This window comes from Neovison vison, chromosome 9, assembly GCF_020171115.1.
Source record: "Neovison vison isolate M4711 chromosome 9, ASM_NN_V1, whole genome shotgun sequence".
In the NCBI taxonomy this organism is placed as follows: domain Eukaryota; kingdom Metazoa; phylum Chordata; class Mammalia; order Carnivora; family Mustelidae; genus Neogale; species Neogale vison.
This window is the reverse complement of record NC_058099.1, coordinates 14,749,317-15,037,674: the sequence shown is the minus strand read 5'-3', so window position 1 is coordinate 15,037,674 and position 288,358 is coordinate 14,749,317. Positions and strand designations below refer to the sequence as shown.

Here is a 288,358-nt window from a genome sequence, read left to right as displayed (position 1 = left end):
CCACTTCTACATCAAAGCAATCCACCACATGCTAACACTACAGATTAGTGGTTGGTAGCACCACAGCTTCGACATCCCTTGTGATGAAGAACTCGTTACCTCAGCAGAGTTCCTGCTACGGTTTCGGGGTGGAAATCATTCTCTGTAACAGCTTCTGTTGGTCCTAAGTGGCTCTGTAGAGCTGTAAGGAGATAACCTGTCCCTTCTTCTACCTCATGGCATTTTATATCTTTCCTCAGCACCCTGCAAGAAGGAAAAAAAACAAAATTGAGTTTTAGAAAATTAATAAACAATACCGCTTTTCCTTTACAACAGTTAGAATTTATTAAGAAATAAGATTCAAGGGGCGCCTGGTGGCTCAGTCAGTTAAGTGTCTGCCTTCAGCTCAGGTCTTGATGCCCAGGTCCTGGGGTGGAGCCCTGCATCATATTCTCTGCTCAGAGGGGGTCTGCTTCTCTCTCTCTCTCCCTCCCTCTGCCCCTCACCACTGCTCATTCTATCTCTCTCTCTCTCTCTCAAATAAATAAAATCTTAAAAAGAAAAAAAGGAATGAGATTCAAGAAACACACCAATGAAAATAAAACACCCCAGATTTGTTACTGACAAAAGCTTATGCAGAAGGTAAATCGGGTCAGCATCATTAAGAGCTTTATTTTACCTCATCTCTCTGAACTAAATGTACCGACCCACATAGGTAGCACTGGGTCACTGCTGAGCTCTCCCCAGGTCCTGACCCCAGTCTGGGCAGAGACTGCCTCTATAAACAAACCGTTGGGAAAATGCAGATGTGTAGGTCCTGTGGATAGGGTTGGCTCTGAAAGAGGTTAGCTCTGGAGGGGCTGAGATGAACCAGGCCAGTTTTTTGTTTTTTGTGGTGTGTGTGTGTGTGTGTGTGTGTGTGTGTGTGTTTCCCCCTCTCAAACAGCAATCATGTAAGTGAATATTCATCCTCTGGGGAAGAGAGAGAGTAAAACCAGAAAAAAACAGTAAGTCTCTTTCTCCTCTTTTGCAGCGGAATAGGATTTCCTTCCCTCCGTGGATACTTGAGTTGTGGAGCAGGGCGTCACCCCTCCCCTTCCCTAGCAATTGTTATCTCTCGTTCAGCTGTCCTCATTAACTCATAATCCTGGTTGACCTTCTCTGAAAGTCACTTGTGGTTCACATTTCCCTTTTACCCGGGAGCCTGAGAGTAGATAAAACCGTGATATCTAGGCAGAGAAGAGTCCAGTTGAGGAAACTGAGGTCCAGAGTGATTAAGGGGCTCCTTCAAGATCATACACTCGCACATCAAACCCATGCCTCTTCCCCATTGGGTTTTTTTTTTTTGCCACAGCACCTCTGGCTGCCATGCTGCCTCCCCAGGTGAGGACCATTAGCAGAGCAGGCTATTGTTACAGTATTATCTGTCAAATGAAATAATGATTCTGAGACTCTGGCAGCCTGAGCCAGATGAAAACTGGCAGCCCCAGGAGGAGAGAGCATTTGACTCAGCACAGTCCCTTAATCCATCCTGCCTTCTACTTTCCCCTCACAGGGCACGGGGAGAGGCGTAATCTGTCTCTATTGCCTTAGCAAATAAGCAGATGCAGAAAGCAGGCTGAGAGCAGAGGACCAGAAAAGAAAGCAAAATGGAGGGATCTGTTTTTTAAAAGAAGCTCTTGATCGAAGGGGAGAAAAATGAGAACAAAGGGAGAAAAACAAGACAGAATAGTTAAAGGGAGGGGGGAAAGTTTCATTGTGCCAGAGCCCGAGAATAAGAAAATAGGGAAAGGTAGTCAGCCCTCATTAATGGAATCCCACGCCTTGCACACCCTTGGCGGTGACATCCATGAGAATCTTGTTCAATTGGCTTGGTTTTGCAGCCAATCGGAAGCGTAGCACTAAACGTGATCTATTTTAAATGGATTGCAGCTGAATTATTTAATTCGAAATTTAGCTGGTGCCACAGGCACTGGAGAGGGAGCAAGAAGAATGAACAAAATTATTACATTGGAAAACGGTTTAATTTTTAATTACGAGATGGAGCACTTCGGGAGGATGAGGTGATTGGTCCGTGAAAGCTCTGTCTCCTGGATTCATGTGGTGTCATGACAGGTACGTCAGCATATTTAATTATCCTGTCCTGGTGTCTGTCCACTGATTCTAGGAATTAACATGCAGAAGGGGCGCAAACAGCATCATTATAATAATAACAATGGTAATTGCAACTCATGTTTGTGCAGAAGAAATTTCCATCGATTTTCTTCATTGTTATAGATACCATAAGGTAACATTGAAGTCTTTTTGTCTTTTTTTATAAAAAGAGGAAAGGGTACAAAGCCCTTTGGGATAGTAGAAAATACACTCAAACTGGGAATGAGCAACACAGGGTTCTGTCTTTGTGGTTGCTACCATAACTATCATTGTGCCACCTTGAACAAGTCACTTTACCTCCCTGTGCCTCAACTTCCTTAATATATAAGGAGACCATTTGGATCTGGGGACCTTTATGATCCCTTCCAACTTTAAAATGTACCACTCATATGTGATTCTAAACCAAGTTCTCTGTAGGTGAGACTCTTTGGGAATCCAAAGAAACATTTCATTCTACTAAATACCATTCTTATAATGCATCATATAACTCTTTACTGAGCAGTACTACACTGTGGTCCAAATGACCACTCAGAGTCAGGCAGACTAGGATTTGAATTCAGGTTACAGTAGTTCATAGCCTGTGAGTCAGGTTAGTTACTTCTCTGAGCTATATCTTCCTAAAATGGGAAGAATGGTAGTATTGGTGACTGTTGAACAATGCAGGGGTTGGGCTGTCAATGCTCCATGCAGTTAAAAATCCACATATAATTTTTGACTCCCCCTAAATTCAACTACTAATAGCTTATTGTGACCAGAAATCTTACTAATAACATGAACAGTCAATTAACACATAATTTTATATGTTCTATATATTATATGCTGTATTCTTACAATAAAATAGAGAAACACAGTTATTAAGAGAATCATAAGGAAGACAAACTACATATAAATTACTGTAAGGTATTTATTAAAAAGTTCATACAATCAAGAAACTGACAACCTACTGAATGGGAGAAGGTATTTGCAAATGACTTATCCAACGAAGGGTTAGTATCTGAAATATGTAAGGAACTTACGAAGCTCAACACCAATCATCATCATCATCAACAACATCATCTAATTAAAACACATGCAGAAGACATGAATGGACATTTCTCCAAAGAAGACATACAGGTGGCCAACAGACACATGAAAAGATGCTCAACATCACCAGTCATTAGGGAAATGCAAATCGAAACTACAATGAGATAGCACTTCACTCCTGTCAGCATGGCTAAAATAAAAATACAAGAAACAATAAGTGTTGATGTGGATGTGGAGAAATAGGAACCCTCTTCTTGCACTGTTGGTGGGAATGCAAACTGGTGCAACCATTCTGGAAAACAGTATGTAGGCTCCTCAAACAATTAAAAATAAAATTACCATGTGATCCATTAATTCCATTACTGGGAATTTACCCAACGGATACAAAACAGTACTTTGAAAAGATTTTTGAACTTCTGTGTTTATTGCAGCATTATTTACAATAGCCTAATTATGGAAGCGGTTCCAGTGTCCGTCAATAGGTAAATGGACAAAGAAGAAGTGATTTATGTACACAATGGAACGTTACTCAGCCATAAAAAAGAATGAAACCTTGCCATTTGTGACACCATGGGTGCCTCTAGAGGAAGTAATACTAGGTGAAATAAGCCAGTCAGAGAAAGACAAATGCCATATCATTTCACTCATATGTGGAATTTAAGAAACAAAGCAAATGAACGAAGAAAAAAAAAAAAAGACAAACAAAAAATGGACTGTTTACTATAGAGAACAAACTGATGGTCACCAGAGGGGAGGGGGGGTGGGGGATGGGTGAAATAGGTGAAGGGGATGAGGACCACCGTGGTGAGCACTGAGTGATGTATAAGATTATTGAATCACTGCATGTACACCTGAAATTAATATAACACTGTATGTTAATTATACTGGAATTAATTTTTTTTAATTGTCTTTATGTGGATGTGTGCCACTCAATTTCATGTTATTTAAGGGTCAATCGTACTTATTTCAAGGTTTGTGGTAAAAATCAAATGAAGTGGTCCATGTAAAGTGTTTAAAAGTTCTATTCGATAAATACTAGCAGCATGTGTCAGCAGTAGCATCATTGTTGTCATCATCACCGTCCTCCTCCTCATCACCTTCATCAGCATCACCATCATGATGGGCTGGGCTCTCTCATAGATATTAAGAATATGGAGTTAAATAAGCTGTAGCTCCTATTATCAAAGGGACATTAATGTTCTAAGGAAAACAGACAGAAACCATAAATGTTGTCATTCCGGTTTGAACAAGGAGCTCTGAAACTACAGGGGAAAAAAAGGGACGCCCAGGCCCATGAAGATCACATGACTTGTCCAAGATCATCCAGCGTGTTATCCATAGTATCGGAACAAGAAGCCCCGTGTTCTCTCCTCTGTCTCATTAAAAACAAACACACAAAGAAACACAACCCAAAAAAGCCTTACAAGAAGATATTTCAAGAAACTAAATAAAGTTAATATCCTGAGTCTAACCTCTGCAAATCGTCCAATTGCCTCTTCTATTTTCCTATATCTCAGGGACTGTCGAGTCAAGAGTTTTACTGTTTTCTGTTAGCAACTCAATTTGGAATCAATAACAAATGGTACAAAATTGATACATTCATATACATCTGTGTAAGTTTGTGGGAGTGTGTAAGCACAAGCGTGTAGAAATACGTGTGCCGTAGTTACATGTAGCTGTACGCAGTAGTATATACTTGATCCCTAAGCACAAGCATTAGCGGATGCTGGAGCACATGCACACGCCCATGTGCACGTCCATATGTGGCCATGCATATATTTATACACAGGCATGCATGTGTTCAAACATACAGCTACACAGATACATATGCACAGAGGGTGTTTTGACAACACTGTGAACAGCTCCAGCAGCAAACACCGTAGAGGTTCCTCTAATTCAATGCAGCAATTGTCAGTAAACTTTGGTTCTGGTTCAGGAGGGGCTGGGATCTTCAGCTGCACTAGGGCCCTAGCTCTTAATCATCTTAAGTTAATTAAAACAATGTTTTAAAACATCAGTTTTCTGTCTTAACTGTACAACCTAAAATAGTTTGTACTTCTTTTCAAGTAAATCAGAGAATGCTAGGTTAAGAATAGAACTTGACAATGGGTCTCAAACTTCAGTGTTCTAACAGCTCCAGGGGCGTGCTTAAGATGCCAATCCTTTATCCTCAGTTTGAAATTCTCAGTCTGAGCCCAGGGATCTGCAGTTTACATGATCTGTGACTTACGTGTTGGTAGTTCATGGACTACCTTTTGAGAAGGGCTCAATTTGAGATTATCTAAAACTCTTCATTTTGCAAACGTAAATAGAGATCCCAAATGGTGAAGTGACTTTCCAGAGTTCCACCACAGTTAATGGCAGGATGGACTTTGGAGCATAGACCTTGTGCCTGTTTCTCAACAGTTTGGTGTGTGACGTTATTATTTAGCCTATATGAATCTCTTACCTTCCAACAGGATTTTAAGCGTCCTAGGGTAACTTCATTCTCCTAGTTCTCTCTCTCTCTCTTTTGAAGTAGGTTCCATCTCAACATGGGGCTTGAACTCACAACCCTGAGATCCAGACCTGAGATCAAGAGTTGGAAGTTCCATGGAATGAGCCACCCATTCACGTCTCCCCTCCCCTCCCCCTGCAAATTCTCTCCCTCTCTTTCTATCCCTGTCTCCAGCTCTATCTCCATTATTGGAATACACATGATACACCAGGTGAAGAGAGCAAACAGTAAAGAAATGCACAAGAAACATATCTTGATGGGAAAATATCTTCAGTGGACTGGATTAGGAAGAGAGTGAATAGTTACTGAGTTCCTATTTTGAGATAGGTAGTATTTTAGAGCTGTGACTGGCTGCACATAACAGAAAACCTAACTAGAGTGGTTCAGACTAATAGTTTATTTTTCTGGTCAAATAAAAATCCAGAGTGAGGGCTTGTGTTGACAACTTGACAATATTGAGACTGGTGTCTGTATATTAATTGTTGTCTTTGCCATTTCCTTACTTTGATTACCTTGTGATTGCAAGATGGTTGCTGCAGTTCCAGGCATCATGTTTGAAATCAAAGCAAAAAGAAAGCTGGGGAAACCCACCAATTTCACTTTTCCCTTTTATTGAGGAACAAAAGTTGTCCTAGAAGATTTCATCAGGCTTTGGCTTATGTATAACTGGGAAAGTATTTAGCTAGAAATTTGCTCTCAGAAATAAAATGGCTTATTTGTCTTCAGCAAAGATGAGGAAGGAATGGCTTTGGGATATTTCGCATCTTCACACTTTTATCATGATGGAGATGGGAAGGAATGATCCATGTGGTATAAAGACAAAACAGTAGGCCCTTCTTTGCCAATATTTTGTAGGTGATGATAGGAAAATTGTGTTTTAATCCAGCAGGCAGTATTCCAAGCTTCCCTTGTATACCAAGAACTGAAGTAGGTGCTGTAAACATAGGATAGAAATAGACATGGTTCAAGTAATGGTTACAGTTAAGGACACAACCATGAGAGCAACCTTGAAATTCAATATCATATGGGATACAGTGGAAACAGAGTGTTCTATTTTTGCATGTCATTTCCATGTCCCTTTAAGTATTGATTGGCTCTCTGTATGTCTTAGGATAAAGAACTAAAACCTACAAGGCTCAATATGATCAAAACTGGGACCACTTTCCTCATACTGTGCATTCATTTATCACAACATTTCTTCAATTACAATAATAGATCTAGTTTCTTCCTACTTCAGACCCTTTGCACATACTACTCCCTCTGTCTAGAACGATGTTTTATCCATCTCCTCAACACACTTCACCTATAAATCCCTGCTCCTTATTCAGATCTCACTTCTCATATGATATCTAGCCCCTTGGACGAGGACATATCCCACCCTCTTAGCATCCATAGTGCCCATCACATTTTACAAATATATGCTTGTATTAACAATTTGGTTAATATATATTTCTTACTCTATACTTTAGACTCTGTGAGGGAGGAGGCTACATATACTTGGATAACCATCTTACCTCTATCTCCTAGCACATAGTAGGTACTCAGTAAACATCTATGAAATTGATGGACATATGACTGGGTAGAATGAAGCCACAGGTTCTACTTAGGCTTCATGAGGGATATAGTATTTGAACTTGTCCTCCTCGATCCTTGATTTTCTCATCTGTCAAATGGGTAGGCCACAATGATGATTGCTCAGGGCTTGTACATCCTTTTTCTTTTCACTGAGACCTACTCCTGGGCTCTGACCGCAACACTGCCTTTCTGCGTGATAGTGGGTGACATGCTTGACCACTCTCAGCCTCAGTCTCTTTCTCTGTGAAAGGAGTAGGGATGATCTCTAACATTCCTCCCAAGCCTGAACCATCAGTGAGTTTTTGAAGCTCCAGAAGGAACATGAAAACCACAGGATGAGAGCCGGGGGGATTCTGCTGAGTTGTGGGTTTTGCAGGTGTATCTCAGCAGGTTCCCGGGAGCCATTCTTGAAGGGACTCAGCGTGTTACCTGGACTAATTTATAAAGGAAATGAAAAGGAAATGGACTCATTATAATGAACACCATTAATTCACCGCTCTAGACTTCACTGTTTGAACAGCAAGTATCAAGCCATTCAATTGTCATCTGTCGATTGAATTCTGCTATTTTGCCTGTTGGAAATGACCAGCCAACACAACAGCGTGCAGACGACGACATGACTACTAATTAGCATATATATTGTTTGTCCTGGTATAAATTTATGGCAAACAGAAATATTTTACACTCCAGTAAAGTTAATAAATGAAGCTTTGGGCTATAAAAATTTCATGTTCTTTTGTGCAAAGGTCAATTATAAATAGTTAAGCACATATTCATTCGAAAGTGTGAGGCCTTGCAGCCAGGAGAATGAAATATATTCTGGTCAATTTACTCTCTGGCTGGACTTGCCTTTCATTTTATAGCTTTGGTGACATCCCTTCTTGCTGGTCCTCACTGTCTGGTTCCTAAAGAACTCCCCTGCCTGGAGGGACTGAGTGGAATGAGTATGTGCATGTTCCTAGGTCTGGTTTAACACCAAGAGTGTGTTCAAGAAATGTTGACTTAAAGTGAAGGGGACAGCCCATGTGAGAAAAGGGGGAAGGGATCCAAAATAACTCCTAAATCTTATTCTTTGCTTATCACAAGGACACTGGACTAGAGTCATAGATATGGGTTTTTGTCCTAGTTCTTCTATGAGCCAGCTAAGCAAGCTAAGCATGACTATTCTCCTCTCTAGACCTTGGTTTTCCCATCTGAAAAGATGAGGGGGGGAAAGGGGCAGGGGGATTACATAAGTATGCCAGTAATCCCTTGCTGCATAACAAAATATCCAAATGTAGATTGTTTTGTTGCTTTAAAACTGTAATCATTTTATTACATCTCGTGATTTTGTGGGTGAGGAAATGAGGATGGGCTCCATAGCAAACCTTCCTTTTCTGTCTCAGGGGCTGTCCCTCAGCGGTGCTTACCTGGCAGATTGGCTGGTCTGAGGAGTGCAAGGCACCTTCTCTCACTTGTTTGGTGCCTCATGGGTATGGCTGGAAGGCTGTGCTCTGCCGAGACTGCTGACTAAGGCATCTGCGTGTGCTCACATCTCCAGCATGGCATTGTCAGGATAATCAGACTTTGTATACGGCAGCTCAGGGGTCTAAGGGAGTTTTCCAAGGGGCAGGAGGGAGATGCTGCCAGCTTCCTACAGTCTGCATCCAGAAACTGGTATAGCACCATTTCTGCCACATTTTCTCATACCAGGCAATCACAGGGACTCCCCCAAGTCAAGTAGAGGCAACATAGACCCCACCTCTTGAGAAGAGCAAGCTCAGAGCTCTTTCAGCCACCTTTAATCTGCCACAATCCATGCTTTTGATCTTTTTTTTCCATATTAAAATGTGTTGCATGGAAAAGGATTGACCGGACAAGTACATTTGAGGACTAGTGAGTCAGAAAGTTGAGCAATTTTTTTAAACTACTGGACACCTCAGAGCCTTTTACTTCTTCCTTCATTCTCTCAACACTTATGTTTACTTGTGAGGCTACAGAAATGTAGCAGTGAACAAAATGGGACTTACTTTCTATTGGAGAGGAGGGATTAAGCAATAACAAAAGAAATGCATAATGTCCCATTCTGGTGTGTATTATGAAAGCCTCAGTGACATGGAATAACAAGATTTACATTTTCAGATGGGGCAGGCAGAGGGTTGAGAAAAGCATTTGCCAGCAGGTGGCTGAGCAGTGAGAAGGTCAGCCATCCAGAGAGTCTGCACAGGAGCAACAACAGGCTCCAACGCCCTCCAAGTGGGTGCATTTTGGGCCACAATGGCTGGGATGGAGTGAAGGGGAACCTAAGTGCATAACGTTGAGTCAGAGACGCAGTCAGGGCCTTGGGAGTTCTGAAAGACTTTGGAATTTATTGAAGGTGTAATGGAAAACCACTGGAGCCTCATGGGTAGAGGTAGGATGCAATTTGACTTTCAAAAGATCTCTCTGCCTGCTCTATAGGTAGTAAACAAGAAGGAATACACAGGATGGGGACTAGTTAAGAAGTCATTGCAGTATTCCAAGGGAGAGATAATAATGTTGGCATTACCAGTAATCGAGAAGGAAGTGGAGAGAGGCATCTGGACTTGGAAGATGTTGTGGAGATAGAGCCAACAGGATTTGTTGATGGATGGAAGGTGGGGAGTGGAGAAAGAGACCAGAGAGAAGTGCCTCCTAGGATTTAGGTCTATGCAACTGTGGAACTGCAAGTTCTACTTGAAGTTCAACTTCAAGGGAAGTAGACTTCAAGAAGTGAGTGTCTGCTATGACTGTCAAGGCGAATACTTCCAGACAAATTCTGAGGACCAGAGTTCCAAAGGACACGAATCATTTAACACTGATGAAACCAAAAGATGGAGGTTAAACAATGGGGTGAGCTTATGGAAGAGCGCTGGAGGATGATTTGGGGAGGGGGTTGCAGGTCAGTGTAAGCCTTCTGTGCTTGCTAATTGGGCATCTGCTGACATCAGGCAATGACCCTCCCAGAGACTAGGAAATAGGGGCACTATCTCTTTAGATGAGTATTTTGAAGGGATGGCTCCCAGGCCCTTGAAAAAGACATTCCTGGACTGTAAACCTTGCAACAGTCTGGGAGAAGTTTTACATCTCAAAGGGACAAAGAATTTAAGACTGGAAGTTTTCTGAAGTAAATGCTCTAAGAAAAGGGGCATCATGCTCAGAAAGAAACCCATCTACGGTTCAGTCAGACTGAGGGCAATGTTAAGTTGTTCCTGGTCATGCCATTACCTGATGCTTCCAGGTTTGAAGATTCCAGCACTCTAGATGGCATCCTAGCATCCTGGATCTGTTCTGCCACAGACCGTCTGCACGACCCTGCACTGCTATACTAGATTACGTCTGTCTCCACCTCTTCATTCTTCTACCTCAAAGCCCTTGCACCCTCCATTTTTATTCCTGGAAGGATCTTCTCCCAGATACCTGTGTGTCTGCCTTCCTTATCTCCCGCTAGGGTTCCGCCTCGGTGAGGCCTGCCCTGACTACAGTATTTAAAGCAGCAACTGTCCGTCTGTTGTTCTCTGTCCCCTTTAGCCCTAACGTGCTATAACATTTATTTATTATGTTTCTTATTTGTGATGTGTTGCCTTCTGTCATAACAGCAGCTTTATGGGCCAAATAATGTAGCCCATCACAGAATTACTTGTGATAAAAAGAAATTTAAAATAAAAAAACACTACAAGGACAACATCAGAGGAATAGTTAAGAAAGCTGGTACTTGGGGCACCTGGGTGGCTCAGTGGGTTAAGCCTCTGCCTTCGGCTCAGGTCATGATCTCAGGGTCCTGGGATCGAGTCCCGCATCGGGCTCTCTGCTCAGCCGGGAGCCTGCTTCCTCCTCTCTCTCTCTCTCTGCCTGCCTCTCTGCCTACTTGTGATCTCTCTCTGTCAAATAAATAAATAAAATCTTAAAAAAAAAAAAAAGCTGGTACTTCTGTTCAGAGGAATAGTATGCAGCCATTGTCGTGATGTTTCTGGAGAAAAAAAAATCTATCAGGAAAGCATGTCTATGGAGAGGATAATTTAAAAGAATCTGACTATAAAATGACAAGTAGGTATTATATTATAAGATCCAAAATTTTAAAAAAAAACTATGAATATGAATAGAAAAAGTATTGGAAGGAAACATGTCATGACATTCATAGATGATATTTTATATCTATATCTATGTATCTATATTTATGCATTTATATTTATCTGGATGGAAAGGTGTCTACTTACATATGTATGTAGATATATAATGTTTTATTCTTTTCTTAACTTTTTTTTTCAATTTTTAAATAATAAGCAGGTTTGTTTTTAGTATGAAAAAGTAAAATCTTATAAAAATTAAAGACTCTGTGAGACCCCAAGATTATAAACTTCCTAATTCCCAATTTGGAACATATCCATGGCGACCAAACTGCTTTAGCCCTTATCATAGGCCCTGTCTTGACATGCATGGAGTGCATGTATGACATGTGTTAAGAGTGGAGAAAGCTGGAACCTGTCTTTTGAATTGTTAAGGGGAGGGTGAAGAAGCAGAAGTCTGGGCAGAAGACACTTGAGGAAGACAAACCACAGCCGGCAGTTTGGGGCAGAAGCACACCCATGGGGCACTTGGGGTACCCTCTGTGCTGCAGAGTCGAGCTAGGTATGCAATGGAGCAGGTATTATCAATATTAGCCCAGTAACTAGGCAACTAAAAGATTTGCAAAGAAAGCACAGCATCGTGCGAAATGCAGAGATGTGGTTTAAGGAGGCATGGTGGGGATGAACAGCCCCGTGATTCGTGGAAACAGCAATCTGTCCTCGGTGCTACCCGCCGCATGTAGGGGACAAAAGTATAGACACTGCAGAAGTGTGCCAGTGAACTGAGTCATAAGCACAGATGGGCAAAGACCAGAGTGACTTCACTTTAGTTATTCTGTGTCTTTCTCTAAGCAAAGTCTGGGGGTATTGTTCTTCTAGTTTTCTTTGTTTCCCTCTGTTTGTTTTCCAATGCCAAAGTCAATTTTTCTAGACTGTCTTCTTGGACCAAAGGGAAGGCCCTGGTTTATTGAATACCTACTAGGTGTCAGCTGTTATCCACGGTATCTTTTAAAATTCTCCATTACCAACGGTGTGGGCATGATTATCTGTCTCATTGCAGACGTAAGTAAATTAAGACAAACCAGAGGTGGTGGTGCAATTTCATTATAAGATTACACATTAGTCACTGTAGAATCTTTGTATGCAACCTCTGCCTGCCCAGCCTTACTTACTGTCTGTCCCCGGTTACACTGTCATGAAGTTATACATAGATGTTGAATGTTTCTCCGATGTTTCTCCTCCAGCTGGGTTCAGGGAGTCCTCAAAACCTGTTGTTCAGAGTTGGGGAATTACAGATGATTGCAAAAGGAGCCACGGCGTTTGGTATTGGGTCTGTCGATTGTCCAGGCTGTGCACTGATGTGGCAAGTTCACACGCTTCTCAGCATTCAATTTTCTAGCAAAATGGAAAATGCAATTACAGTATTCAGCAAAATATTGTGGTTGGTTCAAAAATAATTAAGCGTCTTATTAAATCTCTATTTTACCAAGTAGAATGCAGAAACTCTGCAGGGCTTCAGGAGGGAAAAGCAGGGGCTGCCCTGAAAGGGTGTATGTGTGTGTATGTGTATGGGGAGGGCAGTACATCTCCAGGGGGGTTAGAGTTAATAACCTGAGTTCTTAGGAGAAAGGGCTGCAAGGCGACTCCTTTATAGGGCAGACTCTCTTATTAAGAGTTTAATGCTAAAGTTGACTGAAGCTAACTCTTTCTATTACAATAGCTTTGGAACTTATTTCCTCGGGATCCACTTTCACTGTTTGACATTAAGGGACTTGGCTGCAGGGAGAAAATCCAGGAGGTGAAACACCAGTTGGGGGGTACTTAGCTTGTCAAGAAGAAGAAGAGAAGCATCTATCAGAAAGAACTGAAAAGACTGAGCATTTACTGTGCACCTACTATGCTCCAGGCACTGGATAAAGATATTCCCCATTTTATTTAGAGAGAAAGAAGGTGAGCCATTAATGTCCATGAATAGAGTCCCTGATTACTGAAGATCTTTTCTGTGCCAGGCACCATGCAAAAGCAGTTACCATGCAGTCTCTCACTGATTGCCACAACAGCTCAAATAGACATTCAGCAGACAAGGAACTAGAGTACAAAGAGATGTGTAAGTTGCCTGTGCCAAATGGCTAGTGAATAGGAGAGATGCTATTGATTTCTAGGATCTTCTTCTTTGACTGCTGTTTTAATTGGCAGCTAAGAACACTAAAGTTCAGACACTAAAGAATTTATTCTGCAGTAAAAAACACCTCATGCAGGGCCCTGGGTGGCTCAGTCAGTTAAGTGTCTGCCTTCTCCTCAGGTCACGATCTCAGGGTCTTGGGATCAAGGCCTGCATCCGGCTCCCTGTTCAGTGGAGAGTCTGCTTCTCCCTCTCCCTCTGTCTTTCCCCTCCGCCCCCACCTCCCCACCGCTCATCCTTGCTCGCTCGCTCTCTCGTGTGTTCTCTCTCTCAGATAAATAAAATCTGAAAACAAAAACCCCTATGCAACATTGTAAGTTTAAGGGGAAACAAACCTCATTTCAAAACCTCTGAATGGTGGGCAGTTTACTTTGCCTTTCTGAGGCTCTGTTTCTTCACCAGTGTTGTCACATCACCCCACTACACCATACTCTGAATCTCCCAAGACTGGGAGATAGAGTTTGCTGTAGGATACAGGACATTAGTGTTGGAGACGTGGTCTGATTCTTCCTTCTTCATTTCCTAGTTGTGTGATCCTAGGCAAGCTGATTGGTCCTTTTGAGCCTCAATATCTTCATCTGTAAAATGAGGCTATTGCTTCCTTTGTTACCACACTGTTGGTGAAGATTATAGGGGTTATAGTATTAGAAAGTATCTAGCCTGTTGTCTGGCTAAAATATCTAGTAGATGCTGATTCTCAACATTGGAAAGTTATCAAGGTTATTTCTATGGTACATGGCTTCCTACTTACTTATTTTTGTACTCACTAAATATACCAAGCATCGCAACATTTTCTTGCAATATTTTCATTTCTTAAGTGTCTGCATTCATAATTATAAAAATATGTTCTATGTCCACTTTAGAACATAGAGATTAGAGCAAAGCTCTGTACCTACCCTTCCTTTCATTATTGTGGGAGAAATATTATGAATATAGTATTAGTTCAGAAGTCATGGTTCACTGAAATCCCTAGAGGAGAGGGCTGTAAATGTTTTTGAATCTCAAATTGCTATAGCCATCAAGGACCAGGCATCACCAGGGAAGAACCCAGAGATAAAGGTCAAGTTGAAAGATGCAAAAACCCTTAATGCCAGAGGGACTGTCTCTCAAATTGAGAAGTTTCCTAACCTTTCCCATCAAGAAGGCATTGCTAGTGAACCTACATTAATAACTGTTGACCAAACAAGTTATAAACCCCAATGGATTAAAAAAATATGTATGTTTCATTACTTAAAATAAAACCTTAAGTCTTCCACCTTCCTTAACCCCAAGCAGAAGCCACTAAATATGATTTTTCCTTCCCTCTCAACTTTGTCAAAGTTGAAAATCAATCTGTCTGATTCACCTTGAATCTTGAGCTGCATATTTTTAGCAGCATAAGAACCTATGTTGCCAGCATTGCTAGGAAAAAGGCAGATAACACCCACGGTGTCCTCTAGCCAGGAGGAGGGCGGGAGGCTCAGAGGAGCAGAGTGCCTGCAGCTTGGATGGTTCACCAGCCTCGATCTTTAACCAAGGAGCATGCTGGCTGGGGCCCATGACTGAAAGACCAAGGGCCAGGAGTTAGAATTTTCATACTAGATCTCTGATCTCAGGCCATCAGTTCTTTACTGATCAAGATCAGTATGGGAAAAAGGTTCAGAGTAATACAAAGAGCTCAGCTCTTGTGTATTATTACTGTAATTAATACCAAGCAACATCTATTAAGGAATGGATGGAATGTGTAGTAGGAATTATAATAGTTAAGACTCATCTGTGCTTACTGTGTGCCACTCACTGTTTTAGGTATTTGACCTTTGTTGACTCATTTATTATCATAACATTTCATAGATGAGAAAAACAAAAAACAAGGAACTGAGAGGTTGATGAACTACCAGGTGCTGTGTCATTAATTATACTACGATTTCGAGGGAAGGGTATTCTTGAAACCCTAATTTAGTGATGAAAAAAAATGAAGGTGACTTCCCTGAGATCTCACAGCTTGCTTGAGACAGAACTGATAGACTCTGAGCCCACAGGGTAGAAATTTTTGCTAGATTAATCTGAAGGCTTCCCAGAGGGTATGAGGCTGGATAGAGCTTTGAAAGATGGCACAAACCATATTGAAGCGTGTATCTTGTTAAGATTCAGAAGCCTGGATTTTCACATAGCTTCTCCTGAAGATTTTTAGGATGGCCCACAGTCCCTGTGCTGTATATAAGCCTAGAATTGCCAGAAAGGTCAGATGTTAAAATAAACTCTGTCTGGAACATTCTTCCCCTTGATGGGTCCACATGGCGAACTCCTGTCATCTAATTAACCAGCCCTCACATCAAGGGTCATCACTCTCAGAGGCCATGTCTTCCTCTCCTTCTGTCCTTGGGGAAGATTTTTTCCTCTTTTTAATTTGCCCCCACATTTTCTTTACCTGCTGCCCTTGAGATCCTTTGTGGGAATCCCTATCTTCTTCACTGAAGTGAGAAGAGCAGATTCTTGCCTCAGTGATGTCTTCAACCCTGTTGAGGGACAGTCACATAGTTGACACTTGGCGAGTGTTTAAGTCATTGTAGGAGTGGCTTCTTCTCAATCCCAGCAATGTTCTCCTCTCCTGGTATAAAAGACAGCTGATCATTAATTGCACAAACACTTATTGGGGTACTCTGAGCCAGACACTGTGGCAGATGTGGGGGATAACACTGTAAACGTGATGGAATGGATATAATTGATAGAACGTGCAGTCAGTGAACAACTTGTGATGTTTATCCATTTGGGTCTCCCCCACCATTCATATGTTAAAAACGGAACCCCCAAGGTATTGGTATTAGGATCTGGGGGCCTTTGGGAGCTGACTAAGACATGAGGACAGAGCCCTCATGAGTGAGATTAATGCTCCTGCCATGTGAAGTTGCCCCAAAAAAGACAGTCATCTAGGGAGCAGGTTCTCACCAGACACAGAATCTGTCAAAGCCATGATCTTGGGTTTTCCAGCCTCCAGAACTGTAAGAAGTAAATATTTGTGACTTATAAGCCACCCTGTGCTTTTGTTATAACAGCCCAAATAGACTAAGACATCTATATATCCACTAAATCATTCATCAAAAATCATAAGCATTTATTATATGGCATGGACCATGCAAAGTGCTGAAATATAATCTTGAACAAGATCTGACCCCTGCCCCTAAAATACTCATACCCTAGCCAAATCCCCAATCATAATGAGTGAACACAGCCCTGGGATTTTAGCTACAAATATAGGACAGGAGATTGAAGCAAACAATCTTGCCTGTTAGGGCTGCAGTCTGGCTGCCAAGATGTCCTCACAGCTCCCTATTTCCTCCTGGGAAAAGGGCACCATGGTTCCCAGGGTACCGGGCAGCAGTGACATTTCCTCTGGCTATTAATCAGCACCCTGCCAGTGATTCTGCAGCAGTACCATGGGGACAGCGGCATGGAGGGGGCCTCAGACGCTATTTACTATGTCTCCTGAGAAAGTCTCTGACCTCAATTTCATTTCTTGTTTTTATTGACCCATTTCATGCTAGTGGAGTGAATTTCAAGGCCCTTTAGGGACAAATCAGCTTCTCTTGTCCTTGTTAAATGGACATACTCTGTGCTCTCATGGCTGGACACAGCCTTATCATTGGGGAGATAAGGTCTGAAGTGCTTGGTTCAGCTGTAGTCACCCAGACTGTGCCTATGTCTTCAGAAATCAGGCTTCAGTGGCTGCATTTTTGAGAGCAGAATCTAGGGTGGGTTCCACATTCTGAGCCTAATATGAAACAGAGGGAGGGCAGACAGAGTGATTCTGTCCCTATATTCAATTATACTTGGGTTTCCCCCAGAGACAGCCCCACGTTAAGGAAGACTGCTGACAGGAACTGTATAGGACAGGAAGAATTGAAGGCAGAAAGAGAGGAAGTAACAGAGGAAGAGGAAGAAGACCTGGGGTTTGAGAGCATGATCAGGCAGGGAAGATTCCCAAGACAAAAAGATAGGACATTGAAATGGACCACTGGGATGGATGCATCAGTCAGGGTGGACTGTTATGTTGGAGTAACAAACAACGCTGAAATCTCAGTGGCTTAAATCAACACAAATTTATTTCCCATTTAAGGTGCATGTGTATTGTGAGTCAGAAGGATGTCGTGGTCATTGCTGTCATCAAGCATCCGGGTGGCAGAGAAGGCAGCCTCACAAACACTGCTGGTCACCATGTCTATGGGAAACTTGAGTTCAGAAGGGTCTCACACGAGCAGTTCAATGCTCTGAACCTATGAACAGATTGTCCATACTGCATCGGGTCACCTCGATACATGGCTCCACAATCCCCAAAGGGGCCAGAGCCATGTGTTGAGGAGTCAGAGAGCACTGATGCCTAATCCAGGGGACCTGGGAGTGGAAGGGGAGTCCCTCAGAGGTGCTTATATCCGTATATTGTCTCAGAAGTGGACAGGTCTCCAAACGCTCTCTGATCAAGATTCTAGCCTTGGTAGGAAGATGACACATGCTTGAAGAGGAAACCAATAACAAAGCATGGGAAGGAACAATAAAATCATCTAAATAATGTTTAATGAGTAATGTCCAATCATTTCTGTTTTTCTGTCCAATTTTGAATCCTGGCAACACCTTTTGCTAACTCTGTGACTTGTACACTTTCTCACTCTATGCCCACAGATTCCTTACTTTACAGAAAGGGTATAACAAAATTCCAAATCCTCAAATGTTTGTGCATATTACATAAGTTAATACAGAGCTTAGGACAGTTCCTGGCATGTACTGTTAAGTATCCCATGATGGTAGATAGTCTTCATAACAATTCAACGAAGTAGGCTAAGAGTTTGGTTGAATGGGTTGGGAAGCGAGGCCTGGGGAGATTGAGAATGGTTCAGGTCATGGACATTGTCAGTGGTGAATCCAGGGTTCACATTCAGCCACTTTGATCCCAGAGGTTGTTTATATTTCACATCAAAATGATCACCCCCCAAAAACCCCCCTCCCCCCCAAAAAAACCCCAATAATCCCAGTTGATCCCTTCGATAACCCTGTGGACTAGAGTCATTGATATTTTTCCAGTCACCAACCCTCTTGCTGCCATGACTGTCATCACTACAAATTCCCGACGTCATTCATAGAGTACCCATCCCTATTTTACATAAATCGTTGTCTCAGCCTCACAATAGTTCCCTGAAGTTTGGTATGGTTATCCCTTTTTTGTACAACAGCAAAGTGAGTCCCAAAGAAGTTAAGTAGTATATCAGTCAGCTAGGGCTGTCACAGCAGAGTTCCACAGACTGAGGGGCTTAAACAATAGAAATTTATTTGCTTAAGTTTCTGGAATCTGGAAGTTGACGACAAGTGTTAGCAGAGTTCGTCTCTTTGGAAGCTCTGTCTGTGGCTTGTGCATCGCGGTCTTCTCCCTGTCTTCATGTTGTCTTCCCTCCCTGTGTATCTGTGTCCTAATCTCCTCCCTAAGGACACCAGTCATATTGAATTAAGGCCTACCCATCGGAACTCATTTTGCCTTTATTACCTCTTTAAAGGCCATATCTCCAAATACAGTCACATTCCTGGGGGTTAGAGGTTCAACATATGAATTTTGAGGGAACACAGTTCAGCCTATAATAAGGAGCCTCCACCCAGATGGAGCATGGATTTAAATGGATGATGTTCTGATTCTAAACCCACATTCTACTTCCACCTTCAAGCCATGAGTCAAGCCCTACCACATGCTCAGCAGAGTACCTGGTGTTTGCCCTCCCTTTTTACATAAAGGAGGATGTTTTGGCTTCCTTAGCTAGAGGAGGAAATTGGGGCTCAAGGTAGGGAGGAATTTCTCTCAGGTGGTCACCATTGATCACTTTGGGATGTGTTCAGATCCTCTGACTCTTGACTAAGAACAAACTTTCTCCTGTAGCTTGCTCCTTTGAAGATGAGGCGATCTTTTCCAAATGATGCCACACCCATTGCATCCACAATAGTAGGCATTTCTAAAGTACCAACATTGTGTCATCATGAAGACAGGCACTTAACACACAGAGACCCACGACAAAATACCAGTTTTCTAGGAAATCGCAACCTAGATGAAAAGACAAGTAATAGGCAGTAAAACATAAATACTGCTTGATATTCCATAAGAAGCACTGTTGGTAAATCCTGTAAAAATTTAGAGGAAGACAGAAGCTCTACAGACTATGTACTCAGAGAACCCTTTCTGCCAGTGTTTAAGGAATGCTTCTAGGGGATTGGGGTGGTTAGAATGCCAGCAACAACAGAGACAGGTTTGTAAGACGTGTTTGTGGGATGATCTCCAGACATACTCTTGCTTAACATATTAATGACTCACCATGGTCTGCAAGGTAAAGTCTTCATTTGCAGACTCCCTTGAACTAGCTTATGCTTCAGCTTTCTTACCCATCGTTTCCATACGTGTAACCATGGACGAGGAGCCAGTCCCTCACATGCCTCTCATTTCCTGCCTCTTGCAGGAAATGGACAGAAGCTGTGGTGTGGAGGTAGGTGTTGGGCTCTCTGGCAGGCACGTCTGAGTGCTGGCTCTGCCACCTACTAACCACTGGGATGTTGGACAAGTTATTTAACCTCTCACTTTCTTCACCCATAAAATTAAGAATAGTAATAACTACCTGGCGAGGGTTGTGTGAAGATTTAATGGAATGAAGTATATATAGCACCCAAGTTACTGCCTACTCTATTATATATACTCAGGAATGGTCGTTATCATTATAATAATGATGTTTATCTTGTGCCAGCAACTCGCTTCTACTGCTTCTTAGCCTAAACAATCTCCATAGCACTCTTTCCTATTTATCCCTGAGCATTCTATTACTGTACTCTCTTGACCTACAGAGAGAAGCAGTGCAGGGTGGCGTGTGGGAGCCCAGTCCTGGCCCCCGCCTGCATCCCGCCCTGTGTCTCGGGGTTCTTGTGTAGAACATGGAGATCAGGGCACTACCTCTTCCACCGAGACAGTTTGAAGATGGAATGAGTTTACCTCAGAGTGCCTGGAACAGGGTGCAGACCCAATAAATACTAATTTTTCTGATCTCCAATTTATAGAGGGAAAGAGACTAAGTAATTTGACCACAGTTGAGCGATGGGTAGGGCAAGAACTTTCAGCGTCCGAATTTTGAGTTGGTTGGCTCCACAGTCTGTGCTCTTAATCACCAGGCGTTTGGCTTTGCCCAGAAATAAGGAACACTTCCGCCTCCAGGTCCTTCCTCACTATCATTGTCTGATCCACATACTTGCCAACTCTGCAGGCTGTGCCACCATCAAACTGGGACAGGGGACAAGCTGCCTCCCACCATCATCACTCTGTGGAGAAATCTGTACCACAGCCACCCCACTCCCTTCATTCACCCTCAGCACATACAACTTTTGCATCTGGAAACAGAAGGTTCAGAGGTAAAGCACTTTGTGCAGGGTCCCCGAGGAGAGAAAGGATCAAGACTCAAATCCTGGTCACATCTAGATGATTGCTTATTTTTTTTTTTTTTAAGATTTTATTTATTTATCCGACAGAGAGAAATCACAAGCAGACGGAGAGGCAGGCAGAGAGAGAGAGAGGGAAGCAGGCTCCCTGCCGAGCAGAGACCCCGATGCGGGACTCGATCCCAGGACCCTGAGATCATGACCTGAGCTGAAGGCAGCGGCTTAACCCACTGAGCCACCAGGCGCCCCAAGATGATTGCTTATTTTTGAGCTCCTGCTAATTGTCATGGCCTGGGTTAGGCACTGGTCTGGGGGGCTGGGACATGCATGTTTTATCATATTGGGGACTGGACCATGTTTCTCTCTGGCACAGTGTGGGCACTCAGTAGACGTTTATTGAACCAACGGATTCATACAGCTGTCTACTCATCTCTCCCTCCCTCCCCCTCTCCCTCCATCTTTCCCTCTACCTACCCAACAAAGACCCTGCCTCATCAAATGAGGGAGAAAGAGATGAAAGCAACGACTTCCGGTCTGTTGCGTCAGGAGCTGTGAAGAGTGGGTGCTGTCGGCACCGAGAAAAGCTCTCATGACGGGCAAAATGGTACATTCTGCTCCACCCAGGGTGCCTTCCTGCCCACACTTATTTCTTCCACACCAGCACAAAAAAGTCACGATCACAGCAAAAGCTTATATAATGCCATAGTTAGGCTCTGAGCAAGCAGCAACAATCGCAAAAAGAACTTTAAATACAAATGAAACAAAGAATGGAAGAAATCAGGGTTGCATTCTCCAATATGAACAAGTAGTACATTTATTTATTTATTTACTTATTTAGGAGAAAAATGTGGTTCTACAAAGGACCAGAATCTACAGCCCAAAGGAAAACCTGGCTCTTTCTGAATGGTCTGAATCATAGAGTCTCTAATATTTTTCTCTTACCCGAAAAGTCTTACTTGGTACCTAAACAAGCTTGACGTCTTCTCTATTTTCTTTGTTAATTTTGTGTTTCTCAGTTCTTCTCACTTCTCACTCTCTTAATTACCTGGACCTTCTCTGTTGCTTGTTTTGGTTTGGTAAAGTTGAAAGATGTATCGATGTTTTTCATTAATTGTGTGTGTGTGTGTGTGTGTGTGCGCGCGCGCGTGCACATGCACCCCATATATGTCTAGTAAGTAGAAGCCTATAGGCAAAACAAGGCAAACAATACTTCATCTGCATAGTGTATGTTCAGAACCCACATTTGGGCTTTCTTGATGGTTTCCTCACTTTCATTTCTGCTTCTGGATAGTCTCCGGGTCTTGTTACTGCTACACCCTGAATTCCTTTCATACTCGTCTCTCTCTGACCAGTCTTAGTCACGGCTTTACTGCAAGCTGTCAACAGTGCATGGGCCCTGCAAGGACATCTTATGTATCTGATCTCTGCTTGCTCTCCAGCAATGTCATTCCTCCCCAACAGTGTTGTCAGAGGGACGTTTTTAAAACCCAGATCTGATCATGCGCTCTGCTAATTTGGTGGCTTCCCACCTGTTAGAGGATTCAGTCTCCCTACTGTGACATGATGGCTGACCTAGCATGATCTGACTTCTTATGCCTCCAACTCTGCCTCTTATCCAGACCAACTAAAAAGTAGAGATATAGTAACTCTTGACTTTTAATTTTTCCCACTGTCAGAGAAAAGGCTTAAACCTCCTTGTCCTTTTTCCATACTATCTCTCTTGCCGAAAGAGTGTCTCTTGCCTTGAAGAGTCTCCACAATTTTTGTAAACCTATTGTCTTTTTTGTTAACTGCAAAACTCAAAGACAGCCTTCATCCCTGCAAAGAGGATCTGTCACCCCCTTTTTACTACTAGAGTATCTTATGGGTACTGTTTTTTTACTTTATGTGGATTGCTTTGAAACGTTATTACTTTCCCTTCTATTGGAAAGTAATAGATGCACCTTATAAAATCTTAAGAAAATATAGATAAGCAGACTGAAAAAATTAAAATCATTCATAATTTTGTCACTCTGATGCAATTATTGTTAACATTTTGGTGGACTCTACCTCTAGTCTTTTCTCCAAATGTACGTAAATATTTATTTTGCAAAAATATAATTATACTATTCATATGGTTTTATAATTGGTTTTTAGAAATGGAAGAGTATATTGAAGAAATTATCTTCTGCCTTTAAAATTATTTCCTAATACCACTGTCAATGCTTAAAAGTATTTCCTTGGATGAATGAAATAATGTTCTATTTTTTGAACTACACTTATGTCTAAAAGTTTTTATTACAAACAAGGCAGTTCCTCTCTTGGCAGCCAAATCTTTGAGTGTGATCATTATTTCTGTTTGATAAGCTCAACAGGAGTAATTCCTGGATCAATGAGGATGTACAAGTTTAAGCCTTTTGATATATATTTCCAAATTGTCTTCTGAAACATTACTATTAACTTATACTCCCCAAAACAATGTATGTCCTTTTCCTCACAAAGGCAATATAAATGTATGATATTTAATAGCAATTGAGTAAGCAAAAAAGTATAATGCTTTAATATAATTAATATATAATTTAATATAATTGCTTTAATATAATCCCTCTGTGAAGTATAATACATTTTCTTTGCATACTAAACTCATGTATATATATGTTTCTTTCATGATTTTCTTAACTGAGTCCTCTGATTCACTTTCAACTGCAATGTTTGTCTCATTTTTTCATTGGTTTTATATATCATCCATTGTCTGTCATGTATGCCTCACAAAAATTTTATCTCTTTTTGCTGTCTGCCTTTGAATTTGAAAATGATTTATGATACAATTCACCCAATCCCCATTGATTTGAAATGCTACTGGTGTTATATATTGATTCATATATATATACACACACACACATATGCATATATATATATATTCAGATCAGTTTATGAACATTTAAAAATAATCCATCAGCCTGTTCTCCACCTCTATTCTATTTTTAAGTTACTTTGGTTCATATGAATATTATTTTTATTGTTATTACATTTATTAACACTGTTATTTTAATAGCTACTATTTACTGATCCTGATTCACATTTAATATTTCAGCATGTGATGCTTAGTAATCTTACCAAATATACCCTGTTTATTCTTTCAAACGACCCTGTGATATAGGTATAATTGTTATATACATGTTTTAGCTAAGGAAACTGAAACATGTATTATTTATTATCTAGTAGAATTGAGATAGAAACTTACATTGTCCTGGTGCCAGACCTACAAATGCAAATTCATAGAAATACTTTCTCTTTATTCATCTTCAAAGTGTTTTGTGCCTATTCTCAGATGACTTGCTCTTGGAGAGAAACTTCAGAATATTAACTTTATAAAGCCAGCCTTTAAATCTTTTTAGTAGACTCTTTATTGTGGAATAACAGACATATGTACATGCACCGTAAGTAAGCAAACATGAGTAACCCACACCCAGGCCAAGAAATGTATCAACACATTCGAGACCCCCTTGTGCTCTCTTCCACCTGTTGCTACGCCCCACAGATAAACACTATCCTGACTTCAGACCACAGATTAGTTTCGCTTGGTTTGGGATTCTTCTAACATTTATTTTTTTGTTATCAAGTGTCTTTTCCCATCCCTTTTGACTATTTTGTACGTCTTCTATTATGAAATGTCTATTCAAATCCTTTTTTATTTTTAAATTTTGTTATTTGTCTTATTGAGTTGAAGGGTCCTTTATTTATTCTTATACTAATCTTTTGTCATATTATATATATATGTACATATACATAGTATTTTCCTTGTGTTTGCTATTTTTCAACCCTTTTTTCCTGAAAAATTAAAAAAAAAGATTTTTAATTTTGGTGCTGTCTAATTAATCCACTTTTTTCCCATTAGGGTCCATGCTCTCTCTGTGATCATAAAGAACTTTCTTGTTTCTTCTAAAACTTTGATATTTTGGCTTTTATGATCCATCTGATCACATAATGTTGTGACTCCTCTGAGTTGCGTCAAGGTTCAGTCTTCTCTATAGAGATACATAATTGTTTAACAATCATTTAGCGAAAATACTCTGTCTCAGTTGAACTACTTTGAAAACTTTCTCTAAAATCAACGAGGTGTATAAATACAGGGTTCTATCACCAAACCCGTTCTCCTGTTCCTTGACCTATAAGTCGATTCTTTTGCTATTATCACACTGCCTGGATTTTTTGAAGAGCTCTACAGGAAATCTTATACATACACTACCTGAAATCAGATAGTGTAGAAGTTTTTAACTTTTTTCATTGTTTTCAAAAATCGTTCTAATTATCGTAGGTCCTTTGTACTTCCACATACATTTTAGAGATAGCTTGCCAATTTCTATGAAAAATGGTTTCTGAGAGTCTGATTGGGATTGTAATGAAGCTGTCGATCAATAGGGGAAGAATATTGAATCCTCTTGTCCATGAAACTGGTATATGTCTCTATTTACTTTGTTTGTTTTGTAAGTTTTCTTAACAGTACACAAGGCTTAAATATCCAGTTAATTATAGTTTTACATCTGTAGATACCCAAAGGACTTCCTCAAAAAGTAGTCCTCTTTTTTTTAATCTTATTTTTTATTTGACAGAGAGAGAGAGATCACAAGTAGGCAGAGCAGCAGGCAGAGAGAGAGAGGAGGAAGCAGGCTCCCCGCTGAGCAGAGAGCCCAATGCGGGGCTTGATCCCAGGACCCTGGGATCATGACCTAAGCCGAAGGCAGAGGCTTTAACCCACTGAACCACCCAGGCTCTGCAGTAGTCCTCTTTGTAAATTGTATTTCTGGTACCTCTAAACATTGAGTCACTAGTGGGAATCTTTCGGTTTTATGCTTTCTTTTGGACACCTTTTTTTTTTTTTTTAAGATTTTATTTATTTATTCATGAGAGACAGGGAGAGAGAGATAGAGAGGCAGAGGCAGAAGGAGAAGCAGGCTCTCAGCTGAGCAAGGAGCCCGATGTGGGACTTGATCCCAGAACCCTGAGATCATGACCTTAGCTAAAGGCAGATGCTTAACCGACTGAGTCACTCAGGTGCCCCTTTTGGACACCTTTTTAACATGTCAGACAACTTTTAATTGAATGCCACCATGTTATTTTCCTCCAGAAATGTTTACACTGTCTTTGGGTGGAAAATAGACTGGTGGTAGATCACCTTAATCTGATCGGAAATGGGGCTGATGTGAAACAGAGTTGCGGTTCTAACCAAGTTTCAACTACCTCTGGTTAACTCCAGCACTCCATGGATTCCCAGCTCTATCTCTGGATGTTTATTAGGTGACCACCACCCCACCCTCCCTCGCCACCCGGCTGCCCCACAACCTTTTGTAGTTTCTCATCTTTAATTTTCGTCTGCTCAGCTCTGAGAGACTTGGAAAACTGTGCTATACCTAAAACGTTTCTGCCTTGCTTGCTCTTCCCCTGACCTCTGTGGTTCAAGAATTTAGCCAATATCTCAAGGAGAAATCAACAATTATATTCATTCTGTCCTTTTTATTAAAATTCTGACTCCCTAGGTCTTGGCTGCCTTGGCAGCCACAAAAGCATTTTTTTTTTTCCTCCTAAAATTTATGAGTTCGCCAACAGTTCTGTGGAATTCTTTACCACTCAGCAATGGCCACCTAGCTCCATGTTCTAGTAACTGCCAAATGCCCTGGAGAAGAATGCGGGTGGGTGCTGTCTGTGGGCTCGCTCTCCATGATTCTTTTCACTCTGACTCCTAGAATCTCAGTCTTTGGGCCACCTCAGTCACTCTGCCAGGTTAAGCATCTGCCTTTGGCTCAGGTCACAATCTCAGGGTCCTGCTCCCTACTGAGCAGGGCGTCTTTTTCTCCCTCTCCCTCTGCCCCTCCCCCTGCTCTTCCACACCCGCTTCCTCTCTCTCTCAAATAAATAAGTTAAAAAATAATAATAATAAACCACCTCAGTCTCATTTCCCTCAGTAGTTCTCTTGTGTCTTTTAAAAATTATCTTAAATTTTCTTCTTTTTTTTTTTTTTTTTTTTCCTTTTTCTATTTTGTTCTTTGTGGGAGACTGGACTTACACACTGCCTCAAAGCCTCAGAGAATTCTTTTTGTATGTGATTTGCCATTTGACCATTTTATTTATATCATCAAATGTATTGGTTTGAAGTCATTCATATTCTTTACTTATTATTTTTCAATGATTGTAGTGTCAAATGTTGCCCTTCTTTTGCTCCTGATTACCACTGTAATTAGGACATTCTCTCCTTTTTTCTTGGTCAAGCTAGAAGTCTGTCAATTTTGTGGTCTTTCCAAGCAAACAAACAAAACAAAACAAAGAACAAAAACAGCTTTTAGTTGCAGTGACTTCCTCTCTTGTTCGCTTTTTAAATATTTCATTACCCTTCTGTTATTTCTTTATTTCTACTAACCTAAGCTTACTTTTCTTCTCTTCTTCTAACCTCCTAGAGACAAAGATAGATAAGGTTTTAGACTTTTCCTCTGAGTTAATAAACCATTTAAAGGTATAAATTTCCTTATAAACACCAATTTTCAATGTTATTAATACAGGTAATATATCCCCTGTAATACCTACCTGTATCTATCTATGCCTGTATCTACATCTCTCTCTATATGTTGAACAGTTATGTTGTATTAAAACATGCTTGTGGAATAACTTGTGCTTTAAATAGTCATATATCTTTTGATATGTTGTGTTCTTGTATATATTTGAATTCCAAATATTTTCAAAATTTTTGTGTAATTTATTCTTTCAGCCATTGGTGTTTAGAAGTCTGTTATTTAAATTTCCAAATATATAACTTCCAGATTGTTTTCCTGTTGCTGACCTCAAGTGTAATTATAATCAAAGAACATGCTTTGAATAAATTTATTTACTTTAAATTTATTGAGACTTCTTACGGTAAAAGCAATTATCTGTATTGGTGAATGTTCCATGTATGCTTGAAAGAGAGTATAATCTCTTACTTGAGGGGTCTAATATTCTAGAAACATCAAGTAAGTTCAATTGATTAATAATGTTCAGTTAGTTTAGAATAATGTTTTTCTGTATTTTTGGTGAATTTCTTTCTGTTTCTTCTATCCATTAATGAGAGACAAGTATTGCAATTTCAATGTAATTTTTGTCTATTTCCCCTTTCAACTTTGTCAGGTTTTGCTTCATGCATTTCGTAGCTTTGTTGTTAAACATGTATAAATAATATATTTTTATATTGTCCTACTGTAGGCACCCTTTTATTAGTATAAAGCATCTCTCCTTTTCTCTAGAAATATATCTATTTTAATGTCCACTTTGATATTAATATAGCTATTATAAATTTCTTATACTTACTGTGTGCATGATCTTATTTCTGTAAATTTAATTTCCACTTATTTGTGTTTTTCTTAGAGTATCTCTCGCAGGCAGCAAATAGTTGAATGTCATGTTTGTATTGAGTTTAACAATCTAGCTTTTGATTGGAATATTTAATGAATTTACTCTTAATATAATTATTAAAATATTTGGACTTAGGTCTAACAATTATATTATTTGTTTTCCAATATCTCCTTTTTGTTGTTGTTTTAGTGTTCTTCCTTTTTCATTAAGCAAATATTTTCTAGTGCAGCATTTGAATTCCACAATTGAATTTTTGGCTACCTTTCCTCTTATTGTTATTCTTGCCTGATCTAGGAATTACAATATGCTTGGTTAAATGATTCCAATCTACTTAAAATTAATACTGAATTTCTTTTGGCTAAAACAAAAACAGATGATTCTGGGTACAGTAAATATCCAATTACCCCCTTCCATCCTTTGTACTATTTCACCATATATAATGCCTTATAAACAGATAGATCAACAGGTAAATACCTATATTACCTATAATAGCTATCTCTATAACTCTATTGCCTATAACACCTATCTGTAGCTCTCTACACCTGTATCTAATCTATATCCGTATATTACACAATTCTGGTCTATTCCACAATGCTTGGGATATGATTTTTGCTTTAAATAGCCATATACCTTTAAAGAAATCAAGTATGATGACTGCAGATGCATTGGTTTGATCTTTAAGACTACATGCTAAGGGGATCATAGTTCACTGACACTTCTGGGCGCTGTTCCCACGAACCCTGAGGTCACGTTTGCCCTAGGCTGCTCATAACCAGCGACTAAGCAAGCTAGAAATAGTAGTGCTGATGCATTCCTTCTCAAGGTGGAATTACTCTGACAGGCAGCCTGGCTGAGATTTTCTCAGAACTGTACTGTGGGCTGAGCTTTTCAATCCATCTTTTGTTAATGGAATTATTACATTACATTTCCATCCATCTTTTGTTCTCTCTTTTCACAGGTGTTGGACCTGCACTGTAGTCAGAAGGCTGTCTGCCTACTCAAGTCCTGCCCTTATTAATTCTTCATAAACATTTCCTTAAAATAATCTATCACATCTAAACCCATCTAGATGTCTAATTCTTGGGAGACCTAAACTGCCATAAAAAGAAAAAAATGCACATTTTACCAGTTCCAGTGTTCTTCATCCCTTCGTATATATATAAGTCACTATCTGATATCATTTCTTTTCAAGCTCAAAGATTTCCCTTAACGTTTCTTTAAATTGTGTCTGATAGCAACAAATTCTGTCCGTTTTTGTTTATCAGAAAGTATTTTTATAATACATTTCTTTTTTTTTTTCTTTCAACACTTTAAATATTTAATCCTATATCTTCCAGTTTTCATTGTCTCTCCTGGTAATTCAGCTGTTAATCATCCACGTGTTTCTGCTTGTAATGTGTTGTGTTTATTTCGCTGCTTTAGTTCTTCTTTTTGGCTTTCAGCAGTTTTACTGTGATGTTCTTACACGGTGTGTTTTGTTTTGTTTTCTCCATCTGTATACTTCTTGGGGGTTGTTGAACTTCTTGGATCTGTAAATTAATGTGTTTTCTTCAACAGTTTGGGGGGAAACGTAACCATTATATCTTCAAATATTTTTCTGCCCCAGTGTGTCTTCTCATTCTAAGAGTCCATGTTTTGGCCTGCTCCCTATTGACCATAGGTCTCTGAGGCTTTTTATATTTTTCTTCTATGTTTCTCTTCCCTGTTATTTTGACTGGAAACTGTCTATCGCTCTTTCTTCAAGTTTACTGACTCCTTCTTCTGCCATCTTGAATCTGTTGCCAAGCCTATCTAGTGATTTACTTTTTTATCTTGTTATACTTTTCAGATCTGGATTTTTAAAAAAGAATTCCTTTTCATAGTTTCTATTTCTCTATTCACCCATTAATACCATATTTCCTTTTAATTCTTTAAATTTATTTTCCTTTAAATCTTTGTATGCATTTATATTAGTTTCTTGGATGTTTTTGCCTGCTATAATCCAACAGCTGGACACACTCAGAATCAGGTTTCTATTGACTGGGTTTTATGGGTTTGCTTGTTTTCTTACATATTGCTCATACTTTTTGGTTCTTTGCATGTTTGATAATTTTTTTAAAAGATTTTTATTTATTTATTTTTTATTTATTTGTCAGAGACAGAGGGAGAAAGAGCGAGTGAGCACAGGCAGACAGAGAGGCAGGCAGAGGCAGAGGGAGAAGCAGGCTCCCCGCCGAGCAAGGAGCCCGATGCGGGACTCGATCCCAGGACCCTGGGATCATGACCTGAGCCGAAGGCAGCTGCTTAACCAACTGAGCCACCCAGGCGTCCCCATGTTTGATAATTTTTGGTTGAAAATTTGACTATAAGGATTGTGGAATCTGTTGTTTTCAGACCAAGAGGGCTTCCCCTGTTCTAGCACTAGAGCTCTTTGTGGGTTGGGCAGCAACTTTAGGTAAGAAAATAAGAACTGGCATCATAGTTCTTTTTTGGTTCAGTAGCAGTCTTTTAAGTATAACACCTTCTCCAATTCTGACCTGCTCTGTACTACTTCGTAGTGTCTCTAAATGGTTGTTTTTATTAATTTTGCACAGTTTTTATGATTCTTATCTTCAAAGAAACCACCTTTCCTTATCATGTGGGACTGGAAGTCACGGTCCTGACTTATTTAATAGCATTTTCTTCATGCAAATGCCCATTGCTAAGTGTAGATAAAATTATATACTATATTTCTCACATTTTGGAATAAGTATAGTTTTTTTACAAGGTAGTAAAATAAATGAAAAACCATCTCTTCTTAGTAAGGAACATAGGAAGTATAGAAGTTAAATAGAAACTGTGTTTCTTAAAGATTTAAAAATCTTTCCATTAAAGACTCTTGGCTCTGCCCTGTCTCTATATTACTTGGATGATTTTCATATTTCATCTATGATGACTATGTATTTCAGTCTTTCAACATATGCCTCCATCAATCTTGATAATTTATATTTATTTAGAAAATAATTTTCTTTTTTTATCAGATAAATTAATTTTTTAAATTTCTTTTCAGCTTAACAGAATTCATTGTTTTTGCATCACACCCAGTATTATGCACCTGGCTCCTCCTGGCTCCCCCAACCTCCCACCCCCTGCCCCTTCAAAACCCTCAGATTGTTTTTCAGAGTCCATAGTCTCTCATGGTTCACTTCCCCTTCCAATTTCCCTCAACTCCCATCTCCTCTCCATCTCCCTATGTCCTCCATGTTATTTGTTATGCTCCACAAATAAGTGAAACCATATGATATTTGACTCTCTCTGCTTAACTTATTTCACTCAGCATAATCTCTTCTATTCCCACCCATGTTGATACACAAGTTGGGTATTCATCCTTTCTGATGGAGACATAATAGTGTATATATTGTATATGGACCACATAGTGTATATGGACCACATCTTCCTTATCCATTCATCCATTGAAAGGCATCTTGGTTCTTGCCACAGTTTGGTGACCATGGCCATTGCTGCTATAAACATTGGCGTACAGATGGCCCTTCTTTTCACTACATCTGTATCTTTGGAGTAAATACCCAGTAGTGCAATTGCAGGGTCATAGGGAAGTTCTATTTTTAATTTCTTGAGAAATCTCCACACTGTTCTCCAAAGTGGCTGCACCAACTTGCATTCCCACCAACAGTGTAAGAGGGTTCCCCTTTCTACACATCCTCCCCAACACATGTTGTTTCCTGTCTTGATAATTTTTGCCATTCTAACTGGTGTAAGGTGGTATCTCAATGTGGTTTTAATTTGAATCTCCCTGATGACTAGTGATGATGAACATTTTTTCATGTGTCTGATAGCCATTTGTATGTCTTGATTGGAGAAGTGTCTGTTCATATCTTCTGCCCATTTTTTGATATGATTATCTGTTTTGTGTGTGTTGAGTTTGAGAAGTTCATTATAGATCCTGGATATCAATCTTTTGTCTGTACTGCCATTTGCAAATACCTTCTCTCATTCCGTGGGTTGCTTCTTTGTTTTGTTGACTGTTTCCTTTGCTGTGCAGAAGCTTTCGATCTTGATGAAGTCCAAAAAGTTCATTTTCACTTTTGTTTCATTTGCCTTTGGAGAATATCTTGAAAGACATTGTTGTGGCTGATATCGAAGAGGTTACTGTCTATGTTCTACTCTATGATTCTGATGGATTCCTGTCTCACGTTGAGGTATTTTATCCATTTCGATTTTATCTTTGTGTACAGTGTAAGAGAATGGTCAAGCTTCATTGTTCTACATATAGCTGTACAATTTTCCCAGAACCATTTATTGAAGAAACTGTCTTTTTTCCATTGTATATTTTCTAGATATTTTAGAGTTTATTAGCAAAGAGCTCCCCATCATATTCTTTCTGCCATTTCAATAACTGCTCTCTATCCATACCTCTAAGTTCTATTTCCTAGCATGACTTACTCAAGTTTCTATTGGTTTCTGTTATACTCACTTAAGTTTGCTATTTATATATCAGCCCTGTTCTTTAGGCTCCAAACACCTTAAAATCAGGAATTATGCTTTGTTCACCTGTGTCTAAAACACCAAGTACAGCGCCTTTCACACTGTGGGACTCAGTTGTGTGCTCAAGTGAACTGTACAGGTGTGGGTTATTTATGGAGAAACTACCCATTAAGCTGAAATCCAAGAGTTTATTTAGCAAATGGTGAAGCTGAAAAGAGGGTTGACTTGTCCAAGTTTACACCGCAGATTTGTGGCAGAGCAGACATGTTCCCAAGAAACCATGCTGTCTTGCTAAAATGGATTGAATTCTAAGACAGCTTCAATTACCATCTCTTCCCCACATATATATTAAAGTAAAATATGCACTGATTCCAAAGCAAGTTCGAGCTCTAAAATTGTGAGAATCTTTGCATTAATATTCTGTGTCGAAAGGTCTGTTTGGGTTATTAATGACATCTAAATTAAGGGCCTCTTGTTCTTGGTGTTGTGTCATCCCAGGAACATGTCAGTGTGTGATGGATGTGGCTAATTTAGTGATTCTTTGCAACTTTATAGAGAATCATCCTGCCAGTTTTTGGCAAGAAGGTTTGCTTTATTAAACTTGGAATCCACCGTCCAGGATAAATAATGTCTATATCTGTCCCATTTTAGGAATATGTTCCAATTGAGGGAAATACATAACGTGCCCTTTTTTTCTTCTAGTCATTTCTATTTGTTTTTATATGACAATAAACTGATATTAAAGAAAGGATTAAACTAAAAATCAGGAGACCTGGGTTCTGGGCCAAAATCTGCCATTAAGTTGCTTTGACTTCCAGGGATCACAGATTCTTTTTTTTTTTTAATTTAATTTTTATTTTTTTTTTATTATGTTCAGTAGTCACACTATAGTACATCGTTTGCTTTTGATGTAGTGTTCAATGATTCATTAGTTGTGTATAATACCTCATATTCATCACAACATGTGCCCTCCTTAGTACCCATCACCTGGTTACTCCATCTCCCCCACCCTTTCCCCTCTGAAACCCTCAGTTTGTTTCCTGGAGTCCATGGTCTCTCAAGGTTCATCTCTCTCTCTCTCTTTCTCTCTCTCATTTCTTCCCATTCAGTTTTCCCTCCCCTCACCTGTCGTCCACACTATTCCTTTTATTCCACATAGGAGTGAAACCATATGATAATTGACTTTCTCTGCTTGACTTATTTCACTCAGCATAATCTCCTCCCAGTTCCATCTATGTCAATGCAAATTGTGGGTATTCATCCTTTTTGATGGCTGAGTAATATTCCACTGTATGTATGGCCCATATCTTCTTCTTCATTCCTTATCTTTAAATGAAGCACTTAAATAGGTGTGTGATGTTTGAGCATACCTCAGAGGTGCTTTAGAAGGCTCTTCTTAATGGATAAGGCCAGAAAGACTTTCAGAAGCCTTGTCTTTGCCTAACCTCCCCAAATAAAAGGGAAGCCCAGTTTTGTTTTTTCTTTTCTTTCTCTCCCCCACCGCAGGGAAGCTTTTCCTTTAGATTCTGCCATTAATCAGAAAGTCAAAATAGCATCCCTATTGCAATAGAAACCATCCTCCAAACATTTCAAAGGGAGATATAACAAATGTGTTTTAAATACTCAAATGACTGAGAAATCACTTTCAGCACTTTTGTTTTAAGATTGTGGGTGACAAGATGAATGTTTATAGCTGCAATGTCCACAATAGCCAAATTATGGAAAGAACATCGATGTCCATCAACAGATGAATGGATAAAGAAGATCTGATACACACACACACACACACACACACACACACACAATGGAATACTATGCAGCCATCAAAACAAATGAAATCTCGCCATTTGCAATGATGTGGATGGAACTAGATGGTATTAAGCTGAGTAAACTAAGTCAATCAGAGAAACACAATTATCACATGATCTCCCTGATATGAAGAATTTGAGAGGCAACATGAGGGGTTTGGGGGTAGGGAAGGAAAAAATGAAACAAGATGGGATTGGGAGGGAGACAAACCATAAGAGACTCTTAATCTCACAAAACAGGGTTTTGAGGGTTGCAGGGGGGAAGGGAGTAGGGAGAGGATGGTTGGGTTATGGACATTGGGGAAGGTATGTGCTATGGTGAATGCTGTGAAGTGTCTAAGCCTGACGATTCACAGGCCTGTACCCCTGGGGATAATAATACATTATATGTTTAAAAAAAAAAAAAAGATTGTGGGTGACAAGAAGCACAAGATGAAGCTGTACAGGCAAGATGGTATTAGAGTTGGTCCTTGAGGAGGACATAAGATTTTCACATCCATTTATTAATCCATTTATTCCTTTAATGCTTTGTTTATTCAGTATGTGCTCATGGAGATCCTACTTTGTACCAGGCACTATACTATTGGATGCACTGGTAAGCATTATGGAGTTTGTCGTCTATGGAAGAGGTAGCTATTAATCCAATAATCACGTGTGTGTGATTACAAATCACTATACCTGTTATGTAATAAGAAAAGTATGATGTGAGTTGATACAATCCAGTGAGGATGGTGAGGGATGTTCGGAGAAGGCTAACTTCCTTGATGAAGTGTTATGTGTGCGGATATGTGCATTAACTGGGTTAAGGGGTAGGGGCGAGCGAGGTAGAGGAAAGGTCCCAGAGAGAGCGGGAGCATGGTCCCCTTATGGAATGGAAATGAGGTCAGTGAGGCTGGAGCTGAAAGTCAAGAGGGGATGCAGGAAAAGTATATTCTGCGCTAAGAAAATAGATATAGAAAAGAGCGTACCTTGTCCTGAGAATTCCGGAGTAATTGCATTTGGTCCGGGCTTTCAACACCTGAGGAGGAAAAGTGGAAGTTTTTGAGGGAAAAGTAGGTTGAGTTTGTATTATAGAGAGGTTTCGTTGACAGGTTAAATTATCTGGGCTAAGGCATCAAGTGTGAAAGAGAGAGTCGGAAAAGTTACTGACCTTGGAGCCTCCTTTTACAACATTTGTTGCCGGGTGAAGAGATAAAAAAAAAAAAAAAAGGAAAGGAATTAAAAAAAAAAATTCACTTGTGAGGGACACAATGTGTACAGACAGCTGGATGACTATCTGCACTGGTATTACCACACACTCTGTGGGTCCTTTTATGTGGCTAGTTGCAAAAATGTGTGGGAAATGGAAGCTCAGACTCTCCCTTTTCATCACTGATGCCGTTTGTTGTTGCTCTCTGCCTTTTTTCTTCCTTGAGGTGTCACCCAAGCAGTACAAAGTGACATGGGGAAAAATAAAAGCATCTCTTTTTCATAGTTGGGTTATAGTAACAGATGGTCATGTTCGCCCGGCAAAGACAAATAGCTCAAGTGATAAACACCACAGGTTCGAGAAGCGGAGAAAGATTTTTGCCAGGTTCTCCTCTCAGAACTGGCTCTGGAGAGAGAGCAGCCTGCTTTTACAGGTTTTACAGGTTTTAGCCCCCCAAAAGGAGGGCCAGTGGAATACCACTGATGGAAGGAAGGTGACCTCAATAGAGGGATGAGGAGACTGCTGGGATTCATGCTTCCTCTCACTGTGGGGTGGGGGTCCCACTCATGCCCCCTTAGCTTCTCCAGTCTCTCACCAAGTCCTAGCAAGTGTGGTGTGTTTCTTCAGGGGCACCTGGGTGGCTCAGTGAGTTAAGCCTCTGCCTTCGGCTCAGGTCATGATCCCAGGGTCCTGGGATCGAGCCCCACATCGGGCTCCCTGCTCAGAGGGAAGCCTGCTTCTCCCTCTCCCACTCCCCCTTGCTTGTGTTCCCTTTCTTGCTGTCTCTCTCTCTGTGTCAAATAAATAAATAAGATCTTTTTAAAAATTTGTGAAAAAAAAAAAAAGTTGTTTTTTTTTTTTTATTTTGTCTCTCTCCACTCTTCCACCAATGTATTCAGCCTCTGTTATCTCTTGCTTATGTTTTCTTTTTTTTTTCCTTTTTTTTTCTTTTTTGTTAAAAACAATTTGGTTCTCCCTATTGTCTAGTATCATTTAATTTCAGTACTTAAATGTTCAAGACAATATCAACCAGAGTTAAGTAAGCACGAGACAAACTGCTAAACTTAAATTCTATATTTTTATAAATCTGTTCTAAAGACAATACTACTTTTTCAGCTTTACTAAGGTATAATCGACAAAATCGTTAAGGTATTTAAATGTGCATTGTGATGATCTGATCTACATATGCATTGTGAAAGGATCCTCGCAACTATTAATTAACACATACATCACCTCACGTATTTCACCTCTTTTAATGTGTGAGGACATTTAAGTTGTACTCATCAAATTTCAACATACAATGCAGTGTTCTCAACTCTAGTCATCATATTATACATTAGATACTCAGACCTCTTTCATCTCATATCTGTACCCTTCTACCAACCTCTGTCTCTTTCCCCCACCTCCAGCACCTGGCAGTAACTTGCTGCTACTTTCTACTGTTTCTGTGAATTTGACTTTTTTTTTTTCCCCACATTCCATGTGTAAGTGATACCACACCATATTCCTCTTTCTCTGTCGGGCTTATTTCACTGAGTATAATGTCTTCCCAGTCCATACATGTTGTTGCCAACGGCAGGGTTTCCTTCCTTCTCGTAACTGAATAATATTCCATTGTATGAATATAAACATAATTATCTCACCTCTTTATCCGTTTTACTGTGAAGATTTTTTTCCATCTCGTGGCTATGTGAATAATGCCTTGAACGTGGTAGTCAGATAGCTCTTCAATATTTTGTTTTCTTTTTTTTTTTTTTTTTAAGATTTTATTTATTTATTTGAGAGAGACAGTGAGAGAGAGCACGAGACAGTGAGAGAGAGCACGAGCGAGGAGAAGGTCAGAGAGCGAAGCAGACTCCCCATGGAGCTGGGAGCCTGATGTGGGACTCGATCCCGGGACTCCAGGATCACGCCCTGAGCCGAAGGCAGTCATCCAACCAACTGCGCCACCCAGGCGTCCCAATATTTTGTTTTCATTTCCTTTGGATATATACCCCCAGGTGGGATTGCTGGGGCATGTCTGTGTTATTTTGATACCTCCCAATACTTCCCTCTCCTCTGCAACTTCTTCCTCCCTTTCTAGTATCTATGCCGCTGGCCACCTCATCTTCCTAAAATCCCAGTTTGACCATGTTATGATTTCATCTGATACCCAGTGAAGGCTCCCTGCGGCCTTCAGACTACAACCCAAGATTCGAAATTTGGCATAAAGAACTCTGGGCATCAGCCCCTTCCTAGGGTGGAGCCCTTGTCTCTGCTCAACATCTCTTTCACAGACACATCTTCATACTTCTGTTCAGCAACAAATGTTTCCATGAAGTTCTGTATAGTGTAAGCCCCATGCTTCCTCTTTCTGGTTGCTTTTTACTCGAGTTAACTTTCCTTGCCCCTACTCACCTATCAAAACCCTCTTCAGTATTTCCTCTCTGTGAGCTCTGCATCGAGCTTACTTCAACAGCACTGAATAATTAACTCACTACCCTCTTTTAGAATCCACGTGTCTTTTACAAGTCTGTCTGCGTTCACCATTAATAACTGTAATGCGTTATAATTATTTGTTAATGTGACAATCTCCCTATTATTTGGGAGCTTCCTGGAGAAAACAGGCATTCTTCATTCATCATCATTTATCCCCAGAGACCATTACAAGCTCTCTGAGCAGCAGTGCTAATAGCTCATGTTTGTAGGGAGTTGCTATGAGCCAGGAATTGTGCTAAGGCCTGCCTTCAATGGCAGTGTGGGAGGAACTCAATACAGTCCTCTTGATTCCAAGTTGCTCATCAAAGGACACACGATCCATTTGCTGAATAACAAATAATGGGGACATCAAACTGTGTCCTTACAACACAGACTTGGCTGGGGATTTGAGGTGGAGGAAACAATTAGGAGATAAAGGAAAGAGCCATGTGTCTGCTATCCAAGGCATTCAGTCTAACTTAAGTATTGATTAAATACTTGCTGTGTACCCAACCTTGTACTAGGCAATTAACCAAGTGTTTACTTCAATAGAGGTGTCCTACCTTATTGGAAGTCAGCTTTTCCTATCTGTAAATGAAAATATATTAATATTTTGGTGATTGTGTTTTAATTATATGTACATTAAAAAAATCACAGCAGAGACTCAATGTATCCAATGCTCAGCATATAGTGTAAGAGAGAGCGAGCATAAGCCTTGGAATCAGCAGGGTTCCAGTCCCTATTCTGCCCCCTTCTCAGAAGAAAGAAGCCCCTGCTTCTCCCTCTCCCACTCCCCCTGCATGTGTTCCTGCTCTCCCTGTCTCTTTCTCTGTCAAATAAATACATATATTTTTTTAATGCTGTATTCTTCACTCAAATTGAAGGAATTGCCCCTCCTAGGCTTGCAGGTAAAAAACCCAAGAGAAGCTGCCAGTGACATCAGGGATTTCACCCCACAAGCTAATTGTAAGGGTTTTTTGGAGCTTTTTTGGGAGACATCCCTGGCACCAAGGAATAGATCTGCAAAGAACCTGTGTCCAGGCTCCATGTTATTCTGATGCCGTGTATCATCAGGTAGGGTGCAGCCGTTAGGTTATAACGTCAGAGATCCCATCTCAGCTCTGCCAACCAGCTGTGTGCTCTGGGATGAGAAGCTCACACTCTCTCTGTGTTTTTGCTCAACTTCAACACGGAGACACTGTTTCCTAGAGCACAAGCTAATTTTTGATTTAATGGATGTATAGTGTTTAGAACAGTTTGGGCATATACTCAAAGTTCCTTAACTATTATTACTATTGTGCATAGGATTAATTAGAGTGTTACTTTGTTTAACGAAGAACAAAACTAAGCCCCAGGAAGGGGCTCTGATATTTCTCTGGTGACAAGAGCAACCCCTTCACTATAGCAATCACAGAAACTGATGTTTGCATAGTGTCATCAGATGGAAGCACTTATTTCTACTTTGCAAGAGAAGACCCAGACTTGGAGCAATTAAGTGACATGCCCAAGGTCGCACAAGTAATTCATAACAAAGCTGGGAAATGAACCCGGATAATTTAATGCCAAAGCCGCTCCCCATTCCATTAAATTCACATCCCCTTGTGCCTTCCTAAACTCTTGGCACCTCAGTCAGTTTCCTAAGAAAGATTCCGGAAGTTTGGAGATGAGACTGTAGCAAGGTCAGTACTTATCTGAGTGTCTATTCTGTCTGTGTATCAGTCATCCATCTAACAGTTCCTCCCAGTGGATAGGGGTCTGGGGCAAGGGGATGCTACACCCTGACCAGACTTGACTTTGCAGAACATGCCTCCTTTTTCTCTCCAGAGTCCCCCTAGAGTCTGCTTCCCCAAGTGCTCCTTTCGGCCCATCGGGAAACCTTGAAAATTTCCTTTGAAACTCTGAGTCCCATACCCCTAACAGATGTGCAAGGACGTTTGCTCACTTAATGGTCTGTTCAAGACGTTTGAGGATCCGCACTATCTCCCCATCAGCCTCTCTGAAACATGCATTATCCATCCGTCCTTGAAGCGGTTCCCCCGGTGCAGTGATTAAAACAGTCCTGTGTTGGATAAACCCGATGCAATTTTCCAAAAGTCATCATCTCGGCATTTCCCCCGCCACAGCAGAGCACCTCGCCTCCAATTTCTGGGCTTGCTCATTTGTTTTCCTTCCGACAATCTTGGAGACACTCTTTCGAGTGACCTCTGCTAAGGGAAGGGAACAGTATACTCTTATCCTGACATTATGCAGACGCAGTGACAAATTGGTCTATTTTTTATGCTTGACAGAAATGGTAGGGGTGGGAAACGGGGGAAACATATTAACTTACCATATCTTTAACCACTGGTTGATGGAGTTTGGAAAAGACTTGTTTTTCCTTAAGTTTCCCTCCTTATGTCTGGTCTCTTGTGTGATTCCTTTAATTAGTCCTGGAATGTGACAATACTTCCAAAGTAGGCCGAAGTCCTAGTAGATTTTTGAAAGCAATGTGATCAGAACAAATTTGTCGTTACTCTCTTTTTTCTTTTTGAAGATTTTATTTATTTGAGAGAGAGAAAGAGAGAATTTTTTTTTTTTTTTTCTATCACAGTGCTCAAAGTCATGTTCAATGTGCCAGTAGTCTCCATTGTGCTAGGCGGGCCTGGTGAAGTGGCAGGGACAGGTGGAGTAGGGTCCCTGGCTTGTGATGTGGGGGAATGTAGAGAAGGCGACGTCGTGGCACGTGAGGTCACCAAGGGGGATGGAGATGAGGTGTCCTGGTCAGAGGCAGGGCTTGCCCGTGACACAACCTGAGAAGAGAGAGGTCAGCGGGAGAAGCAGACTCCCTGCCAAGCAGGGAGCCTGATGTGGGACTTGATCCTGAGACTCCAGGATCATGATTGGAGCCAAAGGCAGTCGCTTAACCCACTGAGCCACCCAGGTTCCCTGACCTTACTCTCTTAAATCAGCTCCTCCTCACCTCGCTCCCAACCTATTGCTAGAAGACAGGTACTCTCTCCAAGTTGTCTGGACACTTGAATGCTGGATTTCATCTTCTTCCACCCCCTTTGTCATTTCTTATGCCATGAACTTTTATTATTTCTTCCTTAGAAATAGATGTTTCTGTTTCTCTCTGCATTTCTACCGTGCGCCCCTAGTGGGGGTCTGTGAAAGGGCGACTCTTTTGCTTCTGTGTTTGTAAGAGTTTCGTTATCTCGATCACGTTTTCCTCCACCACGTATCATGGCCGGTTTGGCACAGAATGGTAATGAATGCCAAGCATGGTCGCCCTGCTCATCCTTCCTCACCGGTGTGCGTCTGCCGTCGGCATTCGAAAGCGACCAAAACCATGAGCTATAGACGGAAGGCATGATGAAAATTTGTCTTTCACGTTCTTGATCGTGGAAAGGTCGAGGTGGCTAGGAGATAATTCTATGAGGTGAATTGTATGATGGAATTGTACACTTAAAAATAGATCAGAAGATAGAGGGAGAAGCAGGAAAAGGGCCTGCTAAATGACTCCTTGCCCTGGGCGGCCTCTCTTCCTTCTCCCTCTGCTAGGACTGGAGGGACGGCCCTCCACACTCTCATCAACTCCTTACTCATCTGTCCCCTGACACAAGACTGTGAACTTCTTATGAAAAAATAATTCTGCCTTTTCTAATCCGTGTACCCTTAGCCCCTAGCAGACTTGTCCTTATTTCTTAATAGATGCTGAATACTTTTTGATTGAGTTGAGTGACAGCCTTTGGCATCAGAGACTTTAGAACTACTTTCATTTGAAAACACTACTTTTTTTTCTCCTCTGTTTATTTTCCTTTTGTTCTTGTTTGCAATGACAAAAGTCGTGGCTGTTGTTCAATCCTAACTGGTCTGAGCTCGGTTCATGTAAAACTGAAGGAAGAGCTGTCTCATCATGGGAAGGCCAGGATATGAAATTGAAGAAATGAATTTCCTGGAAATGATTAAATTCTAAGCAAAAGAATCTCTAAAAGATGGTAAAACTCCTGGAAACGTGTGAGATCACTTGTTCAGAGTTTTAGCTTATATAGACACCTCAGCAGGTAAAAAAAAAAGAAAAAGAAAAAAGAAAGAAAGAAAAGAAAGAAAAACAGATGTCAACCAACGAATACAACAAGGGTATTTATTACTTCCCAGCATGAAATTCGACAACTGAGGTAGACTTGAAGGTGAGCAGATTCGGGGTCTCCCAGAACCTGAGCTTTTTTCCTCTCTCTTCTCTGCTGTCTTTGGAATATACCCTGCGTCCTCACACTCATTCTTCTGAAGTTCACAAGCCCGTAGCAGCAGCCGCTGAAGCACCGTGCTTCCCTCCTCACATCTCGTGGGGAAGCAAGATTCCTAACCTTGAAATGTGTTCCTTACTTTAGCCGATTTATGTTGACCCCCAGATGAATAATAGGCACCAACAGGGTGTGATACACTCACGGGCTTGTGGCTAGATTCCAAAAACCATCAGTGGCACAAAGGGAAAAGTTCTCCCGACTGGCAAAGACCGAAGTGTCTCAGCTGGGGCCACTATGGACATTTTAAGGCCAGATAATTCCTTGGCCTGAAATCACTCTTCCTCTGTATTGAAAGAGCCACATCCTGGGTCACTAGATGTCAGTAGCATCCCTCCCCTGTTGTGACAAGCAAAAATAGCTCTCCCTTGGAGAGAACGTTGCTTCCAGGGTGAGAGCTACTGACTAAGACCAATCAACTAGAAAATTCGGGAATCCACCCCATGGTCAACCATAATTAACTATCCTTCTCGTCACAGATTTTTCTCCTTTGAGGAATAAACCTTTGAAGTTGTATGCTTTATTTTAAAATAGATGGTTTGGGGTGCCTGGGTGGCTCAGTAGGTTAAAGCCCTCTGTCTTTGGCTCAGGTCATGATCTTCAGGGTCCTGGGATCAACCCCGCATCGGGCTCTCTGCTCAGCAGGGAGCCTGCTTCCCCTCCCCCCCCCGCCCTGCCTCTCTGCCTACTTGTCATCTCTGTCTGTCAAATAAATAAATAAAATCTTTAAAATAAATAAATAAATAAAAATAAAATAGATGGTTCACTTATATGATCTTTGTCATGGTATGCCCATGCACCTTCTCTGACTTTTGCTTCTAGAAGTGAGAAAGGAGACTGTACAGTGGGTACATGTCACCTGTCTCCCTAATTTTAGCTCGACTAATTATGCCACTCTGTAATACGGCGCCTCTTCAATATTCAATTTGGAAAGGGGCTCTCTGAGGAGGGCAACCTGCTCCAGGGTAGTTGATGTCACTGTAAGCGAGAGAGACAGTGACAAAGACAGAGACAGAGACACAGAGAGAGGAGCAGAGCAATGAGAGGGTGGAAAAAAGTGCTAAGTGTCGTAGCAAAGCGGAGTTCTCCATACTCCTGGAATAGTTACCATTTGCTTGGCTTCCATTCCGTGAACAGGCATTGTGCCGAATGCGTAATCTGCATTATCTTATTTAATTCACAATAACACATGTAATTTATGCATTTGTGTATCGATTTTACAAATGGGGAAACTGAAGCCAAGAGCTATTTTGTTCTTGCCTAAGGTCAGAAACTCTTGTATTCATGCAGTGAGTATAACATAGAAACACAATTTGAACCCAGTCCTCTGCCACTATAAACTCATTTTGTTTTAGTCCAGCATCTGCCAATAACCCTGTCATTCTCCATTTAGGAGCCCATCCGTTGGAGCTCTAGCCTTCTCAGATTCTGTCATTCATGGGGACAGGGATACTGGACACAAGAAGCCAAAGGGGAGTAGAGGGCTCCGAAAGGAAAGGGAGGTTATTAAATGAAAGTCTGGGTCTGACTTACAGACTCATCCCCACAAGGCTGCCTTCTGACTCATGTGATAAATCCTGCTCCCTCAAGTCACTTTCTTCAGCCACAGCTGCACACAACACAGTAATCACCATCAGAGGGGTCATCTCCAAATTGCAAAGGACAGCACAGCAGAGGAAATTATAACAGATAACACACACCGCCTGTATATATCCGTCATGCAGACAAGAGCTGCATGCAGAATTCTGCCCCATCCCCTATAGTTCTCAGTTGTCTTCCATTTCTTTTCCAATTGCACTGGTTTGAACCACATTTTTCAAAAGTCTCCCAGCTGGTCTCCCTGCTTTTTCTCTACCCCCCCTCCAATCCATTTTTCATAATTGGATTAATTTTTTTCCTAAGCTGCTGAACATTTCACTTCTCTGCTACCAAAAACGAGCAAACAAACCAATAAAGAATGGGTCATAAAAAGAAATCGAGCCATGGCTTTGCAGCTCTTTGTTGCAAAACCTCTTATACAGTACCCCCCTCCTTCCCTGATCTGGTCGACTTAGATCTCAATGCCGTCTGTCAGGCCTATCAAATTCCACCACACTGACCCTCTGCATCTTACACGTTGGGACTGTGTCCCACTGACTTTGCCCAGCCCAGTCCTTCTGCTTAGAATGCTCTCTGTTAACTCTGCAGCCGATTTGCCCTGTTTTGACAATCCTACTGTCTCCTCTTATATTATTCGGAGAGCTCAGAGTCATTGTACCCATTTTTTTGGGCGACCAAAAAGAAGATCAGAGATGTAAAAGACAAGACCCAAGTCATGAAGTTTGTAGGCTGTAGAGCAAGGGACCGAAATCCATGTCTTCTGATTGAATTCTTGGTCTGGTGTCATAATATTCACTCTTTTCACCATTCCATCCAAGCATAAATATGTATAGCCAAAACTGCACCCAACCCCTTTCTTCCAGCTGCATTATCTTCAGACTTCAGCCGGTAATATCAGCGCAGCCCATTTAAGAGCATTATCAACAAGCCTTCTCTCCTGCTTCCTTTATCCTAAGCTCAAAGGAACCATCTCCATGAGATTAATTCTGAAATGGCAGTAGCATGTGTGTAGACGATGCCATGTCCAGTTATCTTAATTGCATACTTGGGAAACCCGCCCTGTGTCTGTTTCATATGGCACACCATTTGGTGTTTATGACCGTCATACTGGAGTTAACAGCATATGGGGAGCTAGCTCACCCACTCTGAATACTAAGCTTATCCAATCTTTCGCTCAGAACCGACATGAGAAATAACTAATAAAAATGATTACAATATTAGAGGGTCATATAAATGCCAAATGCAATAGCTATTCTTCATTCTAAAGTTTCTTAATATCTTTTCTCGACCGACATCATCAAAGTGGGGGAGGGGGAAGACAAGATATTATACATAAATAATTAGGAATGCTCCCTTAAGCTTTATTTCAAATTCTTCCATTAAGGGTTAAGATTCAATTTTAGGGTCAACTTGAAGGTGAGGCAAAGTTTTAAGGATAATTGAAGTAGAAATTGTGTGACCTTTGCAAAGACCTCTCTTTGTATTTATGCATTTTTCTCCAACCAGCAATAATAATAATATAAAAAGATACAAGAATAACACTTAACTAAATCAGATGCAGATGGCTGTTTTATCAAGCAGAGGCAATTTTTATCATTTTAAAAGCTTTTGTTTTCGTAAAGGAAAGAAAATGGGCCATGTTCCCTTGTTTTTGTTTTTTTTTTTTTAAGAGAGGAAAAAGCATATGTTTTTTAATTTGAAATGGAGTATTAATGGTGTTATCTCCCGAGAATTGCTGTGCTAGAGTGAATTGTAGAAAACGCATTTACTTGCAGGTTTTCTGGTAAATTCTTCTCTGACTTAGAGAGTTAGTAGCGTATTATATCAGCCTACCTTTCCAAGACAATACTGTACACACACCCTGAAAGTCAATTTCCTGAACCTCTTTTACTAGATCATCCTGTTTCCTTTGTTTATATTATTGATTTAGGGAAAATCATTTGGTGAATATTGAGTGCTCACCTAAATGAGAAGGTGGTAATGTACGGCAAGTAGACAGAAAGGGATATAATATAACTGGGATAATAAAACCTTGTATCTGTGCTGCAATTTATGGTTGGCATTATCCCATTTGAACCTCACTATACCTCTGGGAGTTATGGGGACAGAAACTATCATCCCAATTTTATAGATTGAAAGTGAAAGCATGGAGAGTTTAAGCAGCCCCCCTTCCAGTGTGCAGCTGGTAACTGAACCAGGACTAGAACTTCATGAGTCCATCTCATGTTCCCTCTTCTGCACAAAGCTGCCTCTCCATTAACAGCCACCCAACCAACCATTTAGAGACATTTAGGGAGCACTTCTTGTTTAATTGCATTAGAGTTGAAACAGTGACAGACGTAACAGTATTTTTAGGTACTGTCTTGGTGCACAAGGTGCCTACCACTGAGTCTAAAAGCAAGAGAGAAATGTATGAACTCTTCAGTAAGATATGACAAGTACATAAGTGTAGACAACTGCAAGACTCATATAAACTGGTATATGGGTGGCCCTTACATAAACTGGTATATGGGAATGAATAGAAAGTTAAGAATGACATTAAGTAACATTTATGGAGCAGTTACCATGTTCCAGTCACTTGAGTTGTAACTTCTTTCATTCATTGGATGAACATTTTGCAGTTTGGACCCAACTTTTACAGGAAAGAAATTCTAGTTCTGGCACCTTCAATTAATGACCAGGAGCATGTGACTTTAACTTTGTGGGTCTCATTTTATTCATCTGAAAAAAAAACTTGTTTAGAAAAAGTACCCATTTTTTAAAGTTTCTGTAAATAGTGTGTACAATAAAAGGAAATACTGACATATAATAATGGCTCTGTGATACTTTGTGGTGTTTTGGTGATACAGTTATTTTCATTATTATTATCTGTGGTAAGAGCTGGAAATACAGAAATGAATACGAAAATGCTATATTCCTACATCCTTTCCTCCTTACAACCCTCCCTCCTTCCTTCATTCCTTCCCCTCCTTCCTTCTTTTTTTCTTCCTCTATTCTTCTTCTTTCCAATACTTTCTCCACTTGTCATTCCTTCCTTGCTTCCTTCCTTCATTATTTACTGAGTGTCTCCCTCATGCCAGACGAAACACTAGGTTCTTGTTTTTTCAAGATTGTCTTAGGCATTGATCAAGCCCTGAAGGTGATTTCAGTCTAGAGGAGAAATAATTCACAATAAAAAGTTACGATGAAGGGTGCTCCAAGATGCCAAGGAAGCACAATTCAGCAGCAAAGAGGTTCAAGAAAGTAGTAGAAATCTTCCCCCAAGACAGGAAAACTTTCTGGATCCTAAAATCAGTTGGGAACTGGCCAAAGGAATGAGCATTTGTTATTTTACTAGGTTTAAGCAGTGTTATTCTACTAGGAAGCTGGAGCCTAGAGCAACAGCATGCTGCCCAGGGCCCTGTAGGCGCTAACCTGCCAAGTTGGATTGCTCAACTCCAAAATCCCTCCACCTAATCCAAATATTTCTCTCTCTCTCTTTCTCTTTTTCTGTTTTTTTCCCCATCTTAGACTTCAGTGTTTCCAGCTATAAGATCCCAGGATTAGTCTAGTGTTTTCAGCTGTGTCTTACCTTGAATATTAAAAACTTTCATAACTGATAGAGCAGTTCCCTACAGGTATCCATTTGGGGTCTCATCGCTGTTTCTGTCCTTTCCTTGGGGATTGTATTTTATCTCAAGGTTTGAAAGATCACTGAAGATGCCCAAATGTGGATACTCAGTCACAATGCCTTCTAGTTTGAGACTCATCTATTAAACTCAGAAAATAAACTTGAATATACAGGAGATTTTTCAAATGCAACACCTCCAAAATCAAAATCTTGACATTTTCCCCTCCTCAAAGCCCTATTACCCCCAATCAATCAACGGGGCCTACATTCACCTAGTGGCTCAGCTTAGGAATCTTTACTTTTCCTCTCTGGTGCCATCTAACATCAAGTTAACTGCCCCCCCCCAAAATATCCTATACTCTAATGAAACAATGCAGATCGAGGCACCATATATCTATGGCTGTTAAAACTATTGGGTAAGAAGTTAATGGGAGAACTTCATCGACAATGAGTCAGAAAAATGGTGCCCTAATGCACTGATCAATCTTAACATCACTAACGAGTGACCACTAGACCATGTGTCCCCTGGGATGTAACAGGAATTTCCAGTCACCAGCTATATACCTGAGTGTAATCAGTTCTCTACATAGAACTTTCAGATCTTAGGAAATACAGGGGTAGAGGAACATATATGATGATAACATGAATAGACAATCAGACAGCTACAGAAGATGGGAAGGCCTATGTGACTAAAATCCTAGTTAAAAAATAAAATAAAGGGGAGCCTGGGTGGCTCAGTGGGTTAAGCCTCTGCCTTCGGCTCAGGTCGTGATTCTAGGGTCCTTGGATGGAGCCCTGCATCTGGCTTTCTGCTCAGCAGGGAGCCTGCTTCCCTTCCTCTCTCTGCCTGCTTGTAATCCATCTGTCAAATAAATAAATAAAAATAAAATAAATAAATAAATAATAAAATAATAAATAAATAAATAAATAATAAAGAGAATGTTAATTTTTTTCATAAGAGATGGAAGAGTGTCCTTTTATAAGTAATTCAAAAGCAGTCAAAACCAATCAGTACTGCAAAAGATAGAGAGGTCATGCAGTTCAAAATTTTCTGGTTCATAATCTGTGAGGCTTTTATATGGCTACGCAAAATTTATTGAGCTGTACGCTTCAGATTTGTATAAATTATACCTCCAACAAAAACATTTTAATTAATTTACATAAAGAGGGACAAAAGACTATTATAGAGTAAAGTAGACTTAAGAGACATGTCAGTCTAATTCAATGTACAAATCTTGTTTGGATTCTGATTTGGAGGAAAAAAACTTGTAAAGTACATTTTTTGATACATTGGGGACATATTAAACACTGATGAGACATTAGATACCATTAGGAACCTCATAATTCTGTTATTTGTGCTAATGGTAACATAGTAACAAAAGTAACAAGGAGGAGACAGAAAGGAAGAGGAGGAGGAGAAGAAGAAATAGTCATGGTCTGTTACAGATACTTACTGAATTAATTACTGGTAAACGAGATAAGATGTGTGATATTTACCTCATGGAAAAAGAAAGAAGGAAGAGAGAAAGAAAAGAAACTAGGATATTCAAAATAAGCATACAGAGATATTCTAAAAGAATTCTTAAACATAAAGATCCAAGTGAGGTCAAAGACATGGAATGCTGATAGCAATAAGAAGCTCTACCGAGCCAAAGTGCAAGAGGAATAGAAAAAGTAACAGTTCACTGTGATTCAGCTCACCAGACTCTTTAGAACCCTTACTGGGCAAAAGATGTGATATGTCACTAGGGACTAGGGTTATAGAAATATCTAACGTGAATTCCTTTATATCCAGTGACAATAATGGTGAGGTTAACCATAGCTCACCTGCTAACCAGTCTTGGTCATTTCTCATGTTCTGGCCCTATTCTAAGGACTCCATCTGCATTATCCCATCAGCATTTCTTTCTCATAACACTGTAAGTTCTATTAGAATCTTCATTTAAAAAAAAAGGAAATCAAGATGCAAGGAAACAGTGATTCACCAAAAGCCAGTAGGTGAAATACTTGTAAACAGCAACCAGTATAAAAGACAGTGTTAGTGAAGTATTTGCTAAATCCCTCTGTAGGCTTAAAAGAATAGGCATGATTTATCAGGACATGTCAGAGAAGGCCTCATAGATAAAGCAGCAGCATTTGGTCTGGGCCTGCTGGGAAGAGAAAGGTATTGCTACCTGGAGACTGGGGTGTTGGGAAGGTCATCAGTTGAGTGCTTAACAGCTTGAGCTGTAGAATCCCACCCTGATACGTACTAGTTCTATGCCCTTAGATGGAGATCTCAGCCCTAATTCCCCACTGGGTTGTATTAAGAATTAAGTAAACCTTGCATTCAAAGCCCAGTACCTGGTACCCAGTAATCACTTGAACTTTTTCATCTGTTACTTTTTCCAATTTAGAAATAGTAAGTATAGGAAGCTTATCACCAAAGAAATCTGGGGTGATACAAGTCTGTGAAAAGTCATCTGAGATCAATTTGCTGCAAGTAGTGAACTGAAAAGCCTGGACTCTGTTTCAGACTCACATGAAGAGGGCTGATTGCATAAGGGAGGAGATTCTGGGGAGCTGTGGTTTTGAGGTGAACTCAACAGGGCACCTCAGAGGGTTAAGTATTATTTTTTATCATTACTATTAAACATAGTTCATGGCTACATAAAACAAAACCTCACTAAGAGTCAAAAGCAGCCCTCTGGCATCTACTTTGAGGCCTCTGTAGAAGCAGCGATGATATTTTAGAAAGAGCACACCCCCGTTTATTTTTGGAAATATCACTCAAGAAACTCTGGGGAAAATGGATGGAAGGATGCCAAAACTTAAGTCGGGGGCAATTCTAAAGGTTTTTTTTTTTTTTTTAAATCAAGCAAGCAGTGAACCCCTGAACAAGGAGTTGCAGAAACTTTGAGAACATGAGGGTGATTGAACAAGCACTGGGTTCAAAAAGGAAAAAAAAAATTATGGCAAAATCAAAACTGAAAATCATAAAAGTAAAATTCAGACATTGGTTTTAATAAAAATCAATTCAGAATTTCCAAAAGTTCTGAAATTACCCAAAACAACCCTTCAGGCAACTGGACTTACTCCAGAAAACCCACATATCATTCTGGGCCTAGAGTTGGTGACATTGGTGACAAGTCTGAGAAGGTTAAGACCTCCTATCTGGGGGTACTGTTGGTGATTTTCCCGCAGCGTATCTCCTGTAGCTAAGAAGACAGAAAAACAGGCATTAAAATGTCAAAGTTGAGTATCAGAGACTGGCATTCAGGAAAGGTGATGGGGGGTAACCAATTAAGACTTTCTTCCACAGTACATCATATTTTTTCATATCACAGCAGAAAAGTCAGTCTTTGAAGCTTCATAAAACTCTGTCTTCCATGGAAGCATTTACTGAAACAATTCTTCCCAACAGACTGTATTGAGTACCATGTGCAATTGATTGTATCTGGGCAAAGTGGGTGATTTCAAGAACAAATTCCAGGCCTTTTATTGACATGGTTTCGAGTCCTACATTGCCCAATACAATAACCACAAGACTAGACATACATACATACATACATATAACATACTATATATAACTAATATATATATATAATATATATATGTATAAACATATAACTATACATACATACAATAACCACTAGACATGTGGGGCTAGGGAGCACTAGAAATGTGACTAACCCAAACTGAGATGTGCTATAAATGTAAGAGACACTCCGGAATCAGAGATGTCAATGAAAAAAAATGCGAAATATCTTCTTAATATTTTTATCTACTGCATATTGAAATAATAGTCTATTGGATACATTGAGTTAAAATGTACTGTTTAACTTAATTTATCCTTTTTCTTTTTTACTTTTCTAATGTGGCTACTTGAAAAAAAAATGCAACTGGCTCTCATTTGTGGCTCTAGATTTCTGTTGGATGGTGCTCCTCTAGACTCTGGCCAATTGGACTTCTTGCTGTCCCCTTTTACTGGTCTCATGCCTCACCCTATGCTCATTTGCCAAAACCTACATATTCCTGAAAACCACCTGAAAGGGCATTGCTTCAATTCATTATCTTTTAGGAAGTTTTATTTATTTTTTTTATTTGAGAGACTGAGCCTTAGCAGGGGAGACTCAGACGGAGAGAGAGCAGGGAGCCCAACACTGGACTTGATTCCAGGACCCCAGAATCATGCCCTGAGCCAAAGGCAGATGCACAACTGACTCAACCATCCAGGTGCCCTCATTATTTTCTGAAGCCTTGAACCACATGTGATATTCCCTCTTGAACTTCTAGAGGAATGTGTTTATCCTCAAATGTATTTATCATAGCTTTCTACGTAATTTTTCATGTATTTTACCAGAATATAAATTCTTTGAAGTCTGTCATATCTAACACATTTTTATGACCTATAGATCCTAGCATAGTGCTTAATGAGTTTTCTTGCTTCTGTATTTAAAATAATTCAAGAAGATGTGGTCCATATACACTATGGAGTATTATGCCTCCATCAGAAGGGATGAATACCCAACTTTTGTAGCAACATAGACAGGACTGGAAGAGATGATGCTGAGTGAAATAAGTCAAGCAGAGAGAGTCAATTATCATATGGTTTCAGTTATTTGTGGAGCATAACAAATAACATGGAGGACATGGGGAAATGAAGAGGAGAAGGGAGTTGGGGGAAATTGAAAGGGGAGGTGAACCATGAGAGACGATGGACTCTGAAAAACAATCTGAGGGTTTTGAAGGTGTGGGAGGTGGTAGGTTGGGGGAGCCAGGTGGTGGGTATTAGAGAGGGCACATATTGCATGGAGCACTGGGTGTGGTGCAAAAACAAGGAATACTGCTATGCTGAAAAAAAAAAATTCAAGAACCCTATAATCTGTTATGGGGTCATGATGCTTCATGGATCTCAGAAATTCTGATATACAAAAGGGAGACACTTATCCCTTTGCTTCTCCTTTTGTGATATTATAGCTACTAACGTAGATTGTCAACAGCTCTGAACAGAGGGGGACATATGAGAAACAAGAGTTCCTAAGAATAGGGAAGTCTAGACTTGGAATAGAGGCCCTGAAACATGTATCCATGTATGAGACAGTTGAGAGACAGAGACAGAGAGAGACAGAGGTTAAAAAATGCTGATTTGCTCTTCATGCTAGGGAAGAGCACATAGTCCAATTGATCCAATTTTAGATGTATTACTCAAAATAGGCTAATTCTTATAGTGTACAATCTTTAACTTTTAATGGCTTGATGAAATAAAAGCTTAAAGTTATTCTTCTAATGTGGAGAGTCAGAAGTGGAAGGCCTGCTCTGGTCTGCATGGTCATTCAAGGTCCCAGACTCCCTTCATTTTCTGTCTTCTCCATTTGTTAGGTCGTAGGAGAACTCTCCATCCAGCTTGTGCAAGAGGGATGAGAGATTGCGAGGTTGGTTAAACCCGTTCCAGAAGCGTCATATGTAACTTCCATTCGCACCCTATTGAAGCAAACTCAGTCATATGGCCACACCTGATTTTAAAGAAAGGGTAGGAAACGCAGTCTAGATGCGGGTTAAAGAAGAGAAAATCAAATATGTCAGTGAACACTGGAGTCTCAGCACGATAGGACACATGTAGGATAAGCCTTTCAACCATTTGTTCTTTCATTTATTCCTTTAAGACAGAATTTGACAGTCTTAGGCAGGACAGTCCTTTGTTATTCAAGGTTATCCTGTGCCTTGGGGGATGTTTCCCAGCATCCTGGACTCTCTCTTTACATCCCAGCATTACTGCCACCCACCCAAGTCAATAAAAAAGGTTTTCAAACATTTCCATTTGTCCAGGGGTAGGAGATTGCCCTGTTTTGTTTTGTTTTTTTCTTTTCAGTGTAACAAAATTCATTGTTTATGCCCACACCCAGTGCTCCATGCAATATGCGCCCTCCTTAATACCCACCACCTGGCTCCCCCAACCTACCACCTCCCACACCTTCAAAACCCTCAGATTGTTTTTCAGAGTCCATAGTCTCTCATGGTTCATCTCCCCTTCCAGTTTCCCTCAACTCCCTTCTCCTCTCCATTTCCCCATGTCCTCCATGCTATTTGTTATGCTCCACAAATAACTGAAACCATATGATAATTGACTCTCTCTGCTTGACTTATTTCACTCAGCATCATCTCTTCCAGTCCCGTCCATGTTGCTACAAAAGTTGGGTATTCATCCTTTCTGATGGAGGCATAATACTCCATAGTGTATACGGACCACGTCTTCCTTATCCATTCATCGGTTGAAGGGCAACTTGCTTCTTACCACAGTTTGGTGACCATGGCCATTGCTGCTATAAACATTGAGGTACAGATGGCCCTTCTTTTCACTACATCTGTATTTTTGAGGTAAATACCCAGTAGTGAGATTGCCCCTGGTTTGATGTCATATTATTTTGTTGAGTATTTTCTGAATGCCATGAAATATCTATTTGTTAGGGTGCTAGAATTATGGAATTCTTTATTTAATGACATCAGGAGGATTCCCCTCCACCCCTATCCTTTATACACAGCTGTCCCTCAAACATCACAGCAGGGAGAAACCAACTGTCGACAAAAGATCTCATCTCAATGTTCAGCCCGTTCACTTGCCGGCACATAGTATTTATCTCCACGTTCATCTCTCTGGTTCTCCGGTCTCATATTCAGTGATTTGCCTTTTGATTATCATCTATTTTTAAACCCTCAGTCATCTTATTCTGGAATATTGAGTTCACCTTCCCACAAGACAATCTGTCTCCTCTAACATGGAATAGGAATCACAGAAGAACTAAAAGCATCATATTTCAAAGATGTAAAAAAAAAAAAAAAAATGGCGCTCATGTTGTCATTACCGCATCCTACTCCCTTGGCAGACATCACTAACCAACTTGATACTCTTTCCACCTCAGGATCTAGGAGCACAGGAAGAAATCACTACTGATTGAACAGGGTTGTAACGAGAGGTTACAATTATTTGGTCTCCAAGTTTTGGTACAACTCTTTCATTTACAGAGAAAAGGAAACTGAGAACCAGGTGATGAAACGGATTGCCCAGGCCACAAAGCAGTTTGGCTTTTGGGACTCTTGTTTCTTCTCCTGCCTCTGTGGTGTGAATTAATGAGTCTTGCCCAAGTTCTGTGGAAGTGAAGTCTTGAAAAAGGGTTGCTAAAAGCAAGACGCAGAAGGATGCTGTGGTGAACTTGAGCTTAACCATATACTCTTGCCTTTTTCTCCTAACCAGCTCCTTCTCCTTTTTCTGCTTTTTTGAACAGCATTGTATACTCTGGTATACCCAGCAGGGAGATTGGAGGGGTATAATTACCCCCGCCACTCTGGTTTTTAGGAGACCAAAGAAAAAAGAAGATTTTGAATGCTAACTAAATGCCTGAATTTAAAATTCAAGAAAAATAAGAAGGAGTCACATGAAAATAGGGTTAACTGTGGCAGAATTTGCCAAGGTGAATGTGGTAGGTACGTTTGAATGAATGATAGGATTTGAGATTCAATGTTAGGCAGAGTCCTTTAAGAAAAAAAAAAAAAATCATCAGAGTCTGGTGGGAAATCAGAGGCTGTTTATGCTTTATCATTTGTATACAATAAAATACATGGGGAAGAAAAATTGACCCTGGTTCATTTTCTCATCTGGGTTTTATTTCTCTACTCTCAGCGTTCCTGGCTAAGGCTCGTACCATCCATGTTTATGTGAAATGGGCCAGTGCTCTCATCTTGCCTTTCGATAATTATAGGTCTCCCCAGGAAAATGGCTTTACAGAGGAATTTTATAAAGGTTTTAAAGATTTTATTATGAAGGACTCAGCCCTTCCACAATTATTAGTTTTCAAAGGGGCTTTGTAGCCACTGCTGGTAGAACAGCTATCGATCCCTTTACAATGGGAAGCCCGAGTCTCTCCTACCCACGTGAGTGCTGTACCTTGGTTTGTTAAACTGATATAATAATGCGGTGAAGCAAAATGATCATTTTCCTTGTTGGAAGGCCTCCTATCCTCACTAATGGTGACGGAATAAACTCAAGGCCTATGAGCAACAGTAACCACAAATTTCACTTTGGTTCTAACAGTTACATTGGAGGCAGTAATGAACTTCACACAGGTGCCTGGAGTTTGCCCAAGAGGTGATTCCTGAACTTGTTAAATAGACAGCCTTCTAAGTATCTCTTCCATCAGCCGTCTCCTCTCCATCCTCTCTGCCTTAGCCACCACCGCCTCTGGTTGGCACTACTGAAACAGCTTCCCAGTGGGTATCTCTCCAGCGTGTTTGCACCCCTCCTGTAATTATTTAGTGCCAATCTCTCCCGTGCTACAGCAGTGAATTCAGACTGTACCGCACGTATGCCAAGCCCTTGGCCATCTGGTTCATATATACTTTGTCTCTAAACTTGCTCCCATGTGAACCTCAGGAACCAGCCTAACAAATTAATGAACACATCATATCTCATTTGGCAGAATAAAACAATTTAGGGCATGTATTTCAATGTAGTTGTAGAGTCCAAAAAAATGGTATGGAAGGTCTCAAGCCAGACAGATATACGTGAGTTTTATTTATTTTCTTTTTCTGTTTATTCACTTGGAGAATGGTCTTGAGATAGCCATTTAACTTACTGGAATCCTGTGTCCTAAAGTGAGTATAATGATGAGGAGAAACGGATGAAAGGGGCCAGATGCAGTAGCTGGCATATGATTCTTGTGCCATAAAGAAAGGAACTTCCATTTCCTGGAGAATGCTGGAGCCCAGGCAAGGGTAAGGAAATGGGCTGGAAGAGTGCCGGCAGGAAGTAGGGACTTGGTCTGGAGGTGATGGAGATCAACAAAGAGTTTTGAACATCAGAGCAACATGGTCAGAGACGTGCTTAGACAGATGAATGCGAAAGAAAGGATAGGGGAGGGGCCAGAGGAAAATTTGGAGATCAGTTAGAGGCTGTAATAATAATCCAGGTAAGAGTTAACGAGGGAACTGAGGTGCTTATAGTGGAAACAAAGAGAAAAGTCCAGATGTGAGAAAGACCGCAGCTGTTCTTAGGGAGTGAACATTCAGTCAATTATTGCTATGTAGGGAACACTGTACTTTTTGTTAATTATTGCTGTGCTCTGGCTTGTAAACCCAATAATTATTTTGATGTTTAGACAAGAAAAGTTTGTCTCATCCAAAGCAAATTTTGTTAGCAAATAGGGTCAGGTGAATTTCCTATGGCCACACTACAGTAGATGTTGGAACCAAGATTAAAATGTAGATTGGCTCAAAAACTAGAACTACCCTGAAATCCAGGAATCACACTACTGAATATTTACCCAAGAAATACAAAAACACTAATTCAAAGTGATACGTGCACTGTGATGTTTATTGCAGCATTATTTACAATAGCGAACTATGGAAGCAGCCCGAGTGTCCATTGGTAGGCACATGGATAGATAAAGAAGATATGGTATTTATATATAAATACCACATCATATATATACACATAAATATATATATGTAAAGATACAGACATATATATATGTACATGTATATATACACATACATATTGAAATATTGTATATATATTGGATATATATATGTGTATATATATATTTTGTATATGTGTATATGTGTGTGTATATATATATATACACACACACACATATTGGAATAATACTCAGCCATAAAAAATAATGAAATCTTGACATTTGCCACGACATGGATAGAGCTAGAGAGTATAATGCTGAGTGAAATAAATTAGTCAGAGAAAGACAAATACCTTATGATTTCATTCCTATGTGGAATTTAAGAAACACATGAGCAGAGAAAGACAAACCAAGAAACAAACCCTTAACTACAGAGAGAACAAAACTGATGGTTACCAGAGGGAAGGTGAGGGAGAATGAACTTGTCATGATGAAAAAAACAAAACAAAACAAAATAAAATGATTAAAAAAAAAAGAAAGAAAGAAAGAAAGAAGTTAAGTTGGTCTGGATTCAAAGTTCATGTGCTTTCCACGTGCGTGTCCTACCACACTAACTCTGGAAAGGCATGTGCTAGAGTACTTTGCTTTTCTCGGAAAGGTGTGACAAGAGCATGAAGTTCGTGGAACAATGTGGTAGGAGACGAAGACATCCACACAGACAAGGATCAGATTCCACAAACTTCGAGTGCCATATGGTGGAGTCAGACCCTGTGGCAATGTGGAATGCTTAAGGAGTTTGTGAAGTTAAGAAACAGGAACGTGGGGAAGAATGGAGACAGGGAGATAGGTTGGGGTTTGTTGCAAAAAACTCAGGCAGGAAAACAGAGTAGCTTGAGTAACAGCAGGGCAATGGGGATGAAGTGTACTTATCTATATAAAAGCAATATATTGCCAATGAGTAAAAACAAAGCTTCTAAACAATATGAATCCCACTTCGTGTTCAGAGGATAAATAGATATGTCTGTATCTTTACACGGGTCTCTCTCCCTCTGTGTGTGTGTGTGTGTGTGTGTGTGTCTGTCTGTCTGTCTCGGTAATGTCTTCATAGCATGTGTGGCATTTTTTTCCTGCTCTTTTTGGTTATAGCTAATACATTTTAAGTAATTCCTGTATCAGGAACTATGCTAAGAGCTTCATGGCCATTTGCTTATTTAATCATTATAATAGTTTCATGAGGTGGATATTAATATAACTATCGCAATTACTATCATTATTATTATTATCCTCGTCTTACTGTGAAATCACGTTTTATGGAGAGCAAGCAACTCGCCTAGAGCAGCTGTGCTCTGAATACATAGTTGAATGGATGACTACAGATCGTGTATATTTTAGTGGTAGGGGAGGACCCCACCTCATATGCCCGTATGCCTCCATGGGTTAATCTTTTAACCACTATATAATATGTTATAATTCATCTCTTAGTTTATCTGAGTCAAAATACAGCTTGAACAACATGGGCTTAAGCCACATGGGTCCACTTATATGTGGATTTTTAAAAAATAAATACAGTACGGTACTGTAAATATTTTTTCTTCCTTGTGATTTTTTTAATAACATTTTCTTTTCTCAAGCTTATTCTATTGTAAGAATGCAGTATAAAATACAAACAACGTGAGTCTCAATTGACTGCTTATGTTATTGGTAAATCTTCTGGTCAACAGTAGCCTATTAGTAAAGTTTTGAGGGAGTCAAGTTATATGTGGATTTTCTATTGTGTGGGGTTTGGTGTCCCATCCCCCAAACTGTTCCGGAGTCAACTATAAAATGCATTGTACATATTTGAAAACTGATTCACATAAGCTGTAAAACATTTGTAATAAATAATACATTGTTTTCTAGCTCTCACTTGTTCACAGAAAAAAAATGGCCATTTTGTCTCTTTTTAAACTTTTATTATAAAAGAAATACATGTTTATGGTACAAATTTAAGTCATTTAAATAATAAGATAATAGTCTCCCTGAAAAGGCAGTTTCACATTTACACCCCAAAGAACACTTCTGTGGGCTGTTTGTGTGTATGTGTGTATGAATCTTTCCAGAAATGTTGAAAGCACAAGCAAGCGTGTGTATATATTCTTTATTTAATTTGTTAAAAACAGATGAGGTCATACTACACAGTGTTTGTTGTTTTTCTCTAAATGTGGATTAAAGATACTTCTTAGAATTGCACATAAGAAAATTCTCAATTTTTTTGTAAATTCTAAAAAATACAAAACAAAAAACAGAAACAGACCCATAAATACAGAGAACAAACTGATGGTTGCCAGGGCATTGGGGAGTGGGGGAATGGATAAAATGTGTAAAAGGGAGTAGGAGATACAGGCTTCCAGTTATGGAATGAGCAAGTCACGGGATACCATAGGGAACATTATGTGGTGACAGATAGCAGTTACATTCATGGAGAGCACAGCATAACCTATAGATTTGTCCAGTCACTATGCTAGAGATCTGACACTAATGTATCATTGTGCATCAGCTATACTTCAGTAAAAAAAAGAAAATCTCAGTCTTTTGAATGGTATCAAGAATTGCATGAGTGTACCTTAATGTGATTGGTCTTTTATGGACATTCAGAAAAATTCTTACATGTGTGTGACCAACAGTGTAGAGATTTAGTTGCTAGATAAAAGAATCTGTGCATATTTCATTTTAATTGAGGTGGACAATGACGGTATACATAAATATTTCCATCAGCAGTACACGAGTATGCCTGTTTCCCTTTTATACTTGCTAGCATTTTTTGATCTTTGCCAAAATGATAAATAAGAGTGGTGTCTACTTATTATTTGAATTTGCTTTCCTTTAATAATGAGAAATTTTGACAATCTTCTATACATGTTCACTGGCTATTTGTGTGTGTCTGTGCATGAGTGAAACTTCCTCTGAACTGCTTTTTTTATGCCTTCTCACATTGGACAACAGTTTTTTTTGTTTTGTTTTGTTTGTTTTGTTTTGTTTTGTTTTACTGACTGGTAACAGTTCTTAAATATTAAGGGAATTAGCTATTTTTCCTATGTTGCATATCAGATTCTCATGTCCTACGTTTTTATTTGCACTATGATTCTAAATGTTACACAGAGTATTTGTATATTTATAGCTAATAGTCTAGGAGTGACTGGCTGGCTCACTGAGTAGAGCACGTGAATCTCCATCTCCGGGGTGCTAGTTTGAGCCCCATATTGGCCATAGAGATGACTTAAAATAAAACCTTTAAAAAAATAGTAGTCTATGTTTTGGCAGTTTGTGGTTTTAAGTAAAATATGTTAAGACCTTCCCAACTCAATACTTTTTTTAATGGTATTTTTCTTTTTATGTTCGAGGTTTCTCATGTCACCTTACATCTGTGTTCCCTCTAGATTTTATTTAGGTGTGGGAAATGACATGGGGATTTGGCTTTCACTGTGCTGCTCACTCCAAATGGCTAGCTTATTGTCCAAGAAAATCCATTCAGTAAACCATCTTTCCCTCACTTTTGAAACTCTGTAATAATCCTCTTGTTCAATATATATTTGGGACTATTTGGAGAATTTGTATTATGTTCCACTAATTTGTTAGTCTTTTCCTGCTACAGTAGAACATAGTTTTTACTACTATATCCTTGAAACGCATTTTAATATCTGACGGTGCTAGTCCCCTCTCCTGTTCTCTTGCAGTCCACAGCAGGTCTCACAATTTCCTCATGCTTATTTTCCAGATGGATTTTTGAGTTGTTTTTTTTTTTAGTTATTTTCAAGTTCTAAGGTGAAATATTATGTTAATATATTTGTTGTGGTTACCATCAATATTTAGATTAATATAATTGATTTTTTAAACCATTTACACCTTCTTATACAAGAATAAAGTAGGTCTTTTTATTTACTATGGTCTTCTTTTATGGTTATCAGTGAAGTTTCACAGTTTTGTGGGTTTTTTATATATATGCCTTGTACATATCTTAAATTTATTTCTGAGAAATTAATCCTTATTACTTTTATAAATGAGATATGTTCTTACATTAAATTTATGCTAACATAATATATAAGTCATTGAAATTTTATTTACAATTCTAACCATCTTAACTTCTAATAATTTAAATCATTTCTCTAAATTTTTAATGATATATAGTCATTTTATGTGTTGATAATAATTTTCTATATTTCCTTTTTTATGTATCTCATTTTCTTCTCTAAAAGCAATGGCTAATACTTCCAGAACAATTTTAAATAATAGTCAACATGGTATGTTCCTTCCTTATTCTTTATCATAATGGAAAAACTTCTATTATTTCAAAATATCAACATTTTATTTGACATAGGGTTAAGGAAGTATCCATCTATTTCATGTTTTATTAAGCACTAAGATATTTGGTATAGAAAATTTTGTCATTTTTCTGATTCAGTGATTATTGAGATAATCACATGCTGAGACTTTTGCTCTTGAACTAGTAAAATATTGAATAATATTGATTCGTACTTAATCTTGAATAGTTCTTTCCTTCCTAGCTGGCAAAAAAATCTACTGGGTTATAATGGGTTAATGTGTTATCTCATGTGAAGGTGGACTCTATTTGCTAAGAATTTAGTGTTTTTAAGTCAATATTCAGAGCTGTACTATGTCTGCATTTCTCTATTTTGTCCTAATTACTTGGTTTGGGAATCAGTATTGTCTTTTTCCAGCCACTCCCCTGTTTGCTCAACATACACAAACACACATACACTGTTTTTAAATGTAGATAGTTAATGGATGGTCTAATTTTTTCCCCAAACAACCATCTTTCATTTTTATTTATTAATTCTATTGTGTTCCTATTTTCAAAATCACTGATTTTGATTTTTACTTATTAATTCCCTTTTGCCATCCTTTTATTTTTCATTTTTTAACATTTTAGCTGAATAAGTAATTCATTTATTTTCATGTTTTTTAAATATGGTAATGTGTATAGAGCTATGAATTGTTCCTTGAGTGTAATTATAACTTTATAATGCAAACCCCTATCTATGTACTTTCATTATTGCTATTTGCCATATATCCAGCACTTTTAACTATGCTTTTCTCTTTGTTCTGGGGGTCATTCAAAGAAGGGGGTGGGATTGTGAGGATTTTTATTTTGTCCCTGTCCTTATAAACCCCTTATGATTTTATTGTGATCAGAAAACATGATCTTTTTAAGTCATTTACATCTTCTTATATAAGAATAAGGGATGTCTAGGGGCACCTGGGTGGCTCAGTCGGTGAAGCGCTGGACTCTTGGTTTTAGCTCAGGTCATGATCTCCTTGGTGGTAAGATTGAGCCCCAGGTCAGGCTTCAGGCTCAGCAGGAAGTCTGCTTGAAGGTTCTCCCTCTCTGCTCCTCCCCCAAAACTCTCTCCCTAAAAGAAATAAAATTTTTAAAAAAAAAAGAAGAAGAGGTGTGTTTTTATTTACTATACTCTGTTATGGTTAGGAGTAAAGTTTTACAATTTTGTTTTTTCATATAGGCCTTGTACACATCTTGTTAAGTTTATTTTTAGGCAATTTATCTTCATTATTACTTTCATCACAGATTTTCTTATATTAAATTTACATTAACATAATATAATTATGAGTGTTGCTGAATTTTACTAACACTTCTGACCAATTATCTTACAGATTATCTTTCTTTTAATAATTGAAGTCATTTCTCTAGGTCTTTAATGATATAATGATTTTTCTACCTTTGATCAATTATTGACGTTTTAATAGCGATCAAATATAAGACTGAGATATGCAATGTTCAATGGGCACTTGTAAAGAATGGGTGTTTGCTGTGCTCTAATATAGAATTAATAATATCTGCCTCGCCGGTTATGTATTTATCTCATCTCTTTTCTTCTTCTACTTGAAGTGTCTTTCTGAAGCTGAGAGTTCCGTGAAAAAGCCTGACCAATGTTGTTTTATGTAATTTTGATATTTTCCACATTTTTCCTTAATATCGGTACTGTGGTGTTAGCATAAAAAGCATTAACATAGTAATATAATAAAAATTAATATAATAACATAATAATACCATAATAAAATTATGTCATATAACAGTAACATAATAAAAATTAGCATTAACATAAAAAGCAATGATTTCCAGATCCCTATCGTTATGTCATTAGAAAATCCCCCTTTTTTGCCTTTAGTTCTTTCTCCCCCTGGTTTTAATTTTATTTTATGCTCACAACTATTCCCCAGTATGTTCTTGCTTGAATGGTAGGTCTTTATTTGACACTTGTTCTAACTACTTCCAACTTACATTGTTTTTGTGAGTCTATATGCTGGTCTTTTTTTTTTTTTTAAGATTTTATTTATTTATTTGACAGACAGAGATCATAAGCAGGCAGAGAGGCAGATGGGGAGAGAGGAGGGGAAGCAGGCTCCCTGCCAAGCAGACAGCACATTATAGGGCTCGATCCCAGGACCCTGGGATCATGACCTGAACTGAAGGCAGAAGCTTTAACCCACTGAGCCACCCAGGTGCCCCAATATGATGGTCTTTTTGAATAATTTGTGGGTTTATCCCATTGTAATTAAATAATATGTGTGGGTTTTGTCTCAGGTCTATTATTTTATTTTGTTAATTTCTTACTTTTGTTTCCATTAGATTTTCTGTGTTTTGCTTTTGGATGTGTGCTTCTTTGATTCATTTTGTATTTCTCATTTCTGCTGAGAATTTGGAAGATCCTATGAAAATTTCTTTTAAAAACACCCTATTTGGTAGCATTTATAGTCAGTAATAATATGCTTAAATATGTTTTTCTCAATTTAACAAGTATAAGTAATATTTTTAGAAGCCACCCACCACGGCAAAAAATAAGAAAAATTAGCTCATACGTATGCACACACAGACACACACTTCTTTGCAACTCATGTGTTTCTACTTCAGTTTTTGTTAGTTTCATTTTCATACGTATTTTCATGGTTTATAGCAGTTACATTTTGCACTGCAACCAAAATTCTCACAATTCTTTAAACTTAGTTCTACATTAAAATAAAGTTAGTGCATAAGAACTTTGCTTGCTTCCATAGTTCCTCTTTTCTATGCATTTTATTTTGCTTCATTTCTTGGTTGACTGGATTTTATGACCATGTCTTTTTTCAAGAAAGGCTCATGGGTGACATTTACCTTGAATTCTACCATGTATAAAAATGGCTTTCGGGTACATTTATGCTTGAACACCAATTTGGCATGGTATAAAATTCTTGGGTCACACTTCCCTTGCCTTGGACCAGAGTAGACATTACTTGTACACATTGCTTCACTGTCTGCTAGCACTGAATGTTGCCTAAACAGAAAGAAGCCATTGTGTTCCTCATTCCCATCTCTGTAGGGGATCCTGTGTGTATTCAAGTGCCTTCAGGAGTCATTCTTTATCTTTGAAAATTAACAACCAACATGGCTCTGTCTCATGTTTGATATTATTTTGCTCATCTGGCTTTGTTTGTTTGTTAATCAACTTTCCCAAGATGAGTTGTGCCCTTTCGCTTTGTACATGTAGGTGTTTCCTTAATTCAGTCTTTTCTGTCACATTATAAGAATATTGGTGTGTTTTTTGGTCTAATTTGTTCTCTTTTTTCAGGAACATTAATCATCCATATGTTTGCTCTCTTCTAGGATATGTAGCTACATTTTTCTTTCTGATCATTTTTGGTCTTTATTCTTTTTCATGTTATTTTATATTATTTTTCTAAACCTGTCTCCATAACACTTTGGTGTTCCATGAAGCTTAACTCTCTCTTTCTCTCTCTCTCTCTCTCTCTTTTTTACTTCTCATGATGATTTGATTTCTATAATGAAATTGGAATTATTTGCTTATTCTTTCTAATTATTTGTTATAACTCTTTCTTGGGGTCATTCCTCTCCTTAGTGATCAATATCTCTGTTCTTGCAAGAATAAGTCTCTTGTGTTTCCCTGGAATCCCTATATGATTACGGTTTTCTAGATGATGACTTAGATCTGTTTATCTTTATGCAGCTAATTGTACCATGTGAAAAATCAGAGATGATCCAGCAACAAACCAATGATTCAAAGAGGTATACAGGAGGTGAATTCAGACAAGACCACTGCAAAAGGCATGGTTGCAGTGCTATAAGAATGGAGTCAGGGAGGAGTTTTCAACCAGCTGATCTTCCAGACTTCTGGTGCATGACGATTTTCTATGACCTAACTCTGTGTAATTGCTCATTCAGCCATCCTGGGGAAAATCATCTCTTCCCTTATATCATCATCTTACCAGCTACCCACAACACCCTTGCCTAGAGCAAATAATGTGTGTCCCATGAGTATCTGCTGAACCACCGCTAGCTATTCTCATTGTGACGCCAGAGTAGTTGAAGCTATGAAAACATGCCTAACTGCTCCATACTTTTCAGAATAAGCTGCTACAAAAAGCTGGTAATACCAAATGCTGGTAAGAATATGCAGCAGCTGGAACTCTCTTTTGTTGCTGCTAAGAATAACAATGGTCAAGGCCACTTTAGAAGGCAGCTTGATGGTTTCTGACAAACCAAATACAGTCTTACCATGTGAATGAAATGTTTGTGCACCTAGGTTTTTTCCTCAACTGGTTTGAAATCATGTGTCCATATAAAATCTGCATGTAAATGTTTACAGCGGCTGTATTGTAATCACCAGAAACATTCCAGACATCCTTCAGTAGGCAAATGCAACAAATCAACAGGTGAATGCATTAATAATTGTGGTATATCAATAAAACGGAGTATTTAAAAGAAGTAAGCTATGTGGAGAGGTGGGTGGGAGGATGGGTGAAATAGGTTAGAGAGATTAAGAGGACACTTAATATGATGAGCACTGAGTAATGTACAGAATTGTTGAATCACTGTATTATACACCTGAAATGAATAGAACACAGTCTGTTTTACTGGAATGAGTTTTTTATTTTTATTTTTTTAAGAAATAAGCTGTTAACCCATCAAAGACATAGATTATCCTTAAACACATAATGCTGAATGAAAAATCCAGTCTCAAAAGGCTGTGTACTGTATGATTTCAATTATACGCCATTCTAGAAAAGACAAAACTAGAAAGTTAACAAAATATTAGTGCTTTCTAGGGGGAGAATGAAGGAGGGAGGATTGAATAGGTAAAGCACAGAGGATTTTTAGAAAGGTGAGTCTAGGGGCGCCTGGGTGGCTCAGTGGGTTAAAGCCTCTGCCTTCGGCTCAGGTCATGATTCCAGGGTCTTGGGATGGAGCCCTGTATCAGGCTCTCTGCTCAGTAGGGAACCTGATTCCCTCTCTCTCTCTGCCTGCCTCTCTGCCTACTTGTGATCTCTTTTTCTGTCAAACAAATAAATAAAAATCTTAAAAAATAAAAAAAAGAAAGGTGAGCCTATTCTGTATTATACTGTAATGTTGGATACATGACATTATGCCTTAGTCATACTTATGGATCTTTGCAGCATGAAGAGCAAACTGTAGTAGACCTAAATTTTTAAAAAATCGTTAAGGAGGTCAGGAGATTCCAGGGATCTCAGGGACTGTATACCATGACAGGAGGATCTGACTATTACAAACGTGTGAAGCAGCCTCAGTGTAGGTAGTGATGGGGAGGGAAATTCACACCTAAGTAATATTGAAGGTAATGGGGTCTGCAAGACAAAAGGCAAAGAAGCTGCACATAAACTCTGTACTCTGGTTGATAAAGTTGTTTCCTGTGGGTGCATGGACTAACAATTCTGATATTTTTATGCAATAAAAACAAACTTTGGGCATACTGATGCACAGAGCCTCTATTTCAGCTCTGCTTATGGAAAAGAAGTCAGGTGGTGGGTATTAAGGAGGGCATGTATTGCATGGAGCACTGGGTGTGGTGAAAAACAATGAATTCTGTTACACTGAAAAAAAATTAAAAAAAAAAAAGAATTCACAATATTCTCAAACTCCATTTCCTCTCCCTGGGCATATAAGAAGACTTCCAGTAGGTTGAAACCATGTGATTCATTCTGGGCAATAATAAGATGGGCTAAAGGAATACACCGCATAGCCAGGACTGGCTCCTAAAACCTTCAGTCAGATCTAACCTTTCTTCTTCCACAGAGACCCCCAAAGGCCATATCTTTAGGATAGATGCATCACAGGAAGAAACAAGTCCAAATTTTCAAGTTACTACCTAGCGGGGAGCCTCCAGGAAGAACCATCCCATGCACATTAGAGAATCATATGAGAGATAAATAGAATTGTGTTTTTGTTATGACACTGAAATTTTGGGATCATAACAGCCTTCCTAAATAGTTGTTCATCAAGGCAATATTCCATCCATATTAAAATATCTGAGCTCAGATTTTGGCTTTAGAAAGTTAGGGCAGGAGCAAGAGAAAAAAAATGACTACCACCTGCTTTACTGGGGCCTGGACTCAGGTAGGATGACTTGTTTAAGATGCTGCCTTTACTTCCTGAAAGGCCTGCTGAAGCCTCCTATTAAATACAAGTTCACCTGCACCATCTACACTGCTGACTTAGAGCAGGGAGGATCATGAGAGGAAGTTGCTATTAATTAGAAATTATATTAATAAAAAGAAAAGGTTCTGAGGTATTATAAAACACTTTTTCTCATTTATTCTTCTCAACTGTATATGTTGATCATTTTACAGAAGACTGAGGTTTACAGAGGTTAAGCACACAGCTCAAGGTCGTCCATTTAATTAGTAGCAGCAGCCAGGCTCAAAAATCAAAATGTCTAACCACTAATTCAATGTCTCTTTCTGTACAATGCACTTTCTCTGAGCCTAAAAATACGTATTGGGGGCTTTGCATTGTCTAGCTGGGTTTGAACGTGACCTCTATCAAGTATCTGCTGGGGGAACCCGGGATATTTTTTATATCCCTGAGCATCCATCTGTGATTATTTGTAGCAAAAAAAAAAAAGTGAATTCTGCCTGGAAAATGCATGGAAGATTATCTGGCCCAAATGAGATGCTCAATGTACTTGCAGTAACTGTACTGGTCACTGGTAGCTGTTGGTGGAATGCTACTGGCAGTAGTTAGCTTATGGCTTGTATGACATTGAATAGTTATGTAGTCTACTGTGCTGTTTGTGAATGTTTGTGAACTGATTCTGTATGACCCTGACACCTATGAGCTCCTAGAGAATACACACAAAGGCAGCACCAACATACCTTCCTCACCTACCACAATCCCGTCCACAGAGTTGTAGATGATCTTTCTTTCTTTCTTTCTTTCTTTCTCTCTCTCTCTTTTTTTCTTTTTCTTTCTTTCTTTCTTTCTTTCTTTCTTTCTTTCTTTCTTTCTATAATAGATGATTTTTGATAAAGAATAAGAAGCAATCTTGTGATTTGGAAAAGGCAACGGAAAAATTATATCTCCATACTACTTGACAACCCATTGACAGGTTCTTGAAATAGGCAGAATGACATTTCTCGAGGAACTCATCTGCCTCAATGTTACTACTTTGCTAAGGGCAAAAGGTAATGTCAGCCCAAACCCCAGGATCCTGTAAATCTACTTTAACATAAAATAATTCCTTTGGAAACTTCCTTTATCTCTACCCACTCCCCCTAAGATCCATGTTGGCAATCATCCCCCAACCCTATGACCCACTGATATACATCTGAAGGGTCTCCTGGCTAAGGTTTTATTAGACAGCAATAAATGACATTTTCCCAACAATAGCTAGGCTCCTCAAGGTCCTGGAAACCTCTCTTCCAAAATTCCTTAAAGACTTACAAGATCCCTAACCACCTCCCAACTTGAAAGTATGTAATGGGCCAGACCTCATGAACCCCAGTGCAGCTCTTTCTGCCCATGGGTCTTGTCCCCATGTTTTCGTAACACCATCTTTTTGTACCAAAGACATCTCAAGAATTCTTTCTTGGCCATCGGCTTTGAACCCTAACATATTTCCTACATCAGGCTTACTTCATATTCTAAACTGATTTCAGGACCAAGTCACCTCTAACAAGGGTGACATGAAGATAAGCCTTCACGTGAGCCAGCTTCTCACTCTCCATGACTTTTTATTCAAAAATTCTGGATATGATTCAATTCTATTCCATATAAACAACTTGGGGGAAAAGATCTGTTAAATATTAGAAAATGTTTATTTATATTTTTTATGTTGATGAGAAAAATAAGAGTTCGTTTCACAAAATACTTATAAATATGAAGTTGAACATAAAAATCACCTTTAATCCTACCAACCATAAATATGCTATTTCATTTTAAGATGCTTTCATTGTATTTTTAATGCATGCACCCATATGTTTATGTCTAGGTACAATATGTCTGTAATATACTTAGCCTTATGGAGGGGGTGGATTTGGTGAATTTTTTAGAAAAACATGTAAGTCTTAAGTTTACAGATTAACAAATTAAAGAAAAAGTTCACCAAATAAGAGGTTATTCTTTGAAGAACCAGGCTCTACCTTCAATAAACAAACACAAAGGAAATTATTTATATGTTGATGGCCATTCTAGAATGCCTTGAAGGTGTTTGGGAACACTGCCTTTTAAACAGGTGAACCTTTTCCCCTGCAGTCTTATTTCCTCTGTTAATTTATTTAGCAAATCTTTTTTACTTCTAGATAACACAGAGTTATATTTTAGTCTGGCCTGAATTAGTGGAGTCTGAATTAATGAGATTTGCCTGCATTTAATTCAGCTTCTTTAAGCATGTGTTCCTCCTGGTAAAATCACCTCGGGATGCAAGAACAAAACGGTAACAATTAAAATATGCAACAGCCAAGCACCAGCTCTGAGCAGACCTAAAGAAATCAATGAGACACCATTAAGGCTTTAAATCTTGCCTCGTAACCAGGAGGAGAGTGGATTGTGTTTCAGCATGGATAAGCAATTCTAGGGCACAGGCTTGCCATAGAAAGTACCCTACAGGCTCTAGGTCTCTGGAGGTACAATTTGGGCTCTGTCAGCAAGAGCCTCGCAGCAAAAGATGCTATAGTACAGATCTGAATGGCACTAGAATTTGGGATAGATTGAGCACCAGGCCAGTGGTCAGTGGAGCATCTGATCCAGAATATTGTTGGTGAGGGATCTAGGTACTACGGACCATCGCTAAATCACAAGTGGTTGTTGGGAATAGTTGGGGAATGGAGCAAAAGGGGCAAACGAAGGCCAGAGTGAGGAAAAGGAGGTGATGGGAAGGCAGAAAAGGAGTGTTTGTGCAGGTCACATAAGAGGGGATTGACCTGGAGATGGACCACTCCCACGTCTGTGCCGTAGTTTATCCCACACACACTCCTGTCATTGTTCTCGCAATATCTGTTTGCTCTGTTTGTGAACTTGCTCCACTTCCTAAAACTGGGAGTCAGCCCTTTGAGGCAAAGACTTAGTTTGTTGTCATTTCCCCTGGAAAAGAGAGCAGCATCTAATACATAGCTCATGCTTAGCAAATGTTCATTACATGAACAAATGGAGGAATGAGAGTGAGACACAGAAGCCCTGTGTTTCAGAACCATTTTATTAGTCCATAAAAGAAGGGAGAGAAGAAATAGGCCTAAGAAGTGGATACATTATCATGGTCTGAATAACTGGCCGGATTTTGATATGATGTGAAGCAATTTGTGCACAAAGATTTGTGCTTATCTCAAGTATCAGGGACAGGCTTTGGGAAACAGTGCTGGGTCTAAAGGGAGGGGGAATTGTTTTTCTTAAATAGGTGATGTTAATTAAGTTCAAAGAAGGTTACTTAAGGCTTTTTGCACTTTAAATATCTGCAGTACCTTACACCATTGAGATCTTGAGAGTTGTAAATCAACAATAAAAAGCACTGTGTTTGCCATGAACTCAATGTAGAATGATGTCTGGGGATGCGTCCTGGGTTCTGTGACCACTGGGAATTCTAGTCCTGAGAGCATTACTGACTTCTTGCAACATGCAAATAACTTCTTTTCTCCTGGCTCAGTGATTTCGGGCAAAAGGATATCCTTTTACTAGAAGCATACTCCAGGCCACACTTCACCTCTTACTCCAACAGTTGTGTTTAGAAGAGCAGTTGACCTTTCTTCTCTGAAATCTGGCTACTTGGAAAGTAGTTCACTGGTCTTCTCCCTAAGAAATTATTAATTAATTAATTAATTAATCCCGAGACCATACGCTTGGGATGGAAAATTTACTTTCAAGGAGAGAAACCTCTGGTTTTCCAATGCTTTCTGAATTTGGGTGGGTATATTTATAATTTTGGGGTGCAGTATTAGAGAGTCAGCTGAATGTCTCCTTTATCCATGTGATGGTGATAGATTTTTTAACTGTTTAACCTCTTTGAATCTCTACTGGTTTAGAATTCAGGTGACATTGGGCCCCTAAAACACTGCCAAGAAAGGCACTTGTCCTCATGGAGCCTAGAATTCATCACTCATGCAATGGATATGCCAATGTAGGTGCCCTCTGAATCGTGATAATTTGCTGATTTTCATCAGTGTCCTTTAGCTGTAATAAATTATAACAGTGAGTATAACTTCTGAGTCCTGCGAGTTCTTCTAGTGAGTAAAGGAGCCTCAGAGTGGTCTTGAGCAACCCTGAAACAACCATCCACTTCTCCACCCATCTATTTCTATGGGATTGGCCTCAGCTACTCTGACTTTACATCCTTAGAGCAAAAACAGACATTCACTGTAAATTACATTTATTCGCATGATCTGGTCAAATGGCTCAAGGCCCCTAAATATACATGAACATTCTTATCAAGTAGAATTCCAGAAGCTCAGAGCTCATGTCCTAGGAGTTGGCCAAGGGCCAGTCTTAAAGGGAGGCCTTTCTTAGAGTTTGCATGGTTTGAGCAACCCAGGTCTGATAACTCAATCCTTTTTTGCATAATGGTCAGTCACATAGTACTGTACTTAACTGTAAAGTTAGTTTTCTTAATATGATGGTGAAGTACCGATAAGAACAAGGCCTATATTTCACCTAAAAGACTGCTACACTAAAGAATAGTGTGAAAGTTTTTGACCAGGGAGGATCCACCATTTCCTCTAGAGGAATCAAGGCATTTAAGTATGATACAAAGCACTTAGTTAGTGCTCAAGATTTGCTAGATGAAAGAAGAAATTAGTGATTTTAATGATATGAGCATGGGAGTCAGACAGAGCTGATGTGAATCCTGCTCTTCCAAAGCTAAAGATATTTTCTGAGACTCAGGATGACTATGCCTGTCTTTTTTTTCAGAGTCTTTTGGAGAATTAGATATATGAACCTTCAGCTTGGTGCCAGGCATACAAGTAATAAAATGGTCCTGCTTCATGAAGCATAGTTGGAAGTCAATCCATCCTAGGGAGACCCATTGCTTACCTATGCCTTTATTCCTCCTGTGCCGAACTCGCATTAAAACAAACCAGGGATCAAGTGGGATTTATTCCAAGGATGTAAAGATGATTTAGCACCCACAAATCAGCCAATGTGATATGCTACATTAACAAAATGAAGGATAAAAATAATATGATGATCTCAATAGATGCAGAAAAAGCATTTAATAAAATTCAACATCCATTTATCATAAAAGCTCTCAGCAGAGTAGGTATAGAGGAAACATAGGAAACATATCTCAACATGGTAAAGACCATATATGACAAACGTGTAACTAACATTACACTTAATGGTGGAAAGGTGAAAGTCTTTCTTCGAAGATCAGGAACAAGACAAGGATGCCCACTCTTACCACTTTCATTTAACATATTATTGGAAGTCATAGCCAGAGCAGTTAGGCAAGAAAAAGAAATAAAATTCATGCAAATTGGAAAAGAAGTAGAATGATGACTATTTGCAGATAACACAATATTTTATATAGAAAACCCTGAAGACTTCACCTAATAGTTATTAGAATTAGTAAACAAATTGAGTAAAGTTTAGGATACAGAATCAATACACAAAACTCTGTTGTACTTCTATAGACTAACAATGAACTATCAGAAAAAGAAATGAAGAAAACAATTCCATTTACAATTGCATAAAAAATAATAAAATACCTAGGAATACATTTGATCAAGAAGGTGAAAGACCTGTATATTGAAAACTATAATACATTAATGAAAGAAATTAAAGAAGACACAAATAAATGGAAAGATACTCTGAGCTCATGGATTAGAAGAACAAATATTGTTAAATTGTCCACACTATCCAAAGCAATCTACAGATTCAATGTCATCTCTATCAAAATTCCAATGGTATTTTTCAAAAATAATTGAACAAATAATCCTGTAATTTGTACAGAGCCACAAAAAACCTGAATAGCCAAAGCAGTCTTGAGAAAGAACAAAGCTGGAGGTATCACACTCTGATTTCAAACTATATTATGAAGTTATAATAATTGAAATAGTATGATATTGGAATGAAAATAAACACACTGATCAATGGAACAGAATAGAGAGCCCAGAAATAAACCCAGTTTAATTTAGATTAATTTACAACAAAAGAGCCAAGAATATATATTGGGTAAAGAACAATCTCTTCAAAAATGGTGTTGTGAAAACCAGATGCCTTCATGCAAAAGAATGCGACTCAACCACTATCTAATGCCATCCACAAAAATTAACTCAAAATGGATTGAAGACTTGTAAGACCTGAAATCCCCCATGAAACTTCTAGTAGAAAACATAGGTGATAAACTCCTTGGCATAGATCTTGGCAAAGATTTTTTTAATGTGACACCAAAAGCTAAAGCAGCAAAAACAAAAATAAATAAGTGAGATTACATTGTACTAAAAACTTCCACACAGCAAAGGAAATGATTAACAAAAAATGAAAAAGCAACCTCCTAATTAGGACAAAATATTGGCAAATTGTGTTTCTGATAAAAGGTTTATATTCAAGATATATAAAGAGCTCATACAAATTAATACCAAAAAGTGAATAATCTTATTACAAAATCGGCAAAAGATCTGAATATTTTTCCAAAGAAGACACACAGATGGTCACTGGATACATGAAAATGTGCTCAACATCACTCGTCATCAGGAAATGCAAATCAAAACCATGATGAGATACCACCTCAAACCTGTTAAAATGGCCAGTATCAAAAAGACAGAAAATAACAAATGATGGCAAGGATGTGGAAAAAAGGGACCCCTTGTATACTGTTGGTGGGAATATAAGTAGGTTCAGCCACTACGGGAAAACAGGATTGAGGTTCCTCAAAAAGTTAAAAATGGAACTATCATATGATTCATCGATTCTACTTCTGGGGTGTTTATCTAAAGAAGAAACACTTACTCAAAAAGACACATGTACCTCATGCTCACTGCAGCATTATTCAAAATAGCCAAGGTGTGCAAACAACTTAAGTGTCCGTCTATGGATGAACGAATAAAGAAACAGTGATATATATAGACACACACACACACATACACGCACACAGAGGAATATTTTTCATTCACAGAAAAGAGTGAAATCTTGCCATTTGTGACAATGTGAATAGACCTTCAGGGCATTATACTAAGTGAACTCAGGCAGACAGAGAAGGGCAGATACTGTATATATAATCTCTCTAATATGTAGACTCCTAAACACACACACAAACAAAAACAGAAAAAAAAAAAACAAAACCACAACAACAAACAACTCAGCAACCAAAAACCAAACACAGACATTCCCAACTTCCATTCCCAACTCCCTACATCTGGCAACAGATTAGTGGTTGCCAGAGGTAGGGAGCTGGGAATGGAAGAAATGGGTGAAGTTTTTTGTCGTCATTGTTTTCATTTTTTATTTTTCTTGTTGTTGCCTTCTTAGTTGCAATAAACTGTTTACTTTTAAAAAGAAAAAAAAAAAAGAAACAAGGAAAGGTTTAAATGGGGGTATTATCATTCCAGAACTTTGCTCTGTCAACCATGAGAAATGTGCCATGATTCAAGTAAGAGCATCTTCTAATTCAGCAGGATTCCTGCGTTCTACACTCAGCATGTGTCCATTCATTTTGCTTCTTATCAGATGTATGAAAAGTACAGATCAAGGCTTCAAAAATATTTTTAATCAGCTTATTAGAGAATTCCATGTACAATAAAGCCGTATATGGCAGCAAATCCTAGCTGCTGTGAAGGGTTCCTTGCAACATGACAGATTGAGGTCAGTGTCATTAACGAACATCCCAGATTGATGTTGCCAGCTTGATGATCACAGAGGATGGCAAATTCCTTTCACAAGGGGACAGAGGGAAAGAGGATTTGTCATACTAGATCATTCTGCCCATCCATTGGCATGGCCCAGGAAGAATCCTGAACCAGATGCTTCTGGAGAAAGAATGTTAAATACCTACATAGGTTTTGAGAAGAGCACTGGAATGCAAGTAACTGTTTTCATTCTTTCCTTGTATGGTAGATGGAATGTGTATGTGCCCCTTACCCTAATTCCAATCTTGAAACCGTGCGTAACTCAATGTAGTGATGGTGTTTAGAACTGAGGCCTTTGAAAGGTAATTAGATTTAGATGAGATCATGAAGTGGAGGCCTCAAAATGGGATTAGTGTTCATATAAAAATAAGAAGAGTCTAGAGTTCTCACTTTCTTCCATATGAAGACACAAGAAGCTATCTATAATCCAAGAAGGACTTCACCAGGAACTGAATCACTGACATGTTGATCTTGGACTTCTTAACCTCTAGAACTGTGAGAAATAAATGTTATTTTAGGTGTTGATTTTAAGATATTTTGTTTTAGAAGCCCAAACTGACTAGGACACCTTGTGTCTCCCAAAGACAAATGGTGACTAAGTAACTTTGGCCAGGTCCCTTTTACTGCTCAAAGTCTTTCTGCAGCTCTGCAATAAAGTAAATAACACATGCGTAGTGCATCTTTTCATTCAACCAATACTGAGCACAAGTGGTGCCATGTGCTGTGCTAGTACTAGGGATGCCACAGAAATCAAGATAAAAATGCCCCTGATTCTAATACTGTGACTTCATAGCTATTCTGCTTATTTAGATATAATGGATATTAGTTTATTCTATAACATTACAGATGCTAGAAATGTTCTATTTCTTTCTTCTTAAATTATATATTTCTGAGCTTTTACCATCTTCATTACCAGGATGACCATCACACTCATTAATGAAGTTCCCTCCAATCCTCTTTTGAATACTGCATTTATTCTGTTACACTTATTGTCCCAGGAAAATGAGGCAGAGATCTGGTCTCTGGTCTCTACTGACCACTACCTTGCAACTGTTATCTGGAGATGCCATGGAGGACTTCTGCTTACTTCTTATCCAGAGGCTCATACTGAAGTCACTCGGAAGAACTCAGGGTCTTCACAAGGGGTCCTGGATAGCTTCCTCAAGGCCACACAATGTGTGTCCATTCTCCAAGACATCTAGGCACGGCCATTGCATCAAAGATCCAGTTCCCCATGGGGAAGCAAGGTGAAGTCTCATCTCAGGAAATCCAAGCCACCATAGCATTTCCCAATGAAACAATTTTCTCTTCTCATTCTCTCCTACCTCCACAATCACTGCAGCCTGATTTTTTGATGGGGACTGTGTTTGCTACAGTCAAGGCAGCTTAAGCAACAGGAATTCTCACAGTTTTGGAGGCTAGAAGTCCTAGATCAAGGTGTTGGTGGATTTGGTTTCTTCTGAGGCCTCTTTCCTTGATCAGCAGATGGCCTCTTTCTTCCTTCCTTCCTTCCTTCCTTCCTTTCTTTTTTCCAAGATTTTGTTTATTTATTTGACAGAGATCACAAGCAGGCAGAGAGGCAGGCAGAGAGGGAGAGAGGAAGAAGCAGGCCCGCCACTGAGCAGAAAGCCCGATGCAGGGCTCAATTCCAGGACCCTGAGATCATGACCTGAGCTGAAGGCAGAGTCTTTAACCCACTGAGCCACCCAGGCACCCCAAGATGGACAATTTCTTGCTTTGCTTTCAAAAGCTGTTTTCTCTGTGACCACATATCATTGATGTCTCTTTGTGTTCCCAAATTTCTTCTTATAAAGACCCCAATCAGATTGGATTAGGGCTCACCATACCAGCCTCATTTTAGGTTCTGTTTCCAAATGCAGTCTCATTCTGAGGTACCAGGGCTTAGAATTTCAAAATATGCATTTGAGGGGACACAATTCAGCATATAACAGTCATTAGCATTATCAACTACTGCATGAGATGCCATTTTTTTAGACTAAGGTGAGAGTGGTATCCATGGAGTTGGGCAATGCAGCCATTCTGTTCACCTCCCTGGATGGAGTGATTTGTAGGAGGGCCTCTGAAACCAAAGAAGATGCTAGCCTTTTGCAAAGATTAAGAAGAGCCCTTAAAGGACACATGCTGCCTCTTGTGGGTATGTGTGAATACACAAAAAGGACAGTCAGGGTGGGTGGTGAAGACTTGCTCATTTACTATGAGCCTGTGTTCCAGAAAATGAGGCACAGTTAATCTCTGAGAGGATATTCTGCTTCATTAATGATAATAATAATAGCTAATATTTATCTTGTGTTTATTATGTACCTGGTGCTTTATATGTGTAATCTCCCTTAATCCTTCAATCTTAGAGAGGCATTGTAAGGATCAAAATCAGAAATGTAAGTAGACAATGCCCTTTTGGAGGAGTAGTGAAGAGGAATATTTATTTTCTTCCTACTGTGTGCAAGGTGCTATTCTAGGGTTTTTCTCTCCATAATCTCTTTCAGTCTTCATAACAGCTCCCATCATGTATATGTGGATATCTTCATGTAAGGATGACAAAATCATGCTCAGAGAGATGAACTGACTTACCAAAGATTGCACTGGTAAGTCTTGATAGAAGCCAGGGTTCACCCTCAAGGGAAGTTGACTCCAGAGTCTGAGCCCTTCACCACTATTTTAAAGAGGCTACTGAGCCAGATGGATTCCTTGCATCATCACTCAGATGAACAGAACTCAATATGAGACACTTTCTTAGAATGGATCAGTTCCTTGGCAAGGAGTTGGTCGGTTCAGACACAGTTGCTTCAGGTTAATGGGGAGAAGATCACTCAGTGGATTTTACCTAGTGTTGGCAGGGCGATAGGAGTAGTGCAATCAGACAGCATCAGGGGCAACCATAATGGTATATGGGGAGGGATAGGAGGGGCAGAAGGGGCAGGAGGGTGACTAAGAGTCAGAAAACAGGAAAAATCAGAAGGAGAGGAGGTACTTGAGCTCAGGTTTAAGAGCAAGACCCCATACATTAGGGAAGGATGGTGATATGGACAAAAATTAATAATAATAATAATAATAAGAAGAAGAAGAAGAAGAAGAAGCAGGGTCTCTTCAGAAAATCAGGCAGAAGACCACACCAGAACTCCAGAGACTAGACCTGGGAGCCAAGCACTGGGATATAAACATAGAGTGGAATAGCAGAAGAGCTGACTGTATGTTAGTACATACATGCTGCCATGCTTAAAATTCTGTAAACTGATGCCAGTTGCTCTTAGGAGACAATCCTGAATTCTCATACGAGTTGCAAGACTCTTCCTTATATAGTTACATGATACTCTTATATCTTCTCTCTCTCTCTCACTCTCTCTTCCTCTGTCTCTCTCTCTCTCCCCTCTTCTTTCCTATCTCTCACTGAACGTGACCATTGCATGAGCTGCTACTCCATATGGAACCATTTTCCCTTCCCCTCTTTGTTGAACTCTGACTTATTGTTTATGACTCCTATTAGACATCACAGATTCTGGTTCTTTTTGTGAACTTCCCCCTTCTCTGTCAGTTCTAGGTTAGGGGTTCAGGCTGTATATTCCCATAGCATCTTACACTTCCCTCCTTAACATGAATCACACTTAAAAATTAAAGCCTATCTTCCTTTCTAACCGCCAAGCTTCAAAAAAATATCTGTTGAAGGAATGAATATAGAGTTGAACTCTAATACCTCCAATCTCTACTGAGTAAGGACAATATTTTCTCCAGATCTTGCTCTGAGATTGAATTTGCAGGTGATAATCAAGAGGCTGCAGCTGCTGAGAGAGGTGGCCCACATGAGCTCGGAACTGGGCATGTCCTGCTGGCCTCAACTGCCACGTCAACATTCAGTGAAGCAGACTCACCAAGTCCTTGCCTTGGCAACTCTTTCTTAGCACATCAAATTTCTGCACCATTTGAAAGAAAGAAAAGAAAATCCACTCCATATTTTTTCCCCACTCATTTAAACTGAGTATTTCGTCCTATGCCTGCCTTCTGCTCAACCTAACCTCTCAGAAGACTCTCCTCCCAGGTGCTTTCAATTTGCAGGTGTCCCTTGTGCTGGAGGTAGGTTTTAAAGCAAAAGTTTGGTCCTGTTCAGGACTGCAGTGTCAGCCCTAAATGCACCAGCTCAGAGCTCACATTGCCCTTCTTGGGTGGGTTGCTAAGCAACATCTCTGCTTGCCTAGAAATGGGGTGAGGCAATACCAGGCTTTGTCAGGGACAACCCTGGGAATAGTTGTCTGGGGTTTCTAGTCTTCATTACTTCTTTTACCAGTTAGGTCTTCCACGCTCCTTTTCCCAGATTCTATTTTTATAATTTAAAAATAATACCATCTCTGATCTCACCCTGCCCCTATTTCGGGTTTTAAATATCTGTGTTTCTGTGAGTTGCCTGTGAACTTTTGGAAGTCAGTGATTCACCTAAGTCCTCCACCCAATTCCTGTGTGGCAGACAATTCCAGAGGAGCAACATACGCAGCAGGGGAACCCAAAGGGCATCATGAGGCTCTAATTTCAAGTTCTAGTCTTGAGCCAGGCCTGGCCCAAAGGAAAAATGAAAGCTAACTTTTACTGAGTGTTTCCTGTGCACCAGGAAGTTCTGGATAGGCTCTTACCTGCACTAACACAGGTAAAAGTAAAAATTGGGCAAAAGAAACATTCTCACCCAACCTGAAGAAGTGGGACTTGGTATTCTCCCCGTAGGACAGATGGAAAAACTGAGGTTCAAAGAGGTTGAGTAACTTTCCAAGGTCACCGAGTTCGTAAAGGGAACCAAGAACTGAACCTCTTCTGCCATTAGAGCTCATGCTGCTAACCATTCCCTCTTACTGCTGCATTTTGTGCTAAATGAGTAAATCAGATACATGTTAAATACTGGGACATCGTAGATGCTTAGTCAACCTTATGTGCCTTCTTTTCTTTTTTTTGTAAATGTATGCTAAATCCCATTTCCTAAGACCTGGCTGACCTTACAAGGTTAGAAGGTGCAATAGGCTTTTATAGTCTTCTTTCCATAAACACTGCTTGAGATAAGACTTGTAGTTTTGTTTTGGAACATTTAGAACCCCTCATCCCAATATAGTTGATAGAGTTTATTCATCCTACCTTTCTGTCCATGAAGTCTTTGTGGCACTGTAAGAGAACTGATTTACACGTCATGGCCGAGGATGACAATACCAGGATGGGAGATGCAAAGAGATTGAGCAACTAGTGTGACAGCAGGAACCTGAACAAGAACAACGGGCCCTGCCCACTGTTTCTAGGAGTCACTCTCCTCCTCCCTTTCATCCTAGAGCTCCCCCTAGTTTTGTGAGTCTACGGTGAATGGACCTGGGATTGGGTTTTCAGGAGCCTGGCATTAGACCAGTTTCAGTTCCACCCACTATGTTGAAATGTGGGAAGTGACCCAGCTACAGATCAAAGGCTTTCTCTTCTTATGATAGCCGTGGGGAACAGACGACAGTTTTCATCTCCTGTTCACCATGTGTTCATTTTATTCCCTCCACACTGTGCTTTCCCAGAGAACAAGGTGCAAGTCAAAGGTACTTTGCTCAAAGAGGCCGTGGCTCTACCTGAAGCCAGTAGGTATCTCTGAGGTCCTTGGGAAGGAGTAAGAAATGCATCTGGGCTCTGAGACAGACCTTGCCCTTGCAGATAGAAGATCTGTTCTAGACAGCTCACTGCTCCTGGGTGCTCCCTATGGCTCTCTGATTTCGCAAGTCAGTACATTTAACACTATCTGTATACCCTTGACTCTGACTCATGGAAAGACTGAATAGTTCTGCCTTAGAGGAGTGGCAGCAGGTGCCTTTTAAGGTCTGGGTTATTCTTATAGATAACTTCAACCATTTATTTGCATTTACAAGGCACACTGGGTAGCATAATTAGGAGGCGCCTTTGCGGGCAATGACAAATCATAATTCCATCACTAACTGTGGGACCACAGACAAGCTATCTCATCTTCCAGAGACTCAGTTTCTTCGTATGTAAACGGAAGGGAAAATTGGATCCACCTCATTGATTTGCTGTGAAGTTTAGTGAGATAGCTGTCTTCAAATTCTTACTCTAGTGCTTGGCTGGTAAAATAAGCTCAATTGATTTTAGCCATTATGCAGATTACTAATTTGCATATCTATCTAAATTATATTTTTATTTATGTCACTTATGTACCAAATAGATAGGCATCCTTTATGCCAATCATTCTTGTGGGCTCTTTAAACGTACTTGATTCTCATAGCGACCTTATTAGAAAGGACCTATTAAGAACCTCATTTTTACAGAAGAAATTGAAGCAGAGAGGTTAAATATCTCAGTCAAGTTGCACAGGTAGTGAGTGGCTGAGCTCTAATCCCTCTTTCCCGCTCCGTGTCTTCTGGTCTGTGTTCTCAGCCACAGCACTCACTGCCAGTTACATTCTCATGTCAGCAATAACGTTGAGTGTAATGGTTCATCACTCATCTGGGAATTGGGAAATTTGAGTTCTAATCCTCATTCTGTTGCTGCCTAATAATTCAGGAAAACCCAGTTCCCAAGGTTTAAGCTCAGCATCCTGTTGAACACCAACAAAGGATCAGGTGACATTATTATTAATTTATAATTATGTGTTATACAATTAACACCATATAATTAACAATCCCTTGGCAGTGTTTATAATCATCCTCTAATTTATAAGACATTACAATTTCCTCACTTGCACAGGCCTGGGACAAAGTCAAACCAATTGCTGGTCCCTAGTTAAGGCTTGCAGGGGTCACTTGACAGAGACTATAGCCACCCCAGATGACATCAACACTGAAATTTATTCCTGCAGCGTCGGTGTCCATCCTTTGTCCTATCGTTAGCTCTGAAGCTTTCATTTAAATTTTTATCAAAGTCATTTTCTTCATTGAGTATAGAGCTCTGTTTAGAAGTTTTCTCAACACTGTAAGACCTTGATTGTGGAGAGGCTCCTCATTCATTCTTAGGGAAATATTGGAAAAATTGGTGGAGTCAATGCAGATTTGAGGACACCTTCCAACCCGGAAGTTCAAGAATGGAGGTAGATACTTAGAGAGCAACTCAATTTGTGATTCATGAAGCTCATTTGTTTATTTCAAGTTATTTAATGGAGTTTTTTTTTTTCCTTTTGCTGATTTAACACTGTTACAGACTAAATTTTTGTGACCTCCTTTACACTCCCCCCCCCCAAAATTCCTATGTGAAATTCTAACTTCAGAGGTAGTGGTATTAGGAGGTAGGGAGGTGCTTAGGTCATGGGAGTGAAGCTCTCGTAAATGAAATCAATGCCCCTATAAAAGACCCCAGATAGCACTCGTGCCTCTTCTGCTATATGAAAGCACAGTGGGGAGACAGCCTTCTGTGAACCAGGAACTGGATTCTCACCAACACCAATCCTGCCAGTGCCTTGATCTTGGACTTCTGGATTTGTGGGAAATCAGTGTTTGTTGTCCAAGCCACCCAACCTATGGTATTTTTATTACAGCAGACAGAATCTACTGAGACAAACATCCTTCAAACTTCATGTACCCTGTACTAGGTTCGGTGGACAAGACTCTTTATTCTCTGATGATGTCAGACTTAATCAAAGCATCCCTGATATCCTTCAACTACAGTTATTGCTTTCCAGCTTAGAGACCTCTTTCTTTAAGTTAGTACTTATGGAGAATATATCTACTTAATACATTTGGAATTTGGTATATATTGGGTTTTATTAAAGTGACCATAACTGCCATTTTCCTCAAGAGGTTTCTTTATATAAAAAAACTGCCTTCCTTGAGGTGCCTGGGTGGCTCAGTTAGGTGAGTGTCTGTCTTTGACTCAGGTCATGATCTCAGGGGCTTGAGATGGAGCCTCACTTAGGGTTCCCTGCTTAGTAGGAAGTCTGCTTCTTGCTCTGCCCTTCACCCTGCTTGTACTTCCTCTCCTTCTCTCTCTCTCAAATAAATCAATAAAAACTTAAAAAAAAAAAACTAAAACAACAAACCTCTCTTCTGGGATACTTGGGTGGCTCAGTGAGTGGGTAAGCATAAGCCTTTAGCTCAGGTCATGATCCTAGGGTCCTGGAATGGAGCTCCTTACTCAGTGGGGAGCCTGCTTCTCCCTCTGCCTGCTACTCCCTCTCTCTCTGACAAATAAATAAAATTAAAAACAAACAAACAAACAACTGCCTTCCCTAAGGGCAGGATTCTGCAGTATAAGCTACATTATCTTCATATGTGATCCTAGGCCAACATATACTTGAGATAGTGAAAAGGGAACTAAACTCATGCTAAGTGTTCCAAAACTATAGAATCACTTTGAGTATGACTCCTCATCTCCAAAAGCTGAAGCTTAAATTTTGTAAAATAGAAAGTTTAACCTAGATCTGAGGTACTTACTGAAGGTTTGTAGTCTTCCAGAATGTCCAAGAAATGTCATCAAGGGATCTATGAAACATTATTCAAAAATGTAACTGATGGTACATTTTTACTGAGAAAGAGTCCAGAGCTTTCACATTTCTCAGAGATCTATAATTCCCCTCAAATTAATTCTTTGACTTTTGAGGTGATTTCCTGTCCATTAATTCAAATCTGTGCCATTCTTTTCCTTCCATTCATCTCGATTTGTGAATCTATTGAGAAAGAATGAAGATTCTAAACTGAAGTGGACAGAACATGTACCATATGCCTTGATTCAGATTCTGAACTGAAGTGGATAGAACGTGTACCATATGCCTTGATTCAGAATGCTTACAATTAGATCTGATATAGAAAATCAAGGAGTGACCTTATTTGTAACTGCAAGCTCTGTTAATGATTTGGAGAGAAAGAAGAGTTCCTTTTAGGTTCTTAGGGTTGATGGGGTAGGAACCACTAATACTCAGTTTCCAGGAAGAGGGTGATCTGCACTCAACCTGGGCTCCTTAAAACCATCCAAGGATTTGAGTTGATCTTCAACTGGAAAAATCCCCATATATAAGATGGTGTTGACTTAATAAGAAATATAGATTATAATATAATATAATCATATGCTATAGTGTGTGTATATATGTGTGTGTGTATAATAGTATAGATACTATATATTATATAGTATATTATGTATGTGTGTATATCTATCAAGAATATTATGTGTGTGTTTGTATATCCTATTAGTTTAAATGTAATCGGGCTATTTCTTGATTCTTCTCTTGGATAGATTGTGCTACACAACCCTTCACTTGGGGATAATGGAGAGGGACTATAATCATGGTTATTGTTGAAAACTTGTAGAATACTTTAGGTATAATTCCTCATCTCTAAAGGTTGAAATTTTACAGTTCTTTATTGATCCCTTTCCCATTCTGAGTCTATGGTTGTATGTGTCCACACTTGTCTCACTTTCTTTGTTAAATTGACCTTTAATACTATTAATGTATATTGCCTTAAAGTCTTTTTGACTGTTATTAACAGTGCGACATCAGCTTCTTTTTAGTTAATATTTGTCTAGCATATTTTTATCCTTTTATTTTGAAACCTTCTTTCCCTTTATTTTTAAAAACTTATGTGTAGTCTACCTGTCTTTCTACTCACCAGCTTTGTCCAATTACATTTATTGTGATTATCTGCAGAGTAAATTTTGTTATTATGTCTATGTAGCTAGCTATTTTAATTCTTTTTTCTCCTTTTCTGCCTTTTTAGTTTTTTAATTTTAATTTTTTAAAATGTGAACATTATACAAACTATCTATTATTTTATGGGTTAAACACTCCACACTCTCTGACTCTATGATTCCTCCCCCTGATCACTTACCACCATGCAGTGGATCCGTATTATTCTCCCTTTCTTTCCACAGAACAGAAACTAGGAGAAAATGTTTGTCATTGAGTTAACTTTATCAGCGTAGGAAACCCAACAAGTACTTTTACATTAAAAATTATATTCTTGGATTTGAATAATCCCAGAACCTCTTTTCTTTCATTATGTCCATTTGTTTTACTTCCCAATCATTCTTCCACTTTGTGACATGCAGTCTCTGTACAACTATGATTTTAATCATTGAAGGGAGCCTTGCTGTTAGTATGACCTCTTCTTGCCCTCCTCTTTGAAGGGGGCAGATATGCCAGGGTCCAGAATTTTCCAATGATTTTATTTGATAGCTAATTAATGGCTTTCTGCAGTTTCCATGGCAATGCCACGCTTTGCTGCCAGGCCTTATCCAAATGGGCATTCTGTTCACTCTTTTGCCTTAGCATCAGCATATTAATCAGACACCATAGGTCCTTGGTTGCTGCATCAAATTGGTAAGACACTAATTGAATTAAAATCTCAGTTGAAGGCTTCAGGCTTCTCTTCCTCTCAGCTGGAGAGGAACCTTGTTAGCTCAAAGGACCAGACCCAAGCAGGAGACATTGGAAAATCCACAGAACTTTGTATCCTTTTATATAGCAAAGTATTTTTCTTTTGCCTTTGAATAAATATTTTGATGTCTGAATCTTTCTCTCTCCTTGAAAATTTCTCTATTTTCCTGACCTTTCCAATCATTGGACATTGCTGTGCTCTCTTTGAAATATGAAGTGATGCAGTCAGTATTTTCAAGGTGAAGGGAAGAGGATTTTCCTGCACATACAACTGGTGAAGTCTTGGAATGAACTTAGGTGGAAGGCCCTAACAGAATTGTGATTAAGGATTAAGTAGCATAATGCCTCTAAAGATCACCTAGTGATCTGTTAAGTGCGAGTACAGGGGTTCCTATAGCCTGAGTTCTTGAAGTGCGTGGAAGGTAGAGATGAAAGGAAAAAAGGAAGAGAGGCCACTGAGAGGTGGTCAGTCTTAAATCCATTTAGCAGGTCATTATTTCCACTTCTCATACAGACTTAAAATCCTCACTGTCCTTGTTAGGCTTCCCATTTAAAGCCACAGTTTTAAAGCTGTTAACTGACCCTCAAATATACCATGCGTATTTATCCTTTGTATAAATATTTTGCATTTTCTCTTCCTTTGGCCATTCTTCTTGCTATTTGCCCAACTCTGATTCACTTCAACACTCAGAATAAACATGCCCACGTAAAGCTTTGGCCAACCCCTTTAAGAGAGAAAATATCTTCTCCAGGGCTTCTCTCCGTGTGCCTGACCCCACAATAGCACTCATCATGGTGTACTGTAATTATTGGTTATTTTTTCAATTTGGTTCATATGTCTGTATTTTTCATTAATTTGTGAGTGGCACAAAAGTATAGACCATGTCCTTACAAATTTTTGTTTCTCTGACATACCCCATTCATCTAATAGGCATTGAAGAGATGTTTGATGGTTTGCTGACCTTCTACAAAATCTTATACTTGATGAATATCTGCGATGTGATCTCTGGCATGAAAGGATTTCTAGTCTAAATGAACAATGAATCCTCAAAAGCTGAGGTCCAAAAACCTGTGTGCATGTGAAATGCAAGTTACTGTTAAAGTCATTATCAGAATATATGCTAATTCATGCTAAAAACTGGAACATTAAAGTTGGAATTTACCACTACCCCCCAAAAAAGACTTAATCCCCCCAACTCACCGCCAACACACACAAACGTACATAAACACACACTAGGTAATTCTTTACTTCTAAACTATATTAGGGATGGTGTAATCTTTGAGTCATATTATCACAGACTGTGATGACCCCTGAGATAGGTCTTTGTATTGTATCCAGAAGAGCATTAACTTGAGAGAGAAATTCACATTCCAAAACTGGAACCAGGGAGTGGAAGGTATGCAAAGGCTGGCCAAGGTAAGGAAGAACAATCTAATAACTAGATTTGTTTTATAACACAAAATGGAATGAACATTATTGTTCCCTTTCAGCGGAAGAGGAATTCAAGGAACATGGAAAAGCTAATTAGCTTCCTGTCGCTGGAATGGTCAAGCCGGTAAATGGCGGTGATCTCCCTAAGCTGGTGAGAAGGAGATTTGGACTGGGCAGAAGTTTAAACCAGAGGAATTCCATTTTTTTCTTTTGACCCTGAAATTGGTGATCCTATTTCTCTGACAGTATAGAAACGAAGATTTGGATGTTCAGAAGCGCCTCTAGCAAGTACCACCTCACCAAAACGGTAAACGTAGAGATCTTGAAGGCTAAGAAGTGGTATCCACCCAAATCCTCTACAGGAGTGCTCTGAAATGACTTTTCTTTCTTGAATTTCTCCTTTCAATTTAACTACGAAGTCCCAAAACAAGGCCTCTCACCTTCATAGATGCCAAGGAAACGGCACTGTTATAATTTGTGTGTACATGCTGTGTGTGTGTGTGTGTGTGTGTGTTTGTTCTGAGTTTATCAAAGGATCATTTTTTTCCCTTACTTACTTGGGGGAGTCTGCCTGGTAGAGCAATGCCATGTTAGAACTGACCCCATTTTAGTTTATTGTGGTTATTGATTTTTATTTAAACAAAATTTTAATATGCAAAGGACCTCTAGGAAATCTGAGACCATTGTATTTTAGAGAAAGTAGATGAGAGGGGTTTTTTCAATTGAAAGAAAAAAAGCTATCAAAACAACCTGAGACAGAAAAATGCTTTATCCCTTAGCAGTGTAGCTGGAGGAGAAACCACAAAATGGCTGGTGTGATTTAGAAGGAGGAGCTCTGCCAAGGGGGTCAGAAGGCAGAGTTCAAATCCTTATTCAGGTCGTAGCTATGTGTGGCCACGGGCATGCCATTTTCTCTCCATGCCTACTTCACAAACTAAATCAAGGAGTGTGACAGCAGATAACTGATGGCCCTTATTGTTTTCACACCCTGTGATGATGTATCTGTTTCTTCCCTGCAAACCCCCTTACTGTCCTGCTTCAACCAGCTTCAGTTTATTCAGAAGGGTAAGATAGCACGGTCATCGCATCCCCACCCCTGTGCAAGAAGGAGTCAAAAGAACCACAAGGAATTAGGCATAGAGAGGGAAGAAATCATAACCCAAGAAATATCTTTATCTATGTCCATTTCCTCCCACAAGGAAAAATGGCAGTGTCGGTTGTACATTACATATATCTCTCTTTCTTTTTAGCGTTTAATCTTAGCACCTGCACAGCAGAGATCTTGGCAATTCATTGCATATGCTCTCCCCTTCTCCCCCGACAATACAGCACCTGAGGCCTAAGAAGCAACCCCTCCAAGCTCCTCCAAAGGCTGAGACCCTTCTTCATGACAGAGTATAGAGATAACAAACATGCCCGACGGTTTTATACAGTTGCTACAACATTTTCGTTTCCAACGAATGAAGACTCTTCCTCCTTTTCTTTGAATATTAATTACATTTTACAAACTTGTGTTGTGTTTTGTTCTGCTTTGCTTTGTTCTGTTACGTTTGTACAACAAAAGGGAAAGCCCACGGCAAGGAGTCTCAGGTTAACAGAGCTTGGCTGTCATCTGGTCCGACTGTTTGAGGATCTCGGTGTTGTAGAGGTCCAAGGCGTGGTTCACCCTGATGATCTCGCTGTTGGTCAGTTTCAGCCGGTGCTTCAGCATACAGGAGAACAAGTCCAGCTGGGGCTTCCCTGGGGCCACAGGAGGGGCCAGGCGATTAATTCGGTCCCGAATATCCAACAAGAGGAGCATCACAGACGAAGAGGAATAGAACTGGCCACCTTGCGTGTAGGACTGGTTGACCTGCTGCACGGCGCTGCGAAGGAGGTCGGCGTTGAACCGCAGGCTGTACCCAAACACCTGCACATCCGAGATCTTAATGTAGAACTGCCTCTTGGAGGGGTCGGACAGGTCCACGGGGCCCTGGCCAGTCTCGTTTCGCAGGAGGGTGGGTAGCCGAGTCCGACTACGTAGGTAGATGTGGACCGTCTCGAAAAACGTTTTCCACCGATTGCCCAGCAAGAGAGTCCAGTTGTAGCACTGGCTGTTCTGGAGACGAATCTTCTCCCAGCGCGGGTAGCCGAATTCCCCGAAGGGCATGTTCCAGCCCTCGGAGTGGCTCCCGCTGAAGGGGTTGACATAGACAAAGAACATGGGGTCCAGGCTGCTGTTGCGCATCTGGCAGATGCGCATGGACATGCCGATCACCATGTGGATGAAGTCCATGCGGTTCTTGTTGCTCTTGAGCGTGAGGGACATGCGCTTGCGCCACCGCGGATCGAAGAACGTGTCAAGGCGGATCTCGTTGCTGATGAAGGTGGTGTGGACGTAGAGGCGCGAGTCCATCTTCTGCAACAGGTACTTCAGCTCCAGGTCCTGGAAGTCCAGGTCGGTCTCGAAGCTGATGAACTGCTCGCTCCGCTCCGAGTCCACGTTCTGGGGTTCGCAGCGGCCGCGGTAGAGCTTGTAGCCCTTGTTGCAGGAGCCGCAGAGCGAGATGTTGGCCAGGCTGCACATGGCGCAGCTGTTGTTCCCGCCTATGATGCAGGGGATGGGGCGCTGGCACAGCGTGGTGCTACCGTGGCACACGCAGCTCCTCTGGCTCTCCAGGAAGGTTCCCCAAAACCCGTTCTCGTTGCAGTAGAGAAGCGACTGGACCCTTGCGAGCCACTGCTGAATTGTCCTGGGGGATAGAAGGAAAATGGAGACTATTAGCCACCAGGGGTGGGCTGGAATAAGTCCCCCCATCTCCAGGATTCTGCTATACAGTAGCCCCAAAGGAGTTGGATCCAGGAAATTAGATTGTCCGAACTCAAAACACCCCTGCCAGATCAAAACAAACCGCAAAACTCAGCCACGGAGAAGAACTCAGGGGTTTGTGTGTTTGATGGGCATCGCGTGTTTCAGCCCCCTTCCCAGGTTCTGCCCAGGAGGTAATATGACATCCGACCACTTCGAACAAAAACAAATTATAGTCTATGTTACTCTAGAGATCACCTGGTGCTTCCACATTGATGATCTTACATGATCCTCACACGTAAGAAAGACGTCATCGCCCCCTTCTGCCCCCATTGATCTTACATGATCTTCATTGATGATCTTACATGATCATCTTACATGATCCTCACACGTAAGACAGACGTCATCGCCCCCTTCTGCCCCGCGCTCCAAACTCTCGGTTCAGTGGGACTTGCATCACAGCACGGGTCTCTAGGTTCTCCCTTCCTCACGGCCCCTCTGCTCTTTTACAAACGCTACCCAAGCCTGTCCCCCGGTTCCCGCCACCGAAACGTTCCAGTGAAGATAGATACGAGATCAGATAAGCAGCAGCCGCAGAATAGGGAAAAATATGGAAGGCGGTCAGCTTAGTGGCCTCTCATCTTTCCTCATTTCTGTGCAAGTCCTCTCTTGGCCATCTTCCATGCTACAAAGAATCCTTTACATGTGTCTGGCACTTTTTACCCTGCACAGGGCACCTCCGCTTCCATTCTCTCACTTGAGCCTCACAACAACACTCTGAAAATAGCTTGGGACTTGAGGTCAGTCAGAGATTGCTTCAAGTCCCGGCTTCTCCACTCAGGCGCTGAGGCGGTGCCCGGCGTTTTCCTTCACCTCCCTAATTGTCACTACCATGCAGGGCTGTGGTGAGGAGGACATGAATTTCTATGCCAAGCCTTCTCCCCAAACCCATCTAGTATTAAGGACTCGATAAAAAGTTAATTCTTATTATTCCTGCAAAGGGACTCTCGGCTCTACTTTACAGATATGGTGAGAGAAGCTCAGAGGTGACGTGAGGGACCCAAAGCCATACAGTGAGGGAGTGGACAAGTCTCCTGGCTCGTTGCTCTTCGTTTGTTTTGCTTTGTTTATTTATTTATTTATTTATATATTTATTTTAAATTTTTTTTTTATTTTTTTTTAAAGATTTTATTTATTTATTTGAGAGAGAGAGAGACAGTGAGAGAGAGCACGAGCGAGGAGAAGGTCAGAGAGTGAAGCAGACTCCCCATGGAGCTGGGAGCCCGATGCGGGACTCGATCCCGGGACTCCAGGATCACGCCCTGAGCCGAAGGCAGTCGTCCAACCAACTGAGCCACCCAGGCGTCCCTGTTTTGTTTTGTTTTTAAATCTGTGTCAAGCAAGAGTCCAGAAAGGCTTTCTTCAGGCCACTATGTGCTGTGGTAATGTTGATGACGACGGTGATGGCGGCGATGGCAGTGGGTCATAATCTCCATTTTAGGAGCCTGGGAAGAGAAGCCCTCCTGCATCGAACTGCCTGGGGCAGGAGAGGTCAGCAAAACCTCCACCGTACTGCCTGCACCCTGGAGCCACGGCCCCCAAGCCTGTGCGCCGAGACGGCGGCAGGAGAGCCGGAGAGTGAAGAGCAGGTGCAATGGCCCAAGCAGAGCCGAGTTCAAAGCTCAGTCCTGTAACCAGGGACGACAAGTCACTTCGTGTCTCTGAGTCTCAGTATCCACATCCGAAATGAGCGTGATGAAGCCCACCTTCGGCAGCTGTGGGGTGGGGGGGAGGGGACTGTGGGAGATGATATTTAAAGCATTCAGCACAGAGCCTGGTATAGTTCAATTATTAAACAGGTAATAATAATAATAATCACTCTTATCCCAGAGAATAAGCTATTCCTTTGAAGGCACTGAGACACTCTCAGGGATTGCACTCTCTCCCTGGAGTTTGAGGGAAACCATTTTATTCCATGGGACATTTGAAAGTGGATAGCGTTGACACGGCTTCCCAGAACGCTCTGCTTTAAATGAGTTGCTTATCAGCGGAGAGAAAATGGAGGAATAATTAGCGCACTCCTTGAAGCTGCTCTGCCTTTTGAATCCACGGAACCACCCGCCCCTGGCAGTGAAACCTCCCTCCTGGCGTTCTGAGCACGGTGGGGAGACACCTGCTCTCCCCGTCCGCTTCCCCTCCGGGCTGGAAGGCCTGAGAGGGAGAGACCCGTCCTCCCCGGAGCGGCTCAGCCCCCAGCACGGCTCTCCCACTGTTTGCGGCATGAATGAATGCTTGCTGAATGACTGAACCACAAAAATTAATATTTTCCTTGTATTTGTCATCAAAAAAAAAAAATACACACACAAAAAGCCAAAAACCCGACGTCTCTTTTCTCCCCTCTGGGCTGCAGTGTTCTGCTCGATACCGCCCACCCGCACGGCTCCAGGCGTCCCCAGCCTCTGCTTCCCGAGACCAATCCTATTACAGCCTGGAGAACAGCAGCAGGCCCAGCCTTCAGGAAACGGAGCTGGAATAACAATGAGCCCCGTGGCTCCCACCTCCCCAACCAGAACATTGACTGAATATTGGCTCTGAGTCATCTGATATTTTTGTGAGCTGCAGGGGCCCGCCACACGTCTCTGATTGCACGGTTCCATCTGACGAGAGCGTCATTCCAAAATGCCTCTTTCAAATGGCCCACACTTGCCCCTGTCACTCCCTCTCCAAGTGACAGGACAGTACCCCATTTAGAGCTCCTCTGTTCCCATCTGCGAGGCATTCTATAACCCCGTCGAGCGCCCCCTTTCTCGTGTCTTATCATTGGGACCCTTTGTCAGCCGCGCAGCCCCCAGTCCTTGAATCAATGCCTCATTGTGGCCGAGCCCTCAGAATCCTTGGTTGGGGGAGAGAAAAAGATGAAAGTCCCCGGTGATGATGCCACAAGCGAAGGGGCTAGCGGCGAATTAAGATTCCAGGCCTGTCGCACAGGAGGGATTGGGGACAGAGGGCCTCTGAGGCGCATCAGCGAGCTGCGTGGCACCTGCATCTCCTGACCTCAGAATAATCATGAAGTTGTGGGCTATATCAAAGAAGGCATTAATGATCCAGCCAGAGGACTTAGAACGAGGCCGCGTGCAGGAGGAGGGGGGCAGGGAGCGTGAGGCTCGGGGGCAGGAGGAAAGGGAACAAGGAGGAGGGAGGTGGAGCACGGGGAAGGGCGGCGAGAGGAGAACCCGCCTGGGTGCTGGAGACTGTGGGGCGACCGTGGAGCCCGGCCTAGGTGGGCAGATGGGACAGTGGGAGGAGCAGGTGACTGGAGAAGGAAAAGAAGAGGGAATGAAGTCAGAGTCGGCAGCACAGACATGCAGAAGCTCAGTTGAGCCTTCATTTGTCCTAACTCACAGGCTCAGGGAACGTGGACACTGGGCGGGCCACCTGAGGGCAACTCGGCTTTTGCTGAGAAGCGGGGACTGGGTGTTGAACCCGGGGAACAGGGTCACTAGTGAGAGCCCTGATTCCAAAGCTCAGCCCACTGTCTTTGGCTTTTCCATCCTTCCTTCTGTGGAGAAGAGCAAAACCAGAAAGACAAGCTCATTCCAGTGTTTTGTGGGTTTGTTCTTGACATAAGCAACTTCTGGTAATGAGCAATCTGCTTTACCCAGACCAAGCTCCTACACCTTCTCCATCTCCAGCCAGTGCTCTGGGTAGTGATCACGGATATTCAGAAATGTGGTGATGCTCCCCGGCGCAGAGCACCCACAACCAGCCAAGGGACTGGGCGGCTTACAACTGGGGAGCCCTTGCCGTCCCGCAGGTATTGCGCGGGAGGCTGTCGAGCAGCCCGTGGGAGCAGCTGAGTCACAGACGGAGACATTGAGCTCTCGAGGAGCGAGACCCACAGAGTCACTCTATGCTCCCATCCCACGTCCTTGAACCCCCGCCCCACCGCGCGTTGTGCTGCGTACCGTAACGGGAAATTACAACGATGCAGCAAGAAGAAGGACACAGGCCACGAGAAGAGAAGTAAACTGAAATCATGGAAAAATACTGAAAGTTGGAGGGTGTGAAGGGCCTATTATCACATTCCTCGCTTCCTCTGGACCTGCCAGGTTCCTTCTCGTCCATTCACAGATAATTGGAGCTCACCGACAAGTGCTCGGGGAGAGGCTGGGGACCAGGGGTAGGAGGGACTGTGAGCTATAAATACCATTTCCCAGGCTCGCTGGTGACAGCCTGCCTCAGCCCCGGGAACAGAGGAGCGGCTTAATAGGCCCACTCCGGAGGGGAGGGTCGCACAAAAGGCTGACACAGCCCCACTGCAAGGCAGCCGGTGCGAGCCAGAGAGGACCAAGTTTTTAAATGTTTTCCTCTGTCCCTGGGGATCCAGAGCCTTTTCCGTTTGCAGCCAAAGATGAGCTCCAATACTTCCAAATCAGCATCTTTCTGTTGGATGTGATTTCCATTCATTCTGATCAGGGGAGGGTCGGAGAGGGGTATGGAGGGCCAGGAGGAGAGGAGGAAGGAGGTGAGGGCAGCAAGCAGCATTTTTATTTCCAAAGCTGGAAAACCTTGAAACCTGATTGGTGGGCTCCCTCCGAGGGCCACGTGCAGCAGGGTGGACCTCAGAAGCAGAAAACCTTCCAGAAGAAGACTGGGAAATGTTTGGCCCCTTCACCTTTAGACCTGAACACGGAGACTTGGGGGCTTAGGTGAAGAATCACGGTTTCCTGAATACTTTCTACATTGTGGCTGTTTTCCTCCTATCCTCACATCAGCCCCCTGAGATAGGATGACTTTGTGATTTTCATTCTCCTGAGAGGACACTGAAGGCCAGAGAGGGACTGTGACTTTCCCATGGTCACACAGCATGGATGTACAGATCAGAGCTCGGGATGTCTGGATCCAAAGCCAGCGTTCCCTCCAATCCCCCGTGTACTTTCCTTACCCTCTACAACCCAGGCTGGAGGAGAGGCTAGGCTCCCGGCCATGCTCCCCCACAGGCCTCTGTCTCTGCCTCAGCCAGGATTTCCTGGCGACCTGACAGGTCTCCCAGAGACACAGCTGGAGTCGCTCGTCATTTGGAGGACAGAGGCTCTGCCACCCAGGGCTTCCCATCAGAGCCTTCAAAGACACACACCTCCCTTTCAGAACGACCGGCTGGGGAGCCCAGGCTGGGATTCCTAATTCAAGCAAACTCCCTGCTGATTTTAATTGGAGGTTTTGCCTAAGACAGGAATGTAGTGCCGGGCCAGTGGCATTTTAGGGAAGATCACACAAACCGAGTGCCAAGGAGAGAGGGGAGAAAGAGATCTAGGCTAAAATAGAAAACTATAATCCATAACTCCCGTTTGCCTACTAGGAGTGTTTATTTAAAAGGGGGAGAGGAAATGAAAAAAAAATGAAATTGGAGTTCTGAATTATTCTTTTATTTATGCCCTGTGCTTCTTCCTTGACATTTCTTTGACACTGTAATGGGTGTCTGAGTAATTCCATGATCCTCCATAAAATCTACACTCTGTGGATGGTAGACTAGACTGGGAAGGCAAACAGTTGTTTCCAGTCTTCTGATGATGCACTGTGTTTTGGTGGTGTTGTGTGGGACTATACGTGTGTGCATGTGTATGCATGTGCACGTGTGTGCGTGTGCATGTGTGTTAAAACCAGGGTGCTGATAAAAATGAGTGTGTCAATGATGTCAGAATGTTCAGGGCTCAACTGTAGGAAACCTCGAGGGAATTAAGTGGTCATCAGACCCACTCTGTGTTCCTCATTTCCCCCCAATAAATATTAAGCCTTTAAGAACTCCCCTCGTTAAGTTTCCATCATTGCCTTAATAACCTGTTTTCCTTGCTTGTCTGGGTCCTTCCCATGATGTCAGAGCCTCATGGAATGAATGGCTCACAGCTGTAAAGAAGGAAAGACCAAGAGAAGAATCTGGTAGTCCTTTTCATGATGAAGATGCCTTCCAGTTTGGAATCATGGAAGAAGGAATCGGTCTGATTTACAGAGGACAGAGGTAAAGGGTAGAAGAAGGAGGAACGGGGAGAACAGCTCTGTGAAAATGCAGTGGAGCCTTTAAAATCAGGTTGTCAGGAGCTTAATGGGGGAGGATTATGAGACAATTTTTGCAATTACACAGTTCTGTGTCTGGAAGGAGGTGACAGGTAACATCAGCTGCATATTCAAATCCAGCATTTTGCTCTGGGGCGTGGATGTGTTGGAGGCAAGTGAAGCAAGGACCAGGAAGCCTGTCTGGGGCTGAAAGAAAGGCTGAGAGCACGGGTAGCTCGCAGGGGGAGGGCTGCAAGGTTTATTGGTCCTGGCAGGAGTCAGGCAGAAGAATGAGAGACACAGGCCCAAAGGCTAGAAAGTAAAACGGGGCTGATCAGGTCTAATGGACCTAAGTCCAGTCATGAAGCACCATGCTGGTTATCTCCATCAGTGAGTAGGGCAGGGACCCAGAGCCATCACAGGGGTGGGAGTCAGCTAGTTAAATAAAGCCTGGACCCTGCTCTACTGCTGTTTGCTGTTGGATATTTGACCTTGCTGTGTGACCTTGGATGAGTCACTTGACCTCTTTGATTCTCAGTTTCCTCATCCTTCAAATGGGGAAGGTAACACCCACAGCACGCTTTGTCTTCAGAGCTGGAATCAGTAACACAAAGCTCCTTGGAGGTTTGCAAGGCAAGAGCATTATGACGGACCCTTAACTGTTATTGTTACTGAGGGCAAAGAACAAGTAACTGCATTGTATAAATGCTCCAGGTAAAAATATTCCTCTTGGTTACTAAAACAGCTTAGTTGATTATAGCTTAATACCCTCGTCGCTCTGGTTACTCACCCTCCATAGTCCTAATGAATGCTGTCCCCGTGATGCCTGAAGAAAAGGCAAGACATGGGCTTTGGAGTAAGGCAAGATTGGATATTGAATCATAGCTCTGCTGCTCATTATTTAAACTTCGGCTAATTGCTTGTCCTTCCAAAGTTTCTGCTTTCTCAACTACAGAATGGAGAAATAATACAGTATGTTTGAAAATCAGGTAAGACGGTAGGTTTTCTCCCAAAAACAAACTATGGTGTTTCTCTGGCTCGCACAGAAAACGGTACCTTTGAAATAAGTTAATTATAGATGATAAATCCAGGGACAGAGTTCAGTAAGTGTCACTGGGTCAGTTGGATACTGGCATAAAAACAGCAACAAGAACGAAACCTCTTTCTGACACCTAATCTCTTATGCACCCCCAAATCATAAACAGATGAATTATACAGATCTAAGTGGGGAAAAGCAGTAAAATAATAATAACTACCAACATCAACCAAACAGCTTCGTTAGAAGAAAACATAGGGGGACATTATGATGGTATTGGAGGAAACAGAGATTTTTTTTTTAAAGCTCACCATAAAGGAAAAAAAAATGATTAATAGGGATATATTAAGATAAAATATATCCATCAAAAGATACCATTCGAAGAATAAAACGACAACCCTTCATTAGAGAGTAGATTTGCAATAATACCTCTGGCCAATCAAAGACTATATTTATCATATATAAGGAACTCCTACCCTAGTTGGATGCTGGGCTGGTCAGGGGGCTCCTAGGGCTGCTCTTTAAATCAGAGTAGATGCACTCGTTAAACTATTTAATATATGTAATTTGTCCCAGAAATAAAGAAAAAAAAAAAACTACAAAGTGGTAAGAAGATACCTAATAATCAGAAGGGAACATAGGCAAACGAGCTGAACAGGCACTTCATAAAAGAGGATATTCAAAAGACCAATAAGTACATGAAACTCCACTTCATTAGTCCTCAGGACAATGCCAATTAAAACTCCAACGAGACACATGCTTCGGCAGGATAGCTAAAGAATCGAAAAAAGACGGGGACTGCTAAGTATGAGAGAAAGGATGTGAAGCAAGAGAGACTCTCTCGTGCTATTGGCAGGAGAGAAAATTGGTTCAGCGAATTCGGAAAACTGAAAGTAACTACTTGAGCAGATATCTGGTATAAAAAGAAGAAAAACTGAGCCACAGTGAGTGGGGCAGTGAACAGGGAGCAGGCTGGGCGTGGCCCGAGGAGGACACTGCGGGGGGGGGGGGCTCTGCAGTGCTCATAACGGGGGCTTTTTATTTTTTATCTGGGTGCTGCTGGTGGCATGTGTGAACTCATCTTGTGAAAATTCATCTTCTCGTACACTTACCATCTTTTCAGCTTTCTGCAGGTCTATGATACTTCACTAAAGCACCGATTTAAAAAACTGTCCTTTAAAACAACCAGAATTACCCGATGAAAGAAGTAGCCCTTTGCATTTTTATGTCACTTTTAAACTTCCTAAAACTCTGCTGTTCGGTGCTCTAACTTGATCTGTACAACTCTCCCGTACCATGGTTTGGGCTGACAGGGGATCCTGCATCTCATTTTATTTATTTATTTATTTACTTTTTAAATTAGTCTTTATTTATTTGACAGAGATCACAAGTAGGCAGAGAGGCAGGCAGAGAGAGAGGAGGAAGCAGGCTCCCTGCTGAGCAGAGAGCCCGATATGCGGGGCTTGATCTCAGGACCCTGGGATCATGACCTGAGCCGAAAGGCCGAAGGCCGAGGCTTTAACCCACTGAGCCACCCAGGTGCCCTGCATCTCATTTTAACGATAGGAACAACTCAGCTCAGGGAGGGGACGTGACTTGCCGCAGGTCACCAGTGAGTTGTCACATCGCTGGGATTATAACTCGCCCATTGTGAGCTTGCTGGCCAAGTGGGAGGGCGGACATGGGGAGGTGAATTGGAAGTGGCTCTGAAGGGGGGTAGGAAGCAGCTATGCACGGATACTGTAAGAACTTCGTTCTATTTCTGACTCAGTCCTCTGAGCTTCTAGATTCTATTCTGAACAGGAAGCCACTTCTGAGCCCCAGGGAGGGGGGGAAAAAAAAGGAAAGAAAAAAACCTAAAAACAACAGAAAGGGTCTGAAGATGCTTATTTTCTTGCCTTACGTCAGCTGAGTGAGTCAACTGCCCTACTTGCTACAACTGCGGAATGACAAACAGGGCTTGGAGCGGAGATCTGCCTCGTAGTGTTGGTTAGAAGAAACCCTGCCCATCCCTCCCGGGGAAACCAGCTGGCCGACGCATCTCCCGGGCCGTCACCCAGACCCTACACTTTTGGGTTGCTGCAGGGTTCTGCCTCACAGACTGCCTTCTTTCTACCCTCATAAATAGAAAAGAAATGTCAAAGACATTCTTAGTTAAAAGCTTCATTGCCCCATGGTTGGGAGGGCACTTGTAGGCTTCTGTGACTGACAGGCAGCTGCTCTCTGCCAGCCTGGGGTTATCTGTGGGCTTGTACCTCTTCTATAATAGGACAGTTTAATACACACTCACAATAGGTCTTTGTCACCAAATTGCCACCCTCCCCCCACAAATACAAACACACACACACACACACACACACACACAGAAATGAGTAGGTCAGGGACTATCAAAGTAGCAATTTACTCCAAGGAGAGCTGTCTGTGGGTTTAGAGTGACAGATTTTCAGAATCCCAGAGCTGAGTGATGCTTAGACCAGATGGGGTGCATGGGAAACAGAGCCCAGGCAGGTTATGTGCTTTGCTTGAAGTCACCCAAGCAGCACCTGGACGCTGCAGAGCCACAATCGTCCCAGAAGAGCCTCATACACTGCAGAAAGGGACCACCACACCTGGGGTGAAAATGCACGGGGAAAAGGAAATATTCACATTCCTCAAGGATTACTGAACGCTGGATCTGAACGGTTACTAATTCCTGGAGACAGAAAGGTCAGCGTGGCCCACTAGTCTGAATAAGTGTTTATGGAGGTCAGGTAATCACTAGAGATTGAGCTCGGTCTGACTCACAGTAGGGCCAGGGGTTATTTCCTGTATTTCCCTGATTCTAGAACAAATACCTGGAATTATTCCATAACCGAAACTCGCAGCAGCTGGCAGAATCCTCTTCCTCCCCATTTCCAATACCCATACTGCACACTGCCCAGATAACGAAATCATATTATGGAACATCCTCTCCCTTTAACCAGCTTCCAAGAAAACAAAACAACAGTAAGAAAACATGCACCTTGGTTGAAACAGGTAGCAAGGGGTCAGAACCTTAAGATAAATACACTAAACAACGATCTTGATTGAGAAAGGTTCCAAAGGACAATTGTGTATTACACAATGTTTCTTCACAAGGTCTCTGAAGGGTGCATCTCTCCTTTCTACTAAAATCATTACACTGCAAAAAAATAAATAAATAAACAAAAGTCACTACGTATGATGGGTGGCTCACCGATCTTCTCAGGGACAGATATACTATACTCCCTTCCCTTGAAATCTTGGCAGATTCGACCACTTTTTTGACCAATCCAAGAAGGCAGAAGCAATTTACCCTGTTTGCAGACTCTGATCTCAAGGGATTTGCAGCTTCTACCTTCTGTTCTTGAAAAACTCCCTCTTGGAGCTGAGACCACTTACAAGCCACGCCACGATCCCATGAAGAAACCCTGTGTAGGGAGAGGTGCACAGCCGAGTCCAGCCTCTGGCTACCTCTTCCAAGGCACCAGACACAGCAGTGAAGCTTTCTTGAAGCTCCAGCCCAAGCCAGCTGCTGAATGAATACCAACGAGTGACTTTACAGAAGAATTGCTCAGCCAGTTCGGGCATGAATTGCTGACCCCCTAGATCTATGAACATAATATGATGGTTGGTGCTTTAAGCCTCTAAGTTTGGGTCAATTTATTATATAGGCAATAGATATGCAAACTACTGTATAACATCAGCCCCAAAGAGAACTGAGATTATCTCTTCCTAATTCCCATTACTACCAACCTATGCTACTGTACTAGGCAGCATTCTAAATATGTCCCCTCGTTCCCCAAGATTCCAGGCCCTAATCTTCAGGACCTGTGAAAATAATAAGATATCTCTCCCGTGATGGTGGTCTGTTATTGGGCACAGATGACCTAAAAAATATCAATGGTTTAAGTGTGCCTAATCTAATCAGGCAGAAAGCTTTCTCTCACCGTCAGCAGAATGAGAGCTCTGAGATCTGAAGCGCAGGAAGGATCCGTTGCACCTTCGTTCCTTTGAAGACTGGGGGAGTCCACATGCGGGGAGGTAAGAGCAAACCCTGACTAACAACCAGCAAGGAAATGGTGACCTCAGTCCTCCAACCACAATGAAGCTAATTCTGCCCACAACCTGCACTGAGCTGGGACGTGGGTTCTGGCCCAGACCCTCCCCATCTTTATGGTTGCCTGTGACGTACGAGCCAGAGATCCAGCTATACCATGCCCAAACTCCTGACCCGTGGAAACTGTGACATAATAAATATCTTCGTTTTAAGCCTCCAAATCTGTGGTTCTTTGTTACACAGCAATACCCAACTAATACAAGCTTCTGGCCAACACACTTCTCCACTTGTTTTTGTTTTACTCTTTGCTAAAATGACAGGAAGACATTGGCCGATCATGTAGATTCCCTGCTGATGAGGACATTTTATGATGGAATAATTTTAGGTCATCTACCTTCCTGAGCCTCAGACTCCTAAGGTAAAGCACCGTTGGTCTTGCCTACCCTCCACCATTATCCTTCACGTAGTTCCCAGCACCTAGTCAGCACTCATTACGTATTTGTTGAATGAAGGAATGAATGGATGAATAAATAAAGATTCAGCACAAAGATTAATGTAAATATTCTTCGACAAGAACCAAGAACTATGCCAAAGATGGCAACAGAAGTAGTAGTAACGCAAGACGCTGGGCCAGGCATGACTTTCTGGGAGCCTTAGTTTTCTTACCTGTAAATGGGGAGACTAATCCTTGCTGTAGCTCCCCAACAGGTTATTATGTGTATGGAAGGATCAAATCATTGGTGGGAAAGCCCACTGCAAAGTAAAATAACCTGTACATAAAGTATTTGTCTTAGTTCACTTTGAAAGGTTAGGAATGTCCCCAGGCCTAATGGGGTAAATTTATTCTCTAATTACACCAGAAACCCAGTACCTTCCTGCTGTTTCGTTGGCTGCTGCTGGCTTGCATTTGTGCCACCTCCCGGCAGGAGTGGCGCCTGCTGGGATGTGAAGCCATTAGCATCTGCTTCAGCAGGTGTTAGAAGCTCAAGTCAAAGAAAACAAGCTAAAGGATGAGAATCTGTTGACGGAAGGGATACTTGTGGTATCACACCAAATAATCTGGGTCACTGCCTCTTCATCTGGTGTAAAGCACTCTTTTCCAAGGCTAGGTACTGAGGAACCCAATCTCTTGAGAAACTTAAAGAAAGGGTTTTATGGCCAAATAAGCTTGAGAAACTATATTCATATGACCCCATCTTTATTGAGGGTTTTTCTTTTTTAAGTCAACCTTTCCTAAATTTTTTCAATCAAAGACATCACTTCATCTGCCCTCACCCCATCACAATATCCTATAGGATTCACTTAGGGGAATTCATTTTTGCTTAGTTTCTACTGAGTGAAGGGACACTATATTTATAGCAGTGAGGGGAATATTCTAATCCAAGGTTAGTGTAGCCCCCAGACCAGCAACCTCAGTATCATCTGGGACCTAGGAACCAGCCCACACCTGCTGAATCAGAAACTCTGGGGGTGGGGCCCAGCAATCTATTTTTCAAAAAACCCTCTAGGTGATGGGGATGCCCACTCCTGTTTGAGAGCCACTGCTGAGATCCACAGTTCAGTGGTAAAGAACACAGGGAAGAAACAGTGAATCCTTTTACACCTGGGAGAGAAAGTCCATTTCAAATGGCTAGCAGAGAACTTTTACTAAACCAGAACATTCCTTCTAATTTTTTTTTTCTTCCAATAGCTACTCATCGGCTAAATGATAATATACTAACTCCATAGTTAGGTATTCAATTCCTCCATAGTTCCATCTCAACATATGTGTCTAATCTTAATAGCAATGAAGAAAAATACATAAAGATAATGTTTATTGACCACCTACTATATGCTAAGAACACTGCCTATATATCTTAGGTAATCTTCATAATAACTTGATGGGGAATGCCCTGTTATTATCCTCATTTTACAGATGATGGCACTTAGGACCAGAAAACACTGAACACACAGCTCACCCCAGGATTTAATGCCAGACTGTCAGGTTCTAAGCCCATGTACTCATGTTCTTTATTTTTTTTTTTCCTGTTTTGTGATTTCCCACTCTGGATAGGATTAATTTTACAGTCAATTCTTGATAGTGTCGTTTTCTGGAATAGAAAACCTTTCATTCCATCCCAAGTGCAAAGTATCATCAACCCTCAAATTCCATCTCAAAAACTCCCTCAGCAAACAGTGTATCACGGTGGGAGGGGCAAACAGTGTATCACGGTGGGCGGGGCCACTTGATCTGTCACTGTGAGCTGGGGGAAAGGCCGGCTGCTGTCATCATGGAATCTGTGGTCAGGATGGGGCAGTCTGGGATGAAACACAATTGCAAATGTGCCAAGTGTTGGAAAAAAATGCCATGCGGGATGTAGTAAAGACATCCCATAGGGCTTTGCAAACTGGTCCCATGTGTCTGGGCAGTTATCTCTGAGAAAGGGGGTTTGATCTGAAAGTTAGAGGATGAATAGATTAGCGCAGGCAAAGAGGCAAGGGGGATTCTCCAGTCTTCCCCAGTAGGAATGTATTTCTCTCCCTTCTTACCTCTACTGGCCCTCAACCTATTTTTACGATAGGAACCATAATGGAATCTCATAATGGAATAGGCTTGTTGTAAGGATGCAATGAGTAAATACACATAAGGCACTTAAAAACGTGCCTGTGGGGCACCTGGGTGGCTCAGTGGGTTAAAGCCTCCGCCTTCAGCTCAGGTCATGATCTCAGGGTCCTGGGATCAAATCCCGCATCGGGCTCTCTGCTTGGCAGGGAACCTGCTTCTCCCTCTCTCTCTGCCTCTCTGCCTACTTGTGATCTCTCTCTATCTCTGCCGAATAAATAAATAAAAATCTTTAATAAAATTTTAAAATGTGCCTGATATATATATGTGAACTATTATTATCATTATTTTTTTTCTCTTACTCTATGACCTTGAGCAAGTTGTTCCACTAACAGTGGCAAGTTAGTAGGAGTAAGAGATTCTGTCTCAGGACAAATTGGTGTAATTGACCTTCATGCGGGTGACTTGTCACACAGCGGACACTCTCCCTTCCATCAGATAAATGCGTGATGCTCACGGAATACTCACGACTGGTTAGTTATGAGCCGACAAAGCCCGCATGCCTCTGTTCCCTCCAAGTAACAAGCACGCTTGTTCCCACATGTGCTTATGCCAGTTGTATTTGCCGTGATTATACCATGGAAGTCAAAGTCAAATAAATCAATTAAGTATGAGCTGTCTTTTCTGTGGAAACTAATTTGAATTCCATGAACAAATTCTAGAAAGACATTTGCTAGGGGGGAAAAATGCCATCGATCGAAATAAAGGGGAAGTACCTGAAAATGATTAGGAGGGGATGTGAAAATCTGCAAATGGTTAGACTGTTTCCTAAGAGTCTTTGACCTGTTGCTGTACTTTGAATAAACAAAAGTTGGAAATGATATACAATGACGGGTGTGGTTTATGCAAGAAAGCCAGTAAAATGTCAAACAGAATATACCAGCATCCTCAAAAAAGATTCTGGCCCTGCTTCAAAAGGCTGGCCAAGGAATATGCATGTATATATTTTAAGTTAAAATAAAATGTGTTTAGATATGTGCGGTATGTATATACATTTTAGGATTCCCTATTTTTAACTTAACTTTTGCAATTAGCTGACAAATTATTGGTCTCCAATTTTGTCTGATAAGGAGCCGTGGGCTTTGACACCTTACTATCTGCTAAAAGTGGCATACATGTTCTTTTACTGATTTTCCAACATTAGGTATTATTTTTATCTCTACCATACCAATTAGAAAAGTTAAGCTCAGATACTTTAATACTGTGCCAAGTTTACATTGTTAGCAAATGTACCTTCTTCTTGGCCTATCAGATTCCAGAGTGTGAAGTCTTAGGTATCTTAAATCCCACTGCCTCTCTACCGTATTGTCACATGTGGTCGGGCTCACGCTTTGTCTCCTCCAGGGGAAACATCTATTTCTTGAAGGCGGAAATAGTGTCCTCATCAAATATCTAGGGTTGACTACCCCGGTGCTCCTGATTATAATAATACTGTACCTGCACATTTCTTTATAAGTTACCAAGGGTTTTCACATATATCCTATAAATTGACTGGGATGTCAACTCTACGGGGTAGCTATTCTTATTATCCTGAATGTACAGATGAGGAAACAGAGGACTCGGGTACGTTTAGAGATTGTGGAGGTCACACATGTCATAAGTAGCAGAGCAGACACTGTCAGCCTAATAAACTAAACCTGACTTCAGTTCAATAAAATATAAGAAGTCCTATCTCTCTGCCCCACTGCTGGAGTCTATGGAGATTAAATCCCCAGGCAAGTAACTATAGGGTTCAGAGAGAAGAATCAAAACCAGTGTGGAGACTGAGGGTCATCATAATAAGGCTAACGATTATCTTGGTCACCAGAATCTTTCCATAGACACCAATTAAACACCATGTGGAGCAGGAAATATGTTAAAAGCTGACATGGGTTCAGAAGCTACGGCCCCAGTATTGGAGCCTGAGGTGGACGCCCGCAAGAGATTTTCATCTCAACAATGCATAATTACATTGTGCTTGGCGAAGGCCCGGACTGCTGGGTCAAGGCCGTGTGAATCTGAGAAGTAAAAATAAACCAAAGACCAAGAGTCATCGGAAAATGCCAATAATTATACCGCCCACCCTCAAGTTAAAGCCATGGATCTGCTTTGCCTTACAACACTCTAACCTCTGCAGAAATCAGGTGACAGCACGCCGCAAAGAAACACCAAATCACACTGACATTAACTACCTACTCCGCGTTAGGGATTTTTCTTCATCTCAGTGAATTTCATAGACTCTGGGACGTGCCTATTTTTGTCCCCCTTTTGTTTCTTTCTTTCTTTTTTCTCTTTTTCTTCAATAGGGTACATTTCACAAAGTCTCATATGAAGCAAGAAATACTTTCAGGATTTGGATCCAGGTCAGCTGAAGACAATCTCCATCTGCAGTTTCCATCTGACCATAGTGCTGGGACTGTCACAGTCTGAGAGCGTCAGTTTTAATCCTGGTGCGTTCACGAATCCCCTGGGTAACCTGAGACAAGTCACGTCACCCCTTCTGGCCTCAGTTTCCTCACTTATGAATGAGGAAGACAATCTAATCCTACCCAGTATAGGTGGAAAAATCCTTAAATTATTTATATGGAAATAGGACATTGTAAAATATTATGTCGTCATACCTTTGGGACCCCATTCCGGGTAGAAAATAATTTTCAGCGAACAATGTTTTTTGAATAGCTACTGTGCGCTGATTCCCATGCCAGGAAATGAGGGTGTTAAAGGGGTCAAGAACGTGGGTTCACACACTTGTCCAGAGCTGACAGTCTCATAAGACAGATAGGTGTTAATAAATAGATAAGCAAAGGTATTATTTTAAACTGAAGTTTGGGGCTTCGTTTGGGAAGTCAGGATGTTAGGAAAGCATGTCAAACAGGTCCTGACACCCTTTTAGTGCAAGGACCATAGCTACTGCAGTGGAGGAAAAGGAGAGAACATTCCAGATAGAAGGAAGAGCCTCTGTGAAGCCCTACAGAGTGGGAGAAGCATATGCATTGAAGGAAAGGAAAGATTAGTGGGGTTAAGCCGTGTCAGCTAAGAAGAGGCAGGCAACAGAGAGTCAGGAGGTAGACAGGGGTCAGATCGTGGCAGACCTATAGGTCAATTTAAGATTTTGCTCTTCCTCCTAAGAGCAGAGATTAGTTACCAAAGGCTTTAAGCAAGGGTGCCACGAGATGGAATTTGCTTCTTATATAATCATTCTGACATTCAACCATTCAATGACATTCAATCATTCTCGTGGAACATAAACTGGAAAGTGGGTACAATCGATTCTGGGAGACACAGTTAAATGGCCATTGGAGGGGCTAAGCCTCTGCCTTTGGCTCAGATCATGGCCTCAGCATCCTGGGTCCGAGCCCCACATTGGACTCCCTGCTCAGTGAGGAGCCTGCTTTTCCCTCTCCTTGTCCTGTTCCCCCTGCTTGTGCTTTCTCTTGTTCTGTCAAATAAATAAGTAAACTCTCAAAAAAAAAAAAGGCCATTGTAATTTGGGGCAAAAGATCTTAGTTTGAACTACAGGCTACTCATACAGTCCTACTACCTACTGACTAGGACTTAATTACTGAACTTAAATCAACATTTTGGAGTTGAACTGTGCTTCTCTCAATCTCTCCGAGGGATATTTCTCCTCCACTTGGGCAAGACCTCAAGGTAACGGAATCCAGTTGTTTTCAAATTGTTGAAGGAGAAAAGATGCCGTTATTTTCCCAAGTGAGCTCGAATTCAGACTTCCCATAAAGAACATGGGTAAAGAACAGCCCTAGTGAAAAGTGAGGTGTCACCGTTCACTGCTCAGCCGGCACCTGCCCCTGCAAGGCACACGTTTTAGACCTGGTGTCTTCTGGAGCACCTGCTACAGACCCATTATGGATTTAATGTGCCCCATGCAAGCCCATACAGGCCGTACTATGGCCCATACAGGCCCCTAAGGGCAGAGCCGCGACCTGAACTCAGGTCCCATAGTTCAAAGCTGTGTCCTTTTCAAAAGCACACCCTGCCGCTAAATAATGTTTTGAGGACAAATGCCCTGTTGCTTGTTTCTTTAAGTGCCTTCCAGTGTCTGGTGTTGGGCTGGGAGGCCAGGTGGTCAGTCGACATTTATGGAATTGCATAGAAGTCTGCTGAATTCAACAATGGCCAAGCTGATTTTCTGCTGCTTTATTCTTGTCCGTCTCCCTTCTTCCCTCCTTTCCTTCCTACCTTCCTCTCCCTGTCCCCCTTTTCTTCCTTTCTCTTGACATCTCTCTGTCCTCCTTCCCTTCTTTGCAAGGACAGTGGGGTGATTTCCAACACCATGCAGTTTGTATGTAGGCAGGGGATCTGAATGTCCTGGACCACCACCTTCAGCAACAGGTAGGAGAGCCCAGAAGTTATGGTAAAGACTGCCAGGGTTTGAATCTTGCCTCTTACCGGCGGTGTGATTTTCAGCAAGTCTGTTAACATCTCTGTGCCTTAACTTCCCTACTCATAAAAAGGGATGATTTACTGCTGTCAGATAAAGTGGCCTGGGCCCCAGAATTGATGATTCAGTGTTCCACAGCTGGGTCCATTTCCTTACTCTCAGCACACTACGTTCCAGGCTCTGAAATTCTGATCTCAATCCATCCCCATCCCCATGACCTTAACGAGCTAACCCTGCATTTGGCATCATCACACACCCAAACCACGGTGCCCTAACCAAACACAGCTGCCTCCCTTTGCCGCTACACACCGCTCAGGACCTGCACATGGCCCCTGACCAGCAGGAAAACCAATGAGACAGCAAGACGATCCCAATCTTGCCACTTACCTGCCCTGTGACCTCGTGCAAGTTAATTATATCTCTGCCTCATCAGTTCCCACATCTATAAGTCCAATCCAATAGCATCAAATTTGTAGAGATAGTATGAGGACTAGATGACATATTTTATATATAATATGTCATCATTACCAACACTTAGACTTATTAAGTATTACCAAGGGCTAAGAAACTTACATGCAAAATAATCAGTGCCTTGTAAAAATAACTAAGGAAAATAGCTGTTACGTATTGTATATTTTCCATGTGCCAGATAGTGTTCTAAGCATTTTATGTGGGTTAAAGCATCTAATCTTCAAAACAGCCTTAGGAAGTTGGCATTCTTACTAGCCCCCTTTCACACATGAGAAAACTGAGGCTCAAAGCCGGTGCTAACTTCCCCAGGGTTGCAGGTAAGCAGCTGACCAGTGTGGGCTTTGAACCCAGGCAGTCTGACTCTACAATCTTTATACTTAGCCAGCTCGCCTGCTTGTTGTAATAGCTGCTCAGTAAGAGGCTGTTATGGTTTTATAATTAATCTTGTTTGCCCTACATATAAGATGGTCACCTCTAGCTCTATTTATACTCTATCTCCAAAAAAGATTTCCTCTGCCCCCCAAAGACCCATACCCCCCCAATATTCACTCCCTTGAATTCAGGCTGGACTTTGGCCCATAGAATATGGTGGAAGGGACTCCGTCTGACATCCAGAGCGAAGACATAAGAAGTCATACAGCTTCCTTTTGGTCTGAAGATGCTGTTGTGCTGCCAGAAGCCTGGGCCACACGGACAGGGCACGTGTAGGCAGTCTGCCCGCAGCCTCAGCTGAACTCCCAGCAGCTGCCAGCTGTGGGCGTGAGTCATCTCGGATGTCCAGTCCAGTCAAGCCCTCAGAGGAGCCCAGCCCTGGCCGACTTCAGAGACCCCCAGCTGTGACCCCATGAACCTACAGAATCCTGAGAGTTGATAACAAAGTGTTGTTTTGAGCCACTGAGTCCTGGGGTGAGTCTGTTGGCAGTAATGGATCACCAGAATGCCCCTTTTGCTCTCCAGCCCTGTGTGAAGGTTCCAGGATGCCTTAAAACTAAGCCCCAATTATCTAGACTTGACCTACCACTTAATTTTACAGGTAAACACCTCTTTGAAGTAACAATAAAATAATTAACATTTATTGACCTTGTGTATATTATTAAATTCTCTGTGCCTCCATTCCTTTACCTGTAAAATAGACCTAGTAAGGTAGCAAAAATACCTACTTCCTCAGGTTGCATCGAGGAGGAAGGGAGCTAATTCATCTAAGGTGCTTTGAACAGTGCCTGGCCTTTAGAAAACATATATAAAGTGATAGCACTCTCTTTCTCTACCCCCGACCCTTCTCTTAATGGAGCAAGGCATTTTATAGGTTTTTAAAAATTGTTCGATCTTCGTCCTCATATTGAACCCAAAGGCAAGTGTTATTAACCCTTGTTGTCAGGGAGGTGCAGGGACTTCCAGAGAGCCTCATGGTGAATGATGGAGCCATGGTGTGGACCCCAGTCCGTGTGGGGTTAAAGCCCTGTGCCCTGTCCCTCTCCCACCCCCGCCTCAACAACGCTACCCCCCGCGATGCACACAAGCATCCCGGACACATGGGAGCGATGGCATCGGCTTGATGGACTCCTCTCCCCTGGAGCTGGGCTCACAAACTAATTACAGCAGAGCAGTGGCCTCATTTGCAAACTCCAGCTCGCTCAGCTCAGGTGGCCCAAAGTCCCCTGTGTTAGCACCTTTGTGTGACACCGCTCCGTGGCGGGGAGGTGCCCTGCCTGCTGGTGTGAGAAACACTCATTAAAGGCTCCGATTCGGATGTCAGGAAGCCGCTCACAGCCAGCAAGGAGGTTCAGCTCTCCTGGGAAGGCTTCAGAGGAATCCACGCGGTGCCGAGTTCCCGTCCCTGGCACCCCCGAGTACCCGGCATTCAATAGTTGTTAAATGAACATAATTGACTGACTTGCCCAGGTGGAATTCTAGACATCCTCTCCAGGTGAGTAGAGGAGGGATGCTGTGATTAGGGCAAGTTTTCTCATCTCGGGAGGAGAGACGGCAACACTGTGAGCTGTGTTTGAAGGTGCCGGTGGCGGAGGGACATTTCTAGCCTGACAGCTCGCGCGGGAAGAGATGGGGACATCTGCATTCGGAACAGGGAAGTGATTGGCTGAAGGTCACACAGCTCGCTGATGGGAAGGCAGGATCTCGATCTAGCCCCCTGATTCTGTGGGGTATTCCTCCCTTTCCTCTGCTTCACTCTTGGCGGAGAGAAAGGGGACTTTGGAGATGTAACTAAGTTAAAATTAGGTCATTGAGGGGAGCCTCAACCCAGTAGGTCTGGTGTCCTTCTAAGAAGAGACTGGGACACAGAGATGCACAGAGGGAATGTCGCGTGAGGACAAAGGGAGAAGGTGGCCATGAACAACCACAGAGAGAGGACTGAGAAGAAACCAGCTCTGCTGACACATCAGTTGCAGACTTCCAGCCTCCAGAACTATGAGAAAATAAATTTCTGGTGTCTAAACCACTCAGTCTGTGGCACTTTTCTGCGACAGCCCTGTCAAGCTAATTTTATGTATACATGGAGCTTTTCGTGATTGATACCAGAACCCTTCCTCTGAACGACATCCTTCACAGCATGGTTTACTGTGCTTGACTCCGACCCCCCCACGCCCCCCCACCCCGTGCCCGAGGCAGGTCACGTGACAGAAGCCTACCTGAAATCTCCTTTAGGCCCTCACTCACCATGGTGATTTGGGTACCAGCTGCAAGTGGCGAGGAAGCCCTTTTGTGTCGGGACCCCTTTCCTAGTTCCTGCTCTTGAGGCACTGCAACTCGTGAGCAACAGGCACAGCAAATTCTATTTGGTTTATCAAGTAAATGATCCCAAACTAGTGCTAAGTGATGGGTTCAGAGTTGGAAGGAATGGGAAAAACAGATGAGCATAGACAAGTGTATAAGGAGATTTCATAGTGGAGAAATAGGGAAGACAGGCAGGGGTTTTTAAAGTACCGTGGACTTGGGGCTCCTGGGTGGCTCAGTGGGTTAAAGCCTCTGCCTTGGGCTCAGGTCATGATCTCAGGGTCCTGGGGTCAAGCCCCGTATCCGGTTCTCTGCTCAGCGGGAAGCCTGCTTTCCGCACACCCCCCCACCTGCCTCTCTGCCTACTTATGATCTCTGTCTGTCAAATAAATAAATAAATAAATCTTTAAAAAAAAAAAAAAAGTAACGTGGACTTAAAATAAGGACCCTTCTGTATTGGCTGGTGCAATCTGGAAAGACTCCATGGAGGAGGTGGCATTTGATCTGGGTCTGAACAAATAAGAGGAAAACGAGCAGGAGCACAGAGGTGACTGGGATGAGTGTAGTGGTCTTTAACCTCTGAGTGCATGTAGAGCAGGATAATGAGGAGCACAGAATGTAGAATCAGGGAACCGGGGGATCTGGTCTGTTCCTCTTATGGCTGCCATACCTCAGCACCCCGACTTCCGGGAGAAGATAAGTCTTTGTTGCAGGGACTGCCCTTGTGCGGGAGCATGCCCGCATTTCTTCTATTCCTGAGCACAAAATTCCTGAAGACAAAAACGTCTTCCGACCCTGGAGACAGAGTCGTCTCCAGCTGGGGACTGCTGATGTGCACTGCAGCTCTGGACCAGCCACTTGACCTCTCTGAGCTTGTCCTTCGATCCGCCCAAGGGGCATTAACAAACCATATGTATAAACATGTGGCTGACAGTGAACTTGTTAAGGAAATGTGACTTAGCCTTACTCTTTTGTTTATTTTTTAAAAATGTGTATTTATTTGAGAGAAAGAGAGCGAGCGGGGGAAGGGGCAGAGGGAGAGACTCCTGCTGAGGCCAAAGCCCAACCCAGGCCTTTATCTCAGGAGCCAGGAGTCAGGGCCTGAGCTGAAACCGGTAGTCAGCCGCTTAACTGACCCAGCCACCCCGGCGCCCCTTAGCCTTACTCTTTTACGGAGCGGACCTCTTCTCTCTGAATAAAGTTGAGCCCCAAACCCCCACGTGTGGAATGAAGAAAGGCACAGCTGTGCTGGCTGAGGCGGAGTGCAGGGCCCCCTTGTCTGCCTTCTGCGGGCTGGTGACCCCTTTGTGGGGCTGTGAGAGGAAAGGCCCAGAGATAGCTCATACATGCCCTGTGAAAACGGAGTCTGAAAGGCCTGGGTTTGACCCTCCTTCCTGCTGGGTTCCAGAGACAGTAAGTATACCGGGAGATCTGGGAAGAAAGACCAGGGAGCTTTGGTCCCGTCAGCCCAGAGGGAGGCAAGGGAGGCATCCAGGCATTTAAGGAGGCTCTCACTCTCAGGTGAGAACCTTACACTCCCAGCACCCAGCCAGGGAGTGCCTCCTTAAATGGATCCTGGGCTGTGCTTTGATTGCTCTACTGACTCCAGGCCCCCATCAAAGGCCCTCCAAAGGTAGCTGACCCATTAGTTAACCAGTTTCTTCATCATAGAAGATAGGGATGCTCAATTCTGCTTTGTCAAGTAATTTTAAAGTTAAATAGATAATACACTGTGAGCACCCAGAAGAATGTCACCTAGCAGTCAGGGTTCTTGTCAGTTCCCTTCCACAGTCCAAGGGATCAGACCGGAGGCAGAGGCTGGAAGTTTGGGGCACATTTGGGAAACAGTGAGAAATCCAAGGACAGTCCGAGCAGAGAAGCAGAGAAGAACCCAAGCAGAGAAGTCAGAGAGGATCCAGGAAACAGCTGGACTGGGCCACACAATGCCTGGCTGGCCAGCTGTAAGGGCATCTCCTGCTGGCATTCCCGGCAGGGGATGGGGAACAGAAGGAAACTAGCCCTGGGTCTGAGCCTGCAGATGGAGCAGGCAGACGCCACACTTACCTCTCCCGAGGCAGCTGGTGGTTGGGATTATGACGGCAGCGGACGCTGAGGCCGAAGAGCTTGCGGGCTGTGCGCTGGATCTTCTGCCTCTGGGCCTCAGTGGCACTCTGCAGGAGCTTGTACCGGTTCTGCAGGTCCCAGTCGTTGCCCCAGTGCTGATGGATGCTCCCGATGGTTAGGAAGTGGTTGCTGGGGAGACGCTTCATAAAGGATTTAAACTCATCTAGCAAGAGAAAAAGCCCAAAAGAGAAGTGCTGAGTGCTGGGCAGCCACCCTCTGAAGTTGTCTCCAACGCTTAGTCCCACCTATGAACACAGCAGGCTTGCAAATAAAACTCCCTCCTCTGGGGCCCAGGAATGCTGCTGCTGCTCCAGCCCTCTCTGTTCTGACCACACCATGCAAGGACCTCTCCACCTTCATGGAAGGTCCTTTTCCTTCGCTCACAAGGGAGTGGGTCCCCATGGAAAAAAGACTATGGTCATCAGAGCACCAGCTTGATAATGATAGTCACATCTCATTTGTCTTTCTAGTTACTTAATATTTTTTTTCCAAATCAATTAAACCACCTTTTTCTTTTTCTTTCTTTCTTTCTTTTTTTTTTGCATTGGAAAACCTCCATCACGTACTTTCAATAGAATGGGAGTGATTAAGCCGGACTAATTAACATAATAAAAAAAATAAGATAAAGTTAAAAAGAATAAAGTGGGAAACACAAATTTGGCGAAAACCGTTTTAACAGATCCTGGGCCGATACTCTTGCCGATTAAATGCTTGAACCCCTGCACTTGCTCTCGCTGAGATGCACAGTAAGGTCATGAGTTACCACAGGTGCTAAACTACATTAGCACCAACTCGAAAGTTCTCTTTGGTGTCATCCGCAGGGCGAGGGAGAACGGAGATGGGTCAAGCTCCCCACTGTGTGATCCAGTCCCGCTGGAGGTTGCTTATGTACCCTTTCACGTCACGTCCCATTTTGGGGACGCCCCAGCTGAACAGATGGGGCAAATCTTTGGTCTCCGGGGTAAGTTTTCTGCCTCAGGGTGTGTGGGGTCTGTGTTTAAGAGTTTCAGTGTTTGATACAACTTGACATGGCCTCAGAGACTCCCTAGGCTAGCTTTCTGGTTCTGCACAGAGGGAAACTGAGGCCCAGAGTGGGGGAACGATTTTCCGAAGGTAGAACAGCCTGCGAGTGACAAGAAGCAGGACTCAAATCTGAGCTGTTGTTTTTTTAATATAACATTCACCCCTGCCATCCCAACCCCCCACTATTGGGGAAAAAAGTTAAGGGGTTGGTCATAGTACAGGGAAAAAAAACGCTAAATGCTTAGGGATCGGTCGATCGATCTATCTAACTTTCTTTGCAGCTTAGTACTTTCACTTCATGTTGTAAAACCTGCAAGGAAATTTCAGATCCATTAGGCATTCATTTTATTTTTAAAAATGCCTACATAGCTTTCAATAAGCACCATGCTCAGTCTGAAACACCTAACCTATAATAAATGATTTTACACCTAACCCGATGTAAGTACTTTTAGTGCCTCCTTTTACAGAAACTAGGACACAGAGAAGTCAGTTAATTTCCCAAGGTCACACAGCCAGTAAATGATAGAGTTAGAACTCTGGCCAGGCTCTGAATTCTACGCCCTTCCTCAGCACTCTTCAATTACTCTCGACATGTAAGGAGGACCAGCGGATTGGGAGAAAAACAAGTAAATAAAAGGTGCTCAGAACAGGAATCTTGGACTCCCACCAAACTTCTGGCATGTCATTACTGACAGTCAGACATGCCGGGGACCAGACCGCATCTCGTCCCCTCGGCAGCTGTACACCCATCATGCTTTCAATACCTCAGTTTCCCCATCTGTCAAACAGGTATCCCGGCACCCCATGCAAATCTGGAGAGAGTGACCTCAGACTGTCTCTGTCTCAACACTTATTGATGTACAGAAAGTGTCCGGGGGGGGGGTGGTGGCAGTGTAGGACTGAAAGGATATCGTACAGCTGGGCTGACTGACTTATTCAAGGAGCTGGTTGGAGGCAGGACGCTAGCCCGAAGGACTCTGTGCTCTTTGGCTGCCCCTGTGTAAGATATGCCGCCCTCCTGTGGAAGGCTATGTTGACCTCGAAGGATAGAACAGCCATTTCAATGAACCTGAATCTGGGTCAGATAGGGGTATATAATTTAAAAGTTAAAATGATTTGATTTTCTTGACTCAAAGTAGAACGCTTCCCTCCCAGTAAAGGAGGTGTAGACAGACCCCCTTTTGGGTGTGTTAGCTAGATTGATTCTTTCTGACCACCAGCACTCTGGCCATGAAGGAATCACTGGCTTTTCCCTTTGGGCTGGTCATTAATCCCTCCAAAGTGCCTGGTTGGCTGGGGCCTTAAGGCCATTGCCTGAAATGAAAAGGAGGAAAATCCATACGCACAAGCCACATATACATGTGGAGATGGGTGAGCTTGTCTTAATGCATAAAACCATTCCAAATGGATAAGTACAGGATATCTGGAGCGAGTGTGTGCTCTTGTGGAGAGAAAGTGTGCCATGGAAATCATTTCTGTAGCCTATTCAACTACTCTGCGACTTCTCAGCTGTGTCTCCTGACCCACCCCCCAGCCAACCCACTGAAAGTGGTTTCTCTTCCTTGGGAATAAGATTAGATACTAAGGACCTTTCCTGCATTGCACACAGCCAACATTCTCCTCTGCTTTTTAGCAATCGGCAGAATCTCTGCAAAAACATTTTATCAAATGCTTCTTTTATTTGAGGCCAAATAATGGCCATCATGTTTCTTTCCCGAGCCTCTCTTCTCTGAATCCCTGGGACTTTTTAAATGGATTGATGGCTGCAGGTTTCTAGGACGGCCCCGGCTCCATGTGAGCTGCAGGAACGCGGGCTCACTCGTGCATCATGGGTTCCACACGCTGGCTGGGGGCTGAGTTCATGAAAACTAGCGGTTTTCCAACACAGCTCAGTATGGCTCAGCTTTCACCTGGGGTGCACAGCAGCTCCAAGGTATGATTTTGTCCGATCAAAGGCTTTCTCTGTGAAACATTTAAATGAATTCAAATATGAAAACCACAAACATGTCCTCTCAATTATCAGATGAGGGAACTGAGGCCTCGGGGGTAAAGAAGAATTAATAAAGTTCCAGAAGCTCTTACAGGCCCTGGATTTGGAATCAGGGATTCCATCACCGACTCTGTCATTTGCTAACAATGGGGCCCTGGATAAGACACTGGGTCTTGGCACCCTCTGTCCTCTAGAATGCAGGAATATTACTACTCGCTATAATGCAGTTGTTGTGATAAATTTAAGGAATATTAACTTTTTTAAAAAAACTATAATGCATATGCATATGTCCATTTATTTAGCTAGCAGATATCTGAGCTGGTGTTAAATGCCAAGTATTTAACTTGGCATCTCTTTGTGGAAGTCTCAAGGCTTCCCAAGTTTTTCATGTCCAATACGGAGCACACAGTCCTTTTTCCCAAACCTCCTAAGGTGTTCTAGCTCAGTGAATGGTACCAGCGTCCATCAAATTGTCTAACTAACATACCTAAAAAAAGTTCTTGAATCTCAACACCCAACTCTTCAACTCACAGAACCAGCGTAACATCAAACCCTAACTATTTCAGCATCTCTGCACGTTCCCTGTTTTTCCCACCTATACCATCATGCTAACCACGTCACGGTCTTCTCCTTCCTAGGCACCCTGGGATGGCCTCTCACTGGCTGACCTGCACTCACCCACTGATTTCTGCATCTCAGATGCTCTCCCCCACTCCCCTCTCCTGATCCGCCCAACCAGCTTGGCCACGTCAGCCTCCCCCTGCACGGATTCACTCCTTCTTCACACGCCTGATTAAAGTGTTGTAACTATTTGTATGGTCATACGATTCATGTCTGGCTTTCACATTCACTAGAAGCTCCACGGAGGCACAGCTCCCACTTTGCCCCTCACCCACTTTATGGCCCTGGGAGACTGACTTTCCTCCCCTAAAATTCACGACCACGAATTTTCTTAACCTCGAAAAGCTGGAAATAGTACCTGAAAAGTCACGTGAGCTTTGACAAGTTGTGGATTCTTTGGATATCCATATCTGTATCACACTTTACCTATATGTGCATGTATGAAAATCTACATACATATACCTATTTACACACACGTGTGTGTTATTTATTTAGACACACACACACACACACACTCAGGAATCAATACAGATATTCTGACTCTCCATTCTCCAGAAGCTTCTCTGTGTTATGGGGCATTACTCTATATTCTGGGTACCGTAGAGACAATACATCTTAGGACCACAAACTCAATGACATGATTCATGACTCCATTGAATAGACTGACTGAGTACCTCCTCCATGACGGCTACTACATGGGGCTCCAATCCCTCCCAAGTGAAAGAGTTGGGGGTCACTGACTATTCCCTCACAGTGGGTCCTAATTCCAGCTAGACCGTTTTCTTTCCTAGTCTTGGCTCGGGACCATTGACATAGTACTACTAGGTTCTCTACCTGAATTCTCCAGGTCCTTATAAGCTTCGGCCCAAGACTTGGCCATGTTGGCCAGCGTGTACTCCATGATCTGGATGTCGGTGATGGGGCAGTTGCATTGTGGGAATTCCTCCGCACACTGACATCTACACTGGCTGTTCTGACACACGTACTCCCCCTCACCATTGCACATGATGTAGCTCAAGGCCGACTGGACAAACTTCTCTTGCAGATACTGAGGGAAGATGATCTGAAGACCTGTTTGAGAATAGCAAGAGAGGGAAAAAAGAAAGGTTAAAGAAGGTGTTTCATTAACAGTTTTGAAAGGTGATGCATAGGAATCCGAAGCTGCTAGCCTTCTCCCGTGTACTGTAACCAAAACAGTTCTGGGTCTGCCTGGATCCAGACAGGGCCCCACTGGCGAGGCCTCTGGTTGCAATGCTCCTACTTAGACTTCTCCAAGTCATACCTTGGCCACCCCTGAAAGGCATACCGTTTTTTTTTTTTTTAAAGATTTTATTTATTTATTTGACAGAGAGAAAGAGAGAGAGAGATCACAAGCAGGTAGAGAGGCAGGCAGAGAGAGAGAGGGAGGGAAGCAGGCTCCCTGCTGAGCAGAGAGCCCAGTGCAGGGCTTGACCCCAGGACCTGAGATCATGACCTGAGCGAAAGGTAGAGGCTTAACCCACTGAGCCACCCAGGTGCCCCTGAAAGACATACTTTATTCTGCTACACTAGGACTGAGGCCAAAGCTGATTGTGGCCTACACCTTTTCCATTTGGGGACAAAACCCTTAGTGAAATCACACGATCATTGTTTATTTATTTATTTATTTTCTTATTTCCTTCAATCCTTTTGTGTTCCTTTCTTCAAATATTTATGAACTCTATTTATGAAGCACAGGTCCTGAGCTAGGCACTAGGTCTATAGAGATAAAAAAGACATGATCCTTGCCCTTGGGGAGTTTACAGTGTAATCAGCAGGGATAGACACGGACACACATCACCCTAACATTGCTTTATAGACCTGCAGCAGAGATGGCCGTAGGAGGCGACCGGACAGCAGAAGGCTACAAATAGCCTGGCTCGGATAGCAGGGAAGCCTTTATAGGGGAGACGGCCCTGGGGCTGCCTGAAAGGTAAATAAGAGATCCTCATGTAAAAAGAAGACCAGAAAGGGCCTTCTAAGGAAAGGAATAGCAAGAGTGGAGAGGTGTATGCCTGGGAGCTGCTGGAATGAATGTGGACGGGTGGGGGTGCCGTGCTGTAGGGGAACAGGTGCCAAAGGGCTCAGGGCAGTATCGTATGCTAAGGAATTTGGACTTCATCCTGTGGATAATGGGGAGACACTGGTAAATTTTAAGCATGAGAGAAATATAAGGAGTAATATTAGAGTATAAGAGTAATAGTAAGAATAAGAGTAACATAAGGACAGTGGTGTAATTTAGTAAGACCAGTGCATCATAAAAATAGCATCAGTCCAGGATGACATCAGGGAGGACTTTTTTTTTTTTTTTTCTTCTTTGCTCTAAACTCAAAGAGGCCAAGGCCCCCTGGAGGGGACAAGCCCAAGGCTAGACAAGCCCAAGGCTAGAGGAAGAACACTCTGAACCATACCCCATACTCTTTTCTCTACACCTGCCCAATCCAAGTCTTACCCTGACAGCGGAGGATGGAGAAGGGTTTCTCTGGGCGTGTGCACTACTCCCGTGCCCCTGTGATGGGAGCAGAGCAGACCATAGCCCAGGGCGTGGAGCTAGAAAGACAACTCTGGGCTAAATGAATTCCCAGAAGCACTTTCACCTAAGACATTTCTCTCTGCCTCATCTGGGGCTGCCGGCCGTTTCAGCCGCGAATGCGTATGCAGGTAACGGTTTAACGACCCACTGTGTGAAAAGTGACTGTTCTCTGGATTGCATGTTCTTCTCACTCATGCTTCAGGGACACCCCCTCGTCCTACTTGTCAGGGGTTTGCGGAATACGCTCAACATTTCTCTCCTTCCGCTTCACAGTTGTGTTTCTACAACCCCCCCCCCAAATTATTTTTTTAAAAAATGAAGCTGTCTTCATCAGGCTGCTAAAAAAGACTGTGTTCAGAAGAGCACTGTGGGAAAGAAGGTGGTACCTCCAGCACAAGCCTTAAGGCAGGGACCCAGGAGGCAGTTAAAAGCTGGGCACTGCTAGGCAGGGCCCTCTACGTACTCCTCACTCATCTCGGGCAAATCCCTCAAACCTCTTAAGGCTCTACTTCTTTCTTTTGTAAAAAGGAGATGCTTTTAGTACCTACATCAGAAGGTTGTTGAGAGGACTAAGTGAAGGAATCCCCAAAGACCGTCCAGAACAGCTCCTGGCGCATGGCAAGCAAATAATAAATGTTACCATTCGTATCTTTTAAAAGGATCTATTTATATTTGAGAGAGAAGAAGAGAACAGGGGGAGGGAGAGAGAGAATCCTCAAGAAGAGTGTCCGCTCCACGTGGAGCCCGACACGGGGCTCGATCCCAAGATCCTGAGATCATGACCTGAGCCGAAATCAGGAGTCAGGCACTTAATGAAATGAGTCGCCCAGATCCCCGAATTCATTCCTATGGGTGATGATGATGATGATGGTGGTGGTGGTGAAGAGGACAGTGATGATGAAATCCCTCCCGGGACTGATTTTTTTTTTTTTTTTTTTTTTTAAGGCGCCAACAGAACCTTCAGGTGAGGTGCACAATAGCTGTGGGTATTGAATCAGAAGAAGAAAATACTCAGCAGGGCATCTCAAGCTGTTTGCAGGACTTCACGAGACGCAGAGTTTAGAACTCCATGTCCTGTTGAAGATACGGTGGTGGGGGTACGCTATTCAGGAAGGCGGATCCGTATCGGTCCACATGGAAGGTATTCTAACGGACAGAAGGAGCGCTAGGGCTTGGATGCTGCGGGCTCCAAGACAGGGGTGAGCTGCACACCAGTGGGCAAGGGGTCCGCGTGAGGCTGAGCGACGGCTGGGGAGGGCTCACCGTGCAGGAGGGTGATGCAGGCACCACAGGATGGGGCCAAGCATATCGCGCAGCAGAGTCCCTTCCCAGCTAAGTCTCCGGTTCCTTCAGACTATGCATTATTGAGTCATTTTATCTGTATCGCGGTTTTCGCTTCCAAAGCAAAATTTATTTTTAGCTGATCCCAATCCCCTATAGGCATCTGAGTCTCTGGATTGGGGTTAAGTTTCTGTTGGAACTCTATAGACCCTCCTCTCAGTCCTATTTTTCTAGCTTGCTCATCATTTTCTTTCTCCCTTTTGTAGGGGATAAAATATTCTATTCTTGGTCCCAGCCCAAAAGGAATTTGGGGAGAGCATTTTTAGAAAATTGCGTCAAATCATTTCTCCGTTTGGCAAGGATACAAAAGGCAGTATTACCTACCCCATTTAATGCAACTGAACACAGATGAAGAAGTTTGGGGTTGGGGGGTTTCTGGGAGCAGCAGAAACACAAAACCGATTGCTCTTTAAAAATGGAAACGCAGATCATGCCGAGCTGTCTCTGAGGCAGAATCTCCTGGGCCATTTTGAAAGAGAATAATGAAGACGTAGCAATTAAAAAGCACTTTTCTGCAAAATGTCATTACTGTTTAAAGTTACATAACCATTTCTACGGCAGCGGAGGTTCACAGAGCAGTCACCGCCGGAGCGGTCTCCTGATGACCTGTGTCCAACAAAGAGGTCCATTGCTGACCTCCAAATTGGCGCCCGAGTCCTGCCGGCTTCAATGGGAGTCATAAATAACTTGGAGGGGGACTTGGCCTGTGGAGCCACTGTTTGAAAGATATACAGCTGCCGGCTGGGGTGGAATATTCTGGCCCTACAGTTCCCAAAGACACATGGGGGGGCGGGGTGGGAGGAAGGGAGAGACAGTGAGAGAGAGAGAGAGAGGCCACCATTATTGCCGAGCATATAAATTTTGCCTCAAAAGACCCAGAAGGCAATAGCTGAGAGTTTCACTTGAACACCAAGTCACTCGTGCTGAACATATGGGATATCTCCCCCTAATCTCATTATATTTAAAAAAAAAAAAATCTTGTTATACTTTAAATTGGAATGTTTCACTGTTCTGCGGAGTGAGTGGGCACGTAGATGTGGGAACAACCACGTCATCTTCGTACTCTTCTCCTTGCCCCAGCTCCCGTAGTCTTCCTCCTACCTCACCTTCAACACAGACATCTCACAATCCCTTCCTATATTTTACGTACAGTCTTTGTGTGCAGAACCATGATTTCTCCCCTCTGTCGCACGGGAGGCTATCTCTATCCCCTTCTTCTTTCCCTCCCTCCGCCCCTCCTCAAGGGAGGCTCTGGTCCTGCCATCCAGACCTTCCCAGATCACCCAAATTAAAACGCTTCTTTTATTTTCGTCATAGGATTAGTTCCTGGTGGAAGTGATCTTATTAATTTGTTTTCCTATTTTTTTTTTCACCTCCCTCATTAGCGAGTGGGCTTCAGGGGGACAGGGGCCTTGTCTGTTCCCCTCACACTCTCCCTCAGAGTATAAATTAAAGCCAAGCCAGTAGAGGCTCCAGACACTCGCTTGTTGGATTTTCACTCAACAGCTATTCTCTTTCTCACTCTGACTGGAAAAAAAGAAAAGAAAAGGGGGGAAAAAAAAAGTGGTGCCTAGGCACTTGGAGGATGTTGGAATTGGCCCAAAGCTGGCCTGAAGTCCCACCACCCAAGTAACGGACTCAGGCCTCACATCCAGGAATGGTGACTGGATGATGGAACACGTGAGGGCTCTTGTGGCTCAGGGGCGAGAAAGAGCAGGACCGGAGACACCTCCTGCCTCCGTGTCCCCATGGTGGCTCCAATGTAGAGCAGCCTCGGCAGATGTCTTAGCCTCTTGGAAGTCCAGGCTCCCTGCCTGTGAGGTTCAAACCCCGGGACGGCTGTGAGGCATATACGAGGGGGAGGGGCATCAACAGCATTCAGCAAGAAGCTGGCTGCTATGGCCGAACATTTGTGTCCTATGTCAACGGAAGCCCGAGCCCCCAGAGCGATGGCGTCAAGAGGCAGGACCTCGGCAGGGGAGGAGGTTTACATCAGGTCACAAAGGTGGGCCTCTGCGACAGGATTAATGATCCTTTAAGAAGAGTAAGAGACGGGAAAGCCTCTCTCTCGCCCTCTCCCTCCACGGACACACACGGAGGAGAGGCCACGTGTGCACACAATGAGAACACAGCTGTCCGCCAGCCGGGAGTGTGCCTTCACCAGACCCCGAATTTGCTGGCATCATGATCTCAGAGCCTCCCGAACTGGAAAAGGAAGGTCCCTCGTTCAAATCACGCAGTCTATGGTATTTTGCCACGGCAGCCCACGCAGACGAAGAGAAGAGCATAAGTAAGTGTTCAATAAACACTAGGATTCCTCATGTATGCCACATCAGAACATAATCCATTCTCTAAACCGAACTTGAGTCCTTCTTGGAAACATCCCCCTGAGTAGCCCCACTTGGGCCGGTAGGAAACCTGCAGAGGGTGCCTGCCTATGAGTTGTTACAGGTCTCTGTGATTTACCATTCCACTGTTACTACATCAGGGTATCTTCCCCTTCTCTTTTATCTTTCCTTTTCTTCTCTCCTTCTCGGTCCTTCCGAGTGCCCGGCACCGTGCTATGGACACCTGGGGGAATGTGGCAGCCAGGCCCAGTGTCTGCCCTCACGGATCTCCGGGCGTAGTAAGAAGGTGTGTAAACAGAAGCCAATGTTCTACCAGAAGCACGAAGTCGCTCGGAGAGTGCAGAAGAAGAACACCTACCCCAGACTAGAATAGGGACGGTCATAGACGCTCTCCCAGAGGAAGTGGCATTTAGGCTGAGACCTGATGGATTCATGGGAATTAGGTGATGGAGGTCATCAGGAAGAGCAGTTTAGAAAGTGGGAACAGCACATCCCAAAGATTCAGGCAATAGAACTCTTTCCAGCTAAGGACCAACCTGACCATCACCTTCTTTTCTTGATTAAGGTTCATCTTTTTTTGTTTGTGTGTTTGCTTCCAGGTTCCCTAGAGAAGAGATAAAAGCATTCTGGCGCCTCAGAGAAGATCAAGTCTCAGAAGGGAAGAATGACAGAAGGCAGAGATCTACCTAAGGAACCTGTTCTAAGGAACACCATTGCTTGCAGTAGCAGAGGTCGAGGATCCTTCTCCCTTACAAAGGGTATAAGCTGGGATTCAGAAAAAGAAACGAGGACTCACTGCACTGTTGAGTTTCAACCACTGGGGAGCACTAGAGTAACAGAAGAACTTTCTGGGGACCCCTACACTGAATTTCTTGATACCTGTTCAAGGACACGATGTTGCTGTCTGAACCTGGCACCTGGTCCAGGGGACCGCTCGGTGAGTGAGGGAGAGAGGAAACCGATCAACCAAGCTGAAGGTGCCTCTAAGATTTGGGGGTTGCAGTCCAACCTTCATCTCTGACCCTGATCCTGCTCTTTTGTGTGAGGAACTCTTAGCTTCTTTCAACAAGTAGTACATGGCGGGTTGTTGGAGGAAATGCTTCACGTTCTAAGGACACAGAGGAGCTACTTGGAGATTCAAAACTAAAGCATAGAATCCAAGTACAAGAGACAAAGGACTGCACTGATGATTAAAACAAAAAGCAGCATTACACCTGGAACCTAGCAGGTGTTTAATAAATATATTTTAAATATGGAATAGGGGCGGGCGCCTGGGTGGCTGAGTCAGTGAAGTGTCTGACTCTTGGCTTTGACTCAGGTCGTGATCTCAGGGTTGTGATATCGAGCTCCACACTCAGTGGAGTCTGTTTCTCTCCTCCTCGCTCCCTCTACCCATTTGCCCACTTGCCCTGGCTCTAAAATAAATACATAAAATCTTAAAAAAATAAATACTGAGGCGTGCCTGGGTGGCTCAGTCAGTAAGCATCTACCTTCAGCTCGGGTCCTGGGATGGAGCCCCATGTCCAGCTTTCTTCTCGGCGAGGAGTTTGCTTCTCCCCCTCCCTCTCCCTCTGTCCCTGCACCACCCCCAACTCATGCTCACTGTCGCAGATGAATAAATAAAATCTTTTAAAAAAATAAATAAATATTGAATCAACCAGTGACATATGACAAAGATGAAAGAAAATAAACCTGAAGACAATAATTATGGAAGACTTCGTGATGTGTGTGGGATGTGGGTGGATCTTGAAACAGGAGCATGGTTTATAGTAGATAAAGAAGAGGAGCCGCAGTTTCCCCACCAAGGGCCGACCATGAGCAAAGACGGGTCAGTGTCTGAACACCCTGGATCGGTTAAGGTCTTGTTTAAGGCAAGAACCATGTATCTTTCTGTTCTGTTTGTTTACTTGTTTTTTTGGATGAACTTTATTTTACTCTATATCATAATTCCTTAAAATCATAGTAGTTTCGATGGATGTCCTCTTTTCTGACCTATTTCTTTGCCCATTAAATGCCCAATTTCTTTTAGGGTGAAGAGAAAGAGAGGGGAAATACAGATTCTATTTTGGTTGGGTAGAAATATTGTTTTATCCTGTTCTTGCATCAGAATGTGACCCCCTGCAGATACCTCTGAGCCCCAGAGGAGTCCCAGCTGTTGCCTTGTACCTGCTAAGTTCTGCTTGTCAAATTCTGTCCATTTCTGAAAAGCACAAGGTGGGGAGAACAACAAGGACTAAACCTTTTGCAGAAAGCCAGCCCGATCCCCTTCCTTGTGAAAGCCCAGGGATCTCAGACTGGCAGATAAAGGACTTTATGGCTCCAACAGCCATTCTGAACTCCAGTGTAATGAAGGCATGCAGGTCAATTACCCATCTGTTTGTGTTTCTATTGCTGTGAATTACAGTATCCATCGCTGACAGCTCATTGGAGTGGAATGAAAATAAGACGATAATTCACCCGGTGAAACCGTGCAGAAAGGGCGAAAAGGCTATGATCTCATTCAGAAGTTCAGCCCTGTCTCCGTGATGGGTCATTTGCACTCGGGGGAAATGAAGAAAGGCAGCTACCTAGGGGGAAAGTGGGTGGGTTCTGGCGCCCCCTTCTGGGTAGAGTAACCTTCTGTGTTCCCAAGGATCCTCCTGTCTTTGGGACCTTAAGCAATAGACTTGGAACCTTTAGATGAAAGATTCAAGTAAATGAAATTCAGCACAATAAAACAAAAACCTCTTTAATATCAGGGGTTCTGAGGGATGAAACAGGTTGCCCCCGTAGGTAGAAGACTGCTCATCACTGGAAGTGTACAGGCAGAATTTAAAGAACCCAAGGCTCAAAAGGGCATGAGGTTAACATTAACTTATCTTCGGTCCCCATCCCAGCAGTGTCCTCCCTTCAAAAAGTATACACGCCTCCAGCCTCTGCACGCAGATGGGTTCACATGACACATTTTGGCCAATGAAATGTGAGCACAAGGAATGGGTACATCTTCCCAAACAGAGCTAGAAGAACAGACACATGGGTTCATCCATTCGTCTATCCCATCACCACGAAAATGGCCATATCCCATCGGAAGGGAAGAGTCACCGCTGACTTGTGACCGTGATGCAGCGTAAGGAAGAAAGGAGCGTTCACTTCTGCCAACCACTGAGAGTCTGGGATGGTTCGTTAGCACAGCATAACCTCGCCTATATGGGATTTGGCAAACTCCGGCCCAGGGGCCAAATTGACCTGCAGCTTATTTTTGTAATTAATTTTATTGGAGCACAGCCACACAGATTTGTTTCAGGACTATCGCCGCCTTCACATTACAGTGGAAGAGCTGAGTGGTTGCAACAGAGACTGCGTGCGGCCCACAGAGCCTAAAACATTGACCATCTGGCTCTTCACAGAGCAAGTTTGCCAGCTCCTGGACTAGCTGGCCATTAAGATTCGCTCAACCTTGGTTTTCTGTGCGTCTACTCAGTGCTGCTGTTCGTTCACTGATTAAGCAAAGATGGATTTGGCCTCATCGGTGATGCACCAGGTTATCTTCTAGACCCTGCAGGAAGGGCAAGGAACTAGAAGCAAAATCCCTGCTTTCCTGAGACTTTCTGCCTAGTTGAGGAGAAGGGCAATGAAGGGTCTACATAAACACAGATGAATGCTGACAAAAGGGTCGGGGGCAGGGAGAATTCTGCATGACAATTTTAACTTCCTTTTTTTTTCTTTCTTTTTAAAAAAGATTTTATTTATTTATTTGACAGAGAGCAAGAGAGCACAAGCAGGGGGAGTCGCAGGCAGAAAGAGAGGGAGAAGTAGGCTCCCAGCTGAGCACAGAGCCCGATGTGGGTCTTGATCCCGGGATCAAGGCCTGAGCCAAAGGCACATGCTTAACCGACTGAGCCACTCAGGCGCCCACAATTTTAACTTTCAAAAAGAGAGTATGGTCAAAACTATGATACGAGGGCCAACATACTTTTAAAATTCAATTTCTTAAAATTTCAGCATGAAGATACTCTCACAGAGGGTATAAGAAGAGGTTGATTAATATAATTAAAAGCCTCTTCACAGAAGTCATGATAAAAATCAACTGTGACATCTACAAAACTATGCTACCCGATCCCTCGATCAGCTGATGTCTCCAAACCTTCTCTATTTCCCTCTCCTTGGCACGTCCTGCCACATCAGTGCCACTGCCCCACAAAGGCAGAAAGTTCTCTCCTATTCAAATTTATGCCTCCAGCTCTTATTAACAGTAGGACATTGGGAAGCTAGCATCAAGAGGCTTAACGTCTCTGCTTCTGCTTCCTCATTAAAGCTTCCATGATCGGGTCCATATAAAAATCAAATAAAACGTTTTGTATCCTAACTCTGGTGGTATCTTCGTCACATGACCGGAAATTCCAACTTCACAGAACTCTTCACCTCCAGAGGTTGAACTTTTCTGTATGTAACTGACACCTCCATGAACTAGAAAACAAAGTAGATCAGGTAACGCGTGGGAATAGTTGTTGGACTAATGTCTTTTCTTGTCCTCACTCTGTCTTCTATCGCTTTCCCCAGAGGACTTTGGTGATCTCAGGCATCCCCTCCACTGGCAACCAAGAGCTCCTTGCACACAACTCAAATTCTAACAGGACACCCATCACACCACGTTACGTGTCTTTATGTTCACGTTCCACCTGGTCTGCGATCTCCTTGAATGCCAGAGGCAGTGCCTCGGTTCATGTTCCCTTTCCCTGTCAGCTAGCAGAGTAGCGGGTTTGCAGGAAATAGGTTTGAATGAAGGCGAATTGAGACAGAACATGTTTCAGAGAGGACTGTGGTTCTCTGCTCTGTGCCTCGCATGTCCCACCTCTCTACAGCCGTCTTTCCTGAGTAGGACTTGTATCATCTTTCCCAACATCATAGCTTGAAATCTAAAACGATTTCAACTTTGACTCAATAGTGAAAGGAACAGGTGCTCAGAAACATCTGAGAAACAAACAAACAAACAAACAGAACCAAAAAACACCCTAAGAGAATAATGATGCTAAAGATCCTGACTATTAATTTTAGCACACATTCTGTTTTGGATCCACTGCTACACATTATGACTCTTAAGACCTGTAACTGTTTCTTGTATTTTTTTGCCATCTTTGCAAGATATCAAGCACAGAGTTAGCTCATGACAGGTATGCAAAAATAGAGCTGCACTATCCAGCAATTGTCGTAAAGTCCATTCACTCACCAGTTTTTTTGAAACAGGTGCTGAACTTAATGCCAGAGATAGAGAAACTGAGTAAAACACAGTTTCCTGGTCTCACAGAGCTCCAGTTGGGAGAGAACAAGATTCATAAATATAAAATTACAACAAAATAACACACATAAATATACACCAGTTTCAGTAGAAGAAGAAGAAAAAAAGAACTCTGTACTTTCATAAAAGTAAAGGAGTCTGGGGGGTGCCTGGGTGGCTCAGTGGTTAAGCATCTGCCTTCAGCTCAGGTCCTGATCCCAAAGTCCTGGGATTGAGCCCCGTGTTGGGCTCCCTACTCAGTGGAAAGCCTTCTTCTCCCTCTCCCACTCTCCCTGCTTGTTATCCCTCTCTCACTGTGTCTCTCTCTGTCAAATAAATAAAATCTTTAAAAAAAAAAAAAGAGTAAAGGAGTCTGAAAAATTTATTTAGGGCAGGGTTGAACCCAAATGGCATGAACAGTCCAGCATTTGCCAAGTTATGTGCAAATGTAACCAAGACCAAATACATTCAGGAAACTCTGTATTTAATCTACCTCTTGAGACTTGTAATACACAGCATAGTTAAGGCACTGAGAAGTCCTGTAGTAAATAAGTGTGGTTTATGCTGTTTAATCCGATGTTTCAGTATTATTGAGCTTTTGTTAAGTTACTTTGTGGTAACAAATATTCTCAGAATCACAGCGGCTTATAATCACAAAGGTTTACTTCTTTCTCATGTTTTATGTTGGCTGAGCTTTGGCTCTATCCCGATGTCTTCTTCGTTTTTGTTTTTGTTTTTTTTTTCCTTCCAAATTTTTATTTGAATTCTACTTAGTTTACCTATAGTGTAGTACTGGTTGCAGGAGTAGAATTTAGTGATTCATTATTTACATACAACACCCAGTGCTCATCACAATAAGTGCCCTCCTTAATGCCCATCACCCGTCTAGCCAACCCCCACCCACCTCCTTCCAACAACCCAGTTTGTTCTCTATAGTTAAGAATCTCCTATGGTCTATTTCTTTCTCTCTCCTTCTCTTTATTTCCCCCTTGCCACACGTTCATCTATTTTGTTTCCCAAATTCTACATATGAGTAAAATCATGATATCTGTCTTTCTCTAACTGACTTCTTTCATTCAGCACTATACTCTCTAGCTCCATCCATGTTATTCAAAATGGCAAGATTTCATTCCTTTTGATGGCTGAGTAATATTCCATTGTGTATATGGATGACATCTCTTTTATTCATTCATCAGTCGATGGGCACTTGAGCTCTTTCCGTAGTTTGGGTATTGTTAATAATGTCGCTATAAACATTGGGGTGCATGTATCTTCAAATCTGTAGTTTTGCCTCCTCTATAATACTTACTTAGTGCAATTGCTAGGTCATAGAGTACCTCTATTTTTAACCTTTTGAGGAACCTCCATACTGTTTTCCAGAGTGGCTGCACCAGTTTTCATTCCCACCCATAGTGTAAGAGTATTTCCCCCTTCTTTCCATCCTCACCAATATCTGTTGTTTCCTGTGTTAATTTTAGCCCTTCTGACTGGTGTGAGGTGGTATCTCATCATGGTTTTGATTTGTGTTTCCTCTAGACTCAAAGGGGCAGCTTTGTTAAGGCATATATCATTATCATGATGGAAGGAAAAGGGCAAAAGCCATGCCAGACATTGTCTCCTCATGTGGCTGCTAAGACTGAGCACGAGATATATTCTCCTATGTTCTATTGGCAAAAACAAACCATGTGGCCAAGTCCAATGCCATCTTGCTGAGAGGTATACATCTCCCACAGGGAGATGCCATGTTAGTCACATGGCAGTGCATTTTTATGTATAATCAGCACTATTCATGAAAGTCAAACAGTGGAGACAGTCTACATGTTCATTAACCCATGAATGGGCAAACAAAATGTGGTATATCTATGCAATCAAATATTAATTCAGCCATAAAAGAACAAAGTACTGATACATGCTACAATATGGATGAACCTCGAAAACATTTTGCTAAATAAAAAGAAGCCAGACACCAAAAAAACCACATATTGTGTTACTCTATTTATATGAAATATCCAGGAAAGGCAAATCCATAGAGACAGAAAGCAGACTGGTTGCCTGCCACTGAAAGGAAGGGGGCGGATGGTGAGGAATGATTGCTTAATGGATACAGAATTTTTATTTGCTAAGAAAGTTCTGGAACTAGCCAGTAGTGACCATAGCCCAGTATTGTGAGTCTACTTCGTGCCACTAATAAATGGTGCACTTTAAAATGGTTATGATGTTGAACTTTATGTAATACATATTACCCCAATAAAAAAACTGAGATTCTAAATAAATCAATTTGACAGTTCAAATTCCTTTAAAATCAGTAAATATTTATTGAGCACCTACTATGAGCTAAACACTGAATTAAAGAGAAGTGAATAATGAATGCATTAAAAAGGGTATGGTTTCTGTTCTCAGGGATGTGAATTATAAGTTAGTAGTGGTATGTCTGATTGTGTACATAAGACAAGGTAGACTGTATCTGGAAAATAGCAATAATGATAAAAGAGAGGCTAATTCTGAGTAAGATGCATTGTGACAAAAAATGATTTAATAAGCTTAAAAAATAAGCAGATACCTTATCTATGTGGATTCTATGCATTAATTTTCATGGGTGGTTTATTTAGTTTTAGGGCATCATGACGCTTGGTTTCTGCCCTGCCAATGAGACCAACATGGAATTAATAGGACACGGCTATTGACAAAGACCATCTCACCACACTGACTATTTATCAGTCAGCATTTCCCTGCTGTGTCCTCAGCCACGAGTCTATTTGAAAGGTACAGACGCCACATGCTAAGAGATGAGTCCTGATATCTTCTCTCAATACCAGCTTCGATCCTGTCAGAATTTCCACCTCTTTCTGTTCAAGTGTGAGGCTACAGTTACAAAGATTCCAGATGTCCCCAGGTCAGAGATTGCATTGGTATATATACTGCAAGGCATCAGTAATCTCTGGTCCAGGAGTATTTGATCTTTCCTGGTTCTGGCTCTTTTTGAGTACATGAGAATAGCTACAGAAATGGCATACCAACAAAGGTATACAAGTTATCAAGTAACGAGGAAAATCATAGACTTTTGTAAGTGAAGAGCAGAGCCTGTAAGCACATAGAAAAGGCTATGGGACTATTTGTTCTAATAGAAATCATGATTCTGATTTATAGGTTTCAGGTTGAGGACAATATGTTTTAAGAGCACTGACATTGAGTGGGTCTGGGTTCAAATCCCTGCTTTGCCACCCACAAGATGGTTCCTTAACTTCAGCCAGCCTCAATTTCCAACTGGAAAATGGGTCTTTGTTAAGGTTTACATGAGATATTGATATAAAGAAATGGAGTTTTTCACCTGGCACATGAGAATTAAGGCGTGCATCGTAAGTGCAATGATTATTTTATATCGGACCAATTGGTATTTAAGTCAGGTGCTTTCTGCACATTTCTACAACTACATGTAGAGCAACGGCTCTGCAGCAAAGGCGTTTTTATTCCTGTTTTGCCGATCAGAAGACCTAGAGAAGCTCAGAGAATTAACAAGTCCAAGGTCTCATCACTACCAAGTCTGCCCTCTGGATTTTCCCCCGTCTATTTGTGTTCCAGTTGAGTCTTTAATTGATATCTTCAATCCACTTCTTTTTTTTTTTTAAAGATTTTATTTATTTATTTGACAGACAGAGATCACAAGCAGGCAGAGAGGCAGAGAGAGAGAGAGAGAGAGAGGGGGAAGCAGGCTCCCTGCCGAGCAGAGAGCCCAATGCGGGGCTTGATCCCAGGACCCTGAGATCATAACCTGAGCTGCAGGCAGAGGCTTAACCCACTGAGCCACCCAGGCGCCCCTTCAATCCACTTCTTAAGAGGAACGCCGGTTCTCCCCACAAGGCTGAGAAGACCGCTTCTTAGCGCACGAAGGAAAGCCAGTATTTGGATGCAGCCAACTGGGTGGAAGACGACACTCCCTCGGTCACAGAGACACTGCTCTTCTAGTCAGCAGGCCTTACAGACGGAGCCACGGGAAGGCAGAAACACCCGTGCCTATCAGTGCCGCCCAGGCCCTGATAATCAGACAAGAAAGGCCCTAATCACAAGCCACCACCTGGGCTAATTCTGCCGAGGACTCACCCCAGAGCTGCTGACTAGAGCAGGCACTGGCCATAATCCCTCTGCGTTCCACCCTGGGGTCCCAAGGACACATGGAGTGATGGGGGACAGGAGGGCGGGCAAAGGGGCCTTTATGAAAAACGGACCTAATCACATCCTGCCCCCTCTCTTCTATTATTGGAGTTGGGCAGGGCTTATTCCCATTCTCCTCACACCTAGGAATGTGTTGTGCTGCCTCCGAGCTCCCTAGAGAAGTAAAGAAGCCTTGGAGCCCAGGAGACAAGGAACGAAAAGCCAGGAGAACGTTGGGAAAGTGATTTTATCTCTCTGAGTCTTGATTTCTCCATCTGTATAATGGGGAGCATGATGCCTACTGCTCAGTTGGTGGGAAGGCTGAATCAGCTAATGGGTATAAGCACAATGCTTAAGAGGGAGTAGCAGCTCGAAAACACATCCCATTAAACATGTCTTCACTCTGTTCCTCGTTTGTACTACTTGTCATGGGATGAGTTTGGAAATAACCCTCTTCACTCCTTCACTGATGCCCAGCTACCGAGGAAAGGGGTGGTACACTCTTCTCTTCCTCAGCCCCTCCTCCTGCTTACCCTGCCCTCCCTCCTTGACTCTCTTCCACTCTTCCTCCTCCCTCAATTCCCTTTCCCTCTTCCTCTTCTACTCCTCCCTCCTCTCCTCTGCCCTCCTTGTTCCTCTCTCTCCTCTTCTCTAAGTATCCCCCCTTCTTTCAATCATAAGAAAACACCGAATCATAAGAAAACACCGACCTGATCAAATACGTACAGAGTTCCTATGTCCATAGCACTGCCGAAGAGAACAAAAAGCAGAGCTGGCAAGGCAAAAATCCCTTCTCTAGAGAAGCCTATCATCTAATCTAATGGAGGAGATAAAACCCAAACCCAGACGAATATGTGGTAAGGTGAATAAAAACAAATAAATCACGCCACAGAAGAGGTCTTAAAAGAGGCTCTTCGGAGGAGGTGGCATTTGGAAGATTAAGGGGCATAACTCTTGCCTTAAAGATGTAACATCCGCTAGAAAAGGTGCACGCACTTTTGAAGAAATGCTGTCCCGTGCACATTAGCGCAGCGGCTGGCCTATGGTGGGCCCTCAGGAAATGGTCATTAGGCAGAACCGAATCCAGTATGACGTGCAAGGAGAAGTGTACAAGGTCAGAGAGAGCTGAGCTCATTAGAAGCTGATCTGTTCATTTTTCATGCCTTTCTTCAGAAATTCATTTAACAAATGTCCTCCGACTACTGTTTATGCATCAAGTTCTCTAGAGACAGACTGGTGGTCCCTACCAGCGAAGACCTGGTTCTTGAACTGGGGAGTCGCATTCGTAATAGGCTGATTATACTCTGGTGTGACAGGTCCTAGGGACGACGATGGGCAGGATGCCTGACAACCCGGACAGAGGGCGTAAGAGAAGCTTTCCGGGAGAGGTACAAGTCCAGGAATTGGGAGAGACAATGTGTACAAGTGCAAAATCATAAAAAAAAAAAAAGATTAATGAAATATAAATATTCTACAGGCCCGGAGTGAAGATAGCAGTGTGTGTTGAATGATGGAATAAGACAAAGACAAGAAGACAGGCAAATGTTGCAATACGTTGCCGGAGTACCGGAGTGAGAGGAGATAGCCTAGCCTGGGAGGAGCTGAGGTTTCAAGCAGACACACACGAAGAAAGAAGGTAGAAGAGGAGCGGGGAGGAGAAAATGACCTGAGACCAAGTAAAATATACCATTTGATTGTCGGGGTATGGGGAGAAGACTCTCAAAGCACAACAGGCTCAGGTGGTCCCATCTAGAAGCAGAGACAAGACGATGCCTGGGTATCTTGTTCCTTCTTCCATAGCCCTCCCTGCCTACCCTCTCGTCTTTTAAAGAGCCTCCCCTCCCTCCTGTCCATCTTTCTGCTTTGGAAACTGAGACGAGGCTAGTGACCTCGCTCCTGTTTCATTAAGAAAAGCATCACATGCCAGTGAGTCTAAGGTGTCGTTCATTGTAAGACATACCACGGTTTGATGGACATGAAGAAAAAATACCCTGCCAGTTAAACTATGACACACCATCAGTTATAGGGAACATTCTAATTTCAGAGACATTAAAATGTGAAAAATCATGCAACTGCTATCTGCAAAAAGTAATTAGAAGTACATGAAAGTGTTCCCCAACATCCTATCTGGGATGCACCCAAAAACTCTCCTTTCCCTCTCTTCCCTGGGGGATAAGCTGCCAGGTGCTCTTTTCTGAGGTATATAATCCCAGCCATACACAAGACCCTACTCATTCTTGCCTGCTTTACTATGACCCTAAAAGAATCCCTCCTGCTCAGAGAATCAATGTTTTCCTTTCTGAGGATCCCATCAGCATATATTAGTTTTGTGGCTTCTATGTTAAAAAAAAAAAAAAAAAAAAAAAGAAGAAAACTCACGGACTCACCATCGCCTTCTGCTGTGGTGACATTTGTTGCATTGTTCCTCTGTTGTCTCTACATCCCCTTCACTTCCTCTCTTCCCATTCTCTCCTGAACTCACTCTACTCAGGCTTTCACTACCATAATTCCATTGGAAGATCCCTGCCAAGTTCACCAAAACCCCCGAGCTGCTTAATCCATGACTCGGTTCTCAGTCCCCATCTTAATCATCCCACCCAGCACCACTGGACACATGTGACCACTATCTCCTATTTGAGGAACGCTCTTTACTTGGCTTCCAGGATACCATGCTCTCATCACTTCCCAGCCACCTTCCCAGCCACTTCTTAGCTTCTTTTTCTTGTTCCTCATTATCATCCCATTATCCCAACACTTCAATATAAAATTCCCCGTGGCTCAGGAACTGAATTTTCTCTTTTGGTTTTTATTACCCTCTTCTCCAAGGTCCTCTCACCCAATCTCACATCCTTAAATAACATCTCTATGTGAATTTATATTTCTACTTCTCTCCCCAACCCCGACTTTCCAAATGCCCACTCAGCATCCGCATTTGTATCTCTAATAGACTTCCCAAACTTGATTCACCCTACTCTTCGTGTCTCATCAAAGGTGACCTCTCCCACAGGCTTCACCGTATTGGTAGAGGGATTCCATTACTGCAGTTGCTCAGGCCAAACTTTGGGATCATACTTTGCTTCTCTCTTTCTCTCCCAAGGCTTTCTCAGTCCACCACCAAATAATGTCAGCACTACTTAAAAATGTACCTGCGATGCAATCACTTCTCAAAACCCGCATCACAGTTATTGTGGTCCCAGCCACCATTTTGTCTCACCGTGGTATGATAGCCCCTGAACTGGGTTCCTTTTTTGTGTTCTTGCCCTGTCTAGTCTTTCCACACAGCAGTCATAGTGACTCATTTAAAATGTAAGTCAGGTCAGGTTACTCCACTGCCTGAATTTGCAACAGCTTCTCATTTCATCCAGAGTTAAGTCTAAAGTCTTTTTTCCATGGTCTACAAATTTCTACATGACCTGTTCCTTCACCATCTCTTTGATTGTAAAGAAAATATATTTCTTTGTTTACTTGTTTATCACCCACACACTAAATATAAACTCCAAAAGGATGGAGACTTAGCTTATTCATGGCTATATATCTAGCTCTTAAAACAATATCTGACATGGAATTGATATTCAATAAATATTGCTAAATGAATGAATGTATGAATGAATAAATTTATGGACCATCCTAGATTTCAGCAATATATTCTCTCTGCATCCCTTTCCACATCAAAGAGCTACTAAGGCAGAGCTCTTGCTCTCTGTATACCTCACCAGATGGATGCTAGATTAAATTACATGACAATGTCGGCAAAACGCTCAATGGGCTTCTTGGAGAGAGAAGTATAAAAATAAGAAGTTATCATTATGCCATTAGCGTTATTACTACCAGTTTAGCTGTTGCTGTTTTGACTACTAATAGCTTGTGATCATTTCTATGATCCTGTCGTTCTCATTCCTTGTGTCCTCCAATCCTCTTTCCTTCTACCTTTGCCCTGTTTCACCAACAGCGGAGGAAACACCACGAGGTGAATGGCATTAGAGCGCCATTCACATCACCCTCGATCCACCAAAATAAACCTCCCTTCCCAGAGTCCTTCAGAGGAATTAGGAGAGGAAACAGGAAGACAGGACACCAACATTTTGAGAAGGAGAAGCTCTGAAGGCAGAGTGTAAGGGTTAAATGTCAAGCTCAATCACTCACTGAGTGACCTCTCTCACCCGTGTCCTCACCTACAAAGTAGGGACGTTCATTTACGCCTTCCTCGGAGGAACGGTGTGAGGCTTAAAAAGGTAATAAATGTAATTCTATGATACAATTAAATATAAGTTAAGATAAATAAAAACCGACAAATGAATACAAATACAATACAAATAAATTCGCACAGTCCCCAGGACCTAAGGCAGCGCTAGATAAATATTACCATTATTATTTCTGACTCCTCTGCCCTCAGTCTGTGCAGCTGTTTTCTAGCTGGGCTGGACCACCTCCTGCTCTTTTATGTCTCTGCCTTATTCATTTCTTCTCCTTGCAGAGGATGTCAAGATGGGGCACATTATTAAATAAATGTTTAATAGATGCATATTATATACACAGAAATGCATACATATAAATCATGTGTGTACAGCATTATGAATTTTCACAAAGTAAACACATCCATGTGCTGCCATCCAGATCAAGAAATGGAACATTTTAAAGGCCTCCAGAAATCTCTCCCGTCTCCTGTGAGTTTCTTATTTTTCTTCCCCAAGGGTTAATGCCCTCTGAGTTTCTAAAACAATGCATTTGTTTTTACTGTTTTGACCCACATAGAAATGGAATCGTCACAGCATGTAAGCTTTTGTGTCTGGTTTCTTTTACTCAATGTTATGTTCATGAGATACTTCTATGTTGTTGCATAGAAAAATAGTTTGTTTTTTCCCATTTCTGTGTTGTAGCTTATCATATGAACGTACAACAATTGATTCATCCATTTTCTTGTTGATGGACAACTGGGGCTCTTTCCATTTGGAGGCTATTTTGAATAAAGCTGCTATGAACATTCACCCCTTTGGTGAACAGAGGTCCCATTTCTGTCGGGCACATTCCCAAGAACTGTAATTTCTGGGTCAAAAGACAAGGACATATTGAGGCAAAAAGAGTTTTCCAAAGTGATCGTACTTAATCTCCCACAAGCAATGCATGTTAAATTTCCACCTTTCCACACCGTCACTCCTTGATATTGTCATTGCTTTTCATTTGAAGCAGACTGATAGCTGTGTCAGAATACTGAATTGTGGCTTTAATTTACATTTTCTGAGGACTAGAAAAGTTAATCCACCTTTTCAAATGTTTATCTACCATTTTAATAGTCTTGTTTGTGAAATGCCTGTTCATGTCTTTTACCCATTTTCGTGTCTTACTGGATTGTCTGCCTCTTTCCTGTTGGATTTAGGAGTTATTTATATATTTTGCACAAGGGTTCTTTGTCAGAAAGAATATATCACATATATCATATATCACAAATATTTCCTTCTACTCTGCAGTTTGCAATTTTATTCTATGAATAGCAGCCTCTAATAAACAGAAATTCTTAATTTTAATGTGGTTCAATGCATCAGTCATTTTCTTGGTACTTAGTGTTTTTTGTATCCTAGTGAATAAATACAAGCCGATCAAAAAGCCATGAGATAGTTTTCTGTCTTATATTTAAGAAGCTTTTTTTTCGTTTTCTCTTCCACCAAGAGAATATTAATTATTTTTTCTCAGGTTTTTTTTTTTTCTTTTCTTTTTTCTATGACTCCTCTACCTAGCCAGTCTGAGTGAATTATTCCGTTTCCTGAATCTCCATAAAGGTATGCATTATTTTTATTATCTCTATTATATTGCATATTACCTTGAATCTTGTGTATTTCCCTGCCCTTCCTCTCTGTCTCATCCCCACACTCCATTCACCAGATTATCCAAATTCTTCATGGTCTTCTCACTAAATTCTGGTCATGATGCCTGCTAAGTAACTCTAAAATTGGTCCATTTCTCTTAACCCCAGCTGCTACCTTCATGGTCTGAATCTGTGACATTTCATCTTGATTGCTGCAATAGTCCCATCTCACTGGTCACCCGCCACCAGTCTACTCCTGTCTAAGTAACTGACCACACGACAGCCACCGTGATCTTCCAAATATATCAACCTTTTCAAAAATCCTTCCATGGTGCCCATTACCATCAAATGAGTGTTCAAGTCATTAATGTGATGCAGAGGCCTTCCAGAATCTGAAGGACTGTTTGGTCTCTCCCACCACTAATGTCTCTGTTTTAACTCTTGAGACATTTTCATTTCCTCCTGTGCTCCTTTGTGAAGACCCTGTCTGCCTCCATATCCACATCCCTGCCTCTTCTTCATCCTCCAGTTTTCATCCTATGCATCTTCTCTGACTCCCTAGTAGTTTCAGTCTGCATACTGTCTGGTACAAGGAAGCCCCAGGATTTTTCCCCACTACAGTTCCTTATGCTTATTATTATTTGTTTAAGCCCATCTTCTCTGATAGAGTGAATACTTCCTTGGGACACAAACTGTGTCTGTCTTGCTCAGCATTATATTCTTATGCCTAATTCAATGCCAACATTGAGTCTTAAAAAATATGTCTATATAGATATCCTTGAAGGTATCTCTATATATGTACGTACTTGATGAATTGAGTTGAACTGATTGGTGCACATGCACAGGATTTAGCATTGGATTTGGTATGTGGTCAGGCTCTATAAAGGTTGGGTGATTCACTGTCTTTATAAAACCCTAGAATCAGTAATGAAAAGGAATTTAAGACCATCTACTTCAATTACCCAACCCAATGGAATGACGATTAAACAATCTCCGTAACAGGGACGCCCGGGTGGCTCAGTGGGTTAAGCATCCGCCTTCAGCTCAGGTCATGAGCAGATGGGTACTGAGGTCAGGCCCAGCATCAGACTCCCTGCTTAGGGAGCCTGCTTCTCCCTCTGCCTGCCACTCCTCCTGCTTGTGCTCTCTCTCTCTCTAACAAATAAATAAATAAGATCTTAAAAAAAAAAAAGTATCTACCATTTCTACCAAATGTCATTTACTTACAACTCTCTGTTAACAGAGAGTCACCCCCTACTTCAGCAGGTTTGGGCATGAATGTGCACTGGAAGATCTCTTTTATACAGAGCTTAAATTGAGATCTATCTCATCCCTGTTGAAAGCTGGGATCCTTATCATTTCCTGTAAGCATATCAGGTTTGGCTCATTTTATCCACATTAATGAATTTGACTATCTTTCCTACAAGACAGCCCTTGGGTATCTGCAGACAAATCCTACTGCCCCAAGTCAACTCTCTTGAGCTGTTCATCATACAACAGCCTTCTTCAGGAACACTGCAACTTCTTAGTCCCCCTCTTGCATTTAGATGCCCAGACTTGGACCCAATTCTCCAGGTGGCCTCGGAACAATCTAGAAGAGGAAAAGGATATCACCCCCTTTTGGGTGGGTGACATACCTCTAATAATGTAACCAATGGTGGACCTGGGTTTTGGAAGACCGAGGCTTCTACCATAATTGTTTATTGAGACAAGGAACTCAAAATAAATTGTGGAAGTAAATATTTAGAATGAAAAAAGTTGGGGACACAGAAGGTAGGGAAGCCCTGAACCTTGAGCTTCATTAGTTTCATGGCTAATCAGCCTCTAGAAGTCCCTAAGATCTTAATAACCTCCTGGGAACATCATGTTAATCCCTTCTAAATTTACTCCGATTGTAATTCACAGGTCTCTCCACTGCCAACATGCACAGTGGGGTTGTCAAGTGCAAGCGGAAGCCAAACTTGCGGACTCAAAGGCTGCTCTCACTTCACAAGGTCGCCGCAGGTAGCACAAGGAACTGGTAAGTTGAAAATCTTGGCATGCCCAAGGCAGATTGGTCTTTCTTCTCTACTTTCTTATTAGGCTATTACCAAACCCACTGTCCACTCTTTTCTCCACTAAAGGGGACAGGGTTATTTCTTGTGTGTTTGAGGTTTTTGGTTGTGTTGTGTTTTCTTTGAACACTAAGCCTCTTTCTTGGCCTAAAATTCCTGGAGGGGTTTTCGTTCAGTGCTCCCAAGTGACACTACCAAGCCCTCCCTGCGCCGGTTTCCGAGCATCTTCTGTAACAGGAGCATGAATCAAAGGGTTGCCAAGGAACTAGAATATAAAAGTCATATTAGGCTCTGCTTAGCTCCACCTGCCAATCTCAACTGCACTTTCCTCCCACTGACATTCAGAATCACCTTTATCAGATACCTTTCTAGAAGGTCACGTTTTTAGTCTGCTCAAAGTTAAAGCATGCCATTTCTTTTTCTAACTATAAAGTTAATAAATGATCATTGTAGAAAAGTTAGAAAAAGAACTTGAAGCCCAAAATAGATCATCTACGACCTCACCATCCAAAGGTAACCTCTTTGAACATCTCCGCATCTTCCCTTGCAATATTATTTTCCCTTATCCTTTCGCATTGTTAAGATCCTGCCATATATTCGGTTAGAAACTACCCATTTTTAAATGAACACCAGATCAAAACGCTTTCATATATTCTTGGAAATTCTTATACGTAACATTTTCATACCTGCCTAATATGATACTGTGTGGAAGCTACCTCATTGGCTCAGTCCCCTCATGTGGGAAATTCAGATCTTTACATTTTTGCTGCTATTATAATTTATGCTTTTTAAAATAACACTTTCTGTACTCAAAGCCTTGTCTGTTTTCTCCTATATCTCCTCACTTCTTTATCATGAATTAATAGGGGTAAAATGACTATTTTAAAGAGTTTATTTTCCTTCAGGTCATGAGTACATAGGAAGCGCCTAACAGGGACCTGACATGAAAAAAAAGATATTAAAAAAAAAATACATGTTTATATATATCACCCAAGTAATCCCATAATGGTTGCATTCCTGCTAGCAGTGCTCGAGTGTCTGTCTCTGTTCACCCAGCCAGCACTGAGTGTTCTCATTTGTAAACTCTAAACACACACACACACACACACATATATGTGTGTATAAATATATTAAAGACCACAGATGATTACCAAATAAGGAGAAAGAAGATTCTGCAGAACCAACAATGCTATAAAATGCTCCATAGTTCTTAGAATTCAAATAACACCTGCCAAAATACATTGAAAATCAAACACAATAATATAGGAAATTCTGACGGTAAGATATGAAACTTTAATATATATTAGGTCTGGAGCATCTATAAATAACACTGTTTAGACATTTTCATCAAAATAATCAGATAAAGCTCACATTTTCATACTTTATATCTGAAAACTAATTAATAACCATGAATTTAATGTCCTGTATATGTTAAAATTTTAAAAAGGCATCATATCCTGTCTTCATTTCCATATTCTTCGTTTTTATCGGTTTCTCTGTCTTTCTTCTTCTTCTCCATTCTCCCTCCACATCGTGCCTCCTCAGAATCCCCAGTGTCTCCTTCCCCTCTACGCTCTCTGGTCCCCAGTTTCCACGGGCATCCTACCTTGAAGGTGCAGTTTGCTCTCCGTGCTTTGCAGAAGGACGGAACTCACAGAGTCCAGATTGTCATAGCTGTTACAGCCCAGAGGCCCGGTGCGTGTCTCTGTGACCTGCAGTGGACAATGAGGGGGACAGGTGTGAGACAGGTGCCCTTGTCAGACAGAGCCCAGCAGAGTCAGCCCTCAGTGGAGCAGAGCTGGCAGAGAGTGTCGTGGTCTGAGCCAATGGCACCTTGCCATAGCCAAGGCCACACCTGGGCTATCACCAAACGGACGTCAGGGAAGCACAGCAATCAAGTTCATAGACTGGAGCCATCCCCTGGCTCTCATGTCACAAGGTCACTTTAAGTATGATGTGAATTAATACACTGAAGCACTACAGCATATTTCAAAAAGCACGTGCCTTGAAATCGGGAGAATCCGTGTTAAATGCTAAGGGGGCTGTGAACTTGCTGTGCGACCTCAGGAAGTCACTCAACTTCTCTAAACTTCTGTGACCCAAGGCTAGTAAATCCTTTCCAGGAAAGTTGGGCAACGAGGCATGATGGGCGGATGTGCCTGACACGTGGCTTATGTTCAACCACGGGCACTATATTACCCCAAACCTCTAGAATGGGTCATGGATACATACGCATAATTAGGTAAGAACAATGACGTTATCCCCATTTTCTAAAAGACGTTTCATAACCTTGAAGTAAGCATGGTTTAGGATGAAAAGAGGTTTCTCATCCCTTTCACCTTGACTTTCCATGACTTAACACGATGATCGGGTACTTTTGAGGTCTGCTTCCCACTGGGAAGGCACAGCATCGGTTCTTGCGTGGCCTGTAAGACGGCCACAGGACTCAGCACTCTCCCAATGCCAGTTGTGCCCTCCTCCGGCTGGGAAACATTGCATCAGTAACTTTCCCCTCCTCAGCTTCAACTTCCCCTCTACAGAATCCTCTTACCCACCTCAGTAGGTAAAGAGATCCTATTTGGGGAGTGGTCAGCACTTCAGAAACAGTATATAGAAGGAGGATTATTAGGTGTTGGTTTTTAAGCAATATATTCTTTTTTGGCCTATTATCTTAACATAGTTGTTATTGAACGAGACTCAAAACTATAATTCATTTCGCTAAGGAGATCCTGGGAAAGAAAGCTACAGGCAGAACTTCCTCACTCCGGTCAGCGGCTAGTCTTAAACACAGCTGGCAGTAGGACAATTCTGGCCAGCTGGGTCTTGCTGTAGTGTCAAGAAATGGCAAGAAAAATCCAAGTCCCAGACTGAGGATGGAAGACAGTGGTGATCTAAAAATGGCTTCTTGAGTGGTCTCTGTGCTATTTCTCTGAGAAATTCCTTGTAAGGAGGCAGGCTGCACTTCCAGGGTGCACAAAAGAAGATTATCTTCTGACAGAGCTTCAATATCTCAATTCCACATCCCATCCGGGGTAGGGGGTGGGAGGGTAGAGAACCATTTGGTGATAATGAAAACCAGGCCTTTGCTTCACTCCGACACTGATGGCTTCATAAAGATCTGTCTCTCTGTGGTGAGTTCCCTAACAACATAATCCCCCCCAATAGAGGCGATTCTTCTTGGATAAGCTGGCTCTTTGTTTGTCGATCTGATTTATTTCTCTCTTTCCTACTTCCCTCCTCAGTAACTCACTCCCTTCTCTTGGTCAATTTCTAACACCTCTGCCTGTGTCTCCCTCAATCACCCGGCCTTACCGCCCCCCCCACCCCCGGCCACACACACACTTTTTCCCTAGAGATATTTTTGAAAGTCTTACTATAAGGGTAGGTCTGTACTTAATTCAGAAGAAATTAGATCGAAGATTGAGGAGTAGAATGCAGGTATAATCGGGTTTCAGAAAATGTGAGATGCAAAAAATCTGCACTGAAACCCTGAGAAGAACTAATCCTTTTTATCAAAAATTCCTCCCTCGTTCTCTTTAGAAAGGTAATCCCTGAATTTATTGCATTTAAAATAGAACCTTTTTTTTTTTTAAGTGTCTCTGCTCTGAGGCACTGAATCAAAAGTCTAGAGCTGCTCGACTCAATGTGTCTGTTTAAATGAAAATTAATTAAGAGGAAATAAACTTAAAAACTTAGGTCCTCAGTAGCCACATATCAAGGGCTCCCTAACCCTGTGTGACTAATGGCCACTGTCTTGGCCACAGATATGGGGCACGTCCACCGTCTTGGAAGGGTATACTGGATAGTGTTGGTGCAGAGGAGTATGGGTCAGCCCGGGAGAGCCCTCATTTGTAAATAATAATTGGCACACAGTCATACCCGCTTGTTTGCACACGGTTCATGGCTGATTTTTGTGTTACGGCTGCAGAGTTGAGTTGTGGCAACCTTGACCATATGACCTACAAAGCCTGAAATTCTATTACAGAAATAGCTGATGCCTAATCCAGCGAGTAGAATTCTGGTCCCTGTTAGGGTACTGTAGCTGTCTAGGCCTGAACAGAAAAAAAAAAAAAAAAGTTTTTAGCTCTTGGACCTCAGTTTCCCCATCTGTAAAATGGGGGGCGGTGAGAAATGGGATGGAAAACACAAGGGTTTAACAAATTACTCATCTAAGCATCAGTGATCTGCCTCTTGCTAGATCTAGATCCTTGCAAAAATCATTTACCCACCATAGCCTCAGGGTTTGTTTGTTTTTTTGTTTGTTTGTTTGTTTGTTTTTTTAACCTAGAAAGGGAGCCTAAAAATCAATGAGAGGATTGTTGACGATTATGCCACGACCATAGCCAGGGCTACTGCAGCAATACACGTGGTCACCCTGATGGCAGTGTTCATGATCTTACAGGGCCTCTGACCACCTCAGTCAGAGCGGCTGGCAGGGGGCACGGTTCGTGTCAGCTCCATGGGTGTGAAGACAGGGACCACATCGACCCCTCGGGGCTCAGAATACCCATGTGCAGTATCGCTGTCTTAAGAACCTTCCACCCAGTCCACCCTCAAGCCTACCTTGATTGCTCCAGTTGATATCTGGATCTCATGGAGCCTCCTCATGGTGCCATCACGGTCGACAAAGTAGGATGACGCAAGCTGGTGCAGAGCTTCAACACTTTGGGTGGCATTCCCTGACTTCCTATCAAGGCGACTTTTGTCCATGTACATGGTCAAGGCCTCCTCCCCTGCATGGAAAAGGAAAGAAGTTCAGGGAGCCTGTTGAACTGTGGGGTGGGAGGAAAGGTTCCAGGGTCTGGCTGCTGACAATAGACTTGACCATCCTACTGATCTTGCCCAAATTCCCTTCTACTTCTGAAAATCAAGAGCATGGTGAAAGAGAAACCGTCTAGAAGCGGCTCTAAGCACTAAGCCCTAGGAGGACAAGGGGCATGGAAAGACTCTCAGTAGTCAAGTTCAACCTCTAACCCACCACGTGGTTCTCACCAACATCATCTACAACATAACCCACCTTTTCTCCTTGAGACTTAGCGTCTCCTTCTGTAAAATGATGGTTTTGCCCTGGATACTCCTTTCCTCCTCCTGCTTTCTCCTCCGCATCCAGTTCCTCCCCTTTCCTACTCTTTCCTTCTTTCCTCTTCCCCTGTCTCTCTTTCTCCTGCTGCATCCCTTCCCAGACAGACAGATGCATGGACAGATGAATGGATGGATGGCTGAAGAGGCAGATCAATGAGATAGGGAAAGAGAAGACATTCTTTAAAGACACATATGGATAGACAGAGGGAAAACTGGGTGCCTCAAAGAGAGCAAAAACTCAATTGTCAGATGAGTGAGGTCGGGCACCATCTACACTGACCAGTGCCCTATTCTGTGCACAAAGCCCAGTGCCTGGATATAGTAGATAGTAAATAGTTAATACATCAGTGTTTTTTTAGTTCAATCAATAAATCTTCTCATTACCTACAGGAGCCAGGCACTGTGGTTCTGCAAGCACAATGCACAGACAGGAAGCTGCATCTGGCAGGGACAGAACGTGGCAAGAAGGTCAGGTATAGGAAGGGAGATTAGAGAGGAAGAAGGAGAAGGTGGGGTGGAGAAACAGAACGAGAGGTGAATGCAAAGACTCATATATTTTATTCCATTACGTTTTCCTTTGTAATAGGTGCACAGATTACTAACAGTACTGCCTTCTGGTCCCTTTCATTTGAAATAAGAGGTTTCATCAGAACTTCAGAAAGGGGGATCTGGAAATACCTAATAAACAGATATGACCATTATGTGTCTGGTTTCACCTTCTATTCCCTGTGAACTTGAGATGTTTCTTAACCTCCCTGTTCCTCAGTTTATTTGTTAACAAAATTAGGGGAAGAATGGCACCTACTCCACAGAGTGATTCAGAAGAATAAATTAATGGGTACTGGTCGAGTTCCTACAACAGGGTCCGGTTCACTGTCATCATGAAACTCGTTTCGAGTCGTAGTAAAAAGCAGTCTGTGTAGCAGGACTGCCTGGTCTGCACCAGCTGTATGAACCGTCACTCACCCTCCCCACCCTTCCACTTCTCCAGGTGAAAACTGGGGGGGGGGCAGGGCTGTCATGGGATTACATTAGCCAACTGCAGAAAGTACCTGAACCCCGCCTGCCACACACATGGGAACGTCAATGACCATTACTTGATTAATGTAAAATATCACTTATATGAGAGTTAGCCTTCTGTCTACTCAACCCAAGAAAATAGGATAATCAGAGAACAATGCTGTCAATACATTCTGAGGACAAAAGTCTGATCTCTAAGATCACTGAAATTTCTTTAGAACGCTGATTACTTTTTGAGTTGAAGAGGAAGAAAAAAAAATTCCTTTCTGGTGCAGTGATTATCCTAGGCAGGGCGCACAGCCCTGACCCACAGACTAATTCCTGTGCCTCCGGTCCCTCCATGACTGCTTCTAGAATTCTGTTCCGTTGCTGTTCAGTTTAACACATGCCACCTCCAGTCTGTCTGTTCACTGCCATCTCCCTCCATGAGTTTCACCCAAACCATTCCTTCCGTCTCCATGATGTATTCTTGCTTATTTTCCTCCCCTGGGCAAGCCTCAAATGCTTCTCTCTGCTTAGAGTGCCATTCTGTCCCTCTCCTATCTGACCGTTGAATTCCTATCCAACTTTTCTCACTTTCTCTTAACCTTCCTCCTCTGTCCTTGACCTGGCATACTCCTATACACTCTTCAGAACCCAGGGAGTCATCATCTTTCTGGTGAGCTTCCCCAACCATGTCCTCACCCCAAGAGAGATTCAGTCAATTCAATTTAGCTCAGCATGCATGCATTGAGTAGTTTGGCAGGCATTGGGGTGACAATTGAGTAACATACTGTCCCTGTTTCAGAGTCGCTGAGTGACTACAAGTATGCTGTCCTATACGAGAGCCACCCATCAAGTGTGGCTCTCGTGCCCTCGATATGTGGCTATCCAAATGGAGGTGTGCCATAGGTGTAAACTACACGGTAGATTTCCAACATCTGGAAACATAAAAAATTATATAAAATCCTTCATTAAGTGTATTCTATTGATTATAAGTGGAAATGCCCATGTTGGGGATATATTATGTTAAATAAAATATATTCTTCTTTTTCTTTTTGCTTTTAAAGATGTGGTTGTGAGAAAATCTAAAACGTCATATGTGGCTCACGCTTATACTTCTAGTGGACAATGCTGGCACAGGGAGACAGGGATGCGAGGGGACCATTTCCGTATACCAGACAGAGAGCAAAGGGAGAAGGATACAGACAGTGGAATGTAGGCTGGAAGAAGGGTGCCTGCCTTCCTGCTGTGAATGTGGACTCCAAGGTCCTGATGCTCTGGTCCCTCCAGCTGCATCCCTTGCCACTCTCTCCAGCTAAGCTCAATACCGCACAAGTGTGTCCTGTTTTCTCATGGTGGGGATTCTTCTTTTCTTTCTTTCTCCCCCTCCCCACTTCCTGGCTAACTTTTACTCCTCCCTCCGATGTCACCTAAGACAGCACCTCCTCCGGGAAGCCTTCCCGAAATCCCCTACTCTTTACTTAAACTAGATCAAGGGCTCTAACCACATGGTCCCTGCCTTTCATTTCTCTCCAATGCCTCACCCCCCACATTTCCTGGTGATTGCTTGCTTAATAGCCCGGCTCCCTGGCTAGAGGAAAATCACCGTGAGGTCTGGGAGGAGGTAAATGGCCTTCCTTATTCCACTGTCATGGAATTTGCAGATGATCAGAGTATTTGTGGATGAATGAATACATATGGAAGTCAACTGAATCTACAGTGTTCACAGAGTGACACATCTGCTTGAAGCACTAACTGAAATCTCCTCATGAGAAGCTTCATCATCATCAAAATTAACCTTTGGTTCCCACATGCCTAGACCTGAGTTCAGAGTAAGACACTGATGTCTGCACTTCCCCGTGAAGTCTCACTGGTAATGTGGGAAGACGTGATCTCCCGTCCTTCAGAATCCACAGTGACCTGAATAGATTTGGCTTAGAAAGGACTCTGTGTGCACTTAGACAATGAATTCCAGGAGGGTGGGTGGTGGGCCGGTGGAATAAGGACTCTATGGATTTGTTTGTAATGCTCCTGATGTCTCACCTAGGTCAGAAGAAGAGATGTTCAGTTATCGTGGCATGGATGAATGGATGCATGGGTGGATCGACAACTGAATGGCTAGCGGAGGGGCAAATGATTCGATATGTGAATATACTAGAAGTAAGAGCCAGGAGGCAGAGGAAATAAATATTCCAAGTGCCAGCGCTGGCTCTCCATGGGACCCACAGAAGAAAAGGTGGAACAGGCACAGCTCCCTTTGGACTAAAAACTGGCAGAAGCAAGCTTTAGATCAAGAGGGGTTAATGGGCTTCTTGCTGCATTATTAAGACTTAATTTCTTGTTTATTAAGAGAATGTTCTGTTTAGAGTTGCTTTCCCTTTTGGGCATTCCTACAAATTGCCTCTTCACCCCACATAGGCCTTTCTTCCATCTCTCTGTCCTCCAGGGGATTTGCTTCTCTCTCTCTGCACCACCTCTTTCAGAGGGGGACAAAGTGGGACTCAGACGCACAGGGGATGGGGATGAGATGGCAGCCAAGCACTGCACCTTGTGAGTGTAGAGGGGATACTGCTCCTGTGTGGAGGAGGGGAACGTCCGGATTTGGGGTTCCCTGGGGCATCCTTCCCGACTCCCTTCTGAGTTTCTGTGACTTTGTTCCTTTCTCTTAGCCCAGGGGAGTTTTCCCAAAATGCAGGGTGGGGAATAATGAATAGACACACAAAAGTACACATAAGCACAAAAACATAAGCTTTCGTGCATAAAAAGACATTCATGTAACTCACACGCATTCATATACATGTGCAACCTCACAGATGCACATATACTGGGCATCTTTTCTATATGCAGGAGTCCCTTGTATATGCACATGTGGACTGTGGATGTATGTATGTCTGCACACGGATGAACTCACATCCAGGTCTATCTAGGAAGGCGTCTGTGCACATCTGTCTGCTGGGGAAGGCGTCCAGTCCCACGCATGCCAACTCGACCATACGTATCACACAGACACCCGGCTACAAGGTGTTTCTTTCTGAAGGATGGAGGGAAACTGCTATCCTCATATTCCTGTATCATTCTAGACCCCCGATTCTTCCCCTTACCACCGCCCGTGAGAAAAATCATGCATAGCAAGTCCATTATGAGTTCAATCCATTTCAGGAAAAACTTGAGGACCCCATGGTGTGGGCATGGGTCTGCCCTCCTGCTGCCTTTCCTTCCTCTTACCTCTCCCTCAGGAGCCAAATAAAGGCATGTACTTGTCTTCCATGGGACAGCTTAAGATCATCTTTTGTTGTTTGATCATGCCCTTAGGAACTCACCTGACACCTCGAACAGCTTATCAGAGCATTTCTTCTAAATGAACATGGTGTTCGTTTTAAGAAAAATTACACAGAACATGTTCTGCACCTTCTCGCATTTAGGCAGGAAAACGGATATCCAGGTGAAAAGTGAATTTCTCAATGTCTCCTATTCACCTAGTAAGTGGTAGGAATGGGCTTGAATCCCAGATGCACCTGTCCCTTACTCCCATGAAATTACAAATACTTATAGTAAGAATAATAAAACACCAGCAACCATAGCAACAATTTGTTTGGTGCCCAACACTGTGCTCAGCACACTTAATGCCTCTTTTATTTAATTTCATAATATGCAGGTCTATTTACACAGGAGGAAACCAAGGCTTAAAGTAGGTGTCCCCAAACTGGCGTGGACCAGGAGACAGGACTGGAACCAAGGCAGGTGAACTCCAGAGCCTGCCCTTCTATTCACTGTAACTGACCCCATCCCCCCTGCCCCTTGCAAGAGGAGGCTCTCAAAAACCACTGTTCCATGAATGAGTGAGTGAAAACAGGATGTCAGAAGGACCACATACAGGGTGTGTCTGGCACTTATGTGTTCAATCAATAGTGCATCTCTTCCCCCTTCCTGCTCCCCACTCCTGCAGGCTGAGGACTGAGGGAGCATTTAGGGCTTGCTGTCCAACACTGGAACTCAGTCCAAAGTTCTGCATATTTTAAAATGTTGTGCTATAAAAACAGAAGAGGCACAAGGCTCTGTGAATAATTCACCACTCCGCCTTGGAGAAATTAAAAATATATTTCATAGCCGAAGAAAGGGCTTTGTTAGTTGGGATTTCCAGGGACTCGGACAGAATGCAACTTCTAACTGAAGGACTGAATTGGTTGCAATATATTTTTTTCTTTTCTTTCTTTCTTTCTTTCTTTTTTTTTTTTTTAATTCAATTGAAATGGGATGTGGAGAAGTTCAAAGAGAAAGGGGTACAGGTGAATGAAACGCTCAATGACGAAGTGATTTCGTCTTCACTTTACAATAGAATAGAATGTATACTACACATTCTAACATTCAAAGTCCTACTAAACTTAGTATTTGACTAGCAACAGGTGACAAATACACACTGGTGGGTTGATTTTGGAATGGGTGGGGTGGGGGGGTTGGTGAATGAGCTGGTTAAAGAGATAACAGATGTTGAGTCAAAAAAAAAAAAGAAAGAAAAGAAAGATGCAGACTTTGTGGTCAAGAAAACCCAAAGTTAAAAACTTAGGATAAACTGTGCTTTGCTTGTTTTTAGTTTAAATAAATAGAACAAAAAACAGAAACAAGAGAAACCCTTAGCTTTGTCACTTGCTAGCCATTCCTCTCTCCTAGCTCCCAGCTTCCTTAGCTAGACAATGGAAATATCCGGAAGACACTTGCCGATTTTAAGGACTACCGGCAACGGGGGAGCCCTACTGCTGGCAAATAATAAGCACTGACTTTTCTTATTGTGCAGATGGATGAGTTTGCCCAACCAGCTTCTCCCCTGACATGCCTGACGTCATCAAATTCCTAATCTGGGCTTCTTCCAAGTATACACTGTGTGCTCGGCCTCGAAAACACAGCCACCTTCCTGGTGCCTGGCCGACTCCTGCCGAACTAAAATGTTGCTTCCCCCATGACGCTCAGCCCTCCTCTGAAGGAGAAGATAGAATGAGATGATCACGCCTCCGTCCACCTGCCTTGCCTCTGCCAAGACATCAGTCTTGTTTAACTGGCAAGGGCCAAATCTACATGCAACCTAGCAGCTCTCTGAGCGCGAGACGCTGAGCTCCACCAGCGAAAAGCGTGTCTCAAAATTCAGTGGCCCTGGTCCCTGTGGCAGAAAACTGATGTCCAAGGGATTGTAGCTCATAATGTAAAATGTTGCATGTAGGCAAGAACCAGAAGCATCAAAATATGCTAGTTTGTACCATATCCCCCCTTTCAAAAAATGTATATCCTCCCTATTAGCTTCTCCTGCTCTCCTTACTCCCTTAGAGATTGGTTGGACGTGATGGGGAGGGATGGGTAAGGCTAAGCAGGATGGAACAATTAGCCTGCTTTCCTATTAACCTCCTCCAAGCCCGTAGAAGATACAAATAATACCCTCCTTGTAAAATGATAACCTCAAATTATCAGTCCCTCAAGCAGACTTAAATAAACAAAGGCAATTCTCTAAACCATATCTGAAGCTTCATTATTTCCCCAGACTAGACTGCATTCCAAAGGAGCTAATCCAATAATCAGAGGAGGCACCCCTGACGAACTGAGCTAATTCCAAGGTGAAGGTCCAGAAGTTAGTACTTGCGCAGAAGTTAGCCAACTCATGTTGGACGGTCCCCAGAGAAGGGCATCAAGGGCTCTGACGTGAACACAGCCACCAAGACAAGGCAGCTTCTCTGGCGATAGCTGCTTTTGAGGGACGTCCCGTGGAAGAAATGTTAGTCCGGCTTTGATCCTAGAAGACCCCACCCTCCCCTCCGACTCGGGCCCAGGGGCGCAAGGCTCTGGCCCAGCAGCCGCCAACCTACCTCCCAAGGTGGCCGAGATGAGGAGGTGGGTGCCGTACTTTTTGATGATGGTGTCGATGAACTGCTGCGTGGTAGGTCTCCGGCCAAGCAGGCGGATGCTCCTCTGAAACTCTGGCATGAGGGGCACCGGGTGGCGGACCAGGTCTCTCCTCTCGATGGCTGTGTTCCTCACCTTCCAACGGGCAAACTCCCTGGGGAGGAGAGAGGAGCAAGATGCCTCGATTTACCACTTCTACCCCCAAGGCAGAGTCTACACAGTTATCCCACCCAGGCCTCGCTCCTGGAGGTGAGAGAGTGACAACGGTTATTTTTAATATTTGTCAGGTGATACTGAGATCTGGGGCCCTCCATTCTCTTCAGCCGACAGAAATGTACCGCTCCGGTCGCATCACCAGGACGCTGTGGAGAGCCAGACAGACACAGTCACGTTCTCACGCTGCTGACAGAGCATCAGGATGCAGAAGTCACCGTTGCCTGGCTGCTTATCCCTCTCTCTCACCAGACTGTGAAGGAGACCCCAGGGCCGGGATCTTCTCTGATACCTGTTACATGGTAGGACTCCAAACAATGCCACCCAAAGGAGTCCACAAACGAGTGGACGGAAGGATGGAAGGAAGGGAGGGAGGAAGAGAGGGGACAGGGGAAGGCTATTCACAGCGGGGAAGACCTGGGGCAGGAAGCACGTTGAGCACGCTCTAGGACAATTCCCAAATCAGATAATTAGCCTGGAGGTGGTTTTATTTACCATTTTAACATGCACTCCGTGAGCATTTGCCATTTGGAATGAATAAAACTATGTCGTGGGTGACACGCGGGAGAACTTCCATTCTTCCCTTCGCCAACGATGAAAGGGATCGAGACTGAAGACCTTCCACCGGGGAGTCCCATCTCACTCTGCCCCTCGCCAGCTAGGCGGGGCCATCCCGGGCAAAGCTTGTCACTTCTCTGGACTTCTATCTCCTTATCTATAAAATCCAATTAATATGATCTCCTTCTTCCTGCTGGGGCAGAGATTACCTGCAACCGCGGCTGTGAGAACACCTTTGGAAACTGCCAGGTACTAATCCAGTGTGAAAGAGAGTTTTATAACTTCATATCCTCACAAATTCCCAGACAGGAAAATCATTAAAGGTCCATGGGCAATGAGCAAGGAGCATACAAACCGAATACGAGTAGAAATTCGAAGGGCGGTGGTTCAGGCTGCTTTTGCTCTCATCATGACCTCTGTTCCTATCAACGATGAAGCTCCTCCTGGAGCAACCAGCGCTCTGGTCTGCCTGAATTACAAGCCCCAAGACCCTTGAGGAAAACAGACTAGCCAAGAGGACGGGAGGTCAGCCTAGATAAATGATGGGAACCAGAGTTTAATGAAAAGGTCTCCCTCTCCTGCGGCAAGGTGGAAGAGACGAATGAAGGCAGGGGCATGGAGCAAGGAGAAGCAGAACAGGAAGATCACCCCAGAATGCGCCCCTGTAATTCAGTGGTGGGGTCTGACCCCCGATGCAGAGGAACGTGGGTCTGAAAATACGCTTTCAGACTGGTACATTTCCAAGCCTCAGAGCTTATCATCTGTGTCTGCTTAACACGGTTGAAATTCTAAATAAAGTCAGCTCGGTACCCTGCACATCGTCCGTTCTTATGAAGTCAATCGGCTGCCCTCCAAGACCCTCACAGGCAGCACCAAGAAAGTGCAAAGTCTGAGGTCTACGGGATGGGGGGGTGGACACTTCCCCGGCCCGCGTCCTGAGGAAGCTCACAGTCCGGCAGGAAAGACAAGATGTTTCCAGTCTGTTGCCAGTCCGGGACTAGAGGACACAGAACAGCCCAGACTTCTCAGGTCTCCAGGGGAAGCTTCAGAGAAGAGGTCATAGCTGAGCTATGGTTCTGAAGTCCACAGAGGCTCTAGACAGAAATGTGGTGGAGAACAGCTCTCCCCATGGAAGAAAGGGCAGGAGCAGAGCAGGTCCGGGGGAGGACCGTGAGATACGGGAAGAGCCGAACAGGTGGCCGGCGGGGAGGACAAGAGGGAGCAAGTGGGACAGAGGGAGGGGACTTTGGAGCAGGTGGAGGCTTGTGGCATGACTCCCATGCCCCCCATGCCCCCGGGGTTCACACCCCTGTGGAACCAGTCATCTCTGCTTGAGTGCGGGCAGGAAGGGACCCAGCGACTCGCTTCCAATGGATGGAATGTGGAAGTGATGGAATGTACCTTCCAGCATTCAGTTACAAAAGATTTCAACTTTCGTTTTGCCTGTCCTGTGTGTGTGTGTGTCTCTCTCTCTCTCAATCTCTGTCTCTGCCATGGTGTGAGATGCTCTGTGGAGAGATCCACGTGGCCAGGAACCAAGAGAAGCCCCAGCCTGCAGCTTCCAAAGAAATGGGATCCCAAAAGGCCCTGAGTCCTAACAGTAACCACACGGTGAGCTGGGAGGCAGACCCTTCCCAGCTGAGCCTCAATCCCATAACCACAGCCTGGAGAGAACCACACCACCCAGGGAAGCCACACTCAGGCACCCAGGCCACAGAAACTGTGAGATAATAAATACTGTTATATCAAGGCACTAAGTTATGGAGGTAATTTGCTACTCAGAAAGAGATGACCTTAAAAGGCAATGAGGATCATCAGATATTTCTGAGGAAAAGAGTCTTTTCTTATCAGCGTATCCTCCAAATTTCTAAAATTACATATAAATGTAATTATGAAATTAAGTATGTGCATAGAAAATACTCGTACTTCAGTGTAACGGACAAATATAATTACTTTGTTTTATAACTTATGACCTTGGATTACTATTTTTTTTCCATGTGTCTATGACTACATTCTTCAAAACCAATGTGCATTTACACACAGAGAGGTTAAGTAATGTGCCAAAGTCACACAGCTAGATAGTGGTAGTGCTGGAAGAAGAAAACTGGTATCTGGATTCTTGTATCAGTCTTTTAATATAGATACTGACACATAAAATGTAAAAGCTATAGAACCAGGTACTACCAGTCCCACCATCAAATTACCAGCTCAAGACTCAATTCTCTCCCTGGCCCCCTCTTCCCTCCTGACTTCCTTCCTCTCTCTTTTTTCCCACAGCCTCTACCACCTTTCTGGTGCTCACCAACTACCCAGCCAGGGCCTGCCATCCAGTTGCTTCCTTGAAGACATGAGGGAGGCAGCTGGTGCTGAGTCCCCAGCTCCTTCTGCACAGGAGAGGTGCAAGGCCTAAGTGGGGGGAATGCATAGATGGGCTAAGCACACAGCAGGGGACTTGGGAAGAACTCAGAAGCTCTCTCTCTCTCTCTCTCTCTCTGTGTGTGTGTGTGTGTGTGTGAGAGAGAGAGAGAGAGAGAGATAGATTAGGAAGCACTGACTCAGCCAGGCACCTGCCTTTTTCCAGCATCACAGGGCTCCTGATGCAAAGGAATTCTCTGACCTTTGAGGCAGAAAGTGCATGTTTAGGAAAGCTCTGAAATCATGCTGTGCTATTTGTAATGGTAATTTTAGTCAAAGAAAGAGTCCTGCCCCAGTCTGCAAGAGGCCCAGGGGTGGCAGTGGGAGTGGCAAAGAATTCTGTTATATCAGTTCCATCTTGAGGGGAGGGCTGGATTTGGCCCAAGAGAGGGGAAGGGTGTTTCAAGAAGAATGAACTCCCCGTGCACAAAGGAAGAATGAGGCAGGTGGAGAGAGAGGGGTGTGCACACATGTGTGTGCATGTGTGAGGGAGATGTAAATGGTAAGAGGTAAAGGCAGAGAGGCTGCCAGTGACCCCATGATGAAGGGCCTTGGGCGCCTAACCATGTTACTGGGTTTCAATCTCTCAATTCTTCTGGGTGACCAATAATCCAGACTAAAAATGTGAGAAGAACAAATTTATGTGACTTCGTGGCCATCGTAGCGATACTGGAGCAAAGACTGGAAGAGTTACAGGATTCTAAAATGTTATACTGTTTACCAAAGTTCCCTAAGTAAAAGGGCTTCCCAGCACTTAGATCTATTCAGAAGAAGATTTAAACAACACTGGAGCTGAAACAGTTCAATTTTATTTCCAAATCTGGGCACCTACTGTTTTTCCAGATCTGAGAATACAGCAACAGAAAGATTAGCTGATATCAAGGAGCTTAAACTTTGGTGAGAGTGCATAGCTCATAAAGAACCAAATCAGTAAGAAGCTGGAGGGGAGAAGTGCTGTGAAGACAAATAAGGTGGAGGAAGGCAGTCAGGATGCCCAGGGGTAGGGTGAGGGTGTGGTTATAGAGATGGCCTTCTTAACATGATGACAGGAAAGGAGAGACCTGAAGAAAATGAGGAAGGGAACAGGGGGCCATTGGTGGAAGAGTATCCAGGAAGAAGGAAGAGCAGGTGCAAATGTCCTGGGGTAGGACTGTTTGCTAGGTTTGGGGAACATCAAGGAGGCAGTCCTAGGGGAGCCTTGGTGGCTCAGTGGGTTAAGCCACTGCCTTCAGCTCAGGTCATGATCCTGGTGCCCTGGGATGGAGCTCTGCACCTGGCTCTGTTCAGCAGGGAACTGCTTGCCCCTTTCTCTCTACCTGCCTCTCTGCCTACTTGTGATCTCTCTCTGTCAAATAAATAAATAAAATCTTTACAAAAAGAAAGAAAGAAAGAAAGAAAGAAAGAAAAAGAAAGAAGGCAGTCCTAGATGTGCACGTAAGTAGAAGAGATGAGATAAAAGGAAGGGTGGGAAGAAAAAATAACATTAAAATATAGGATGGAGTGGGCACTGGTCTTAAAAGGCTATGTTGGATTTGGTGAAGATGTCCTATTTTTAAATTCCAAGTAACGTATGCAGTCAAAAGAAGGTTTTCAGCAATGACACAACCTAGGTTCTAAAAGAGGAGCCAGAGTCTGTCACAGCTACTCAGCTGTGTCCTTGTGGTATGAGCAGCCGTAAACAATACATAAACATGTGGGTATAGATGCATTCCAATAAAACTTTATTTATAAAAGCAGGTGGCAGGCCAGATTTAGTCCCTAGGGAATGTGGCCCCTATTCTGAAAGCATCACTATGACTCCTTTGGTAGAAGTCATCAAATCCTACTCACTCAGTTCACGGATGGGAAAACTAAATTTCAGAGACATCAAGTTACTTGCCCAAGCTCACAGAGCGAATGACCTGCAGAGCTGAAATTAGAGCCCAGGGCTCATGACTCCAAGTGCAGTGCCCTTTCAACTGCAATAAGCGACCTTCAAAAGAGAGGGAGAGAGAGAGTGAGGGTGAGGAGAAAGCCTTTCTTGTCATGTTGTCTAACTGCTCTGCTGGCACCAAGAACAATTTCATGTAAGTTCTCAGTGAATTGAACACAACATTTAAAAAAAAAAAAAAAAAAAAAAAGTCTTCTCTTTCCTTCTGAGCCCACAGAGCCAGTGAATTCCCCTTGGAGGAGAAGGCAGAACAACAATGGCACAGGATCCGTGGAATACGCTTATGCCCAATTAAGCATCTCAGCAGGCTGGGCAAACCAATTAGACTGAGATTAAAAAAGGACCCTGGATGGAAGGCATGGGGCGGCTGCAGCAAGGCCTGTCCCACTGGGGGAGCAGGAGGCGGGAGGGCAGGTCACAGCGCGGGCAGGGATGGATGAAGACTGAGGCCAACAGTACAGGTTCAGACGAGGCTGGAGAGAAAACCGTAAGACCAAGGCTTTTTTCTCAGAAGGAAGCATTGCCTTTTTGGGACTCCTCCCTCGTCCTGCCCCCCTTATTAGCCCTGTGCTCCCCTACCTACACACACACACACACACACACCACTCGGATGCACACACTGAAGACAAAAGTCTGTGTGTGGAGCCGGCAGGAGACTGCTCTGTGCCCTTGGGAAGGTATTTAGTCTCCTGGGAAATAAGCTGATTTTATTCGATGATCTTCAGTCCTGCATCTCTCAGCCTGGGCGCTGGAGGAGGAAATCGCGAATTAAAACCCGACTCTGCCACCAATTAGCTGTGAAATTGTAAACGATTTTGCTTACACTCTATAAAGCATAGATGTCATCCCGGGGAATCATGTCTCCCATGGAGAGCAGGCTGAGCATCAGGGTAAATCCTGAAGCTCAGAACTTAGAAGGAAACCTCCATAAACTTAGTTATTGTCCATATTGTCACTGTTGTTCCGGTTCTGGGGGAGGCTCCAGTGGGAGGCTGGGCGACAGGGGCTGGATGGTGGGGTGGGAGAGGGAAGGAAACAATCATGCTTTTTTAAAAAATTACTGGTAGGGAGAACTTCTGAGAGGCAAGATCTCATCCTCATGAATCCGTTAGAAGCAGTGAGTCTGAATGCAAGAAAGGAACCAGCAGTTTAGAAGCTGCCGTGAGACAGGCATGCAGTTTCCTTACACCAGTGGTGAAGTCTGAAACCAGGCCATCTCACCCCCTCGTGCTGAGACGTCAATGAATCCGTGATCAGAAAACTTCTCGTCAATCACAGCAGGGTATGGACAGGTTTTCCTGCTGGTGTTTTCCTATTATTGTTACTAGCAGAAGGCCATTCATAATGATGCTTCAGTTGCATACAACTTTCCTTTTCGTTTTCCCCTTCTATAAAATGGGATCACAGTTTTCAGTTCGTGGGGGTGTGGGGAGAGCCTAGTCTATGGTTATTGTGAGTTTCCTCTCCAACGTCCTCTGCGTAATCCAGGCTACTGAGGAACTCGGAAGTGACGGGTTGCTTTACTCTTCTTTACAGAGTATGTTTGGCAGCTTGTGTTTTTTGTTTTTGTTTTTTTTTTTTGTTGTTGTTTCTTTGTTTTTGTTTTTAAGCAGATGTCATCCCCAGCTTGAACTCATGACCCTGAGGTCAAGATCTGAGCTGAGATCAAGAGTTGGAAGTTTAGCTCCCAACTAATCCACCCCCAGTGCCCTTGTTTTTGTTTGGTTGGTTTTTGTTTGTTTTTGCTTTGCTTTGACTCGAATCTGATTTCACAGCTGAAAAAGTTGGAGGAGTTCGTTTCATATAGACTTCCATATATAGAAAGATGGGAAAATAAAGGGAAGAAAATATTTTATTTGCAAGTTTGGGTTAAAATTCACCCACAAACGTAAGTCTATAAGGTCCTGAAGACTTCATAGACGTGGATTGCAGATGTCTCTGACCCTCCCTGCAGCCGGTGGTCAAAGGAAATCACAGCCAAAAGAGTCATAGAGTCAAGAATATAGGGGCGCCTGGGTGGCTCAGTGGGTTAAGCCACTGCCTTTGGCTCAGGTCATGATCTCAGGGTCCTGGCATCGAGTCCTGCATCGGGTTCTCTTCTCAGCGGGGAGCCTGCTTCCTCCTCTCTATCTGCCTGCCTATCTGCCTACTTGTGATCTCTATCTGCTAAATAAATAAATAAAATCTTAAAAAAAAAAAAAAAAAAGAAGATAACAGAGCAGTTGCGCAAAGTTGTGAAAGAAACACACATTTCCCAGAGGCCACAATAAGACACAAACATCTCCCATGGTTTCTCATAAAGAGATGGATATGGTCGATGCTGGTTGGTTGGTGATACACCAGTGCTTGATACTATTAGCAATAACGAATGACCAGGTAGCCAAGTGCATTTGCCAGAAACATCATTCAGAAAAGCAGCTCGATGAGAGTCGAGTGTATTGCTGTCCCAATACGCGGCTCTCTAGAGTTCTGACTTAACTCAGGGCTACATTTTTTAATATGCTCTAGACACTGCACCCCCGATCAATGTTTGTGGATAGCATAACTGATCAGGGTGCTTATCCCTGGGTGGCTAATCCCATTGATTGTATTAACTCATCATTTGGAAGTTGAATAAAAACAAGCCTCTGAGTGTCTACATGGGGACGGGTAGAGGGATCTGAGACCCCTGTGAGCAGCCAATTGTCCCCAGAGATGAGCAAGGAGAAGAAATCACTGAACCAGAGAGAGAGAGAGAGCAAGTAGGAGCACATTTCCCTCGCCTGCCATTCCCAGTCTCTCCCCGCATGATCCCCAGCCACCTCAGGGAAAGGTGAAACCAAGGGCATATGTGAAATGGAAATGATGCATCTTAACAACTAGGATGCCAGAGACAAATCCCCCATTGTCTCCATGCCCCAGGACAGAAGCAAGGAGGGCAGCTGAGGAATCGGGGCATCAAGTGGGTCTCTGTCAAGTGGGTCTCCAGGGCAACTTGGTGCCAGAGGGGTGAGGAGAGGAAGAGAAGGAAAAAACTCCCCGAAAACATGATTGCGAACAGGATCATTTTAATTATAAGACACTGACTTAACTGTGGAGGATAAAATAATCCTGGCTTACGATGTGTATATAAGCCTTTCTGCTTTCCAAATGTGTTCACCTAAGTAATGGCATTTTAATTTTTATACCAACCCAGCAACAGTTCTGAAGGCTTTCTGGAATAAAGTTCAGAGAAACCAGGAGAAGCATCTTGGAATGGGGCTCCAGGCTTCTCATGGAGTAGAAACTTGAGAAGACTAGAAGTACACAAGCACATTGGAATGACCCAAGTCTTATAGAAATGGACCATTTCCCAAAACGCAAGTGGGGTTCTTCGTGGAGCCCCGTTACTAAGGGCAGGAGTTCAGTGAGGGTCATGGGAATCCACGGCGGGCAAAAGCAGCTTAGAATGCACTTGCTTTATGGATTCCAAATGGCTCCTCTATTTCCCTGAGATGCCCTTGATCGCCTAAGCCATCTCGCTGCTGAGACATCCAAAGCATCAGAATGGAACAGAATGGAGCCTCAACCAAGGGTATTCCTGTTATTTCCCAAATGAGGCTACTAAAGGACAGGAGAGAAAAGGATTTGCCCAAAGCCACACACCACTGGCGGCGGGAGGGACTCGAATCTGGGTCTCTGATCTCAGATTCAGCCTCTTCTGTCCTGACCCACTGCCCCAGCCCATCACCTCCATCGTGTGGTCCTTTACAAAGCTCTGTCATCATGCCCATTATCCTTCCAACAACCTGGAGGAGGGGGGGATATTTCCATCACCATCACAAATGGGGGAAACTGAGGCCCAGGCTGGTGACGGCCACGTGACAAACCCGTGTGAGGGCTGGGACAGAAATGCCAATGGCCTGATTCTCGCAGGGTCCTTCTTGTTTCTTCTTGCTTCCCCCTCCTCTGCCCACTTGGGTGTCACCATGCCAGTGGAGGACAGGTGTACATGCTTACTTCTAAGACACCTTGCTGATGCTCTGCAGAAGAACAGGGTAGAGGACCTCAGGGAAAAGCAAACAGCTCCTTCCACTGAGAACCAGCAAAAGGGCCACAGAACAGGTCTGTTTTGAAGATGTGATGGCATCTGGAAGGAACACAGACCTTAGGGTCAGAAAGGCCCAGCTCTGAATGAGCATGGAGACTTTCATCAGCTGAGCAATTCTTTGCAAATTCCTCGTAGTCGCTGATCTTCTATCAGTACAATAGGAATTCTGGTACTTACCTCGCAGCATTGCTAGAAGGATCAAGCATAATGAATGCAATTAATCTGGCAGTAGTAGCTACTCAATAAATGTTAGCTATTTATCCTTTGGCAAGGCATTCTAAAAGGGGAGTTTGTCGCATAACACATAACTTTTAATGGATATTTTAAATGATCTTAATATGCTCATGGGCTCCAGGGATTATGCAAACTGCATATAAATAAAATATTTAAAATTCTGTTTACTCAATTTGTCTCTCTGCTTATTTCCAAAGCATCTATTGTGAAAGCATGACTCATAACTAAATATAGATTAATAAAAGTTTGGAGCGGCAATTATTCTTCAATTATCATAAATCCCATTAAACATTGCAATTATATGAATTTTCTTTCAGTCCACCAAATTTGAGAGCTCCAAGGGACCACGGAGAATGTCTTCGTATATGGCCTTCAATCTTTAGATGGAAACACGGAGAGTCTGATGGGGGAGGAAATTTTCCAGGGACACACAGCTGTCAGTGACAGAGCTGGGTTTTCAAATCCAGGTCTCGCCCAGCCAGACCTCTGCCCAGTTCCTTCTGCAGTGGTGCATATTTTGGGGAGAAAAAAAAAAAAGATGAACAACTTCCCCAGCAAGTAATACTGCATGTAATTGCCAATTGCTTCCTTGTTAAAATATTTTGGTATTAGCGAGCATGATACCATCTCAGAGCCTTCCCCAAATCCACATTCCCAGGGAGGTCCTTCTTTGTTGCCCTATATAGAAAGTTTCCCTGTCCTTATTTTAAACTAGTTAAGAACGAGCTTTTTCCTTAACTCATTCAACACACATTCACCCAGTTTCTGGTTCTATATCAAGAACTAGGGATCTGGGACACCTGGGTGGGCTTCTGCCTTCAGCTTGGATTGTAGTCCTGGGGTCCTAGGATTGAGTCCTGTGTTGGGCTCCCTGCTCAGTGGGAGCCTGCTTCTCCCTCTCCTGCTTGCCGCTTCCCCTGCTTGCACTCTGTGTCTGTCAAATTAATGGATAAAGTCTTAAAAAAGAGAGAGAGAGAGAGAGAATTGGGGGTCTAAAGCCTTCCTTGATTCAACTTAGATATACCAAAGTCCTCAAAAAAGATTTAACTCGGACTACAGTAAATTGTGACAGATCAAATCTGTCATTCTGCCTATTTTGTAAATAAAATTTTATTGGGACACAGTGATGTTCATTTGTTCATGAATTATCTGTGACTGCTTTCAGACAATGTGACAGAGTTTAGTAGCTGCAACAGAGACCCCACAAAGTCTAAAATATTTGCTGTTTATTATCTGGCTTTTATAGAAAGTTTGCTGACCCTGAGCTAACCCATTGACTAGGCCAGTCACATAATGTATTTTAAGGAAATAATCAAGGAGGCCAGAGCAAAGATTTATAGATTGAGCTACTCCAACAGATAGATCAGTAAATTCTGTGTGTGTGTGTGTGTGTGTGTGTGTACACATGTGTATGTGTGTGTTTGACAACAAGATTCCCATACCCTAAAAATATTTTTAAACTCCTGGGCCAAAGTAAATTAGAAAACAAGGATATTTTCTCACACACCCCGCTTGGAGCACCTTTAAACCTAAACAACAAAGTCATTATTTAAATACAAATTAGGCAGAACTGATTTAAAAAAAAATGCCCAAATCACACCTGAGTTAAGAAAATAAACATGTTTCAAGTGGAATTTATGACTTGATGATTAAACAAGGTAATTGACTTGATATATTCCATGTTGGAAAAACAAAACAAAACAAAACAAAACAAAAAAACAAAAAAACCCACACCCACACTATCTGGAAGGGTTGAAGGCATTCCCAGAGGTACCTGGTTGCCCAAACACCACAAGAAGAAGCAGATGCCACCATTTTTCCTAGCTGTTGGAACCCGAGGAGTAGTAATGCCATGAAGGCATGGTTCCGAGGGCTCTAAGTTACCGACGGGGAAGAGGTGACAGCACGATAAAGCCCCACTGGAGGCAGCAAGCTCTTTCTGACTGATAGAACTAATCAGAATCGACCAGGTCGCCCTGAGAATTAAGGAGGCTCCTGTTGGTAGCGATCAAAGCAGAACCCGAATAACCGATGGGCGGAGATGCTTACAGGCGCGATTCAGAACCTGCAAGGTGGCTGGAAAGTGTTGTTGCTGTATTTACCCGACTAGGCGACCCGAGTGCCCAGCTGAACTGGAAAGGGTTCAATATGGAACCAGAAATGTTAACCACTGACAGGTATGAGAGCCTCACATAAGCCCCGGGATGACGGGTGATAGATATAGAAGACATTACCTACTCAGTTGTTTTTGCTTTTGTCTGAGCTTTGAGTTAGTTGGATGAAACTTCAAAACACACAGACGGGTGCCAAACCCCTGGTCTATCTCACAGCTACCCTACACTCTAAATTTGAATTCGATCCGTCCCTCTAAAGCGCCTAAAAAATGGTTCTTCTTCATCAAATGATACTTGGATTCCTTTTTGTGTCCCCACAAGCAACTAGCAAATGTCATTTTTCCTGGGGAGAAAGGCATTTCAGTGGCCACCTCATGAAAGCATAGTGACCACCCTTCCACGAGTTCACCTGGTACTTTCCCAAAAAGAGCCCCGCCCCCACGTCGGATGGGGGTGCTTATCTACCTACATTGATAAACTCAGCCACCAGTAATATCTGTTTTCCAATCCTGGACATGCTAAATTCTTCTGATCCATATGTCTCAGCATAAGTAATTTTGACAACCTCATATGAGCCAGGTGTTTTGCATTGACAGACACACCACCCGGGATGTAGCTATGACCATCCCCATCTCACAGATAAAGAACCCCAGGTTCAAAAACCTCCAACCGGTTTTAACATTGTGTGCACACCAGATTTGGTTTACACTTTTCAACTCAAAATTCTGTCTACCAAGCTAACTACCCACTGTGAACCTCCCGTCTGTGAATTTATATAAACTGTTCCTAAACCACCTTGCATTTCTTACCTCCCTCCTGCATTTTCAGCAAGCTGCTGCCAATATTTTGGCTTCCTTCAAGGCTGACAGTGGGTCTACAGGAACAGTCACTGGATATCAAGCAAAGGTGTTGTTAACTCTACTCTCTACCACAGTAAGTTGGATCAGCATAGATAGTGAATTCTTTTCGGATTTCACTTTCCCCACCTGTAAAATGGACAGCTGGACTGGATTTGTGGCCTCCAAATGTTCACATTTACACGAAACCCTTGCTTTGTTAACTCAGTCTTTCAAATAAGTCTTTGTCGCTTTGCTTGTTGAGGAATAGCTACCAAGATTCAGTCTTTATTTTAGGGGCTGGGGCTAGAGCAGTGAACAATACAGACCAAGAACTTGCATTTTTCTGGGGAAAACACAGGAGACAATATTCCAGTAAATCTTTTGCCCAACAGAACTTCTCCCGGGTGCTTTGTGAAGTGAGGTCCATACGGTCAAATAGAATTGAGTCAGAGTTTTCAAATTGGGCTCCCTGGTCTGAAGGGCTGGGTACTGAGGGGTGAGACAGGCTTCTACCTACCTCACCCCCAGAGAATTTCTGTCGGGGTGCATCAGAATTTGGTGGGAATGCATGTTAAGATCCAGAAACAAGGAGTGCCTGGGTGGCTCAGTCTATTAAGCATCTAACTCTTGGTTTCGGCTCAGGTCATGGTCTTAGGGCCCTGAGATCCAGCCCCAGGTCAGGCTCCACACTCTGTGGGGCGCCTGCTTGACATTCTTTCCCTCTCCTTCTCGCTCCTCCTCTGTACTTCTCCCTCTGCTCCTCCCTCCACCCATGCAGGGTCTCTCTATCTCAAATAAATAAATAAATAAATAAATAAAATCTTTAAAAAAATACAGAAGCAGGAGCTCACTGTGCTAACCTTAGCAAATCAGAGTTTTTGTCTTTGCCTTTTTAACAGACTCCTGGGTGACCCGTCTAGAGTAAAACAGAGAACCCTGGACTGAAGGGCCCTTTGAGGTCTCCTCTATCTTGGACTACTTTATCTTCCCTCCCCTTCTAGTACATGGTTTTTCAGTCTACTGGGCCTCAGCCAGAAGGTGACTTCTAGAGGAAACTCTCTGACTGCCCCAGCCAGCTCTGGGTCCCCCAACCAGTGAACATGGTGAGCACAGGTGTACTTGTGTGATGATTTTACTGTCACCCCCTCCACTAGAAAGTGCCGAGATGGTTCCTATTTTGTTCGGCTCTAGGACATTCCTGAAACTTATAAAATGCCCAATACATAATTCTTAAATAAATCAAGGCAGTATGAATGAATGTGTGGATGAATGGCTCTCTCCTTTCCAGCCCTGAGAAGCTCATGATTATAGGCACCCCCCACGATCAGACCATTTCGCTGCCAACACTCCCGCTCCCACCCCCGGAGCCTGGCAAGTTACCTTAGGCCCTTTTTCCAAACTATCCAAGCCTTAGTGACTTCCTGTTTCCATTTATTACTGCACCCTGTCCCAGGCGTAGGCAGAGGCGGCAATTAAAGCCTCAGAAAGGGGGAATTTTGGAATTAATCCTTAACACCCGTGTGCTTTCCTGTTTCCACTGTCCCATCAGGAACATGACTAATAAGTCCAGAGAAAGAACCCTCGAGATGGAATAAAACAAGATTCTTAGCCAAGACACACAGAGGTGAAAATACCACCCACCTTGTGCCCCGGCCTCTGAAATTCCTCCACGCACCACAGCCAGGATTATCTTGCAGAACGGTGGGTTTGGCTCATACCACCTCCTCCACCTTGTTGGGGACCCGGCAAGGAGTCCCCACTGTCTACAAAGTACACAGGAAACGCTCTGGATTCCTATCCAAGATGCCTCATGACCAGAGTTTAACTTCAGATGCCCGGCTCCTTCCTTGGCCACTCTGTCCTTGCTCTACTTGGATGTAACCACTCAGTGGGCCCAACCACAGTTACTGTCGCCCACCTGCACCTTTCCCTTCCATTTTCATGAACACTCAGAGACTAATCACTACGTAAAATGCAGCCCAGACTTCTTATTTCTGAGCAGAATGCCTTTCACGGTCTCTCCTGCCTACTTGCTTCTTCTTGACTCCTAATCTCCGCCCCCCACCCCTCACCCGGGGAGTGGACAGGTTTATTCCTTTTTTATTTTTTTAAGGTTTATTCTTTATGAACCTCCAGCAAATATACAAACCTACTCTGACCTCCAGGTATTCTCACTCATCAATAACACTTTGCCCTTCTCCAATCAAAACACGGATTACCTTGTACTAAAATTGCCCATTCACTTCCGTCTCTGTTACAGGATTCATTCTGCATGAGAATGAAGAGAAGAAGGGATGCTTGCTCTGGATACTCTTAGCACCTAGCGCCAGGACTTGGTATGTAGTAGGTTCTGAAATTTTTGGAACGAGAATGACTGTGTCTCTCTTGTCACCATCGGCTGACTCCCAGACTTCCCGTCGATGCATTTCTTCAGCCCATATTGTATTAAAACTCCTACTATGTTCACGGCAGGCTTCCAAATGCAGGACACAGCAGTGAAAAGGACGGGCAAAGTATTGGTCTTGTCAAGCTCCCTTTCTCACAGGAGAACCAGTCAGTTAAGAAACTGATGTTTATGCAATGAAATGCCAGACAGCGGTGAGTCTCGTGGAAAAATAAAATAAGGTAAAGGGACGGTAAGTGACAGGAGTGGAGAGGACCTATTTTCATAGGGAGGCAGTGGAAGGTTTCGTAATGAAACGAAACCCAGAGACGTAGGGAAGGTAAAGGACACTGAGACCTGTCCCAGGAAAGGGGAAATCAACTACAAAATGCCCGATGCTGTAAGAACGGAGAGTGTTTGGCTAATGACAGAAAGACAGGGTGGAGAGGGCCGCAGGGAGAGGCAGGCGAGACCACACGAAGGAGGTCATGGTGGGCCATCGTGGACTCTGGATTTCGTATTAAATGCAATGAAAAACCACTGGAGGGATCTGAGAAACAAGACAGAAGAGGAGTCAGGTTTCAGAACATCGGTCCGCTGCTTGGTGAACAAGAGTGGAAGGTGGGTTGTGACACCGTCGGAAGCAGGGATGGCACTAGGTGGCCACCGCGGCAGTGGGGATGAATGCTCACGGTGGCCTGGAGGAGGCTCGTGCTGGTCAGGCGGGCAAGAATAGCGGAGACGCGTGTCATCCGTGAAATCTAGAGCATCTGTGGGCGGAGGGTGTGAAAGGAAGATGAGAATCCTGGAGGCTTTTGGCTTGGGGTACAAATAAGTGGGTCAGATGAAAATGGGACTGTTGGTGGAGGAACACGTTTGAAAGGAGAAACCAAGAATTCAGACTTTGATATGACACATTAAAAGAAGGTGATTAAATAGCTGGGTATAGACATCTGGAGGCTAGGGGAGGGGTCTGGGCTGGGGATATAAAAGCAAATCATCAGGATAGATTCTGTAAAGCCACCAGAGAAAAGAACAGAAGAAATCATCGAAATGTGGGTATGGATACAGAAGAGTCACAAGGACTGAGACCCCTGAAAAGAGAAGGATCCAGCAAAGGCACGGAGAAGGTGAGCCAAGGGAACAAAGAGTGTGAACAAAGAAAGTGTTTTCATTAACGCAAAATCAAAATTCCCGACCAGAGCTTCTATGAACTGACTACTTATCTGTCTACCCTTCTTCTCCCATTGACTGCATCTCATGCAGTGCCCTTGTTCTGTCCTCCCACAAACCTAGATGCCTTGACTGTCCAAGCCTCTCTGGCCTGCAGGGGGCGCCCTTCCCTCGAATCTCTGCTGTGCGGCCCCCTCATCGTCCAAAGCTCAGGCACCAAGCAATCTCTGGCCGCCAAGCTAAACCAGCCCCCATTCCATTGCCTGATTTTCATTTACATACGGCAACCATGTCACTATCTGCAAGTATCTCGTCCATTTGTTCACACTCGATTATCTTCCTCCCCATAGTACTCTTCCCCGCCTCAGAACATTTCCCCCTCTACCGCATAAACTCCACAACAAGGACACCACCGTGTTCATTGGATGGCTCCCTGAAGGAGCCTATGACCTGTGCCCAACACTTAGTAGAGGCCCCATAAATATTTGTTGAAGATATGAAGGGATTCACCTGTCAAAATCCCATCCATCAAGACCCAAATAAAATCTGATTTAACTTATGGAGACGTCACTTACTCTTCCATCTTAAAGCAAAATATGTGCATCACGAAAATTTAGGAGAAAGAGGACCGGCCTAGAAATCAAGTCAGGGTGGGTTCAAATACTGACTCTGCTTCTAATCAGCCATGTGGCCGTTGCACCAGTCACAAAATAACGTCTACAGGCCTCTTTCCTACACAGAAAAGGTCCCTCCTCCATGAGTTGCCTTTTAGAGAAAATGTATGTAAAGGGCTGGCCACATAGACCCGCCCGCAAGGGCTATTGTCTTTTTGTCACTGTCCTTTTATCCTCTGCCTTCCCAAAGCAGGCACCTGCCCCTCTCCTGACTCTGGATGACAATTTCTTTTCTGGGTCGGCTTTGTTCCCATCAAACCCAACAGTGGCTCAACACTGGATGTAGCCACTTGCAATCTCTAAATTCCTTGTAAAAGCTCCTGGGATGATTCACCCTCCCCTTCCTCGAGGGCATGAAGCATTTTTAGCCTGAGTGTCTTCCACTTCATTTTTACCGGTGTCTTATCCCCTCCAGTGCTTGCACTGGGATCTCGGGAGTTTGCTCATGCCATTCCCCGCTGGTCACTCTTGCTTTGTGAATTCTATTTTTTTTTTTCCCTTTTTCCCTCCCTCCTCCTTTTAAACTAACATTTATACAGTGCCTTCCAGTTTGCAAAGCACATTTCAAATACCTGAGTTTAATCCTCAAAGCTGCCCTATGTGTAGAGAAGTTTTATTTACTCCTTTTTTTTTTTTAATGTAGAAATAAGGCTCCATGGGTTATTGGACTTGTACGAGGCCACAGAGGCTACAGAAACCAAGCCAGGAGAGCCAGGAGAGCCAGGAGACTCCAGGTACATGTGAACTTGAACTCTGCTCTCTCCATTTGGTTCCACCATTCATTCCTTCATGCATGAATTCATTCAATGTGCCATTAACCCATTCATGCATACAGCAGCAAAGATTTAGTAAGACTCAGACACGAGTCCAAGCGCTTGAGATAGATCTGTGCACGAGTCATCCATAGATCCTTCCTTCCCTTATGAAACTTCTTTTCTAGCAGGAGACCTGGAAAAAAGAAGTTGAAGCGGCAAAAATAAGAAGTGATAAATATCATGGAAACAAGGAGAAAGTGGGACAGGTTAAAGGGGAATGGAGGGCCGGGAGAAGGGGGTCCAATCTCAAACTGGACAATCAATATAGGTTTCACTGAGAAATGACCAGGAGCAGATGGAGGACGAGCTCTTGTGTGTCAACACCAGGCAGAAGACCTTTCCAAGCAGTGGGGTGACAACAGAGCAATGAGGGACAGGCAGGGAGTAGTAAAAGGTAATGTCAGAGAGAAAACAGGGTTCTGACCACACAAGACCTTTCTGACCTCTGGGATGATGTTGGTTTTCATTATGAAATGAATGGGAGCTGTTGCCGGGCCCCAGGCTCAGTAAGTGACATGAACAAACTTGGGTTTTCCAAAGCTCACTCCACATTGAAAGTAGAAGTTGAGCGGTAGAAGCAGCAAGACTATGCAGGCAGCTTCTGCATCATCTGGGACAGAGGGGTGGGAGTAACAGGAGAGGAGAAAAGAGAGGGTCCAATTCTGGATTTATATTTTCAAAGTAGTAAAGGTAAGATTTTTTACTGGATCAGAGAAGGGGTGAGAGGGAACAGAGGGAGTCAAGGAAGACAAAGGGTTTTCGCTTGAGCAATTGGAAATGTAGAACTTGCATGAACTGAGATGGGGAAGCAATGGGCAGGAGGAATGTGGCTGGTGACTGGGAGGGGCGGTCAGCAGTATGGTTTTGGACGTGATATATGGACGTGTCTACCCGATATCCATAGGAGATGTCCAGTGTGCAGCTGGATATACAAATCTGGAGTTGGGGATAGAGATCTAGGTGGGAAATATTATTGATATCGTGCTACTCTCTTTTTGTTAAGATTTGTTTGAGAGAGACAGAGAGAGAGAGAGAGAGAGAGCGCTAATAAAGAGCCAGTGTGGGGCAAGTGATGCGGGAGAGGGGCAAAGCGAAAGGGAGAGAGAGAATCTTAAACAGACGCCACACCCAACTAGGAGCCTGTCAGAGGGATCTCATGACCCTCTGATCATGCCCTGAGCTGAAGTCAAGAGTTGGACCCTCAGCCAACTGAGCCACCTAGCCACCCATATACTCACTTTTCAAGAGAAGATGTATTCAATCAACCAATGTATGTCTACGATTCACTAAGAAATGAGCCAGAAACTGGTGTTGATATGGCTGGGAGAAATGGACAAGGCCCTTGCCCAGCAGGATTTACAGTCTATCCAGAAGACAGAGTAAGCAACAGAAACAAATAATTATCATAAACTACATTACAGTAGGGTAAGGTCTTTGGTTTGGGAATTACAGTGGGTAATGGGATTTACATAGCTTTGGCATCTGACCTAATCCAGGAGCTTCCCTGAAGGCTTCCTGGAGGAAGTGAAATGTAAACAGATACCTGAAGAAATATTTAGCCAGAGGTACAGGAGGAAAAGGAGTATTTCAGGAAGAGGGGGTAGTCCACAGGTGAGAGGGAGTGGCCTGCAGGTGAGAGAGAACGTGATGTGTCTAAAGGAATACGAAAAGTTTAGAGACAATCAGGTAGGTGTTGGGTAGAGGACTGGGTGGATATAGTATGAGAAGATTCTAGAAAGACGGGCACTGGGCAGATCACAAAGGGAATTGAAAACGTACATGCTTAGGTTTCACCTTGGGGATAATGAAGAGGCGATGAAAGTAACAAACAGGAGAATCACATAATGAGATAGTCAATTTAGAAAAAGCTTTCTCTGGCAGCAGATTCCCTAGCAAAGCAATGCTAGCAAAAGGATTTTCTTCGTCCCAGTTGGTGGCACAAAGTCTCCTAAAGCTGCAAAAGACTCCATTTACTGGGAGAGAGAGAGGAAACAGATATAGCAGAATGTTAATGATTTTCAAATCCAGGTAAAGCATACATCGTTGTTGATTTTCCTTTTCTCTCATTTTTAAAACTTTTCTAATTTTTTTTAACTTTAAAAAAAAGTTTCAAAAAATTGATTTTTCCAAAATAAAAAGTTGGGGGAAGTTGTTTTTAAAGATTTATTTTATTTATTTATTTGACAGACAGAGATCAGAAGTCGGCAAGACGCAGGCAGAGAGAGAGGAGGAAGCAGGCTTCCCACAGAGCAGAGAGCCCGATGCGGGGCTCGATCCCAGGACTCTGGGATCATGACCCGAGCCGAAGGCAGCGGCTTAATCCACTGAGCCACCCGGGAAGTTGTTTTTAAAAGAGTGTATATATATATATTATATGGCCTTTTCAAGTGACACCTTGTTGAGGCTGCTGTTCTGGGAAATCAGGTTGAAAAGAGTGTGCGAATAACCCATGCTAAATTTGTGAGAGTGGATAAAACCGTCACACACACACACACACACACACACACACACACACAGATGGGGGAGGATGCCTTGGGACACCACTGCAAGTCCTAACAGCCCAGTTCCAAGGAGAAGGAAAGCCAGCTACTTAGGCACCATGCGGATGGTGGCACAGCCCCAAGGGGACACAGGCTCGGTAGGTGTGGAACTTGCTACTTCCAAGCATTTTTTTTTTCCGCCACACCGGTTCCTGTTCTAGCAACAGACATGAAGGGCCAGCTTCCCTAGTGGCCAATCTGGCCCCAGGGGCCACATCACAGAAGCAGACCCTTCTCTGCACAAGTGTTCCTGCTGCCTCTCCTTGTTCAATAACTCAGGGTAGCCTGTATTTCTATTTACTTATATTTATAGTAAAAACAGAAGTGATCTGAGCTAAATCTTGCTGTGTAGGCCCTCTGTCCCTGGAGACAGCTTTAGGTCAGAGAGCGTAGACCAGGGAGGAAAGTACGCAGGATTTCCTGGTCCCCTGCAAAAGTGGGAACTGGAATCACACCAGCAGCAGGGGCTTCGGGGCCTGAGCAGGATCCAAGCAGCTGTCAGCACCCACTGCCTGGTAAGCAGACATTTAATAGTCAGATCCTCCTTAAATTTATAATCTATGTTAAGGGGATACAAAACTTAGAAAACTCTGGAAAACAAAATGAATGCAGGATCCCATGTCTGGCTCTATCATCTGAGAGTGCTGTCCATGTGGGCATGCTGGATGTTTCCCCTCTCTGGAACTCAGTTTCCCCATCCATAAAATCAAAGGTTTGGATAATATTTCCCCATCGCTCCATGGCAGCGTTCCTTGTCAGTACATACTAGGATCCTGTGAAACAGGTGGAGAGAAAATGTGCATGAACTTGGGGGGAGTCGCCATCGAATGCAACATGAGGCCACAGAAATTCTGATGGCAAATGGAAGGACAGGATTTCTCTGGGTGTGGGGGATGGTGAGGATTCGAGTGAGCAAAGAAGGGGGATACAGCAATCCCAGGGGTGGAGCGAAGCATGGAAGCTGAACTGAAAACCATGGGGGAGGGATGGGGTGGGGTAAAAAGGCATGCAGGATTGGAGCACTTGGTCCCGTTCATCGTGCAAGGCCCGCGAGGAGCTGCTTCCTCCAGGAACATGTTCAGATCGCTGGTATCTTTGCTGCCTCTCCAACTGAACCTGTTTGAGGTTATGTTACTTGTCCAAGGTCGTCGCCCAGCCGGGTCAAACCTCTTTGCAACTCTCTCATCCTATTTGTCCACTGCTTACGTTCCTCCCGGATAAAGAGCTTCCCTGGGACAGTCACCTCCACCTCTGTCCTCCCAGGGCCTGGCCTGACAGAAAGTGGAAACTGACTCTCAAAATGCAAACTCTGATGGGTTGATGTTGGAGGTCTAGGTCTATAGCAGATTGTAGCCGGCTGACAGGCTAAAAGTGGGGAGTGAATGTGACCAGCAACATCAGGCTACAGAGTCAATCACATTCTGCTTACCCTGAGTCACTTCCCAGATTGCCCAGCCCAGGATACCTCTGGCCTCCCCGCTCCTCCCCTCTGCCGGCTGTGTTCTCTAAGTGGCAGGTGTTTCCCAGCTCACGGAGATAGAGAGTGTGTGTCACAGGGAATGAGGGCAGAGGGAGAAGCCAGCTTCCCTCTTCTGGCCTTGAGTGATCCAGCCCTGGAAAGCAGGGCACTGGGATATGAGGGCACAGGAACGAGAAGCAAACTCTAGGAGCAAACAGAGATAAGTGATCCTACCACGATGACTGAGAGATGGATTTGGTAGACATTACAGAGAAACTTTGCGAGCCCGTGTGCTTCCGCCAGTGGATAGACCTGGATGGGTCTGAATTCGTCTCACTGGACTGGACCTCCGCTGGCCCGGATCTGGGACACCCCGTGCGCAGAGCTGAAAGAGCTCACGTTCTTTTCCTGGGCAGCCCTGACAGAGTCCCACCGGTGTGTCCTCCTCTGTGGAATGGGAGGGGTGGTTCCAACCCTGCCTCCCTCCCAGGTCCGCCCCAGGTCCCAGATAAGAAAATGGGCACAAGATCTACTGAATTCTCATTCCAGGCGCTAGGAAACTGGGGCTCAGAAAGGTATGTGAACTTGTCAGAACTGTCAAGCTTCAAGAGGTGGCTCCAAGTCACAGAGAGTAAATTCGGCAGTTACTTTGGAAGATCTTCTAAATTACTAATGCATACACACACCATGTACATCTGTACATGGTGATATAAACATGTGTATACATGTACATGTATAGCACGTGTAAGTATAAAACACATGTGTAACATGCATATATAAAACACATGTATAGCATGCATACACACAAACATACACTATACTAAGTTATGTAATTACACTGTCACTATTTACTGTTTATAATAACCCCGTGGGTTAAATCCTGTCTCCATTTATATACAAGAGAATGGAGGCTTACACAGGAAAGTGACTTGCTTATGGACCAGAGCTGGGATTTGAACTCAGATCTGTCTGATTCCAGACCTTGCATTATTTCAGTACTTGATCTCTTGATGGCTGGAGTTCATAATGCATAGCTAAAAAGAAAACTCTATTTCTCTTTTAATAAATGATTTGGGCTTATTAAAGTCCAACTTCAAATGAACAGGACCCCTTCCAACTAGGAAGGAAGCTCTGCAGTTTGTTTGCACCGAATCATCTCTCCGGCCCTTGTTACTCTGTCCCTCCTTGGGTTGTGTATATAGTCCTGACTCCCACCGACCTGTGAGCTTGCACCTTTAGGGTTCAAACCTCATTCCACTTATCTCTCTCCCTGTTCATCATAGTGCCCCAAACACAGTAGTTGCTCGTGAATCGCATGCTGAGCCCAGTAAGGCCATGAAGGCACGCTACTCTGATAAAATTAAATGAGTCTAAGAAGCGAGGGACGAGTTTCATGCACAGTCAGTATGATGGGCCTTCCAAGACTAATCCTGAAACAGACATGGTGTTGGGCGGGTCCAAGGCAGCATCCTGGGGGCTTTGGGACCAGGCCACCTCCCATCATGAGATCTACATCCTCACAAGGACCAAGTCCCCAGTCACACCTGCTGCGCTGTTTCCCAAGCGCTGGCTGGAGTCGTAAGTCTCTAGGGCACCTCTTACGGATAAAGCACTCTCTCCCAGATGGGGACGGAGAGATCACGGACTTCACTCACCTTTTCCCTCTGCTCCAGGGTCTGTTTCCTTTCACTGTTTCTTTACATCTGTCTCCTTCACTTCCTTATAGGTTATCTTGTCTTCCTCACTGGCCATTCCTTTCCTTTCCTTCCTTTTCATGTTTCCCCCTCATGGCAGCCAGACAAAGCATCCTTACCGGAGGACTCATTTTCCTGAAATATCTAGAACAGTGATCTTAATTGGGTACTCTCCTGAACACATCCTAAACAAGGTCCATAAGTTTCTATCATAATATTTCCTAATGACGGTTCATTTATGTTTAATTACCCAAGCAATACGTGAATGCAGTTTCTTTGTTTTAAAAAAGGTTTTAATTATAGATAATCGCCATTATCATGCTAAAAGCTTCCTGATTTTTCTTTCTACATTTACGTGTGTATAAATACACTCTTAAAAAATACATCGCTTTGTGTGGGCGCATGTGGGTGTGTTTAATACATGTGGGGAACACTGCTCTGTGGAATGTTCTGTAAGTTGCGCTTTGTCCCAACAGAACCCCCTAAAGAATTGTTTACATCAACAGAATTATTGCACTTTATTCTTTTTAATTACAGAGTGTTCTACACTATCAATAAGCACGGTGCATTTACGCCTTCATCTACTAGTGGATATCTAGGCCACTTCTAGTATTTTCACCATTCTTTTACAAGCATCTGGCAACAAACACCCTGGGCCATAACTCCCAGTCCACAGGTGCATGTTTTCTCCATGGAAAGATACTGAGAGAGGGCGTTGTTGAATCAGAGACTACACCCATTTTCAATGCTGTGGACATGCCCCATTGCTCTGCAAACATACATTTTCCCCTTCTGGATTTCCTTCATAATTATTTGGATGCACCACTGTTGGTTTATCCATTCAACTGTCGAAGGACATATGAATTATTTCCTGTCTTGGTTTTTTTCTTCTTCTCATATCTTCTCCTTCTTTGCTCCTTCTTCCAGGACACTGACTTCTGCAAAGGACTAGGTTCCTCCATCAAGGAAGTGGAGAATGCGGTTCTGGGCACCGGGTGGCAGAAGTCAGCTCTTCCTGGTGCGTGAGAGCTGACCGCATGGCTGCCTAGCTCACTTCATGACTAGTGACATCAAGTCAGTAGTCTGAAGGTGGGACTATTTCCATCACGGAAATTGGCAACTATGAATAATCAGAGAGCACTGTAGGGGGAGGGGCGTGTGCATTGTTAAGGGCTATTAAACACAGGGAACAGTGGTTAAATATATATTGGCATGCCTCTGATTCTAAGAGCAGAGCCTATAGTGACAGAGTCAGAGAGAAAGCCCAAAGCCATTTACAAGATCTTAACTGAGTGGTACTGATTAATACAGGTCAACGGCAAGTGTCTGATGGTTAGAATTAGGTGCTTTGCCGCTTGAGCTAGGACAAAAAGAATATCACTTTTCAGAAATGGAGGAAGGTTCCAGAAATGTAAGCATACCAGGAATCTCTCAAGGCAGTAAAGATGGCATCTATGACAAAGGTCTCAGAGATCACCGTGAGGACAGCCACCCCCACCTCCCCACTCCTCATGTACCCCCCAGGTCCCTTGTTTGGCATATTTGAAAAGGAGGTCACCAGCCCCTGCGTAAGGAACTTTCGCGGAAGCAGAGAGTAGAACGGTGGTTGTCAGGGGCCAGCTGTGGGGGAAATGGGAGAATGTTGGCCAAAGGGCATAAATTTTCTTTTACTCAGGATAAAAAACTTCTGTAGACCTAATGTACAGCCCAGGGCCTCCAGTTACTAACGATGTGTTGTATACTCGAAACCTGCTAAAAGAGCAAATATTAATTGTTCTCCCCCCGCCAAAATGGTAATTATATGAGATGATAGATATGTTCATTAACTTAATTGGGTAATCATTTCCTAATGTATATGTATATCAAAACATCATGTTGTATGCTTTACATATATACAATTTCTGGTTGTTAATTTTATCTCAGTAAAGGTGGGGGAAAAGAAGTTTCTGGCAGCTGGCAACTCACTGAGGCCGGTCTGTAATGAATGAAGCTGTACCCGAGTCCTTTGCCCACCGTTCCTCAGCCCCGTGCTCCGGGCCGGTGGCCAGATCTTGTTCTTTGTTCCTCTCCTTCTCTGGGAACTTCTCCTGGACCTACAATTCCGGGTTGGTCCTGGATACCACCCCATGCCCCTCGGGGGACTGCTGACCCCCGAGTCTCCACTCTGCCCCTCCGGCTCCCTGTATCCCTCCCACACAGCCCCATGGCACCAGGGGCAGCGGTCTGTATTTAGAGCCTAATTTTCCTGAGCAGTGAACCATTCCCCACACAGTTACAGGCAGCACTGCCTCCCTGACTGATTGTTTGCTGATTTTGTTTGGCATTTTTTTTCCTGGCCTCATAGAGAGCTTATTTAGAAAATCATTTTCACATTCATAGATTAGATTTGCTCCAACTTGCGACTCTGCTCCAACGGGGAGCTTAAAAGAAGAGCCGAGTTAGCCGCTCCTGAAGAGCTAAGGGAGACCCTGTATGAACTGAGTAAGACAAATCCACTTACCTCGCATCCTTTTGTTGTAATATAAAGCACTTTTCTGTCAATGGACTCTTTTATTCTCACATTAACCCAACTAAGGATTCCCATTTTATGGATGAGAACACAGAGACTCAGAAAGATAGACTGATTGGCTAGGGCTCAAAGCAAATCAACAACAGAGCCAAGCCTAGAACTCCCTTCTCCTTAAGAACTCCCTGAGTTCTTTGCCCAGGAAAGAAACAAACCCAAACAATGCAAACACAAGTTGTTGAGGGAAGATTCAGTCCACATGCATGAAAAGCCTGACTCATTACATAGTTGGAAACAAACAGACATGTCTAATACATACGGTAACAGAAACGTACGTCCCCATTTAAAGTCTTTGGTTGGGGGACGCCTGGTTGGCTCAGCCGGTTAAGCATCTACCTTTGGCTCAGGTCATGATCCCAGGGTCCTGGGATGGAGTCCTGCATCAGGCTCATTGACTGGCAGGGAGCTTGCTTCTCCCGGTGCCAGCCACTGTCCCTGCTTGCACACTCTCTCTTTCTCTCTGACAAATAAATAAAATATTTAATTTTTTTTTAAATTAAAAATGTAAAGTCTTTGGTTGGCAAATCCCCATTCCTTTGCAAATCAGCTCAACTCTATGATCACCCATGAGACTTCTGCCCTGGCCTGTGGCTGTGGGAGGGACCCCTCTGAGAGGCTGCCCGAGTGCTGTGTCTCTGACCCATGACACCGCCAGTCTCCCTTACCAGACTTGAGCTCCTAGAGAGAAAGGGCCGTGTCTTACTCACCAGTGTCTTCAGCCCCTCAAACAGTAGCCAGCGAGCAACATACACTCCGTACATGTTTAGCAAAAGGAACCTGCAGGGCACCCTTCCCAGGTGGCTAATGTCGCGATCACATCAATTGGGTAGAAAAAGGTGGAAACATGTGTTGGTCATTGAAAGCCTGCCCTAATGAACTGGTGAGAATAAGTTATAAGGAAGTCCCTTATGCAAGAAAAAGATGTATGCAAAAAATGATTAAAATTTTTGCTTGAGGGGCGCCTGGGTGGCTCAGTGGGTTAAGCCTCTGCCTTCTGCTCAGGTCATGATCTCAGGGTCCTGGGACTGAGCCCCGCATCAAGCTATCTGCTCAGCAGGGAGCCTGCTTCCTCCTCTCTCTCTCTCTCTCTCTGCATCTCTGCCTACTTGTGATCTCTCTCTCTGTGTCAAATAAATAAATAAAATCTTCTTTAAAATAAATAAATAAAATCTTTGCTTGAAGTGTTGTTAAGAGCACCTTGGAAACTGTGTTTACACATCAGTTTATTATCTAGCAATTTTCCTTTTGAGGAGAGAGTAAAGGAAGCTCACTACCTGCCCAAATCAGCACAAATTTTGAGTTAGTGCGGTCAAAACTAATGAGGCCTATAAGAGTGTTCATATGCTTTGCCCTAATCATCCTCCTCCTGGGAATCCATCCTAAGGAAATAATTCAGAAGAAGAAAAATGCTATGTGCACAAAGAAGATCATAACAGTCTTGGTTATAATTTTGAAAAGACAGCAATAAAATAAAATGTCCTACGTAAGGATAATGGTAGATGATCTCCAGAGAGACTTTTCTGGACCTAAGCAAGTGTATGGAAAATTAATTTTAGAACATTGGATGTATGGTGACATATAGAAGAAGAGAAAGGAGGCCTTAGCTTTAAGTAGGGGAAGTATGAGCAAGATGTTTAGTCATTCTAATTCTGTTGAGTTCAGCCCGATTGGGATTTCACAGTCATCACTGAGTGGGTCTAACTGAGCCAGGGGTCTCACACCTCAGTGCAACCTCTAATCATTCCCCCCCTCCTCATTCGTCCTTTATTTCACTCACTGAGCATCTACTAGGTATAAGGCACTCAACACACAAGGAAAAACAACACGCTTGCTGTCCTTAAAGGCAATCTGGTGCCAAGAACCAGCCCCAGCTAAGAGCAGCACAAAGCGATATATAACAGCTCCAACAATAGAGCTAGTGAGAGTCGCCGGATGCTGCAAGGGCAGGAGGGTGTGAGAGAAGACTTCCAGAAGAGGAAGGACGCAGCCAGGCCTCGAAGTCTGCCTAGAATTTCAGCAAATGAAGGACACACGTGAGTAAAGCCACAGTGTGTCTAGGCCATGAGGACTAGAGCCCCCAGCATGAAGGGACAGGAAAGGAAGGTGATGGACAGAGCCGTGGATCGGGGATGGACGGCGGAGGGACCTCGAGTGCCAAGCGGGGGAGCGCGGCCAGCGCGGCTCTGCGCCGGTTCCAAGAGTGTAGAAATGAGACAGGCTACGGATAGGTCAGGAATTACGCACAGTTCTCATTGCTCACTGCCTTTCATGCCTGGCCTGGCAGAGATACTTCTCCTCATATGGGATATTTTATTCTGTTTTTAAGAGCTCTTCATTTGTCATTTGGGACAGAAAGTTGGAGCTGGTCGCAATCTGCAATCAATCAGCCTGCCTTTGCGGAAGATCTACCAGGAACCAGTGCTCTTCCTCTGTGGGTCTTTTAGCATCGATGGAAGCATTCAAAAATCACTTACACGGTGTACGAGGAGAAAGAGAAGGAAGGTAGCAGGAAAGAAGGGACAGAGAGACAGAGAGAGTGAGGACGCATGAGGAAGCAAGAGAGCAGAATGGAAAGATTAAGGCAGGACCGGATTTCCTAAGGGCAAGTGGGGATAAATCAGCATTTTCTCAGGGAATAGGAAGACCAGATGTGAGCAGTTCTGTTTTGAAAAATATTGAAAATCTAGTTTATCATATATCTCTGGACTTTTATTTCTTTTACTGATGTTTATGGAAATCTAGGATCTGTATCTACAGACACAAACTTTTTTTTTTTTTTTAGTAACAAAATCAGGTCGTGTGTCTATGTGCAACTTTATTTTTCATTTGATGATATATTACGTTGTTTTTTTATTTTTTTTTTCTAAGATCAGTACACATGGATTGTCTTCAATCTTTTTAGTGGTTCTGCAGTATTATAAGGATGTACCATAATTTATTCGAACAACATTTTATGGCTAGATATGCAGGCTATTTCCCTTTTTAACACTTTCTCGGCCAGTCAGAACAAGACTATACCAAACATCATTGTAAGCGCACCTCTTTGTTCACTCACATTGTGAATATTTCCTCCCATGAACTGACAGAGTCCTAGAGTATAGACACCTTGAATTTTCAAAACTATGAATTTATGTTTTCATCAGTGAAGGTCTGACGACGTTGCCTTGTCCACATCCTCTGAGGGTTGGAACAGTTCTGACAAGGCCTTTTGTTACCCTGTCTCCCCCATCCCCACGCGGTCCCTGGGCTGACAAGGACTCTGAGTAGAGGAGGTGTCACCGTTGACAGCAGTGCTGAACTTGAGAAAGGTGTTGAGGTCGAATCATGTGATGGAAGGGCCCTGGGCATGCAGCCCTACAGCGCGGAGACCCTGACTGTGTCTCTTCTACGGAATCCCACAATTCAAGCATAAGGCTTTCTAGACCCTGGTTTCCTACCTGGGAGTCGGGGCAGTTGGACTGGGCGATTGGGAGTCTCTTTTGGCTCAGACATCCGGTGACTGCGGGAAAGGTGGAATGGAGGAGAGGGAGGGTAGAGAGCGGGAAGGAAGAACATAAAGGAACAACAGGGAGGGGAAAGGGAAAAAAAGGAACAAAAAAGACAAACCAGAGAGAGGAAGCAATGAAGAATAAAGCCATTTCCACTCACGGTTACAGAAAACCTTAAACAGTTTCAATATGCCTCAATATCAGGAGCTCCAGCATTTGGAAGACAGAGAAAGGGCTTTTGAAAGGGGAGCAAGCAACACAAAGGTTGTTCTTTTATTTTCAAAAACCCCACGTTTAATTTTATCCAGAAATAATGTTTTTCATGGCAAAGGAAACCAAGAGGAGAGTAAGGAGATAGAGGACTCTTCACAAACGGTGTGTTTCCATGGGCCCGGCAGACACAAAAGCTCTCCGGCCGGCCGGCCCCCACCCCACCCCGGGAGCAGGGCGGACCCTCTTCTCTTAAATGCTGTATTCATCACAACAGAGCAAGTCACCACCATCACAGACCACTCCTTCTTAGGCTCCTCTGAGCCTTTCTGCAGAACAGAAATTGGTGCTGGGCTCTGACCCACGATGCTGAGCACGCCAAAGCTCCAGGATCACTGGACCAAAAGACCACAAAAGGACCTGCTATTTTCATGGGACACGAGGTGAGCCCTAAAAATAATAAAACAGAGGTGGCCAGTGGAGGCGAAATGAACCCACCCTTCCCCAGGCTCACATCTGCAGGCCGAGGGATGCGTACTCTCCTACCTCACGCTTCCTCCTTGGGCCTATTCCTAACCACCCTGCTGCTTAAAGTGTAGGCTTTGGACCAGCAGCAACCGTGTCCCCTGGGAGGAGGTAGAAATACAGAGTGCCAGGTCCCACTTGGGACCTGCTGAGTCCAAGTCTGCATTTTTTAAAAAAGATTTTATTTATTTATTTGACAGACAGATCACAAGTAGGCAGAGAGGCAGGCGGCAGTGGGGGGCGGGGAGCAGGCTCCTCACTGAGCAGGGATCCTGATGTGGGGCTCGATCCCAGGACCCTGAGATCATGACCTGAGCTAAAGGCAGAGGCTTTAACCCCCTGAGCCACCCAGGTGCCCCCAAATCTGCATTTTTTTTATAACATCCTGAGCTGGTGCAAATGCAAAGGAATGAGGGAGAGGCCTGCCGCCAAATCTCTCCCTTTCTTCTCCTTCCTTCCCCTTTCTTGCTTCTTCTTCTCGCTCATTTTGTACCAGTCTTCTTTTTCTTTTAGTTTTACCCTTGGAAATGCCCAGGCTTACTAGAGGCCCGGCTCAGACCTAGGCTGACCCTTAGGTTTAACAAATTCACTCTACCCAGTGACTTGAATACCAATGACCCAGTTCGGAGCCGGCAGCCGGGGAGGCTGCACTTCTCTCTTTGCCCTGCGGGAGGCAGTGTGGCCCAGGCAAGAGCCCTGGACTCGGTCCTCCCCAGACCCGAGTTCCAGACCCAGCTCCGCCCCGTCTCTGTGTGTGACACAAACGTTTCACCTCCGGAGGAGTCTCGTTTCTAAAACGGAGGCAGGCAGTCAGACCTCTCTCTTGGGTTGGCTGTGAGTATCAAGCGAGAGCACGGACATGAGTGTGAAAGCCCCGATTCAAGTGCAAGGAATTACAGGGACTGACTAGAGCAATACTTCCCCTCGCCCCTTCATCAGGCCTTTTCCAGAAGCCGATCTCATACAAGGAGGCTTGTCCCCTCACCCCATGCTGCTGAAAAGGGGCACCAATTTCCCCATCCCGAGCCTGTCCCTGGGGTTTTTATTAGGCAAGCGAATGCTGGATCGCTCCACTTCCCCCTTCTTGATAAAAAGTGTTTATCGCCCTGTAAATTCCAACATTATCGGTAGCTTGTTACGGAGAGAAAAGGTCGCCGGCAAAAAGGATGTGTCATTCCACTGGAAATTTGGGTTTAATATGTACAAGGGAGTCCGCACATGGAAATCTCTTTGGAAATGATAAAGTCCTATAATGAAAAATACCACTACAATACGGGGCTCATTTCAGCAGATAAATATTTAATATAGATCAGCCAAGATTAATTGCCTACTGAAACGCGCCCGTCCTCTGGCTGGTGAGGAAAAAGAGCATCTTTACGTTAATTTATGACAGAGTTTTTGAAATAAGCAAAGCTGAGCTTGTCCCGGGTTCATTTTGCCTGCCATTGAGAAACGCATCACAGGGCTCCCAAGGCTTTCTGCTCGGCCCTGGGCTCCTGCTGCAGTGTGGAGTGGACTGGCCACTCCTTCGCATACTAATCAAGTTCTTGCAGGCAGGGGAAAAAAAAAAAAAGTTCTAGAGAATCACTGAAATCAGGACATGGAACAAACCAGTGAGAAAGACCGCCTCGGTTCTCGTGGGGCTGGAGCAGAACGTAGCTGCACATTCAAAGTGGAGCAGGAATGGCTGTGGGAGTCACCGCAACAAGGGAAGAGCCTGAGTCAGGCCCTGAGGACTCCAGACTCCCAGCACTTAACCACATCTGACCTTCACCCGTGAAAAAATAAACAAGAATGTCCCATTTGGGGGTGGGGCATGAAGCTCTGAGCAGTTTACTGATGCGCCCAAGGTCCTTATGATGAGGGAACAGAAGGCTGGCTGAGGACAAAGCAAACGCTGACACTCTGCAGCCTTCCCCCATCCCCCCACTCCTGGGTGGGACATACATGACATTCTTAAGATTTTTTTTTTTAATTTATTTATTTGACAGAGAGAAATCACAAGTAGTCGGAGAGGCAGGCAGAGAGAGAGAGAGGGAAGCAGGCTCCCTGCTGAGCAGAGAGCCCGATGCGGGACTCGATCCCAGGACCCTGAGATCATGACCTGAGCCGAAGGCAGCGGCTTAACCCACTGAGCCACCCAGGCACCCCCATACGTGACATTCTTTAGGAATCTCCCAACTCTCTTAATGTTAATACCTTGCTAGAGGGGAAAATGACCTTGACCATGACAAGGCCTCAAGACATCAGGTATCTTGTAGGTCCGCTTTGGGATATGAAATTTCTATTGAAACCTCCCTTTTTCCTTACCTCCGCCAACCGCATCTACCTAACCTGCCACCCCTCACAATCCCCAGGCAGCACCTCTTTCTGCCCAGGGGTCCTGTCCCCGTGCTTTCCACTATTTTTGCACCAAAGATGTCTCAAGAACTCTTTCTTGGTCATGGGCTCCAGACTAAACCCCCACTAAACCTCATCGTATTCTGAAACTTCATCACTTAATAACTAGTCAGTGTTAGAGGCACCATTTAAATGGAGCTATTTCTAGGGTGCCTGGGTGGCTCAGTGGGTTAAAGCCTCTGCCTTTGGCTCAGGTCATGTTTTCATGGTCCTGGGATCGAGCCCTGCATCAGACTTTCTGCTCAGTGGGGAGCCTGCTTCCTCCTCTCTGCCTCTCTGCCTACTTGTGATCTCTATTTGTCAAATAAATAAATAAAATCTTTTAAAAACAAATAAATGAAAAAATAATAAATGGAGCTATTTCTGACTCCTGATGCAGCCTCCTAAAGCTTAATCTAATTACTCATATGATTGCCAAAGTTTTGCACTTAGGGATTAATACCACTGAGGGAACTTCAATTTCAAGACTCTTGGCCCCAAGGCTCTTTATGCCTCCCATTCTTTCTTTTATTTTTTCTATTTATCCATTCTCTCTCTCTCTGTCTCTCTCTCTCTCCCTCCCTTTTCCTCATCTCCTGACCATCTAACAGGCTTTCTTGTATCCCCAGCGGATTTCTGGTGTTTCAGTAGTGAGATATGGTATCATTCAGGAAGAAACACACTTCACCAGAGGACCCAGCAGGAACCTTCTCCTGATATTTAGTTGTGGTACACTGCTAACTCATTCTTTTTTCTTTTCTTTCTTTCTTTCTTTCTTTTTTTTTTTTTTTAAGAAGAACTGGGATCTGGCTTGTACTAAGAAGAACCAAATTGGTTCAAACAGAACCATAAGCCAAAAAGCCGAACAACCTGGAAACAGAGCAGTAACTATTATCCTTCAATTAGCTGCACCTTCAAACAGCATAGCTGCCATCCAGAAAACGTGAACAGACATTTGTCCAAAGACATCCCGATGGCCAGTGGACACATGAGAAGATGCTCATTATCTCTTGTCATCAGGAAAATGCAAACCAAAACTATAATAAGATCACACCTGTGGGAACAGCTAGTATCAAAAAACACAAGAAACAACAAGTGTTGGTGAAGATGTGGGGAAAAAGGGACCCTCTTGCTCTGTTGTTGGGAATGCAAGCTGGTGCAACCACTGTGGAAAAGAGTGTGGAGGTTCCTCAAAAAGTTAAAAATAAAATTACCTTATGATCCAGTAATGCCAGTACTAGATATTTACCCAAAGAATATGAAAACACTAATTGGAAAAGATACACACACCCCTAGGTTTATTACAGCATTATTTACAATAGTCAAAATATGGAAGCAGCCCAAGTGTCCATCCATACATGAATGAGGAAGGATGTGGGGGTGGGAGGAGTGTGTGTGTGTGTGTGTGTGTGTGTGTGTATTTTCTTTGGCCACAAAAAGGAATGAGATCTTGGTACTTGCAACAACGTGGATGGATCCGAAGGATATAATGCTAAGTGAGATGAGTCAGTCAGAGAAGGACAAATACCATAGAATTTCACTCATAGTAGAATTTAAGATACAAAACAAATGAACAAAGAAAATAGAGAGAAAAATAAAACAGACCCTTAATAATAGAGAGCAAACAGAGAGGAGGTGGTGGGGGAATGGGTGACATAGGTGATAAGCACTGAGCAATGTATGGAACTGTTGAATCGCTACATTGTACCTCTGAAACTAACATAATACTGTATGCTAATTATACTGGAATTAAAATAATTCTTTAAAAAATATCATAGCTGCCATCATCTTCCTCCTCATTAATATGAACATCGGCATGGCACCCAGTTGGAGACACTAGTATTGTTACTGCCAACAAAATTACCATCACTGATCTTGGTAAGTGCCAACATCACAATCACTGACAACTTCCCCCACCGTAAATCACATATCCTCTGCACAGCTAAGAGCATCACGAACGTCATTACCATCATCATGTTTAGCACAGAGTAACAAATTTAATGCATGTTTACTATGTACTAGAAATAAGAAAAACGAAGAGTATAGCCTTTGCATATATAAAATTTTGACATAGCTGGGTAGACAAAATAAGTGACAATCCAAGATTCTGATTTTAAATGCCAAAAGAGTGTTGTTCGGTATTTTGAAAAACCAGAGACCTGTAAGAGGCTGCACATAAGAGAACCATGGGAATTCATGAAGCTGGGAGTTCTAGCCTTGTGTCTGCCATTAGTGCATGCATAATTGGGATGTCATCTAACCACTCCCAACTCAATTTACCCAAAAGAAAAAGGGAAGGAAGTGTGAGAGAGACTTTAAACCCTTTTCCAGGGCTTAAAACTCTTTGAACACTTGACTCACACTAACATGAGGTTGGCTGCACTCTTTTTTTCCCCCAAATAGCCAAATAGTCTGGTTGATTTCACCTTGAGGAAATCAAAGGTAAAGAGAAATTTGAGATAGGAGGGGAAAAACACGCACCTTGCGGATCTCAATTGATTTCTGTTTCCTCTCTAGGGATCCACTCTTGGATTATCCCAAATGCTCAGTTTACAGGGTATGGAGCACTTTAGTTTTAAATAATTCACATGGTGCTTTAAGTTCTCCCTTTTGAGAGCATTCCATCATAAGAGAGACTTGGTTGCAAGGTACAGTTCTTGAATAACATCCTTAATATATCATTGCAAGATGAAATTTCCTCATTACCCCTGCTCGAAGCTGGTTCACATTTTTTACTTTTATTTCACATACTCTTCAGGCAGTCGACAGCTCTAGATCTGAATCCTAGCTCTTCTCATCATTGTCTGTTACCTGGGACAAAGTCATTAACTTCTCTGAACCGCAAACACTTCATCAGTAGAAATGATACAGTCACATCTCTGTGATGGCTTAGTTATGATAATTCAACTGGTAACATATATCAGATCAAAGAACTGGACATAAAATAAGACAACATCAATGACCTACAGAACTCAAATCTCAAAGGCCACCAGGGCCATGGAAGTAATCCTCAGGCACATATACACCAAATACACTGTCTCTGTGGTAGAGTCTAACCACTGCCCACATCTAGATAAGGGAGAAGCCTGAACACAGTGCCAGCCCATGGCTGAGCTACATAAATGATGGCAAAGGTTTTCCAGACTTATCAATTTTTCAAGAACAAACAGATATCTAAGTTTTTCTTTGAAATCCTCCTTTTTTTTTCCTTTTAAATTTAAATCAGAAGCCCATAATTCCCTTTAAAAACTCACTATGGGCCAAGCAAAACATTGGTCTTGTCTTTGGGCCAAGCTTTATACATTGCAGTGCAGAATGAGAACAGATGGGTGGGTAGTTGTTAAATGTCTTGTCTATTCGCATGCAAGGACTTTTTCCCACCATCCTTCTTTCCTCTCACCTCACCTGAAGAGATTCATTTAAGGAGGACAAATAACTTCAACCTCCTGGGAGTCTTCTGTAAATAATTCACTGTGAATGATGTCGTGACTGCGTGTGACTCTTGGAGGCCAAATATAGGTGGTAATGGTTACCACTCAGTACTTTTGTTTGTTTGTTTTGCCTTTTTGTTGTTGTAGATAACTTTCCCATACCTCAGGCATAAATCGGTGCCCTGATGCATGCAAGAGGTAATGGGAAGTGTTTTGGAGAAAGAATGATTGACTAGTATATTAGCCTTGCCTGCATCAGCTTATAGGCTCCTCGTGATGGGAAGGCATGGAAAAGAGTAGCAGAAACACAAGGCAGAGAGCAACCTATCTTTCAGCATGCACTTAATTAAGAAACAACCAATGAGTGCTTACTGTGTGTTCTGTATCAGAGGTCAAACTAAGCCTGGGAATAGTAGGCTTTGGAGGAGAATGGTGGAAATCTCAAACAGGATCCCAATCCCACCACTGGTTGGTGCTTTCTTCAGTAACCAGAAGGAAAAGGCTTCTTGCTCAACCACACAGCCTTTGGGATAGAGCACAGTGCCTGACACATAGCAAGTGTTCAGTAAAAATATTTCAGTCAAATGGAAAGAAGTGAAAGTACCAACGAGGATGTATTTAAACCAATTTTTGGAATCTGAATAGAGAGGAAGGAGAAAGCAAAAGAACAGGATGAGAAAGGGCACAAAGGCAGGGCAGTATGAGTGAAGGTCAAGGAAAGGTAAGCAACTGGGTGTATCCTTGCCTTTGTAAAGAAATAGGATAGTAAGGAAATAATGGGGAAGATGAAACTATTTGTATCTGTAAGTCCTGGAGCCTTTGAAGATGACAGAGAAGAGGGAAAGTATGATCTGAGCTCTATTTTAAGAAGTCAGGGAAGTCTGGCTGTTCTGTACAAGGGGGCCATCTAATTAGTTGACTACTGTGATTGTGGTACTGAGAGAAGCTGATGGCGTGTATTAGGACTAGGGAATGGGAATGAGAGGGTGTAAAGGAGAAATCAGAAACTAGTGTTTGATGACCCATTGGATATGTGGAAAGTGAGAAGAGAATAGGGCCTCTATTAATCTGTCTGAGAACCTCCTACCTCATACAGAACACCAACCAACATAGATACTGTCTGGAGAGCACCACGTGTCCCAGGAGTTCCTCATTCTTTAAGGTCTCATTACCTCAGAAACCTAGAAGAACCCATGTATTGGCCAATAACCCACTGACATAAGTCAGAAGACTAGTGTTTTCTATTTTTGACTAACCTCCAGCCTTCTTAGAATTCTTTCATCTTAAGCCCCCTGAAATTTGATAATTTCTCACAAACCATTACAATCATCTAGTACAAGCCATTACTATCTCTTGCCTGGGGCATTCTGATAGTCCCTTCATTGGTCTGAGCTTTACACTCTAGTTTCCCCCACTGGTTGATTCACCCACAGTAATCCCTTAATAACTAAATCAGCAACTCATAAGGCACCAGAGGGAAACTGTCAAGCAAAACCCCCTACAGATAACAGTTATAAGCAGATAAATCTAATAAATAAATAAATAACAGCAACTGCTTAAAGGGAAAACACCCAAAAGCAGACAGAAGCCATAGGAGAATTTATTCTTGAAAAACCACCACTAGAAAAGTCAAGAATTGCAAGTCTCTGGCTTCCTGGCCTGAGATGCTCCCCAGCCCCAAGACAATAAACGGTGGTGGAAATCTGCAACCTCAGGGGCCCAGAGCAGCAGACAGTAGAGGTCAGGAACAGAAGAGCAGGGCAGAAGGAAATTACAAGGGAGAGTCTTGTAGCAAAAGGAGGGAGAACCAAAATCTGAGTTTAAAAACTGTCCCAACTAGATGCTAATGGCTAAGCTACACAAGTGTAGGAGAGACCCCAGGGATCCAGTGAAAGAGGAGGCAGAGAACAGAAGGGAATCTACCTGTTAGACGTCCCTACCCGTTAGTTAATAGAAAGGCGCAGGGAAAGATCTCCGTTTGCTGCTTTTTAAAGACTGAGCCTAAATGTGCACTTCGGGTCGTGAAAGGTGAACTCTTATGGGCTTGAAGTTTCAGAAGATGAAACCAAAGGTGGGCAGAGCAGCTGAAAATCAAAGGAATAGCGGGAATCCTTAGAAACAAACCAAAGAGAGAGAGATAGAGATTCTCTAAATTTGAGTATAACCTCTCCCCAAATGTTTGGCTGACCACAAAATTGTGGAGGCACACAGAAGACCTGCAGAGGACCAAGTTGAAAAAGAAGCAGCTGGAAGTCGTGAAAACAAAGCAGGAATATCAGTGCTGGCATACTATAGCTGAGATAAAATTTTGTGGCAGGAAGTCCAGGCAAGTTAACTGCATACTATAACAACAACAGCAACAGCAGCAAATATTCAGGAAAAATACAATATAATCCAAAGATACTGAGCCATAGTATTTATGATGTTCAGTTTTCAACCAAAACTATATTTGTAAAGAAAATAGAAACTATAGTTCATAAAAAGGGGGTAAAGGACAGATCATAGAAACTAACTTTAATAAACCTGATGTTGAATTTACCAGACTTCAAAGCAGCTATTATAAATATGTTCAAAATATTTTTAAAAAATACACTTAAGAGATTCAAAGAAATAAGGAAAAAATAAACAACAGATAGGTGGAAACTCTACATAAAAAATGGGAAATTCTAAAGATGAAAAGCATAACAATTGACATTTTAAAGTTCCCAACAAAGGCTCACCAGCATAATTGAGATGACAGGGAAAAAGAAAAGCAACAGTAAATTTGAAGATAGATCATAAGAAATTATACAACCAAATGAACAGAGAGAAAAAAGATTGAAGAGAATGAACTGCACCTCAGAGACAACAAGTAGGTAGTCAAAGACATGGTAATCAGCCTCAAATGGAGAGAAGAGAGAGACTAGGGAAGAAAAATATCTAATAAAAATATCTAATAAAAACACCCCCAAATTTGGTTAAAAACATTAACTTACACAAGGCAGATAAAGCACAAACAGGATAAACACAAAGGCATCAACAACAATAAAAAACCCTACAGCTATCATCACACTAGTGAAAGAATGCATGCTTTATTTTCTGAATCAGTAACAAGGGAAGGATTTACATTTGCAGCCCTTCTATTCAGCATTTTACCAGAGATTCTGGCCAGTGAAGTCAGGCAAGAGAAAGAAAGAAAAGGCATATAGACTGGAAAGGAAGATGTGAAACTCTTCACAGATAGTGTGATCGCATATGCAGAAAATCGTAAGGATTCTACAAGAAACTATCAAAGGTCACTGGTGAAGATAGCAAGGTAGGAGAATACACTATATAAAACTCAATTACATTTCTATATACTAGCAATGAAAATATTTTAAAAAATTAGAAATGTATTTACCATTCAAAGTTAGGAATACTTGTGATACGGGAGACAAAGGCAATAGGAAATGTAGATAAAATGAAATGTCCTTATAACCTGCAACCCATTGACAAGTATTTGGGATAGGCAGAGTATAACATTCCTCCAGGAAACTCCCAACTGTCTTAGTGTTAATACTTTGCTAGGGGGAGTATTAGCTTGACAATTGCAAGGCCTCCAGTTTCCTGAGGATCTTCTTTAATACATGAAAGTCCTCTTAGAAACCTTCCATTTTCCTTACTTCCCCCAAGTCCCAAGTATACAATCAGCCATTCCGCACAAGCCCAGTGCAGCAGCTCTTTCTGCCCAAGGGTCCTGCCCGTCCCTGTGCTTTATAATAAAGTCACCTTTTTACACCAAAAACATCTCAAGAATTCTTTCTTGCCCATTGGTTCTGGACCCCAACAACACACTCCAAACACTACATGACTTACAAAATATGTTACAACATGTATGCAATGGTAAATGCAAAATATTACTGGATAAAGTCAAATGTCTAAATAAAGAGAAGCAGTAAGCCAGGTCCATGGATTGGAAGATTTGACATTGGTGAGATGTCTTCTCTCCAAACGTATAGACAGAATCCCAATCAGATTTCTAATCAGTATCAGGAGGGTGTAGTAATGCTATAAGCAATATAACACAGTGTTCACACATAAGTAGTCAGTTGATATTCAAGAAAAATATCAATGCAATTTAATGGGAAAAGGAATGTCTTTTCAACCAATAGAACTGGAAAAATTGGATATTCACATTGAGAAGGCAAAATAAATATGGACCCTTCCTTGACACCATACACAAAATTTAACTTGAAATGAATCATACCAGGTTCCACAGGTCCACATGTAATGTGCCAGAGGCAGTTCTTAGATATATGACCAAAAGGGGTGGGCAGCAATGCCTTGGCTCATCCTTCTGCTTTCATTCAGCTAATTGCAACCTCTTGCAATTTATATGTGCATGATTGACTGTGATTTGTGAATTCCTTATTTAGTTTTAACTAAGCCAACCCTCCTGAAATGGGCAAACAGCTTTGACAGTTTCTTGCAAAGAAACTACCTGTTGAAGTAAAGACCGATAATACAAGCAAAAAAAACAAAAAACAAAAAACCAGAACTAGTGTTTCTCTTCCCCTGGGTTAAGTACTTCAGCAGTCACGGTACAAAACAATCATATCTTCCAATTGATTTAAATTAACCCCACAGACTTTTGACATAAGAGTTTATAACCACAACTGCTAAAAAAAATACATGGTAAGCAATGAACTAAAATAATGTTTTAAAAATGTTAACTGTCTTTATCTATTCTTTCATATATTTTGAAATGTCTATGTTTATATAATAATAATAAATACTAGGATATATTTATAATGACTATGCTGGTATGATTTTTTTTTTTAGTGATAAGGATGGATAATCTTTAGTGGCTGCTGACTTAGAAAATAGGGACAGGGAAATAAGATAGGAAGGAGGAAGATGGAATAAGGAAAAGTACATGAATTGGAAGCTATATACAGGAGAGAGAATAGTGATGAACTGAATATTTGAGCAGCATATCAAGAAGAATAAAGACACAAACTCCACAGTCTAGAATCCTAGACCCTTCACCTATTAACTGTGTAATCCTGGCAAGCTATTTACTTTCTTCATTTACAATATGGTACAACAGACATAGGCTGGTGGAAAGACAAAACAATATAATCCACATAACGCGGTTACCATCGAGTCTGAAACGTGGTAAACATTCAAGTATTAGCAATTACTATAAACATTACTATTATTATTACTACATTTTATTGGGTAAGGAAGATGAATTACTCGAGCCTACTGTCCAACCTGCTGGCTTGGCCCTTTGACCGATGATGGTACAGTATGTGACCAAGAACACAGAAGAGAAGAAATTAGTAGAAGGGTAATGTGAGGGTTCTGAATTTTCATGAAAAAGTCCAGTGGAAATACCCAGTTGGTGGCTAGCTGATGGGACTGTGGATTCTGGAGGAGAGGTGGCAGTTTGGGAGTTGCTGGAAATGTCGGTGATAAGGCAAGACATGGGAGTGAGGGTGATTGGCCAGGGAGAAGAGATGGAAGAGCACCATTCATCCTATTATCTGGAAGACGAGAGACCATAGAGAAGGCTTAGATAAAACATCAGAGGGGCGCCTGGGTGGCTCAGTGGGTTAAAGCCTCTGCCTTCAGCTCAGGTCATGATCCCAGCATCCTGGTATCCAACCCCGCATTGTCCTGGGATCGAGTCCCGCATCTGGCTCTCTGCTCAGTAGGGAGCCTGCTTCTCTTCCTCTCTCTCTGCCTGCTTCTCTGCCTACCTGTGATCTGTCAAAGAAATAAACCTTAAAAAAAAAAAATCAGAGGGGCACCTGGGTGGCTTCGATGATTAGGCATCTGCCTTCAGCTCAGGTCATGATCTCTGGTTCTGGGATGGAGCCCCACATTGGGCTCCCAGCTCAGTGAGGAGCCTGCTTCTCCCTCTGCCTCTCCCTCTGCTTGTGCTCTGTCTCTGTATTTCTCTCTCAAATGAATAAATAAAATCTTTTTTAAAAAATCAGAAACACAAAAAGAGTGTCCCCTAAACTGGTCATCAGACACTCAGAGCCTCCACTCATAGAACAGACTCCTTAGAAAAATTAGTAAAGGGAGCTATCTCTAATCAGATAAATGACAGAAGAATATCAATTGTAGGCATGATTATGCAACCTTGGGTTGTCAATGGTATCCAAGGTCACTGAAGCCAATTTCCCACCTATGCTTACATTCTCTTTTGGTCAGACTACACAAATTAGAAGCACTTTGGTGACAGGAGAGTGACTGTCCCCTCCCATCTTCTAGCAACTGACCATTAAAAACTTCTCACCTGGAAAACCGTTTTCCAGTTCTCTCTCTGGAACTAGCCCAGGAGGAACTCTCTGAACTCCAGTGCCAGCTCTGTATATGTAACTTTACAAGCTTCCTGCATGTAAGAGGTATTGGTCCAGGACCAGGGGCTACCTTCTCTGGTTCTTTCGGATGGACAGGCTTCCAAGTTACTCCTGAAAATCCAGCACCCACTGACAAGTGCATGAGGATGTTGAGAAATCTGAAGATGTCTTTCACCTGGCCTTGTCTCCCAGAAGTGGGTGGGTGGAACTCAGCGACAGAATAAGATCCAAAAAAAGGAAGAGAATTATACAGTAGACTGAAATAGAACAGCATAATACATACAGCTATGCATCTCTCTCTACCATCCTGCATCCACAAGAGACAGAAGGATTTCTGCCCTTAGGAGTGGTGAGTTGGTTGTTCTTAATGACACCACATCGATCCTCTAATTTTAAGAGAACAATCTTAGAAGAAATATTTTGTTCCCAGAATCTAGGGATCACACTTGATGAGAGTTAATTTTCTCAGATCTCTGAAAGGCCAAAGGACCCGTGAAAGCAGACCATGTAAGAATGGCACATGCCTCACTGCTCCTTCTTTCAAAAACCACCTCTGGAATCCTTCAGCAGGTACAAGGTAAAGGACTACATGTTGGCAAAGCTCTTCCATTCTCTTTTAAAAAGTACTACAATTAGGGGCACCTGGGTGGCTCAGTGGGTTAAAGCCTCTGCCTTTGGCTCAGGTCATGATCCCAGAGTCCTGGGATCGAGTCTCACATCGGGCTCTCTGCTCAGCGGGTAGCCTGCTTCTTCCTCTCTCTCTGCCTGCCTCTCTGCCTACTTGTAATCTCTGTCTGTCAAATAAATAAATAAAATTTTTAAAAATTAAAAAAAATTTTTATATAAAAAGTACTGCAATTAGCTTGAAGGCTGCACCTAAACGGAGTAGCAGAGAAAAGAAGGGGCTCATCAAACAAAAAGGCAACTGTGGGCCAGTTACGATGAGCACTGAAAGATGAGTCAGAAGGCTTGGATACAAGTCAACATTTCACCTCTTGGCAGACAGATCAAACTGCCCAGCTATTTAGCTGCCCAAAACTCTGACGACCTCATCTTCAAAATGGGATGGTGTTACCCACCCTATGTGGGAAAGTATCTTGTGAACTTTAGAGCATTACCTATAGAAAACATATGTGAAGGAAGAAGGAAGCAGCAGCGCAGGAAGAAAAGTGCAAAGAGGGAAGGAACAAGTGGGAGGAGAAATGAGAATTGTGGAGGATTAGAAAGGCAAGTTTCCCAGGTCATAAGAGGATTCAGCATCGAAGATGGCACAGGACACAAGCTCCTTGGTTCCCAGGGCTGCTCTCCCTTCACCTCTACCCCTGTACCCCCAGCACCCTTCAGAGCCAGTGGTTACAAGCCCAGAGTCTGGAACCAGACCGCCTGGGTTGGAATCGGTAACTTCCCAACAGTGCAACCTTGGGCAGAATACTTCTGTGAGCTTCCATCTCCTCATCTACATAACGGGGTTAAACGTAGGAGCTGTCACATAGGATTGTTATGAGGATCAAATGGCTTAATAGGGATAGGTTATGTAGTTATTAATATATTCAGTATCACAAGCTGGTTTATTAGTTCCTTTCTGTGTGTGCTTTTATTTTTCAGTGTTGTTCTTGGCTCTGGAACAAATTCCAACTGGATTCTGTTAGGGGATTCCCCCATTATCCTATTCATTTCAGCTCAACTTGCAGCATCAAGGGTAAGGAGGTTCTGCTGCCAGAACGTTCTCCTTTTGGAAGCCCTACCCCTTCTTAATGATGATGATGATGAAGATGATGATGTAAACCCAGGCTGAGCTGAAGCTGTTACGGAGTGAGGCCTCTGTGTGTCTACAGTAAGTGCCATACGATCTACATTTCCTTCTGCTGACAAGCATCCCAGGCCTGGATGCCCAAGTGCCTTTTTGTAAATCAAAAGAATATTGAACTCATTATGTTCCAGCACAAGTTATCCTTCATCGGTCAATTTGTCTGGGTCAACCGTTCTTGCACATTTATTCTGGACATCTAAAAGATAGGACGTCCAACGGCCCGTCTCCAATATTACAGCTGCCATTCATTTTGTTATCCTAAAATGATATTCTGAAACCGGGCCATTCAAATGCAATTATTAGGTACCCACACACTATCTTCCATCAGAGCAGTGGAAGGAATCCAAATTCAGTTCCAGGGTGCCAGTAAACAGGAACAATAGGGCCCATATCTACACGGAGATGCTGGGTGTACCAAGCACATTTACTTTCACTTTCTCTTTAGAGTGTCACACTCTGCCGCTCTGTGGGGGACGTCAAGATTTTAAGTTCCTCTTTAAGGAGAAGAAAATTGAGGCTCAGAGAGGATAGATCATTATTCAAAGATCTAATGGAAAAAGAAAAAAGCCTCGAATGCAAATCTTCCGTCACAGATTGAATTACCTACTTCACCCTCTGCCTTCCTTTCTTCCTTGTGTTCAGGAACGAACTTCAAGCTGTTTTCTCCAGTACCACGAACACTGCAGCACCTGGTTTTTACACTCTGTCTTCACCCCAAGTTCTCCCTTCATTCCCTGTGACTAGCAGCCAATACCCTCAGGCTCTCGGCCCCTTGACCTGCTTCATCCCAATGATCTCCCCGCCCCCTCCAGTCCCTCCTTCTTCCTATAGTTACTCCAAAAACGTGTCATTTCCCAAAGCCCCTCTAACTCCACCAAATCACATGAAAATATTCCGGTATTGGACTGGTCCGCCACAACACCTGCTCTCTACCTCTTCAAGACCTCGAGACCCAAGAGCTTCTCCTTTTCCTTTAACCACGATCTACTGGCTTCACATCTTTCTGGATCAACTTAAATCCAATCATCCACCTCTGTGTTCACTTTTGGCCAATACTTTTAACTCCTTTACACCATTGTTCTTCCATCTCGTCCCCTTGAGAAACCCCTACTCTGTTTGAACCTACATCCACCATCTTTGCTCTTACCTCGAATATTCAGTTCTTATGAAGAACAACAGCCCAGTTGCCCAGACTACAGTCATTATCAATAGATGGTGAGGAACATTATCAGAGCCGTCGGTGCTTCCCGGTGATCCCTTTATATTTCCTTAATAAGATCCATCTACCATTCTGCAGACTAAGGATTTCAAAACACTACAAACTCTTTGGGGCACTCCCCCAAGGCCTTCCTGCTCAGAGACTGGCTTTACATCCTACTTCACAAAGAGGACAGAGGCCATAGGATGTCTTTTCAAATCTTGAGGGAAATCAATACATTTGCACCCACACCCTCTCTTTCCTTTCTTTCTTCCTAATTAAGCTGAAAGCTACCCTTACTTTTGCCCCCATTGATGCTTTACCTCCCACCCTACCTCTTCAGGAATTGTTCCATCACAAATAACCCCACTCAGACCCTCAGCCTCAGCCTCTCCCTTTCTTAATGGTCTCCTCCCTTAGAAGCCAAGGAACAACACAAAAGCTTTTCTCTTGGTTTCACAACCCTGCCCCCTTTCTTGTTGTACTTCTTTAAAAAAAAAAAAAGTCTACTTCCTTGCTTCTCACTTACTTCTCAACCCACTGCAATCTGGCTCCTGTCCCCAACATTACAGTTAAACATCTCTTGCCAAGGTCAAGATTTTAAATACAAAAGGCTATTTTCAGTTCGTACTTTATGTTCTCCATCAGAACCCATGGCCCCTGATTACCCACACCTTCCTTGTTAAAACATTCATTTATTGGAGCTTCCATAGTACCAGACGTCCCTGGCTTCCCTCCTATACCACTGGCCAGTCCTCAACTTCTCAAGGCTTTTCTCTGCCCATGCTAAACAAACTCTTCTGAGTGAACACATCCCTAAGGGCCATCTACAATGACTTTCGGTAACCTGGTGGCTCTGAATACTATCGTTTTTTGTTTGTTTGTTTGTTTGTAATCCAAGGGTCAGAACCATTTGTACAACTGCTTACCAACTCTCTATTTGGATGTTACAACTTGTTTAAATTTAACCTTTGCACAGGTGACTCCTCATCTTCAATCATACACAACCCCAAAGTGTCCTTGTTTTGCAGGGCTGTATATCTTAATAAAAAGTGTCACCACCGACACAACTGACCTGGTCAAAAATGTGCCCCTTCTCTTTTTCCTATTTAACCAAGATCCAGGAACTCAACACTTAAGGTATAATCATGTCCCTTGCTTCTGGGGTCTTCCTGCTTTTCAACCATCAAATTTCAATACTGAGTCTTCTATCTCTTTAGAGTATCCCAATGTACAATTTCATTTTACATGAAATTCTTGAAATGATGAAATCATAGAGACAGGAAACAAAGTGGTGGCTGCCGGGGGTTAGGGATGCTAGGGGAGGGGGCGAGTCTTGATGATAAAGGGACAGCACAAGAGATCTTTGTGATGATGGAACTGCTTTGTGTCTTGATGGTGGTGGTGGTTACATGAATCCACACATGTGATGAAATGACTCAGAATGATACACATGCATTGTTCCAGTATCAAGCTCTAGGTTTTGTTATCATATTATAGTTATAGGAAATGTAACCATTGGGGGAAACTGGACGAAAAGTACATGAGACCCCTCTGTACTCTGTACACAGTTGTACTCTGTACAACTTCGTGCTTGTTTCCAAAAAATATATATAAAATACATAGATCTCTAATCTTCATTAATGCTACTTTTGTCCAAGGCACCCTCTTCTCTTACCTGGGGTATGCTACAGCCTTCTATGTCTCTGATGTACATTTTGTGCCTTCTCTCAACTTTTCTCCATCAATCCATTCTCTCCATTTCTTTCTTTCTTTCTTTCTTTCTTTTTTTTTTTTTGTAAGATTTTATTTATTTATTTGTGAGCGAGGGAGAGGGAGAAGCAGACTCCCCACTGAGCAAGGAGCTGGACACGGGGTTCAGTCCTAGGACCTTGAGTTCATGACCTGAGCCAAAAGGCAGATGCTTAACCAACTGAGCCACCCAGGCGCCCCCAGGAGTCACCTTTCTAAGATGACAACATGACATGCTCTGCCTCTGGGCAAAATCCTCCTAAGAGCTTCCCATTGTCCTTAGAAGCTGGTTCTTTTTTTTTTTTTTTTTAAGATTTTTATTTATTTATTTGATAGACAGAGAGAGATCACAAGTAGGCAGAGAGGCAGGCAGAGAGAGAGGGGGAAGCAGGCTCCCTGCTAAGCAGAGAGCCGGATGTGGGGCTCAATCCCAGGACCCTGAGATCATGACCTGAGCTGAAGGCAGAGGCTTAAACCACTGAGCCACCCAGGCGCCCCTAGAACCTGGTTCTTAACTTGTGTGCTGTGATGCTACCAGAGTACCAAGGAGAAGTCACAGTGGCACGGGGAATATTATAAATGTTCAAGAGAAATGAGAGATACTTGACATTTATTGGGCATCAAAGAAACTACTAACCCGAAGTGGTTTAAAGTTTCAACATTAAAACACATCCATTCCTTTCATACGGCATACCTTCCTTAAGGTGGGTTTTTGGCAGAACTACAAAGTACTGGAGAAATATGAATGAGGAATAGGAAATCAAGGCAGCAGTACCCAATTGCAAAGTTTAAGAAGCAGACACTGTGGTTATTTAGGAATAGAAATCAAAATATTGCTTTTTCTTTAGGTTTGCATACATCGTTTTTCAAATGGCCACTAAACTTTTGGGGACATAAATATTTCATTAAGCTGTTCAGACCTAACTACTCAATAAACAGAGTTAGGATTTCCCTGGCCTCCAGGAACCATAACAAAATCATAGAGAGCATCTTGAAATGAGAAGGTGTGGAAGGCACCACCTTAGGATAAATAAAGTGCAAAGTCTTGTCTATAACATACACTGAGCTCCATGACCTAATCCCTGACTTACTTTCCTGGCCTGCATGCTAACATTTTCTCTGCTTGTCACTCACAATGAGTGACTGCAGACCCTAGAACAAGTCGGTCCCTTCCTGGATATAACGTCACAACACATACATACTCACACACACACACACACACACACACACATCCTCTATATTGGTATACCTAACTGCTACTGTCTAGATCTCAACTTTAAAAAAGGAAGAATCCCCTTCTTCTTCAAATCCTTCTTTATACTAGCACTCCATGTTATTAATCTCCTTCCCCAGAACTCTCCTAGGAGGGAGCAATTTGACTCCCGTGCGTGTCCAGCTACCTACAATGCTCCTAAAGGCACAGATGCCTGCTGCTTTGTTAACAACAGAGGCTCATGCAGCTCTTGCACAAGGTACAGACTCTACCAAGGTATGTCAACTTGGTGCACAGGGGAGCAACTCCTTCCCAGATCAGACAATCAGACGAACCATTTCACGGTGCCAGATACTTCCAGATCACTTGCGTTCAATTCTTTCTTTTTCACACAAGCCACACCCTCCCTAAATGTGATCTACAATGGATGTCAAGCTACAGACCCACACAGGATGTCATGAGTGCTCAGGAATGGAGGCTGCACCTTGCTGAGCCATACAGTTTGAAAAACAGGAGAGTTACTCTCCCCACACCAATACACCCCCTTCTGAAATGGGGCTGATAGTTGGAAGGTGCTTGGGTGAAAAGCCATGCCTGGGGAGACGAACATCTCCTGAGTGTTACACATCAAAGACAACCTGGCTGGCGCAGTGCGGGGGGAACTGGAAGATGAGATGTCGCAGATGGCTCCCATCACCTGTACTGATTAATAAATTAGACGCTTACAAATCATGGGACGTGTACTCTTTATGCGAATCCATGCATGCTGGTGGCTTAAGGCTACAATTGCCACTATGCAGGCTTCTGGATTCCAGCCTTATGTGCCTCTGGGCATCAGAAATCTTTCTGTTTCTTTTTATTTTCCTCCTAACAAGTGTCCTCTTCGTCTAAGAATGGAGCGAGTGCTACCATCCAAGAGCATCTAATCCATAGGCCGTCCAGATTGAGTTTGCCTCTTGTTGTTGGAGGTCTCCTGCAAACCCTCTTGGAGTCCCTGTTGAGGAACTTTAGGAAACAGTGCTTCGGATTTTTTTTTTTTTTAACTACCAATCCTCAGGGACTTTTTCCATGCTAAAATGATCTTATGTTATCTTCTTAAATCTTTGCAACAATTACGGGATATATCCCCGTTTCACAGATGGAGAATTTGAGGTCAAAAGGTTTAAGTAATACACCCAGGACCTCACGGGTGGGAAATGGCACAGCCAGGATTCAAACCAAGTTCTGCCTGAGTCTTAAGACTTGCTGCCCAACACTCAGGGATAGCGACAGGTTTAGATTCGCAGAAGCTTAGATACGGACTTGGTGCTAGAAGTTTCCATGGAGGTTTGCAGAGATAAGCCAGGTACAGATAAAGGGTGGGATGCAAAGCTTTCCTCCAAGCCAGTCTGGGAATCTACTGCTAATGAGACTCAGTAATTCTTAAGCCCAGAAGGAAGGCCTTGAGAGATAAAGAAATTGCCTGGAGTCAGAAGCCTGGGTTTGCTGGTTCCTTTCATAATGTCGGATTGTACATGAAAAAAAAAAAGCTTCCTGCCACAGGGCACCAAGAATGGAACTGGGGCAGGTAGGCCTGGATGCAGCCCAGGAAGGGAGCTGCCTGACGGGTGGGTCCAGAGCAGCTCTGTTGGTGGCACAGAGTCCTACTTGGGAGTTAATGAACTCCATCTTTATGGACTCCATTTGACTCCAGCGCTGCCCTCCTTTCCCTGGAATTATTTCTACCACTTCCAAACCCTTCCCTCTCACTGCCTTCCACGCATCCTATCGGCAGCCGCCGCCGCCAGAGCAAGATTTCTAAATGCATTACCAGTCCATGTCCGTCTCTTGTTTCAAACCCTTCAGCATTTTCTTGTTGCCCAAATCAGGAGAAGCTCAGGTTCTAACAGGCTTACCCAGAGCCCACGGCAAACTCTGAGAAGCAAACAGCACAGCGGTCCTCGGAGCCCCAAATGACCACGATATGGACCCGAAGTCAGTGTTTTTCAGCCTGGAAGGTCCACTCCGCTGGTGGAGGCTGAAACCACTCTAGTTGGTGGGGAGCCACATTTAAAAAAATAAATGAATCAGGGGAGCCGGTGTGGCTCAGTTGGTTGGGCATCTGCCTTGGGCTCAGGTCATGATCTCAGGGTTCTGGGATGGAGCCCCATGTGGGGCTCGCTGCATAGCAGGAATTCAGCTTCTCCCTTTGCCCCTGCCCCTCCTCCCTTTTCCTCTGGCTAGTGGGCTCTTGATCTCTATCTAGTAAATATATAAACTATTTAAAATAAATAAATAAATAAACGAATCAGAAAGGGATAGACAATATCAGAATGGAATAGATAATATCAAAATATATGTATAAAGTAAGTATTTTTCCATGAATTTTCATTTTTGTCGTGTATCTGTATCTCTTTCTATAGGTTTATCAAATGTCAATGTAAAAATACATTTAAGCATGAGTTAGGTAAAGATAAGAAAAAGATAAGAAAAAGAAAAAAAACATGGCTCCAAGTAAGGGTTTAGTAATCCTCTGACAACTAGCTAGAGCTTGCTTTTGGTTGCAACCAATCTGCCATTCCAAATTTCTTTCATTGTTGCATTTGAGCTGCTATCCAGCCTTCGGTCCTACTTCACTGCTACTCAACACACACACACACACACACACCCCTATAGATCTAAGGTTTCTCCCATCTCTTGTTTTCACAGGCACTGCTCTGTCCTCCTGGGCTGCTTTTCTCCCCCGCAAATGTCTTCTCACAAATTCCTACTCCTCCCTAAAGACTGAATTCAATATCCTTTCCTCAAGGATGCCTCTTAGACTAGTCTTTTCCTCCCATCCTTCCCCCCTCACAAGCCCAGGGCTAGAGCAAGTTCCCCTCCACCTCCACAAACAGAGCCCCAAGGGCAGGGTTCAGCCAGGGAACTCCGCATAGGCACTGGGCTTATTTGTCTTTGGTCAGTTTTCCCCAAGATACCATGGGTTCCTTGAGGGGGAGGATCAAAGTTTCCTCTTCCAGTCCCCAAGAGAATGCTGCAGAGCCTTGATGGTAGGAGTCTGGAGATCAGTAATCATTTTTCAAATAATAAATAAGCTGTGGGCACTCCAGATCATGGACCCAGTCCTGGTCTTTGTTGGCCAGGGTTTGGAGCATGGAGTCTGAAGCTGCAAGGCTTGTCTGTCTTCTTCTCCAAATTTCCCCAGTCCTAATGGTGGCCAGGATTGGTGTCACTCATTCCACATGAGGGAGGTGTGCAAGCTTGTCCATTTTCAGATCCTGCTCCCGACTGAAGCTGGACGATTCCTTGGCTACGACTGAAGCAAACTAAGGTTTGCAGCTCACGAATCAGTTCAGAAATGGCGTGGGTGCAAAGAGGTAAAGCGCAGCAAAGGTACCAATTTGGCAGCAATAAAGCTATCGTTCTTGGAAGTGGAAGATCAATTTTAAATAATCAACACAAAACATTATCTTTGAATTGATGCCAAGTGGCCCAGAAGATGTTGGCAGTATATCCTTCCCCATCTCTCTCTATTCAGGGAGAACTTGAGCAGAAATTTGGATTAAATGAAGGATAATGTAGGAGAAGGGCACAGGGTATTGGTTCTCACCAATGACACCAGCCTCTAAATGGCTGAAATTGACAACTATAAACCTGAGACACTGTCCTGTTCTCATCATCTTTCATGCCTAGTGGGCATGCTCTAAAGGGATAAAAAGTTATGTTAAACCACTTGGTCCAAACTGCTTGTTAAGGACTCAGGCCATTGGTATTTGAACCTAGCAATGGAGCCTAAACATCTTACTTCCTAGGGAATTCTGCAGTCAGAGGAGAAACCCACCATATCTCTCAGATCCCCTGAAGGAATGGGGATCATTTTTTGTCTGCCTTTCTGCAGCAGAAAACCCAAAATGATTCACTATCCTAAATGTAGTAACTTCTGCTCTGGTCTGAGGTTATGTCTTAAAACATGCAAAGTCCCCTGCCCTTCAGCCCTCCAGCCAGACTCTTTGGGAACCTAGCCAATAATTATATTATTGCAACCGTTCCCATTCAGACTTGCAAAGACCAAGATCTAAGATCTAAGACCAGCATCATTACTCTTTTCCCCCTTTTTTACCCACCAAAATTCTTGCTTTCAAACAACATTTCTCAACCTTTACCCCAGTGATATAATGTGTCAGATAATGCTTTTCTGTACATGGCAGGATGTGGAGCAGTGTCTCGATCTCCGGCCTCATTCCACTAAATGACGGTAGCAGGGCCCTCCACAATCAGCTGTGACAACCCGAATCCCTCTGGACATTTCCAAATGTCCTTTTAAGGAACAAAATCACCCAAATAGGCAATCATTGCTATTAGGTCAGAGGTTCTCCTGCCTAACCTAGACCAATGAAATCAAAATATCAGAGAAAGGACCCAGGCAGTAGTATTGTTTAAAAATTCTTTTTTTTTTTTTTTTAAAGATTTTATTTATTTATTTGACAGAGAGAGATCACAAGTAGGCAGAGAGGCAGGCAGAGAGAGAGGAAGGGAAGAAGGCCCCCCGCTGAGCAGAGAGCCTGACGAGGGACTCGATCCCAGGACCCTGAGATCATGACCTGAGCCGAAGGCAGTGGCTTAACCCACTGAGCCACCCAGGTGCCCCTATTGTTTAAAAATTCTGCACGTGACTCTACAGTGCAGGTCCTCCTTTGCAATATTGAATCAAGGTCTTATCTCATTCCTTGACCGTGGCTCTGGCCTGTTGAAGTCCCTATCCCTATACAATCGGCAAGAATGCCAAATTCAAAATAAGAAATGGTAGCACAGAAATTTAGGAAATGCAAAGGGAAAGAGAGGGGAAAAAAAATAAAGAGAAGGTTTCTACCTGTGACAGGGAAAATGAGGCTGCTGATTTTTTTCTCTTTCCATTGTAAACCAGGATGGGACAGACTTAGACTAAAATGTTCCAAGCAAAAGTCTGATGAGTAGGGGAGCTTCCTCAGCCACGTCGCAGCTTTCCCAGCTAAAGAGGTGTCCCTTTACGAGGGCTCTGACACAGGCTGTGTCCAAAGGAGAGACACTCAAAGCCAGGTAGGGCCTGCAACTCCTTATACCTGCTCTCCAGAATTCCAATACCTCTGAGAATAAGAGGTTGTGGGGTCAAAGAGATTTGGTCAAGTATTCTTAATATATATTTTATATATATATGTGCATTTAAAATTTGGGAGGCATTGGTTAAACACACAGGCCCTGGAATCTCCTTGCCTGTGCTATATGCCACTCTCCCAGAAATGAGCTCTCTTTCCTTGGATAAGGTTTCTAAACAGAGAAAATGTATACAGTGTGTTCACGATACTTGGTAAGCTTTCACGTTAGCAATTCACTTACCATCATTGTTACTATTTACTTGACTATGGGATCTTTTTTGCTGTCATTCCAGAAATGACCATTTAACATCTCACCGAACTAGCGTTCCATGTCATCTACTTGAAGAAATGCCAATCGAGACTGGATTTTCCTGCACTACTAGAAATATAACCCTTGTGCCATGGGATGTTAAGATCTATCTGGAATCCGGAGGCTGGTGGCCTGAAGTTCAACCACAGTATCCTGAGAGGTTCAGTGGTAGAGTTCTCCCTTACTGTCATTTGTCTGTAAGTTCCTTGAAGGCAGTCCAGGCTACCTTGTACTTTATTGGTTCCCCAGGGCAGAGCATCTGGAATATCTAGGTACCCAAAATATACTCTTGAATGATTTCTGGATAAGGACCGCATCTCATTCACCTCGGGGAGTCCATCCACCCTGCCCTGGCCCCGTTCATTCAGCCAAGTAGCTTTACCACAAAACCTGCTGTGGATATTTTTGTGAAATACATCAGGGAACCATTAGGATATCAGATTAGAGCTGAGATTCATGCAAGTCTGAAATAAATGTGCGAGACAGTTAGGCAATCAGACTTGGTTTCCCAAGATTTGATTTACACTCAACTTTCAGGTATTTATTTAGGGCTCTGAGGAAGGCACACCATGAGCCACAAACCACTAGCTCAGCAACCTGCAGGGAAAACCACTCAATATGAAACCACGTTTCATGTAACTGCTACATTTTGCAATTACTGATGAGCTCAAAGTCAGGAAAAAATAAACAGAAAATAATACACAAAAAGGCAGGAAACAACTTTGGATCAAACTGCCTTTTTTTTTTTTTTTTTGTAACAAATACTAAGGGACAAGACTGATTTCTAAATTATCTCGAGAACAAAAGAAATCGTTTCTAGTAATGCCATCAGCCATCTGAGATAAAGGGGTAAATTCTGATTTATATAGGTCCCGCCAAATTCCACGGTCCAAATGTTTGATAGCAAGTTACTTCTCACCACAAGCACAGAAGGCATTTCATTAGGACCTCCATTTTGCAAATGAGAAGCCTGAGCCTCAGAGAAGTTCTAACTTGCCCAAGGGCAGAGGGAGTTTCTCTGTATCTGATGATAAACAGGGTAACTTAGACAAAGCCTTGATAAGAGCGTAAGGTAAGGGCTCCCATTGTGGGATCTCAGAGACTTGCTTCTGGTTCCCAGCTGAGCCACTTCTCAGACACGCGACGTGGACAATTTGCTTAGCCCCTTGGTGCCTACATTTTCTTATTCATAATATGGACAATAATAGCATTTCCGTCCCAGAATGGCCATGAGTATTTAATGACTAATGTATGTATGGGCTTAGCAGAAAGTGAAAATCAATGATTTTAGTCGAATGATGATTTAGAACCTTAATGAAAAACAATTTGCAGATAGAAGAACATCTAAACTGTACAAAGCATTCTCACATGAACTGTAACTCATTGGACCTGGTGGGTAGGACAGACGGACATCATTATCCCTTCCCACAGAGGAGAAAACTGAGGACCTGAACACTTCCTTATCCATTCCTATCTGTGGAATGATAACGGTGTGCTTACTGATTCTTGTTTTGCTTCTAGCTTCCAATGTGAGTTCGAGGGAGGAGGGCGTGGACACTACTGGTGGTGTGTGTGTTCATGTCTGTGTACAAGCATAATTCATTGTTTTCTTTTGGTCATATCTGTATGACTGAACCATAGCACAGCTCATGGCATAGGACTGATGCTAAATTCTATGAATGAATGATACACAGAATGCACTGGCCCAGGATGAGAAAGCCAGAAAGTGGGTCCAAAATAAACAAAGCCTGAGTCTCTACATTCCAAGTCCAGTCCTCTCCATTACGCCAGGCATACCTTCAGAGGACAAGATTTCATGGAATCATGGGATTTCAGAAAAGGCAAAGACCTTAAAGATCACCTTGGCTAACACTCTCATTTTGCAGACCACAAAATAGAAGCTCCAAAATCCCATTATTTGGGCCAAAAGCATGCAAGAAAGAGGCAGAAGAGGTGGGCCAGCGCCCAGGTTCCCTGACTCTGAGATCAACGATGTTGGCAGGTGCCTGCAGAAAATCGCCCAGCCTCCATGCTTCCGCTCAGACTGAGGCATGACAGAGCGTGTGCTTTGTGCACCTAAACCACTGTTTGTATGCATCTTATGGCCTGGCTTGTGAAACAACCCAAGAAAAGGTTTCTGTTGGGATTTGACGGGAAAAACTCCCTTCCTTGCCTGTGGCACTGACTCCTTGTCCTGAGTCTATGACCTGAAACCAGCCTCTGTGTGCATATGATGAGGAGGAAAGAAGTGGCCTTAACCCACTGAAGTGAGGAGAGGAGATCTCCCCTCAGATTCTTTCTGAAGCTCCCAGATCAGCCTGGGGCCCAGCTTGAGTGCAGGGTGGGGGAAAGCTAGCCGAAGCTGGAGGGCTAGGGCACCTCCATAAGGCAGGCCATCTAGCACAAGACAGTGTGGCACGTTCCTGGAGAAAGCCTTGTTGTCATGATGCAAATGTTGAGTGTTTGATGTGCTGCGTCTACGTGAGCACACAGGGAGGCGCAACTGGAAATCGCCGGAAGATGTGTTTTCATGCTTCAACAAAGCAGCATGCGATGAGGACAAAGTGTCACTTGACAACCACCCTGAGGAGCATGTCCTAGTTGGCTTTGGCTCAGGTCTGAATCTGGCCTGGAGAGGCACACGTGTCGCTGGGTACTTATCTGCACGTGTGTCCATGTGCCGATCAGGTCAGGAACCCCACCTGGTCTTTTCACATAGTAGGTTCCAAATCAATGTTGATGGTACTAATGATCTCCCAGTTATATTTACCCTGCACTTTCTTCTCTGTAGCACTTAGTGTACGTGTGTGTGTGCGCGTGCACGCGTGTACGTGCTTAATTAATGTCAGTCTCTCCTAGGAGAGCAGGGACCATGTTTGTTTTACTCATTGTATCGTCTGCCCCAAACACGGTGCTGGGCCTCTAGCCGATGCTTAATAATTATTTGAGGATTAAATAAAGGAAGGAAGGAATAACTAGATGACCAGGGGCCTGACTTCTGGGTCGAACTCCATCATTTAATTAACCACGTGACCTCAGTTAAATCTTGTACTTAATTTTAGAACTAGAAAGCATCCTAGAAATCAGCCCATTGGATGGCAGCACGCTTTGCTTTAGCAGTGGGATCCCAAAGAAAGCATATGAAACATCAGAACATGAGAGTGAAGGAGTAAAACCGTCTCTGTGTAAATGCTGTGTACGGCTGGGGGGTCCTGCCTGGTCACCCCCCACACAAAGACAATTTACTTGTCATCCTACACTGCAATAGCTTTTATGACTTCTTTCATTGATCCTCAAGGTTTTAAAAGAGCATAGACTGGAAACCACGGGCATTATCAAGGCTACCATCTGATGGGTGAGGAAGGTGGGATCCAAGAGAGGAAGGAGTTTGCCTAATGTCACAAGACTGGTGCCCAGAAAGCTGGCGTGAGTATTCAGATGTCCTGACCCCCAACCTCATTAACAACCTTTACCTTCTTAGTTCTCTCTAAAACCAGGCCCCAAATATTTACAAAGTGGTTGTGAGGAAAAATGTTTGCAAGAGCCCCTGCAGATTTCGGGAACACTCAATGTGTGGACAGCATGGTGGCCAGAAGGAGGGCTCTGGGGTCAGGTGGGTCCATATTCGGATCCCAGCTCTGTTCCTTACCACCCGGATGAGCTGAAGCCAGGCACTCAGCCTCCCCAAGTCCTGGTTTTCCGATCCGCAAAATGCCAAGGCACTGTTCATCTCACAGAGATTGTTGTAAGGCGTCAATGACATCCTTTGATGGCCCATCGTAAGTGCTCTGTGGTTCTACTCAGGGTATCCAAGTGGGTCTAGGGTACTTCAACAGTCATCACAAGCACCGGTTAATTATCCACCATGCACGCTAGCTACCTTCCAAACCCCAAGCACAGCCATCATGTTCAAGCATTACTACTCATCTCCAATCCCCAGGGTCCAGCACCGGGGCAGGCCTATGGCAGTTGTTAAGAAACATTTGTAAATAATGAAAGGATGCCTTTCATTCTATCACAGTCATTGGTGGTATGGTTACGGATTTACAGTCGGACTTTGTTTCCAGTCCAGCATCCATCATTTTTCAGCTACAGGACTTTATTCAAGTCAGTCATCTTCTGATCTTTAAAATGTAAATGTGAACCCCAGTCATTCAGCTGTAAGGTGTCCTCAGGAGGCCCACATGGAAGCGAAAGCCAACATGTCAAACCAAGATGTGATCGTTGTCTGGCAAAACACAGACAGGGTAAGATACCTGCATCTCCACCACTTGCTCTGTTCCCTTAAATCCTCCATCTCAGCCTGCGTCTTTCCTGGTCCCTGTGACGTCAGAGAACAGTGTGTTCTGTCAAGTCATTGGGGAGTGCCCACGTTTGGTTTATGCGTGTTCACAAAGAACCATGGCTATATTACACCAGAAATTATGCCGAGGATCCAACTTTGAAATAATGTAGTTAACTCTCATTCTTAGGTGATGTAGGAATAGTTCTCCCAAGGACTGGTCTTCTGAATCAATAAATATAATTTAAAATTCCAATATTCTCTTTTGAAAGAAACTCCCTATTTTTCACCCTTGCACTCCTTCCCCCTTTCCGGCACACCCTATATCCATGCTCCCATGTGTTTCTGCTTTCTCTCGTTCCCAGAGGACCTTCCCCCAGTAACTCTCTGATCACTTAGCACCCTTCAAGGCTCATCTGTGCGCTCTTTCATAGATGGAAACTTGCAAAACCTCAGCCACTATTCAACGTAGGATTTGAATATTCAGCATTAAGTCACATCCCTAGCCTACAATGTCACAAAATGTGCAAGAAGACATGCCTATTGTCATAACATATACACAGAAGATTTACAATCTAAACGCATACCTTCCCAGATGCAGGTCAGGGTCCTTTCCTCCACCATGCTCCCTGGTTCTCCCATTCTAAACGGCCCAGAAGGGTTAAGGGTATGCCCCTTCTTCCTTGACCTTAAGACAAAGACTACACCTCTAGAGAGTTTCTTGCATCCCCCAACTAATTCAAGTCCTCAACATTGATTGTGTGTTTCTGATACATGATAGGACAAAACCACTCAAGAGATCTAGAAGTGACTTGCATCTAAGTCCTGCCTCAATGGGTTTCTAGTTATGCGAGAAAGGAATACAAAGATGCACTCTAACTTCAGACCGTTTAAAACTAAAGGGATATATGTATAGAGAGCTATGAGAATATCAAAGAGAGGGTAAAAGAGTGGAATGGGGAGAATTGAAGATGGTTTCAAAGAGGAAAAAACGTTGGGCTAAGTCCTTTTGGGTGAGCGACATTCCAAAAGATCAAGAACCAAATCAGAAAAGGCTATTCTTTGACGGTCCCTACTTGTTTCCAGATGCATGAATAGGTTAGGTTTAGGGAGGAGGTTGGTACATTAATAGCATTTGCCAACAACACTACCTTCATCTGATGTGGTTGATTAAAAATCCTGTGACTGTGGGTGCAGATAAAACATGGTATGAAGCTGAGGCCTATCACATACTGCCAGTGGGACATCAGGCAAATCATCCGTCTAGCTGAAGACCAGTGACGTCGTGCGTAAAATGGAGAGAACAAGTAGAGTCTACCTATGACGACTATGACGACGGCTTAACTGAGATCGTGTATAAGCACCATCCACGCCTAACCCACAGTCAGCACTCAGTAGATGTTAGCTATTCGCTCTTGTCCTTGTCATGGTTCATCTCTTGTGCAAAGTACAAAAACAAGGTGAAACTACAAACAGCCTCCTGACCCCTTAGCCCATCGTTCCTCCATACGGTGAGACCCATACCCATGCCTGACCCCAAATAGCACTCTATGAATGAAAGGCACGGGAGATGGGGACAAGCTCAACCCAGGTCTTACCTGTATATTTTATATCTGGTTGTAAATCCTTGACGGTGTCTTTCCACAAAGGATAGGTAGCTCCTGGAGTGGTGGAAAGGCCCCCTGTCTGAAATAAGCCAATCAAATTCCTTGGAGACATGTTGGTCTGTCCCAGCTGGTTCCTGGTGGGAGGGCTGCACTGAGATACGGCCCCATACAAACAGGAAGTAGAGGAGCTCAACAAACCTCCAGTTCATGCTTTTCTGCCGGCCTTTTTCCTCTCATTCTTGCTCCATTCTGTGGAGTCCTGAGGAGAAAGAATTAAAAAAAAAAAAAAAAAGAGAGAGAGAGAGAGAAAAAAAAGGGACAAGAAAGAAAGGGAGACAGGAAAGAGAGAGAGAGAAAAAAATAAACAAAATAAAAGGAAGAGAAAGACACAGAAAAAAAAAATGCCGTTAACATACCTTCATAATATTACATCAGTCAAGTGTGTTAAGGTTTACAAAAGCCAGGATGTCTTCGGGTGAAGGGCATGGCCTCTCCAGAGATCTGGGCTCACGTTCCTGCTTTGCCATGAGCACGGTGCGTGCCTGAGCACAGACCGAGGCTTAGCCTTGTAAAGACGCAGCCTCCTCAGGTGCAGAACAGAGGGTGGGCTATGATGCCTCTACCTTGGCACTTGTCACACCATAGGTGTTTCGGGCAAATGTGTTCGAAGGATGAATGGAAGGAAAGGAGACAGGACCTGGGTCCCCTACGTCCAGGGAGGCATGTGGAGACAGAAGCACAAGAGACCAGAGAATTCACTGCTGAGGGTTCCGAGCCTCATGGTTCCCTGGTGTTCAGATGAGAAACTAAGGGCCAAGGGATCAGGTGGGTCCTTGCCCACCTCTTCTTTTGTAGGGATTGATAGCATAGCACCCTGGTACCATACTGGAGAAATTTTTAAGACTGAGGGAGAGCTGGGGCGGAGGCTCTTTGTGGGGAGGAGAGAAGAGAAACCACGGGCCCTGCTTAGCCTTTGGATACTTACAAGTTTGCAAGAGGACACGTTTGTATTCTACCTTCATTTCCTACTTACTAGCTTGGCGCCCTGCTTATCTAGAAGAGTTTATCTTCCTCAACATTAAAAGGCAGCCTTGAATCCAGGTCCCACCAGTTGTCAACAGTAGCATTTCAGGCAAGTCACTGAACATCCCTGTGTCCCCCTACATCATCTATAAAACGTGGTGTGAGAATGGACTGACATAATTTATGTACAATGTCCCACCTAGTGTTTGCCTTTTATTAAGTGCCCAATAAACGGTATCAACAATGATGCGGTTAATGACAGTGATGAATGCTGACACTGATCCTGTCTACGTAGTCCCTGCTGGGAGAGTCTCTGTGCGTGGTCTCCACCACCCTGACCAAGTTCTACGTATTTGCCAGCCGAGCTCGGACCCTCAAAAATCATCTCCTGTTTCTCTTTCCCTCAAGAAGTGTTAGTTGGGGGCACCTGGGTGGCTCAGTCAGTTGAGCATCTGTCTTGAGCTCAGGTCATGATCCCAGAGTCCTGGATTCGAGCCCCTTGTCAGGGTCCCTGCTCAGTGGGGAGTCTGCTGATCGCTCTCCTTCCTTCTCCTCCCCCGCCCTCGCACTCTCCGTGTGCTCTCTTTCTCTCTCAAATAAATAAATAAAATCTTTTAAAAAGAAGTGTTGGTTGTTCCTTTCTCACAGCTCTGGTTCGCATTCTGTGTGGCTGTGAAAGTCGGTCCTCAGTATCTTTTCTGATGCTTGTTTCTGGGTCTGCTTTCTGCTTTGGCTTTAACTGGCAAGAACCTTGGAAAGACCGTCTCTACACATGGCTCTCTGTGCGACTCAGGACACTCACATCTTTTCTCCAGACCTCAGAGTTTTAGGTCTATCGTTTAAAAATGGCAAGAACACACATTTTGTCAAGTGTAAAACCACATATAATCATGAAGACATGGGCTACCCTAGTTGTCTACTCTCCTGGCTGAAAATGGGAAGAAAGCAAAGCTAAGAAAGAGAAAAAAAACGCAGAAAGACGGAGATGTGAATTTCCTACCCCACGGGCTATTTCCCTCTGTTGCCCAACTGCACCATTTTATTATGAGGAGCTGCAGAAGTCTCCTCGGCGCGGCAAGCCCCCGCTGTCGGGGCACAGGACGGAAGCACGTGAGCGGAGGGGTGGGCTGGCAGAAGCGGTGGCCTGAAGTTTCCCTCAGAGCCTAAAACAAAGCCGTCTGTGCTGAGCACAGAACTGCAGCAGCGGCAGCTGCCAGCCTTCTGCCGGAGCCCACCTGAGTGGCATGCGGGGGGCGGAGGGGATTGTTCGCAGATCCTGGTGGGGAGCTACCGCACACTGACAGCACAGCATGCCGCCCTTTCAGCCTTCGCCAAGGCTCGGCTGTGAGTGGGTGCGGGGTGGGAGCACCGGGGCAGTGCTTGGCTACGAGGCCGTGTGCAAGCAACCAAGATGGGGAGCTCTGCAGCTTTCCGACGGGGAATGAGCCTCTCCATGGAACAGCAATGCGTGCGTGCAGGGTGTGTGTGTGTGTGTGTGTGTGTGTGTGTGTGTGTGTGTGGAGAGAGAGAGCTCTCAGCCCATAGGCCTAGAATTAGCTAACATTTGAACCATCGAATCCACTGCTTCCCAAGTGGCAGTCTTGTTGCCCCCCCCACACACACACACAAGGGACAACTTCGGATGTCCCGATGGAGGGTGCTTGACTGCCGTCTCGCGGGTAGCCGTCAGGGATTCTGCTCAACATCCCGCAATGCCCAGGATGGCCCTACCAGAAATAAACCTGGACACAAATGTCAGTCGTGCAAAGTTAAACCCTGGCTAACCCAACTCTTTTTTCTCAAGACCGTGACTAGGCCAGGCACCTGTCTTCCAGGTCCTGGCCATCATTCTGTCTTGGCAGGGCAGCGGGTACATGTGGCTGTGTTTGAGCCTTCTCTGTCACAGGGGCTTGTGAGATACTCTGCATCCCAGCAAGTAGGTTTCAGTGCTTCATGGAAGAATTGTGTGAACATATCTCTGCTGATTTAGAAAATCATGATAATGCACAGAAAAAAAAAAATGAAAATGAAAATTTCTAAGGGTGCCTTTTAATAGACATGGATATTTTGCTGGGCAAGAACGTATGCATGTTCCCGAAATGTCTTATCAGGGAGACACAGGGACTCCCATTCTGTGAACAGGCCCATAATAGCACCAACTACACCAGAGACCCAGGGACCCGTGATGGATATTTATTGAGCATCTACTGTGGGATTGGGTCTAAAAAAAAGTCTGTTGTCTTGGTAGTAGCCAAAGCACCCAGTACAGACTAGATATTAATAATGGTTTCTTCACGAGGTTTCTTCACAGACGGTTACGCATTTAGGAGGTGAGCACTTTGGAGCTTGGAGACACGGAGTGACTTTCCTAAGCTCAAAACTAATCCACGTCTATCCTTTTATAAAATCTCTAGAGTTTCCACTACATTCCCCTGCCTCCACTGTGCACCTGCTGCAATTAGGTCCCACCCTCCAGAGAGTCAACTTATGGGGAGGGGGAGGTCACTCGCATGCAAGAGGAATTCTAATACGAAATACACTTTCATGACAATGACCACAACTAAAGAAAAAACGTCCCGTGGAGGAGCAGAGGCCAGGGTTTTATTTTCAACAAAGAGACCAGGAAGGATCCTATAGGAGAGGTGGTATTTGAGCCAGGTCCTTAAATAGCACGGAAGGTTTTATTCAGCAGAGACGGGGAAAGGGAAATCCTAGCAGAGTTGGTGGCATCCAACAAGTGTAGGGGGTGGGAGAGAGCAGGAGGATGGGGAGGTGCTCACGGAAGCACACAGGACGGCAGGGGCTTTCGTGAGAACAGAGCCCATGAGCTTTACCTCTGTCTGTGTGTCTCTCCCTCTGACCTGCCAAGAGGTTTTGGAGCAGAGACCTGAAGGAAAGGAAGGAGTGAGCAGTGTGGATGCCTGAGAGCAAAGGAAATGTCCGTGGAAAGAAGGAAATGAGGGAGGGTCGGTAGCGGTTTACCTCTGGATTGGTCGGAGGCCACCTATAGGGGAGGTTCCAGCAGCTGGGTGCTGGCGAGTCCGTTTGAGGAAGGATTCTTGCACTCACTGAGCACTGAGGCCGTGCTCAGAACCACAGAGCGGCTCTGCACGGGTGCCCTCGCAGCAACACGGGAACAAGTTACATCCCCGCCTGACACATGTGGGGAGGGGAACCTGAGGTCTGGAAAAGGTTAAGTCCATGGCCCCGCACCACAAAGCTGGCAAACGGCAGAGCTAGAACTGGATGCCATGCTGGCCCATGTGGGAACCACTGACCACACATGGCTCTGAAGCGTTTGCCATCCAGATCGCAGGTCCAAACTGAGATGTGCTGAATGAAATACACAATCACTGGATTTCAAGACTCAGTAGGAAAAAAAAAAAAAAATCTAAAATATCTCCTTAATATTTATATTGATTACATGTTGAAATATTACTGTTTTGGCTGTAGTAGGTTAAATAAGATGTGTCATTAGAATTTCTTTCACCTATCATTGTTTGAATGTGGCTGCTAAAGCTTTAAAATTACACACATGGACTGTGTTGTCCTTTGATTGGACGGTGTGGAGCTAGGAAGAGCCTTTTCTGCTTTATGACAGAGAAAGTCACTCATCAATCCCCACATTTTTATCAACATTGGGAGAATCCAATTCACTGTCCCCTGCAACTGTTGGGTTGAGCCACTGTCCGCTTGCCTCCTCTGCCAGAATCAATAAACAAATAGACAATAAGTAATTCTAAATGCAAACTCCCCTGATCAAGGACCACAGCCCCCAATCCTCTGAGCTAGAGAGTCCTGGACATCTACTACCATGACTTTGAGGACTGCTGTTTTCCCAATATTCATAAAGGGAACTTCCTGCCACTGGGGTTTAGAGCCTGTGAAAGAGAGGCTGGTTCTATTCCAAGCATTGCCCTTGACCTCCTGTGACCCTGAGTGAATCACAGGCCTGCTGCTGCTAGATGCCTTGGTCGATGGGGAGCTGCTGATGGGGGCTGTGGCCTGGAGAGCATGTGGGCCCTTGGCTGAACCGTGCTATATATAAGTCTGGAGTGTTATTAAGGGAATTGGGTTCATCCCACACAGAGCACACTATCTAACCATTGCCATTGTAAATTATTTACATCAGAGGAACACATGCAGGACAAAGAGACAGAGAAGGGTCTTCCAGAAGCATGATCACCAAGCTCCTCCGCAGGAGCCCTCTGCTTGGATTGCTGGGCCATCGCTCACATTCTGGGCCAGAGGGTGGAAAGGAATCACCCCCTCAGTCTCCCATTCTAGAGGACCCTGAGGCTGACTGCCTGATCTGAGGTCACTCACCGTGCCTGCCTCCTAAGTCAGGGACATCCTGATAACCTCATCCAAGCTTCAACGTCTACGTCTGGATCTCTGGAATACATTTCTCACCAGATAGCCATCTACAAAGCTGGGTGACCATAAGCATACAAGATCCCCCTGCTGCCTCACTTACTCCATCTGTGAAATGTGGGCAGTATCAGAAGGTACAATATCAGGGCACCTGGTGGGTTAGTGGGTTAAAACCTCTGCCTTCAGCTCAGGTCATGATCCCAGGGTCCTGGGATCGAGTCCCACATCAGGCTCTCTGCTTGGCAGGGAGCCTGCTTCCCTTCCTCTCTCTCTGCCTGCCTCTCTGTCTACTTGTGATCTCTGTCTGTCAAATAAATAAATAAAATCTTTAAAAAAAAAAAAGGTACAATACCTCTTAAAGATCAGATAAGGATTTAAATGGGATTTAAAAAAAATTTTTAAAGATTTTATTTTTATTTGAGAGAGAGTGAGTGAGTGAGAGAGGCAGAGGGAGAGGGAGAAACAGACTCCCTGCTGAATGGAGCCAGACATGGAGGCTCTATCCCAGGACCCTAAGATGATGACCTGAGCCAAGGGCAGACCCTTAACCCACGGGGCCACCCAGGTGCCCTAAATGGAATTTTAAAATGCAACTATTTAAAATGAACTATCTCAGTTCACCCGAAGCTCAAATTAATAGGTATGATATTCTAGAGAGAGGTATATGCCCACTCTACAGGACTTAAAAAAAGGTAGCCAAAATGCACCTTTTGAGATTCTTAACCCACACGATGGCATAAAGAGTTGGATGCTGGGATCAGGAGCGGAGCCTGAGTGAGAAGTAGCTTTGTGCTGTGAACGCTCCTGCTCACTCCCCACACAGGGAGCATGAGAGGGTTAGCCCTGCACTTCAGGCTTCAACAAGATCACTCAAAGAACACGATCAATGTTCCCCAGGGGCTTTTGGGGGGATATGGCTGATAGGTGTCTAACTCATACCGGAGAAATCTGAAAAAATAATTCTAAAGAGGGAAACCTAAGGAGGGACAGGCTGAAACCCGCTGTAGAGTAGAGGCTGCAATTTGAGAAGTGACCGCTTAGCTCATTCCTAAAGGAATGTGTTCCCCATGGATCCTGCGTGAGGGGCATACAAAAGAAAGCCAGGAGAGGTTGCCCTAGATTCCCACCTGGAGGGAGAGGTGATCCCAGCAAAAGGAAACTAGAATCGAACTGCCATTTACCAAGGGTCCCCTACTGGTCCGTAAGCAGCTGGAAAAAGGTGCATTTTCCTTCATCAAAGGAATCACAAGTAAGGGATCCCAGAGAAGAAGGGAAGCTTCAGATATTTCCCCAAAGTGTTATATGTGAAAAACATTAGCACTAAACCTACTAAGTCCTGGGAGCACTGTTGCTAACTCTTCCAAAAAGTACTAGTTGAGGAAGATATGCTCTTTCTTTGTCCATCCATTCTTGACCAAATCTTGCATCTTGATCAAGACATGAGCAAGTTTAGCAAGATGAAGGAGACAGACCAAAATCATAATCTACTGAAAGACAGCAGAGCCTGTAGGAAGAGTGATGTCTCCACCTTAAATAAAATTCAATTTGTTTGTTGTAATATACTGACCTAGACACTGAACCAAAACCATATGTGAGGGAAAGAGGTGAACATAACTTGAAAAAATCATGGACTTCCCTTGACTGTCATCCAAATGTCAGGGAAGACCTGATTAGAGAGTAAGTTTAAACAGTGGAAGACTAGAATCGAACTCCATCTGTTCGTGTTTCCGATTTTACGCTATGAATCCTGTTTGATCAAAGTCAAGATTTCATGCATTAAAACACTTCACTCAATGCCCAGCTCCAGGTAAAAGTTCCATGAAGTCCAATTAGAATTCGCTAATCAGGGTACACCAAGCTAGAAAGAATCCTAGAAGTTCTGGTGTACGTGTTTAGTACTATTTTCAATACTCAGACCAAACAGAAGACAGTGACAAACCACGAGGTGTACTGGAGTGAAGAGTGGGAGCCTGACAGAGTGGAGAAGCTGGGCTCCATCTTTCCTCACTTTCAGTGCACTGTGATGCCTTGGCGTTTTATGTGCCTGGTGATAGGGAGTTTAAAATTACATGACCCGATTTAACTAAACCAGCTCTCATGAAATGGTCACATGGTCACAAGGAAATGATGGATTTACCAGAATTATCATTTAAGCCAATGGGAACAAGAAAATGAGGAAGATCAGCCACATTATGTTGCCAAATCAAAAAACGGAGGATCTAATTAGATTTGTCTGGAATTGGCCAAAATAATTTAAGATGATCAAGAGGACTAATGACACTATGTATTTATATTTACTATTATTAATGCTGACCCTTGCTCTAAGTAAATATCACACAGCAGGGAGTTGTGATATTAACTGACAAAGACAACATGAGTAAGTAATTTATACACATACGTTCCTAGGGAAGTGTTTAGTCAACCATTTTAACTGGTAGGTGTATGATTATAAAAAAAAAAATCTAGAAACCGCTGGAGTGGTATTCATTTTAATTCATGTATTTTATATTATTATTTTCATTAGTATTCATTATAATTCATGTATTTTATATTATTATTTTCAATCACATAATCAACATCTCTAGGAAATTCTGGATTTCTCAATCCAGGATTCTCAATTCTCAAACTCAAAATATCCCAGACTAAAGCAATCATCAGGCTCTCAAACTTCGCCTTCTCTGGTATTCCCCATTCGAGAGAACCACAGTCTGTGACGTTCCATTCCTGTGAGAGGCCTGAGATCATTCTGGAAGTCTCCTTCGACTCCCTTCAACCAGATCCACCACCAGCACCACCCATATCCACAGCCTGCTAAGTTGTTTTCCTCTCCAGCCACTTTTTAATTTTTTTTTTTTGACCACTCTGCCTTTCTCTGTGAACCTCAGTGTGATGCTGCACATCTTTTTCTTCTCTCTCTCTCCCTTGCACACGTTACCTGAGAAATATCTCTCTCTCTTTTTTTTTTTTTTAAAGATTTTATTTATTTATCTATTTGTTTGGCAGAGAAACAGAGAAAGAGAGCTCAAGTAGGCAGAGAGGCAGGCAAAGGGGAAGGGGGAAGCATGCTCCCCGCTGAGCAGAGATCCGAATGCGGGGCTCCATCCCAGGACCCTGGGATCATGACCTGAGCCAAAGGCAGAGGCCCAACCCACTGAGCCAACCAGGTACCCTAGAAATATCTCTTTTTGAAGCCCATTTCATCTTGCTATCTGTCATTCAAAACATAGCTCTCTCTCACTTGGGACTATGACAATCATCTTCCCACTGGTCTTCCTGCTTCATGTATCTCTGCCGCCTCCAACCTAAGCACCACCGTGGTTGCCAGATGGATTTTTCCAAACACAGATATGACCGTGACACCCCTCCCCCTCTCCCCCTTCATTGAACAACTCAGTAGTTCCCTGGTGGATCACCTTACCTCTTAGTCTTGCATTTAGCAAAGTTTATGTGCTGCATCTCATATATACTCGCCATTTCCTACGTCTACTTTTTCACATCCCACCCTCCATTTATCCAGTTCTCTAGAAAACTCCCCCCAACCACATTGACCAAGAAGGGCACTATCAACTTTGATGCCTCACGCTGCTCATGCTGTTCCCTCTTCTTGTGAAGTCCAGACCCATTTCCCAATTTTGCAATAGGCTCTTCAAGCTTTACATTATATTTTAACTGAATCAGTAAGATGGTGAAAGACCACTGTGCACCTAGGCTATGCTAGATACTATGCCAGACTCTTTCTCATGGCCCATGATATTCCACCCATTGGATGATCCTACGAAATAGATAGCAGCATTAGTAGATCATGTTTTGTAGATGACAAAACTGAGACTCTTTTTTAAAAAACTGGTTATTTTTCCAATGACACATTATTTTAATGGACAGAAATAAACTTCAACCCAAGCCAATTTTATGTTCTATGACTCAGTGCTTGAACACACCAAAGTAAGAAACTACACCATCCTCAAGTTGTGGTTTCCTTGTTTTGACAATCATGAACAACCACAAATTAACTGAAGATGTTAATGAAGAGAATGGCTGATAAGTTAAATTGAGGCGTGAAGCTTCTAGAAATGGTGAATCTAGGGAAGGCCATAGTAATCTGAAAGAAAACTGAAATATGCAGACTAATTATTTGTGTGACTTTTGAAAGGATCCAGAAAACTCTTTTTTTGTTGTTTGTAATTAACAATGTAAGTTATGCATAGTATCCTTCCTTCATAAATATTTCATTTGGAGCCACATTTAGGAATATGATCTAAATTCAGGGAAACTGCCTTTTAAGCATTCCCTCAAAATTATCAGCAGTCTCTACCAAAGAGCTTTCAAAAAGGAAAGTGAAATGAACATTTTAGAATGTCTTTTCTGGGCCAGTTTGGTAAAATTCAATAAATATTTGTTGAATGTCCCTACAGTTTTAATTAGCTCTCACAGTCCAGAGTAGGAAACGGACAAAGAAATATATATTGCACATAATGTAACAGGGCAAAGATGGGATATGCTCAATGCTCTGTGGAGCATAGAGCCCCTAGGGGGGGTGTCCAAGAAATGCTCCCTGGAGATGACACCCACGTGAGGACTAAGGAGATAAAGAGGCATTTATGAGGTGACAAATGTGGGCTTGATATTTCAGGCCAGGAGAGAAACATGTGAAAGGAATGAAGAAGTGTGGTGTGAATATAAGATCTAAAACATTTCAAAGCTTCCTCAGTGGGAATTTTGAAGCAAGGAGTGGCAGGAAATGAAGCAAAGGAGCTAAATAGGGTCACAGGCTTTATAATCATGGCTTTACACATGACTGGTAGTTTCTTAAAGGCATAGATTCTTCCCCCTCTCCCCACTGTATACCTAGGCTCTGGATCCAATCACAGAGTAGGCAATAAATCAGCATTTATTCAATGAATGAACTCAACAAATCAAGATGTGGGATTAGACCTCTGAGACCACAGGGAGCCACTGCAGTCTTTTAAACAGAGGGGTTCTATGTTAGGATTTCATTTTAGATGGATTACTCCAAATGTAGGGGCAGTGAACGGATTTAAGAAGGGACATGAATAAAATTAAGGAGGCCATCGGAGTAGTCTAGGTCGTATAGGGTCTGAAAAAGATATCTTATATTTGACAGAAAGTTTAAAAGAATGGAGGATAAAATTAGCAAGATTTGGAGACTGGTTGGGTGGGGTGGGAAAGAAAGATGTTTGTGGTGACTCCTAAGTCTGCTTTGATGATCAGACTGAGGACAACGTCATGCGTGATAAACAATAATGAAAAAGAATGTCCATTCATGGGACAAGTTCCCTCTTGAACCCGTTGAGTTTGAGGGGTCTACTGAACATTCAGGTCAGAACTGGACTCTAGAATCCTCATGCCCAAATCAACAGAGGGGCCAGGGCTAGGAGTAGACATTTGTAAATCAGTATGAACTCATGGTGGTTAGAGCTCTGGAAATGGATGAGAACTCTTGTGTGAGACTCTTGGGTGAGTGGTAGGAAACACGCACAGAGAAATTGGGCAGGATGAGGAAGAAAAGAACCCCATGAGGAGGAATAAGAAGGTACTGTAAGAGGAGGAGGAGAACAAGAATCATGAGAGAATATTGTCAACAAAGCCAAAGGAGCAGAAATGTTTAAGAGAAGAGCCCAACAAGATAAGGGCTCAAAATGCTTATTGGAATTAAAAATACAGAGGTGGTGACAGTTTTCAATGCTTAGGTGGGAACCGAATATTCATTGAAAGAGATTAAGGTGTGAATGGGCATGAGTACACAGAGGCAGAGGGTGTAGAGCACTTGGCAAAGAAAGGAAGATCAAAAAATCATTAGCCAAGGCTCCTTTTCTCTCCACCAGAGAGGAAAGTGAACAGTCAATGGAGGATTTTGTTTTTTCTTCATAGGATGAGGATATTTATAAACACTGAGGACAGATATAGAATTAAAGGAAAAAAGAAAAATAGGACCAAGAAAAGAAATTAGTGCTGACTGAAAAGAACAGCATGGGGTTCTGGCATTGGGATAGAATGCCAGCCTCTGTACCAGCCACTGGGGAATCAAAGAAAAATAAGAAAGTGTCCACGGCTTTAGGGAGCCACAGAGCTGGTAAGGGAGATAAATCTGTATACTCCAAGTCTGAAGTCTGGATTGAGTTTTACCAGAAATCTAAACAGTGTTGTTGGAATAAACAGAAAGTAAGTCAAACAGAGCCTGTTAAAGAGGTCTTCTCAGGGGTGCTGAAATTTTACTAAGGCTCAAGGACATTCACTCCTTCATTCAAGGAGTGAAGTGGGGGGAAAGGGACAGAAGAGAAGGCACTTCAGGTAGTAGGACCAGTGACAGAATCATGCAAACCCACCTACTGTGTGCAAATCACTAAACCAGATGCTGCCTGGGGAGCAGAGATGAGTGAGAAAAGGTTGCTGGCCCTACAGAAGCATATGGAAGATTCAGGGGTTGGGAAGGAACGCCAAAGATGGGAGCTGGCACTACGCAGATGCTCAAAATATAACTGTTCAATAAATAAACAGTGTTCTGCCGAGTTAATGGCTCTGAATTCTTCCCTATGGCTCATCTATTCTTAATATTCAGTGGAGCAAATAAATAAAAAACACTTAGGTTTCCATCTGAACCTAAATTCCAACATTTACTCATCAAAAGCTCTGACCCTTGGCTTGAAGCGTCCATCAGGTCACTAATGAGAACAGCTGGAAGGACCCTGGTGGATCCATTGGAGTAGAAGCTCCTTGGGCTTTGCTAGTTCTTGTGCGACAGCTTCATTCCTTCCCATAGGGCTTTGTAAACAATGAACCCAAAGAACCGTTACAGTTACAGATGCTGCTTGTCCAGGACAGTCATGGAACTCCAAGGAAGAAGTCAGGGGACACATATCTGAGTGTTTAAGTAGGTGCTGGCTGGACCATCAGAGATTTTAAAAAGGGGGTCGGCTTGGAGACTCTACACATCCTTTCCCACTCCTCTCTCTTAAGGCCCTTCTCATCCCATCCCTGCACACCAGCATGATTCTGGCTGCAAAGGGTTGGGTTCTCACTTGATCTCAGAGCAACTTTAATGTACAGAGGGCAGAGATTTATACCTCTCCTTCCAGAGTTGAGAAAATTAATGTTTAGCATGGTAATACCTGTAAATTCCTTTAACAAGGCACAAGATTCCCTCAGCTCTCAAGACATGCCTCTGAAGAAGATATGGTTACTATTTCTATGTAACAGGGGAGAACAGTCAGAAACATTCAGAAATCTGCCCTTGGTGTGTGTGTGTGTGTGTTTTAACCTTAAGCCAGTGTAAGTCTGGTTTCCTATTGCTGGCCACACACAAGGCCCTAGCAGAGAACAACAATTTCTCAACACACATGGGCATTTTTAATAAATGTTCCAGGTAAATACTACATAAACTAAAGCGTAAGATCCACTCTCCTGGCAGAAGAGGCTGATGGGCGGCGTCATTTGAGGCCATTGCTTAATTCCAGGAAAGGCCTCACTGCTGTTCAAAAGTCATGCAGCTCCATGAACGATAACCAGGGGTTCTTCCCACCGTCCTTCAAATCTCAATCTCCCAACAGAAAATCCTCACGCTGTCTGATTCAGAAGGGCTCATCTAGCCCCCTCTGCGTGGTTCCAAGAACGCTTCCCACCTCTCTGAGCATGACTTGATTTGGGAACTCTGGGTTTATCGTTCTCGCCACCATTTTTGAGTCCTGACTCTACTAATGATTGTGATGAAAATTGATGTGGGAAACAGAGGCAGAAGAAAAAATATTAAATTTCCTTGCCTACTGACAAGCCCTTAAAACAGGCAGAGTGACTTGATTCTCCTCTAGGAATTCAACTACCCCCACCTTAAGGCTTTGCTAAGGGCAAAGGACAATCCTAGCCTGACCAACTCCCTACCCCTAACCAAAATCCTGTAAGTCTACTTTAATAATTCCTTTAGGAAACTTTATCTCTAAACCTCAAAGATAGTGTCCAAAATCATTCCAAAGCATATGGCCCACTGATATACATTTAAAGAGTCTCACGAGAAGGTGTTATTACTGGTAATAAATTACCTTTCTCCCAAACAATAGCTAGCCCCACAAGGTCCTAGAAACCTTGCTTCCAAAATTCCTTAGAGATTTACGCCATCCCTAACCCCCTCCCAACTTACAAGTATATAATAGACCACTCCTCACATCCCTGGGGCAGCATCTCTTCCTGCCCATGCGTCCTGTCCCCGTGCTTTAATAAACCACCTTTCCGCACCAAGGACGTCTTAAGAATTCTTTGTTAGCCGTCGGCTCCGGACCTCGCCCCACCGAACCTCACCCAGATCCCAGAACTTCATCAAAAATAATTCATGAGGGCGCCTGGGTGGCTCAGTGGGTTGGGCCGCTGCCTTCGGCTCAGGTCATGATCTCAGGGTCCTGGGATCGAGTCCCGCATCGGGCTCTCTCCTCAGCAGGGAGCCTGCTTCCCTCTCTCTCTCTCTCTGCCTGCCTCTCTGTCTACTTGTGATCTCTGTCTGTCAAATAAACAAATAAAATCTTAAAAAAAAATAATTAAAAAAATAATAATAATTCATGAACATTTACTGGATGAAGGGAGCCGTGTCAGGAAATTTACAAACATTATTTCAGACGTGGAAGGGATGGAGTTTCAGTTCTGTGTCTCCAGCTCCAGAGACCACGTGGATTTCTGTTTAACTTCTCGTGCTTCTTCTAGCATCACAAGATGGATGTGCTTGTGTTTCAGGAAAATGAAGAGTGTGTGGAACAGATCAGCCAGCTAGAGCTGACAGCAGAGCCCCAGCTAATCTGCAGGGACAAGAACAGCCCAGTCTAGATGAGTGAGACGGGCTTAAAGCGGCTGGCCCACGGGGGAAGGAGCTCTAATAATAAGTGCCAGTTGCTGAAAACCAATAGGTTGGCAGGCTGTTTGCTGGGGAGCTGGGGAGCTAACAGATACACTAGATAATGGTGCCATTCCCATTTCATAGATAAGGAACCTGAGGGTCAGGGAAGCTGAGTCACTTATTCCAAGTCACATCGTGGATAGTTAAGAGTCACCCATGATGTTTGATTCTGGGCACATCTGGGTCTTTGCCTCCACCCTGCACCGTCAGCCCCTACATTGTGGCAACATGGTCCCCAGGATCCTGTGCCATGTGACTTTAAGCTAGTTGGGGGGACTTTGGAGTCCTGAGCCTTCTCTGCTTTTAAAATGCACCTTCACCTCCAAACTTCATCAGCAATTCTGAAAGCAAAATCCCAGAATCTGTGGTCTTAAAAAAGAGTCCTAGCTGACTTTATGGCATTTACTTGGATGATCCACCCAGGTGGGGAGGAGGAAAGAAGCGCTGATCCTGAAAGAAGGGGCTGGAAGTACTTGCTGAGGTCCTCTCCTTCTCATTGGCTGGGGATGCAGGGTGTGACCTAATCCATCTATGCATAAGAAAGGAGGCTCACAGGTTTTAAGCCAGAAAGGAACAAGGTGTTTCATGGGGAGCTTGAGGAAAGAAGGAAAAAAAAATTGCATCTTTTGGGTGAAAGGACCTTAATCTTCAAAACACAAACCATTTTTCCATACCAAAGCTCCTTCAAACCTAGGAAGTCAGCTGAGGCCTCAAGTCAGGCAAACAGCTTGTGTTTTCCAGATTAAGGCACCTTTGACCCAAAGGATCCATTTTTGTGAAACTCCAAAGGAAGTGCCTGGTCTATTTCTAGCTGCTGCACTCTGGGACAGAGGGATCTTTCAATGCAGACAGAGAAGGTGGCTACTTCCCTGCTGGGATTGGGGCCCAGCACAAGGGAGGCAGTCCATGAATGGGAGACTTCCTAAAGGAGGTCTTTTGCCCCAAAATATCATACCAGCTTCCTTGCCAGGATGCCCCAAATATTCACTACAGAATAAACACAACTTTGAAATACTGAGAGCTCCCGTTGGAGGGAGAGGGCTAATAATACCAAGTGGCAAGAACAGACCTCCATCTAGCACTCTAGAACCGAGAGGCCTCATGACTTCATCTGATTCCCACCACAACCCTGTGTTGTCTGCAGGATGGGGAAACTGAATCCTCACTTCACAGGCAAGGAAATGGACTCCCAGAGGGTTGAAGTAGTGAGCCTAGCACTATTCAAACATGTCTCCTGCTTTTTCCTAGGTCTGAGCCCAGCTCCAGGGCAATCAGCAAAGATAAAGCCCAAAACAGTGTTATTTATATGATGTGGGAAACAAAGGCAAAAGAGAAAACTGAGATTTCCTTGCTGCCTATGGCCCATTGACAAGTCCTTGAAAGGGTCAGAGAGATTTTCCTCCGGGAGCTCAGCTGCCTCAATGTTAACACTTTGCTAAGGGCAAAAGTCAATCTTCCCTTAACATTATCCCAGCCCCCCAGGATCCTGTGAGTCTACTTTAACATATAAAAATTCCTTTGGAAACTTTATTGCTACCCCCGACCCCAAGAAATATGTTAGCAATCATCCTCCAAGAGAATGGCCCACCGATATACATTCGTAGGGTCTCATAACCAAGGCTTCATTAGACAGTAATAAATGACCTTTGCCTAACAACAGCTAGCCCCCTCAAGATCCTGGTAATCTTGCTTCCAAAATTCCTTAGAGACTAAGGCTACCCAGACCCCCTCCCAACTTGAAAGCATATAATCGGCCACTCCTCATGACCCCAGTGCAGCTCTTCTGCCCATGGGTCCTGTACCTGTGCTTTAATGACACCACCTTTTTGCACTGAAGAAGTCTCAAGAATTCTTTCTTGGCTGTCAGCTCCGAACCCCAACAATTTCCTACATCATATGTAGGATAAATTAGAGGATGCCTTGAGATTTAATGCAAACTGCCCTAAGCTGAGTCAGGATGCCTAAATTCTCGCCCCACTCCTGATATTACTGCAGAGGCAAAGACAAGGTAACTGATACCCTAGCTCTTGGGAGCTTGGTCTCTGTGCCTACAGAATCAGGAAGTTTGGCTTACATGTTTTCCTAGATTGCTTTCAAATTTAATATTGTCATTTATTTATCTATTTACTTATTTATTTGACAGAGAGAGCAAGAGAGTGCACAAGTAGGCAGAGCAGCGGACAGGGAGAGAGAGAAGCAGGCTCTCTGCTGAGCAGGAACCCAGATGCAGGGCTCGATCCCAGGACACCCTGTGATCATGACCTGAGCTGAAGGCAACCACTTAACTAACTGAGCCTCCCAGGCACCCCTTGGGCTATGATTCTACACTGGTTGAATAAAGAACAGAGAGAGAGAGAGGAAGGAAGAAGGGGGTTGAAGCAAGAGGAGAGGAAGAAGGAGAAGACAAAGAAGAGGCAACAAACAGAAGACTAAGAATGAAGGAAGGAGGGGAAAAGAGAGGGAGAAAGGGAAGGTAGGAGGGAGGAAAGGAAAGAGAAAGAGAGAAAATATGCCAAGCTCAATTTTGGCTTGCCTTAGATGAGAGGAAATTATGCCAGGCAAGAGGGATCGAGTCTAAGAGAGTGAATGGATTTGACTTGTCTAAGCCTTAGGAAAGCAAATATTACTGAAATGTTGGCTGACCGCCACTGACTTCCAAACAGAAAATGGCTTCCAGATATACTGTGGGTACTCAGCAGGGTCTGTTAGAGTGAGTGATGAGGTGGCCATGCACTGCTGGAGAGAGGGGAGAAAATTATAATGTTCTCCTGACAGAGACCAACAGAAAGAGCCAGCCCAAGAGGAAAGGAGGAGGCCCCAGCTGGGCCTCTCTTAAAAGGCTCAGATAATTTACACCAAACCCAGAAGGGCCCCTGGAAATTGTTATCCTAGGACTGTGTGAGCCAAGTCACAACGTTGAGCGCGAGGAGAGCTGCTCAGCACACCAAGTCCTGGTTTGGGAGCCGGGAGACCCAGGCTCTAGCCTGTCTGAGGCTCTAATTCACGGTGTGATCTGGGTCTAGGCTCATTCTTTCCATGGGCCTCAGTCTGTCCATGTAGATAACAGTTGGGAGATTTTAAATGAGCTCTAGGGCCCTTCTGACTCTGCCATACTATGATATACTGTGATCAAATATCCGTGACTTTCACTCATTCAACAGGTACTTATGGGACACCTGGTTCCCATAGGGCAGGAGGTAGTGGACATCTCTAAACCTGCAGTTGGCTTTGTGTGAGGTTATCAACGCTCTTCTGTGGTGGGGCGTGACCCCAAGATGCTTGCCATCTGCTCTAGCCTTCTAGCTCCAAGTACAGAATCTTAAAACCTGGACAGTTTTTTTTTTTTTTTTTTAAAGATTTTATTTATTTATTTGACAGAGAGAGAGATCACAAGTAGGCAGAGAGGCAGGCAGAGAGAGAGAGGAGGAAGCAGGCTCCGTGCTGAGCAGAGAGCCCGACGTGGGACTCGATCACAGGACCCTGAGATCATGACCTGAGCCGAAGGCAGCGGCTTAACCCACTGAGCCACCCAGGCGCCCCAAAACCTGGACAGTTTGAGGTTCATCTTGTACTTGATGTACGTCGGGGGAGGAAAGAGGTATTCCTTAAGCACCAAAAGATTTCAGGCAGTCAGGAAGTTCTGCAGGGTCTAACTTGAGCCAAACCAGCCCTCCTGGGGGCTCATTGTCATGAAGGTGAAACATGTGGGTAAAAGTCTTCTGATTTACATATCAGTATGTCTTACTGGCATCAGGAATCTTGTGTAAATTGAAAAGAAAGCCCACCGGAAATGTCATGCTAATACTTGAAATCATTTTAGGTTGAATAAGCCTCAAAGAGAATCAAATGCAAGGCTTCATTTCATGAAAAAGGAAACCGAGGCTTGCCCAAGGTCCCACAGCTAGTTAATGGCAGAAACCAAGAGTAAAGACCCCACCTTCACGACTCCTCCTGCCTCCTATTTTTACAACTCAGAGCATTCTCTCCTGTTCCTCGTAGAATTGATTTTTTGGGGTAAGGTTTTGTTTTGTTTCATTTTAGCATAAAGACCATTTCCAGTGATGCCAGTTCCCAAATTCAGCTCCTCATTACTGTGAGAGCAATTGTACCGTCATGTGTGTGAGGGATGGAGAGACAGTTGGGCCTTTGGGGAACACACTGGAGGGGATGGGGAGGATGGGCACCAGTGCGGGAGCTCCCACATGCAGGGGAGTGGAGGGTGGGAGAATGAGCCAGAATGCCGCAGTCCGATGCAGGGGTGGAAACAAAGCAGTGGTATTGATTTGAAAAGGCAGCTCACTGAGGTTGCCGCTGCCAGCCTGGCTCTTCCTGGTCCGCTCTCCTCAGACACCCTCAGAGGCTCAGAACCATCTACTTTTTATGCAGGGGGCGCCTCGCAGAGCATCGGGGCCAGATGGGACGTGTTCACCTGACAAGATGAGAGAGAAGAGAGAAAGGGAGGGAAGAGAGAATTTGAGAATAGAAGAGAATAGAAGGGGATGCCCTCTTCTCAGATGAATACGATAAAATGAACCAGGGGAAAGGGGTTCAAGGGACGGGGGCTGATTCTATGGCAATGGGATGGGGCAGCTTTGTCTTTAAAAAGGAGGACGGAGAATGGAGGGGGAAGGGTCCGACCTCTTCCTCCCCATCACAACGGCTCTCTTTCTAAGCAAATTATCATCCTCTCATCTCAAACACTGGACCAGCCTCCTAATTCCTTCCCTTCCAAAGCCTTGCTGGAAACAGATGTTCAGTCAATGTCTGATGAGGAAATAAACATCCTCTAACATTGATTTCATCATGTCAGTTGTGATGAAATTGTGTGAATCACTTCTTCCGGGGATGTAAACCCAAAGGTCCAGGCCAGAAACACGAAGGAATGAAGGGGCCAGGCACAGAGCTTCAGAAGTGATTATGATGGCGAATGATAGTCACACGACACAATCTTGGCCAGCAAACTGCTTCCCCATAGGCATGGTATCTCTAGGCTGCCAGGTCATCTGATCTCTCAGGAAAACCCGGGGGGCGGGGGGGGGGACAGATTTTTATGGCATTTCTTCATTTGATTAAGGATCCACTCCCCCCCACAACAACCTGTGAAGGTCAAATAGGATGCATCCATGTGGCAACAGGTCTGTCTGTTTGTGACCCTGGACTTGGAGGAGCAAGTCCAAATATCTTAATTAAACACCCAAGCCTCTCCATTAACTAGTAGTTCCCTAACTTTGCTTTTGCCTTCTATACAACAGGACAGATCCTGTAACTATAACAAGTCCAATCGCCTAACACTTTGGGAAATATACTGCTGTTTTTACAGGGGCAGAACATTTTCCCTGTTTTCTATCCTGCCTCAGCCTCGTTTCCTCTAGGAGACTTTCTGGACCACATCATCCCCTTCTCAAGTTCTGTAGCTTGGAAGGGATATAGTTGTTCTTTGTCCTTTAAAACACAGGCCATCATTCCATAGTTACTTGATAGAATCCCACAGTGGAAAGTGTTTGAATGGGAACCTAAGATACCTGGGCTCTAATCCTAACCATCCCACACCTTACTGTATGGTCTTTGGCAAGGTGACTCCTCTTTCTAAGACTCAATTTCCACCACTTTGGATATAAGGATAGGTGGCCTTGATATAGAGAAGGGTCTTGGGGTGCAGGCCCGGCTCTCCAAGCCAATCCTGGCCCTGCCTTGAAAAAACTCCAACCTGAAAAGCTCTGATTAGTTTCTGGCATGCAGATTGCGGGTATATGTTTTTGCCTCTGCAATGAAACTGGCTGTTTGTGAACTCACCTAAGCTTCCCTGGTCATTTATGACATGCCGGGTGCGGTGCTAAATGTTTCCTGTATTTTCCACATCTCATCTCTTCTTAGCTCCTTGCCATGATCTGGGAGACTGAGACCAACTGGGAGTGGCTGTGTCTTCCTGGCCAGGGTCTGCCAGGACTCTCTTATCCTGCAGCTACTTCCAATGTCTGCAAATCAGTGTTTTCTTCATAAATGGGAAAGACTGGACTAGAAGGAATCTTTCAGCTCAAAATAGGAGGAGAGGGAGGAAGGAAGAGAGAAAAAAGGAGACGGAGGGAAGGAGAGAGGAAAAGAGGACAGAAGGAAGGTGGGAGGGGAGAGAGGGAAGAAGGAAAAGGAAGGGAAGGGAAAAGAAGGAAGAAGAAATTAGGGTGGAAAGAAAAAAAGTGAGGCACTAAATGAAGGGGGTGGGGAATAAAGAAAACTTAAATTTCTCTTCCTACCTGGACAGCAGATCCTATTAATCTTGTTTTCCTCTAGACCAGGAATAGATCACTTTTCTTTAAAGGGCCAGGTAGTAACTATTTTAGGTTTATTGGGTCGTACTGTCCATGTTTCAATCACTCAATTCTGCCGTTGTAGCATGAAAGCAATCACAGACGGTAAGGAATGAGCATGGCTGTGTTCCTATAAAACTTTACTGGCAAAACAGGTAGGGGGCCAGGTCTGGCCCCTCCTCAAATGTCTTTGTGCTCCAGAATGGAGTCACTTCTCCAAGCCACCCTCTCGGGAACAACTTCAGCTCTTCTACCCAGGAGAAGACCCATGAGGTGTTCTCCCTCTCCAGAAATGACACTAAAGGGATTTCATGTATTTATTTAGAATTCATACCCCACTTGCCCCCAGACACAGCTAAAGTGATATTACAAAGTTAAATAAGATATAAATCAGGACAATTAAAAATAAAAATGGAACAAAGAACAGTTAAAACTGAGTGAAGGAAGTGATGCTACCAGGCACCTGGGAAGAGCTAATTGATCTGGATTTAGTTCTGAGGTTCCTGGCAGCTGAAGTAAAGTGAAGTTAATTGGCCCCCAAGGGGCTCAAATCCCTGAGTAGGGTCTCATTAGCATCAACCAGCTACCAGGAACAAAGGAAGGCTGAGCGGAGAGGTGTGAGAGTGTACCCTGTCCCCAGGGTGCAGGGACAGCCAGGAACTGCCCCAGTCCAAGAACCCCCTTCCCCCAAGCCAGGCCAGTCTTCAACACATTCCAGCTCATCCCAAGGACAGAAAGGAAATGCAGGATTTGAGGCAGTGGGACTCATCCAGACACGAGAGACTTAAGATTGAGCTATCAAGACTCTAGATGGCATTTTCTGACTCCTGAAAGGAAACACTAGCCCTTGCTGACTTCATTGAGCTGTTGGGGGAAGTGAACTTGTATATGCCAAAAGCCCAATCAAGCTGGGGACAGAGAAGACTCATGTGACTGTTGTTAATTCCTCCTACAGAATTGTTAAATGGCAAATCCTCATTTGATGTAACTTCTGCATTGAAATTGGCCCTTTCCTTTCTGTTCTCCCAAACAAGAGAGAGACAAGGTGGTGAGGAGAGAGAGGAGCCAATAGGCAACAAAGTGAAATGATAAAAGGTCAGAACGGGAAGACGTATGTGGTTAGGAAGGAGACTTCCAGCATTGGGTGTTTTATAGGCTCCAATCCCTGCCTCCCCACACCCTTCTTAAAAAATATTTTGGTCTATTTTTTAAAAAAGATTTTATTTATCTGAGAGAGAGAGAGAGAGAGAGAGAGAGCACAAGCAGGGGAGAGGGAGAGAAGCAGACTGCCCACAGATCAGGGAGACCTTCACGGGACTCGATCCCAGGACCCTGGGATCATGACCTGAGCTGATGCTTAACCTACTGAACCACCCAGATGCCCCTCCCTGCCTCCCTCCCAAATGTTTCAAGGTAGGGATAGCTGAGTAACTGCTCCCTTTCTGTTTCCTTCTTGTGTACCTCAGCCTGGGTGCCTACCCTCTGCGCCATCATCCAATCAAGCCTGCTTCTCTCAAGCCAAATCTCCAAATATGTGAGGGTCTCTTAAAAGATTCTTAGAATGAGATGCTAGAGCTGGGATGATGCAACAGACCCTGGGGTCAAGCATTTCATGAAACCAGGGCTGTGGCCGGAAGAGATGTCGTGGCTGTAAGCAGAGACCCAGTTTTCCGTCCTTAATTCTTACAGTGAGAAAAGAAGTCCCTTTTCAACTCTCTCCCAATCCCGATTACGTTAAGACGAAAGACTCGTTTGGCTTTGCTTTTTTATCTTCTCTCTAACATTTCACAGTATTCCTTTTGACACAAAGTGGGCAGCCCTAAAGATGGAGACGTGGGCAGGAAAGAATATAGCTAGAATACAGAGGCCAGACCATTGCACCATTTTTGTTTTCATTGTATGATTCATATGCTTCGCCATCTTATTTAGTGCTAATAAGGCTTTTTGAAAAGGAATTTTGTGGTAGTGCTATGAGATTTCCTTTATCAATGTATGCATTTCTGTAAGAAGTCGATAAATTTAAGGAACCCCCTGAAGTGGTGTAGGTGGAAGGAAAGGAGAACAGAACTTGTGGCAAGGACACCTGAAAGGCTGACATTTCAAAACCACTGATCTGAGGCAATCCCTTTGTTTTAGGGACAAAGAAGCACAGACAGAGCGAAGGAAAATGGCCTCCACGATGTCTCCTATTGGAACTAGAACTCTGGAGCCAGATCCATCTCCCTTTGACCCCCAGATCCGCTGACTCCCGTACTTACTTGGGGAATATGATCTCTCTTGCCTAAATCTCCATCTGTGTCCACAGAAAGGGAGCCTTACTGGCATCTGCATCCCCACCTGCCACTGGACCCAGAGTTAATATATTCAGACCCTGAGACACATCTAGACGTGAGACCAGTAAGACTCTCCTTGACACATGACATACGTGATTTGTGAGCAAAATTAACACAATGGTATTGCAATGGCCCAATACTGACTTTATCCTCTTCCTAAGACATTGACCCAAATTGCCGTTAGGCTCATGTTGGAAAAAATCAGTGCACAGCATCAAGCAAGCAGCATTCTGGAACAATGAAACTCAAGGTTCTGGAACTGAGGCTTCCTAGGTTATTCCATGAACTATGTGACCCTGGCAAGTAGCTTGATATCTCTGCCTCAGTTTACGTATGTATAAAAGAAATTTTCGTAGACTAGATCAGGCTGTTGTCTGGATCAAAGCAATTCATGCCCATCAAGCAGCCAGCAGGGTGCCTGGAACACAGAAGCTGTGCACTGAACACTCCCAGGTATTACTGGGGCACTGTGTCAAGACGAGCTTCCCTGAGCTTCCCCCAGGTCATTCAGCACAATGGTGTTTTGGCTGTTGTGCTGTGTCCAAGATGTGATACCCCACGTGTGACGGGAGAAGGCCCCACCACTGTATAAAGTGCAGCTGCAAACAGACTGCTCCACACTGCCCCTGGGGAATGAACCACGGAGTCAGTGAAGGATGAATTTCAGAAGAACATCCGATTAAAAAACCATCAGTAAGAGAAAGCTGGCTCTACGGGTCACGTTCTTCAAGTCATAAACTCTGAACTTCACAACTGCTCATTCCCCAGCCCGCACAAGGCAGCATCTCTCTCTGCTGGCATTTACTGTACTGGCTGCATTTTTATGCACTTTATGGACCTGTTTTATTTTTTCAAAACGTTTCCTCCTTGCAAGGCACCCTGTCGGAAAGCCATCCCTGCCCCTTAAACCTGGGAACCCATCTTTCTACATCCAATAGAGTCTTCCCAGCTCTGTCTCTGCAGGGGGCTTCCTGATCAGGTCAGTGAATCCTGGCTCTTTTACTTAGTCCCTGAGAAGTAACTGATCCTGGCAGGTACTGACATGTGAGATGTTGTTCATGGTCCAAGGCTGCGTTGTGCAGAGAGACTGGAATACCCCTCTCATGGGTCTTGGCCCATCTACTAGGAGCTAGTGATTTCCCTCAAAGGTCTGTGATGGTTCAGACCTCCACTTGTTTGCACACGTTGGTCCTACACCTAGAAATGCTCTTCCTGGAGGTGTTCCCCTGATGAGCTCTTACTGGACTCACAGCACCCAGCTGAAACTGTCCTGCCTCCACCGAATGGCACTTTCCAGAAACATCGGTGGTTCTTTCCTTCGGAGCCCCCATAGCTTATGGGGAAGATGGGACAGATGGAGAGAAGTCAACAGGGATGGTGCTGGCATCAGAAGACCTCCGTTTGTTTCCCACTCACCGCCTGCTAGTCTTTTGTTTTCTTGCACGACTTACGAAACCTCTCTGAATCGATCTGATTTCTTATTGGTAAAATGTGGTAACAAGCCTATTCTCGAATTCAGAGGGTGGCAGGGAGAATTATTAGAGACAGTACATATAAATGTAACTGTGCCTTGTACAGAGTAAATGCTCAATAAATATACATTATTATTATTATTATTTGCACACTCACACACACGCACACACACATATTCTAGCACTCTCACTTTATACTCTATTTGCTTAATATTAGCCTTTACTCTGAATGAAAAGTAAAGGCCACACTGTCTTTTCACTTTTACATCACCAGCACTTAGCACACAGTAAGTGCTTAAAATATTTATCCACTGACTAGACTCCAGCAGAGCAGGGACATACCCACTTTACCACTTAAACCACAGCCTCTAACATGTAGACGTGCCTTCCACGCGCGTTCTTTGACTGAATGGAGGAACCCAAAGGTGGATGCGTGGATTTTAAGTGCTCTGGTTAAAAGGCTTATGAATCTACCTTCCCCTTCCAGTTTCCTGCATTCCACCTCCAATGCCGCAGCCACCATCCAATCCTGCAAATGCCTTTGTTTTGCTAAAAGGAGCACTCCATCAGTTTATCCATTCAGCAACCTCAGCTCACACCTGATTTTTCTTTTTCTTTTTTTTTTTTTTACACCTGATTTTTCTTAACTCCCCTGCTGTGCCTTAAGGATCTCCCCCAAACACTAGAAACAGAGCCTCAGACTTTCCTCTCCACCCCGCCTGACCAGCCTCCTCCCATCACTTTAAGGTCCCAGCATTTATTTCTTCTTTGCAAGAAAACAAGCAAAAGGCATTGTTGAGAGACTTCTGAAAATCAGCAAGAATCCATGCAACATTGTAGATGCAGGTATTTTCCAGATGGCAACCTAATCTCTGGCAACAAGCAAAACCCAGAGGGCCGGAAGCACCCACAACCTCTGTCTCATTGAATATTCACACAGCACAGGCCTGCGCACACACATTCATTTGATTCAGCTCATTTCATGCAGAAACCCTTTCCAACTGAGCCCATGGTACATAGACTTAATCATAATTCCAGACCCTGAAGAGCGGCATTCTAACTTGTGTTCCCTTAATTCCATCTTCGACTTCAGCTTTACCTTTTCATCAACTCCCTTATGATAAGGAGCTTCTTCAGGGCAGTGAATTCCTGGGGAGAATGGACATTCTCTTTCTGGGTGTCTCTAGGAAAAACAATGGCCCATCAGTTGGCAATAGCCTCACTACCTCCCACCTTACTCATGATTCAAAGAACTTTCCAGAAAGAGGAAAGTAGGTGGCTCCAAATCTTTTCTATAGGCTCCTCCACCTTTCAGCCACCCGCTTGACAGCCTTCTTCATAGCAACATCCTGCTCAGCCTCAAGGCGGCTTTTTCAACCTCCGCATCTTTTTTTTTTTTTTTTAAATATTTTATTTATTTGACAGACAGAGATCACAAGCAAGCAGAGAGGCAGGCAGAGAGAGAGAGGAGGAAGCAGGCTCCCTGCCTAGCAGAAAGCCCGATGCGGGACTCGATCCCAGGACCCTGAGACCATGACCTGAGCTGAAGGCAGAGGCTTAACCCACTGAGCCACCCAGGCAGCCCTCAACCTCCGCATCTTAAGAACATTAGCTTTCTTTAAAGTCTTAGGGACTATTACTCGGTTCTAATTTTGGTTTCTTAGAAGGAGGTTAAATGATTCGTTCAAGTTTACTTTACTAGTAAGTAGTGCAGCATGGACTTGCACCGTCGTCTTCTGACCCAAGTTCACCTGGGCTCCCTCCCTACTCCCTCATTTCTGCTTTGTGAGCCTTAATGATGATGGTTAATAACCACTGGCCCTTTCCTGTCTATCAGGCACTGCTCTAAAAACCTCGATAACCCCCTGTAACCTATACAGGTCTATTAGGCTAACGTTACACCCACTTCACAGATAGGGAGATAGGAAAACCTTGTTAAGTAAACTGCATGAGGTTACATAGCTAGTTACTGGAGAAGCCTGGGCTCATGCCCCGGCGGTCCGGGTCCCAACTTCAGCCCTTAACCCCCAAGCTTCCTCAACTCTGAAGGTTGGATTGTAAGCCTTGTTATCGAGTGAAATTTATTTACGCTCTTGTACCAACTTCACTACATTGAGCAGCCCTGAAACACAAAAGGTACTCACTTCATTTTTGATTACCTGAAGATTCGCTTCCTTGTTCTGCCTTTAATGATGACCTACTATGGGCAAGACATCACCAGGGTCTAACAGGAGATGATGAAATACACAAAGACATGATCACCGTATTTTGAAGTCAAATGTGGAATGAGAAAGAGACTCCCTCTGGGAGGGTACAGCGTCAACATCAGCTCTCAGACTCCATGCCAAGTCAAATTTTTAAAACCAATTTCTTTGACCCACATAAAGTGTTCTTGTTCTAGGAAAGGGCATTTCACAATACAGAGACTGCCATTACTATTACCAGCATTTTGTAAGAGAAAGTACATTTTAACCAGAAACATTAAAGAGGGCATAATCTTAAAAGAAGATTGTCCTTCACATTCAGACATCAAATTTTGGACCAGCATTTGAGAGTCATCAATTTAAAAGACTTGGGCAAAAGAGCATGGTATAGAAAGGCACATAGAGGAAAGAAAAACCAACATGAAGGGACTACCACAACAGAATGAGGGGAAAGGGAGGGGTGTGGGTATTGGCATTCACAAATTAAGGAAGAGGCTAAACATTCTAGATACATTTCAGACCGCAAGGTTCTTGATTCTACAGCTCTTCCTTCAAGGGTTAAAAAAATTGCTATAAAAAATGAAATTACAGAAATACAAAAATAGTTTATGTTATGTTTTATGGCCTTTTCCCTTTGGGGTTCTATCTCTGGTGGATTGCCAAGGAAGGCGGCCTCCGTGACGTTATCCAGAAATGGGTGTCTCCTAAAAACCCACTAGAGTTCACATGAAGGATGTTAAGTAACAGAGGTGAGAGGGGCAGAATTTCCTCCCAAATTCCCATCTTCTCCCCTTAGGGCACAGGAAATTGCCCACATAGACTCTTTTCCTTGGCCCAAATGTCTCCCTCATTGAAAAGGTTGAAAATCATGCCTAGCACCCCATCACCAGTGACCTCTTTTTTAGAGTTCTAAGGAATTTTCTTGCCCTCAGGGCGCCTGGGTGTCTCAGCGGGTTAATCCTCAGCCTTCGGCTCAGGTCATGACCTTGGGGTCCTGAGATCGAGCCCTACATCGGGCTCTCTGCTTGGCGGGGAGCCTGCCTCCTCCTCCTCCTCTCTCTCTGCCTACTTGTGATCTCTTTTTGTCAAGTAAATAAATAAAATCTTAAAAAAAAAAAAAAAAGGACTCCAAAACAGACAGACAGAAGAGAGGCACAGATAAGCATGGAGGAAGGGCAGGAGCTTCCAGAATCCCCATCCTCCTCCCTCTGGGTACCGCACTCTCCCCGCACCTCCACATGCTCACCAACCCAGAAGCTCTCCTGACCCTCTCCATTTGGGTTTTTATGGAGACTTCATTACATAGGATCGACGGATTATATCCTTAACCATTGGTGACCAACTCAAATTCCAGCCCCTCTTCCCTCCCTGGAGATTGAGGGGTTGAACTAAAAGTTCCAGCCTCTAATCACAAGGCTGGGTCCCCTGGCAACCCGCCCACATCCTTAGATGCCATCCAAAAGCCACCTTACTGACATAACAAAAGACACTTTCTTTGCTTCTTATCCATTAGGAAATTCCAACAATGAAGACCAAAAATATATATTTTTATTATAAATCACAATATGATATTGGACTACTTCCTTGATTACATCTATCAATGGCCCCCTCCCACCTCCACAGGTCGCCTATTAGCCATTGTCACTTTACTCCATTTTTCACCATGTTTTACTCTCCATGCCTCTTGCCAGTATCTCTGCCTTTGCTTTCTAGATTTCCTGCAGACATCCCCAGCATGCCCCAATGCATTTTAGCTGTGTTACTTTTTCCCAAGACAATCCTTCTACCAAGAAAGACTTCTTTCATATTTCCACTCCAACCTTTATAAATCCCCTATTGTTTAACGTTCAGTTCAAGGTTATCCTCTCTTTGAATAATCACCCCATCCCCTAAGGAAGAGGAAACCATAGCCTGTTCATGACCTTACAGCAACACTTATGCTACTGGGTGTGGGCTTTTGAAGGTTATGTATGGACTTGGCTTTATTTGCCTTAGAATCACCCACACCAAAGCAGGACCTGGTATGTAGCCTTCATCCAGCAAATGTCCCATAAATAAACAAATTTAAGAATGAACAAACAAAAAGAAATAACAAAAGGAAAGCATGAGTGAATATGCAGAACATGAGTGCAGCATTTCACAATTTCAGAGCATGTGGGTTTTAATGAAACCATGTGATCCTGAAGCTTTCCCAGCAAATCCAGGCTCAAGAGTTGGAGTAATTTGCCAGGTTAAAACACAACAAAGTAAGGACTTGAACTCAAGTCTACCAATGCCAAGTCTAATGCCCCTTCCACACCAAATGTTGTCATTATTAAGAATTAATGATTTTAGGGGCGCCTGGGTGACTCAGTCTTTGGGCATCTGACTTTGGCTCAGGTCCCGGTCCCAGGGTCCTGGATAGAACCTTGCATCAGGCTCCCTGCTTGGTGGGAAGCCTACTTTTCACTCTGCCACTCCCCCTGCTTGTGTTCCCTCTCTCGCTGTGTTTCTCTCTGTCAAATAAGTAAATAAGGTCTTTAAAAAAAAATAATGATTTTAAAAAAGAACTAATGATAGTTTATAAAACAAAAAAACAAAACAAAAAAACATGTAGAATCAGGCACAGTCAAAAAGAACAGAATCGATGTTTCCATTGTAAATGAGAGTGGTAAAACCTAAATGTGGAGGGTCCGGCATACTCCCAGATGCAGGCAGGGGAACACAGCAGTGCTGGCCGGGCACTTGGGAGAAGCTGTACTTTGGGAAAATGAAGATCAGAAAGATCCTAGAAACAGACTTTGCCAATCTCTTGATTTCACCGATGGCCAACCCCATTTCCTGCACTGCATTTCTTGCTACAACTGAAGTTTCAGCCCTTGGAGAGAAGCCGAGAGATTTCTGCAAATGTTTTCTCTTCAACAGATGGAGCAGAAACCGAGAAGCGTTACAAGGAAGATGGATCGGTGCGTCACACTTGCAACAATAAAAATACAGCAACGGTTAAAAGCAGTCGCAGTTAAACAGAAGTGGAAACCCAGGGTTAGCCTAAATCTTTTTTTAATTAAAAGTGAAGGAGAATTTCAAAGTTCTATTTCAGCCCCTTGAAGCGTCAGTGCAGTGAATCCGGAATGTTTATGTGGCTTGGCTGGGTGTCGGACGGCTTGAGATTTATGTGGGTTTAGGTCACAGCCTAAAGGAAACCGTGAGGACCCGGCATGGAGGAGGGTAATCACACACGCAGGAGAACCTGGGTTCAAATCCCGACTCTGTTGCTGTGTGACTGCAAGAAAATCGCATAGCCCCGAGTGTCAATCATGTCATCTGCAAAACGGGAAAACGGGGCCTGCCTCTGAGACTTCGTGCGGGCTCTGGGTGAAATAATGGGAGTGGAACACAGGAGAAACCATCTGCAGGTTTTTACTCTCCCTGCACCTGCTGAAGCAACCGCAAATAAGCTTCCTGTGACCTTAAGTTTCTGTATCACAAGCATCCCTGGCATGGGCCGCCTTTTGCTCCCTCTCTTCTTCTTCTAAAGCCTGCTTTAATATCTAGATGAGCATTTCACAAACTCTGGTCCCGGGACGCCTGACATGGACACATGCAGACGCTTTTCAAAGGATTTTGAAAAAAATGCCCTCAGGGGTTAATAATTTGTGGTGAAGGTTCCCTGCAAAGCACAGAGCCACATCAGCACTGTGGATAAATGGATACCGAGTTGCCCATCCGCTGCCTCTTGGATGTTCTCCCCCCACTGCTCACACAAGCCACAGTCCCCTCACCCCCATACCAACTCCTCACATGTACTTCGCTGGATGATTAGGGCTTTAGCTGGTGCATACATTTTGCTACATATATTCAACTCTTTATACATCCATGCATTTTAAGAAATGCATATGAGGACGAGGAACGCATGCACCCCCACACGTCCATGAACATATGGGTGTGTGCGAATACACACATACACACACACACACACACACACTTGTACTCACTCACACACCAGTACGTTCAGACCTAAAACGCATAAACAAAGTCTTTAATAAAAAGACTCCATTTCAAATACCAGCCCCGATCACTTCAATTCTAAGAGCCTTAGTTGACACATCTTCAAAATTGAAACTGTAATATCTACCATAACTACTTCATAGTTGTAAAATCAAATATATTACCATCCATGAAAACGCTTCCTTCATTGTCAGAAACATTGTAGATGCTCAATAAATGTATGTCAAGTGCCACAGATTCATTTACGTATCTTACCTATTCAAAACACGTTCGTTTCCACACAAGTTTATCCCCACACACGGGCACATAAGAACCCGTGAGTACATTCAAATGCAACCCCATGCTCACGTGAAGAAGATCCAGATTCACAGTTTAGGAAAGCAGCACACGCGCATGCGTGCGTGCACATGAACACAGACACACACAGACACACACACAGACACACACACACACACAAGCACACACACGCACACGGCACTCCTGGCCCCGCACGCGCATGCGCACACGCAGCTTCCGCGCAAAAACCTCTCCATACTCTGCATTTCCTTAAGCCAGGTTCTTCCTGCACCTGTCAAAATATACCGCTGGATCCGAGGTCCTGTGAGAGAATATGGAGGGAACAATTACTACATACAAAATGGATGCCAGGTTTAAAAAAAAAAAAAAGAAAGAAAAGAAAGAAAGAAAAAGAAAAAGCCTTGGCAGCCAAAGCCAATACTTCGGAGAAAACACAAGCAAGGACAGTTTACAATAATAGGTTACCATGTGTATAAAAGGGGAAGCTCCGAGAGAAAAGATAGTAAGACGGGATGCGTGAGAGACCTAGGATGCGAAAGACTTTTCTAGAAAGCTCATGGACGTTATAGAGAATTCCCTATCACTCCTACCCTCCTCAAGTTCACTGTCCAAAACAAGAGGGCCGGTGACTAGGGGACTATGTTTCTAAAACGACACCATGGCTACATTGGCCCACATGAATAATTACAGCAGGGATGGTCAGTGAGCAAAAATATTAATTCCTATTTGTTTTGAGCTTCCTATTACAGTAAGTGTTCATTTTAGATGTCAGTAAAGTCAACCAACACCTCACCAAAACCTTTGATAATGTTCAGAAACTCCATCTGTGTCCATCATCACTGTCCCTTGGACAATATATTCACCATTAACATTATTAAGCTTTAGATTTCCTTTAGGGCCACCTTTTTCCTATACAAAGATTCTTATGAGTGTTTGTATTTTTTAATGCTATATTAGTAAAGATTCTTATGAGTGTTTGTATTTTTTAATGCTATATTAGTATTTTCCATGAATTGGAAAGGAGGGTGGACCAGATAACCATAAAATGCCATTCTCTTCTCAAAGACTCTAATTTCATGATTCTGTGACTTTTAAGATGTGGTGGTACTAAGAGTTGATTTTTATATTCCATGAATATTATGTTCTATGACTCTATGAGATTTTGACACTAGCTTTTATTATTCTAAGATTCTCTGATTCCAAGTTTTGATAGATTTTAAAATTCTACAACTGTGATTCTAAGATGCCAATATTATAAGAATCTGACACTTCGAGCTTACAGTTCCAAGCCCCCATTACCTCTAAATGTGACTAGCAGACTCTTGCCCGTGAGACAGGCAGAACCTAAGCCAGAGTCAAAGTACAGGGGAGGCAGAGTGGTTGTGAACAGAGAGAAAAATGCCTATTTAAGAAAAGAGCTCCTAACTCACATCTCAAGGCTTTCCAAATAACACCCTTAGCTCAGTCTCTCTTCCTGACTCTATTCTATGGCCTACCTAGAGATGAGAATATTTGCTGCTAGAAGACGGGTGCTGTAGAGGCAAGGCTCAGCTGTTTTTGAACATCTTATCCCTCAGCATCTAGCACAAGGCCAGAACACAGAGGCTCTCAATAAATGTCATGCACTATTGGATTCACTCTAATAGCCTTCCTCTTCCTTCTTGTCTGGATCCTTCCTCTAGCTCTCCTCCTCTTCCTCCCCTTCCTCCTGCTTGTCCTTCTCCTTCACCTTTGACCAAGATGTTAGAACTTCCACGGACATGAATCACACAATCCCCACAAGAATCCAGTGATGGACAGATTATTATCCCCCTTCTACAGATGACGAGACTAAAGCCAAAAACGACTTACCAAAGGCTGCACAATTAAAGTGAAAGAGAAAGGATCAAACTCAAATTGTCTTGCTCCACGTTCAGCTCTCCTTCTTTTCCTGCCTTATAAATGAAGGTTCCTAACAATAATTTAAAAATAACCACCTCACAAGACCTCCAAAAAACTGCTACCCGGACAGAAAGCTTCTACTTCCCATTACTGACTTTCGCTCTGAATTCATTTTCTCAGTCCACGCCAGTTCTCATTTCAGGATTTCCAATAATTGAGGGCCGGCCACACCCAACTGTTCCTTTCATTTTTAAGCCTTTTTTTTTTTTTTTTCTCCTCTTGAGAGTGCTGTACATGGCATGTGTTTATTTTTCAATTAAAGCAAATTAAACTTAATTTTGTTTTGAGACTTTTTTATTATTTTTTTTTTAGAATTTCACAGCCCACGGTGAGATAATTGAGACCCTGCTGTTTCTGGAAACACTATTTAGAGAGCAGGACTAGATCTGGCACAACCTTGGAGGGAGCCATCCGTAACCCCTCCTCCCCTTTGTCACACATCACAGTATTTCTGCAGTGTGTCCACTTCCTTGCCACTGTCTAACCCTGGAAGGTCATCCATGTGTCATGTGAACCATAAACTGCCAAAGGGCCACCAAACCCCCTCTCCCTTCCTCTTGTCTTAATCCTAGATCTAGTCATGCTAATCCTTTTCTTAAGAGTTACTGGTAATTTTCTAGACACATATTACTTAATATGAGGTTTAAGGCTTTATATATTCCAGTCCGAGGTTATTTTTTCCAGCTTCACCCTGAGCATTTTTTTTTTTAAAGATTTTATTTATTTATGTGTCAGAGAGAGAGCGAGTGAGAGCGAGCACGGGCAGACAGAGAGGCAGGCAGAGTCAGAGGGAGAAGCAGGCTCCCTGCGGAGCAAGGAGCCCGATGTGGGACTCGATCCCAGGATGCTGGGATCATGACCTGAGCCAAGGCAGCTGCTTAACCAACTGAGCCACCCAGGCGTCCCCTGAGCATGTTTTCCAGTCACACTGAACTACTTCCTCTCCCGCTGTCCACTTGGAATGTCCTTTTTCCATCTACCCAACTGGCTATGCAACCTCCATGGCTCAAGCACACAGACCACTCCTCCATTTCCTAATACGCTGCCTGTGTTCTAATTTCAGCAGCAGTTACTCTGTATTATCTCAGTTTGCACATCTGTTTCCTCATCAAACTGGCAAGAGCTTTAGATCAGGAAAATGTCCTATTCATCACAGATGGTCCAGAATCTGGAACATAGTAACTGCTCAAAAAGAAATGTATTTTGAGGTGGGGGGGAAGAATGGGAAGAAAGCAGGAATAGGCTAAGAGAGATACAGGAAGAAAATAAGGAGAGAGAAAAGTAAAGCAAGAAAGTAAGATGATAAGGAAGAAAGGAATGAAGGACGGAAGGAAGGAAAGAGGGAAGGAGGGAAGGAAGGAAAGGCAGACAGAGGAAGAGAGGGAAGGATGGAGGGAGTGAGTAAGGGAGGACAAGACAGTAGGGAATGAGGAGGAATGTGAAACATTAAATCTGGGAAACTTCCCTATTGTTCTTATAATAATTTTAAAAATATGACCATCATTCCCAAAAAAATACAGAACATCAGCATTGCTTATAAAACATTTTTCCATATACATAATATTCTGATTTTTCAAGGGAAGATATATTTGTCTAGTGTAGAGTCTCCTAAAGTAAGCTATAAAGAATTATTATTAAGAATTAAGTGAAAAATACAGAAAGTTGAAATTTTGTGCTCAAATAACTTTGAGAAAGCTTGAATTAGTTTGAAAATCTCCCTCTATCAAAGAACTTTGTTGGAAACTTGAATTTGCTTATATATAACCTGATTTTCAGGAACAGGGTAGACCATGAAGCATCTCCCAAAGGTATCTGACCTTTCCTTGGAGTTTCTGAAGATCTAGTGCACCACAGGAGAGGAGAGGAAAATGTTCTGCTGATGGAATGATTGCTGTCTGGGGGTCAGCAATCTGGGGTTCTAGTTGAGCACCCCTACTAATAAAGACTATGGCCTTCGTCACGACACTCTCCCTGTCAGAGTCTTTGTTTCCTTATCTGCAAAAAGAGGTAGGTGGAACACAATGGATCTTAAGGACTCTTCTGGCTCAGTTCTAACATTCTACGGTTCTGTGATGAAGAAGAGATATAAGCTTGGTGTTATGTCTTTGTGCCTACAATTTGCCCAACCTGGGATGTCCCCTTTTTCACTTCCACAAGTACAGATCCCTCCCTCTAATTCCAAGGCAACATGAATTAGCACACACTCACTCCTAAGTTTTCCTATGGAAATATTTCATTTCTATAAGAGGCTGCCTTGAATATAGCTCATACTTTGTTTAATTCATTTAATCTGTTGATGGCAATGATGTAGGTCATACATTGTGATGACAAAGGTGGCTAAGACAGAGGCTCACATATGCTTTCTGTTCCTTCTAAACCCTTGTGGATATGTCAGTCATATGTGGTCTCCTGAAGAGCTTCATACGATGACTTAATCTAGGACAAAATCTGTCATTTTTAAGTCCACCTTAGAGTCCTTTTAACGTTTCAGCCAATAAAGTCAAGTCATTTTTTAGAGCCTTTGAACTCTGTATTCAACTCTTATACCAAAAAAAAGTAATAAAGCAAAGCAGAAAATGTGGCTGCTCTGGTGTAGATAGTGAGGTGGCCGTCTCACTGGTCCCATGCCTCTCTCCTACTCCCACGGTGGCCCTCTTTGCCCAACATTAAGAACAAAGATGGAGTCAAAACGAAAGTCTTCTGATGTCAAGGTGGCAGCCACACCAAATCCATGCTTCCCAAATCACAGCAACAAAGCACAACCAAACACAAAACGATTCGAGGTGACACAAAAGTGCTGCAGCTTTCCTTTTAAGGGTGCGATAGTTACTTTAACATGTGTTAGAAAGTAGAAACCATTTACCAAATCTTTGGTTTTTATGAGTAGCCCTGCTCCAGCCAAGGTCAAGTAAAAAAAGAAAAGGAAAAAACAAAAAACAAAACAAACAAACAAACAGAAACAAACAAAGAAACAAACAAAAACAACCCTGAGTCCATTTAAATGTGATTTAGCACAGGTGACTCAGAAATTTAGCAAACTTTACATTAAAGGATGTGCCTCTGCTCCTCTTCCCACCAATAACTGCTCACTGGTCCCCCACATCCTACTACTTAAAATATTCATTACCCACGGAATGTACATGCATTAGAGATATTAGGCAATACAAGTAAAATATCAAAGACTCACATTCACTCATAATCTCCCACCCAAAGAGAACCCACATCCAATATCCAGGAGCATCTTATAAAAGAGCAGGCTATGCATAATATATCCTAACGTATATATATTTTAACTTAATAGCTCATCAAAAATATGCCCATGTTGATAAATATCATCATGAGTGCCATATATTGAGGCCCCGGGACCTGTCACTAAGTACTTTACTCATGGGATGCTCCATTCACACAGCCAAACTCATGGGGAGGTATTGTTGGTAAGCCCCTGTTTATGGATCACGTTCCTGGTCTTCATTCAGCTTTCTAAGTGAAAAATGTGCTCCGTATCCTTAGTGATTGTAGAGATCCCATGATACACTTTGTTCTGTTGTTTCTTTTCTTTTTTCTTTTATCCCAAACACTCAATAAAATTTCTTGTTCACCTACCTGTGCACGTATAATTAATTTATTTCTCAGCATGGGGAACTTCTCTGTCTGTGTTGTTTTTCTCCTTAATATCAATATTCCTGTGTGTGTGTGTGTGTGTGTGTGTGTGTGTGTGTGCACAGAGAGAGAGAGAGAGAGATCAGATATATACACATCACTTCTCTTGCAGCATCTGGCTGCAACAATTCTCGCCACCTCCATCCTGCCATTTCCTGAGATGCTTTTTAAAAGTGCTACTGTTTCCAGAGGTGCCTTTAGTGATTCTATTCCAAAGAAAAGTAACATCTTGGTTCTTGGCTCTGGCCCAGAGCTAGAAAGTAGCTTTTCTATGACAACTGGTCCTGGTCTGAGCAGCATTTAAACTTCCACAACTTAAGGGTACAAATAAACACACCCAGCTAAGGTTTCCTACTGAAGCACTGTTAAGTTAAATTACTATTTTAAGAGGCTATGAAGTTGGCAGGCAGAAAACCCTGGAAGGGTTGAAGATATTCACGATGCTGACAGATAAAGAAGGAGAGAAAGCAAAATGCAGGTTATTAAGGAGATTTAAGAAGCCTCCCTCCAGTAGACGCCATTTATAACATCTCCTGGAACATGCCTCTCTCATTTAGGAGCCTACAAGACTGGGATTGATAGATGCTTCTTTCATTAAGAAGCCTACAAGACTGGGAGTGAGGGCAGGGTCTGCGTGACAGAATGGCTGAAGATTTGCCACAGTGGACCTGGCCGAAGACAATGGAGACGAAGAGGCAATGATCAACCTTGATTTGGGGAAGCCACCCTGCTGCCAGGGGCCAGACCATGCCTTTGATGGGCAGATAGAATCAGGGAGGACAGTTCAATGAAAGGATGTTTCCTGATTGACACTGTCAATCAGTGTCTCTGCTGATACAGGTTTGAGACCCAATGCTATTGTTTATTACCTATCTTGGGTTAAATCCTTTCACCTCCGAGCCCCACAGTCCTCATCTGGAAAATGGGAAGAATAGTTACAGAGTTAGAGTGAGACTGTGAAGGTTCAGTGAGAATACATGCTAAGACACACAAGCACTTGGTAAAATAAATGATGCTGATAAGGAAGATGGAAACCAAGAGGAGGAGGAAGATGAACATGGTTCATACCAGGAGGAAGATGAACATGGTTCACACTAGGAGGAAGATGAACATGGTTCACACCAGGAGGAAGATGAACATGGTTCACACCAGAGCATGGAGCATGCTGTCAGTCATGCTCTCCCATATGCACCTGTGGAGCCCCCAGTCTTACAGCCTAGAAAAGCAAACCCAGAAGTGCAAGGATGTGGGCTACAGGGGTCCAGATACTAGAACCAACTTAGATACACTTTGATGCTGAAGAGGAAAAAATGTATAGGTAAAAGAGTGAGAGAAAATTCATCTAGACTCTATTGAAGGTGACTTTCAGCTCTGATGGCTATCTATAACTGGTTTCTGACCCACAGATAGAGAATACAAAATCTACCCCAGTCATTTTGATTTTATATCCTTCCATGCCTTTTCCTGGGCTCTCAATCTTTCCCCTAACTGCTGGTCTCACATTGCCATCTTAGGGGAGGGGGATTGGCAAAAATGATTGAGGAAGCTCATTTTCAAGGTAAGGCCTTGAACCTGGTGGTAATGTCTCCTACAGAGCACTTCCAGCCGGAGAGCATACCTACCGGCCTGGGCAACATTTAATCTAATGCAACAGGGTATAGTAATAATAATAAGTAATAATAATGTTTATGTAACATAGATGGTCTGCCAGTCATTGTTCCAACACTTACTATATCAACTCACTAAACCCCCCAATATCTCTATGGTGGTCAGTATGGTCCTCTTCATTCTGTAGAAGAGGAAGCTGGCACAGAAAGATCAGGTAATCTGGCCAAGGTCACAGATCTAGAGAGTGGTAGAGGGGGTATTCACACTCCAGCATTAAAGCTTTCAACCACAACACTGTCAAGTCAGACAGAAATAGTCCAAATCCTCCACACTATCATTGACTCTGTGGGTGGCCCAAGACAAGTGACATCACTGTGCTGTGCCCCGGCTTCCTCGTCGCTAGAACAAGGGTGATGCCACCCATGTGTGAGCTCTTTCAGAATATTCAACAAGATATATATAACAAGTACCCGTTATAGCACAGAGGATATAGGACGTGCTCGGCACGGACTCTCTCCCACTCCAAGCATGGCTTTGTCATTGTGACATTTCAGCCACCTCTATACTGTAGGTGAAGATCTTTCCAGAATCCCCTCAAATCTCATCCTATGTTCTGCCTAAATGCATAATTCCCAACATCAGGAAGAAGAGGAGAATGCAGGTAAAGCTGAGTCTGATCTAATATCTTCAGGAATTGTTTGTCAGGCTTCGCTGGACTTTGAATGATGCTATCCTGTTGATAAGCGTTTAGAATAAAATTCTTTATGACCCTTCTCGGCCTTCCTTTGCCTCAGCCATCTCTGGCAATGGCATTCGATGAGAACCACTTCCTCTCTGACAGTCTTGCCTCCAAAATTTGTGTCAGCGGAAAAACCGTATTACCACCCCCTGCCAGGTAATCGATTTTTCGAGTTTTCCCCTACATTCCTAAACATACCCAAGCACTGATTTCCTTTTCTTAATGGCCCTTCTGCTCTGTGCAAATGTTTTTTATACCATCAGCGAGGACTCTTGTAGGTCCTCCCCCAATCATACGTCTATAAACTCAGAGCCCACCAGATTCCATGAGAAATTTAGCTTCTCCACTACCACAGACTGAAATGTACTTACTTAAGGCAGATGTCCCTGTCACAGTTCTCAGAACTCTCCTGCAGCTTAATCTTGGGGCTTCTGGAGTGTCTACGAATTCCACAGCCCCCCAGAATTTCATCCACTTTTGTGGACTGCTAATTCTTAGAATGGAGATAGGTGAGCTGACTGCTTGGAAGCAACCGTATGTCTTAAATGTCTGCCTTCCTCCATCTGAATCAGCTTGGCTACTCCATGTTACCCCCAGGATCCATTATTTCTCACTGAGCTTCCCTCTGGCTCGTTTGCAGGACCTTTGAAAGGCTGGATGAATTATATTTCAGAAACCCTCCGGGCCAATATTGGGTTAACCCTTACAAAGTGTTCTGGCTGTTCAGATAGGCCATTTACTTGGAGCCCCACAGCTTCAACCTTTGCAATTTACACAAAAACGACTGGATCTTGCTTTTGTTAATTGCCTTATGAATTTACCTCCTCACCCATGGAAAAGGATACAGTCTTAGCTGCTCCCAAAGTGGCCCAGACACCATTGTATGTGGCTCTCTACACCCTGTGAGAAAATCTTCGCACACTGGGAATAGGATTTGTTTCAAATGATCTATTTGGTGTCCGTACCAGCTTGCTATTCCCATGTGTGGCCTCCACTGGGTAGCAGACAGGCCCAGTAATTCACCCCTTCGAACTCTCTCACACCCTGTCTTGTCCAATCTATTCTCCTTAAGGTCACCTGCAATCTCCAAAACACATTTCCTTTGAGATACAAAGATCCCCCTCGCCCACATATGAAAAAAAGAAATTAATTTCACTTTTCCTCAGCCTCATTATCTTCTTAATTGTCTTCTTGGCCCCCTCAGTAACAAGGACTGTCTATGGATTTCTAGGCAGCCTTTTTAGGCTACTGCGTTCCAGGAGGACAGTGGATTTCATGCTACCACTTAATCGCTCTGATATGAAGAGTTACGATAGTGGCACATCACTCCCACTCGGTCCCCGTGTCTGGAGTCACAGTCTGTGCCCTGAGGTGTGACTTCTGTTCGATTTGCTCATTTTTGAGACAGTATCAAAACATTCTGATGAAGCATGGCCAACACGCGCTGTCTCTCTGTGCCCTTGCAAGAACTTCGTCATGCGGTATTGCACTAAGCTGGGGCAAATCCCTTCGGTGAGGCAGGGCACCGTCTGGTCCTTCTTGATTTGCAGAAGGCAAGACCGAATTGGGGCAGATAGGTTCTTAAGGTGGTCCAGAAATAGAAGGATAGGAGCTAGGACTAGAATCGGGGGCCCTGAGCCCCTGTGCTCTTACTATGTGATATTTAAAATTAATGGAGATAGAAAATGAAAAGGTATGTCCTCTTGATCTCCAGACCTTATGGCCCCCGCCATTTTCCTCCTCGTCATCCCCTTCGACACACCACTGGTGTCTTCCTCTCCTCTTTACCTTCCTCATCCTCTCATAGACTTCTGAAATGACACTTGTGCCTCTACCATGAATGATCATTTGCAGACCTCCTCTGTTAGAATGCCAGCACCTGGATGGATTCTTCACCAGCTCCACTAAGATCTTTCCGGGGCTTTATTCATGGTCTTTCCAGGACTAGATACCCAATAAATATTTGCTGATAAGGCAATGCCAACTTTCACTTTATTTTACCAAACTTCATTTCAATACCTTTCTCTTCAAGAATTCATTCTCTTCCTCCTTTTCTATCCATAACCTCCGTCCAGTTCTTCCCCTCCCTTTAGAGCTGGAGGTGTCCAGAGCGTGCAACACCCAGAACAGGACTAGAAATTAAGGTGAAAAGAACTTACTGAAATGACGGATTAAAAATGGACAAGATGAGGGTAGCTCAGTAGGTTGAGCACCTGACTCCTGTTTTCATCTCTGGTCATGATCTCAGGGTCCTGAGATGGAGCCTCACGTCGGCTCTGTGCGCAGTGGGGAGTCTGCTGGAGATTCTCTCCCCCTCTGCCCCTCCCCACAACCCCCTTCATGTGAGCATGAATGCTCTCTCTCAAATACATAAATCTTTATTATTATTATTATTATTATTTTTAATGGACAAGATGGAAACCTGTCAAGGGCACTTGATGCTGAGCTCCTGTCAATCTCTCCTCACTTCTCAGCTCAGTCCTTGGGCTGCCCACTCCCTAAGCAAGGGCATTTTATGGCCGGGGGATGGTGGTGGAATTCTAGACTTTTTATTCCTGCAGCTTTGACAAGGCCTTTTGATCTGGCCCCGCTTACCTTTCTTATTTCCATCTCATGACATTCTTTTTCTCACTTGTGAGCTCTAGCCACAAGATCGCTTGGCTCTCCTAAGCTTGCACATGTTCAGTGACTTTATCTTTGCTGTCTCTGCCATACGGGTAGCTTCTTCTCGCCTAAACCAGCTCCAGTGGCATGCCCTCAGAGAAGTCTCCCTTGGCTACCCTAGCTAAAGTCACATCGTCCACATTCCTAATTATTTGCATGGCATTTACTATGACGTGAAGTTATTTTGCTTATCTATTTGTTTACTCATTTATTACCCATCTCTCCCCACAAGACTCTGAGCTCCAAGAAAAGAGGACCCTGTTTATTCTACATCTTCAATGTCCAGATCTGTGCGGCCCAGTACGGAAGCTACTCATCACAGATAACTAGTGACATTAAAATTAAAATTGGATTCAATTAAAAGCTCAGTTCATGGGGCACCTGGGTGGCTCAATCGGTTAAGCATCTGTCTTCAGCTCAGGTCATGATCTTGTGGTGTTGGGACAGAGTCCTGCATCCAGTTCCCTGCTCAATGGGGACTGTTTCTCCCTCTCCCTCTGCCACTCCCCGGCTTATGCTTTCTTTCTCACTCTCAAATAAATAAATACAATCTTAAAAACAAACAAACAAACTCAGTTCATCAGTAACATTAGCCACATTTCAAGTGCTCAGAGTCACATGTGCTTAGTGGGTACCATATTGCACAATACAGAGAACATATCCATTACCACAGAAAGGTCTACTTGATAGCACTGGTCTAGAGCAATGCTTGAAAAATAGTCATCACCTAATAAACATTTGTTGAATAAATGGATGAATCAATGCCCCTTTTAAACCTTACTCAATTGTAGATAACCATCCCCCTTTTGTGGCTTTTAAACCCTCTAAGCATGATCAACTAGAGAACGCCCAGAGAATGCCCAGCGATCAACAACCAGCTTGGTGAGGGACCCAAACAAATGTTACAGGACACAGGACTGTGGTCTCCAGAAGGAGAATACTAGTGATCATATGATTATGCTTCTACAATATGGGAAGAACTGACAATTAGAAGAGAATTATATTTGTGTTGTATGATTTCAGAGACTTACAGACAAAAGGCAGATATAGGGTCACAGTGAGAAAACATCCAACAAAGCTCTCCCTCCACAGCATAGGCGGGTTTGTGTGATAATGACTTCGCCGTTAATAAAAGTACTAAAGATGAGACTGAGTGGATCCGTGGTATGAGTATCACAGAAAGGATTCTTGGTTCTCAAATAAGGAAAAGGGTCTAGTTAATGAGAAACCTTAAAACACTGAGATTCTTTGATCAAATGGCTCCATGACTCCTTTAGAACATCGATTTTGAAGAGTTAATACTGTGCCCTGAGCTATACTAAAATCCGCTGAACAACCCAGTCCTGCTGGTCATCCACAATGGTTACCATTAACACAGTGGTCCACCAGAAAGAGCAGAAATGTTGAAGAAAGGGGGAGTTAGGTTCTAAGTCTAGTTGTGCTGGTCACGTGACCTTGGGCAAGGGACCCAGCCAGCATGAGTTTCATTTTCTTTTGCTTTGAAAGGACTATATCTGCCCCACTGGGTGGAAAGTAAGATTAAATGAGAAGAAAACTAAACATAGTAGGAACATAGTAGGGCAAAGTTCACTTCTAAGAAGGGCTTAATTTCACCCATCTGTATCATCATGGACATTCCTATATTGATGATATAGGCGGCATGATTGTATTGTTTTGCATGAACTTGAAACAATTATTGAAAAGAGAAAGAGAGAGAGAGAGATGACAGCTATTATGGAGACTGGACTCAAAATGCAACAGCAAACATTTATAGAGCAACTACTATGTGTTAGTCCCTGAAGATTTAAAAAAAAAAAAAATGCTCTTACCAAGACCATTTTGAAGAGGGCAAGCCATGCATATATCCATGGAGCTATAAAATCGGGCAAACAGAGACCCAAGCTAAAATAAAAGTCTCAGACAAAATTATATGAGAGAACAGGGGAGAAAGAGATTTATTCCAAAATAAGATTTTGGGAAGACTTCTCGGAAGGGTCATTTGGGTTGGATGTTAAAATATCAGTGAGATTTTTAAAAGTAGAAGCTGACGCTGAGAGAGAGAGAGAAAGGAAAAGGTACTCCTTGCAGAAGGGGTTAGCATAGAAAACAACAAGGGGGATTATTTGGAGAATGACATTTGAAAATCTGTCCTTTTCACCTGACCCCCATTTTGTCTTTAATATGATTACCTGAAGTTCAGTGACCGATTCGTTAATCTTTGAATTTTAGCAAAGGGAACACGGGGAGAGAAGGGCAGGTTATGTCTAACCTTAGAGGCCTGTTCAGGTGCTATCTCCTGGTGATTTCATCTAAGGAACTGGGAGGGAACAAGCTAGAGCATGTCAATCAGGATGACTCCTCACACAACCGAAGGTGCCATGGGCAAAGACCTTCCAGAGAAATTTAAGACTTAGGGGTCAAGAGCATAAACTTTTGCAAGCACCCGGGCATTTTATTTGGACTGGCCAGGGGAGAGGGGTTTTTAAAGTCCCCACCTGCACCATTCCAGATACATTCACTGCAGCCTGAGCTGGGCCATGGAAACTCAACGGGGGGCCCAACAGCTGATTTGGAATCTCTGAGCCTGTTCTCTTTGGTTGAAATGGAGTCACAGCTCCCCCTTCTGGGAGCTAAAGTGCCATCCAGCCTCGGAAAAGCCTGCGTGGAAAGGCTCTATTGCAGATGGGCCTGAAACCCCCATGTTTTTTTCCTCAGTGCTCACCGGCACCCCGAAATGAGCATCAGGGAGTCTGGGAACACTTTTACGTGGGCTTGGTTCTGACTCTTCTAGAGCCCATGCCTCACAGGGCTTTCTCTCTCCCCTTCCCTGGAATGATGAGTCCCAGTCTTCGCGTGTGGGTGATGCCTTTATATAGGGGAACACAATTTGGTGCGGAGGTTGAAATTCCCTTTTGGGGAATATGGCAAGTAAGGAGGGTTTCTAAATCTCTGTGTGCACATGTGTGTGAGTGCATGTGTACATGTGTGCTTGGGCATGCTCCCGTGACCGCGGGATGTATCATTGTACAAGGCAAGACTCTCATGAATATGAAGAAATTAATTTGCCTGAAGTATTTGCATCGGTAGATGGGCAATGCTTGGCTCTCTGGAAGGCAAAGTCCTCCTTAATAAAGAGCTCAAGTAGAGTCCAGATGTTCTGCTGGGCTCTGTCTCCCAGTCAGAGTCCGTAGGGGGTCTTTGCCTGTGTGTATTCTCTGTGTGTTTGTGTGTGTGTGTGTGTGTGTGTGTGTGTATCTGTCTGTCTAGTGGGGACACTGATTAAAGCATTGAACCCTTTCTCTCCAGGGTCATGTTTCTAGATGGAGCAGCTCTGAAATGAGAAGTCTGATGAGGGACGACCGCGATTGTTTTAGGTGGGAGCAAAGTGGCTGGATGGGAATAGGGAGCAACACAGTCCCTGGGCAGGGGGGCGGAGTGGAAAGGACATTGATCGGGGTGTCAGGCAGCACAGGTTCTAGCCTGGGCATACCATGAACTTGCTAGAGAATGTTATGGAATTCTCCTCCCCCTCTCTGGGCCACAGAGTCCTGCCTGTCTGTTCTTCAATAACCAGCTTCAATTGTCTACGAATTGGAAAAGAGATAAAACGAGAGCAGTTCGGATCACAGGGTGTCCTCCTCTGATTTCACCATCCCCCCGCCCCCCACACACACACCACCAAAAATGAACCAGGGAGCTCTGCTCTGACATGAGTTTCTCGAAGCAGATTCCCTGTGGCCCTGTGAAGGCTGCAGTCTGAGGTATCAGCCTCTGGCCTGAGACTCGTGTGTCTGCGAGTGTCTGCAGGTAACATCATCACCCACCCGCCAGGGCAGGTCCTTGCAAACACATGTTTGCTTTTATCTCTCTCCAGAAGACACACACACACACACACACACGCACGCACGCGCACACATGCGCATGCACACACGCACACACACAGACACACACATACAATTTTAAAAACACAATTATATTTCTACTTTTCTTTTTCCCCCAAAGGTCTTTTCAGTGGCTCCTTGCCAGCCAGGGTGCATGACAGGCTGTCCCAGCATCTTAGCCCTTGTCCTCCACCAGCCTCCGTGCCTGACGGCAGAACGGCTGCCTCTTCTTACCTTGAGAAAGTAACAGCTGCCGAGTCTGGAAGCCATGCTAACAGCAGTAAAACTCAGCATTTTTTGCTGAGTAGGGCAAGCCTTTAAGAGGCATCCGGGAATCAAATCAATGGCTGGCCCCAGAGTCCAAATCTAGCTGGACCTAGCCAGGGTAGCCCAGGGACTTACCAGGAGAGCCTCCTAGGAGGTAGAGGAAAGAGGAAAGAGGGACTTGACTCAAACTGTCTTCCTTATTGACATTCTCCACATAGACCCTGTGCCCTTGGCAGTATTTTGGAGCCAAGCAAGAGATGTGAGGTACAAATCGACAGCAGTTTAAGTCAATTACCGCCACATTCTGCCATGAGTTCCCCACCCACCACCCTTGTAGATCTCCCTCAGTAATGAAACACGCACACGCACACACACACACACACACAAAATCTCTCTGTTCTCCATTTTCCTCCTAACTCTAGTAGAGCCATGAGGAGGCACAGTTTAAGAACAGATTCTTCTGGGGCTTCCCAAGCTTCTCTGAAATAGGGTAGGGAAGGAGGAATGTCTTAGGGAAGTGCCCCATCCATCTCCTTCCATATTACCCTGGTTGAATTTTTCTCTAAGATCCTGTGTAACTATGATGGATGAGCAGGTCCCTGAGGACTCTTCTCCTTTCCCATTAGGGGGATCCAAGCAAACTTGCCCAGGTCCTCCCCAAAAGCACCAGTAGCTGGAGGTGCTCTTACGCTCTTATGATGGCAAACGGAGAGGTAGGGTAGACTCTATCCCAGACTCGCCCAGCCCCACACAAGGAGCCCACCGCTGACTTCTCCCTTTCTCTGTCACCCACTACCCAGTGACTCCAAATTCCCATCAGAATCCTGCCCAGTGTGGAATTTAAAGTGACAGTATGTCATTGCCTCGGGGTTTGACCATTTCTCTTTCATATTAAAGGGTGAGTCCAAGTATACCAGGTCTCCGTGGTTTGGAGGAATTTTCCTTCAAGGGTACCAATATTGGGCTAAATAAGGTGCCATCCTTATCCCTAGAATGCTCCCCAAACCCCAAGCCCAGAGCGCCGAGAGGAAGTCCACAGCGGGTTTCCCGATGGCTACGTGATCCTATAGTAAGGATCCCATTCCATGTAAGCTGGAGAGACCTAATTAAGAAGACACATAAGCGCACACATACAAACACATACGTACAAGCATGCACACACACATCGCGCCATAAGTAGGTTATAGGACCTCTCTTCACCCCCTCCCCTGCACACATGCACAGCACAAACACACGCATCAAACGCAAACGACGCTGCACACGCAAACACACACTAGCACCACATCAAGTTCCCACCATGGTACACATATCGGGAGCGCGCGGGGAGCACACACGCCACTTACTAAAACCCGCATTTAACCCTTGGCGCCCCAGAATACAGAGCCCTCCCCCTCCCGGGAACCTGAGAGGACTTGGTGGCGGCGGGGCGACCGACGGAAGAGCCGAAGGGTGCCGGGAGGGGGAGGGGCAGGGCGGGCGGGGGCGCCCCGAATGCGGTCCGGGCGGTCTCCAAGGGCAGCCGGGCTGCCGGGCGCTGTGCCTGGCGCCGCCTTACCTGGAGTCAATGTCCGTCTTTGGCGGAGAGCTGCGGGAGGACGCTTTTTATTCGGCTCGGTGGGAACTTGGGAGAACCCGGCGTCCAGCTCGCATACCGGGAACGGCGCGGGGACTGCAGGCGTGGGGGTACCTGGCTCCTAGCAGCCTGGCTCATACTCAGCCTTAAAGTCCCCTTCGCTGGTCCCGAGGACAGGCATGAATCCAAGCTCCAGAAGGCGGTCACTACTCCCTCAGCCTCCCGGCTCTCTCGCTCTCGCTTTGCTCTTTGGCTCGCTCGCTCTCTCCCTCTCTCGCTCGCTCGCTCGCCTGCGCTTTCCTCCTCCCCCCGCGCCAGATCAGTTCGCAGCCGTGGGGACCGGGAGCGAGGCAGCCAGCGAATGGAGAGGGAAGTCCAAGTGCGCCGCGGTCTCCGGGCGGGGAGCAGAGGAGGCCGGGCTAGGCGGGGGGAGGGACTTACCCCGCGACGGGCGAAAATGAATGGGGGAGCGGCTGTCGGGGGGCGGGGAGGGAGGAGCAAAGAGCCTGGGTTTATTCTGAGGAGTGTTTTGTACATCTTTAGGCGGAGGAGGAGAAGGAAGAGGAGAGAAGAAGGCCTTCTCCGAGGGAGGGGCGGCCTGGGTGGGCTGAGGCTGAACCTCTGGGGAGTCTCGTGGGTCTGGGGATAGGGTGGCTTGTGTCCGTATATAAGCACCCAAAGGGACCGTGTGCGGTGTGTGTGCGCAAACCCCGATTCCTGGTATCTTAAGCGTGTCTGTAGCTGTGTGCATCGCGAGTATCTGAGTGTTGCTGGGTATGCGGGCGCTAGTGATTCTGTGTGTATCTATCCGAGTGTGGTTTTGTCTGGGGAGGTGACTGTGTGGGTCCATTTGTATCCGTGCGCCTCTCTAAGAGTATTTAAGACTGTTTGTTTCTCTGTCTGTGTAGGCGTGAGCCCACGTAACCTCCCGGAATTAAGCAAGTGCTTCTCTACGTGGGCAGGATGTAGGAGCGAGAAGCTAATGGGACGCAAAGTTCTCTCGATACCACCAGAGGCAGAGAAGGGGTAAGGGTATGGGGACTAAGGCATTAATACAGAGAACCAAAGACTCCAAATTTAACCTGAGGTGCAGGCTCTGGTTGCTGACGCGGGGCCTCTCCCAGAAGCAGCAATGAATCTAAATTCTCACGCAGTGCATATTCTGTATGTTTGCTTACTTTGCTGTTTCCTCCTCCTCCTCCTCCTCCTCCTCCTCCTCCTCCTCCTCCTCCTCCTCCTTCTTCTTCTTCTTCTTCTTCTTCTCTTCCTCCTTCTCCTCTTCTTCCTTCTTTTCCTCCTCCTCCTCCTCCTTCTAACTAAAAAAAATCAGCAATGAAGATTGCTAGTCTCTGGAAGCTTAGGCAAAGATAGGTAACATCAGTGAAGCTACTGGATGAAGGGGCATGGAACAGTAAGGAAAAGGTGATGAGAAACTTAAAGGAACACAGATTCAGTAAAAGTGTCAGCTCTAGAAGGTTAGAATCCTGTCTGTGATCTTGTCCAAATTACTGACCTCTCAAACCTCAATTTCCCATCTGTGTAATAGAATAATATAACTACCTAAATAGCATGGTTGGTGTAAGCTATAAATGAGTTAACTTATGGGAAATCACTTGGAATACTCCCTAACACCTAATGAGTGCCCAAAGCATGTTATCTGTAATTGTTATTGTTCTTGTTATTAATGTTATGATTATTCAAGGGGTGTTAGGAAAGAGACATGATACTAGGGGGCCCTAGAAGGATCTAGGGGCTCCTGAGCTAATTAGAAGAGAAGTCTTGAAACAAAATGGAAAATAAATTCTTGAGTGAGGAATTGAAAACTTGAGGGGAAAAATTAATTGACAAGGAGGGAAGGAAAAAAGAGAGAAGGAGAAAGAATGTGTTAATCATAATGATCCTGGGTCTCAGCACTGCAGGACTAAAAACGGGGTTGGGGGGTGGGCAGAGAAGAGGAGAGCTACAGTAGCCCGTCCAAATCTCTTGGAGTCTCCTGCTCTACTTTAATCCTTAGGACATGCAATCAGCACCACGGACAGCTCTCCAGCCACTGACCACGTCGGACCTTCTCTCTGCCTCGTGAAAACTTCTACTTTTCTGCTTGGACAGTTTTTTCCTTCCCTAGGCTTCTTGCCCAGGTTACATCCTGAGCAGTGGTTCCTGAGACTGTTCTGTCTTTTATTTGAACCACAAACAAAAACATTCACAACACACACTGCATCTCCCATCCTTTACAGTATGAAGCTTCAGGTTGCTGTCTCCTGTACCTTCCTCCTTCCCTTTTTCATTCCCTCCTTCTTCTTCTTCTCTCTCTCTCGCTCCTCTACCCGTTCTTTTATTCTTCCCTCCTTTTCTCTCTGTTCCTCCATCATTCTTTAGCTCAGAGATGCCTCCTTGAGTGAGAGTAGACAACAGCAGACCTGCTGGGAATGCCATTTTGAAATCAGCCGAAACAACCTCATTGGGCAGCTTCAGAGGACAACCAAAGTATGGACTCATTCCTCGTAGCTCTTCACTCTTAATCAGTCTCCCAAGATGGGTTGTGGCCTTGATGACTGTTACACTCTGGAACACTTTCCTATCTTTCTCTCCTCCACTCCACATAGTCAATATTTCCCTCAGGATGCATAGAACCTCCCATCCCCACCCCAGTTCCAACCACTATTAGACAGTGAGAAAGAGAAGAAGAATTTTTTACTTTCCCCATGCCCCAGACATTTCATTTGGGTCTTCCCTAAAAGATCTCTTATAATTCTCAAAATGCTGTGAGGTCTGAGCTAGGTAATATAACCCCATTTGTACATCATAGGAAAATAGAGCTTGGAAAATGTAAGCAGCATGCCAAGGTATAGCTAGTTAGTAAGTGATGGAGTCAGGAATTCTACACCCAAATCTAAGTCCAAACTCTTCACTTTGTCCTCTGCAACTAATGGGGGAAGTCTTGGGGTGATTGGAAGACCTTAGAATTTAATGAGTTCATCACATTTAAGTCTAAATATCAACTTAAGTGGCTGAGACCATTGCATTCTCTCTACCAATGGAGTATTTATCAATTCTTGTCCTTAGAAAAGGAAGTAAAGGTTTTGCATGGGCAGATTTAAAACTCACCCGAGCCTTATGACTTCTGAGTTTTGAATAAAACTCCAACCTTTCCAGGTCTTAGTTCATTTGCATTTGACTATGTTTAGCTTCCCTGTTTCTATGAAGAAAGGCTAAGAGAGCCATTTTAAAAAGTCTCCAAAGACTCCTGGTCATCAGAAAAGTTCTCAGTGCAAAGCATTCCTAATGACTTATGGAGAAAGCAATCGGAACCATATGGATAACATTTCTACAGAAATACACATGGGTGGGAAAAGGTTTAGAGGCCAAAAATATATTTCTTTTTTTTCTTCTTTGCCAAAGAAAGAACATTTAAGGCAGCTTGAGATATGTGAGAAATGTCTTGTTCTTTCTTTGGGGTGGGTGTTGGTGAGCAGCTGTTTGCTATTTCCACTAAATTTACCAAGGGCTTGCATGGGGAAGAGGTGCCAAAGGACTAGTGTAGACTTAAGAAAGAACTTCCCGATTGTAGATCTTGAGTGATACTAGAATGGAACCTTTCCCAAGGGCATGTGATGAGGCAATGTGATGGTTCCTTTCTAGTCTTCCCAACACGATGATTTTGTGAGTGTTGGGTCATATTTTTAGAGTTGCAGACCTTCGTTAGAACCTCACAAGTACTATAGACCCTCCCTCTTATGAAACACATACTTACAAAAATGTCCACAAAATTTTGCACTGAATCTCATAAAATCCCTTTTTGCCAGTCTCTTTCATAAGTGTCCACACCTGGACCCCAGCTTTAGAACCTCTAAAGAATATAACTTTTACGGTCTCTAGCCTGACCTTAGTTTTTGTAGGTTACTTCATACAGGCTTGGGCTTAAGAAGTTGGAATAGACAAACCAAAAAGTAAGTAAACCACCTTTTTTCTATAAATAGACAAGAAATATAGATAAATGTTCAGTGACGAAATGGGGGTTCCACTTCCCTTTCCTTAAATAAAGATAAGATTTAAACCTACTTGTGCAGGACTCTGAGCCACCTGCCGCTGCCTCAAAAGCTGAAGTTTACTACTTCTGTCAAATCTCAAAGGAGTTAAAATCCCTTAATCTGGGGTGCTTTGGGTTCAGAACCAACTGAACACCTGCAGAAAGAAGCCCATATTTGTTAAGGGCCGACTGAAGGTGAGGTTGTATAAAAGATTCAGAAATATATCTTTTCTAGTCTCTGTTTTCTAGGAGCCTGAAGTCCATTGCCAAGCCATACTTATCCCTAAATAATCACAATGCACCATAGAATATAGCTGGTTTATGCAGGGTCTATAGGACATGCTTCAAGAGCTAAGAGGAGAGAAAGTTTGCTTCTGTATGAAGTATAATATTTTACACCTATCAAGAGCTATTTTTATTTTGTTTTAAAAGCAGTTGCCTTAATAAGAACTAATATTTATTGAGTGATTACTATGTATGAGCAACATTAAAGCCTTCCACGTCTCTCATCTAGGTTTTTTATGAGTATCTCCTAATTGAATAAAAATGTCATATGTCATTTAGTATTCTCTCTCTCCCTCTCTTTCTCTCTTTCTGTCTCTCTCTCTCTCCCTCTCCAGCAACCCTTCACTTCTGCATGACCCAATCTGACCCATTCTTAAATATTTAGTTTACATGCTATATCCTCTACCAATTCAATTAGGATAAAATAAATTTTATCATGAACAGTACAAGGCTGTGCATGATCCTTCTCTCTAATATTATGTCTCAGCCTTCACTCCAACCATACTGACCACCTCCTTCAAATTACTGGAGTTTACAGTTTGTTTGTTTTTAATCCCCTAGGACTTTGTGGTAGCTGTTCCCTCTGCCAGAAGCCACTTTCCATTGCTAGTCAAGTTCTGCTTGCTCTTGATTCTTGAAGAATCAGGGTAAATGTCACTTCCCTGACCCTAGACCAAGGTCCCCTTCTACCAGTTCTCTCACAACTCTGAATGCGTCTTTCATAACGTGTATCATCATTGTGATTAAAGTAATTGGTGGTATTTGTTTCATATGTTTCCTGAGCTAAAACTAAAAATTATGGGCACAAAAAATATATCTTCATGATGAGATCTCAGTACATTAAAATCTAGTGAACATGTATTAGCCTATCCCTATGTCCCAGAGGCCACTCTGTGTGCTCCACAAACACTGTTTCTTTTCATCCTGCAAACAGTCCTTGATATCAGTATTATTATTGTGACTATTACTCCCATTTTCAGATAAGGACCACTGAGAAGAGTAAACAAATTGCCTAATATCACAGAGCAGAGCCAGGATTCAAACTCAAGCCATCCTGATACAGACTCCAAGCCCATAGTCACTGTGCTACTGAATCCTTTATGGGGAGGAGACCACCCTAAACATTTATTGAATAAATAGGAATTTAGGAGTTCTACATAAGCCTATCAATCTTTAATTATATTGATACCCTTTACTTTCTGCCTTTGATGTTTACTTGTATAAGTGAACCTTGATGTTAGTGTCCCCAACTATTGACTATGTTCTTCCAACAAACACACTAATATTCTGGAGCCTTGCCATTACCTACTAATACTTTTCCTGGGAGTTGAACCCTTCCTGGTCTCTCACAGCCTCCCCCAGCCATTAGAATGCATGCTTCTGGACATGAACACGTGCATACTGGTTTTCCTGGTCATCTCTCTCTCTCTCTCTCTCTCTCTTTCTCTCTCTCTGTCCTCTCTCTCCCTCTCATGTTGCCAAAGTTCCAGCTTCCTTGGGCCTTAGCTTGCCTAGGTCATTACCCTGATGGCATATGATTTCTAAGAAGGATTTTAGAAAAGGTGTCCATAAAAATACTACCCTACTGGCTTAGGCTCAAGGACTATCCCTATTGCAATTTCAATCTTCTACTTGAATTAATAATTCAGCATTTGTAAGCCCTTCTGAAATCTCATATGGTTTCTCCATTGTTCTACTTTGTTTTTAGGAGACTTACATTTCTGCAATAACTGAAAGATGAGCTAGGCAGGGCAGGAAGTCCCACTTTATAGAAAAAGACAATGGGCTCAAGGACTGAGTATGACTTGCAGAAGAGTACTATTTTGCAATCACGGACCCATGAATTTAACCCAGGTATTCAAACTCATAGAATCTGGTTACTTTGTTCTCTTGTTTCTCTATTAAACGTGCTTTTGGTGGTTTCGTTATCAGTTTATCCCACTCTGTTCTCTTTTGACACCTTATTTCCAATAGGCTTGCCCTACCCCCACTCTCACTCTCTGCCACATTCCACTAGGGGGAGCCCTACATAGGCTATTGGTAGCTTTTGGCAACCTTCTATCTATTGTCCTCTTCTGCTAACAGCACCTTTATTTTTCTTTGGGAAATCAGCCTTCTAAGTTTGTCAGTTCATTTGATTCAAGAGGTGCTGCTTCTACCCCCTTGATCAAAGCTGGGTGTTCTATACCAAGAATCACTGTGATCAGTTTAGAGATGGGTATAGACACAGATTGGTACAATGAGTCAACCCCAAAACATTTACTGGCATCATGATTAAAAAGTACTCCTAAAAGCAAAATAACAATAATGCACATACTTTCCTGGTAGAATTCAAGCCTGGAGTTCTGGCAATTACCTTTGCCTTCACAATGAGGAGAACCAACTAGGAAGAAAGCAATAAGAAGGAACACCTAACTACAAAATAGATCCAGAGATATCTGAAGTCATAGACAGATGGTTGACCCTATAAACCAATAATGTTTCTTGCCATTAAAGTCAGTTTGATTAGAGTTTTTGTCACTTGCTACCAAATGTATCCTGACTAATATAGCATTATAAATCAAGATGATTGAGTTTCAAATGGAGAACTTTGAAATATTTAATTTATAGAGACCAAAGTAGAGAGATGAACTTGCAGCCAGATGAACAGCCATTAATCCAGTTCTGTCTCTAGTAAGCCCCACACCCAGACAAACTAAGTCCATTTGTCCTTCAGAGTCTGTGTTCTCAATATATGTGGTAGGCAGAATTCTAGGTTGACCCCCAGTGACCCTTGTCTTTGTATAATCCCCTCTCTTTTCAGTGTGGGTAGAAACCTGTGAATATGATCAGTTATCCCTTTTGTGATGATGTAATACTATATAGTAGAGAACAATGGATGTTCTCTAGGAGATTAAAGAAGTCCCTACCTGACAGCTAGCAAGAAAACAGGAACCTCAGTCCTACAACTAGAAGGAAATGGATTCTGTCTACAACTGTGAGCTTGGAAGAGGACACCAAGCACTAGGTAACAATCATAGCCCTGACTCCTTGGTTGCAATCTCATGATCTCATGAGACCCTGAGTGAAGAATCCAGTTACTCCACACCTGGACTTCTGACCTACAGAAACTGTGAAGCAATAAATATGTGTTTTTTAAGGCACTAAATTTGTGGGAACTTGTTGCACAGCAATAGAAAAATAACATAATCTATAAGGTAGGTACTTAGATCAAATCATCTCTATAACTTTCCCTTTCAGCTCTGATGTTGCTTGATCAGGCAGCAATAGCTCGTGGGGTTAAACATCTGGGGATTCCTCTGCTACATCTCAACCCCGATAGTTTACCTCATGTCCATTCATAAATACCTCCCAGGCTAGAGAATGAGAAATCCCTCCCACTCAGCTTGTGAAGCTATTTCATTGAGTGACTTCTGTATAAATCCTTACCCTGTTGATATATAATTTCAAAGTTAATTCCAACTGGATAACTATGATTATTGGGGTTGGGAGATGTGAAAATGAGTTCACATTGGCCCCACAGCTTGCTCTCAATAAGATTGTCCTCTGATCTGGTGACATAATTTTTTCTGAGGTGTGAATAGACATTAATCTTTTTCATGTCAGTGAGCATAGTGGATATGAGAAACAGACTTTGGAGTCAAACAGACTTTGAGCCTAAACCTGGCATCACCACGTCTGGGCAAGACACATAGTAAGCCTCATTAAGAAACTTACACACATATAAATTAATCTCTGCAAGCCTCAGTGTCCTCATTTGGCAAATGAAGATCCAATCACTTATTCAGAACTTTTATTGAGCACCTTCTCTGAACCAGACATCCGGTCTATAGCAGTGAACAGACCATTCCCCTTGGGAACAGAGAGTCTCATTAGGAAGTAACATGTATCCCAATAAGGTTTGTTGTAATGATTAAATGAGATAAGCATTTATCATGAAGATTGGCATGCTGTAAACATCAATCAATGAGCGCCATGCTTACAAATGCTAATACCTCCAAAAAGGAATTATGTAATTATTAATAACAGCATTTATTGAGTGCTTACTTTGGGCCAGATTTCTCTAAATGCTTTCCAGGTAGTAACCCATATAGTTTTCACAAAAATTCCAGCAGCTAGATGCTATGATTATCATCCTCAATGAGAAAAGAACTAGTAAATATCAAAGTAGTATTTGAATTCCTATAATTGAGCTCACAATTCAATGTACTTAACCATGATTTCCCACCACCTCTAAGTAGATGCCTTCCAAGGAAAAGAGATAATACAAGGGAGAGAAATTTTTTTTCTATATTTGTTTTTTAGGGGTGCCTGGGTAGCTCAGTGGGTTAAGTCCTTGCCTTCAGCTCAGGTCATGATCTCAGGGTCCTGAGATGGAGCCCTGCATCAGGTTTTCTTCTCAGCAGGGGACCTGCTACCCCATCTCTGCCTGCTGCTCTGTCTACTTGTGATCTCTCCTTCTGTCAAAAATAAATAAAAATCTTTAATAAATTTTTGTTTTTTAAAGTGGGAAACCTTCCCCAGACCCCAATCACATATGCTTCTCCCACACCATGAAAACCCCATACATAACAAGTTCTGAATGAGTTACTTCACTGATTGGGTTAGACGAAATGACACCAGTTGTGCTGACATTTCTCTTTGTTGCTTTTACTTGTCCCTTGTTTTATACTTATACTGCACCAGAAAGTTTGCTAAGCACTTCAGAAATACTGTTAAATTTAATAAATTAAAGAAATTAAAATACACTTCACCAAAAAGCTGTGACTCAGGTTATCTATGGCAACAGAATCCTGGCTGATAGGTTGCTCTGATCTTTTGTAGATGAAGAAACCCAGGATCCGTGAGGTAGAATGATTTGCTTACAAACATACAGCTGCAAGAGCTGAAGTCTGGCTTGGAAGCCAAGACTGTAAGTCTGCATTCTTAATTGCTGGGCTCTTCTGTGCTCAGTCATGCTGGGTTACATTTTTGCAAAACTGTAACACAGAGACTGGATCCTCAGCTCCTTGAGTCCAAAGTGATACCAAGCTAGCATATAAATGCCTTGCCCCCTCCCCGGTTTCAGGGTTACTGTTTTTGAGAAGGTATGGCTGGTTATTTTATGAAAGAAAGGTATCTTTTTGTTACCATTTATAATTTCTTTCTATTTCAATTAGCTTGAGGTTAGCCAATTAATCTGTATTTCGCTTCAAACCACCAGATATTCTTAAATTGTCAATATCTCTTGGTGTCTCCCCCTTGTTACCTCTTGTTCATCTCTTGCCTGGGGCAGCCATTGCTAACTGATCATGAAACCCTCTCCCACAATACCCCCAAACACTTTATAGCACAGCCCTCTAGGCAACAACTACCAATCAGTTAGATTTGTCACAGGAGATGAAACCTACGTGTCCGCTCTGCATGTTCCCTTCCTGAGACAGGTGAAGGCCCTCTGCAGATGTTAGAGATAAAAGCATGCCTGTCTGATGGCAAGATCAAATAGAAAGAATTATCTAAATTGTGAATTAAGGGTGCTTTTACCTTTCTACACTGAAGGTCAAGCACTGCTCAACTTTTATCATTCTTTGTGTTTTATTACAGATGTCTGCACAGAAAATTGTTTACAGAGCCTGGGTCCCTGCTGCTGCTTCTGAGAAATATAATATCTATGGAATCTGGAAATTCAGAGATATCAAAGCCTCTTTCCTTGATATGTAGGCACCAAAGGTTTTACTAGAGACATGTATCCCAAGAAACAAATTAATGTCTGTTTGATTGAACAAGGAAAGGGTAAACAAAGCCATGGTTAATGAATTTAGTCATTGTTTTTCTCTGCTAGGACATTTGCCTGTGTTAGATCTTGTTGATAATAACACTGTTAAATAATCAGACCATGATACAACCAAGCTATATACTTTTCCATGCTAATCATCTTGCAGGATCACTACACACTCCAGGGGGCTACATCAACTTCAGATGGGCTTTGAATGGGAGTAGTTAATCAAACTCGCTCTATCAATTAGCACTCTCTTGCTTGTAAATGACAAGAAACTCATATGAAACCGGCTGAAGCAAAGAAAGAAATTTGTTGGTTCATGGAACTGAAAAGTTCATGGAATTTGCTTTGGGTTTGGGTTCCTGTCATCAGGACTCATCCTACTTCTTTCAGTTCTTTCTCCTTCTGAGTTGGCTAAATGCTCAGGTAGACTTTCTCTACATGGAACCAGACGATGAGTGCTAACTCTTCCAAAAGCTGACATCAGGATTCTCAGATTGTGTCCACCTGGCTGGGGTAAGATTATACTCCATTGTGGAATCTCCATCTTGGTCCTCTGATGCTTCAGATCCTGGAAATGCCCCATATTATCTCAACCAGATGGATTAAAGGAGAAAAGGATTCTTCCAAAAAAAAACTGGGATGCTATTACTAGAAATATGGAGAAGACAATAAATGTCCACAAAACCAGCCCAATTGACCCTAGTCACATCTGGACATTAGCCTTTCTTAGGAAAACACACACATGCGTGCGCGCACGCACACACACACACACACACAATTTTAAATTTTAAATAATTTCTAAAACTTTCACCTGGAAAGCACTGGGCACACTCAGGATGTTTACCCTCACTATTGGTGTCTTACCCCAGCAACTTCTTTGAACTGTATTTTCACCTTCAACATGGAGATAATATTTTCCTTACATTTTTCTCAGGGTTGTTTGAGAATCCCAGAATACTTTATCAGAGAGATTGTTCAATACTGCTGAACCTTACACATTTTATGATTCAACGATCACAGTTAATTTTGAAATATTTTAATGATGTTATTAAACATCACCAAAGATAGTAAAAATTGATTTTTTTTTAACTTTACATGCCCAAACTCACAAGCATCACAAAGAATAGGAGAAAGTGTACGTGGTTAAGAAGTGGGCACTAGAAATTTTTTTTTTTGTCTTTTTCTCTCTCTCCAGGAGACTACACAGCATAATTTGAGTATTTATGTGTTGAAAATATCAATAAAACAGTTGATAATAACCTGCATATCATTTTCCCATGCTATGATCAGTACCAGTTTCTTTGATATATTGGTTTCTTTGAAGTACATGGATGTCTATGTCTAATCAATATGTTGAAAGATCTATGAAATCAGCATGTAAAAGGAAAGAACCCAAGAATTAAATCCAGAGGCCTAAGTTCTCCTTGTGTGTTTTCTGCTTATTCAATGGTCTGACCCAGTGATGGTTAATTTTATGTGTCATCTTGACTGGGCCCCATTGTGCCTAAATATTTGGTCAAATATTATTCCGGATATTTCTCTGAGGGTGTTTTTGGGTGAGATTAACATTTAAATTAGTGGACTGGGTAAAGCAGATTGCTCTCTTTAATGAAGGTGGGCCTTATTCTTTTCAGTTGAAGAACTGAATAGAACAAAAAGGTTAATTCAGTCTCCTCAATAAGAGACAATTTTTCCTGCCTAATTGCTTCCCAATTGGGACACAGCTTTTTTCCTGTCTTCAGACTCCAAGTGAAGCACGCACTCTCCCAGTTCTCAGCTTTCAGATTTGGACTTCAGCACTATTTGATCTCTTGGGTCTCTGGCTTGCCAGATCACTCTGCAGAATCTTGGGACTGGTCGGCTTCTATCATCACATGAGCCAGTTCATATATGTAATAAATTTTGTTACTCTGGAGAACTTTGACTCGTAAGGGTCTTAAAGGCATTATTTAACCTCTGTGGGCCTCAATTTAGAGAAGGTTAAACAAAAGCATCTCAGAGTACCTCTCATATCTGCTAGCCAATGACTCCACACTCAGATATGGGCTCTAGCCCATATTTGAGACCTACACCAGCAATGTGGCAGCCAGATGCATCACGTCCAGGAGCTACAGACCCAGAGCCAGGTGCGGCACAAACTGGGATGCCTGGGTTCCAGTCCATGGCAGCCACTTTTCCAATGACCTGGGCCCAAGGATGGTAATGATCCATTTCCTAGCCTACAGATCATCTTTAACCTTCTAAAAGCTGGTTTTCATATAAGTCACAAAGCTTCTGAGATCCCATAGAGATATTTAGGGTTGGCATATGAAACCAGCTATATCATAAACCATCCCAGAAGAATAGTCCTGTGGTGGTAAATAATTTCACAGGGTGGCTGGGTGGCTCCGTTAGTTAAGTGTCTGCCTTTGGCTCAGGTCATGATCTCAGGGTTCTGGGATTGAGCCCTGCATCTGGCTCCTTGCTCAGCAGGGTGTCTGCTTCTCCCTTTCCCTCTGCCACTCCCCACTGCTTGTGCTCTCTCGCTATTTCTCTCTCTTATCTCAAATAAACACATAAAATCTTAAGAAAAAAAAAAGAATTTTACATGATGACAAAGAATATAATCATTGGAGCCCAATGTTCAAATCCTACCTCTGCCGTTAGTTCGGCTGGGCCAGATTGCTTTGTCTCTCTGAGTCTTGCTTTCCTCATTTGTGTAGTTGGCCCAACAATATTTAGTTTAGGGAATTGAGTGAAGATTAAAAATATTTCCTCTTGGCATCATTCCTGATATCCTTAATTCTCAATCCAGCATATGATAAAATCAGATTGTGTGTTATCTCATTGTCAAGGGAATTAAGATTCAGAAAGTGACCTAGACCTCATGGTTTTTAAATGGTGGGTTGAGAATTAAAACCCAGAACCTAGGGTATCATCTGGCACAAAGCATGCATTTAGTGTCGAGTGAATGAATGAAAAATATCGACACACCTGAATTCATCAACACCCAATCCAATCTTCTTTTTCCTCTTTTTTTCAGGATACAAAAGTTAGGCAATCCAACACATAATGAGCAACCAGAACCTGTTTTCTGCTTTGTGTATTCATGTGGGTTATGAACTAGTTAAACAGTGGAAAATATACTCCAGTAGGTACAGTGTTACCTTTTTTCCCCCCATATACAGTGAGGAAGATAAAGAAAATGGGTGAGAGGAGAAATGTTTGTTTATTTGTTTTACAATTCACTCTGTTAAAAAAAAAAAAAGTTATCTGTAGGGGCTCCTGGGTGGCTCGGTCATTAGGTGACTGCCTTCAGCTCAGGTCATGGTCCTGGGGTCCTGGGATCGAGCCCTATGTTGGGATCCCTGCTCAGTGGAAAGCCTGCTTCTCCCTCTCTCACTCCTTCTCTCCCTGTGTCTCTCTCTGTCAAATAGATAAATAAAATCTTTTTTTTGTGTGTGTGTTTTATTTTTTTTCCAATTTATTTATTTTCAGAAAAACAGTATTCATTATTTTTTTCACCACACCCAGTGCTCCATGCAAGCTGTGCCCTCTATAATACCCACCACCTGGTACCCCAACCTCCCACCCCCCCCGCCACTTCAAACCCCTCAGACTGTTTTTCAGAGTCCATAGTCTCTCATGGTTCACCTCCCCTTCCAATTTATCCCAACTCCCTTCTCCTCTCTAACGCCCCTTGTCCTCCATGCTATTTGTTATGCTCCACAAATAAGTGAAACCATAAGATAATTGACTCTCTCTGCTTGACTTATTTCACTCAGCATAATCTCTTCCAGTCCCGTCCATGTTGCTACAAAAGTTGGGTATTCATCCTTTCTGATGGAGGCATAATACTCCATAGTGTATATGGACCACATCTTTAAAAACAAGAAAAACTGCCTGTAAACTGAAATGAACCTGAGTGCTAGAATAAGGCCCAATAAGTGTTCCAGCATCTTGGAATTGAGTCCCACATTGGGTTCCCTGCTCATCAGGGAGTGTTTATCCCTCGTCCTCTGCCCCTCAGCCCAACACTGCTCATTTGTGCATGTGCACACACTCTTTTTCTCTCAAATAAATAAATAAAATCTTAAAAAAAAAAGTGCTTCAGCAATGGCTGCCCCCCAAAAACCTGACAGGTCACTGAGGATAGGTCAAGATATGTCCTGCCTGCTTTGCAGATCTTCTTTGAAGGCAGCCAAGGGGTTCTCTGAGCAAAGGACCCTTCATTTCTCATTGACATTTTATAGACAAGACCAGCTGCAAGGTCCCTTGATCACTGAGCCAGAATCAGACTCAGTTCCTTGTTCCTCTTGCTGTTTTCACAAATGTAGCTTGGAAGCTTGGAAGAGACAGGGAGGTGTTTTTCCAACCCATTTTTAGGGCTTGCAGCATGCATTATTTTCAAGTTGGAATAGTTAAAGCCTGTTCTTCGCAAGCTCAAACTGGGTTGCATGTGCTCCTGGAGAGCTATGTTGATATTCCAATGCTCTCCGAGTGTCTAGTGGAATTTGAGCTGCATTTCTCCTCTGTAAACAAACACCCCTCTAAGTTGTGATCCTATTGGACTGTGCCCAGAATTCATTGTGCAAACATCTGTCTCCTGGGAAATTGCCATCTACCTTTGATAAGACTGGTGGGCCTTGACTGCCTGCTGAATTATCATCGGTCTGGACCTCACCCACAGGTCTCTGCAGAAACATAGGGAAATCCAGACTCCTCCAAGGGGGTTTGATTTTGCAAGTATACAGGCACCTTTTCTACACATTAATAGTTATGAAACATCAGGACTAACGGATTCAATGGAGACTGTCAGGTTCTAGATCTTTGGCCTAGTCTGGAGTCCCAGGATAGCATGTTATTGCATTGGCAAGTGGGGGAGTCTCTGTTTTACTTTTGTTTTTGATTTTTGTCATTGTCGATGATATTTCTTAACAACCATCACCCTCTCATCCAATTTAAACTGCATAATCCTCCATGCCTTAGTGAGCCTGCCAGATTTAGGACGCGGCCGACTGAGCAAGGGTCTTATACACTTGGACATATCTGCATTCATGCTGCACAAACAGAATCCCTTGGAATCCGGACGCATTCCAGCTCTCGGACTTCATTGCATCATGAAAGAAGGGCAATGGGGTTCCATGCTGGTCTGGCTCACTATCTTCCCAGCTTTATTTATCTGAGGGACTGAGGGTGCCTCTAAAACATCCATGGGGCACTGAATCAAGGCTAAAGTAACCTTTCAAGGTCAAGTCCTACACTCTACTCCCTCCTGTTTTCAAGCTGCTGTTTGAACCCCAGCCATCAGGAAATAGAGTTACAATGACTAAAACTCCAAAACTGAGCTGTTGCCACTCATGGGTACTGTTTGGAAACCTTCCAGGTCACGAAGAGGAGGGAAGATGTCTTCTCTTGCACTAGTTCTTGAAAGTAGCAGTAGCTGGCCGCATGTGGTGGTGGAGAAATGGAGATCTAGAAATACGGCTGGTGTGAACTGATACGTGCTCTTCATGTAACATACACACTGTTTATGGAAGAGAGAGTATGGAAAAGAAATGCAAAACGTCCATAATAATGTTTATATTAGTTATATGCTGAAATGACACATTTTCAACAGAATTTAATAAGATATTATCATAATTAATTTCATTCATTTTATTTCACTCTTTCTAATGTGGCTACTAGCTGTTCTAAAGGATTTTGGAAAAGGGGATGGTCACTGTAGATGAAGGTAACACAATGATCAGATTCTGAGAAGAGTGACTTAGCCGTGACCCTGGAGAATGAGTAGAGGGTAAATGGTAAGGGTGAAAACCGAACACTCTCCTGTTTATTCTCCCATTATATCCAGAACAACTCTGCGGTGGTATCACTTGATGCATTCCCATTTGGAAAGTCAAGGAACTGAGGCAGTAAAGCTAAGTTGATAGGTTAAAAATCTAGACAGGAAGCGAGTGGTATAACCAGGAATATCAACTCAAGTCTTTTCTCTGTAGAAACCCAGGCTCTTTCTCCTACCTCCAAATGCATCCTCCCAAAATGCATTTACTTTACTCTAGCCAGCAGGCTGAAGATTTTCAGTCCCGATTCTGCGTCTTCTCTTCTTATCTCCTTCTACCCATCACTCACAGGACTGCGAACAGGATTTAATATTGTTATTTTATTTACTACAACCATTTCTGGCCCCTGCACTCTGCTTGATGCTGTATAAAAATAGTTTGCCCTTTGGGGATAGAGTGCTGGGTCTGTGCACCTCCATGCCTGTATCCGTGTTCATGAACCAGGCAGGGGACAGGGAGATAGCGAGTTGACTAACTATGGCTCCAGGGGGAGTGGATTTCTGGCTGAGTTGATAATGGAAAATGGAGAATTTCATCTCCAGGTCAGTGACTGAATCTGGTCCAGTCTTTCACTGTCTGCTGTATATGATTACTTGGTGGATAGAAGCTGGGATTTGGGACTTCCCTCAAAGATTCTTCTATATTCTCCAAATGCTCTCCCTCCCTCCTCCTAGCCCATTTCCATATGCCATTTTCTTAGGCCTACTTTCCCCCCTAAACCTCTCCTCATTAAGTGGGAATGCAAAGTTAATTCCTACTGACTTCATTTTTCCTCATACCTAAAATGAAAGAGAGAATTAAAAGCAGGTGGTATAGAAACACAGGATTAAGTGTCATCTCTATATATTCTGATATGGTTATAATTGTTATCATTAACCAGCATTCATTTAATAAAATATTTTATGTGATTTATTTTGGTAACTAAGGTTTTAGTTATATTTTGGAGGATTTTTGAGTTAATGGTAGTTATTAGGCTACTTGACAATGTCGCCCATATGTATCTGGCAGGAAATACCATTTCCGAAGGATGGGATACAGTGGTACAAAGGAAAATTAATTACAATCAGGATGAGTAGACTTGCATTTATATTGGACTCTTCTGTTTACCTTTTCCTTGATCTTGCCTATCTGAACCTGTTTCCTTATGTATAAGATGTGAATAAGAGCTTTGTGCCTTTCTGAGTTCCCGTATGCCAACTCAGTAAGCGTGTTACCTTGACTGTCCATGTTATATTTTATAGTATTTTCTGAGTATTTTCTATCATGGGTAAATACACATCTTACAGATGCAAAGATAATTCATTTTGAGTTTTTAGAAGAAAATATTAGAATTGTATTTCTATTTTTCTCTTCCTTCAGAGTTTCTTTTCTTATGTATGTTTCTTTTCTTATGTATGACAAAAATACTATATACATGTAACAATGTGAATGACCACAAATCTAAGAGTTCATATTTATGGTGTTTTATCTGTTGGGATGCACAATCAAAAATACTATCAACGACAATTGTTTATTTATTTATATATTTTTAAAAGATTTTATTTATTTAGTTGTCAGAGAGAGTGAGCACAGGTAGACAGAGTGGCAGGCAGAGGCAGAGGGAGAAGCAGGCTCCCCGTTGAGCAAGGAGCCCAGTGCAGGACTCGATCCCAGGACGCTGGGATCATGACCTGAGCCCAAGACAGCCGCGTAACCAACTGAACCATCCAGGCGTCCCACGACCATTGTTTTAAAAGGGCCTTTAATTGGCACACCTTGGTGGCTCCATCAGTTAAGCGTCTGACTCTTGATTTTGGCTCAGGTCAATGATGTCAGGGTCCTCAGATTGGACTCATGGGTCTCTGCCCCCCCAAAATAAATAAAGTAAAATAATAAATAATAAATAATAAATAATAAATAAAGGGCCCCTCAAAAATTTTCTAAGTTATGGAAGTTGAAGATGAGGATGGTGAAGGGAACTGCGCTAAATTAATTATAATGCAAGGTCATGCCTTAACAGATAAATTTTAAAGTTAATAAATCATATAGTTTTTGTGTATCTCCCTTTTTTCATTATAATTCTAAATAATGCTAAAGGACAATTGAATGGAATACTATGCAGCCATCAAAAGAAATCTTGCCATTTGCAGCAATGTGGATGAATCTAGAGGGTATTATGCTGAGCGAAATAAGTCAATCAGAGAAAGACAATTATTGTATGACCTCCCTGATATGAGGAATTTGAGAGGAAGGGTGGGGGCTTGTGGAGGGTGGGGAGGGAAAAAAATGAAACAAGATGGTACTGGAGAGGGAGACAAAGCATAAGAGACCCTTAATCTCAGGAAACAAACTGAGGGTTGCTGGGGGGAAAGGAGGTATGGAGAGGGTGGTTGGGTTATGGACATTTGGGAGGGTATGTGATGTGGTGAATACTGTGAAGTGTGTAAACCTGATGCTTCACAGACCTGGACCCCTGGGGCAAATAATATATTATATGTAAATAAAAATAATTATTTAATAGAAAAATAAATAAATGCAATGAAATAGAAAAGGGAGGGAAAAAAACATGTTATCTGTGTTTTGTGGAGTTAGAACTTATATAGGAGGAAAAATATATGAAGTAACAGCATGGCAGCCAGGATGGTAGAAGTGGAAGTGTGTATCTGCAAAGTTTTTTTTTTTTTTTCAAGATTTTTATTTATTTGATAGAGAGAGATCACAAGTAGGCAGAGAGGCAGGCAGAGAGAGAGGGGGAAGCAGGCTCCCCACTGAGCAGAGAGCCCAGGACCCTGAGATCATGACCTGAGCTGAAGGCAGAGGCTTAAACCACTGAGCCACCCAGGCGCCCCCTGCAAGGTTTTTATACAATATGTGATCTGATGTAATATCACTTGAAGATAGATTGTAATAGGTTAAAAATGAATAGCCCTATGGAGCGCCTGGATGGCTAGTGGGTTGAGCTTCTGCCTTCGGCTCAGGTCATGGTCTCAAGGTCCTAGGATCAAGCCCCGCATCCGGCTCTCTGCTCAGCAGGGAGCCTGCTTCCCTTCCTCTCTCTCTCCACCTGCCTCTCTGCCTACTTGTGATCTCTGTCTGTCAAATAAGTAAATAAATAAAAATCTTAAAAAAAAAATGAATAGCCCTAGAACAACTAATCACTACATGAAGACAAAAGAGATTAACAAATAGTAAACAGGGCGCCTGGGTGGCTCAGTGGGTTAAGCCCCTGCCTTTGGCTCAGGTCATGATCTCAGGGTCCTGGGATCAAGTCCCGCATCGGGCTCTCTGCTCAGCAGGGAGCCTGCTTCCCTCTCTCTCTCTCTGCCTGCCTCTCTGTCTACTTGTGATCTCTGTCTGTCAAATAAACAAATAAAATCTTCAAAAAAAAAATAGTAAACAAATAACAGAGCCCAAACAGAATCATAGGAAATACTCAGTTAATGAAAAAAAAGTTGGGAAAGTAAACCAAAAAAAGAGGGCAAAGAACAGATGGTATTAAAAGAAAGTGAATAGCATAAAGGTAGCTATAATCCAACTACATCACTAATTAAATATAAAGAATCAAACTCCAAACCAAAGGTGTAATGGTCAGATTGTATTAAAAAAAAAAAAGCAAGATTTAACTGTCCGATGCTTACTACTACTTAAATATAAAGTGAAAGATAGGGTAAAAGAATGAAAAAGAAGTATACCACACGAACCCTGAGCAAAGGGGATCTGGGGTATCTATATGAATAGCCAAATGAAGTTGATTGAAGAGAAGTATATTAGCACAGGGCACCAGCAGAATTTGTATTCTTTCAAGTAAAAACGTAGTCTATATAACATTACCGACACCCCCAACATTTAAATAAACTTAGAATGATAAAATATTTACAGAGTATAATCTCTGAGCAAAATGAAGTTAAATTAGACATGAGGAAACAGAAATGTTTTGGAAAAATAATTCTCAAATATTTGAAATTAGACAACACAAAACTGAATAATCCATGAGTCCAGGAAGAAATCACAGGAATTTAGAGATCATTCTGAATTTGATGAAGATGAAAAACACAACATGACAAAACTGTGGGATGCAGGTAAACTGGTAGAAATTTATAGTGTTACATATTTATTTTAGGAAAGAATAGAGGTCTCAAAAGAATGCTCTTAGTTTTATATAAAAACAAGAAAAAGAAGAACAAATAAAATCTAATGAAAATAGAAAAAAAGAAACAGTCATGGTAAGAAGGGAGGGCAAAGAAATAGCAAACAAATAATTCAGAAAATCCATAAACAAAATCTGATTTTTGAAAAAGATCAAATTTTGCCATATTTCTAGCCAGATTTAATAGCGATAGAAGACTCAAATGACCGATATTAAGAATAAAAGGGAGATATCATTATAGACCCTATAGACAGTATTCATTATTAAAATGAGTAATAAGAGAATATCACATAACTAACAACTTTGTGACAAAAATTTTAACTAAGATGAAACATATTAAGTACTTGAAAGTCACTGTCAAGACTCTCTTGAAGAAGAAAGAGATAACTGGAACACTGTATCTATTACAGTTATTAAATTCGTACATGGAAACCTTCCCACAATGGAAATTTTAGGCCCAGGTGACTTCAACCAAATATTTAAGGAAGAAATAACACCAATTCTACAAACACTTCAGATAAATATAAGAAAGACAACTATCATATGATCTCCCTGATATGAGGAAGTGGTGATGCAATATGGGGGCTTAAGTGGGTAGGAGAAGAATAAATGAACAAGATGGGATTGGGAGGGAGACAAACCATAAGTGACTCTTAATCTCACAAAACAAACTGAGGGTTGCTGGGGGGAGGGGGGTTGGGAGAAGGGGGTGGGGTTATGGACATTGAGGAGGGTATGTGCTTTGGTGAATGCTGTGAAGTGTGTAAACCTGGCGATTCACAGACCTGTACCCCTGGGGATAAAAATATATGTTTATAAAAAATTAAAAATTAAAAAAAAGAACACTTCCCAATCTGTTTAATAAATACAGCATTACCATGACATCAAAACCATTAAAAGATATTAAAGGAAAAGAAAAATATGGAACAACGTCTCTCATAAATGTAGATGAAAAAAATCTCTAGTAAAATATTTTAAAAATGAAATCAGTGATATTTTCAAAGGATAAATTTTATGAGTAGGTGGATTTTTTTTTTCAGGGATACAAAGTTTATTTAATATTTGCAATATTGTAGTGCAATTCTGACACTAATTATCCTGAGTTAGCACAGAATTCACAAGTTAAGAGCATAGTCCCCAACAACACTGCTGTGATTTTATACACTTGCCACAAATCGCAGTGCTCCTGGGTCCTCCATACTTCTGACCAACAGGCTACCAATTCAAAGGTTTTCACTATCCTCTTGGGTTCAATGATTCACTAGAATGACTCACAGAACTCAGTATATGTGCCACCAGAGCAAGCCTATGACTCACAGAACTCAGGAAAGTGTTATTCTTATAATTACACTTTTATTATAAAAGCTACAAATCAGGACCAACCGAAAGAAGAGACCCATACGATGAGGTCTGGAAGGGTGTTGAACATGGAGATTTCCTGGTGTCCTCTCTGTGCTTAATCAGGGTATGTCACCCTCCTGGCGTATCACTGTGTTAATTAACCAAGAAGTCCAACTGTACTTTGGTGTCTGGAATTTTTATTGGGGTTTCATTCTGTAGGCCTGATTGATCGAATCATTAGAATGTGATTGAACTCAATTTCCAATCCCTGTCCTCTCCCCAAAGTCAGATTAATACCATCTGACTCAAAACCCCAAGCCTCTAATTACATGGTTGGTTGTTCCTGTAAGATCAACCCCCATCTTAAACTATTCAAAGACTCCTCATGAATCAGTTCATTAGCAAAAACTCAGGTATGTTCCCAGGGACCTATCATGAATAACAAGACACTCTTATCAACTGGGAAATTACAAAGGTTTAGAAGCTCTATCCCAGGAACCAGGGACAAAGATCCAGTAATTTATCACATAACAACATTAAAAAATCTATTGGTATTATTATCTACCATATTAATAGACTAAGAATAAAGTCCATACAATTATCTCAATCAATGTAGAATAGGCATTTGAAAAAGTTAAATATCTGTTAGTGATACCAAAACTTGCAGCAAACTAAGAAAATTCTTTTTTTTTTTTTTTTAAGATTTTATTCATTCATCTTAGAGAGATAGAGACAGAAAGAACATAAGCAGGGGAAGGGGCAGAGAGAGAGGGAGAAGCAGACTCCTCGGTGAACTGGGAGCCAGACATGGGGCTTGATCCCAGGGACTGGAGGTCATGACCTGAGCTGAAGGTAGATACCCAACCATCTGAGCCACACATGTGCCCCAAAGAAAAATTTTTTCTCAATCTGATAAAGAGCATTTAAAAAAATCTTATTACCATCAGCTTATTCAATGGTAAAAGACTGAATGAATATATTTCCCATAAAGCCAAGTATAAGCCTAGAATGTTTATTCATATTACTTCAAATCATTATTGTGCTGGAGGTCTTGAAGTGTGTAATAAGACAAGACGAAAAAAGTAAAGATATACAGATTAGAATACAGTAAGTAAAGTTTGGTTTATTTAGAGAAAACATGGTGATGGATGTACAAAATTCCCCCAAATCTATTACAAAGTTACTAGAACTAGTAAGTGAATTCAGTAGGATTGCATGATACCAATAAATGAATAAAAGAATAGTTTTCTGTTTACCAGCAATGAACAATTAGAAAGTGAAATTTTAAAAATATATCATTTATAATGGTATATAAATGCATGAGCACTTCGAAACAAATTTAACAAAACACGGTAATATTTATACATTGAATATTAGAAAGTATTGTTGAAAGAAATTTTTCAAAAGATGTGAATAGATGGAGATGTGTATCATGTTCATGAATCAGAAGATAGTATTTTTAAGTTGTCGATTCTCCCCAATATAAATCTCAATCAATATCCCAATAAGCACATCTTTATAAAAATCAATAAGTTGATTATAAAATGTATATAAAAATGCAAACAACCCAGAATAACAAAAACAATTTTGAAAAAGAACAAAGTTGGAGTATTTGAACTACCTAATTGGAAGGCATTATAAAGCTATAGAATCAAGATTGGGTTTGTTATGGCTTAAAGATAACATAAATCAATGGAACAGAATGGAATATTAGAAATGGATTCAAACACAAATGGTTAATTGATTTTTGACAAAGGAGCCAAGATAATTCAAGGGGGAAAGGTATTATCCTTTTGAACAAACGGTGCTGGCACAATTGAATATGCATATATTTAAAAAATGAACCTCAACCCTTACCTCATACCAGTCACAAAAATTAACTCAAAATGGATTATAAAATTAAATGTAAGAGCTAAAAAATAATTCTAAAACATAATATAGAAGGAAATCCTTGTGACCTTGGGTGAAGGAAAGATTTCATCCACAGAATATGTAAAGGAGAAACCATAAAGAATTTTCAAATAGGGCTTTATCACATTTAAAGTTTTTTTTTTTTTTCTCCTCAAAAGACACTGGCAAATTACACAGTGGGAGAAAATATGTGATAAGTATGTATCTGATGAAGGACGTATAATCAGTACATATAGATAACCCATTCAACTCCATAACAAAAAAATAAACAACTAGATTTTAAAAAAAGAATCTGAACAGACCCTTCACCAAAAAATAATATACAGATGGCAAAATAAGCACAGGAAAAGGTCCCCAACATCTTCAGTCATTAGGGAAACACAAATTAAAACCACAATGAGATAGTTCTACACACCCATTAGGAATGACTAAAATTAAGAACGACAACAGCAAGTTCTGCTCTCACACATTGTTGCTGGGAACGCAAAAAGATACAATCGCTTTGGAAAACAGTCAGCGCTTTCTTAAAAAGTGAAAACTTAACTCTGCATTTCCATTCTTAGATATTTACCCAACAAAGAGGAAAACATTTGCCACCCTGAGACTTGTATACAAGAATGGTAAGAGCTTCATTAACAAGAGTCAGAAGCTGAATATCCATCCTGGTGAATGGATGAACAAATTGTTGCAGAACCATAAAAAAGACTCCGGAACAAACTAGCAATATGCAACGTCACGGGTGAGTCTCGAAAGCTTAATGAGACCACCAGACTACATGCAGATTCTAGAGCAGTTTGAAACCCGATCAGTGGTTCCCAGGGACCCCAGATTCACTGGGGGAGAAGAAAATGTTCTAATCCTGATTGTGGTACTTGGTCTTGATTGCATGACTGTATACATTTGTCAAAACTTGTTGACTGCATACTTGAAATTGATGACTATTATTGTATGCAAATTATACTTCAATTGAGCTGATTTTTAAAAATGAATATGTATATGTCTTGTTTGTATAAAGCCTGGATGGTGATACAATTTGTGTTAACAGTGGTTATCTCTGTGGTTCAGAATTAGGTGTGCTTTTTTTTTTTTTCCTTCTTCGTCTTCTTGCTGGCATTCATTGACTTATTCATATATTCAGAATCTATTTATTAATTAGTCCCAGACAGTCTACAAATCATCAGAGATACAATGGTTGGCAAGAGAGACATAGTTTCTGTGATCAGGGACTACACACACGAGCCCACTCTCTTCCCTAATCCTTCTATGATGAACATGTTTTATTTTTGTCCTAGCAAGAATAAAAATTCCTCATAACTTCAGGAATTATGTTGTCTTCCGATACTCCCTTTTTCCCGTAAGTTTGCTTCTTTGGTTCTCTACTTTGCGACTATCATGACCATCAGCATATGTTCAATGCACAGAATGTATGGTGTATGTCAACAGCTGTCACCACGAAAAATAAGAAGAAAAGAAAATCTAACTGCTTCCCAACCTGCGTTAGAGGAAAACATGTGACATGCTTCAAATTTTATACGAAATGAGTCAACATCCATATTTTAAATAGCTACATTGTTTCTATAAGTAAATGCCCTATGTAGGTAATCTATAAGATTACAAAGGGGGGAAATGCATTGGTATATTAGGATGAAATGCGCCATTATTCTATGAGTGTGCATGTTCTACTAATACAGTCATTATAAACTTCCTATAAAATCACAGACCGTTTCAGCTGGATGAAACCTTATCAATCATCTACTATAATATTTCGGATTTTACGGACTCATAATGACCTTTGAGAAGGAAATGACCTTTTGAAGACCATACTGCTCATTATGGAAGACATCAGAAATAGAATCCAGGTGTCCTGATGACTCAAAATCCGGATTACACAGATGGCTAGTGCTTTGGAACTTGGAATTTACAAAGGTTTTAAATTATATGGCATGTGTCCTACCTTCTTACCACCCACACTCCCATCTCCCTGACAGACATTGTTAATCAATCACCACACTTTCTGGCTAAATTCTGACACAGGCTTAAAATCCTCCCTACCAGTTTTCTCCACAGTTACTACCAATAGATCAGAGTACATACTTGAGTTGAACTCATCTGAGAAACACACACACACACACACACACACTTTTTTTTTTCTTTTTCTTTTTCTTTTTTTTACGTATTCGACACATTGTAGCCCAACTCCGGGCCTGAACTCATGACCCAGAGATTAAGGCCTGAGCTGAGATCAAGAGTCAGACACTGAACAGACTGAGCCACCCGGTGTGCCTCCCCCCCCCCCATCTTTTATGGTACCTACATCAGCATATCAGGCTTCTCAAAGAAATCCTTATGTTCCTGTCTGGGTCCCACAGTCGTCTTCATCTGGAAAATGCAGATGATAACCTCTGGTCTATTGGTTTGAAGATTAGGTGAGATACTAGATGTGGAAGGACTTTTGGAAGTTCTGCCACGAAACGATGGTACATTTTCTCTATTTCCAGACTCCCATCTCCTCTCTTTTCCCAAAGTGTGTATGTGACTAGGGTGTACTCCCAGCTTGTTTCCTCTGCTGAAATCAGCCTGCATCTTGATTTAGGAATAAGGTACAGTGAAGGGGATTTATGTTGATTCATTCTTATTTTAGCATTCCCTTCCCATTATATACAGTGAAAAGAAATTAACTATAAAAATGGGAGCTGAATAAGAAGCTCCCAGGGAGAATACCAATGGGGAAAAATAAATGTTGCATATTTGGAGGTAGAAGTCAGTGTTTCGGAATCCTCCTTCCCTAGTCACTTAGCCATCTGACGAGCTGAACAAAGATTTTCCCCAGCCATGAACTGGAGGAGACTTGCATACCGTTGCTGCTCTTTAAAGTACTTCCCAGCACGGATGGTAGATTCAAAAGTTACTTTTGGACCCTAACCACTAAGTCAAGTCAAGTCAGTCGTGACTAACCCCAAACCCTCTTTTGCAGGGGTGGTGTATCTGGGGAGAACAACCTTCTGAGGTTTCCACTACCCATTCAATTTTATTGTGAAAAATGCACGAGGAAGACTAAACACTAACCAAACAAATAATAAGGTTGAAAAGGCATGCAGAGAAGCATTGTAAGAGAGGAAATAATATGAGAAAACATAATAAAAGTTGGCAAATGGGCAGAGCAGACCCACTTGGGAAGACTCTCTTGAGCCTGGAAATTTGGACCTGAGAAATGTGAAAGGGCCCGCAGAAGTACTGACAGCAGAACATGACAAGGGGCAGGGGGCTCTTACAAGGAATCAGGAAGGAGCTGGGTCTGGACAAAAGTGTCAGCATGGCAGAGGGTAGGACACAGGCAGCTTGTGGGCTAGGTTGAACAGTGTGAGTGAGAGAGGTCTGTAGTCTGGGATAAGTCAGGCTATTCTTTTTTTTTTTTTTTAAGATATTATTTATTTATTTGACAGATGGAGATCACAAGTAGGCAGAGAGGCAGGCAGAGAGAGAGGAAGCAGGCTCCCTGCTGAGCAGAGAGCCCGATGCGGGGCTCGATCCCAGGACCCTGAGATCATGACCTGAGCCGAAGGCATAGGCTTTAACACACTGAGCCACCCAGGCACCCCCAAGGCAGGCTATTCTTTATGTAGGGCCTCACACAAGATGGTAGGAGTTTGGGTTCTGTTCTTCCAAATTGTCAAAGGCAGCCTTTGCACGGTTTGTAAAAGGTACGTGGACTCCTCAGTCCTGGAGAGAAGGGCCAGGAGAAGAGAGCTTTAGAAAAAATGCCAACACTTGGTTTGTCTGCAAAATTGCAGTGAGAATACAAGCTCCTCTTCCAACATTGCCAGTTTGAACCCAACAGATCTGCGTAGGCTCTCAATAATCACATGGAAATGTAGACACATAAATAAACATCATTCCCTCTCTCTTAACAAGGTCTGTGCTACCTTTCGCAGAAGGCTTGGCTTAGCGCAGAGACGATTAATTGTAGCTGCTCGGAGGATGGGGCATGTTGTGAGTGAATTAATGTGCTTCAAGGACCCTGTGTGTCTGACTTTTCATGTTGTCTAAATTTGTAACCTGTAAGACTGCATTTCCATAAGTTTTGAAATGCAATGTGTTCTGTGGCGCTCAGAACTCGATCAGGATGAAAAGAGCTTTAGAAAGTAAGATGTTATTATTGTATTTGTCTTCACAAGAGAAAATAGTCAAAGGAAGACAAACAGAGGAGAAAAAAAAAAAAGATCCTATATAGATTAGCACTCCCACACACCCTCCAACCTGGGGGAAAAAAGAAAAGAGAAAGAAAACCAGAAAACCCGGTATAAGAATAAACGTTATCAAAGACTGAGCACTATAATCGAGCCTCTGTGTGGGGAAAGTTCTACCTTTTTGAACCCCAGAGAAGAAATTACACTCACTAGAAGAAGAAAAAAGAGTTATTAACAAATCAGTTATTTGATGTTTAAATAATGCACCTGCTAGGGTGAACCTTGTAAGTAAACCTACAGTGGAATTAATTAGTTCAGGGTTTTGGCAATAACTTTGTCTCCCTTCCCTTTAGCTTAAAAAAAAAAGGGTGGGCTCAAACCATCAACCTGTAACCTCAACTATGTGATAAAACAGGTATTTCAGAGGAATTAACACTGTGGTCCGGTCTTTAAACCTGACTGCTTTTTAAATAATATATGAATAGTAGGTGGAATTTTCATTAGGGAGTCTGAGCACAGCCTGGTTCCAAAAGTTGGCAACCCTGAGTTTGAGACCTGGCTCTGGCATTTACTACTTGTGTGGCCCTAGACGGGCCCTGTAAACCCTCTGAGCACTACTTCTCTGCAATGGGAATATTATTACCTACCCAGCTTGTCTCAGTGTGGTTGCCATAAGCAAATCAACTATTCCAGGAGTCAGTATTTTGAAGATGCTTAAGTCATACACACACACACACGTGGGCACACACACACACACACACACACATTCTATTTTACTAAGAAATTAATATAGAAACAAGGTAAGGTGCCATTCTGCTATCTAATATCATAGCCACATGTGGCTACTGAAAACTTAAACTATGTCCAGTGTGATGAGGAACCAGATTTTTTATATACTTTTTAAAATAATTTTTTTATTTTTTATTAACATATAATGTATTATTAGTCCCAGGGGTACAGGTCTGTGAATTGCCAGGTTTACACACTTCACAGCACTCACCATAGCACATACCTTAACCAGTGTTCATAACCCCACCACCCTCTCCCTACCCGCCTCCTCCAGGCAACCCTCAGTTTGTTTTGTGAGATTAAGAGTCTCTTATGGCAACTTTTGTAGCAACATGGACTGGACTGGAAGAGATTATGCTGAGTGAAATAAGTCAAGCAGAGAGAGTCAATTATCATATGGTTTCACTTATTTGTGGAGCATAACAAATAGCATGGAGGACAAGGGGTGTTAGAGAGGAGAAGGGAGTTGGGATAAATTGGAAGGGGAGGTGAACCATGAGAGACTATGGACTCTGAAAAACAATCTGAGGGGTTTGAAGTGGCGGGGGTGTGGGAGGTTGGGGTACCACGTGGTGGGTATTATAGAGGGCACGGCTTGCATGGAGCACTGGGTGTGGTGAAAAAATAATGAATACTGTTTTTCTGAAAATAAATAAATTGAAAAAATTTAAAAAAAAAAGAGTCTCTTAGGGTTTGTCTCCTTCCCAATCCCATCTTCTCTCATTTATTCTTTTCCAACCCCCCCAATCCCCCACTTTGCCTCTCAACTGAGGAACCAAATTTTTAAAATTTTATTTAATTTTGTGTAATTTAAACCTAAAATCTGATGTGAATACAACAATGTTAAGTATGTTCGAAAAGCTCAAGTATTTGAATCTACTTTTTCAATTGGGTGAATTTTTTTTTAAAGATTTTATTTTTTTATTTGACAGAGAGAGAACAATCACAAGTAGGCAGAGAGGCAGGCAGAGAGAGAGAGGGGGATGCAGGCTCCCTGCTGCGCAGAGTCCGATATGGAGCTGGATCCCAGGACCTGGGATCATGACTTGAGCTGAAGGCAGAGGCTTTAACCCACTGAGCCACCCAGGCGCCCCTGGGTGAATTTTTTGAAATCATAATTCAGGTCAGGTTTTCTGATGAAAATTTAGAGTTTGTATTGAGATAGGCTTTAAGTATACAATACACACTGGATTTTTAAAATTTAATATAATAAAAATCAACTATACCATTAATAATTTTATATTGATTACATGC

General features: G+C 43.0%; 1 protein-coding gene across 2 annotated transcripts; it reads right to left on the bottom strand.

Annotated features, from left to right (window-relative positions):
• Positions 1-88,093: 88,093 nt before the first annotated feature.
• BRINP1 (BMP/retinoic acid inducible neural specific 1) lies at positions 88,094-259,200 on the bottom strand. Of its 2 annotated transcripts, XM_044265033.1 has the most exons (9): positions 258,835-259,200; positions 230,222-230,350; positions 211,623-211,890; positions 152,271-152,461; positions 144,901-145,070; positions 141,944-142,049; positions 117,675-117,911; positions 113,147-113,369; positions 88,094-89,695 (listed from the first exon to the last, which is right to left on the bottom strand). In XM_044265033.1, the coding sequence occupies exons 3-9, from the start codon at positions 211,838-211,840 to the stop codon at positions 88,555-88,557; spliced, it is 2,286 nt and encodes a 761-aa protein (XP_044120968.1). In that variant the 5' UTR covers positions 211,841-211,890; positions 230,222-230,350; positions 258,835-259,200; the 3' UTR covers positions 88,094-88,554. The 2 variants fall into 2 exon arrangements, with proteins under 2 accessions (XP_044120968.1, XP_044120967.1); XM_044265032.1 differs by lacking the exon at positions 230,222-230,350.
• Positions 259,201-288,358: the final 29,158 nt, after the last annotated feature.

What these genes read in the sequence shown, in the direction of transcription:
- BRINP1 (XM_044265033.1), bottom strand. Translation starts at nt 211,840, where the DNA reads ATGAACTGGAGGTTTGTTGAGCTCCTCTACTTCCTGTTTGTATGGGGC. An exon ending in CATCTCGGCCACCTTGGGAG is followed by an intron (nt 145,071 to 152,270) that starts GTAGGTTGGCGG and finishes TTTTCCATGCAG; the next exon opens with GGGAGGAGGCCTTGACCATG. An exon ending in CACCAGCTGCCTCGGGAGAG is followed by an intron (nt 89,696 to 113,146) that starts GTAAGTGTGGCG and finishes TCTATCCCCCAG; the next exon opens with GACAATTCAGCAGTGGCTCG.